At 50.1% G+C, this 244,940-nt stretch overlaps 13 protein-coding genes across 48 annotated transcripts; 7 read left to right on the top strand and 6 right to left on the bottom strand.

The window, feature by feature from the left end:
- Nucleotides 1-2,339: 2,339 nt before the first annotated feature.
- Nucleotides 2,340-29,644, bottom strand: TEX11 (testis expressed 11). Of its 5 annotated transcripts, none has more exons than XR_014952391.1 (29): nt 29,528-29,644; nt 29,247-29,434; nt 27,185-27,269; nt 25,923-26,002; nt 25,269-25,349; nt 25,070-25,186; nt 24,064-24,144; nt 21,766-21,851; nt 19,686-19,743; nt 18,821-18,916; nt 17,711-17,792; nt 15,972-16,050; nt 15,147-15,298; nt 14,336-14,421; nt 13,309-13,446; nt 12,917-13,019; nt 11,744-11,868; nt 10,933-11,018; nt 10,750-10,803; nt 10,265-10,305; nt 9,584-9,670; nt 8,457-8,527; nt 7,787-7,903; nt 6,891-6,963; nt 6,383-6,532; nt 5,255-5,363; nt 4,232-4,352; nt 3,057-3,867; nt 2,340-2,659 (listed from the first exon to the last, which is right to left on the bottom strand). XR_014952391.1 is itself a non-coding variant. In XM_031504836.3 (29 exons), exons 1-29 carry the CDS (start codon nt 29,556-29,558, stop codon nt 2,588-2,590), a joined length of 2,814 nt encoding a protein of 937 aa, XP_031360696.3. In that variant the 5' UTR covers nt 29,559-29,644; the 3' UTR covers nt 2,340-2,587. The 5 variants fall into 5 exon arrangements, 3 of the variants coding, with proteins under 3 accessions (XP_031360696.3, XP_085426567.1, XP_085426569.1); XM_031504836.3 differs by having other exon boundaries at nt 3,703-3,867; XR_014952392.1 differs by lacking the exon at nt 4,232-4,352 and having other exon boundaries at nt 3,703-3,867.
- Nucleotides 29,645-29,744: 100 nt separating this feature from the next.
- Nucleotides 29,745-32,954, top strand: LOC110472684 (nuclear cap-binding protein subunit 2). 2 transcript variants are annotated; one of them, XM_085570449.1, is made up of 4 exons: nt 29,745-29,880; nt 30,135-30,229; nt 31,009-31,147; nt 31,807-32,954. In XM_085570449.1, the coding sequence occupies exons 1-4, from the start codon at nt 29,794-29,796 to the stop codon at nt 31,903-31,905; spliced, it is 420 nt and encodes a 139-aa protein (XP_085426575.1). In that variant the 5' UTR covers nt 29,745-29,793; the 3' UTR covers nt 31,906-32,954. The 2 variants fall into 2 exon arrangements, with proteins under 2 accessions (XP_085426575.1, XP_021390279.1); XM_021534604.4 differs by having other exon boundaries at nt 30,048-30,229.
- A 13,680-nt stretch (nt 32,955-46,634) lies between these two features.
- Nucleotides 46,635-54,641, bottom strand: SLC7A3 (solute carrier family 7 member 3). 3 transcript variants are annotated; one of them, XM_077786609.2, is made up of 11 exons: nt 54,272-54,641; nt 53,913-54,071; nt 53,647-53,824; nt 53,433-53,545; nt 52,357-52,579; nt 52,043-52,182; nt 51,861-51,963; nt 51,366-51,577; nt 50,557-50,723; nt 50,138-50,246; nt 46,635-50,031 (listed from the first exon to the last, which is right to left on the bottom strand). In XM_077786609.2, exons 1-11 carry the CDS (start codon nt 54,639-54,641, stop codon nt 49,898-49,900), a joined length of 1,908 nt encoding a protein of 635 aa, XP_077642735.2. In that variant the 3' UTR covers nt 46,635-49,897. The 3 variants fall into 3 exon arrangements, with proteins under 3 accessions (XP_077642735.2, XP_085426571.1, XP_085426570.1); XM_085570445.1 differs by lacking the exons at nt 52,043-52,182; nt 52,357-52,579; XM_085570444.1 differs by lacking the exons at nt 52,357-52,579; nt 53,433-53,545.
- Nucleotides 54,541-68,940, bottom strand: SNX12 (sorting nexin 12). 2 transcript variants are annotated; one of them, XM_085570450.1, is made up of 4 exons: nt 68,738-68,940; nt 67,200-67,295; nt 66,195-66,319; nt 54,541-54,680 (listed from the first exon to the last, which is right to left on the bottom strand). In XM_085570450.1, exons 1-4 carry the CDS (start codon nt 68,900-68,902, stop codon nt 54,668-54,670), a joined length of 399 nt encoding a protein of 132 aa, XP_085426576.1. In that variant the 5' UTR covers nt 68,903-68,940; the 3' UTR covers nt 54,541-54,667. The 2 variants fall into 2 exon arrangements, with proteins under 2 accessions (XP_085426576.1, XP_021390241.1); XM_021534566.3 differs by lacking the exon at nt 54,541-54,680 and adding an exon at nt 63,952-65,740.
- A 960-nt stretch (nt 68,941-69,900) lies between these two features.
- Nucleotides 69,901-91,195, top strand: FOXO4 (forkhead box O4). Its single transcript, XM_021534565.3, has 3 exons — nt 69,901-70,377; nt 80,551-81,783; nt 85,973-91,195. The coding sequence occupies exons 1-2, from the start codon at nt 69,994-69,996 to the stop codon at nt 81,763-81,765; spliced, it is 1,599 nt and encodes a 532-aa protein (XP_021390240.1). The 5' UTR covers nt 69,901-69,993; the 3' UTR covers nt 81,766-81,783; nt 85,973-91,195.
- Nucleotides 91,196-94,303: 3,108 nt separating this feature from the next.
- LOC110472666 (sestrin-3) lies at nt 94,304-101,609 on the bottom strand. Of its 4 annotated transcripts, none has more exons than XM_021534563.3 (9): nt 101,395-101,609; nt 98,530-98,733; nt 98,142-98,324; nt 97,784-98,020; nt 97,588-97,699; nt 97,267-97,403; nt 96,728-96,918; nt 96,279-96,423; nt 94,304-95,729 (listed from the first exon to the last, which is right to left on the bottom strand). In XM_021534563.3, the coding sequence occupies exons 1-9, from the start codon at nt 101,458-101,460 to the stop codon at nt 95,640-95,642; spliced, it is 1,365 nt and encodes a 454-aa protein (XP_021390238.2). In that variant the 5' UTR covers nt 101,461-101,609; the 3' UTR covers nt 94,304-95,639. The 4 variants fall into 4 exon arrangements, with proteins under 4 accessions (XP_021390238.2, XP_021390239.2, XP_085426573.1 ...); XM_021534564.3 differs by having other exon boundaries at nt 97,267-97,385; XM_085570447.1 differs by lacking the exon at nt 101,395-101,609 and adding an exon at nt 100,663-100,979 and having other exon boundaries at nt 97,267-97,385.
- Nucleotides 101,610-102,994: 1,385 nt separating this feature from the next.
- IL2RG (interleukin 2 receptor subunit gamma) lies at nt 102,995-106,710 on the bottom strand. The gene is made up of 8 exons (XM_021534603.4): nt 106,539-106,710; nt 105,614-105,704; nt 105,186-105,373; nt 104,924-105,066; nt 104,655-104,817; nt 104,117-104,222; nt 103,963-104,047; nt 102,995-103,861 (listed from the first exon to the last, which is right to left on the bottom strand). Exons 1-8 carry the CDS (start codon nt 106,687-106,689, stop codon nt 103,658-103,660), a joined length of 1,131 nt encoding a protein of 376 aa, XP_021390278.4. The 5' UTR covers nt 106,690-106,710; the 3' UTR covers nt 102,995-103,657.
- Nucleotides 106,711-107,615: 905 nt separating this feature from the next.
- Nucleotides 107,616-143,604, top strand: MED12 (mediator complex subunit 12). 5 transcript variants are annotated; one of them, XM_021534559.3, is made up of 44 exons: nt 107,616-108,067; nt 108,402-108,506; nt 109,306-109,497; nt 111,819-111,978; nt 112,517-112,692; nt 112,978-113,088; nt 113,792-114,046; nt 115,959-116,105; nt 116,397-116,496; nt 118,483-118,619; nt 119,383-119,514; nt 119,906-120,032; nt 120,670-120,899; nt 121,324-121,404; nt 122,280-122,453; nt 122,689-122,833; nt 123,740-123,858; nt 123,996-124,139; nt 124,905-125,068; nt 125,212-125,343; nt 125,889-126,116; nt 126,317-126,461; nt 126,728-126,848; nt 127,528-127,629; nt 128,358-128,471; nt 128,745-128,908; nt 131,603-131,782; nt 131,946-132,017; nt 132,288-132,448; nt 132,541-132,702; nt 132,787-132,898; nt 133,116-133,205; nt 133,631-133,740; nt 134,233-134,368; nt 134,646-134,807; nt 135,336-135,713; nt 136,038-136,188; nt 136,377-136,582; nt 137,021-137,101; nt 137,298-137,515; nt 138,103-138,259; nt 140,840-141,016; nt 141,173-141,254; nt 143,175-143,604. In XM_021534559.3, the coding sequence occupies exons 1-44, from the start codon at nt 107,969-107,971 to the stop codon at nt 143,216-143,218; spliced, it is 6,483 nt and encodes a 2,160-aa protein (XP_021390234.1). In that variant the 5' UTR covers nt 107,616-107,968; the 3' UTR covers nt 143,219-143,604. The 5 variants fall into 5 exon arrangements, with proteins under 5 accessions (XP_021390234.1, XP_085426746.1, XP_077642730.1 ...); XM_085570620.1 differs by having other exon boundaries at nt 107,905-108,067; nt 137,024-137,101; XM_077786604.2 differs by having other exon boundaries at nt 107,905-108,067; nt 140,843-141,016.
- Nucleotides 143,605-147,856: 4,252 nt separating this feature from the next.
- NLGN3 (neuroligin 3) lies at nt 147,857-188,085 on the top strand. 5 transcript variants are annotated; one of them, XM_021534555.4, is made up of 8 exons: nt 147,857-147,935; nt 166,840-167,585; nt 168,676-168,735; nt 175,509-175,568; nt 178,186-178,335; nt 179,988-180,173; nt 184,125-184,914; nt 185,328-188,085. In XM_021534555.4, the coding sequence occupies exons 2-8, from the start codon at nt 167,108-167,110 to the stop codon at nt 186,163-186,165; spliced, it is 2,562 nt and encodes an 853-aa protein (XP_021390230.1). In that variant the 5' UTR covers nt 147,857-147,935; nt 166,840-167,107; the 3' UTR covers nt 186,166-188,085. The 5 variants fall into 5 exon arrangements, with proteins under 5 accessions (XP_021390230.1, XP_021390231.1, XP_021390232.1 ...); XM_021534556.4 differs by lacking the exon at nt 168,676-168,735; XM_021534557.4 differs by lacking the exons at nt 168,676-168,735; nt 175,509-175,568.
- Nucleotides 188,086-191,456: 3,371 nt separating this feature from the next.
- Nucleotides 191,457-194,381, top strand: GJB1 (gap junction protein beta 1). Of its 3 annotated transcripts, XM_021534553.4 has the most exons (3): nt 191,457-191,499; nt 192,576-192,690; nt 193,386-194,381. In XM_021534553.4, exon 3 carries the CDS (start codon nt 193,398-193,400, stop codon nt 194,235-194,237), a length of 840 nt encoding a protein of 279 aa, XP_021390228.1. In that variant the 5' UTR covers nt 191,457-191,499; nt 192,576-192,690; nt 193,386-193,397; the 3' UTR covers nt 194,238-194,381. The 3 variants fall into 3 exon arrangements, with proteins under 3 accessions (XP_021390228.1, XP_021390227.1, XP_021390229.1); XM_021534552.4 differs by lacking the exon at nt 192,576-192,690; XM_021534554.4 differs by lacking the exon at nt 192,576-192,690 and having other exon boundaries at nt 193,361-194,381.
- Nucleotides 194,382-195,031: 650 nt separating this feature from the next.
- Nucleotides 195,032-196,278, top strand: LOC110472661 (gap junction alpha-3 protein-like). Its single transcript, XM_021534551.3, has one exon. The coding sequence runs from the start codon at nt 195,161-195,163 to the stop codon at nt 196,055-196,057; it is 897 nt and encodes a 298-aa protein (XP_021390226.1). The 5' UTR covers nt 195,032-195,160; the 3' UTR covers nt 196,058-196,278.
- Nucleotides 196,279-196,622: 344 nt separating this feature from the next.
- On the bottom strand, nt 196,623-229,855 carry ZMYM3 (zinc finger MYM-type containing 3). 8 transcript variants are annotated; one of them, XM_085570623.1, is made up of 25 exons: nt 229,750-229,855; nt 219,030-219,922; nt 218,296-218,339; nt 217,827-217,899; nt 216,731-217,022; nt 216,143-216,320; nt 215,563-215,775; nt 214,829-214,979; nt 214,192-214,307; nt 209,970-210,056; nt 209,490-209,640; nt 208,736-208,908; nt 208,143-208,308; nt 204,445-204,503; nt 203,733-203,901; nt 203,025-203,140; nt 202,695-202,869; nt 202,016-202,162; nt 201,160-201,263; nt 200,589-200,757; nt 200,317-200,468; nt 199,747-199,861; nt 198,593-198,847; nt 198,391-198,508; nt 196,623-197,981 (listed from the first exon to the last, which is right to left on the bottom strand). In XM_085570623.1, the coding sequence occupies exons 2-25, from the start codon at nt 219,904-219,906 to the stop codon at nt 197,783-197,785; spliced, it is 4,299 nt and encodes a 1,432-aa protein (XP_085426749.1). In that variant the 5' UTR covers nt 219,907-219,922; nt 229,750-229,855; the 3' UTR covers nt 196,623-197,782. The 8 variants fall into 8 exon arrangements, with proteins under 8 accessions (XP_085426749.1, XP_085426750.1, XP_085426751.1 ...); XM_085570624.1 differs by having other exon boundaries at nt 229,729-229,823; XM_085570625.1 differs by lacking the exon at nt 229,750-229,855 and adding an exon at nt 229,076-229,505.
- NONO (non-POU domain containing octamer binding) lies at nt 229,524-244,515 on the top strand. 8 transcript variants are annotated; one of them, XM_085570633.1, is made up of 11 exons: nt 229,524-229,807; nt 231,333-231,456; nt 234,066-234,259; nt 235,263-235,564; nt 237,586-237,681; nt 238,284-238,480; nt 239,249-239,333; nt 240,385-240,487; nt 241,801-241,843; nt 242,165-242,274; nt 243,501-244,515. In XM_085570633.1, exons 2-11 carry the CDS (start codon nt 231,342-231,344, stop codon nt 243,636-243,638), a joined length of 1,383 nt encoding a protein of 460 aa, XP_085426759.1. In that variant the 5' UTR covers nt 229,524-229,807; nt 231,333-231,341; the 3' UTR covers nt 243,639-244,515. The 8 variants fall into 8 exon arrangements, with proteins under 8 accessions (XP_085426759.1, XP_085426758.1, XP_085426757.1 ...); XM_085570632.1 differs by having other exon boundaries at nt 229,659-229,807; nt 234,039-234,259; XM_085570631.1 differs by having other exon boundaries at nt 229,659-229,807; nt 231,333-231,501.
- The last annotated feature ends 425 nt before the right edge of the window (nt 244,516-244,940 follow it).

Raw genomic sequence — 244,940 nt, 5'->3', positions numbered from 1 at the left:
TCAGAAAAAAACACTAGACAATGTGTAATGTGTGTAGTGCAGCATTTCTGAATGATACAAGCACATGGGAGCACCTATGGGACTTGCTTGGGGCCACACTAGACTCAGCACAGGGATGACTCTGGAATTTCCTCCTCTATTACAGTGCACTACTTGAAAAAGCTTCTACCCAATCCTCTAGTGAGCCTCAGCCCTCTTCCACTTACCTTGATGTATGATTACTGTGACCACTTCGAAGTGTTAGTGGCCAGCCAGCTCCTCTTCCTTTCCTCCCTCTCCCAAATGCTTGATGCAGCCACAACAGTGGGAGCAAAGCTCTTCTCACACTGTCTGGTGGGAGGTCTACCCTCAGTGGAGAGCTGCTGGAGAAGCCCTGCTCATGCTGCAGGTGCCTCTGGGTGAGAGGTGGTAGAAGGGGCTCCAGGGCTCAGCAGCTCAGCTGGTATCTTCCCTGCCCTGCCCCATTCCAGACTCTTCTCAGCAAGGATGTTTTTCCCAGGGCAGTCTCCCTGTCCCATCAATCCCAGGGGGTCAGTTTGGACTCGCCCTCTCCCTGGACCTATTCCAAATTCACACTGCAATTCCCTTGTGCCTCTGCACTGCTGCTCCTCCCCAAACAGTTACGAAGTCAAATTAGCAGGGGAAAGGGGCATAAAATACTGGCTGGGGAAAGGGGAGGGAAGTTTGTGACCTCCCATCCTGGAGGATCCATTTGTGTTCTCAGAAGCAGGGAGGACTCTGAAGTACAGAACTAGTGTCCAGCACACCCTGGAGCTTCTACAATGATGTGTAAATAGGAAAGTACAGCTGCAATGCCACCCTCTGGAACCATCTGTGGACATCCAGGGATGAGAACACAGGCTCTCTGAGCTGAAAGAAAAACAGGGATCAATGAAAAGGTAAGAATGGGGGAGGAATGAACAGCCCTGTTGCTGTTGTTGGCTTAGAAAATATTTATAAACCGCAATCACCCTCGATGGGCTACTGAACTGTAAAGCAGCATTTAGCCTGGTAAAATAACCTGGACCAGCCTGCATCTGGACCAGCAAACACCTGCAAAGGTGCAATTGCACACAAACTACCTACTGGGAACAGCCACTGGAAATGCAGCTAATTACAGTCTGATTCAACTAGGAGAGGAATTCTTGCCCTACTTAAAAACTTTGGTAAATACTAAGCCTGGAATAAAATGTACTATGTAAAAATGTTCAGGAAGAGATGAGTACTATCAGCAGAGTCTGAAACTTATCTGATATGGGCTCTTCAGTGCTGTCTGTAGCATAACAGAAATCAGAGTATCTCCAAGGAAAAAATTCAAACCATTCTGGCTGTAGGCAAACCCACATTTAGTGCTTGCTGCCTTCTAAGGCTGTATATAATTACCTCCTTGCACTTGCTGGGCAAACATGACCTTTCTCACCAGGTACAGTGTGACACCTTTACCTGTATATGTGTGTGTGCAAGTCAGAACTGAGCAGTAATTAAAGCCAGCCCGGCAGGCTCCAAGATGATGCTGCAGGCAGGATGGAAACCTTTGAGTTTGTGGCATTGTTTAGAGTCCCCCAGTGCTGTGATGCAGCATGATCTCCAAAACTGACTCCAGAAGAATTTTCTGTGGCATTTGAGACCTGGGTTTTTATAGATTTAAAGGTATTTCTTAGTTAAACAGCCAGTACATTGTGCATTAGAGATCTGAAAGCAGTGTCTCAGAGACCCAAACTAGGTCTAGTGAACAGATTTAAGTTCACCGTGAAATGGAGAATTTAAACTAAACAGATCCATTCCCCTGTTAAGGAACTCCCCTGTGCTACCTTTCAGATGCCCCTCCTGGGGTCACACTGACACCAGCCCAGACTGTCCCTGCTGGGACCGAAGGCCCTTTGCAGTGGCAGCTCCAGTGACCCTCATTTCCTCATTTGGTTCCCTGCACACCCCACACTCACACAGACAGGATTCCCCACTGGCTCAATCCCAGGTTTCCCACAGCCAAGTCCCAGATGTGCTCAGACTTGCTGAGCACCTGCCTGACCCAGGGTTCAATGAGCTGGAAGGGAGTGCAGCCCTCACAGCACTGCCAGTGACAGCTGCAGCTTCTTCCCTGAGCTCAGCAGTGCTGGTTTTCCTATTCCATGGGACAGTGAAACCAGCAAACAGCTCTGAATTCTTGTTTCCACTGAAATGGACTGGAAACTAAACAATCTGATAAATATTTATGTAGCAAAGCAGCTATGACAACCAGAGGAGATGGAATAGTTTTTAAAAACTTTTATCATGTTCATTGCCATTTGCTACTAAAACCAAATATTTAAACCAACCTGTTACACAATAGCAGAGACATCTCATATAAAAGTTAAATATTTATTTCTAACCATTAAGTAGCTCCAAAGAATGAAAATTATCCCCTAAAGGAAAACAATTACATTTCTTGAATAAACACTTCCTAAAAAGTACACAACTTCTTTGCCAACAAGAAGGAGATCCTAGTCTCTTTCCCACTGCTCCCATGGCCCTGTGCCTTCACAGAGCTAATGGCCTCTCATTCAGCAGAAAGTTTCCCAGAGAGACTGCTTTGTAGTTGTGGCTGTCATTATTCTTCACTTGGAATAAATCCTTTTGCTCTGTCCAGCTTGTCCAGAACCTCACTATAAAGGCCAACCATCTGGAGAATATGAACACCACAGTTGTCAACAAGAATGGATAAAAATGTACCATTTAACTCAGTGTATCATTTAACACAGAATAGAACTAAGAGAATAGGTGGGAGACTACCACCAGCTTCTAAACCTAAAATTTCAAACTGATGTAAAGATTTTTGGCACAGGTTAAATACAATGGTTTAGGGGAAAAAAAAAAAAAAAGATCAGTGCAACCTAACGAAAGTGATTTAATTTACAGTCATAAATCATAGTTTATATGTGAGTCTTATATCAGTACATAAACCTATTCACCAAATCACAGATGTTGGGAATTGATGTTGAGGGTGGGGAAGACTTCTGATTGTCAGCTCTTACTGCCCTAACTGATGTATTTAAAATGGTGTAAGATTTAGAGCCAACCTCTTGATTGCTCAGCTTGTACACCAGAGAATGAATGGTGACACCAGCCAGGCTGCATTGGGTTGCAATCTAGACAGGAGCCAAAAGCTGTAGAAAGAAGCTTACTTGTGACAGAGTAAGAAAAAGTGTCATTGCAAAGTGTCACCTACAAATGTGCTAGCCTGGAAATTTCTCCCTCAGGAGAAATTTCTTCCCTTAGGAAGTGGCTAAGCTACACCTGAGGAGATGAGCTTTAGTGATTTTCTTCACACCATTTTAAACCCTACTTATGAGATTATACTAGAAACCAAGCTTGAAAGTATGTAAGAGCTGATTTAAGTGAACTGGTACAGCACCTTGACTTTAGTTAAAGCAGGCAAAGGTACAAGGTTCTACCATGGCCACAAACAGTCAGTTTATTTCTATTCACCCATTTACATCATCGTTCCAGTAAAAGAATGCTATGTTATTCTCTCTATTGTCTATCAAAACTTTTCTGACCTCACTTTGAAAAAACCTTTTAGCACCAGGGTCCCACAAAATATTTAGATACCATGATTCTCCTGAAACTCTAAAGATCATCAGTGGTTTCTTCCCCCAGATCCACATCTCAAATTCAGGCCACACAGCCAATCCCATATCTTCAAATCCCCCTGTGCACACTTACATGGCCTTCATAGCTCTTCTTCAGAGATCCTAAGTGATTAAGAAAATGCATTCCCAATCCACACCACTGCTCAGCTTCCTTGTATTTACCAACAGTATACTGAAATATTCCTGTATTCCAGGCTCTTGTCATCAGCCAAAGGATCTCCATCTCTGGGTAAGCATCCTGAAGTAGCAAACATGCAACAGCACCTCATCAGAAAAACTGACAAGTTTTTCACTTCAAAACTGACAAGTCAGGAGTGTGTTAGAATTTAATTTTAGAGTAAGAAAACAGTGGTATTCTTTCCTCCTAAGCAAAGATAGAAAAAGCCCTTACAAAATCCAAGGAAATTTGTAATACAGTCCTAAATATCCAAAAGACCTTTCTTTTGAAGTAATTTCAGTGTATCTTTTACTGAAGAAGTCTTAGCAGCTCCACATATAACACTATGTAATGTTCATTTTACCAATTATTCTCAGTCTAATAAGAATTTTTTCAAACATGCTCAGGATCATCTCCCAGTCTCTTGGTTTCCTGATCAACTTACTGTGCTGCTGACTACACTCAGAGCATCTTCAAAGTAGTGCCACACCTCCTGCAGCACACAGGTATCCAAGTCTGTCAGTCCAGTTGGCAAAGAAATGTTAATCAAACTGTGTAAGCATTTGCTGAGGATTAGAATAGAGCAAGAGAGGAAACATTAATTGCCATGTGCACAAACAGTTAGTTCTTAGTATTAGGAGGACACTGAGTTATGTGTCTGTGATTGTCAGACATGTCTACCTTGGTGCTTACTACACTCCTATTCTTGTAGCAGAAACATGCATTTTCATACTACTATATCTTATTCATACAATCTATAAAAAAATAATTAAGTACTAATTGCTCTTGACACTATTTTTATTGCTGGTCACTACAGTAACACAGAAAGAAAATCACAGTATTTCCTAGGGTGCTACACATGACAGCAAGAAAAAAGTACCTTTTCTAACTTCACCAACAAGAGCTACGTAGGCAGCATCCTCAGAAAATCAGTAACAAACAGAGGGTTCTGAAAACAGCTCTGTCTTTCTCAGTGTGGGGTGAGAAAGGCAGTATCAAGAGTTTCCTTTGCCATGTGCTTATTTCAAGGAACTTGGAAAGGATAAGTAACACACAGATATACCAAATAAATCACATATGTACTATGTGGCATCACTGCCTTACAGCTCACAGCTTTCCTCTCAACCCTTAATTTTTCTTGTCTTTGAAATACTCAGCAGAGTAACATTTTAAATTAACACCATCCTCACAAGAAATAACCAGAGACATCTTCTGGATCCAATTTTCATTTTCCTTCCTCAATAGATTAATTTATTAGAAACAGGACTGTGCCAGAAAATATGCCAAGTAAACAAACTGCAGCTAAAACATCTGTTAGGCAGTCATCCTTCAGAGTTACATTGGTTGGCCAGCAAGAAGTGGAACCTTGCATATAAAGGACAATCTACTTTTTTTCAAATTGCAGGCTTTATTCACTGTCAGCATTTCCAGTCACAGGCTCATGGCAAAGCTTTGTGATAACACTAACCTAAATTTCACAGCATCAATGACAGCCTGCTTTCTGTGGAGGTTCAGTGCACTCTTGAGAGCTTTCTTACACAGTACAGGATACCGAGCTGGAGATTCCATTGCCAGTGCTTCAAAGTAAAAGAAAACAGAGAAGAATAAAAGATAAATTACTGAAGTCAACTTCAATCTCTTAGGTCATTAAAATAAACTACAGCATGTAACCATATCCCTTGTGAAAAACAACTGAAAAGAAATAATCTGCTTAATGGGCTGGTCACAAGCTACAGCATCTCTCCCTCTTTCTTACTAAGCACATCACCAATGAGGACAACAAGGCAGAAACACAGAAAGTTTCATAATTCTCTGCTGTTTACTTCCAGTGCAGTAATTTAAAAAAAAAAAAAAATCTGGTGGGGGGCACTGTCTAGAGAGTTTTGTTTGTCTCCTTGAACACAAAAATCCACACAGAAACCTTATGCAGGAGCAGGAATTCAGAATGGTGTCTCCAGGTGCTGGAGTGTTCTCCCTCAGGGCAAGGAGGACAGAAGGTGTTTATACAATCCAACAGGACACCCTCCAAAGATTTGCCATGGTAGTTCTAAATGCTCCTCATCTTTCTTGGATCCTGCTCTAAATTTTCAAGCATGTTTTCATGACTAGGACTTTGTGATGAAAGTATGGCACGGTGTAGAGAAGTGCTATTTACAAATTGACTATAAATCTTTAAGTTGAAACTCAACATTATCTTAATGGCTTAAATATACTTAAAGTATCTATCCAGAGTCCAAAGCCCAAAACTTCTGTACTGGGGCATGAATCAGTAAGGGTCATTCTCAGGCCTTTGCCAGTTTGGAGCATGTAAAAGTTCATCTGAAAACCCCTTCCAGGCTCACAAGCTGTATGAGTGTCTCAGGGTCTAGAAATAGAAAGATATCACAACTTTCTGGTTCATCAACCATGTCATTTGTAATTTCAAAACACAGCTCTCCTAACATTGCTGAGATCCTAAGCATCTTTGCTTCAGGACAAAATATATATGATTAGACCCATTTTCTGTATGTTGTACAATATCCTGGTCACCTCAAAAGAACAGGAAAGAGGAATAAAAGCTATTTTTTCAGACTTGAAGATCTATAAAAGTTCTTACATGCAATGATTTCAAGTGTCTTGATCTCTATTTGTGGTTGCTCCCAAACTGACTCCATAAGATTGTGAAGTGTTGGATCATTAAGTTTGGATCTTGCTTCAAATTCATAAAGCAGCAACAATGTGTCTGTTGGGTCTTTAGCAAAATCTCCTATGAAAGAGACAGGATTGACTGCATGTAATGATGTATTTTCTCAAAGCCACACTGTGTAATATAAGGTAATTTTTGCTTCCAACAGGCAAGAAAGGCACTCGGACTTAACAGTACAGCAAGTGGAATTTGCCATTCAGTGAATATCTAGTGGATTTTTTCTACCAATATCCTACCACAAAAAGTAAACCATGCAGCTGCTAGGCTAACAGCCACTTAACACCTCAGCTTTTGTCATATTGTCATCTATCTACTCCAATAACTTCCATCTAAGACAACAATTCCACATGCTCCGTATTTTCCATTAATATTGTGACTAAGAGTTACATGTGCTGAAAACACACACTTTGTAGCTTACCTGTTAATTTCAGCACCTTCCATATCTCCTTGCATGTCTGAAGATGTTGAAGGGCCTGACTAAAAAGCTCCGTCTATTTTACAAAATTAAGTAAGTTATTTTTTCATTGTTTTAAAAGCAAAACAAATAATTATGTCAGAACTAGCTATAAAATAAATTAAGAACCAGCCTAGTTAGTAAATCATCTCTACCAGTTACTGGAGTTTTGAGGTTTTTTTTCTCTTTTTCCAAGACCTCCACATCTCAGACAAAGCCACTTCTCACTGAACATTTCATTAGCCCAGAAAGAACTGTCCATGTTCCTATGGGACATAACTGTTTTAGCTCCCAAGCATAAAATGGTGCTATTGCGACTGACAAACCACTAAATACCACAACAGAATTGCTGTGCATTGCCCTCCACAGAATTGTCTACAATCACTTTATACCAGACTTCTATACTTCCTTCACGTCTGCATCTTCCTTTATCTTCTAACCACAGTAAGCACAATGCCCTCTTCCTCCCACCCACAAAAAGACGTATACATAAAAAAAAAAGTGAGTTTTATCACAACCACAGTGGCAACTACTTTCAGCAGCAGCAGTAATTGTCTTTCTGACTAACCCACAAATAGCAGCAGACTCTTACAATATATATATTGTAGATTGAAATTCCTCTCTACATAAGTTACTGCCATGACCCTTTATCGCTACAAACCCATTCAAAGACACTGAACTAATTTACAGAAATTCAACTGTTACAATTGTCTGGAAAGGTGCATCAATTCTAACTATGAAATATTCCCTTGCTTACATTCTCAATATCCCATTCTGAATGAAAAAACTAGGACTTCAAAATCAGAAGGAAAAAATGCTATACTGGTACACTCAGAAATAGTTAACAGGCTTTGCCCTACCTGTTCTGAAGGTGTTACTTGTTGTCTCCCCATTTCCAGATCAACTGCAGCTGCCATTAACAGGCATGTCTTCTGAGCAATTAGAACAGCTTTGTCAGAGGGACAAAACTGGGACAACTAACACCAAAAACAGGAAAAGGTAATGAGAATTTTACCCATAAAGAGCAATTTTCTTGGGAACAGATAATTGCTGACCCTCCTCTACGACACTTGCAGGAATCAGTCACGAGTACTACATATTCATATTGTAATTTTACTTGTACAATTTTACAAAAGGATTACTTAAATATAAAGTGTAAAGCAGAGTTGGAGTCCCCTCTCTACAACCACATACAAAGCTGACAGTGTTGGTAGAAGTCCACAAAGATTAGGACTCAAGTATTTAACATGTTTGTATTAATGATACAGTTTACAAACATCAGAATCCATTTATTTAGAAACTTCTCATTGAAATCTTAAGTTTATTACATTCCTAAGAAACAGAATGTAAAGTATGACAATAATGCACATTTGATATTACAAGTCAATCTCCTTGTGACAAAAATGCTCAATTTTCAGAGCACACAAGCATGTCTCCACAGAGATACCCAAACCATGGATGTGACTTCTAGAAGAACTAGACAGATTAAAATATTCCCCAGTTAGAAACACAATTAGCAAGAGTAAATACCTTGAAAGACAGCACAAAAAAATCCCTCATCTTTTCAGGGCTGTCCTTGAACTGCACAGCTAAGTTCCAAGCTAACAAAGACATAAAAGTAGAGACTAGAATAAGAATCTGCACTGCTACATGTGTGCCCATCTAATCTCTAGCAATAAGCAGTTCAGGTCCTACAATTCTATTTCTGAACCAATATGTCATCAACAGCTCATTTAACAACAGCAAGAAATACTGTTACTAGTGATTTGTTTAAAATAGCTAATTCATGCTTTCAAATTTTGCCTTGATAATTTCACCACAACCAAGAACCAATTCTAGCACACACCCTGCCAACAAAAGTATGCACTGGGAAAAGCTTTTTCTTATATTAGTTAACAAAGCCAGCATATGAGGGGAAGTGTTGTACAGTATTCTCAAGACAAATAAAAAAGCAAAAGGAAAAAACCCCACAACATCTTGAACCATTCCTCATATTACCCCAGCAAGGTCAAGTATGTAGCAATTAAGCACACAATTCTGAATAAGAAATGAATGAGCATCTAAAGGCAATCAAATTATTTATGTATGAGAGCTTGACCAAATTAAATAATTAGATTCTACAGCAACTTTCACATTATTTTATTCTATAGGACATGTCTTTGTAGTCTCTGAATTTTTTATCTTGTGAGTGAGATGTTGCCTTCGAAAGGTCATGATTCCATTGATGCTCATGTCACTGTAACAAGCATCTGCTGCTTCTCCCCCTCCCTTGCTACTCTTTATTGGAGTACAGTTACACTGTGAGGATGTGTGCAAAAGCAGATGTCTTCTGATACTGATTGCAACTGTTTTCTCACCTGTGTGCTCTGACAGAAGCAAGAATCTGAAAAATGGTTCAACTTGTCACTGTATGTTTATATTTCTATTTATAGTCAGCAAATGTAATCCTTTACCAAAACTGTAACAGAGACTGCAAAATGAGTATCCAGAGACAGCACTATGCATAAAGATTAGGGCAGCCCCATGAGAGCTGCATTTCCCACTAGAAACCACTTTATCTGTGATATTTCTTGTTTGGATTTTACAGTCTGTAGTTCAAGGCAAATTAAGGACCAATAAAGACAGGAGATTCAGTTTAGATTCTGAGAGCAACCTACCAACTTTTCTAAACCAGTGAGCTTCAAGGATCCTCATGTCCCCTGTAAATTTTTCTTCTGTGAAAGACTCAGCAAGTTTCTTGTGAGCTGCAGAAAACATAATTCAATACAAAAGTACCACTTTTGGTGCAGAATAAAAACATTTCCAAGTCTAATCCTTACACTACAAAACAGAGATTTCCAAAATGCCTGTGTAATTTCTGATGAAGACTTATTTTCACAACTTAAATCTAATATTCTTCAGAAAGTCCTATAGAACACAGCAAAAGGTGCCACAAAAAACATTTTAGAAAAGATGCCAACAAGTACTGATCTTCTAAGTTTACTGACACTGAAGTCCAATGCAGAGCAGTTTTACTTAATTTCACAAGGAGGGGACTTGTATTTAATTACCAGTTTGAGGCCTTTCTTCTAGGAACCTTTTATTGATTTAATTCTGCTCTTAAAGCTCTTCTACTTTCATCAGTACTGCAAGTTTTTGATAGCAAAACTTATGCCACTGAGATACAACTTCACAATAGTATTGACTCTCCAGCTTTAGTTTTCATTGATTTCACTAGGAAATTGAGAGCCTGGACTGAAATAAGGAATCTAAATATTTCATTGGTATGGATCTAATCATATCATAAAATGTTCACATATGGAAGAACTCCAGAAAACACAAACAAAACAAAAACATACCCAAGTTCAAGTAAGTCAGTATTGAGTTGATATCTCCATCTCTAGAATGGAGAAAAAAATCAATTTTAGGAAATAGATTCATTTTTTTTGCAACAGAAGAAAACCAGAACATATTATTTATGTTGGAATATACTTTTCCAATTATGGATAGATCCACTCATCTCTCCTAACTTTGGAAAGATATCTCACTATTGTCAAAGTTACAGAGATTGCTTAGCTCACAATCTCCATTAAAAATACCTGACAGGCATATACATTAATTAAAGAAGAAAGTAAAGAGCAAATTTTAAAAGAAAAGTTTAGACGAGTTGAAAATAGGTTCCTATGTGATGTCATTAGGTCAAGTTAGGAAGTCATCTGGGTGGACTTTTACCAACATAAAAAATAGTATCTTGATTACTCTGCAAGAAAAAATGCCCAGAAAGAAAACATTACACAATTTGAACATATCCACCATAAGAAAATGGTTTTTGAAACAGACCCACCTTTTCTCTGCATTTTCTGCCATGACATTTGATAAGATCAGACGGACCAAACATCTAAATTGAGAAAAACAACCAATGAAGAAACAAGATGTTTTTTTCAATGGTGTACTTTGCCCTAATTCTCCTGAAAGGATCCCACTTTTCTTCCTTATGCTTCTCCTTGTAGGTATATTGAATTCTTACTTTAAGGATGCAAATAATTGTTGGCAGTCTTGTAAATGTTCAGACAAATACTCCAAAGCTTTGATAGCCACAATTTGTTGGTCATTCTGAAAAGAATTAAAACACGTTTTGTATATACTGCACTACCTCAGTTACCACAAAAAATACCCAAACCAAGACAACAGCAAAAACAAACCCCAAAGCAACCACATATTCCAAGTCTGTGTAGCCCTGTAGCAGGAAAATGAACAAAGGACTATGCACAGAATTGCCTGAGAGTGCAGAGAAAGCTCTAAGGAGAGATCATATGATTCCCTGCACAATGAGTCTGTGGCAAGAGCAGGACTAGAACAGGTTGGTAAGGCTTTCACGCCTCACAGGACTGGGAACAAGGCCCTGATAGCCTGAAATGCAATCAGCCAGTTCAGCGAGCACTCAGGCCACCAACCAAGAGGCAAACAGGAGAGACAAAGAACTTTCATCATAGATTTATGTATGTTTTTACAGTTCCCCCTCCCTCATCAAAGATCAAATCCCAGAGGCAGAAGAAGATGCTACATTTTGTTAAAGAGAATTTTACAGACATACACAATATAATATCCAGATGCCAACATTTTTAACTCAGAATTCTTTCTTTTTATGTCAAAATTTTACATGAAAATAATTTCTACCTTGCATTACACAACACATTTGAGTGAGACCTTTGTTGTGGAAGCATGGAATACTAAGAAATCCATTAAATACAGGGAAATATTAAATTTAGGCCAGGCTGAAGAGCTTATACTTATATCCTATTATATCAATAAAGCAAAGACAACATTATCTGCTCTACCTCTAAAGCAATTTGGGCAGCTAAACTCAAGAGGTTGCTGCCTGTATTTTTATCCACTCTCAGCTTGTCTTCATGTTGTGACAGCTTTTCTGCTAGCTTCCCCATTTCTATAACTGCCTCCATAGCTGAAAGAGACAGAGGGAAAAACCAACATTTTTATAGAAGCCATTGGAAGGTAGAAAGTTCTACTGTTTTAATGGTTTATAAAAGGCTATTTTTTTTTTTTTTAATGAAAACCCAAGACAAGAAAACCTGAGCATACCAGCACTTCTCCACAAATCGGCATTTCCCCCTAGGGAGGCACCAAAAAGCTTTCAAGTTACTAATCTAAGGAAACAAAGATGCCATACAAATGATACTCATCTTACATTCTTAATTTTGTTCAGCTAAGTAACTGTTTGTTACCAAAGACAGAAGACTTTCTCTAATACATTGTCTGGGCATCATTCCAAACTCCCACATCTTGGCTTATGCTAAGGGCACCACTGCTTTTATGTTCACACTGTGCTGTGTTTCCCACTCTATATTATGTGAACAAATTATGCTGTCAATAAAAGTTGTATAGAAAATAATTAAATGGCAGAGAACTCATTGGAAAATAAGCTCTGCACATTACTCTGTATTCTAACTATAGACTGTATTTCTCCATTTTCATTACTTGAGCTAAGATCCTCATTAAAATATGAAACATTAGAACTCATTATAAAGGAGAAAGAGGCTACAGAGATACAACATTCTCTAAGTCATCTCAATAATTCATGTATTTCTTGGTAACTTCAGGCTCCATCTGTCCAGAGAAGTTAAGAGCAGCAATAATGGTTCCCTTAGGTTTCATATTGTATATGCACACTAAAAAGTACAGAATGATTCTCACCCTGGGATAATACTACTGCTTCTGCCCATGGGAGGATTATCTTCTCTAGACAGAGGCTCCATCCAAACAAAAACAAATATAGCAATGGACTCTGCCTCTTACGTATTGTGTGCTAAAAAAAAAGATCCCACTTTTACAACTTAAATCTACAACCTGACATTTTCAATGACTTTAGGAACTCTTCTTCTATCTACCCTCTATTGTGTCTTTCTCAAGATGAACAGCCCAAAGCTGCTTAGTATTTTTTAATATATTTGGCATTTCTCCTTGTAGTGGACCCTTTAACTTTCAGGTTGTACCTTTTTCAGTATTGTTCTCCAACATTGCAATCTTATAGACACTGAATTTAGTAAAGATGCTGTTTGGATCACACCTTTCTGCTTGTTTAACTGCCTCTTTAGCCTATTCACAGAAGAGATTAAAGGAAATCAGTACAACATTACCTTGAAATTAGTATATAATTTACAATAGAAAAGAAATAAAAAGATACACAAAATGTTAATGGCTACATTGATGACATCTATGGAATAACTCAAGATGTTTGACAGGGCAACATCTGCCCTTGAAATAAAAGTGATGAGACCAGAAAACAGCACCAAGGGCTGACCAGAAATTAAAGTGCCAGCATTCCTCAAAAATAAAAGCAATGCAAATAAAGATATAAGTATGTCTACATATGTATTAAATACACCTTGTCAACTTGTTTCAGATGAAGATAGCAAGAAGCCATGTTCCTCTGCAGCTTAGCCAAGTTCTGATCTATTTGCCCAGGTGTATAGAAGCTGACAGAATAATTGTACCAGTGAAGGGCTTCAGAATAGCTTTTCTCCTAGAAAATATAAAAACAAAATAAAACCAAACCCAAAACCACATTGCCATATTAGGGTGATAAAACTGCCTATGTCTTTCTATTTTTTTTAAAAAGGTCACAGCAATGAAAGATTTAGATAGTCAAGTACATTCTAGTGCATCGTCCAGGTTGTCCCAGGTGCAGAACCCACCACTTTCCCATGTTAGACTTCATACAGTTGGTGAAAGCCCAGCCCTTTAATTTGCCTAGACACTGTGAAAGACAGTATGCAAAGCTTTACTGAAATCCAAAGGGATGACATCAACTGGCTTCAGCTGATCAACAAGGTGAATGACCTTGTCCTAAAAGGAAATCAAGCTTGACCAGCAGGACTTCCGCCTGCTAGTGCTGGCTGTGACCAATGACTGCATTGTCCTTCAGGTGCTTTGCAGTAACTCCATGATTTTTTACCAGGCACTGAAGTGAGACTGACAGGCCTGTAGTTTCCAGGGTTGTCCTTCTTGCCCTTCTTGAAAACTGAGATAACTTGGCAGCTTTCAGCCAACTGGGACCTCTCCAAGTTCCCAAGACCATTCAAAAATCATTGAGAAGCCCCACAATGACACCAGCCAGTTCTTTGACTACTCTTGGATGAATCCCTTCAGGCTCCATAGCCATATAGGAACCAGTTGGAGCAGGAAGTCTCACATTAACTGTTCCCATGCACAAACCTTAAGATGAGGCTACCTGAAACTTGATTTTATAATTGAAAACAGCACCCAGATGGATGAAAATAAAACTACTGCCAGCTGGAACAAGGCTCTTAGTAACAGTTTACACTCTAACCAAAAATAGACATATCAAAGAGGTCAGAAAAATAATTTCATTTCACTGATATAAATAAGAACACTACTATTTGGTCCCAAACCTCATAATGTTTGGCAGCTCTGTCCCACAAGATGATGTGCAGCTGATTCAAGGCTTCAGGCAACAGCTGTTTCCCAGTATAATGACCTGAAAAGATACTGCAAATCATCACTTTACAAGAACTTTACAAAGCACACTGAGAAGGATCTAAGAACTATTCTACAACCTGCAACAAAAAACAGGGACACAGCAATAGTCTCAGCTAGGAGCCAGTGTTCCATCCCCTGTTCATGAAAAAAAAATAAACCCCAAACCAACAAATCCACCAAGCAAAACCCAAAAAAACCCTGTGGGCAAGAGAAAAATATTTTAATGCTTGAAGAATGTAAATGTAGCTCTTCTCCTAGCTAGATGCAACACAAAATAGGATTTGTTTTACAGCAAATCTGACAGTCAAAAAGTACTACAGTGCTACAGGTGCAACAGACCTGAGAAATAAACTATTATCCAGCTCCAACAAGGACATGCAACCTGCCTTACACTGACAAACAAAAATAAATTGGGCTGGATGGACAAAGTATTAATATTAAATAGAACTCCTGGTTACTGTTTCTAATTGCACATGTATCATTCACACATGGTCTACACTAAGAAGGAGGAATTGCTCCAGCAAATGAATTTAAGCCTAAACTTGATCATGACTGTCTTTCAATATGGAAGTTGAGAGTTGCCAAGTAAAAGAAACATAACGGAAAACAGACACAGAGAAAGAAAAATTAGAACAAGCAAAAAAAAAAGTGAAAATTAGAATGCAAGACTTTAGCCAACTACATCCAGCTTTCAGAAAAAAGCAGTAAAAGATGGATACCGACCTACAATAACTTCTTCAATCTTTTGCTTCGCGAGCAGCTCCCTCTTATTCTGCAACAGGAACTCGATGTGGAACAGGGTAATTTTTCCAAGGTCAGGTGAAGATTCAAATCGCTCAGGAACAGATTTCAGAAAATCAAACCCAAGTGATTCCCTATTCACAGAGATGCATTTTTAAGAGGCTACACCAGAAGAGCTGTTAATTTTCCATTCTAGAGATTAACATATTCACACCATACAGCATGTTTGTCATTCAATCACATCAACAGAATGAATCAAGGTATGAATTTGTTACAGTTCATCTATTCAATGGCAGCTTCCTCTTATCACATGCTTCTTCCACTGTACTCACAAGAGTTTATTCTTCTCATTTGCATCAAGATACAAGCATATACATACATAATCATGATGGAGCACTTAACAGGGTAAAAATCTGTGCCTCAATTTATTTTGCAGTAACTGTTATCCTTCTAGTGTTTTTCCCAAAGATGGTTCTAGGATGCAAAGTCATTCTGATGGTTGGTTAGAAAAAAAAGTCAGTCTGATGATTTCAGACATATAATAAAACTACATAATGAATCTTAATCATTCCAAGGTAAGTCTACAGCACTGCAAATTGCCACTACACTTATTTCATACCCTGTTCTGTTGCTGCCATAATCAGTATATCCTTGCTATAGAAGACAGGCTCCTTCTCAAAACCTTTCATCTTACCTCCATGAGCTTTGATTTGAAATAAAGCGTCATTGTGTAATAGATGTTCTTTGGTTATAAACATCCAAAACCTCCAAACATTGCGTTTAGCCCACTTAGAGATTCTTTCATACCTTCCATGCTCCAGCAGCAGTTTGGCTGTATTCAAACAGAAGTCTAAAGACATCTCAAGGTGTGTGAATTCTGCAACAGCTAGACAGAACACAAAGCACTTGAGATTATGTAATCGACTTAGACACCTAATTGCTCAATTTACCACTTATCTCTTACACCTTCTTTGAAAGACAGAAACAGAACTGAAAAAAAAACCAGCAACCCCACAACAGATCTACAACAAACTGAAGAATAATACCTATTGTGCTTTGACTTTCCTTTCACTGTAAAGTTAATGCAAACTATAGAAAAGTGACAGACTGATAGCCCTGGAATTCCAGTCCTTTGTCTCTTTAAACAGGAACAGCATAAACTTTAGTAGAATTTTTTTTTTTTTTTTGCCTCAAGCTGCCTTTTATCAAAATGTCTCATCCTTATCCAGCAGGAACAACCTAACACTGAGGTTAGTGATCAGGCTGTGTGTGGTAGCATATTGCAATGGGAACTACTTCAGCATAATGCCCTGAGATCAGCTGTTGGATTGACTGGCACTGATAAGCAGGTATCAGTTTTACACCACTCAACTCAGATAAAGTTTTGAAACTGTTACTCTGTGCTGAATGGTTAACAACAAAATAGATACATTCGTAGCTTAGATGAGATCCGAGAAGGAATACTCAAGGACATGACCAGAACAGTTGTTAAAATAAGCATTTGAAGGCAGCTGATGCAAATGTGCAACACAAGATTTTAGTGAAATGCCAAAAATTTAGCAGGAATCTTCGCTCAAAAGACAGCACACACATTTCTGCCAGCCATACAAGAAAAGAGACAGCCACTCATTAATAAACTTGCTTGAAAAACTGACTGGAGGCTTAGTACCTCTAAACAATAGCCAAGTATGTTCTGATAGGCAACTCTATGGCTTCACAATTCAAACTGAAGAACACAAGTCAGCTGCTGTATGTTTATTTGAAAGTGTAAGGTTTAAATGACTGGCTACTTGAAATCTGGCTGAAAGCCCCAAGGAGGAATGTGGAGTTACCATTTCTGCTAGACTGGCAGCATTCAAACCCCGCAGCTCTCTGCAAGGAATTCCTCATCACATCCTACATTTCTCAGATTATTCATTACATATCTGATAATTTCCAACCTTGAAACATACAAAGCCTCTTTTCCTTAAGATTTCATTATTTATGAAAATTAATTTCTCTGACACATTAATTATCCTTTCTATATTAAAGTCTCCCCAAAAACCTTCTTATCCTTTCATTTCATATCAGAATCAGTTCTGTTCAAGTGATAAATGTGAGGAATAAGGAGAAAAGTGTTTATTTGACTTAAATAAACTCTTGTAATACAGGTTTATAACAACACACTGATGAGCACATGATGTGTCTTGGAAAAATCTGCAAAATCCCACCCAGAGAACAGCAATGCTTCACCATCCATTCTTTTGTGCTTCTGCATAAACTTATGCATAAGTCTAAACAAACTGTAGCTTTACATTGCTATATTTTCACTCTCTTCATTCTAACAGCCTTCAGAGTGTTCTCCCTTCCCTATTTGCAGCAAGACTATTTAAATTATCATCTGGATACCTCCTCTGTGAACACTGAGGACTATGTCTCAGTTCAAAACCAAAAGGATATTTAGCTAATTCAGATTCTGCCAAAAACAAAAAATTGGTTTTCTGTGTATGACACATGCAGTCTCCTTGGATATGGAGTAATATAAAACCTAGGGAGAGCTGTAATACCTGAGCTGATATCTTCATCTGATGCTCCACTTTTAAGAAGAATTTTAACTTTCAAAAAAAACCCTGCTGGATGCAAATTCTCCTGCACAATGGAAAATAACACATTATTTGGACAGCTCTTTGTAGAACAGAGATCCTGTGAGAGCACAGCACATTCATAATACAAATAAATATTAAGGAATCACATACTCTCCACTGAAATCTTCAGTACCATTTTAATGACTGAGGCAAATGGTAGGCAACTTATGCAGTAAATTTCTTCCTAAATGCAATGTGCATCTTTATTATTTATTCTTACGCTGTCAAAAGACCAAGGATAACAAAAGCAAAAGATGTAAAATTCTCAGTTTTCTGTGGCCCATTTTTGATACTTTTAAATAGAAGCTAAACATTACTGAATGATAGAAACATTTCTTGCTTTTCTATGTGTGAATAAACTGGATTAATCTAGAATTAATATGAGCAGATTCAAAGTAGCTTATTGAAAGAAGAAATTCAGGGGTCAACAACAGTGGGAGCAAGTGGAAATAATGAGGACTGTATACTAAAGCTCTCACTAAAACAGTGCATATTTCAGGTTCTAGAATCAACTTTTTTTCTGGTTTTTGTAAAGGATTAAGAGACCTCACTGTAATAGCTGCTTAGAGATATATGAACTCCTTCAAGGTAGCTGGTATGTTTATACACCTCATTTTTCAGGTCTGCTTGCATGCCTGTGTCTGGGTGTTGCTTTGGGATCCCCCAGATAATGAGGCAACGGAAATAATTTTACTCTTTGTGCTTTAGCTGTGGGTTTGTGGTTCTCCCAGCCGCCTGCTTGTATCAGCTCACACATCTGAGAAATTTTAGTCACACCATCATCAAAGGACTTTACTACTAACACAGAGGAGGCAGGAGGACAGCTCTACTTCTACATGCAAAAAAGTATTTCTCTACAAAAAACAACTGGAAACACCAAAATATCCATAGGAGCATGGAAACATAAAGTAAACACACCTCAATCTGTTGTCAAGGATAACACACCAGTGACTAATGTGGTCCATATTATCATGTCAATAAATGCTTGAGTTTTCATCTATTGCAATCTTTAAATAGAGCAAAAATTACTACCTGGTTTGCCAAGCTTATGGCTTTCAAAGCCTTGTCCAGGTACAGACTGCAATCCCACTCAAAGTAGGTCGTGGCTAACAGTCGCAGCACTTTAGCCTGGAAATGAAAAAATAGCCACATATGAACATACATATGAATACAAAAGACTTAAATTCTAAGGTCATGAAAAATAAAAGCTCTCTGAGGCAAAAAAATCCTTGCCTGGTATCAGATATACAAAGTGATTTCTCACATCTGAAACATATCCAGTCTTGAAGCAATGCAGTACACACAGGAAACGAATCAACTAGAATTCAGAGAAAAACAGAAGGGTTGCAAGGAAAATCAGATAACTGGGGGAAAAAAAGAATGAAAGAAGAAATTGGAATAACAGGAGGTACATGCTTCACAGAACAAAACAAACAAAAAAGTAGGACAAAGACCTACATGATGATGGACTTCAAATATATAAATTATTTACATAAAGAGAAAGAAATTAAAATCTTCATATTCACAGGTGGAAGTAAAAAAATAAACTGACTTCTGAATGTGACAGAGAAACATCTATCACAAATGACACAGCTCAATTGACAATGTATTGAAAGAGAAGATGAATGGAAGAAGAGATGGCCTTTCAGGATCTACTTCAGCCTTACTTTCTATACTTTGATTTCTGTGAAATAGTAGAATCAAGAGTGATTTAATGGCGCTCATCAGTGACTGCTGCTCATAACTGTACTTGAAACTCTGCCAAACTTCATAGAGAATTGCTAAGAAGGAGACCAAGACATTGCTGGGCAGTTTGGCACAAAAAAGGCAGATAATACACTGGAGTAAGTTTAACAAAACTCTCCTATTTGTAAATAGAAATTTCTCTATTTCTTACCTGCATTTCTTTGCCAACAGAATATTTCATGTCCATCTTCCCAATGTCATAACTCTGGCTATCAATGACAAATGATAGTTAAAATTAAACAGGATGACAGAGATAATTTCAGTCTTCTGATATGTGCAAAATTCCTATCCTTTCCCACTTCCTAAGCAGTTAAAAACTACAAAAATTACACAAACTAATCTCAGTAGTCACTTTTACTAGAGAACAGAAAATTGTGGGTTCTTTCTAGCCTTACATTAAAAACTGTACTCAGTCACTGTGGGAACCCCAGGCTTGTTCTGGGGTCCCATGTGGTGGTGAAATTTCTCTTTCAACCTGTGCTTCTAAAGAAAAACTGCACAGGCTCTTGCTGTTTGGTTTTAAGGCAGTTTATTGTAAGTTATCTAAAAGATTGTCTTCTCGGGCTGCGGCTGCTTGGTCAGCAGCCCGTGCAGAGGCACATATACACTTTGACATCCTCTCTGTCTGCTGTTTTCTTCTTTTCTCTCCCCGCCCAGGGCTGCTGTTATTTTTTATATTATATATTACGTATTACATGTTTATAATTTTCTCTCAATATCTACTACTTATATTACAAAGTGCTTTTTTACTCTAAACTAATCTGTGAGTGCTAACATCACTAAGAACATGGAGGCAAGGAAGAAGGAGGAAGAACAGGATCAGCCCACTTTCCTCCATCTTAGAACTTCTGACCCCTACGTATAAAGTAAAACCCCCCCTGTACAATACTAAAAAAATTTCCCCTCTGTTTTGTAACTACTTTTACTATACTATCTAACCCTTTGTGACTGTTTGTTCTACCTCCAAAGTTGGTAACTCATTCCATGGCTCAAACTCAAAATCACAGCTGTTTCCAGCTGCCTGTCAGTGTCTAGAATGCTTCTGACCAAGGCCTGGAACCTCTAAAAATGTCTGAGAGACATTTTGAGTTCCAACAAAGCACTTTCTTCAACCCGTTGCAGCACATTCTGTAACATCTTCTATTCAAACATTTCAGTAGGTTTTATCAATTTTAACCACTGAGATTTTGAAGAACCAAGTTTTTCCATTCTCACCTGACATATAATATGGCAATATATAAAATCTATACATGACTTGTCTCCAGACCACAGCTCATCAACAGCAAAGACAGAACCTGTAACTCGTGCTTCCCCACATTTTTCTTCTAAAAGTTAAATGGCAGAACAAAGAACCACCCAGGAGAAAACACAGTGATAATTCCATAAAACCAGATTTGATTATAAATGCTGTGAATGAAAAACTGTTAGAAAGAAAAACAGTAACTGGGCGCTTGTTTTCTAATATAAGATATTCTCAGACCAGGGAAATATTAAACCACTAGATGGAGCCACAATCTTTCTACAGATTATTATTTGCAATGTGCAAAGCTTTATTTCCTTCTCAAATTTTGCCATCAGGACTTGGTATTTAATTGTCCACAAGAATAAAATATAAAATAATCTCCAAAGCACCAGCTGTAAATAAGTCTGAGAATTTCTACAAATCCTCTTTGACAACATATACAACCATAATGATTTTGAATTTGATCTGTTGCCCTCCATTTTCTTCTAACTATTTAAAAGAAGAAGACATAAACACAAATTTTCTGCAGGGAGCCTGTGACCATGGCATAAGGATGCTCTTCCTGATAGCCTCACCCTTAGTAATACCACAATAGTTATTTGGATCCCACAATAATTATTTGGATCCTACCCAAACCACCTCTACCTCTTCCTTTTCAACCTTGATGTTTGTGTCTTTCATCAGTCAAGGACTCTTCAGAAAACTAATCCCTTTGGAAGAAATGCTAGGGAGAGAATTGGCAAGAACCACTGGAAATTGATTTTAATTCTAATGACATGAAAATCCATGTGGGAAAACAGACATAGATTTTAGGCAATAGTGTACAACCACGACAAAGTATCTGCTCATATAATTCGGTTCAGCTAAAATCTTGTATTCTCTCATATTTAATGAGGCCTCTACCTTCCCTTGCTCCCCCCTCTCCTTCACACACAACGTTTTTACATCTCAGAAGTAGGGGTTTGTTTATTTGACTTTTGCACATTACCTGAGCCAGAAGGAGCTCTGTTCATACTTCTTCCATTCATAGGTTTCCACTCCAAAATTGTAACAGAGGATTGACAGGTAACAGGTCTGGAATAAAAGACTCCTGTTTCTATAATGTTCTTGTAAAACATCATTACATCTATGGCACTCCGGTCTCAGGTTCTTCAAAGTTAATTTTACTTTCAAAATATCACCACTGTTACTACTTCTGGCCTTTTGCAAGGGGATGCTGAAGATGACTAAATGGAATCATTAATTGGGTGGGAAAGTGAAAAGGCAGGATTTTTTAAACACACAAGGAACACAGAGTTCTTCAATAAATCACATTGAAAGCACTAGAACTGTGTAAATTAAACAATAAAAATTAAAATTTGAGAGGAACAACTGTAATACTATATTATCTTTTTTTTTTTAATAACAAAAAAGGTTTTACATAATTAAGTGACAAGGACTTTACATGTTTCATGGTAGGCTTCTTCCCAGCATTTCTCTTTAGGGTTAAAAAAGGATGACAAGTTTTAGAAGAAAACCACTTTTGAATGCTTGGTTATTCAGAGCTTTATCAGTCACCCTGACAACATCTGTTCATAACAACTTGCCTTTTCTTTGAAATTATTTGCAGCTGTCATATGTCATCCAAAGAAGAGACAAAAAGTCATTTTATATGCTAGCAGGCTGCCAATATTTACATCCATCTTGCCTCTGCAGTATCTTTTTTTTTCCCAAACATAAATGATGCTTTTTGCAAAGGACTGCAGATTTCAAATTCTCAGACAAAAATGAGAAGGGTAGGACAACATCTTGCTTCAATTGTTTTTTTGGGTTTGTTTTTTTTTTTTTTTCTGCAATCCAGAGGCAAAAGCACAGAGTATGTATATGCACAAACACAAAAGAGATCATTCTTAGATGTGAAATCTTATTTTTCACAGGTTCATTTGTGAATGTTTTCTTTCCAGGAGAGAAAGTTTCCTGTAGTGCGCATTGGTTCATAGACTATTGAGGATCACAATCCTCTCCAACTATCTCTGGTACTACACAACACAATAATCTCCCTGTGATACTCTCCAGGGACTCTCTGGTACAATGGGAGCATGAAAGAGTTTAGGATTGAGAGTTACCCAGCAGTCCAAAAGATTTAGATTCACTCAGAAATCACTAGCTCTTTCAATTTTCCTCATTTTTTAAATACCACTTTTTAAATCAGAAGTAAATTGTATCACTCTCTCATGATCAGAAACCTTTACTTTGTCTGCATCAGTGCTCCTGGTTTGTGAAGAGTTTTTATCACAAGTTTAGTATTATTAAATGAATGAGTTCAAGCAGAAAAAATGAAATTAATTTAGAATTAAATGAGGAACAGAAGTGCAAAGATCCCAGTGAACATTTTCAACAGTAAGAAGTTCTGCTCTTATGATTCAAATCAAAGCTAGACCCCTGCAACTTAGTCACTCAGATGCACTTGAACATGGCCTGCAGATGACAAAAAGCAATGTAAAATCAGTTGGAGTTTAATTGGTAAAAAACACAAACTCCAAACATATTTCCCATATTTTTCTTTAAGAATTTGCATCTGCCCCTTTGAATTTTATTATCTGTACCAGAGAGACAGGAACAAATTGTTTCTTAAATACTGGGAAAACACATAAACAAATGAAAATAAATGTCAGGAAGTTTATTCTGATATAACTATAATAGACTTTTATCTTTGCAAACAAAAAACTAATCTGCATATGGTAGTTTGTTTTCTCTGTGAGACAGGAACTACAAAAACCACAATTTAGTGCAATGGGAAGCCTCCATTCATAGCTCTACAGTTTCATGAAGATGAAGATTAGTACTGATGGTACTGATAGTCTTGCACATCAATAACTTTGTCATTCAGCTCTTCTCTTGTCCCATCTGTCCCCAGACAAATGTTCACATGGGTACAAGATGCAATATACAGGATCAAGATGTAAAATGCAGCTGGTTCTGCAGAGAGTAGGTAGTATATTCAATTTAGAAATCTTTCTGCCTTGCTTGCTGATTTGTCTTCTCATTGTTTAGGAAAGAGTTTATTATTCTATTTCAAATTTTAATCTAAGAGAAGCAATAAAAAAATGCACTCTGAAAAAAACTCTGCTGTTTCCACACAAAATTTTTAGCAACAAAATCTCAAAGAGGCAACCAATTGCAGAAGAGATCTTCAGTTCAGAGTACTTTTTCAGAATTTTATAAGGCATATGTCATCCTTTAACATATAGAGAGGGAAGTAGGTTCTCAAAGTTTGAAATTATAAAGAAGGGAAGATTTCACTTACTTCTTTTGGCAATTTCATCAACATATCTTTGCAGCGCTGCACGCACATCACCGCTCTCTGAAAGTCCCCTTGAGCAACTGCCTGAGAAAGCAGCAGAGCATGCCAACAAACTGTTAGTGTGCAACTGGTCTTTAAAATTCACTAAAAACCTCATTCTTTAAAATAGGACTTGGGTTTTCCACATGCAGTAAAGCTAGGTTTGGGATTAGGTATCTGTCCTTACAGTGCTATAATAATTCTGTCTATTTTTCCATATTTCCAGATGATAAAGAGATCCAGAAAATCACTGCAGTCCTCAGGTAGTGTGCAAAGGCCAGAGACATGGGACAAGATCATTCACATGTTAAGATGATATAAGAACTCAGCAAAATTTATATCTCTTCTCTTTTATGATTCCATGATCAAATTAAAAATATGGGTCAATGCCTTGTCCTGTTTAGGGTAGCTCCTGAGAATTTTGGAGATAGCACTTCCCTTCTAGATAACGAGGTCAGTGGTATGACCAACAAACGCAGGAAACTACATTCTTTGTATTTGCACTCCTGGTCTGTAATACTCTGTAGGACTGAGAGTATTCTCAGACACTTCAGAAGGAAAAACAATTCCCCTCAAAACTTACAATTCCTAAATTATATACTTTAAATTACAGTTATTTGCCTTGTTCTCCAGTCAAGCACAGGACACTGTTGGAACTGACCCATTTATGACTCATACAGGCACTTGTTTATTTTATAAACAGCCATGATAGCCAAATCATAAAGCAACAAATCTGAACTAGAAGATATAAACACAACTGCAAGAATAACTGTGATAAATGTGGAAAATTAAAAATCATTAAATGATTTTGCAATACTGAATGCAAACATGAAATCTGCTATCTTATATCTAAGTGCAGGAAATCTATCCCTCAGCAAGTCCTCAATGCCAAGCATTCAGGCATCTAATAACCGATTCAGATTTCCCTCTATACCTCTAGTGACTTATAAGGAAAACTGAGAACACATACTGATTCAGCTTGGTAAGAGAGTACTTTGAAAATGTTTTTCTCCACATCAGCTTGCACTTGAATATCTGCTTCACCATCACTCCCTTTCCGTAACTTCGCATACAGCTTTTCTATACTCTGGAAAACAAAATGCAGACATCACCCATGGAACTTACAAATATGGGTCTATGTAAGAAATCAAAACTGGGAAAGAACTTACACTCATGGCATTTTCTAGAAATCCATCTGCAAGACCAGCTTTTCCAATATCTATCCATCCTTTCCCAGTTTTCATAGACATCTGAAGGATGAAATGGTAAGTCTTTTGTGAAAAAGCAGTCACTTTCAAGAAAGGCAATGTAAGATTTCATCTCGTTGTCACACATACAGGACAGGTATTTCATCTCTGCAATTTCTGACCAGCAACTCTCACTTCTGAATGAACACTCAGATACAGCATAAGCCTTACAGTGGCCTGCTAGACAATATTATAAGATACTGAAATAAGTTTATTTCCTGCTAATATCATATTTTTCACTATGAGAAGATGTGATGCTAACCACACTGTCCAGACATTCCTAGCTCCAATGGCTCAGCAAGAGCCATTATAGTGGGACCTATATCTTACCCTGTAAGATACAGATAAGATATAGGTCCCACTTCAGCATGTACTTTGTTTTCTTAAAAGGGAAAAAATGGGATCATCTTTCCTTAAGTGATGAGAAGAGAGTCAGCAATATTCCTGCCAAAACACCAACTATCTTTCCAGATCTAGATGTATATTCCACTCCCATTCCAAAGCAAAGGTAATAAGATTTGAAGACTTCCCTGGGGGATCAACTATATTTCATTACTCACCCATAATTAGTCTTACCAAAATCTGTCTTCTAATAGTTCCCTCCGGAGGATCGCTGCCTTCACAAAGGCAAATCAGTCTGCAGGCAACAAACCGCACTGCAAGGAAACAGTGCAGGCATTCAAAAGTTGCCTTTTCTCTATTTCTTAATTTTTTTTTTACAGAAAGTCAAGCCCTGCCATATCTGAAAGACTATCTGGCATTTTAAATCACAAGACAGAAAAATCTGAAACTTCAAGAGTCAAAGCAATCTGAATTTTAGCCAAGATGTTTAAAATTGCTTTCCAGACAGTAAGAAAAAAAAAATATTCTTATTAAAATACCTACTAAATAATTTGGAGAGAGTTTAAGTTAAATACATGGTATTCAAATATTTAATTACACTGCAGGTGCTTACAGTAACAATTCTTGAAAGCCTCAAAATAGCCTTCAGCAAAATAAGGAAATTAAGTTTAATAATCTTTACAGTTTCAAAGTAAAAAGCAAAAATATTTTCAGGCCTTCCTTAGACATCAGGGATGGAAAAGACACTATTTAATGTACTTTAAACAGCCTCTCCGTGGCCCTTCAGCAATGATCTGAGAACATCGTGCTCTACTTTGTGTCAACTTACCCTTTTCCCTTTACCTGGTATAATTCATATGATGCAGATTATACATCATTTTGACTATAATCCCTCAGGACAAGAATGTAGGCTTGACACTGCAATCCCACAAAACCACAGAAAGAACACACTAAGGCAAAATCCCAAAAGCTCATTTCTGCTTTCCCCCAGCCCTGCCCCTGGCCCAAGAGAACCTACCAGCTGTGCACCTGGCTAAAGCAGGTCAATAAAAAGAGGACTTAGAATGTTTCTGTATGTAAACGTGGATGAGATTGTTTTTTTAATGTAACTATCTCACTTGATATAAATTAAGTGACCAACGGTCTAAAATTTATCTGTGTTATTTCCATACATTTTTAGATTTGAACCACAGTCTCAGAAGGCAAATTACAGCTTCCTTTGGTCTCATCACCTCCTTACTGGTGCTCTGGCATGGAAAGGAGAGTGATAAAAATGCCTACACTGATTCTGTGTCACAAGAAGATAAGTATTGCATTAGGATGCTTCTTCTTGAACTGTTTATACAAGCCCACCAGTACATTTTTGTCTTTCTAGACCATGTCTACAAAGGCTCAAACAAATCTACAGCACTACTTATGTGCCTGGCAGCAGAGAGTGTTTAGTTTCCATGCTACAGCACATAGAACACCTTTAGGAAGGTACAGAACATACATACGTTTGGCTCTTTGCTCATCACTGATAACAGCAGCTGTGTGTTTGGTCACAGTCCAGTTCCACAAGCTGACTGCACTCTCTTCAACCTGAAGGGGAGAATTCCACTCAATTAAATTTTGTCCCGGATATGGATCCAATTGAAATTTACTACTGAAAAATAAGCATCTTTCATGTGTTTCACAGGAATGGCCTCTCCAAGTGTTTGTCAACTTCTGTTTACACCAGAGTGAAAGGTGTGAGCTTTCCATAAAACTGTCACAGGATCCCACAGGACATGCTGGACAGTGACCTGAAAACAGGCATGCTGAATGGATGCAGCATTTCTTCACCTAAAATCTGAAGGGGTTGGAAAAGAACTCTAAGAATTCTTATCACATTTGAGAACGACCTGTAGTAAGGCTTCACCTCTTTTGCACATCAAAAAGAACACTAAGTAGCTTAATTACTTTAAATACCTACACTGGGAAACTTTGGATATTAGCAAACAAAGAACAAAGGTTACTGAGCATATACTCTTGTTCAAAAGATACAACACTACATAAAAGCAATAATCTGCTTTAGCAACCCACCTGAGGGGCTGCATTTTCCATCACTTTATTCTACTTTTCATGAGAGATCTTGCCTATCTAGGAGAGAGTTCATAGCCCCTCTTATTGAAGTGGCCAGATTACAAATGAATGATTTCTCCTTTCTTCAAAAATAATTTACCCCAATTGACTCAGGAAGAACTTAAGGATAGCACTTTTATGCTCTTGTATTTCTTTACAAACTGTACTATTGACACTTTCTGCTACAACACCTGCTAACTTATTTTGCTCCTTGTTGCAAATTTAGGACTTCCAAAACCAGTGTTCCTTAGCTGATAATTGCTACTTATTAAATGTCTCTTGAAAATATAATTTTAGAGGAAGAAGCTGGACTATATCTCAGCTGGTCTTCTTCCTTATTTCAGATTCATATATTACCAGATTTCTCTTTGAAAAAAGAGTTTTAAAAGTAATGTTTACTTCTTTCTAAGTACTCCTCTAGGAGAAATAAACAGAAGGAAAAAGCAAACATTATGAACAACCATCTGATAAACTTTAGCAAGGACTGAAAATTAGTACCTCAAATATAATATTGTGTACTGGAATATTGTTTACCAGGCAGTTAAAATTACATGCTTGCTTGTTTTCTTCTTCCTTGGGTTATCTGCTGTCACTATGGGAATCCACAGACAAGGTGAGAAGGGCCTCTCCTCTGATCCAGTACCAAATGCTTAATGCATCAGTGCTCTCTGCTTCCATTTTTCCTTGAAATTACAACTAGATACTACTAGTAGTTTGAAATAATATATACCTTAACAGCACAAGTAACCAGTATTTTTTCCCATTATTATCATAGAATGGATGGGTTGGAAGTGACCTTAAAGACAAGCCAGTTCCAACACCTTTCACCAGACCAGGTTGCTCCAAGCCCTGTCCAACCTAGCCTTGGACACTTCCAGGGATGGGGCAGCCACAGCTGCTCTGGGCAACCTGTTGCCAGGGCCTCCCCACCCTCACAGTATATTACTAATATCTAATCTAAGTCAACCTACTTTCAATGTAAAGCCATTTCCCCTTTTCCTATTACTTCAAGCCCTTGGCCAAAGTCCTCCTCCAGCTCTCTTGGAACCCCTTTAGGACTAAAGGTGCTGTAAGTTCTCCCCAGAGCCTTCTCTTCTGGCTGAACTCGATCTGCCTTTCCCAGGAGAGGTGCTCCAGCCCTTCAGTCACCTTCATGACTTCCTCCAGCAGGTCCACATCCTTCTGATGCTGGTGACCCCAGACCTGAACACAGTATCCAGGTGGGGTCTCATGAGAGCAGAGTTACTGACACACATATTTTTACATTCAAGATCATTTCACATTGACTTTTAAAAATAACATTTCCCACTTTATTTTGGACTTTTACGCTATTGGGGCAAATGACGAAGAAGTGAACTCTTTTCTTTACGTTTCAGTAGTGTTACACTTTTAGCCTCACCGCCAAGGATGGGAAGCAGCAGCAGCAGCTGGTGTTTAGGGAGCTGCAGCACCAACCTGGGCCAGGGCTGTGGGGTGCGAAGCACATGCACGCCCCGTTTCTTCAGACGGGCTGGGAGCGGGGGACTCTCCCTCCGCCACCTTCCCATCCCCTTCAGAGATGCTCTCCGCCGCCTGGAACAGCTCCTCCGCGAGGGCAGCAATGCGGGACGGCGCCTCTTCCCTCAGCAGCTCCTGCACCAGCGCTGTAAGACAGGAGGACAGCGGGGCATGACACGCAGCCCAACGTCAGCCGCCAGGGGCGGCGCTTATCGGGGAGAGCCCAGGGCCCACAGCACCTTCCGCGGCCGCCGCCCGCGGCCCCGCCATGGCCCCTCAGCGGGAGCGCTGCGCCCCGCACTGCGCCTGCGCGCCCCAGCCCAGCGCTCCAGGCGGGCCCCCGAGCTGCCGATTGGCTGCCCGGCGGCTCCGCCCCGCCCCCGCCTGAGTGACAGCCGGCGCGGCCAATCGCGCGGGGCGGGGAGCGGCGTTTCTCGCGCGCCGCTCCCCGCGTCCGGCGCGCGGCGGTTCTGGAAGGATCCCGGCGGCGGGGCCGGCGGGCGCCATGTCGGGGCTGCTGCACACCACGCTCAGCGGGCTCAACAGCGACTCGTACTGCGAGATCAGCCAGTACCGGGACCAGCACTTCCGGGTGCGCCCGGCGCCGCGGGTGGCGGGACCCGGCCCGGCCCGGCCGGGGCGGGGAGGGCTGAGGCCGGGGCAAGGCCGTGCGAGAAGCCGGGCAGCGGGAGGGCACGGGGCGGTAGGAGCGGGACGGCGAGCGCGCTGAGCCCGCGGCGTGCGCCTCTGTGCCCGCAGGGTAGCAGGCAGCTGCAGGAGAAATCCCTGAAGATTTCCTCCACGCTGTATGTCGGTAATCTCTCCTTCTACACCACCGAGGAGCAGATCCAGGAGCTGTTCTCCAAGTGCGGAGATGTCAAGAGAATTGTCATGGGTCTGGACAAGATCAAGAAAACCCCCTGTGGCTTCTGCTTTGTAGAGTATCCTTTCTGGTTCCCTTTTGTCAGTAGGGATGTGGTTGGCGCCTGTAGTTCCTCTGCACTGCAAGTGTATCTGTACTGCTTCTGGAAAGGTGATAGCCAAGTGCTTCCTACCAGGCACATCCCGTCCATCCTTGCCCCTTCCTCACTGTGCCCTGAGACCGATTGTGTAGTGGTGCCATACGTGACAAGTGCCACCAGAGCTGTAGTTTCTGGAGGCGGCAGAGAGCCCCTTTAATTCATTCGTTTAATGGTTTTATGGCCAGAATGAGAGCTGTTACATTCATCAGTCTGATGTCTTCCATGTCCAGAGCACGTTTACTTTCTTATCTCAACTTTACACCTGAAGGAAGTAGCTGGATAAGCCATGGGGGCGTTTTCAAGCAAAGGGTACATGCTTATACAGGTTGTGCCAGGAGCTGTCTGTGCAGAGCTCTCCTGTGAAGCCTGCTCCTTTTGTTCTATTTCAGTCAAGCTTTACATAGTACAAAAAGGCATATTACTGATTTCTTGCCCTTAGCAAGGCTTTAATGTCTTGTTTCGTTGTCTTGTCTGTGCAGGTACTAACATTAAAGTACAGAATCCTTTCTGAGCCTTAGCTGGTCTTAGCTTAGATTTACATGAGTGCAGTTTTTGATCTCATAGAGAAGAGCAGGAAGAGTAGAAAAGGCTGGAAGGCAGTAGGGGGGGGAGTTCTGCTTCTCAAATACAATACTTTCCCTGGTTTTTTTCCCTGTACCCAACAAAGCACACTTAGTTGTTCTTACAGAGTGCCTCAGATACTACACGAGAGCAGATGCTGAGCATGCCATGAGGTTTATCAACGGCACACGGCTGGACGACCGCATCATCCGCACGGACTGGGATGCAGGGTTTAAGGAGGGGCGACAGTATGGGAGAGGAAAGACTGGAGGACAGGTAAAGGCAATGCCAGTTCATCCCTGAATTTGATCCTCTAAGACTCCGTGTACTTACTTGCTGATTTTGTCCTAGGGAGAACAATGTGCAGGCTGTAAAGACCTGATAATGAAGTTTACTCACTCCCAGGTTGTTTTGGTAATTGACACCTGGTGTTAAAGGCTGGAAATAGAACTTAAGGCCACTTCTATCTAGGACTCCAAAAGTCCTGCAATGCAAGCAGAATGTTCCCTAAACCAAGCTAGTACTTTTGAAATGATCCAGAATTTGAGTAGAGGGAAGCAGTGTGGCTGCCAGGCCAATCTCAATAACAGCAGTTTCCCCAAGGGCAAGGATGAGGTTTAGATGAGATAAAATGTTCTGAAGGCCAAATCTGGCAGTTCAAAAGGGTGTATGGAAAAGCTGAACAAAAATACTTTGGGGTCTTCTTTGCTTCTTACCTGAAAAATTCTCAACAATCAGATACATCCTTTTGGTCATTTTCACCACCATTACCACGTTTCTGGTGGATTAGTTGAAGAGATCTCAGACGAGTTGAAGTGCTTCTAATCTGAACTTCAGTTCCCCACCAACTGAACAAGGAGGGGATGATGATTCTGAAGTCTAGTAGGGGACAGGCAGTGCTGGCTATTAATACATGTGTTGTTGCTGTGCCCCAGGTGCGAGATGAATACCGGACAGACTACGATGTGGGAAGAGGTGGCTTTGGCAAGATCATTCAGATGCAGAAGGCAAATCACCAGCCTGCAATCTATTAATTGCCTCATGATTCCTAGCTCACAGAGGACTCTGTCCTTCCAGAGCTAGCCCTGTTCTCACATTTGGGTTCAGGGTATGGAGTGAAATCCAAGTTCCTGCAAAAGGTGACTCTCCTTAGACTGCAGATATACATGTGTTCATTCTCCCTTCTTTCTGAGCTAGAGGGGATGTTCTGTGCTGATACAGGGCAACAAGGGAAAAATGGACAGCTCTGTAGGATTTTGGGCAAGAAGAAATGTAGCATGTCACACACATCTTATGCTATGACATACTCTTCATGTTGCACTTAAGCAGGTGGCTTCCTCCAAGCTGCAGCTGCCACTGTGGTTGCTTTCAAACTGAACTTTTTTTAAAAGCTTGCCACCATTGGAGCCCTCCAGGTGCCTGGGCACCTAGTGAGGATGCACAAGAGATTCAGGTTTCTAATTTACAACCTTACCTGCTTAATAAACAGTATCACTGTCTGAATGAGAGAGAAGTGGACAAGGTCTTACGCGCTTGGAGGTGCTTGTCTGCACATCTAGCCCTTGGGTTGGTCAGGGCCTGCAGAACATTTCTCTTTGTGATGCCCCCAGTGCTGCCTGGCTTTTCGGATCCTCACTGTTCGGTGTGGTTTTGTTAAAAGTTTCTGTTTTTTTTTTTTTTTTTTTTTTAAATAAACAGTTGTTTTGGGTCTGACTGAGATTGTGTCTGACGGTAACTTTACCCCTAGCAGCCCTCATAGAGCTGTGTTTTGTATTGGTAGCTAGGAAGGTGTTGATAAAACACAAGTTTTGGCTTTTGTTCCCACAGCATTAAGGCTGTCTCTGACATTCCCACCTCACCAGCAGGCTGGGGTGGGGGCAAGATCTTGGGATATTCCAGACGATATGGTATCTGCTGAGCAGCAATAGCTAAGAGAAGGGACATGGGGGGCATTCCTTATTCAAACATCTGTCTTCTGGAGCAGCTGCTCTGTGTACTGAAGCTGTGCTTCCCAGGAGGTAGCCGGACATCTCCTGCTGGTTGAAAGTAGAGAATAAATATTTAGTTTTTCTTTGCTCCCACATGCAGCCTTGCTTTTGCTTTATTAAACTGTCTTTATCTTGGCCCACAAATTCCGTTCCCATCTTACTTTCTCCCTGCCCCGCTCCCACTGAGCAGGGATGTGAGAGAGCAGCTTGGTGGGTAGCTGGTGTCCAGGCAGGGTCAGCCCACCACAGTTTAGTGCCCAGTGTGGGGCCTGAGGCAATGGCTGTTCTGTGCTAAGTGTGCTTTAGCCATAGTAGTTACTAAGTAGGCAGCTCCTGTTGAGTCACGGTGTTTGTTGGCTGCATTTCTTATCTCTTTACTTTGCTGGGCTTTGGGAACATGTTAGTACAAACCATGGCTCTGTGCTTTGCCCTGGCACAGATGGCCTTGCTCTGCTGGTGGAGCTGCCTTGTGGAGAGGATCCCATTTCCCACTCCCACCTGGTGTGGGTGGCTTTATTGTTCCTGCTCAGCCTTACATGAGATGTTTAATACTAGTAATTAACACAGTTGACATATCATGGGGTCTGTGTATTCTGATGTCATCCTAATGTAAGAGAAGACAATTTTTTGGGTGAGTCAATACTGAAATGTGCCCTGAGGTGGCTGGTCCGTGGGTGGCAGGATTTGGGCAAGTGCCTGGGCTAGTTATCACCTCCCATAGCCTGGGACTCCACCTGAACAAGCAAGTAACCCTGGGAAACTGACATGCCAAAGGTGCCTACCCCAGTGAAAACCAGCAGGTTCTGGCACTGTACTGGGGCTTGGCATGTGCCTGCAAAGCCACAGTTCAGGGATGCCAGAGGGCTGTGTTTAACTCGGGAACCCCAGCCACCTCTGAGAGTAACTTGATTGAGACTGGGGACAAACTCCATCTGAGGTGATAGTAGAGATAGGGGCCCAAACAGGATCAACGATGCTTGCCCCAGTTGTGGAAAAAACCCAGTGGACAATGGGTCTGTATCACCAGTTATTAGGGGAGGAGGGAGAAGGGTTCCATCAAGAAGCTGGTCCTCGAGAAAAGAAAATGCAGGAAGGAGTGAGGGAATTCAGGCAAGAAACACAAACCACCCAGTCTAAACTCATCAGAACTTTTGAGATGGGCAAAAAATACAGCCACCAGGTATATGGAATCCTTACTGGCTGTTCTGATGCTGGCATAATGGGGTCCAAAGTCATCAGGAAGATAGGGAAGCCCAACAGCTCTTCAGCTCTTGGGAACAAAATAAGGGATGTCACCATGTGCCTATGGATGTAATCAAGATACCAACTATGCCTCTACCAGCTAACAAGGAGACCCCAGCTTTCCTAGGCTTTGGGGAAAGTGCACGTTCCAGGTTAATGTTAGCTTGTGAACTCTCTCCATGGAGTAACCTAGACGAATCACAGAGTGGGTTGCGTTGGAAGGGACCTTAAAGACCAGCTAGTTCTAAGCACCTTGCCATGGGTAGGGACACCCCTGAGGAGGAAAGTGACACAAGTGGCTTGGTGGGCATCTGGTATCCAGCTATGGTCAACCCACTCCAACAGTGAGTCCCACAGCAGTTGGAGTTTGTGTGTCAGGATCACTTTATGACACAAACTGGGGAGACAGGGGAACTCATCTGTTGGTGTCTTAAAGTTGCTGTCACTTGTAAACATGGAGATAGACACTAGGAGGGTGCACAAGTCTCACCGTAGTTCTCTGCACTTCTGTCTTGCTAGCTTTTCCCCTCCTGCTGTGCAACAGCTCATGGCTGATGTCAAAAAAAGTTGCTTATGCTCCGAATCAGACCAGTCCTCATGTTTCATATCAGCAGTTCTGGAAAATTCAGAAGAATTTTCCCTGTCCTGTCACCTGTCCCACAATTGGAGTAGCTTATAAAACATTGCAAGTGCTCAGTGGTCACTTCAGAGAGGAAGGGGCCAAGAACTCCCTCCCTGTGTTTTTTTTAATTTTAAGATGAGCACAGCCAGCACTCTCTAGCCTGTTCTTACGTACGAACAAGAGACAAGAAGAGATGTAAACCCTTTCTGATCTGTCCCCAGGAACCTCTCAGCTAGGGCAAGTAATTCCGTTGAACAAGTTAAATTCTGTGTAAATTTGGTTTGTATTATGTAAACAATAGCAGCTGCTGCCTGCCCAGTAATGTGTCTTGATTTTTCATGCATTATCTTGTCCAGGATGATAGAAACTGTTGCACACCTACGTGCAGACCAGACAGTTAAATTAGTTTAACACTCACCCCAAAGTCTTGATAACTGTGCTGGTAGGGGTGTTACATTTAGTTTGTCAAAATGTCTCTTACCTGTTTGTTTTGCAAGTCAGGTTGCTGTGCCCGTACAACTGCCACAGGTCTTGAAGGAACTGCATGTTTATTCTTCAGCAGGTTTAAAAAATGTCAGCATTGACCAGCCTGTGATGCAGGCTGCCCCTGAGATGCAGTGAAATGGAAAAGGACATTGACTTAAAAATGGAAAAATAAGAGCAGTCATCTGTCCAGCCTTGCAAAACACCAACAGTGTGAGGTCCTGAGTGGAGAATACAAATTAGAATAATTGCTTGGGTAACATAGCAGGAAAATGGGAACGCTTAAGGAGGACAGGAGGATGTAACAGCCTTAAAACTGTGATTAGCAAAGAAATCTCTGTGTATGAAGTTGGGAAGCCAGCACACCTGTGCAGCCTTTGGCCATCCTGATGGTGGCAGAGAAGCAGTAGTTCATCAGGAAGTGACCACACTGATGGAAAACTACCCATCTGCACCATAAACGTGCCACTTGCACTGCCTGTGCTGCCTCTGCCATCTCCTCTCTGCACCACTCACTCACAGGCTCACTTCCACCATAGTGGGGTGTGGGTGCCATGGGGGTACAACTGTCTCAGAGAAGCTCCGGGGTGACACCCTTCTGGGTGCAGGCATCATCACAGCACATTGGCAGCTCCAGGACAGACTGAGAGGGACCACCCTTTGGTTAGTTGCATTGTGGACTGGGGGATAAGAGCAGGCCCAGGGCACCAGCTGCAGCACTGGGAAGAAGGAGAGTAAGCGAAGAGCAACCATGTATCAGCAACTCATCATGCCAGACCTGCAAAGGCAAAGCGAGGCGAGCGTTAAGCCTGTGTGTTTAGAGAGCTGACCACCTGCCACAGCTCAAGGCAAGAGGATTATTGGATGCACACAGGCTCCTCACAGCTACTGGGTCATGTGAGCTTAAGCTCACCACAGAGAACAGAAGAGTTGGGGCCTGCCTGGAGCCAGGTGAGTAAGGAGTGGTAAGAATCTCACGCATCACCAGCTTTGATTTCCTGGAGCCCTTCTGGACTGTGAGGGCTTACAGCACAACCCAGTGCTGCTGCAGAAATATCAGGAGCTGATACCAGTTTACTCTGTTCCACCAATTACTCCATCTGCCTGGAGTCAATTCCCTAGATTCCAGGACTCAGGTCCTAGTGATGGGTTCATCCCATTCAGCAGTCACTGCAGCTCCACTCCACCAGCAGGGAAGGGGATCTGACAGTTCTCAGGTTTACAGGGAAGAAGACGGCACATTAACTCCTCACAATGAAGCATTTGGTGTCACAGAGCAGACTTGCCAGCCTATTTTAATTCCCAAGCGGATCAAAATTTAATCTGCGGCTACATCTCTGCCTGCCAGGGCCTGTTCTGGCCAGGGAGTAGTGCAGGGGCAGACTCTGCAGCTGCAGCTCTCCCTCCAGAGGCTCAGCAGCACAGCCCCCCATCTCCATCTCCATCTCCCAGCCTGCATGGCCACACTCATAGCCTCTTGGCAGCCCCCCTGGAGGTGGCAAGCATCTGGTGTCCAGAGAGCTGCTTTGAAGGCTCCACCAAAAAAGCCCCATGACCCCCAAAACCAGCTGGATATGAAGTTATGAATGCCATGGGATGTGGTAGAGCCAGATGGGGAGGGAGGCTGGCAGTCACCCACTGTCTGCACCCCCAACACCCCAACCCACCAGCACTGCATCCCTGGCATGACCCCAGTGTGGAGTTGCGTTATGTATATGTTTTATTATCCCTGTATTATGTATTGGTTTATTCCTTTGTACCCCCGTGTGCAACTTGGTTTATCCCCAGTTTTCCCGCCTTGTCCGCCCTTCCCGCCTTCCCAGTATCTATCCATCACCCTGAAAGAGGCATTTTACCCCCCCCGGGTGCCTTGTCTATCACTCGGTGCCCCTTCCCATCCATCCAGAAGCTTCTACTCAGGGCACCGGGTGATTGGGCGAGGACCTGGGGCTCCCCCCATATCCTTCCCCCATTGGACCCCACCATATCCCCCCATCCCGGAGCCACCCCCTATCCCTATCCCCATTGGTCGTTGGATACCCCTCCCTTACAGTTTATAAGCCAGTGCAAGCACCTTGTGCTTGTTCCTGTTGGCTGGCACCGTTCTAGGATATTTGGCCCCGTTGGGCTACAATAAACTCGGACTTAGCCCCCAGCAGGATCCGCTCTTCATTTATCACCACGAGGCTTGCTAGCGCTGCTTGGGACCCACAAAGGCACTCTCCAAACCCCAGCTGGGAGCGGCGGAGGGTGCCTCCATCGCCCGCCCTCGCCCCAGGATGAGAGCTAGCCGGGGCTGAGACAAAGGGAACCGGGGCGGGAGCGCGGCAGCTGGCGCCCAACGAGCGGCCCCGTTTTCGCGGCGTTGGACCCTCGTTTGAGGATTTTAGGGTCACGCAGACCTGAAGAATCGTCCTCCTGGCCGTCAGCTACCCCGGCGAGAGCAGACCCACGTTTTAGTGGGTGGCACTCTTGGGGACAGGATCGGCAGCTCTGGAAAGCACCTCCGGAGTCGATTCTCTCGCGGAGAAGCCCTGCGATTGGTTTTTCTTTTCCACCCTTCCCTCTCGGACCCCTGTGGTTTGTGAGTATAGGGGCCCCTGGGGCTTTCCCGGTCCTTTTTTTTTGGTTGGTTCCTTTCCCCTAGGTTTTAGGGGAAGGATCCCTTTTTGGTGGGTTTCTTTTTCCCCGGAGTTCGGGGAAAAAATTCCTGTTTTTGGTGCTTCCCTTTCCGGGCGGGAAGCTTAAGGACCGCGACAAAGCCGGAAGTGTGGTCTTTTGTTTTTCGTTCGTATTTTCCCAATCGTAGGCGCTGCAGCACGATTTAACATCTAACAGCCATGGGTGCAAGGCTGTCCGTGCCGCAGAAGAGCATTTATTCCCAAGTTGTAGGTATCCTTTTAGTGGGGGGAATTAAGGTTAAAAAATCTGAAGTAAAACAATTCGTTCAGTGGTTGTCGCAAACTTTCCCTGACATTTCGCCAGCTAAATTATACCAAGCCCCTTTTTGGGAACAGGTAGCGGAGAAGATCCTGCGACAGTCAGATCTCTCTCTCTCCATATTCACCCATTTGGCTCTCCAAATTCGCGATATAATTAAATATCGCTACGAAAGTCTGCCACAGCCAGCCGCAAACAAACCGATCCCCAGTTCGGCGGGTAGTTCATAAAACCCTACTCCGCTTCCCTGTCCCTCAGCCCGGTCGCTGCAGTACGATGCAGCGCTCGCCGCTGCAGCGGAGCGCAGGGCAGCTGCTGCCGCTGCTCCCGAGGCTGCGGCTGCGGCGGGCGCTGCGGGAAAACTGCGGCAAAACTCTCCCTCTCTCCCGAAGTCGGGTATTATCAGACAGGCATCCCGGCATTGCCCGCAGGCAGATTCTGGCCCCTCTGAGAATACCCTAGACACCCCGCAGAGCGGTGCAGGCACTGTCTCTGCTTCTACCCGTTCCCCTTCTTCCCCGCGCTGTACAGCCCCGTCCCGTAGAGACTCCGTTCGTTTTCAGTTATCCCAGACCCCCGAAGATCCCTCATCCCCCATCCTCCATCCCCAAACCCCACGAAATGGCTTCCCTTCTTCCCCCTTCCCCAGGACACAAGATGGAGGTGACCGCGTGGGTTTTCCCGCCACTCGTGCTCCTTCTTCCCATGATCCCTGTCCTCCCCCCTCCCATAATCCCTTCCGACAGACCAACCCCTTCTGCTCCCCGGATTTCTCCGCCCACCTCCCTCCTCCACCCCCCGTCAACTCCCCCTCCCTTGAATTATTCAACACCCCACCCCTCAGCTCCACCCCCGGGGAGGGGAGTCCCCACCATACCACTCCTCCTGCTCCAGACCACGCCTCGTCCCCTGGTTCCCACGACCCCACTTCCAGTTCCCACGCTTTCGGTTCTGGGGGGGGGGAGCGTGGGAACCCCGATCCACCCCAATCCCTACCTGCCTTCTCGGCCGCACCTGTCACCTGTACCCCGCGGCGGGGGGGTAGGCCCCTTGCACAGTGGTCCCCCATCCCCCAGCAGACCATCAAAGAGCTCTGCAAGGCCAAGAAGGGGTTCGGGATGGAAAGCGAATACTTCCGAGGCTTATTAAAAGCAACCCTCTCCTCCAAAGAATATGTCCCAGCAGACATGCGAACTCTCTTCTCCTGTTTAATTACCCACGGAGAATTCCTCATCTGGGAGTCCGAGTGGAAGCGGGAGATCAGAGAGGTGTTACCTGACCTCTGGGCCAATGCAGATAGCTCTAGGGATGAGGATGGGGCTGTAATATCGCTAGACCACTTGTGCGGGGAGGGGGATTGGAAAATGGGGACCAAGCAGGCGGAAAAAATCCCCAGAGAGGCGCTGCAAGTCAGCACTAGGGCAGCAGAAAAGGCGTTTTTTAAGTTAAGACCCAGCGGTACGGTTATTAACTTCTTGTCCCTAAAGCAGGAATCCCTAGAACCTTTTGTCGCGTTCGTGGATCGCTTGCATCACGCGATGGAGGCTCAGGTCCCGGACGAGAGGCTGCGAGAGGGGATGCTTGCCACAGTTGCGAGGCAGAACGCTAACGACGCGTGCCGGCAAGCAATCCTCAGTCTGCCCCTGGACCCTGAGCCTACCCTTCAAAGCATGCTACAAGTCTGTGCGAGGAAGGTGACAGTTCCTGCTAAAGACATTCCAGAGACTCCTAAACCACCCACAAAGAGAGTAGCCTTCGTTGAAGCCGTGACACCGCCAGCCACCCCTTCTCCAGATCGCCGCCCTACAGGAGCACCCCCGAGGGGACAACAGCACCATCAGGCCTGCAATCTATGTAGGCAGAAGGGACATTGGGCTTCCCAATGCCCGCTGAGGGACGAGTTTTTTAGGTTTAAACAACAGCGACAAGAAAAGAGTGCCCCCAACTCGGGGGGAAAACAAAAAAACTGAGTCATCAGCGCAGTCCCTCCCTGCGCGAGGACATAAATATGGTGGGTTCTATAACATCAGAGGAGGGGAGGGACGACTACCTGCAATGCCCACCTGAGGACATTTCACTGGACTTGACACACCAGATTATGGCTGACAAACCAGCCTATATGAGAGAAGATGTGGATTTCATTCCCACTGCTTGGCTGGGTCGAGGCCCGAACCAGCCCAAGCCGATACTTAACATCGTATCTGGTTTCTCCCCATATAGGTTGGCCCTGACTGAAGCTCTGCACCTAAGGGACAGCGACTGGCACTCCATCGCTGTCGACACAGAGGACCCAGGAACCTGGAGGAACCTCCACAGTAAGTACATCGTTCTTGGGGACACAAAATTCACGCCTCTCGAAGTCACTATTGCACCATCCCTGACATCCAAGAACACCGAGCGATTAGTGGTGTGGCTGCACTGCCCCCATCCTCCAGTCTTCCTTCCCAAGGGCCAAATCATCGCCCAAGCCATTCCAGCATCTGGGCCTCCGGCACACCCTGAGGATCTATGGAAAAAGTCAGCGAAGAAGAGCTACCAGGTGTGCCAGGCCCAGGTCATAGGGAAGGAAAGACCAAAGCTCTCCTACTATATGCGGAAGGATGGGGAGTACAAACACCTAAGCGGTCTCCTAGATACAGGAGCAGACGTAACAGTCATTCCCCAACGGGATTGGCCGTCACGCTGGGAATTGCAAAACGTGGCAGGGAAAATTCAAGGTGTAGGGGGTTCTCAATTGGCAAAGCAATCAAAAAACATCGTAAAATTTGAGGGGCCGAACGGACAATCGGCCTATTTACGCCCGTTCGTATTAGATTACACAGAACCCTTATGGGGGAGAGACCTGATGGCCCAGTGGGGGGTCACAATTAACATCCCGACCCCCCAGGTTTTTCGGGCAACAGTCACTGAGGAGCGTCCTACCCGAAAACTTAATTGGCTCACAGATACACCAGTGTGGGTAGAGCAGTGGCCGCTCAATAAACAGAAATTAAAAGCGCTTCGGGAGCTCGTGAAGGAGCAACTTGCCAAAGGGAATATCCAGGAAACAACATCCCCCTGGAATTCCCCTGTCTTTGTCCTAAAAAAACCTGGCAAAGACGAGTGGCGCCTCCTTCATGACCTTCGCGCCATCAACAATGTAATAGAAGACATGGGTCCTCTCCAGCCAGGGATGCCGTCCCCCACGATGTTACCAGAAAATTGGGAATTAGCTGTCATTGACATCAAAAATTGTTTTTTCCAAATTCCCCTACACCCTGATGACGCACCACAGTTCGCCTTCTCGGTTCCTTCCATCAACCGAGAAGCCCCAATGGAGAGATACCACTGGAAAGTTCTTCCCCAAGGCATGAAAGTCAGCCCAAGCATTTGCCAGTGGTACGTCTCTTCATTGCTGTCCCCTGTGCGTGCAGCCACCGAGGGTGTGATCATCCAGCATTACATGGATGATATCCTTATTTGTGCCCCCAACAGCGATCTACTTACACACGCGCTTGAACTGACAACCAGTGCGTTGGTTGCTGTAGGGTTCGAGCTGCGAGAGGATAAGATTCAAAGAATGCCACCTTGGAAGTACCTGGGTTTGGAGATAAACAAGCGGACCATTGTTCCGCAGAAATTGGCCATAAAAAATTCAATTCGGACTCTAGCCAACGTGCAGCAGCTGTGCGGGTCTTTAAACTGGGTGAGACCCTGGTTAGGTATTAACAACGAAGACCTAGCCCCTCTTTTCAATTTATTGAAAGGGGGGGAAGAGCCTAGTTCTCCCAGGGAACTCACTCCAGAGGCCAAAGCTGCTTTGCAGAAGGTTCAGGAGGCAATGTCTGCCAGGCAGGCCCACAGGTACGATCCGGGCCTGCCCTTCAGATTCATCATATTGGGCAGACTGCCACACCTCCACGGTGTCATCTTCCAATGGGCAGACACCCTAGGAAAGGGCAAGGATAAGGACAAAAGGGACCCACTCTCCATCATAGAGTGGGTATTCCTGAGTCATTCACGATCCAAAAGGTTGACACGGCCACAAGAGCTGGTGGCAGAGCTAATCCGCAAAGCGAGAACGCGGATTCGGGAGCTGGCGGGGTGTGACTTTGATCACATCCACATTCCTTTGAAATTAGAATCGGGCCAATTCACAAAGGCAATGTTAGAACACCTGCTGCAAGAGAATGAATCATTGCAGTTTGCACTGGACAGCTACACCGGAAAAATTTCTGTTTTGAGACCGGCCCACAAAATTTTCAATTCCGAAATCCAATTCACTCTGTCAACAAAACAAATTCAGAGCAAAAAACCCTTAAAGGCTCTAACAGTTTTTACGGACGCGTCCGGAGGGTCCCACAAGTCAGTAGTGACTTGGAAAGATCCTCAAACTCAGCAGTGGGAGGCAGATGTTGTTGAAGTAGAAGGATCCCCTCAAGTAGCTGAGTTGGCCGCAGTCGTTAGAGCTTTTGAGCGGTTCTCTGAACCTTTTAATTTGGTAACTGATTCGGCCTATGTAGCAGGTGTAGTGTCTAGAGCACAGGATGCAATCCTGCAAGGTGTCTCCAACGATGCCCTTAACAGGTTGCTCTCTAAGCTGATAAGGCTAGTCTCCCACCGAGAGCAACCGTTTTATGTGATGCATATCAGGTCACACACCGACCTGCCGGGGTTCTTGGCCGAGGGCAATCGCCGTGCCGATTCCCTCGCTGCCGCCCCCGCACAGCTGGCGTCGCTCCCGGACAAGTTCCAGCAAGCAAAGATCAGCCACCAGCTTTACCATCAAAATGCGCCTGGTCTGGTCCGGCAGTTCCATCTAACCCGGGACCAGGCCAAGGCCATTGTGGCCACATGCCCGTCCTGTAAGTCGCTCCCACTACCATCAGTGAGCGCAGGGGCTAACCCTAGGGGTCTGAAGTCCTGTGAGGTGTGGCAGATGGACGTTACTCATGTCCCCTCCTTCGGGAGGATGAAGTACGTCCATGTCTCCGTGGACACCTTCTCTGGAGCAGTTTTCGCCTCTGCCCACACAGGGGAGAAGGCCAAGGAAGTAGAGAAACACCTGATACAAGCCTTCTCCATGCTAGGCGTCCCAAAACAGATAAAAACAGACAATGCCCCCGGGTACACATCCAAGGAATTCGCAGGCTTCCTGCAGCAATGGGGAATAGAACATAAAACTGGCATCGCCTATTCCCCGACAGGTCAAGCCGTGGTAGAGAGGACTCATCAAAGCATCAAAAGGATGCTTAAACAACAACAGTCGTCAGCTAAAAATGAGTCCCCCCAGGTTCAGTTAGCGCGGGCCCTTTTTACCATCAATTTCTTAAACTGTTCCTTCGAGTGCCTCAACCCCCCCATCGCGAGGCACTTTAATTCCTACGAGCAGAGCAAGGTCAGGGAAAAGCCGCCAGTTCTCATTAAAAACCCTGAGACCTGGCGGCAGGAAGGACCCTATGACTTGGTCACCTGGGGACGGGGGTACGCTTGCGTATCCACGCCCTCAGGCCTGAGATGGGTCCCTTCCAAATTCGTCAGACCATATGTCCCTAAGACCCAGAAGAGAAAACCGGACAGTCCTCAAGTTGGGTACGCCGCCCTCCGACGGCGGAAAAGGTCCCCCTCACCTGGTCCCCCCTCTTCCCTCCCTGGCTCCGGAAATTCTCTGTTCCCCTTTGAGTTAGACCTCCCCTACCTCGACTATTAATTTCAGTTGCTTTCTAAAGAAACAGGACTTTTGCTGCTGCTGGGACTCATTGTGTTTCTTACAAGCTTTAACATAGTGATGAACTGAAACCCTTGAACAAAGAAGGGTTTCAAAAAGAAGAATTTCCAGAAAAAGGAAACATCTAGTTTCAAAATGAGCCCAGTGACTGTGAAGACCCCGTTTAAAGACTTACTTTATCCTCTTCACCTTTCTTTCTTTTTAAACAAAAAAAGGAGGAGATGTGGAGTTGCGTTATGTATATGTTTTATTATCCCTGTATTATGTATTGGTTTATTCCTTTGTACCCCCGTGTGCAACTTGGTTTATCCCCAGTTTTCCCGCCTTGTCCTCCCTTCCCGCCTTCCCAGTATCTATCCATCACCCTGAAAGAGGCATTTTACCCCCCCCGGGTGCCTTGTCTATCACTCGGTGCCCCTTCCCATCCATCCAGAAGCTTCTACTCAGGGCACCGGGTGATTGGGCGAGGACCTGGGGCTCCCCCCATATCCTTCCCCCATTGGACCACGTTGTATCCCCCCATCCCGGAGCCACCCCCTATCCCTATCCCCATTGGTCGTTGGATACCCCTCCCTTACAGTTTATAAGCCAGTACAAGCACCTTGTGCTCGTTCCTGTTGGCTGGCACCGTTCTAGGATATTTGGCCCCGTTGGGCTACAATAAACTCGGACTTAGCCCCCAGCAGGATCCGCTCTTCATTTACCACCGCGAGGCTTGCTAGCGCTGCCCGGAACCCACAAAGGCACTCTCCAAACCCCAGCTGGGAGCGGCGGAGGGTGCCTCCATCGCCCGCCCTCGCCCCACAAGAGCTAGCCGGGGCTGAGATAAAGGGAACCGGGGCGGGAGCGCGGCACCCCAGAGCATGTTGTCACCAGCCTGTGGCCACCTGCCTCCTCAGCATGGCTTGGGCTGGACACAGCGGGACTCAACAGCCCTCCAGAAACAAGGAAATCACAAACCAAGCCTGGGGAGGAAATGACGCAACTGTCAGGGCAAACCGCATGCAGCTGCCTGAGGGCTGGTTGCTTCCCTCCCCATAAGGGTGGCTTATCACAGGCATCTCAACAGCAAAGCCAGACTCTGCTTTTTGCTGATTTTCTCAAACCACAAAATGGCCCCTTCCAGACCGGTACAGGAGGGAAACCCACCCCACGGCCCCCAGCCCCTGACAGGCTTCCCCAGGAACACGCTTCTCTGGCAGGCTCTGCGGGATGGAGCCTGGGCTGCTGTGGGAGCAGGCTGCTGGGGCACCGGGTACAGCGGTGGGAACAGATGGGTTGTGCAGAGAGCACACACTGAGCCTCTGCTGGGTGTGCTGAGATGTGCAGTAACCCCAGCACGGCCTGGGAAAGGCGGAGGTGCTCAGCAGAGGGTGTGGTGCTGTCCCTGTCAGCCCTGCTAGCCTGCACAGAGAGGGAGGCAGGGACCCCCAGAGTGTGCAGAGCTGGGGCAGCCTCCCCAGGCCAGGCTGCCTGGCCCGGAGCCTGGCAGTGAATGGGGTTTCTGTACCCATGGCTCAGTGCCACTAACTCCCCAGCCCACCACACCACAGACTGGTGGCTGCCAGACAGCTGCTTTCCCTGATGAGCTGCCATGGTGGGAGCTGTCCAGAGCTTCCAGAAACCTGCTCCATGCCTCGAACTCTGCCAGTCCCAGTGGATGCCCGGGATGGGATGGCAAAGTTCAGTGGGATGGCCTGTAACCAGGCAGGGATGTGCCCATGGGCACAGAGACCCACAAACAGACACGGGCATGAATGTGTACACATGTATGGAGGACACGAACACAAATAGAGGCACAGGGGGTTGTTGCAGTGCCCAGCCAGGGGGTGACATCACAGGCCCATTGCCCTCTAGCCTTGAGTAGCAGCACCCAAAACTGGGTGAAGGAGCACAGGGCTGGCTCAGAGCTCAGCAGGGACCCATGTGCTGCCTTGGCCAGAAGATACCCTTGAGGTGGATGGTGAAATCAGCATGGCACACTGGGGCTCCAGCCTCACTAGGAGGGCTAGCAGCACCCAGTCAGTCACCTGGGGGCTGGAGCCTGAGGCTCTGGCAGGGCACCGCAGCCTGGGACACTGGGGCAGTGAGTGCCTGTCCTGGGGCCAAAGCAGGAGCCAAAACTCCTTTTACAGTAGGGATAGCCCTGGGAGAAGGCTCACAGCCCCAGCACAGGGGCCAAGCAGAGCTGATGGTGTGGGTACCGCACCACTGACTGTGCAGTGACCCTGCACTACTTGCCAATGAACAGCAAGAGATGCCAAAACCAAGCATAGTCCATCTGTCTTAAATTAGGGGTTTTTTGGATAGTTATGTCAAGTCTGATTTAGACCAGACCAAAATCTGGAAAATCATCTTTTCTCATGGATGCAGCCCAGCTTCTGGTCAGGCTTCCTCTGCAGGCAATTGCTGGCACCTCCAGGAAGCATCATTTCAAAGGCCTTTACTGTATCCTCTGCTCTGGAACTCGGTGACACAATCCCTGCCTGCACATGGCCTGAAAGGCAGAACCACGGCAAGCTGCTGTCCTGCCCCCCAGGTACCAGCAGCACTGGCTGGAGCTGGTTTGAAGCACTGCTTCACAGCTCCTGTCTCACAGCAAGGACTACCGGCTCCAACTAGCAGGTTTTGGGCAGGGATGTCACCCAGCACAGCTGGGACCAAGCACTGTTGTGCAGTGGCACCAGCCTGGCACCCAGCCCAGTGGCATGTAGGGTCCTGCCAAGGGGCCCATGATCACAGGCCCTTAGCAGAAGATGCAGCAAGACAAACAGAAAAAAAGCACTTTAAAACATTTAATTTAATAGATTTAAAAAATCACTTTAAAATTATGGAAAAGCAGATGAGGTTGGACACAAGTATAGCTACACTGAGGACATCTCACAGACACTTGAGCAAGATATTTATATCAAACAGTATGGTCAGGGCAAAACCAGTTTGCTAGCAGTTGAGTGCCAAAAAAGGTTTCAGTAAGCCTTCTTGCAGAGCTCCAGCATGGAAAGCAACTTTCATGGCCGGAGGGCTGTGCTGGTCACTGCCCCTCTGCAGGACTGGAGGAGGGAAGAGACCAGCCCTGGGCCACCAACACTCCCATCGAGCCTGGGGAGTTTCCTGTGAGGGGAAGAGGCAGCACATGACCCAGCTCCGCAGTCCTGACTCTGTGTTTTGCCAGTGGGTAGGGTCAGAGACACATACACCAAACTAAGGAATAGTGGAACCCCTATCCTGTAATTTCCATACTGTTTTAAGTCCTCAGTTTCCTCTAACTGGACCCCCAGTTACCTGTCCACAGAGTTCGTCATTCTCCTACATAATACACCCTGTGACTATAGTCACTCAAGCTCTACAACATCCAAATAGCTTGAGAACATTTCATGCTTTGGTACCATATGGATTGTCTACTATCAGTGGAGGTAGTTGGTAAGCTAATTGTTTCATAATCATCCAAACCTTAACATACTATGCAATTATCAGAACAAAAAGCAAAAGGATTAGCATCAATAAAAAAACACCAGGGTGAAGCACTCAGCTGAGAATTCTGGTAGCTGTAGGCATCCATCCAAAAAGAATGTCCCACCATCCGTGTTCTCAATCTTTTTTCACCTGCTCCATCCCATTGTCACAGCATAGGTCACAGCACATGTCACAGCTGAGATGGCCACAAATACACAGAGCATCATCATACAATTTCAGAAAGCTTCAACCCACACAGAGTAACACAGACCACTTCAGAAGGCTTCAGGTGTCCATACAGAGTAACACCAGGCCACTTCAGAAGGCTGCAAGCATCTGCCCTTCTTGTTCTTCAGCCCAGCTTCCATACCCTCCTGTTCATGCACTGCCCTGTGTGCCCCCTGCTCCCTTTGGGGGTTGCTCAGTGCCCCTGGGCACTCCGTGGCTCAGTGCTGTCAGTGCTGCTCCCCTGCTTTTCACAGCTGGACCCACTGGTGACCACAAACTGTGTGCCTACATCACATGATGGATTTCTGCCATGCCATGATGGACAGCAATCCATTCTCCTGGGCTTGTTTCAGCAAGCCTCAGGCCTGTGTGTTGGAACAGTACCTTTACCAGATCATACCACTGGGAGTAACTGCAAGTCTTGAATCAGAGTATACCTAGATTCCGAAAATTGACAGGATATAACAGGAGGTAAAAAACTAAAAATCTTCAATTAAAAAATAGAAATAAAAAATAAATAACTAAAATTGTGTCATCACAATAAAGTTACAGGTACAAATATTGGAGTGAATACTTGTATCTTCAGTACCGTTATCAAAAAATACAAAACACAAGAGATTCTCATGCATCTCGTTGTAGACAATCTCACAAAATGTACCGCTGACTTTCAGCTCTTGGCCATTCATTTTCTGCAGGGTATTTAGTATTACATCCAAAGCAGCCAAAGCTAACAAATTAGTATTGTGAATGTTATTCCAAAATGCATCCTGCACAGAAGAATCCAAACTCAAACTAAAAACTTCTTAAGAGTTTAAGAGATAACCCTGAGTCTAGGGTTATCCCTGAAACTCCCTGATCATGCAAGTACACCATCCAAGAGAAAACAGGTTCCTGTTTTTTCCTAAACTGTCCAAATATTTAATTTACTTAATGTTGAGTATAATCTTCTATGAGTATCCCTCCTGACCATTAGGATCTAATTCCACCTTTCATCTCCATGCTGGTCTCACATCTACAGATTCATCTCAGGAACCAATCTCATCAGAATCCACAGAATCCCAAATATCTCCATTCCATTTATCAGGATCCCACTGCACACCTGCCTCTGCAATCACTGCATGCATTTTCTTGCAATTGACTTGCCCCCTCCTTTCCTTATATTGAGCTACTCTAACTGCAGGCTTCTCAGCAAATCTGGTAAATCCAACTCATCAGCAAGCAGCTTATTTTGGCATTTTAGCATTACAATTTGATTCTGCAACTCACATCTGTTGATCTGTGTTAGAACATTTCAATAACTGTTCCTTTTGTTGGTGTTTTGTTTGATATACTGTTAAAAAATTCCATCCTTGCTTTTCCAAATCCACAAGTTCTTTTCTTTTTTCAGTATGTAATTTTTAGATGCATTTCAATATATCCAGCAGTTCAACTTCTTTTAACTGATTTCCCCATTGCTCACATGGTCCTCCAACCATAGGTCACTTGAGGACCAGAGAACTGCATGGAAGATCTTCCCATCTGGGAATTTCGGACAGGACTGATTACTTTCATTTAGGTTTTAAAAGCAAATTGTTCTGACCCTGCTGACTATGCTAATTTTGTTTTGCTGGCGAGTAGGGTCAGAGACACAGACATCAACTGAAGGAACAGTGGCATTTACTATGATGGAAAACTGCAAAGAATCACAAAAGGATAAGCTGAGCAAAGCACCTAACCATGAGCAAAGAATTATAAAGGGACAAGCTAAGCAATGCTAATCATTGCTAGGAAAGAATGCCTACAGTGATAAAGGAAGATACATCACTGGTTACCCCAGGGTTGATACATCATCCCAACCCAAGAGACATCAGCTCTGGGGGGGGGAAGCTGTCACAGCCAAGGACTGGAGAACCACGCCAGGAACTGGAACTCCTCCTGCAGTGCCTCCTGCTTTGCAGGCCACAAGGCACCCCCACTTTGATGTCACAGTGGTCCGGTTTTTACACTGCTAAACAAACCAACTGACATAATTTCTAGTTTCACTTTCCTGTCAGCTTTCTCCCAAAGCCTGGCCAGGGCTCTAGGAGGATCCAAGGGAGTTGTCTTTGATCCTATACCTAATTAGTCCAAATGTGGCCTTATCGTTTCTAGATACATAAAGGTGAACATGTTTTGCCAATAAGTAAGTACATATAACAATACTTGGTTAATGAGTGGAAACATACAACATTTGGTTGGAATATTCATCCTAGGTCAGTTTTAGCTCAGGGCCTGCTGTTCACACCTTAGTACTTCACTCTGGGACTCAGTCTCTGGAGGAGAGGGGATGGATAATCTTGTCCCAAAGTGGCAAAGAGGTCCATGAAGCACAGGTCCCCAGGCTCTCAGACCGCAGCAGCCCCGGGGCTGAGGTCCAGTCCAGGATGGTGCAGAGGTTTTTCTACTGTGGCACGGGCTTTTTCTGCATTTTTTCCTTCCACGCTGTTCCAAATCCCATAGGTGAAGTAAATAACAAAACCTGCAGGACATTTTCCATAATGAAATGTGCAATGGTGGCTTGTCAGCACTAACAGACCCCCAAGAGAGACCTGTGGGCACTGCACTCCCCACCGCAGGACACCTACCCACAACCATGCAGATGGCAAACCGTGCCCAGGTGCCCGCACTCAGCTGTACCATCAGCAGGATGTTAACAAAGGTGCTGAAGATTGGCAGGAGTGGGAGGAAAGGTACCTGCAAGGGACAAGAAGTGCTGTGTCAGCTTGAGGTGACAAGAAGTGCTGTGTCAGCTGGAGCTTGCTGGTACCTTGAGGAACCAGGCTGGGCTCGAGGATGCTACTGGCCAATGGAAGGACCCCTTCCCTGCCACAGCCCAGAGCACCCAGACACTTCCACACTGAGGATTGCACCTCAAAGAGACACGTTTTAGGGCCTGTGCTTTTCTGGTGACTGCCTGGCAGCAAGCCCTGGCAGACCCTGCAATGCCAGATCCTCAGGGAGTCCAGGGGTGTGCAGACACCTAGATGCAGGGGGCTTTACTCACTTTGAAGTTTAATCGTGCATTACTCTGAGGCTGCCTCCAAATGATGATGATGAAAACGAGCAGAGCCACGAGGAGCAGAACCAGAGCCACAACACAGTCCACACTGGCATCCCTCAGCGCAACCACATTGAGGGTCAGGACCACACAGATGACTGTGATCAGTACGGCTGCAAGAGAGGAGGTAGTTGTGGGGCTGCATGGCACATGGTCTCCCTGGGGCCCTGAGCCTCATCAACAGCTGTGCAGAGGCACCCACTCCTCTTGGTCAGATCCAGCATGCACTGTCTCTAACACCCACCCCCCAAAGCCTTAGGAAAGTGCTTTGCTGGAGACACTTTCCAGACCAGCAAGCTGCAGGGAGCCTGAATTTGGCTGGGCTTGGACCCAGCTCTGACACTTACCCAGATCTGGCTGAGCCACCCCATTCTGGCTGTACAATGGAGCCATTGATAGATGGATCAAAACTCGCTGGCTGAGCCCAAGCACTCTCAAGGGGCTGGGGACTGCCCTAGCTGGTGGCCAGTGTGGGTCAGGCTCATCACAGGGATCTCCCATGATCACCTGCACATCCCCAGCTCAGCACTCATGCCCTCCAACAATGCCTGTGCACCCCAAACCACAGCTGTACCCTGCACTTGGCATCCTGCTTAGGGTTCAGCACCTGCTGGCACTGCCAACAGCAACTGGCAACCTGGCCCCTCTCCTCTGCCTGGCATGCTCTCCATCCCTTCCCAGCTCTACAGAGACGCACCAAAACATTTCAGCCTGTGGCAGGAGGGGACACCAGCCACCAGTTTCCACTCACTCACCAATGACTGCAACACAGACATAGACAATGCGCCCCGAGAGCACAGTCGGGGTGTCCCCAGGCGGGTTGAAGAGCATCGCCAGGGACAACGTCTCTTTGTGCTGGGCACTGGCAGGAGCAATGGCTGGGTTCATGATCACTCTCTCCTCCTCATTCCCATTCAGCTCCAGCATTTCCATGGCCTTCGGGGAGTTTGGCTGCCTGGGCTGGTACCTGAGCAGGTAAGACAAGCTTGCAGCAGAGTCCACACAACTTCCTAGCCCAAGGGAACAGTGGGCAACACCTTCACATCCCTGCTGCTCCAGCAGTGGCTCCGCAACAGCCACTCCAAGGATATGCCCAGAGACACATACAGGCTCTAGTCAGCAGCCTCCATCTTGGGGGCTTGACACTTCCCCAGGATGCATGGCCCTGGAAAAAAGCTGTGGCTACAAGCCCCCAGGACGATGTAAGGAACATCCACCCTGGGCACCGCCAAAAACGAGGAGTCACGCACCGGAGGATGAGCACGCACACCGCCACCAGGGAGTAGGCCAGCAGTGTGCCGATCGACATGAGATCCACCAGGTCCTTCAGGTCAAGCAGGAGGGCAAACACCGCTGCAATGAGGACATGCAGCATGAGCACAGCTCCAGACGACCACAGGGCTGGGTGTGAGGAGGTGGCCAGGAGCCTTACCTGCGAAGAACCCCGAGACAAAGGTGGCAATCAGAGGGGTCTTTCTGCCACTGTGGATCCGGGAGAGGAACCTGAAGAGCAGCCCGTCCTCTGCCATGGCATGAATCACTCGGGGCATGGGGAACATGGAACCCAGCAAGCTGTCATGGAGAGAGATTAGGCAAGCTGTCCACATCTACCACCCACAAGGGGAAGGGACCAGCTCTGTGCCCAGAGCAGGACAGCAACCGGACAGAGCAAATCCCCAGCCCCACCAGATTATTGCTGTCCCTGTGCTGTACCCCAAGCAGTGGCAGGAATAGAGCCACTCCTACCTGGTGGAGAGGGCACAGAGTGAGCCAACGGCAACAGCGTAGCGGGCAGGCTCCCAACCAACTGCCTTGAAAGCCTCAGGCAGAGGGCTGCTCTTGTTCAGGAGGAAGTAGGGCACCATGAGAGTCAGGGATGCAGAAACCCCAAAATAAGCCACAAAGCAGATGAGGAGGGACACGATGATGCCAATGGGAATCGAGCGCTGTGGGTTCCTGGCTTCCTCCCCTGTCCAGACACAAGAGGCCACATGTGCCCCACTACACTGCACAGCACGGGGCAAGTACTCCCAGGGAATGAGCCAGAGTAGGGACTTTCCATGGCAGCACAGGACTGGAAAGCAGCAAGCAGGGGCTGTTGGAGAGGAGAGGCTCTGGCCATGCTGCTGCTGCACTGGCAGAAAGGATGGAGCTGCCTGGAAGCCTGGGCTTGCAGACCCCCTGGCCATGCCAGCCCTTCCCCCCACCAGCAACTCCCTCTCCCTACAGAGCCTATTGAATGGAAGTCATCCTTGAATGTGTGCCTCGGCTTTGCAAAGGTGTGCTGCACCAGGCTCCCAGCAAGGAGCTCAGCAGCAGGAAAGCAGGAGGCTGCTGGGCAGCCCCTGGAGGCAGGGTGGCACAGGCAAGGTCAGGCAGAACAGCCTGTACCAGCCACCCACTAAGTAGATTTCTGGGGTAATGAGAGGAAATTAAGAGACCTGCCTGTGCTCCAGGAAGCAGCAGTTTTGCATAAACCTAGTCATTTGGAAAAAGGCTGCTTGAGGCACCAGCAATTCCAAGCACTGTTGCAGGCTCGGCTCAGCAGTCAAAAGGCTCCCTGCTGCTCTGGGAGCTGGCTGCGCAGGCAGGCTGCAGTTCTGCTCCCACCATGTGGTGTAATGAGCCACTTTTCCTGGGGCAGGGCAGGCTCTGGGTCCTTTTGTCTGGCCCAGCTGAAGACACAGACTCCACAGGGAAATCTACCAGGAAGGGTGAGACCAGCTGTTTTCCCACACCATGTAGCATCCTCCCCATCAGCTCCTAGCCAGCTGCTGGCTGTGCAGGGGCAATGCCCATGCCACCCTCAACCAAGGCAGTACCTGTGGTGGCAATGCAGTCAAAGCCCACGAAGGCATAGAAACAGGTGGCAGCGCCAGTCAGCATCCCTTCCACTCCAAAGGGGAAAAACCCACCGGAGCCAAAAGCTTTTTTCCTGGGAGAAATGCAGGAGAGCAGCTGCTGTGAGGAGCAGGGACAGCAGGGCCTATGCCTGCCCTATGCCAGATCCCGGCCTGACGCAGTTGCTCTACTTACATGTTATCCGGTGGGTCTGGCAGCGAGCAGTTGACACAGTTCTCCTCTGAAAGCTGCCAGTTCTTGATGTCTCCCTTGATGAAGCCAGCAATGATGACAAAGCTCAGCACCAACAGGTTCACCGCCGTGAAGATTTTGTTCACAAGGGCAGATTCGCTGACACCAAAAGCCAGCAGTACTGTGGGGACAGAAGAGGTGAGTGAGGATCCATCAGGCTCCCATGCCATCAGCTATGGTACCAGGGAGCCACTCTCATGCACACCCACCAGTAAGCAGCAAAATCAGAATCAACGCAAAGAAGTCTGGATGCTCGGCCAGCACTCCTGGCAGGTGCATTGGGATCTTGTTGGTAAAGAAGGTGGAGATGTGGTTGCCAATGATGTTGTCAAATGTTGCACTCCAGGCTCGAGCCACACTGGCTGTACCTGGTTGATGGCAAATCCATGCATTAGTCTGAGCCCAGGGCAGATGGGCACCAGCCACCTGCACCTGAGCACCCACCTTCCTGCTGACCCCACCCCACACCCTGCCCCCACAGCTGCCAGCAGGAGGCTAACCCCAGAAGCACCCCATGCTGCCAGCACGAGGCTGGAAGGAGCCCCACACATGCTGCCTGGCCTCGTACCTATCACATAGGAGAGAATGAGGTTCCACCCGGCTATAAAAGCCCAGATCTCACCAACGGTAACGTAGATGTAGAGGTACGCAGAGCCGGCCTTGGGGACACGGGCCCCAAACTCTGCATAACAGAGTCCAGCCAGTACAGATGAGAAAGCAGCCACCAGGAAGCAGAGGACGATGGAGGGACCAGCCATCTCCTTGGCTACCTCCCCGGCCAGCACATATACACCAGCCCCTAGCGTGCTGCCCACACCCAGGGATACAAGGTCCAGTGTGGAGAGGCAACGAGCAAAATGTGTGTCATCAGAGCTCAGGTCCACTATGCGCCGGCGGATCAGCTTCTTCCCAAAACTGGTCATTTTTTCCCCCAACATCTCGTCTTCTCCTCAGTGAAGCTCAGCTAGTCAAAAGCCCTGCAAGAAATGGGAAATGTGAAGCTCAGTGCCCTTCAGGCAGCAGGACTTGGTACTACGGCAGGGTAGGCAATGACGGCGACAGGAGCCTGCTCCCAGCTCACTCATCAGCACCATGCCCCTGCCCACTGGCTGGCCACAGACCATGGTGATGGCACCCTCCAAGGCACTGCGGGGCTGCACATACCCTGCCTGTGCTGCCCTTGCACCATGACAGTGAGTCAGGGATGAACCCAGTCAGTCCATGGTGGGAAATGCTCATTGCTCAAGCCCTGTGTGGTCTCAACCATAAAGCTTATAGGCACATTCCAAAGCCTGCCCACTGTTTGCCAGGCTTGACAGTATGGAGATCCTTCAGTCCAAACTTGACTGCTGGCACATTTCTCCAGCCTGGCACATAGGTGTGCACAGCAGTAATGATGTGGAGACAAAGAATTCCTCCACCACAGGATTTAGCAGGCTGGGCTGACTCACGATGCAGCCATTCCTTTGTTGCTTCTGGCATCTGCACTACAATCTCTATAGGGATGCATAATATACAGCATGGGTTTCTGGTGCAAACCCTTTGTCTGCTAAGCAGTCTGCCAGCTCTACAGGCTGAATGTGTGCCATCCCCACTCCTCTTTCTCACAGCAGCCACCTATCCCCAAAAAGCTCTGAAGATGGGCAACCTGTGAAGCAGGCATCCAGCACAGAGGAAGGAAAGTGGTTCCCAATGCCCATGCCCACAGCTGGCACCTCTGCCTGCTGAACCACCCACCCATCAATGTATTTTCCCTGCTGGCTTCTCCCATCATCGAGAAAGTGAGAAAACTCTATACAGGTGCCCAGGACCGCATGCCACACTACACGTATCAGCCTAAACACACAAGGATAACTTTGTGACCATTTCCATAGAGGATTATCAGGATCTCAGTGACAGCCACCAACTCGGCTGTTTCCCCATAACCAGCAAACCATCCTGCTTCTTGATAAACCTCCTCCCGTGCTGGCATGTCTCACAGTCAGCCTTGACCGCAAGTGCAACAAGTGCCCCAGCACTAGCACCATCCTCAACCGCTACCTGGACAATTCTAGCTGCCTTCCCCAGCGCTGCCCAATTGTTTCAAGTATCTCCAGTACCCGACTCGAGATCCGCATGAATCAGGCGGCAGCCGGAACCTCCCGCTGCATCCCGGCGCCTACCGCAACCCGGTAGCCATCGGATCCCGCCGCGACTCGGCGTAGGTGTCGGAAGCTGTTAGTTCGGGACCACAGCCTTAGACCCCGCGGGGGCATCTCCGGTCCGAGGAGTGCCAGTCAGGCTCCGTCCCACCGCGGAGCCCGGCGATGCCGTGGGTATGGCAGAATCCCGGCGCGGCCCCGCCACGTGCGGGCTGGCGGCAGCTGATGCAACAGCGGCACCGGTTGCGCCAAGCCCCTCCGGCCCGGCGGCAGCGCCCGCACCACTCACCAGCGGCGCGGCTCGGCTCCGCCCGTGCGACCCCCTTTAGGTGGACTCGGCTCCGGTCCCCGCCGCGGCCGAGAGCAGAGAGAGGGGCGAGTTCCGCCCCGACACACTAGTAGGGGAGGGCGGGAACAGGCGTAGATAGCTTTGCCCCAGAGCCCCGGGAGGAGGCGGAGAGCACTAGAGCCGAGCGGGCATTGGAGCCCGCGTCCTCCCAGCTCCTCCCGCGCCCGGGTTCCCGCGCTGGTTTTTCGGAATATAAATTCCAGCCACAAATGGCACCGGGGCGAGGCACGGCTCGGCCGGCGCGAGTTCGGACGCTGCGGGCGGCAACTCCCAGCCCAGGGCGAGGCACCTTGCTCCGCCGGGAAAGGCCACGGAGGGGCGGCGGAGGGTCCCCCGAACCCCGATGTACCATGAGAACAGAGCCTGCCCCGGCCTTGCCCAGCCGCGGCTGGGAGCGAGGCAAGGAGGCGAGGCCAGCCCGGCTACAGCGGCTGCGAGCGGAGCTCAGCCCGCGGCTTGTGGGGTGACTCTACCCCGACCTCCGTACGCTCCGCTACAGCCCCCTCAGTTCTGGGAGCAGCAGGCAGCTCTAAGTGATGGGAAACGCCAGTCCTGGGAGAACTGCTCGGCAGCCAGGAGAGAGGAAGGGACCAGCACCATCCCTCCCAGCACTCAGGCTGGGACCTGCCCGTCAGCAGGCCGCGCCTGATGCAATCCAGTGCTCGTGTGTCGTGAGCTCCCAGTTCAAAGCGGTAGCTCACACAGAGGTAAGCCAGCCCCTCGCTGGCATCTCTGGCCTGCTCCGGCGCCGCTATCGAGGCAAAAAGCTTTTCAGTCGCTTGCAGAGCGGAGGGAAGCAGAGCAGGCAGGAGCGTTACGCATCTGCCTCCCCCGCATCCTCCAGCGGGGCAAACGTCGGGAATATGCAGTGATGGAAAACACCAGCTCATGTTTCTAACTGGCAGTGACGAAAGCTCTGCCCCCGCTTCTCAGAATCGAGGAACTGCAGTTCAGCAACCTCCCCTTTCCCCCCTGACCCCACGACGAAGTAAGTTCAAGGGGCAGACGGCAGCATTTCTGGTACCACTCAGACACTTCCCGCTCCTTGCAGGGCTGCCAGCTGTACGCAAGGATCCATCTGGACAGCACCATCACCAAGAATGTTCTCAGGCAGGAGAGGCAGCACCACGGGCACAGCAGGACTTCAAGCAGGGTCACCCTGTCCCAGACAAGCAGACACTGTGTACCCAGAACAGTGAGGGGGCAGATGACATTATTTCCCTATTATGAGAAACCTTCTTGCAACATCGGGTGCTGGGAGGCAGTTTCCAGAAAGGAGCAGCATCAGGACACCAGAACATGTCTCCAGCTCCCAGACCTCATGTGCACCTCACGTGTCTTCCCATTGTCCCATCCTCACCTCCCAGTCTTACTGCTCCTCATTCCCATCATCCAGGGCCCCGATCCAGTAGCACAGGCCAACAGCTGGGAGCCACAGAGGCACAGAACAAGCAAAGTGCATGTCTCAACAGGAGCAGCAGAAAGGCAAATAGTGGCAAGGCACACATAGCATCAAAGGAGGGTAGGAGATGGCTCCAGCCCATAAAGGGGGCCTGAAGTCCTGCAGAAACAGATCCACGCCAGTCCTTGGATGTCCCCACCACCTTCCACAACTGAAACATTAGAGTATTTCAGATTGGAAGGGACCCATCGGATCCAGCTTCACCCATGAGTGCCTGTTTACAAATGGCGGGGCATTTTTTCAAGTCAACTCCCTTAGTACCTGCACCAAGAATTTATCTTCACCATGCATACACAGGGAACACACAGCATGTTAGGGCTCTCTGCTGCAGATTGTGCCAGCACTGGAGCTGCCCCAGCAACCAAGTGGTCTCCCACACAGGGAGACAACCAACACAGCTTCCCTGTGCAGCCACCCCTGCGTAGAGTCCATGGCAGTGACCCAGGAAGCAGTGTGGGCTACCTGGGAATGTGCATTCCAAGGCAGCCAGGAACACCACCCAGAAATAACAGGAGGAGGAACAGGCCAGCCTTCCCAGCCCAACCTCAGGGCACTGCCAGCACCAGGCTGTCCAGTGCCTCACCAAGACACAAGGCAGTGCAAGAAGGCGCCTGCATCAACCGACCACAGAGAGAAGGCAGCAGAGCAGGGCTCCCAGCACCGGCCTGCAGGAACAGTGAGGGACTGGACTGAGTCCCAAGAGCTGCTTCCCACCACATTCCCCCCAGTTATAGTAAAAACATGGCCCCCTGGATCCAGGAAGAAATGATGATGTCTGGCTCCAGATCAGAAGGCTTTATTACAACTATATTACATTAATATACTCTTTAAAGAGATACTGTATTATTCTACATACATACTTCTTGCATATCTAACAAACTGGTGACTCTGCTGAGCGTCAGAGCCACAGCTGGATCCAATTGGTCATTGAACTCAACCTTCACCAGAATCCAATCAAGCAATCACTTAACATAAACAATCTCCATCCTACATTCCACATGGGGAAAACAAAGGAGCAGAGATAAAGATTGTTTTCTATTTTTCTGTCTGTGCTTCTCCAAGAAATCCTGAGAGACAGAATTAGGTCTCTCTGTCCAGAGAACGTGAATGTCACATGAAGTCATGGATAATAAAACAGTAATAAATAGCCAAAGGCTGCAGAAGTCTAATGTGCCATCAGCCAGCATTGGCTTTTCCCAAATCCAGTGTGAAGGTGGTCTAAGGAAGAAACCTGCCCATACAGATGCCTACCACCACCACACATCCAAGCATTCCACATGGAAACACCGTTTTGTCTAGAAATGCTTCCCCAGAGTCACACTGTACCTCCATCCACCAGCACCCAGCTCCTTCTTGTAACAGACCTCAAATCTCTGGCTGAGCAAAACCAGCCATAGCCAAGCACAGACCTGCCCTGTTCGGTCAGTGGGCAGCACTGGGCATTGCCTCTACCAAAGCAGACAGCAAGTCACCTTTATTTTACATGCAAGGAGTTGAAAATTAATTCACTCCAGAGCTCCGCATTTATCAGTAGCCCAGAGGCTCGCACAGCTGGACAATGGCTGTTGTCTGTTCCCACGTCCCAGCTGTCAAGTCTCTCCCCAGGTCACCACCGTTGAACACTGCTGCATCTTTCAGATGGATTCCTGTCTGAAAGCAGGAATCATTCCTGTCAGAAAGCAACAGCAACTCTGGCACTCAGCACCTGACCCCCTGGGAAAGGCCACGAGCTGTATCCTTCCCACCTCGCAACCCTCAAGGGATCACTGGAGCATCCCTGCAGCCTGCCCAGAAGCAAAGGCTCACCACAGTGATGGAACATACCTGCTGCTCTGAGCTGAGCCTCCAAGAAGGAGATTGTCTGCTGATAGGTTTTACACTGGGCAGTCTTGTCAGCTGCAGACAGGAGGCAAGAAGGTGTGTGCTCAGCCCATCCTAAATACTTCATGCCCAGGCTCCCAAGGGCAGCAGCTGAGATCCTGCTCTATCCCCTAACCGTGAAACCAGCTCCACTCCCATGGACCTGCAGGTCCTGGGCTCCAGGTACAAGCAGGGGATGTTCCCTGGACTGCAGGTATCCTGCAGTCCTCAGAACACGTACCAAGCTCACCCTTCACTTGTTCCAGCTCTTGCTTCACACACTTGAGCTCCTTGCATAGCTGATCACTCGCAGACTGGCAAGAGCAGGGTGCAAGTGTAATGCAGGGAGTTGTACCCCTACCACAACACAGCCAGAGCACAGCCCATCCCCTGGAGGAGCACTGCAACCCATCCAACACTCCAAGCCCAACACCCTGGGGACCACCGCCAGGACACATCCATCACAGGAGCGGTGCCTGGCAAAGGAGCCACTGCAGCGAGCATCTGCCAGCACCCTTAGGAAACAAGAATGCTTTTGGCAGGCTGCAGCCACAAAATGAAAAGCCCTAAATCTGCTGGAAAATGCATAAACTTATTTTGTAGGTAGGGGATTTCCCAACTTGGAGATTCATCTTGAAGGCTTTGCACTCCCCATCCTGAGGCCATGTCCTACATGTCAGGACATATAAAAGTGACAACACAAGCCACAGGAAGTTTGCATGTTTCAAAAGGCCCTTAGAAAATCTAACTGGACCAAAGCCTGAACATGGAGAGGTGGTAAAGCTATACAAATAACATCCATGGCCTTGTGTAAACCCCAGAGAAAAGCTGAAACAGCTCAAGTGCCAGCCAGAAATTGGCAGGTCCAGATCTCATCATCTCCTGCCTCTGGCATAGCTAGCCCACACCAGAGACTGAACAGTGCTCCATGGTGACAGGAAACAGCTGGCTCTTACCTGCTCAGCAGGGACTGTATCTTCACACCCTGAAGTCAGGCCAGGGACCAACTCACTGAACAAAGAGGACTTTGCACACACCCATGTCTGGTCATTTATATCTGTGAAGAGAGGTGCCAGCATTAGAAGCCTGCTATCCTCAGTTGCTCTTCAACCTGGCCACAGAGATGCTCCCAATCAGGGAAGGACAGAACCTGTCCAAGAGAGTCAGAAGTCTCCCACACTTTCAGCCCAACAGCTGCTGCTGGCTTGGTCTGTACGGGTGCTGCTGGGAGAACGTGTTCCTGCATGGCCTTGCTCCCAGCAGCTCTGGGCTCCTGCTAGGAGTCTGCTCTCAGTGAGGTCAGGCAGCTGCCTGGGCAGGGTGGGACAGGCTGTCGCAGCAGAGTGGGGCAAGCCTCCTCACCTACCCTCCCTCTACAGGGCTCAGGAAAGCAGGCTGCCCAGCTGCAGTTCCTGTGAAGGCAGCACCCCCTGCCTGCAGCACAGGCTGGAACACCCACAGCCAGGACCACACCTGGTCAGCCAGGGCTCATCTGGGGAGCAGCACTGCCCAATAAGCAGCTGCCCATGTTTCTCCACAGTCCCCACAACACAAGGCAGTAATCTACACCTCCATACTGCTCACCTGCTCCCAAGACAATGCTTGCTGCAACCAGCCTTTCTTTGCTCTCACTATTTTCCTTCAGCTCTTGGATCCTATTGTGCACCAACTCCTGTGTAGCTGATCCTGAAGAGACCCAGGACAGGAAAAGAAAGAGCATCAACTCCTGCTAAGAGTGTGCCCTGACTGACCACAGCCACTCCCTCTCCTGCAAACGAGCCTCGAGCACCAGATTTGTTCAGGTTCTTTGCTGGATGCCTCTCCAGGAAAAGAGAGAAAAGAATTCACCTAGCCTTGCTTGCTCTGCACTTCACCTCCCCTCCTCTGATGTCCCTGATTGAGAAGCAAGACGTTGTCTATTACCATCTGTGTAGCAGTTGTCTTCTGTTAAGTGGGCAGTTTTCTGTATCTCCAGTTAATGGACCCATCAATGTCTCACCACATGGCTCAGAAGTAACTCCCTCCAGGAGCCAGTTTTGTTTAACAGGGGATCAAGGACACACCCATGACTCAGAATGACATTAGCCCATGGTGAGATGCTCTGCCCACGGGGGAGGAGCTAAGCATTCCCACCTAGATATATCCTGGGATTTTTAGACAGAGAAGCAGCCTTCCCATAGGTTTCTAAGAGGAATAGCTTGGGCTTTTTCACTAGACTGTCAGAGGAAGACTGCACCCTTAAACAGGATCACATCTCCAACAGAACCACATCAGCCACTCCAATTTGGATTGCTACCAACATGCTGGCCAGAGGGGTGTCAGGTAGTGTTCTGACTCTGACAGTGGTTTTTCTTTTGTATTATTGCATGGATTTTGTTTCTTTTCCCAAAAAAACTGTATTTCTGACTTGGAGTGTCTCACTGGTTTTGCTTTCAAACCAGAACATCTGAATCCAAGTATGTGCAGTCTCCCACCCCAGTCCTTTCCCCAGGATCAGCTTTGACCCTGCAGCCAAGACCTGAACGTTCTTCCCATGGCAGCAGTGTCTGTCTCCCACGACTCTGCAGCCTCTGGCAAGACTCACCTTTATTGAGGCAAAAACACTTGGATGGAATCACTTTTTCCGAAGGCTGCAGTGACAAGCGGGAAGCCATGATAGGAATTCCTGTAGAGAACCTCGAGGATGGTTGTTTATGACTCCCAACCTTGGCAGCAGCTGTAGTGAACAGTAAACACAGAGGCCGCTATTCCCAAGCAGCTCCATTGCCCCTTCTTCAGGCAGCCCAGGGCTCAGCAGGCTGCCTACCCTAGTCACACAGGCACCAGTACACTGTAACACCCACACCACCAAGAGAGAAAGGCTTCAAAGTCAACAGCCCACACAGCTCCTGCCAGCCCACACAGGCTGGTGGCCAGAGAGTGTTAACACATCCCTTGGGGTATGAGAATATTTCCTAGGCTCCTACCTGTGCTGCTCCCATGGGCTCTCCACTCCACATGTCCTGTCCCCAGCCAGGCTGCAGCCCAAGCCCTTACCCTTCTCCCTTCTAGATGCAGCACCCTAACCCACATGCTTCCCTGCTTTGTGTGATACAACTGGCAGGTGAGAATTACTTTTCATCTCTCTGTCCTGGGGGCGGTTTGGGATTTCCAGAAGGCTGTGCCTGCTTCAAGGCCCCGCTGGGACATTGAGGCCTGAACCTGGCAGGCAATGCCGGCTTCAGCCTGGTCCCTGGGTATTGTACATGCAGGTTAACCTGGTGGGAAGAAATGGTGATGTCTGACTCCAGTTCAGAAGGCTGAATGATTTCTTTATTATAACTATACTATAATACAGTAAGATACCATTTAAAGGAGATACTAAGACTACATACCTATTTTTATAACTACCATATCTAACTCACAACTCATGACACTCTCTCCAGCGTCCAGACACAGGGGGATCTGACTGGCCATCAGGCTCAAACAATCCTCACAAGAATCCAATCAAGCAATCACCCCAAGTAAACAATTAAACACACTCTACATGGGAAAACAAGGAGCAGAAATAGAAATTGTTTTCTCTTTCTTCTCTCTGTGCTCCTCTATGAAAAAACCCGGAGAGAGAGAAGAATGCGCCTGCCACACCAGGGGGAGAGAGAGGGCTCTGCAGCGCCGGGCGGGCGTGTCCGTGCCGGGGCTCCCCACCGTGACCGCGCTTACCTGGGGCCGGAGGAGCCGCGATTCCCGGGCGCCGCGCTGTGCCGGCCGCGGGGAGCTGCAGCGCCGGCCAGGCCCGTGCGCGGCGGAGAGCGAGCCTGGCGGCCGCGGTGCGGGCAGCGGGCAGGGCTGCCGGGGCCGCCGCCGGAGGGCCGGCCGGGGCCGCGCCGAACCTGCCGGGACAGAGCGGGGCGCTGGGGCCACCGCCGGCCGCGGGAGGCACCCGGACTCCTCTGGGGCCGGGACAGGGGCAGCAGCGACCTCGCAGTCGCCCGCCCTCGAGTCTGGGACCCGCCCGTGGCTCGGGACGGCAGCGGCGTGCAGGCGCTGGGTCTGGCGGGCCCGGGCTGCAGCCCGCTGAGCACCCCCGGGCCCGGCGAGGGCTCCGCGGCCGCCCTGAGGCGCAGGCCGGTGGCGATGAGCGGGGTGGTCGGCGAGGTCAGGTGCTGGACATCCTGCAGCAGGTCAGGGCAGTCTAGCGAGTCGGAGCCGGCCCGGGGCGCCGACATCGCGCCTCGGAACCGCCGGGGCGAAGCGGAGAGAACCGGAGAGCCCCGCCCGTGCCCGCTCTATTCCGGCCGTTCCCCCGCCCCGCCGGTGTCCGTCCTCTCCCGGCGGTTCCCCCGCTCCGCCCCTCAGGTGCCTCTCTATTCCGGCAGCTCTGCCGCCCCCTCGCCGGTGCTCGCTCTCTCCCCGCTGTTTCCCCGTCCCGCTAGCCCCCAGGACCAGGCAGACAATTGGCTTCACAGTGGTTTAATGCGAACGGCACCGGGACGTTACACTGGACAGGGTGCAGACAGCTGGATGGATGGCAGCCCCGTGCAGGGCACGGGAAGGAGCCGCCCCGAGCGCGACTGGCGGCACCAGGAAGCCGGGACCGAGCCCCTCCGAGGCCACGGCCGCCGCCACCGGCACCAGGCTCCGTGCTGCCGCACGGCCTTTCTGGACTGCGCCAGCCCCCAGAGCAGCTCCCTCGTGCTTTCAGCAACTTCCCCCCAGGAGCCACCTCTCGCCCAGCAGTACCAGGTCCTCACCAGAAAACAGAGGAGAGTAGGGAGGGCCTCGGGGACTGTGCCTTGACAGGAACGGGAGGGCATCCACCGTAGGCCTGTGCTCCAAAAAAGGCTCAACTGTGCCACAACAAAGTGACCAAGCACTTATAAACCAGCCAGCCTTGACCTGAGGAGCCCCCAAGTTGAGGCCCAACCTCACTCATCACAGCTGTGGCAGCTGGGGGAGCCACCAAAGGACACTTCTGCTGCAGCAGGTCACAGCCTCGTTGTCCCCTGAAGCTCTGAACACTTCCCTGACCAGTCGTATGTTCTCACTTTCACACAAGTGACTGCCTAGCTCACTGGAGAACAGGGGAGAACACACAAAGAGCCACTGCCAATTCTCCTGCTTCATAAGCTATGTCTAACGTAGGACTAACTGCCCATTTTCTGCTGACCCTTTCTGGAGAGGTGGCCTCACTCCAGGCCCCACTGTTGGACTCCTCCAGTGGCAGCCAGCACAGATGCATCCTACAACTGCTCCCACCGGCTCTCTCTTGCTCCTCCTCAGCCAGACAGTCTGCTCCTCCCAGCTGCTGGGGCCCAGGATAAGGTCACTGGGCTCAGCCAAGCAGGGTGCTGCAGGCAACACCAGCCCAGCAGCCCATAGTACAGCAGGCTCTGGTGTTTCTTAAACTCTGCACCAATGCATCACAGTACATGTGGCTACAGCCCAGACTATCCCATCTCTCATGTGCCAAATGGCCCACAAAGAGCATCACGAGAGCACATGGGATGGAAATCCCTCGAGCTGCCAGCAGCACCTTAGAAAGGAGGGGGAACAAATACACCAAATAGGTCTGTAATGCAGGAGGCCGATAGCGGGGTTTGAGTAGGTGTTGGGTCTCAGCACTTCCAGACAGTGAAGAATGGGGGTTTCATGCAGGGTGAATGGGATGGATGACAGACTGACACAGCCAGGCACCTACTCATTGGCTTGGATAAACCTTACTAAAACCCTAATACCTGATATAATCACTGACCAACATGACAAGTGCTATTCTTCAAAGTCTCCTGCAGAGATGCTTGGGGCTGCACAGACAAGGGACTGAAGGTCATCTCGTATCTTCCTGTACAGGGAGAGAGGCAGCTCCTACACCAGAATACCATTAGCAAATTCCTGCTCCACACCTATCCACATCTGCCGCTAGATGTGGTACAACATGCTCACTTGCATAATCTTCACATCTTTAGGCCACAACCACAGCCCAATAGAACAAACTGCTGCCAGTTACAAAATAGGAAAATACTGAACAAACTGAGAGGTTCAAGAGAGGAAAAGCTGGTTCAGAGAAGACAGATTTAGTGTAAAAATAAATGTCATTTTTGCAGGAGGGAGGGTGGAATGGAGGAAGACAGTGCCAGGTGCTCCTACTGGCGCACTTTCCCTGGGACGTAATTCCTATCAATAGTCTCCTCTTGCAGGAACATATGTAAGCAGCGCTCGTTCTGTGCCAGTGGGTGTCCAGCAATTCTGGAAGAAAATCAGATGTGGAGGTTAGCACAGCTGCCTCCAAGACCCCCACAGCTCTGATATGTGCAGGAGAGAGGCCCGCAGCCAGCTCAGTGCACCTGCACCATGCTCAGCCCAAGGTCATGCATCACTTTGCAACAGGACAAGTAAGACATGCCTGGACACAGGCTGGTCCCTTCCAGGCCGTGCCCTGAACAAATAGTACCATGTTGGTGGGTCTCTGTAGCAGAGCTGTTCTGCTAATACTCACTATGCTCTCAGGAGAGAGCACAAAGCACAACGCCCACTTAGGGCAGGACTTGTTCCAGTTTCATTACATGGCTGTAGACACCACACTCGAGCACTGGCACCTGCCAGAAGCAGGTCAAGACTAAAGACTCTCTCACAGTCAAACCACACAGCCTAGCAAAAGCTAAAAAGGCAGCACACAGCAAAGCCAGGACATCAAACTTACTTGTTAATAAACTGTTCTAGGCCCTGCCTCCGCTCCTCAATGAAAGACTCCTCAAAGATGCCTTCATCTCCTCGGAAGGGAAGCTGTCGTTTCAAAGCTTTTCCAGGCAGTGGTGGCACTACAATCTGAAAGGACAGAATCGTCATGAGCAGAACACCTACCTGCAAGCAGCTACCTTTGCTGTTTGATGCTCATCTCCAGTGCCATCACATGGATAGAGCAGAAGGTTCCCACCGTCAGAGACTGGCTAAGTTTCATGTCTCTAAACATTTTTGGATACTTGGCAAATGCCTGTGTGTATGTTTGATGGGAGGGGCAGATCAGGTCTTGTGAAGGCAAAACAGTGAAATGTTCCACCCCCAGCCCAGAGCCAGCATCTCAGGCCGGGCAGAGCTGTTCATCAATCACACACTGTGGGTGGTGCTAACTGAGCAACCAGAAGCTGCACCTGGGGAGGAGGCCACTAAGGCCCTGGGGCTTAAAAGCCCCCATGAGGGAGTTGTCTGGCCCCTGCATTCTCCTGGATTTTCCACCTCACCCATGCTGGAACCCTAGGAGTTGGTAGCTATGTGTGTTTTTCTATATCTTTTCTGTGTTTTTCTCTCTTCTAATTCTCTTTTCATGCAACTTTTTTTGGAACATAGCAACTTAAGGTTTTAAAGGTTTCAAAGCTAAGTAGGATAAGTTTATGCTAAGTTAATAGTAAATTAATGCTAAGTAATGTTATAATAAGTGTTTTCTAAGTGTATTTATTCCTTTGCCAAAATTCTTTCACTTTCTGTATTTTTTCCAGTAAACTTTTGTGCATTTGTGACCTCTTGAGAATATCTGGTTGGGATTTCTCCTTGCACCAAACTAAAGCAACCTCAGTTTAATCCCTGGATTTAAGTGTCTGGGGTGCAACATCCACCACCACAGCTTCATTTCTGGGAATCTCAAAGATTATTACTGCAACTGTTCCCACATCCTGGCTTAAGGAATAGGGAGGTCTGAGCCAGGCCTCACCTTACTGTCTCTTTCCAGCTCATTCTTCAGCCACTCAAAGTCGCTGTATCGTCTCCTCACACATGACTCCTTCAATTTGAAGATGGGGAGGTTTGTCTGTAATGAAGCAAAGCAGTTTATCTGCAGGTTGCTCTGGAAGCCACACATGTAACTGAAACCTGAAGCTGCAGTGAGAAAATCAAACCTCCTGAGGACACATGATGGGAACTCTCAACTTCCTTATTTAGGACAGCACAAACACCAAAATCCTTCAGATCCATGCAAGCCAGCCTCCTCAGTGCCAGCCATTCCCTCCCCCTTGAGTGACCATTTCTGAACATGCCCTCTTCTCAGGGGCACACACTGGAACCAGTGCTGACAACACGATTGTCAGGAGAATGATTCCACCCACCCAACCCAAGTTTACTCCATTTTAAAGTTTTGCAGCAGCCTCCAGAACAAAAGAATATCTGACCTGACACTGGCATCTCCATGGAAGAACTGAGGAAATCTCGTCCTAGCAACTGTTCAAGGCCAGATCTTATCTACAGTCTTCTCCCAAAACAGAGCACCTACCCTAACAGGCTTTTCATGCCCATCCTGTGTCACTGGAGAATGGTACAGCAATTCCTCACATTTTTCCCCTGACACTGGAGTACAACAAATGACAACTGCATTAACTTTACTTTTACCCCATCAACACAGCCTGAATAATTTCAGGAACTGAGGTAGCAAAACCTTCTGATAGACAGGACTCAGGATATTACTGAAACACAATTAAGTGTGTTCTTATGAGGTCTGTGAAATAAACCCAGCTGCTTTCAAAGCATCTCTGCAGGTTTCAGTGGGACTAAGAGGTTCCCATTGCCACCTACAGGCTGATGGGAGTCAAGCACCAGGAGAAAAAAGCAAACACCAATTATTCTGAAAGGCAGAGGAATCTAAGCAGTTAAATCACGCTATAAGCAAAAGTCAAACCAGCACAACACATGCTAAAGGGACCTTGTTTTAGGGGAAGCTCAGTTTTACTTCTCCCATGTGCCAGACACAGAGCTGTGAAGGGGTCCCCAGTTCAGCTCGTTTAAGGCCCAATGAAGAGAACTCTGCTCAGCCTGCTATGCACGCTCCTAGCTCATGAGCTCTTGGTAAAGCAGCCAGCATGCAGTGTGAGCAGGTCCCAGGTTACTGCCCCCCAGCTCCCTGCCTGAGATAAGCAGCTACGTGCAGCCATCCCTGCTCAGTAACTGCCCAGCGGGGCTCTACAGAGGGAAGGGACGCAGGAGCCCGCTGAGGCAGCACCTCCCTGTCCGTGTGCGCACCAGCCCCGCTGGATGCCGAGCGAACCCATCAGCTCTGACCTTGAGTCTGGCAGGCGCGCTGCTCGCCCCAGCCCGGCGCTGCCCGGGGCTTCGCGGCCTCCGCCCCCCGCTGCTCAACAGCGGCACCGCTCCGGCCCTACCCGGCCGCCGTCCCTCGGCCCCCGCGTCCCCAGCGCTGCCGCCCCTCCCCGGGCCGCACAACCGGGCAGCCCAGCCCCGCAGGCCCGACCGGGGCCGCACCCGCATGCGAAGCTCGTAGCTAGTGTATCTGGCGCGGCCCATGCCCACGGTCTGTGGGTTGAAGATGTCGATCTCGAGGAAGTTGCTGGGCGGCCCGTACGCGTCCGTGAGGTCCTGCGGCTTCGCGTTGAGGCGCCGGGTGTCCGCCACCGCCGCCTCCGACATGGTGGTGGTGCCGCCGCCCCGCCCGGCTCGCCCCGCCTGCTACCGCAGCCCACCCCGCCCGCGCATAGCAGCACGGCGCCCGCCCGCCGCCTACATAAACTGACAGCTATCCAGGGTTCGGGGCCGCTCAGCCGCCACCCCGCCCGCACATCGCAGCACGGAGCCCGCACAGCGCCTGCATAAAGTGGTAGTTATCCAGGGTTCGGGGCTGCTCAGCTACAGCCGTGACAGCGCCGCCATACGGCCGCTCCCTGCATAAGCGCAGGGATATTCAGCCCGCGGGGCTCGCTCGGCCGGCCCCGGAACCTGCATGGCAGGCTTGCTCCCGGCGTTGCTGCCGTCGCCTGTCCCGCCCGCGGCCGGGCCCCCGCGGGACAGGGCACAGCCCGAAGCTGAGGCGGCCGCGCTGAGCGCACCCCTGGAAACCGGGACGCGGGTCCGAGGAACGTACACAGGGACTGCAACATACAGCGTCTGGAATACAACCAGCCCCGGGTACTGTGCAGCGCGGGGAGCGTGAGGCCCTGGAACATGGTTGCCGCAGTTCTGACGGGCAGATCAGCACGCAGACCCATCACGCCTTTATGCCAGGGAGTGTCCCGGAAATAGGCTCTCATTTGTGACGGGATGGCGGAGAGCAGCGCTCTCGGCCCGACCCGGAGTGCCGCGGCATGTTCTGAGGTGGGCGGAGGAGCTGCGACCGCCTCAGGGCTGCTACCACCACGCCACTATTATCTCTCTGCCATCGTAAGGGGACTAGGCCCGCCCTGGGCCTGGCAGGTTATGTAAGCGCAGCCCGCCAGGATGCCCGCTGGGAGCTGTAGTCACATCAACGCACCGCCTGCCACGCTCACCCGTAGTGGGACACGCCCCGCCCTCCGCCGCAGGGAGAGCTGGGTTCTGTAGTCCGCCGGCCGTACCTAGCTGCCTGTTAACGCCCCGGCTGGACTACCGCTCCCGGCGTGCCCCGCGCGCGCAGGCGCGGGGAGCAGCGCTGCTCCCTGGTAAACACAGCAGCGCGGCGGTGGCGGGCCCGGGGCGCACAAAGGGGTGGCGGGTCCGGCACTCCCGGCGGGGCTAAGGCGGTGCCCATGGCGGAGCCGGCTGGGGCCGCGGCGTCGCCGGACATCGACCCTGACTTTGAGCCTCAGAGCCGCCCGCGCTCCTGCACCTGGCCGTTGCCGCGGCCCGAGGCGGAGACGGGCGGCGCGGCTGGCGCGGCGGAGGAGGGCGCAGGCGGCGCGGCGGCGGGGCCCGGCAGGACCGAGGGGGCGCGGGCGGGCGGCGCGGCGGCGCGGAAGGGCGGCTCCCGGCGCAATGCCTGGGGCAGCCAGTCCTACGCCGAGCTCATCAGCCAGGCTATCGAGAGCGCTCCCGAGAAGCGGCTAACGCTGGCGCAGATCTACGAGTGGATGGTGCGCTCCGTCCCTTACTTCAAGGACAAGGGTGACAGCAACAGCTCCGCTGGCTGGAAGGTGCGTGACGGGCCGCGGCGGGGGGACAGACTTTGCGTGCCGGGGCCAGGCCGGGCGAGGAGCGGCTCCGGAGGCGCCTCCCCGGTGCCCGCCCCGCCGGCCGCTCCGTGCTCACCTTTTGCGTTCAGGGCGTCGGTGCCAGCGCCTGGTGCCCACGCTGCAGAGCCTGGGCTTCAGTTCTGCTGAAAGCTCCGCACCCCGCCCAAGCTTCGGCTCTGTCCACCTGGAGCAGCCGCTGGGGATGGTTGTGGCGTGACCCCGCGAGGCTGCCCCTTGCGCTCTTTGCATTTAGACACTTTTCCAGGAGCGATAGGAGAGTCGTTTAACAGGCTACGTCCAAGATTCTGTGCCGGGTAAAGCCTTGGCTGAAGCGTTTTTAATCACAAGGCCGCAGTTCTTTGTCACGTGACTGTGCTAAAGCTCAATATAAATAACTGTGTCATAGCAGGAGTGCTTGGCTTTCAAGAGTCTCTTGAAAAAGGGTCCTGTTTCCAGAATCGTCATGGGGGCCTCTGCTGGAGTTTGGAACAGAGAAAGCAACATTCTGCTCTAAAGGCTCAGCAGTGTCTCTCGTTCTGGAAACACGTGTGTGCAGGGCTGCGTTAAAAGAGCTCCAGACTATTTCAGTTCTCTGCCTGTGGTGACTTTGTGCTCCCTTATCTTTAATCTAAAGAATTCCAGCAAAGAGAAAGGGAAATATGAGAGGTAGCTTGCAAAATAGCCCCTCAGCCTGTCCTGATGTATCGGAGCAGATGCCATGGAGACTGGACTCTGAGGAGTGTGATCTGTTGCTCTCAGACTAGAGACTGGAATTACACTCTTGTTTGCAGTATTTATTAGCAGTTCATGCATGCTGCAGTTCTGCATCTGTGACTCCAGCCGCGTGCTCCTCTGCTTGTCTGACCGAGCAGTAGGTGAGGACAGAGAGTTAATTTCAGATAGTAAATAAAAAAATAAATGTCTCTTTCTGGTAGCTTGGATTTCAGCTGGCACAGCTCTCTGAAGTGGCACACCACGTGGTGGTGTGAGTGCAAACATTTGCTCCAGAGAGTAGAAACATGGTGAGAGGGATGCAGCTGTCACAGCTTGGGCTGGCAGTGTCAATACAAAACTTATCACCTTTCCCATTTATCACTAATTCACAGTTCCTAGAGTGTGCATCTAGTTTAACTAATATGGATTATTTTCTGTTACTTGTATGTGTAGATTGAATTTTGCACGCTCAGTTCTGATTTAGGACAGTGCTTGGGTTTTGGTGTTCTTAGTGAAAGATAGTTCTTGTTTCTTCAGGCTGGGGCTACTCTCTTGGTCCTGCTGCTCCTGCGTGCAGTCATGTTAATTTAACAGAACAGGTGCATTTTCTTGTCAGAAATATGTATGAGTAACTGTTTGGTAGTGCTTTCTGAAATGCTCCCCAGATACTGTGGTGAAGGTGGAATATAGTGAGATGTCCTGCTGGACTGGATGTTGGAATAAGTACACTTGTGGCTTAATCCACTATGGCTTTTCTTTTGTTATATATCCATTCATGTGTAATGGGACCATCGCTCTTTGGTTTTACTTTGTGTTTTAATAATGTGTCACTTCTGGGACATGTACCTGTTGATTTAAATTCCAGAAGTTCACTTTGAGAATTCGTGCATACACAAGAGTGAGATTCCTGGTCAGATGCTGCCGTAGGTTTTCTGTGATTGATTTTTTTAGTGTGGTTTTTCAGCCTGGGAACAGACTAATTCTGGCTTTAGAAGGAGAAGGAAAAGAAACTTTTTGCCAAGAAAGATGAGGGCAGGCAGAACAACAGCTGTGGTGGGAATCAGCCTGCCTTATGAATAGGGCAGTTTAAAGCTCTTGACTTTAACCAGCAAACAGAAAATCATGATAGAAATACAATACATTTTCTTTCCTGCTTACTCGCAAAATCCTATTGGCAGAGCTTGGCAGGATATGCGACCATGGAACTTACTTTTAATCTTTCTGTTAACTCAGAGTTACATGGGTTTGCAAGAGGTTTTGTTTGTTTTACTGACATTAGTCTGTTTGCATTCAGATCCCTTAAGTGAAGGGAGGTCAGACATTTACCTTTTACAGATGGGGAGTCAGTCAAGTGAGTTCAATTTGACTTTTGTGGACTTGGAGCAAAATTAATAGGTGCATATTTAAGACAAACTGGATAAACAAAAGGCATGTCTTCACTTGAGGAATGGACTGGTCTGTTTTATTTTTTGGGTTTTTTTGTTTGTTTGGGTTTTTTGGTTGGTTTTTTGGTTTGGTTTGAGATTTTTTTTTTTTTTTTTGTTTTTTCATTCTTGTTATTTTTAGAGCAATGAAGCTCTGTTTGGGGGTTTTTAATCTGTAAAGTTAAAGAAAAACTTATTGCCTTAGAAAAACTTATTGTCTTAGCTTTAGTGATTTCTCAATTTGAATGATTTTGCATAAAGGCAATAAATGTGAAGCTGCTCTTAAAGGTAGCTGTATAATTTTGTTGCCTATTAAGATGGTTGGTACAGCTCTGGAGTTCTGGCATTTCTGTCTCGTTTGGACAGAGCCAAACTGGTAATACATTTTATTTGTATGTAGTGCAGTTAAACAGAGAATTTTGATTAAGTAAGGAAAAGCAATATGTCTTTAAAAACTCTTAATCTACTTTGGTTACTATAAACCTCATAAACTCATTGTTGTTTCCTAATTAACTTAGAGCTGCCCTACTCCACTATACAATAGGGGGAAGTGCAGCTGTTGCAGATTGCCAGGGTGTAACCTCCATGAATTCTGGAAGACTCTGTGTTTTCAAGGAAGATGGTGTTGGCTGTTCCTAAAGTGCTTCGAGCACCTTGTAAAGGACAGATTTGCTGTGTGTACAGTCTGTCCTTTCCCTGCAGGAATTCAGCTGAAGTTAAGAATTAACCAGTCTGCAAGGCAGAAGTGTCCTTGCAGGGTGTGTTGGTGGGGCTTCTTGAGAATCCTTCCCTGGGTGCTCTGCAGGATAGTCTGGGTATCTATGGGTAAGAGCATAATTCCTTTTGGTTTTGAGATTACTTGCAAGCGGAAGGTGTTGAGGGTTTTGGTTAAAGTGCATAAACCCTGCAGAGAAGCAGTTTGCACTGGTTGTTACATCCATGAGTATGAACAAATTTGGCACAGTGAGGAACAATATGAAGGACTCGCCATTCTTAGTGAAACAAACTGTGTATTCTCCCCAAGGTCTTGTATTTTCCTTTGTAGGAACAGAATAATCAGATGTCTCCTATGTATTTACGTATACAACATAAAGAATGAATGATTCTGCACTATTGCACTAATTATGGGAAGCAGATTTCATATCTCTGCCTCCTGGTACTCCCTATTTATTTCAAATGTGTGCATGGATATACACAACATATGAACCCTCATACACATATATATGTACATGTGTATATATATATGCAATAGCTCAAGGAGCTGTATTACAAATTAAAAATTACTAAGTGTTCTGTTTATCTAAAACAGATATCTAGCTCTTAATCTTTGTTAAAGTGGGCAGCATTTTCTTGAAAAACCTTCCATTCCAGCCTTGGGTTATGTGTGTATTGCATGTAGTTGATATTAAATGTTGACCAGATGGATCAGGAGACCTGGCTGAGAGCTCAGTCAGAACGTCACTTCACTGGCTTTCAGTGCCAGCTCCGATGGTCCCCAGCCTCTACCAGAACTGTGGATATCGGATCTCCTGGCAGAACATGTGCAGAGCTCCCTCAGGTTGGAGCAACTGTTCATCCTGTGGCCCTCTGAAGCTCCTCCATGAAAGAGACAAAAGGAACCCTGTCCATCTTCTGGGCTATTTTGGCTGTGCTGCAGCTGGTAGATTCTGCCAGGCTATCTTTATGCCTTGCAAATAAATTCCAGTTCAGTAGATACAAAATAGTGTGAACATTAGTTTTGGCAAAGTTGAAAAGTTTATTGTTTATTGGTGTGCTGACTATCAGTCAGCTTTTTTAGTTTTTCTAAAGTCAGATCTGCAAATATGCAATGATAAATTCCTAAAATAGGCACATTTGCTGTTTCTTTATAGCTGCTGGTATGTCCCTGTATCATTTAAGATTATTTCTTTTTGCTCAGATTTGTCAAAACCTTAGGTTCTTAACTTGAACCGCTAAGGGGCCAAATCATTATCAGGAGAACTTTCTTTAATTTCACTAAGAAACCCTTTACATGGATGGGAACATCTGGTGACAGTGCTGGGCTTACTTTGACTTTTGGTAATGATAATTGCAAGATAAAGGATTACAGAATGGTTTGGGTTGGAAGAGACCTTGAAGATCATCTCATTCTATGTCCCTGTTGTGGGCAGGGATGCCTTCTAATAGACCAGGTTTGCTACAAGCCAAATCCAGCCTGGCCTTGAACACTTCCAGGGATGGGACAGCCACAACTGCTCTGGGTGACCTGTGCCAAGGCCTCACCACCCTCACTGGGAAGAATTGCTTGATATCCAATCTAAACCTGCTCGCAAGTTTGAAGCCATTCACTCTTGTCCTATCACTCTACACCCGTGTAAACAGCTCCTCTCCTGATTCCTTTTAGGCCTCCTATAGGTACTGAAAGGCTGCAATGGTTTGAGAAGACGTTCAGAATATTTCCCTGTGTTTCCTCACTGAGTCAAAACTGAATGGATGCCATAAACCAAAAGGATACATAGAACTTCAGCTCAGATACTTGGCTCTGAGCAAAGTGTAATTCTGCCCAACTTTCAGCCTGGTGCAGGTTTGTGCATAGATGAGGCACAGTGTGGAGTCTGGGGGTGTCTCTGCTGCACAGAGCCACTGACCTCAGTCTCTGAAGAAAGGCTGCTTTCTGTGACTGTGTTGAGAAAGCCTGTAGTGTTTATTCCTAAATTCATGTGCCTGAAAGCATACAATTCCCCATTAAATCTTCTGACACTAAAAAATGAAGAAGTATGTGTTCTAAACTGAATTGGAATAGCGATGTCATTGCTGTCATCACTGGTACGTCATTTAAATCTGCCTGCTCTTTAATGGTTTTGTAGGTACTCCTGACTGTTAGTTTTGGTTTAATTTGGTTTCTTGGAAGTTGCTGACTTGCAAAGGGGAGGGGGGGTCTGGCTGTTTGAATCCAGGGTAGCTGAGGGTGGGTAGAAACTGCTGGACTCTTGCCATTGCCTCATGTGCCCAAATGCATTCGTGTGGTATTGGTGATGTGCTTACCCCTGCCTGCAGGGAGATGTTCCCTGTCCCAGCTGCTGACAGCCTAACTGGGTTTCCTTAAAGCAGGGGGAAATAAAAAACAGAAGCTAAATGAGGGCTGTTCAGATGCCATACTGAGGAGTCCATGATGGAAACCAGATGGATGTTGTCCATCATCTTTCTCTTAGAATATTTTACCTTTTAATCCCGGTAGTCTTTTAATGGTCTGGCCACAGCGTGTAGTCTGGTATAGGTGAGGTGGGAGGAAGGCAGTGCATAGAAGTAGGACAGTAGTGCAAATGTGGAATCACCAGGTCCTGTATTCCAGGAAGAAAATTGGTGAGTACTCTGCTGTGAAGTGGGCCAACAATCACGATGTAGCAACATATATTTAACCCTGCTTAAAGTGACACTAACAGGCCCTTTTTGTTGTAATGCACTGAAGAAGCATGAAATATGAGAACTCTTTTTGAAGCCTTGTTGAGTGTTGTTGTTCCCCTCAAAAGTTGGGAAAAGCTTGTCTTTTGATGAAAATTTGTCTACTTCATCCAATGCCAGTCTAATTACTTGAAGATTTTGCTGCTACTCTTCCCTGCTCCTTGTCAGTTTTTTCTGGAAGGCTGCTTTGCTGAATGATTATTCCTCGCAGCACAGCTCAGTTTTCCAGGCAGTCCTCTGAGAAGGCTGTTCCTGGGCTGCTGGTATTGCTTGTTCCAACAAGTTTATTCTGCGCTATCTAATGGTAAACAACTTTTGTTGTGTATGCCTGCCTGTCTTGTAAATCACCTCAGTCTTTGCTTTTTAGAGAGCTAAGATCTTCTTCTGGCCTCCTACTGAAAGATTACAGAAAGGAAAATGTTCTTCTCCTAAGATAGAGATCCCCATCCACTGAGCTTGATGTCTGTGCTCATGTGTGCTTTCTGGAAGGGGATTGCTGGGAAAGTGTTTCAACTCCCTGGCTCTGGAGCAGTTGTTTACTTGCTGGTGCAAAATCTCTACAAGGAAGACTTTTTCCTGAAGCCTTTGGAGCCAAGTGGCTGAGACAGGCACTGACAAATACAGCAGGCGGAGTGTTCTCCCCTTGAAGCCTCCCAAGAATGCCATGGTAAATGATAATTCAGCACAGTTATGGGCCTGGCAGTGGAACACGTGGAACATGGCCCTGCACTGGGATGAGACCAAGTTCTTTGTATGCCTGCAAGGCAGTGAGAGTGTATTACAGGCAGCTGCAGTGATTGCATAAATTTTCTTTTTTTTTTTTTTTTTTTCCTGTCACTCATCCTTTAGAGAGACTTTTTGCTAAGAAATCTGATCCTCTGTGGTTTGTAAGTTTAAACTACATGATGTTTCCTGGGAGAATGGCCAGGAAAGGAAGGAAACCACTGTGTCTTCTGGAAGGGTACCTGTGCTGCCTTGTCTTTCTGAGCATAGCTTGTGCTTGGCTCTGAGTGCTCTGCTAGCATAAGCCATGCACCACTGCTGCGTGGATGAGCTCTGCTGGTCAGGGCACAAGAGCCTCCTTCTGATCCTGCAGATTTCAGTTTTATGGTAGGGAACCTCGGCTGTACCTACAAAGTTGTACAGTCCCCTGGGAAGGTTGTCAGTGGCCTTTAGTCTTCTGTATTCACTTCACCCGAACATTTTCCATGGTGTCTGTGGCAGTTGCCCATGAGACTGACTGAGCAGGACAATGGCTTGGTTGTACTATCAGCTCCTGTGGTAATTCCCTGGTGTTAGACCAAAGCACTGTTTGGTGCTGGGGAGGATCCACAGCAGCACTAATGTTGGTGCTGGGGCAGGCCTGTTTTGATGGTAAGAAGATTTTCTGTCCTTTAACTGTGGCCAGGAGATTTTATCAAAGAAGAAGACTTAATGTTCTGGTAACTAAGATTTAGGGAATAGTTTGCATAAACTCCTAGCCACACTTCTGTGACTAGTCCATATATCCTAGTTTGAAGACACACTGGTTGTGACCTAGGGAATGGTCCACCCTTCAGTGTACAATAAATGTCTCTAGCCAAACTTGATTTTTTTGCATACTGTGTGTGCTTAATTTCAGACTGGTTTTGTTTGAATGTGGTTTGCAGGAATCATCTTCGATCTATGGTGGATTTAGAGACACAGGCTGGCACTTTTTTTTTTTTTTGTGGCAATATTTATCATGCAGCCATAAGTAACCACTATAAGATACCTAAATAAATAGCAATGTTCTCCCCTAACTAGTGGATTTGAAGGATTCCTGCCTGCACCTCTTCTTCAGGTCATGCTTCTTTATGATCAAAGAATTGCAAAGTCAAAAACCTGTGTGTTCTGCAGATGCTTAGATCAGCTGGGAGCCTCTCACACTGCTGAAGTTGTGCATCTAAAAAGTTAATATCATCTGTATGTTTCTGGTGAGGGTTGCTTAACACTGAGAAAGGAAATATGTCAGGGTTGCCCGGGTGACTGAACTCTGTCATTTCCTCTTCTGTCAGGTCTGACTTGCAGTTCTGTGATTATTTTAGCATGATTGATCTGTCCCCGGGTTTCTCCTTGAGATTGGAGGATGCCCTCCATGTGTTCGGTGCATTGAATCACGAGCAGGTGCATTGTGGTGCTGTCCCGCTGCAGCCAGGCTGGTGGGTGTGTGGGTTCAGGGGGGGTTTGAGACACTCTGGGCTCCAGCCTGCAGCCTTGCAGGCAAGCTGGGTCCTGCAGGTGGGTTAGGGCTCAGGGCACTGTGCTGCAGTGCTGAGCTGCCTCGCGCTGTCTGCTGCAGAGCTGCAAAGTGATAACTTTGGCATTGCAATTTAGGTATCAGTTAACCCTGTTGAAAGAAACATTCCGTTATTTTCCTCTGCCTCCAACTACAACTACATGGTGCTTGACCCCCACGGTGAGGTGGTTCAAAAAACAGATAAAAGAGGCAGGAAAAGTAGTGTCAAAGGAAGGATAAGGCTGCTTTTCAGTTTGGTTTGCTCTCTGAACTAGCTTATAATATCACAGATGCTTGTGTTACGGAAGGATGAGAGTTTGAAGATGAGGAAGGAAGGAGTGGTACAGCAATTATCTGTTTCTACAGCTTTTCCATTATGTCAGTTCAGCAGTATCATGTAAAATCACTTTGAGAATGTTTTATAAAAGGTACCAGACATCATTATGCTCATACGAATCCTATTCTTGTTCCAAGATGTCTTATTTCCAGCTGCTTTCCAGACAGAAATTAGTTACACAAATTGTCTTTTATGATACTCAAGATTCTATCATGATTTCACTAGCTACTTTCAGGAGAATAAATGAAGAATTAGTGACAACTTAGTGGTTCTTATTGCTGCAGCAGTGTGCATTTACTTGGGAAAAGGGGTGGGATTCATTGGAAATGAGAGCAGCAGCCTTGCAGGAGACAGTGCACCAGTCTGAATTATGTGTTTCAACACTTGAAGGAAAGGAAAACTTTGCTTAGCAAAGATGCCAGGCAGGACTATTGTACAGCTATTACTGTGAACAGCTCAAGTAATAAAACTGTGTAAGAGCATTGACTGACACGTGTTCCATCAGGCTCTGGCTGTGCAGTCACTCTCCAAGAACATGTGTATTCTTTGATACTAGTTGCAGCATGCAGCCAGTCTTCTCCAAATCCTCAACAGCCAAAGGTTAAAATGAAAGCTAAGCCAGGATGATTCTCAGATTTCCTTCAGTCTCCATAAAATCTTTCCACTTTGCCTGTATTGTTTATCTGTCTGTGTCTACTTTTTTCTAGGATAGTGCTTTTGGTGAGGTGGCCAAAATTAGCATGGGGAGGACTTTTCCGAGAGGAAAAGGGTGGGGAGAGGGAAAGCAGCAGACAGGAAAGAACTGTGTTGAGAGTTGGTGGAAAAATATAAGAGCGCAGTTAATTTGTTCAGAATTAAGAGAATATGCATGACAACTGAAGTTATATATATAAGTATTAAAACTTAGTTTAGATGAAAAAGATGTTGCACTTGGACCCCTGTTGTGTTTCCAATGCAGCACCTTTTAATGATCTGTAATTTGGCCATCTGAACAAATTAAGTGCAGATATCAAATAAATTCATAGGCCTCAAGGGGAGTTTATGGAGGATCTGTTCAAACAATGAGATTGTTGCTTCCTGATTCTAAAATACTGGGCATTTATCAGTTGCAGGATGAAAATTGAGTTTGATGATGGTGTACAGATATGTTAGCTTGTAGTTTTCAGCAAAGCTAAACCAAAAGGAGGGATCTGGGAGAGGCAAGGAATGTGTGTCTTACCCAGCAGAAAGATGGGAGAGGCTAAAACTGGCATGTACTGTGTGGGAGTACAGTATCCACTGAATGTCTTACCCTGTCAGGAACACGCACCAAGGAAAGCACACAGCCTCTTTGCAGAGGGAGCCTGGCAGTCTCCAGGATTCTAGGACTCTTGTTCCTTGAAGTTTCTCTCCCATTTCTTCAGTTTTGGGGTGAAGATATTAATGGGTGCACTGAATAGAAGCATTTTGCTATTTCTCTTCACCCAGTCTGTTGGATACCATTATGCTCTGTTTGAATCTGACTGAAAACTGGCCATATAAACATAAAAAAAATTAGCCAGGCTTATGCTGGGTAAAGGGGTTGACAAAAGTGTGTGAACAGCCATAGCTCAAATTCAGGTAGGCTCATGTTGAAATTGCAGGTTGTGTTTTAGAACTTGTTTACTTGCTCTGTGATATGCCTAGTTTTTTGAAGATTCTGTATGGTTTTTAAAGTTATTTTGTATTAGTATTTTGCTAGCTGAAAGCTGCTAGTTGTCATGGTAGCTTCACCCTTGATACTGCAGTGAAACATGGCACTGCTTGCTAGTGCTGCAAAACATGTTCAGACAGAAATAGCAGGTTTTTATAGATTTTTGTTATAACTGGCTTCTCTGGATACTGTCTGAATGTCTTTAAGCTTATGTGGTTTCTGGGTGGGAGGTGTGTCTACTGTCAGGTCCTCACATTTTGTGGGTTTTAATTTTATTTTTTTTTTTCAGAACTCTATTCGACATAACCTGTCCCTGCATAGCAAGTTTGTTAAAGTCCATAATGAAGCCACAGGGAAGAGCTCTTGGTGGATGCTCAATCCTGAGGGTGGCAAAAGTGGAAAAGCACCAAGGAGAAGAGCTGCCTCCATGGACAACAGCAGCAAACTTGTAAAAGTCAGAGGTAAAGCATCTAGGAAGAAGCCTCCTCTCCAGTCTGCTCCAGAATCCTCTGCTGACAGTCCTGGCTCCCAATTTCCTAAGTGGCCTGGGAGCCCATCCTCAAGAAGCAACGAGGACTCTGATGTGTGGAACACCTTCCGGCCTCGAACCAGTTCCAATGCAAGCACCATCAGTGCCAGGCTTTCTCCTATCCTGACAGAGCAGGATGACCTCCATGACGAAGAGCTGCTTCCTTCTCTCATGTACTCCAGTGCATCCAGCAATGTTCCACCAACTGTGACTGAGGAGCTTGAGCTCATCGATGGCTTAAATCTGATGTCTCCCAGCTCATCTGTGCTATCTACCCAGCAATCTGCCTCAAGTGGTCAGATCCAGAGAGATTCCAGCTTTTCCTTGCAGAGCCCAAATGCAGCTGGTCAGACTTTTGGCAACTCCCTGTTTAACCCTGTTGATATTTCACTGCAAAGTTCTGTCAGCCATTTCTCTGCCCCTCAGACCTTGGAATCTCTTCTGACACCTAGCTCTCCACCTCCAAGGGATGTTATGATGACTCAGGTGGATCCAGTTCTCCCACAGACTGGTAACAGGATGAGCAGCCGAACTCTTCTGCTTCTGGGTGGACAAGCTGCCCAGAGTAAGATGAGCTCAGGCAATCCACGAGGAAAGCCTGCAGAGCAGCAGGCAGAACCAGTTGGTGCCAGTGTTTTGCCATCAACGCTTCCCATAGTGACATCTCCTCAAAACACTGCCAGCATCACCAGTTTGAAGGCTCCAGTTTCTGCAACAACTGCCCAGTCAGTCCAGCTGGGCAGTCCAGTACTCCTTTCATCTGCCAGCCCTGCTCCCTTGGGATTGAACCAGGACAGGCTTCCCACTGACCTGGACATTGACATGTACATGGAGAACCTTGAATGTGATATGGATTACATAATCAACAGTGAACTCATGGATGGAGGACTGGACTTCAATTTTGAACCTATTCTGCCTACTCCCAGCTATCCCAGCACCTCACAGGCCTCCAACCATACCTGGGTACCAAGTTAATTTCAGGAGCACAAAAAGGTAGGTGTAGTTGTGTAAAATGCTACCAGCAGTCCTGTCTAGGATGGTTCCTGTGCCCAACTCTGCAGCAGTTAAAGGAACCTCTTTGAAAGCATAGTAAAAAGCTTTTGGAAGAATTGCGTTCACTTTTAGGAGGAGAAAAAGCTGTTTAAAGGTAGGTGGATGTAACTTCCTTAACAGGTAGTCAGCTCCTTTATGAAATAGAAGAGCAACCTGAATGAAACTCCTGTTGCCTCCTATCACCCAAGATGGCTCCATCACAGGACATCAGGCAGTGCCTACAGCTCTACAGTTGACATGAGAGCATGTGCTGATTCCATAAATAAAGACATCCACCAGTATATACAGAATGGTTGAACTGAGCCAAGCACATACCGTATTTCTGTCCAGGTTGTTATTATCCCTGCAGAATTCTCTAGGATGTGTAGTAGCAAAGCATGTCCGTGTCATGGCTGTCTGCTTTGGTCTCTGTGTAGCAGGTCACAGTCATTCTTATCACACCTTCTTAGTGTCTGTAAAGTCAGATAAGCTGGCTCACCAACATTAACTACTGAATTACTTCCCATTATTAGAATAGGAAACAGGAGTCTGCAGTGTGGATGGAAGTGGAAGGAAGAAGGATGTGTTAGTGCTATCCCATGTGCTGCAAAGCTGCCTCTTCAGCAATTTGTTGTATTTGCACAAATAGAGTCAGTTTGGCAAATAGTGTATATGACAAGAAGACTTAAAAATATCTTAATTTTTGAGGCAGTAACACCCTGACTTGAAACACTTAAACCAGAGGCAGTGGAAGAACTAGGGAACTGGAGCTGAAGGCCTGCTTCACACTTGGAACTCAGCTGATGGAAAGTGGACAGGCTGGAGCATAGCATTGGTTGGAAAGTGGAAGCCTTGCCAAGAATATTTCCTTTTTAGGAGACAAATATGGTATTTGTTAGTGTTGCAAATTCAACTGCTAATAGTGTCCAGCTGAGCAGGCAGGAGTAAGGGCAAACTGCTTCAGCTGTGGGAAGCCCTTGAGCTTCAAAATCTTGGGGAGAGAAATTATCATCTTCTTGACCTTAATGCTCCTTCCTAGGCTCCTGAGTAACTTAGAGGTGGTTTGGACCAGATGACCACGGTCAGTGCAGCCATTCTCTGCAAGTGTCTTTGGTCTAGACAGAGTAAAATGCTGTCCTTTGAGCTGGTGTTACTTAAACTATGTGAACATATTGATGCACCACTGTATATTGAGGTTTTAAACACAATATAACTCCCCCGTATTCCAAGTCACATCCCACTGCTTAGGATGTCATTTCTTGGTAGTGTTCTGTTCATACCTAGCAGATCTGTTTATTGTAGGAAGAGGAGGATCAGTCAAGCTTTTCTGTTTTCTTATGGGACTTTTTATAATGATGTGTGTTAACTGTGCATTTGCTGAATTGCGAATGTCTGAATTTAAAGATCTTTGGGTAAAATACAGAAATTCAGTTTCAATTTCAAAGAGAAATTTGGTTGACAAAACTATGGTATCCTTCTGTGTTAGGACTGTTTGTAATTTAGTGACAGAGGCTGTGGCTTTTTGAGCAGTGTTTCCACTGGATATTGTTCTGAGCTGTTGTGCTGTTGATTTTGTTTGTTTGTTAGGGTTTGCTTTTTCGTTTTTATGCCATGCTAGGGCAGGCCGTTATATCTGTGGATTTCTCAAGGGTGAAATATTTTTCACAGAAGTGTTTTCAAAACATATGCAAGCTGTCCTGCACTCCTGGGCCAGGTAGACAAGACCTCTTTTTAAAGCATACCAGGTATAGATTATTTTTTAGGAGTGTAAAGCAGAGAAGCTGAGGAATTATTTATCAAAGGGTAGACTCTAGTACTGTTGAAAATGTGGATATAATCAAGTGCTTAAGAGAGAGAACAGGAGCTCTTGAAAGCAGGGTTATGTTCTTGTTCCATTTTATATTCTGTGTGAATTGCTTAATCAAAACAGAAGAGCTACTGATGTTAAAGCCCCTGGATGTTCTTTGTTCCACACATGAAGTTGAGGTGATACTTTCTGGGAAATGTGCTGGGCATGAAGGACTGAGATCTGGAATAAGTTCTGAACCACTATTGTGTTTGAGCAGAAAGCGTAGCTCCAGCACACATCTTGGTGCTCTGGTCACAGCAGTGCTGCCCCAGGAGGAGAAGCCACACCCTGACAGTGTGCTTCAGTTCAAGGTTTTTATTCTGTCCTTAGATTATGTTTGCCTTTTCTGAATTTAGCAAAGCTTTTCTGTTTTGCCTGTGTCCTGGAGTCCATGGGAGTGGGATGAGGGATGCTCTTATTTTTCCCCGAAGGAGAGTGAGTATTGTGCAACAGGCTGCACAGACAGGGAGGTGAATCAGGTTTCTAGCAAAGGGGGAGCAGGGCACATGTGAAGAGAAATAGGAGTGTTCCTGGGAAAGAAGGCAGAATGTTTTCTCAACGAGTTACAAAACCAAGTGAGCTGTGGACATCAGTGTCTGTAAGGAGGTGAAGACTGTGCCAATTGTCCCTTACTGCAGGGAGTTCCTAGGATCACTGTTTGCAAATCACTGTTCAGGGAAAGCTACATATTGCTCTGGTGTGGCGGGCATTTTTCCTTTCATATCCTTTCTATTACTGTGCTTTTCTCTGTGCTAAATTCACATTGGCAAAAGCTATTCTTAAGTGATCACTAACATAAAGCTGTTCTGAGTAGTTCCTGTGGGCTTAACTGGTGGCCATTTGGGTCAGTTACTGGTGTAATGCTGAGCAAAAACTGTTTATCAGTTAATCACAGTGATCACATTCTGATTTGAGCAGCCAGAATGAAAGTGAACTGGGGAAATATTTCTCTTTGTAGACAAGAGGATATCTTTAGGAAAAGTACTTAAATCTTATCTCCGGCACTTAGGAAGATAGGAGCTAGTTTGTGTTACCCTTGGTGCTCAAAGCTTCCATGATTTTATCCTCTTCTTGCAAGTTAAATGCCAAGGAGCTTGTCCACAGCTTCCCCAGGAGTCTGAACCCTGCCTATGTTTCTTTGCATGGAGATTACAGATCAAACATTGAAGCTTTGTCTCTGCCCATAGTGATGCAGCTCCCACAAACTAAGCTTAATTAGCCACAGAAGCAGACAGGATAGAAATAGAACTGCCTTTTTTGAAAAATGCTGTCATTTTTATCTCATTGGTGAGTGTAAAATCCATTTACTCTTTTGGTGAATATTAGTTAATTATTGCTAGTTATTCAGTTAGACTCCCTATAGCTTCAGAGTCTAGAAAACTCTTTATCCATTGCCCAGTTTGGTCTGGATTCATGCTTTTCTTGCTTTATCGAATTCCCTTTGCTCCAATAATTGGATTTTTCTCTGACAGAACATAAATAAATAAAACCCTCATAAACTTGCAATTTTCCAAAGCAGCCCACAGCTCTGTTTTAACTTACTGTCTTTTCTTGTTTGGGGCTGATTCCCTTTTGTAGTTTTAGGATGTTTTTTTTTTTTTCCTTTTCACAGGTTTATTTAATGCTCATTGTTACTGAATGCAGCTGATGGGATGCCCTACATTTATCCCATTGTTTTGCCTTTCAAAGTGGATCATATACGTACAGTGATGGTTTTACATCAGTGTCCTAAGTCAGCTTAGACTTATTCTAAGACTTGTTTGAATGAGTTGTGACAGTTTTATTGAGGTGAGGCAGAAGATCTGAGATCTTTAGACTTTTGGGGGATTGACATAGCTAAAAATGTTTAATTATTTGGAAGGTAGAGACAGGATTTCTCTAAATGGGTGAGCTTAAACACTTTGTGTGTGATCTTTAAAAGTCTCTTTTTCAGTCTTTTCCCTACCAATTAGTATTTGTGGTTGTTTAAGGTGAAGAGTAATTTTCCTCTTCTCTGCTACTTTCCTGCAATGCCTCTGATGTTAGCAAAGTCCTTCTTTAAACATCCTTATCTTGCAGAGCCTTGTTGGTGCTGTCAGCTTAGCAGAGGAATACTTACTGCTTACCTTTTTGTCTGAGTCATACTCCGAAGCTTGGAGCTGAGCAATTGCATCCTCCACTTGACTCTCTGTTGATCAAGGTTTCTTGTGGTCTGTTTGTTCTGTAGGGGCAGATTGGTAGTAATTAATTCCTTATCTATGCATCCAGGATTCCCACTGAAGCAGAGCTCTAACCAGTCACTGTTATTTTTCTTCTTCCTAGTGTCCTTCAGGTTTTGAACATTGGGTTCTGACTTCACTTCCCACCCCAGCAGAGAAGAGAATGGAGCATGTTGGATTCAGTTTCCCTGCACATCATGCCTTGGGCAGAAGGGGGCTGCTCATCTGGGAAGAAGGGGCAACCTGCATCTAGCTGCAATAGGAAGAGTTTAAAAATAGTAATCCTGTAATGTGCCATGGCTCTTCCTACAAGCCTGACTCTGCCTTGGACCACCTGGAGAAAACCATGTCCAAAGAGGAGCCCTGGTAAAAACCCCAGCCAGAAGACTCTGTGCCAGGCAATAGTGTTTTCCTGTGTGATGAGTTGGGTTTGCTGGAGGAATCTCTCACTGGCTGTCCTCTCTCTGCTACGGCAGAAAGTCTCCCAGTGCCTCAGACTGGTGGAGGGCTGGCTCTGCTCTCGCTTAGCTTGCCTCATGGGGCAAAGTAGTTGGACTTTCTGATTAAGCCACCAGATGTGCACTTGGTATCCTGCAGATTCACAGAGGAATTGGTGGGAGCTTGTTGGTAGAAGCCCTGTGGGACAAGGGTGTGTTGTTTCAGGGGTTGGTTTCAGTGTGCCCATCACTGGAGCATCCATCATTGTTCTGCAGGGAAGGGTGGTTGTTGTGGTATAGAAGGCTTCCAATTGTCCCCCTGGTTGGAATAGGAGGACATTGAGTTTTTCACTGTGCCAACTGAGCCCCATTGAATCAGAAGCATGTTTTGAGAAGTCGTCACTATGCTGTTCTCAGCACTTTCCTGATACACCAGGCTGCTGTAAAATAAGCACAGGTGCTAGTAGCTGCTTTCTGGGACTTAAAAATATTGGTTTGAGTTTGGTTTTGATCTGTCTTGCTACAGCAGCAAAATGGAAAGCCTGGGTGTGGCCTTAACAGAGCCCTGGTTGCTTTTCAGAAGGGCATTTTCTATAGATGAAATATTTTTGTACTAATCTGGGAACTTTCTACAGTGAACATGAAGCCAATGTAATGTGTGTCCCTATTATGCATCTCTCCATCTGAGAAGACAAAAGTGACAGACTCTTTTTCAGAGAGAGCTGTATTAGGAACAAACACATTTGTAGTTTGATGATGTATATGATTGAGGGGAAGGAATTGGCAGGTCCCTCTGGTTTCAAACCACTGTGGAGAAGAGTTGTACATTATTGTAATCTATATGTAAAAGTACATGCAAATTACATAGAAGCTTTTCTAAACCTTTTTAAATATATATTATATATTTTAATTGAAAAACAAAATTATTGGATAAAAAGAAACAAAACAAATTTGCTGCATCTGTCCCCTTCGTACCAGATATCACTACAGTATGGGATGGGGCAGGCCTAAGAAGCTGAAAATGTTGGAAAATTGGGAAGGACACAGCCCTGTAACTGAGGAATGGCTGCTCTCCCCAGAAGAGGCAGAGGGAAGGTGCCTGGCAGGGCATTCAACCACAGCTGATCAGGCTGGGCATTCCTGCCAAGCCAGGAGCACAATGGAGGGAATGCTAATCATTAACAGTGTTCCTTCTCAGCTAATCTGAGTAGCTGGCCTGCAGCTGATCCACAGGACAGATTCCTTAGTCTGCTAAGGAGATGGTGTGGACTGGATCGTGCTAGATCTGCTGACACTCTGCATAGCCCTTATGGAGGGCATGATCAGTTGTATTTGGTAGCTCACTTTGGTTTCTGAGGGTTTTTGTTTTCTTGCTGAAGCTTCTGCTACTGCTGAGGAACTTTTGAAGCCTGTAGGCTCACCCTCAGGGGTCTACCTGGGATCCTGTTATGTCTCTATATTCTTGCAGAACAGAAAATAGGGGGTCAGAAGATAAATTTAGAGCATTAGTGTCATGTTGTTGTCACTGTTTTGGTGTTTGCAGTGGCAGGATCTGTGGGAGACATGGTGCTTTCATGGTGTTCTGGTAGGTCTGGTCTGGCAGAATGCAGTCCTTTTCAAAGGTGGCTTCAGTTCAGGAAGTTTGTATTATGCAGTGCAATGAGCTACACTGTTTCACCAGGTTGTCTGTTCTGTTTTCAGTGGAATGGAGTTTGGAACAGGAGTGATTGGCTGATTACTTCCAACAAGGAGCCTTCAAAAGTCTTATCTACAGTATGCTATGCTATCAAAGCCTTGAATAGTTTAATAACCTTTGTTTTGAAGGCTGCCTTCATGGCAGAACTCCCAGTGATGTTTCAAATTTGCCCACAATCTACATGTCTGGCCTCGCCTCATTGTAACAAATAAACAAAAGGACAGCTCCTAAGCTGGGATCCCAGGGTTTGCACACTTGAGGCATGGATGAACATTCTCACTGGAGTTACTTCATAACACAAGTGGATAGATACCCTTTCACAACACGTGATGGCATGTGCCACGCATAAGAATCAGCCATTCTGAGCTGCAGTGAACAGACTGGAGAGATTTATGTTATTTGGCACATAATATGCTACCTTGTTAGCTTGAGTCCTGAAGGGAACTTGATCCAATGATGTACAGAGCAAGTTGAATGGCTGCCCATGATTCGCAGCCATGTAGCAAAGGACAAGACACCAGTATGTGTGGTCATGTTAAATGTGAGTCTCTGGATCATTTCCCATGAAAATGGAACCCAAAGCAATAGAAAAGACAGTATTAGTAACCAGTGGCTCAGATCAGAAATCCAGGGTGAGCTGTTTCTGGCTGGGGTGATCTGTGGAAGGGGGAGCTGTTACAGAGCGTCCCTTAGCTGGCAGCGCTGGGGAGCCGGCCTGACCTCTGCCTGCAGACAGCCTGGCCCTCAGCCCTCAGGGAGCGCCGCAGGGACGTCTGCCATCGTCTCAGCTGCTTCATGGCCTCGACCAGATCCTGCTGAAGGAGGTGCAACACCAGGGCTCATCATGGTTAGTGCCCTAGAGTGAGTTCAGAGAAAACCCTGTCTTTTGAGTGAGGAATAGAGCCCCTACCTATTTTTTCCCATATTCCCCTGGCCATACTTTTGGAGATAGGGGCACCTCTGGCTGGAGTCCTGCTGTAATAGGCTCCTGGCAGTGACATTTCTGCCTTGCAGGAGTCTGTACAGGTGCTTTGTGTCTCTTCAACACAGCAGGAGCTGTCAGTGGTTAAGAAGCTTGAGCGTGCACTAGTGCTGAGAATGGTGTTCAGAAGACCTATGGAGTGCTCAGTAAACCATTAATGTAATGTTTCAGGCTCAAGCAAGTAACTTACCTTCTTTTTTGTATGTTTAGCAGGATAGCTTGTATTGTGGGCACAGAGGGCAGAGATGCAGAGAATTTGGGAGTTCTACAGACGCTTCATTTTCATAAACCTTGAGCTTTTTTAGCCTGAGATACTTCCTCATAGGACACAGGAGACTCAAGTTCCTAAACTGCTGCTTGCAGAAAGGCTGTACCTGGCAAGGGGTTGCTCAATCCTTGTCCAGTTTTTTGTATTCTTGCCCAAAGCATTTGCTACTTGCTGCTACTGGAGCCTGGATAATGTCTTGGTGGCTCTTCATCCTGCATTAGCACCACAGGCCCCATACTTTTGGCTAGTTTTTGCTCTGATGAAGGATTTGGGATTTTGAGACCATCTGTGAGTGGGGTGAGAAGGGAAGGGCCGGTGACATGGGGAGTGGTGCTCCTGGATAAGTGCCTGAGGGGAGTGGACAAGGGACTTTTGACACGAAGCATTACTTCATGCTGTGTTCCTTGTCCTCACTGAGCTCAGGCAACAAGCTTCTCCATCTTCAGAGGATCAAATGCCATCTTACACAGCATTGAAGCCACCATGCAGCTCAGGGCCACAAAGGATTCAGGTAACTAGGCCCACAGAGCTTAGTATGAGGCAGACTTGTTGCTTTTATTTACTCTTGGGTTTAGCAAATTCCTTGAACTTTCTTTATAATTTAAGCATATTTAACTTCCAAGCATGTACTTCCAGCTTCATGTCAGAGCTTGGAAAACTGAAAGCTTCTGTGAGCCCTTAATTTTCCTTGCTGGTGTGTCTAAAAACATATCATCCTTATCCTGTGCTGCTTTAAAAACAGCAGTCAGATCATCCTGATGAGAGGAATGAAGCATTCCAGAGCCTGGATGTATTCATAAACAAGAGTCATAATAGAAGCAAGTAGCACTAATCAGCTTTTCCAAAAGAAATGCCTAGAAATCTTTTATGTAGATAAGCATTTATTAATTTTCTTACTTAGTTGCTTATTTATAGACACATTCAAATGCTTCAGGGCTAGCCTTGCTCCAGGATTGAGTAACCTGTGTCTGGTGCCATGGGTTGGAGTGCCTTGGGAGTGGTGTGCTGGACTGTCACCAAAATGTGAAAGTTTGGATCCATTATTAAAAAAAAAAAAATAAAAAGCAAATCAATCAAGTCTGGGACATGAGCATGGACAGAGAATAGCTTAGGGCTTGCCTCAGTTGCATGTCTAATGAAAAACATGTTCTAATTAATGTGGGGAAAAGCAAGCAAGGGGTGACTTCTGAAGCCTGAAAGATCTGTCCATGTGAAGGTTTGGAGCATGAGCTAACCCATCGCTACACTTACTTGACCTTCAGGAAAGGGATCCCCTCTCTTCCACTAGCCTGCGTATCTTTCCCTGCACCTTGACATGTCTGTAGCTGATGGAAAGCAGTATCTGATGGGATCAAAATCACTCGTAATACTGTGGTGCAAAGCAAGGAGCAGAGGCAGCAGAAGCTGAAGGTGTAAGAGCTGACAGTGATGCATTTATGGTTCTTTGGCTGAGGCAGTGTTATGGTGTGTGGTAGAAGGGGATGTTCTGGGACACAAAAACAGAGCCCTCGTTGCTTTTCAGAAGGGCAGTGGTGTGGGGTTCCCCCAGGGTGTCTTGGGAGGTTTGGCTACGTAGAAGATGGTTACTTGTCCTGAAAGCAGCTGCCTTCATACGGCACTGGTGTGGTTCTGTGAAATGGTGCTTCCAGCACAGTGGAGTCTTCACCTGCTGCAGTCCCAGGAAAGCTTTCTGCATTGCTAGCACAGATGTCTGCTGAACACAGGACACCACTACCTGACATAGTTTCCACCACATCCCCTGTGCACTCTTCCACCTATTTCTCACAAATTTTTTTTTTAAACAAACCTCTGCTTTTGTTTGCTCTCTGTAGCAGTGTAACTTCTGAACCATTACAGGCTTTGTTACCATCTGTGCTAGCAAGACTGTAGAGTGTGCTAGACTAGGGGGGAATGTTTGAAAAATAAAAATCTTTAATATTCTGCGCTGTGTCTCATCCAGTTTGTTCTGTTCTCATGGCAAGGGCCAGCTATTTTTCCTTACCTTTGTCTTCTTTCCTCTGCCATCCTCACCTGTTAGGGCTGCTCCTCAGTGGAATGCCCCGTAGTTGGCCAGAGGAAGAAGGGTTGCAGTGCCACCACCCACAAAGTCTCTGGTGTGTTCTGCAGTGTGTAGAGCCCCTTGTTACAACTTGCTGGCAGTGCGTGGGGATCCATGGGGTGCCAAGCCTTAAAACTGACCCTGGGGAGCTTCAAATCCTGCAGGTCTAGTCTAGAGTTGGTTAGCCATTAATTTCTTGCCTTTCTACACCTCAGTGCTAAAGGTGACTCTGGTTTTTTATAGCTATATTCAAATATCTTTGTGTGTGTCAGCAGCAGTGGTGGCAGGTAAGGAGATGAGAGAGAAATGAGGGAAGGAGTGTAGAGTATGGATTCCACTGGCCAAGTTAGACACACAGAGGGCAAGTTAGGGATATTCTAACTCTGCTGAGGGTAAAGATTCATTTGTGAAACTGCACACTATGTGTACAGCCAGAAAATTTTCATTCAAAGTGTTGGATACTCAGTATATTATTTTTGAATGCTGTTTTTCACTACAGTTAATGCAGATAACTAAGTAACTCTACGGAGCTCTTAAGGGTTCTGCTTCAAGATTTAACACAGTTTACAAAAATGGGGAATTAGGAGAAGATCCTTAGGGGAATTCTCTGCCCCTCATCTGCTCTTTGGGTACTTAGGGCTTCTTGCAGGCACATAATGATGGGTGCTGTTGGAGACACAAAATGCCCAAGATTTTGCAGGTGATTGGATCAAAGTGAGTGTGTTCAAAACTTGCCTCACAACAGAGGACCATGCATTTACCCAGTAGCCATTAACACTTCTTTTACCTCTGAGCATTGTCCTGTGCCATTTAAGCATTGCCAAGGAGAACAAAATGGGACCTGAATGGCTTGGCTCAGGGTTGCTTTTGATGTATGTGACTGTCTTCAGTGGTCACCAAGAGTCCTGCTGTGTTCTGTGTTTTCAGTGCATTGTGTTTGCACCTTTCTTGCAGTCTTGGAGACCTCCTAGCTCTCCTAGCTTGTCACGGAAAGTATTTTGCCTATGGGTAGTTGCCCACAGAACAGCAGTACCTGAAGCCAGTGCAAAAACAGCTTTTCTGCTCATCTGGGTTTCTGGCCACAGTCCTGCTTTGTCTCCAACCCCTACTGGTTGATGAATATCTGTGTGCCACCAGTGATGAGCCCACATGTGGAAGCACAGTGGGGAAGGCTGCTGCCCTACTGTGTGTGTCCTTTGTGGTGGAGCTGGTGTATGAGGAAGGAGGGCTGGGGCACAGGTAGGTGCACACTGCTTTCCCAAGCTGTCCTCGGCTCAGGTGCTATTATTTCCCCTTCACAGTTGTGGTGAGAGCAGCAGCCAGAGCCCTGGCTCTGAATGGGTGGGTTGTAGGAGCTGTAGCAGTGCCATTGCTGCAGTGTGACTTGGTGTTGTCCATGGGCTAGGATACACCATTCCTCCCACCGTGCAGCTTGGGAATGGCTCAGCTGGTACAAAAGCAGTCTTGACTGCACCTGCCAGCACTTCTTTCTGCTGCAGGCTTTGCAAGAAACTCAGTTACTGCTTTGGGCATGTGCCTGCGTCCTCCCCTGGGTAATCCCCGGTCCAGTCACAGTGTCCCAGCTCCCATGTGCAGGATATCCTGGAAGGTTCCTGCACAGGTGAGGCAGTCTGGCAGTTCTTCCAGCCACAGAGCAATAGGGAGGAATACCCTGGCCCAGGCACACGAAGGATGCAGGGGCCACTGGGACAGGGACCCAAGCATTGAAATAGTCAGACTTGTGCCATGCTGTGTGTGACTGCCTGCAGTCTCTCCTGGCCTTGCCAGCAGCTCTGCTTTTTTCAGCTCAAGCTCGAGAGAGCATGGAGCCCTTCATCTTACTGGTGTAGCTGGAGTGTGGCAGCTGCCCCCAGCCCCTGCAAGGCCAGCCCTTAGTGCAGGTGTAGAGATAAGGTAAAAGGGAGCCAGCCTCACATCACCTGGGACAGGCAGCCCCTCACCCCCAGCCAGGGCCATGTTGTCACTGCCTTGTCCCTTTCCTGGCCAGCACGGGGTGGTGGTGGGAGGTGAGGGTGCTGCTGCTGGCAGCAGGCTGGGAGCCAGCCCCAGGCTGCCCAGCACTGCAGGTGTGCTGCTGGCTTCACAAGTGGTGAGCGCTGTGGGCAGCTGGCTGCTGTTTCTCATCCCAGCGCTGCAGGGGACAGAGCTGCTGTTGCAGGGACAGCAGGGAGACTGACAAGCTGGCTGGCAGGCAGCTTGCTGTAGTCAACCCATGCTACCCCCTGACAGCAGGCAGTACACCCATCTGCCTGATCCCTGCCCAGCCCTCACTGGGGCTGAGTGATAGTACAGCAGTCAGTCCTAGCACTGGCTAGCCAAGCCTGGTGGCAGCTGGCCCAGCACCAGTCATGCTTGTACTGGTGTTGCTGTTCCAGCACCAGTACTGACTCAGCTGGTACTACCCAGCACCAGCTGTCCTGGCATTTTACTGCCCAGGCACCAGCTTGGCCCACTACAAGCTGGCCTAGCCCCAGTGGAGAGAAAGCACCAGCAGCATGGATCAGGAAGAAGCTGATCCTGGTTCCTGGCTTTTCTCACTGAGCGTCTTCTTGGGAGTGTGAGGAAAAGGCTTCTTCAGCTGCAGAAGCAGTACCCCCACCTTGGCCACCTGTGACCAGGTACTAGCCCACTCCTTCCTTTGGCAGACTCCACTCCTCCTTGCTGGAATGCCACAGCCCCTTAAAAGCTTTTCTCTTTTCCTATCAAACATGCAATGCTGCAGCAGTTGCTTATCTAAGCGTGGCAAGAGGACATAGCTGAGCTGAACAGGATAGGTGTAGTCTCAGTGACCAGCTGCTGGCCATGGACCAGAGCTGTCAGTGCATGACCCCAGCATGGCTGAGAATGTTGGGGTTTTTTGGCACTTGGGCCATCTCAGTGCTGTAGTCAGCCAGACATTGCTGTCCTACCTACACAGCAACCATGCAAGCTTGGATCCCCTTCCCGACATCTGGCAGAAATAAAGCACACATCCATGTCAAACATAATATATTTCTAGCAAAAATAGGCTTTTTCTGTAGCTTCCATACACAAGGTTTTCTCCTGTATATTTACGCAGTAAACAGGTCGACTGAAGCAGTGTGCACTGGCTGACTTGACAGCTGCCCTTGCTTCAGGCTCCCATTTTACAATGGGTGGCTTCATTCCCCTTTTGTGGCTGTTCTCTGGAGCATGCATTGGTGCCCTTGTACCTCTCCAGCCAGGGGTTGTGGCACAGGCAGGGAGCTGCCCAGGGAGACTGGGGGGGAATTGTGGTGTAGCCCCCCAGGCAGAGGACAAGGCTGGTGGACAGGCTGCCTCCGTTCAAATGGGGCAGTCCCAGGAGTGCCCTCCAACCCGCATTCGAGGAAAAGCTTCCTGTAGCTTACCCTGTGCTGACCACAGGCTCCTCCACCATACTGTTAAGCAAGTGACTGGGCACAGGACCTCAGCCCTCTCATGGTGGTAAGAAGATACACACCACATTAACTCAAACACATTAACAAGCCTCCCCTTGTTCCTCCTGCCTCTCTGGTGATGTGAAGCAGAGGAGGGGCTTAGGACTGCCAAAGTCCCCAGCAGAAACCTCCAGTGCCTGAACACTGTCAAAGGCCTTCTCATCCTGCTGTCGGAGAAAGCAAAGCACGAGGATGCCTTGCCAGCAAGAGCTTCACAGTTTGGAGTTTGCTGGGTCATCTCTTGTCCATCCCAGAAGGGTTACCTGGGGTTACCATAGACCTAAAGGACATAACACGTAGGCAGCAAGTGCATCCCCTTGATGTCCTGAGGAAGGGCCCTTGCTAGGAGCCAGCGCTTCTTGCTGCCTAACCCTGCAACTTAGAACATTGCAACACACCCACGTACTGCCTGCACTGTTCCAAAGTGAGAGACACCACCCCGATGAGGACAGGTGCCCAAGCGTGGCTTTGCAAGCAGAGCAGCCACTACAGCACAGGGAAGGAAGCCAGTTCTCCCCTCTGCCCTTCCTGTGCCACTGAAGCTCCCACAGCACCCAGGCAAGGAGTATCCCTCTAATCTGGCCCCAGTTCCCTCCCACTTCCCTCTTCCCCATGTTTTTGGCAGTCCTTCTTGGACATGTTCAAGTCTCCAGCATCTCAGCAGCACGGACTTGCCTCACAGTTTGATAATTGCACATAACAGGGCCACTCAGTGACCCCCACAAGGCTGGGGGGGAACCAACAAAAAGGAACAATACAGTCAAGTAAACTAAATCAAGAAATCCCTCGCCGTCAGTCCCAGCATGATGGGTCTCGCACAAGTTCAGAGAGAGGAGGCTGCCTGGCCCTGCTGCAGCACAGCTCCAGCATCTAGGAGATCATGTACTGGGTGATGGCCTGCAGTGCGTACAGCAGCTCTGCCTGCATCCGGGCTTCCAGGATGAGCAGGTTCACGTGAACCTGGGGAAACAGCAAGAGAGGCTCAGGCAGCTGAAGTGTGCTGTGCTCAGCAGTGCAAGCAACGGCCCACCTGGACACGAGACTTCCGTCATCAAAATGCCACCAATTTTTCCAGCTCAGGCAGCTCCCCTTTTCCCCTCCTCCCAGTCCTGTAGGCTGTAGCTGCTTCCCAGAGCTTCCTGCCAGGGAGTCCCCTGCATACTGGAATGCACCAGCATTCCAGGCTGGCAGCAGCACAGTCCCTGACACCCACAGCAGCTGCTTCTGTGAATTATGGCTTGACAGAGGGCTCACCAGGAGGCACTCACCACTGGAGTAATGACTTTGAAGATGCTTGTGCTGCTGGTGCCCCGGTCTCATCACAGTGGGTAGCCCCATGCCACGCTAAGCCCAACTCCTTAGAAACAGCCAGTTTCCATTCCTCCCCACCTGCCTCAGACTGGTTTGGTGGCTCAAAGATCTCCCATACTCCCCTCAAAACACCCCAGCTTGTAGCCCCTGCCTACTTCCAGCCCCACCACAGCCAGAGCCAGGGGCCAGCTATCCCACCTTTTCACTGTGCTTGAACTGCTTCCAGAACCTGTCAAACATTTCTGAGTTTGTCTTCTCTGGGTAGCAGGTTACAGTTTTAATGTAAACTTTGAGCATTCGCTCCAGGAGCTGATTCACTTCTGCATAGTCATAATCATCGTACCTGTGGGGAGCACAGGGGTGAGTCACAAGCCAGCACCTTGCCTTTGGTCTGCCTGGGGCATGGCACAGCCACAGGGTAGGGGGGCACATGGCAACAGCCACCAGGCACTGAAACCCTGCCCCAAAGCCCCCTGCCCTGGATAGAGCAGTTCAGTATCTCTCCCCTGCCTGTCTCAACATCCAGGCAGGTGATTTACCTCTGTCCCTTCTCCATGCTCATCTGCATGAGAGACTGAGTGCCTTACCCTCCTCCCACCTGGGTCAGCTCAGTTTTCTCCCCTGGACCATGAGGTTGGTTTCTCTACCTAATGCCAAACATGCAGTGGATGTAGTTCCAGATGCCCCGCTTGAAAACAGAGGGTTCACAGCCCTGCCGCTTGGCCATGGCACTGCTTTGCAAACCATCCACCATCCTAAACTTCTCATCCAGGAGATGCCCAATGTCAGAGTAGAGCCGGTTGACCAGTGAGAAGCCATGGTCTTCCCAGGAGTAATCCTGTTGAGCACAGCAAGAGGATTTTGCAATTGCAAAATGGAGCTTGGAGCATGTTCCCAGGAAGAAGGGCTGGAGACCTCAGGAAGCAGAAGAATTCAGTGAATATGCCCTGGAGATACCTCTGCCCAAACCACAACATTCCTTATCAAGCAGCTTTTGAATTGTTTTTACCCTTGCCTCTATGAGGGCCATGTGAAAAAAATCATCAACCCTTGGAGAAAGAAGTCACTTCCCTCTTCCCAACCCTAGTGGGGCAGGGCCAGTCTGCATGGGCAATTCTGCCACTATTTATGGGAGGGGAGGGGCAGCAGCTCAAGCTGCTGCCCACCAAGAGAGCAGGAGTCTTACCTGGACTCTGAATACTTGTGTCTGATCCTCGTCACGCCTGGCAAAGTCTTGGTATCCAAAATCAGGGTCCTGCATGTAGCATGCAAGGTTGGTGGCACCAGTGACTTCCCCATCAGTATCTGCAAGAGGGGAGAGCCCTGCAGCTGGGTCAGCTGCCCTGTTCTCAGCCACATCAGGGATTGAAAGCCAGCCCTTGTTCTGCCCCACATGCATTCCGTGAGCCCCTCTGAACCACACATCATGGAAAATGTAAAACATAGAGATGTTTGTGAACATATGAACTCCCACCCTGCACACCCACCTCTGCTCCCTGCCCCTCACCTTCCTCTCGGTCCTGCTGCAGTAGCCTCATCTCATCCCTGCCCTCAGTCTCCACATGGATCTGCTGCATGCGTTCCCGGAGGGAATCCAGCTCCATGCAGGAGTCCAGGGACTGCACAGACACAGGCTTGGGGGTGAGGGCAGTGGTCCCAAGAGCATCCCCCCATCCCCTGCACACCCACCCTCGGGGGCTCACCCGCTTGCGGTTGATGCGCAGCAGCTCCTGGCTGTAGCTGTTGCTGGCAGTGGCCTCGCAGAAGCACTGGTTCCCAAGTGACAATGGCTTCAGTGAGCCTCGGCCCATCAGCCCCTCGTCCTGCTCGCAGCCACAGCCGAAGACAAAGCTGGCAAGTGCATGGCAGTGTGCCAGGAGAACAACGGCATGCACCAGCTCTGCCAGTGACCAGCTCCACTCACTGATCTTCAGCAGCTTCTGCAGAACATGGACAGACCAGCAATGTGACACACGTAGGTGGGCAGGGTGCTGGCAGCCCCTGGGGATGCTGCTGTCCCCACTGCCATCATGGTCCCTGGCTGATAGCCCTTCCCGGTACCTCAATGTGCTCCTTGGTGATAAGCCATGGCCGGTGTGCCAGGATCTTGTTGATCTCGTTGAGGTTGCGGAGTTTGGGGGGGATGAATTCGAGGCCACGCAGCCACTGGGGGTCACCCCCTGCCCGCAGGAACTGCAGCACATGCAGGTTCACCAGGTACCGACACTGGTGCCGGGCCGCTGCCTGCAAAAACAGCACGTCAGCATCCATGCACTTCCCCAGCAGCACAGGCATCCCACACCCACCTCTCGCTCAGCCTCCGTATGACCTTGTGATTTTGGTCCCTGATGCGAAGCCCACAGCACAGGCTATCTGCTGGAGGTTAAGGAGAGCCTCACAGGGCTGAGCAGAGCCCCCGTCCCCTCTGGCAGCTCCCAGCAGGGCTCACCATGATGGCGATGTAGTGCCGGCAGTCAAAGGGCAGAGGGCCATCCATGTGCATCAGGTGGTGCTGCGTCTTGAGGAAGCTGTCGAGGTACTGTGGGTGGTAGCCCATCTGCTGGGTCACCGCCTCCAGCCGCCCTCGGCTTGTCAGCACCTTCACAAAGAGGAACTGGGGGCACTCAGGGTCACTGTTGGACATCTTCACTACCTGCAGGAAACACGCTCTGCTTAGCTCTCCTCAGAGCAGCCCCTGCTGCAGCAGCACACTCCAGCTAAGCCCAGGCTCTGCAAGAGGCAGCGATCCCTCTCCCAGCTAGGTGCTGCCAGAGGGACACTCGTGGCTGTCAGGCAGAGCACTGCTCAGTGACACAGGTAGCAAGACACACGGGTTTGTCTCTGGGAGAAGGCTCTGCATGGTGAGTGGAAGCAAAGGGCAAACCAGGAATGATGTTCCTTTTAGTGTGCAAGAGCAGATCAGGAGAAAAACAGCACAAAATACATTCCAGAATGGAGCAGCCCATCTGCCAGCATGGAGCTCTCCTACCCAGTACCAAGATGTGAGAGAGCTGTGGAAACAGCAGAGGGGCTCCCAGGCTCCTGCCCTGGCAAGTCAAGAGGCAAACCATGTCCTGATACCTTTGATGTGATCAGGAGCACACAGAAGAGCTCTCTGCATGTTGCCCAAGCAGGCAGCATGGGCGTGGGTCCTGCAGCACAGAGCACAACTCTGTGCCCACCAGAGAAAACACAGATGGGCAGCTCAGCAAGGGGGGCCCAGACACTCCCAGCAATGCCCATGCCAGCCTTGCACCAGGGCCCCAGACCAGCACAGCTCCAGCCCCTCCTAAGAGGGTGGTGGGAACAGAGGGCAGGGATGTTGGAAAGATGCCCAGGCAGCTGCCATGCTCCAACAACAGTGCTGCCACGATTCCCACCCGACAGCATGGTCTGCACCTGCAGCCTGCCCACCCGAGGTACAGGTACAGCAGGTGTTAACCCTTGTCACACAGGAAGTCACAACTCCTGCTCACATGTGGGAGCCCAGGCAGCACCCTTGGATGCAAAAGATGCATCTCTTCTCCCAGGCTTGAACTGAAATCTCTCCTGTGAAATTCTGGCCCTGCTGACACCACTGTCTTGTTCCTTCCACCTGTCTCTCCAGTGCAGTCACCCAAAGGCTGGTGACTGGAGCATGGCAACAATAGTGGCATAGGAGAAAACCACCAAAGCTACAGGGGTGCGTGGCAGAGCACCCAGGGGTGAGGGGCAGACAGAGCAGGGGTGAGCTGCATGGCAGCACAGAGCAGTTGCACCTACACAGGCAGTGCAGGAAGCGGCTCAGGCCATTTTCCACCATCCTGCACTTCTGGTGAAAACACCATCACTCAAGTGTCAAGAGATTTACTTGACATTTCGAGTGTCCACTTCCTCTGCTAAAAGGGGTCCATAAAACCCCAAAACTCAAATTTAAACGTAAAGATTAGAAGTACCAGCTTCTTTGATCGACAGCAGAAGATGAAAGCCAGAAGTGACCTGCAAAAGCCCCTACAAAGTCCCTTTGCCTGGAGAAGTGAGATGCTGTGAGGACACCCAAGGGGCTACAGCCACAGATATTCTCCTGGAGGGCTGAGGTGGAGGAGCCAAGGGCCCTTCCACTCCCCCCCGGGGAAAGGTGGTCCCCAGTAAGGAGCTGTGCAACCATGGTTCAGCCTTTAGTGCTGCCAGCTCTCCTCACTCCGCTGGTCTAGGTGATGATGGAGCAAGCAACCAGACAGATATGTCTTTGGAGGAGTTGATGAAGGAACTGGGGGATGAAGGTGCAGAACAGCCACCTCCTCGTCTCTCAGCCCATGGCCAGGCTAAACTGCCCACTTCCAAAGACACCAGCCCAGCCGAGGGTGTCTCCACCAGCACCACCTGCCACATTCCCACAGTTCCACCTCCCCAGCCTCCCGCATTGGCCCCAGTGTCACCTTCCTCATCCTCCTCGGCCACAGCCCTCCTCATCCTCCTCCCGGAGTGCATCCACTTGCACTCCTGAGCTATGGGAGCATCGCCTCCCTGCCAGGGGAACCTTCGTGTCCCCGAGCCCCCTGAACTCTTTAACAGGCACCTAAAGCGCGTACGCACCACCAACCTCGTCCCCTCCCCGCTCGGCGGACCCCCGGGAGAACGGTGCCGCGGTGCTCCCGGCCGGCAGCCGTGAACACATAAGGAAGGCAGGAGGTTGAAGGAGCCCGTACAGCGCCGGGATGTGCGGGATAGGGGCCGGCGGACCCCGCCGCGCTCTGCGCCCGGCCGGGGCTCATCCCTTCGCCCGGCGAGACCGCAGCTCCGTCGGTACCGGAGGCTCCTCCGATAATGTTCGCTGGAGAGGGTGCCGCGGCAGCACCTCTCGCCTGGCCCTTCTGCCGGGGCATTCGAGAGGACGGGGGAAGTACGAGTGCCTGTAGCAGGGCCCCTCCGGCGGTGCCGGCGGCCGGTACCCGGGGCCCCATTGTGCGGGCGGCGGCGGCGGCAGCGCCCCCGGAGAGCGGCGCGGGCAGTGCAGGCGGAGAGAGAAAAACAAGTTTGATTGGCAGTGATGGAGCCACGGCGCCTCCCGCATCCCGCACAAAGGGGACGGGGACGCCACCGCCGCACCGGGACCGGCACCGGGAGCGGCACCGGGAGCAGGAGCAGGACCAAGACCAAGCCGCCGGGCGCGGCATCTTGAGAGCGTAGCCTCACCGGCCCCGCGCACCGCTAGCGGGCAGCGGGAATGTCCCGGCCTGCTGGTGCCGCAGCCGTGCCGGCCCGGTGGCGGCGATCAGGGCGAAGCCCGGTGCTGCTGTACGGGCTCCAGTGGTGGCGGCGGGGCGGGTCCTACCTGCCCCGGCAGCCGCTGGCATCGGCTTCCTCGGGGGTGCTCCACGCTCTGGGGACACACGATCATGGTGAGCCCGTGCCGTGCCGAGCCGAGCCGAGCCGAGCCGAGCCGAGCCGAGCCGAGCCGAGCCGAGCCGAGCCGAGCGCAGTCCCGCTGGCCGGCCCCGGTGCCCCCGCCCGGTGCGGCCGGCGGCAGCGCAGAGCCGGCACCGCGGCAGGCAGGGGGCGGGCCCGCCTGCGCCAATCGCCGCCGCCAGGGGGCGGCCGCCGCCGCACCACGTGGGCCGGGCGCGCAGGCCCCGCCCCGCCGCGGTGGGCGGGCCGGGCTGCCCCGCCGCTGGGGGGCGCTGCCGGCGCCGCGGGGGCGGAGGGGAGCAGGGCCGGGAGCAGGGCCGGGAGCCGCTCCCGCCCGGTCCCGGGCCGCTCCCGGCCGGTCCCGGGCCGCTCCCGGGCCGCTCCCGGGCCGCTCCCGCCCGGTCCCGGGCCGGTCCCGAGCCGGTCCCGTGCCGCTCCCGGGCCGCTCCCGCCCGGTCCCGGGCCGGTCCCGGGCCGCTCCCGGGCCGCTCCCGCCCGGTCCCGGGCCGGTCCCGAGCCGGTCCCGAGCCGCTCCCGGGCCGGTCCCGAGCCGCTCCCGAGCCGCTCCCGGGCCGGTCCCGAGCCGCTCCCGGGCCGGTCCCGAGCCGCTCCCGAGCCGCTCCCGGGCCGGTCCCGGGCCGGTCCCGAGCCGCTCCCGGGCCGGTCCCGAGCCGCTCCCGAGCCGCTCCCGGGCCGGTCCCGAGCCTGTCCCGGGCCGGTCCCGGGCCGCTCCCGGGCCGGTCCCGAGCCGCTCCCGGGCCGGTCCCGAGCCGGCCGTGCCAGGCCCGGCTGAGGGTCCCACGCTTCTCTCAAGCAAGCAGTGATACGAGGGGAGGGCGTGCTCTTATGTGCCTCTGCCAGGGAAGGTTGACGCTGGACATCAGGAGGAATTCCTTCCCAGAAAGGGTGATCAGCCACCGGATTAGACTGCTCAGGTTGGTGGTGGAGTCAATGTCCCTGGAGGAGTTTAAGGAACTGTTTGACGCGGTGTTCAGACAAAGGTTGGACTCAATGATCTCCAACGTCTTCTCCAACATAACTGAATCTGGGATTCTGTAAGAGCAGCTGCAGGGGGATGCAGTCAGTGTTGGCCAGAAAGGTCTGGTCATCCACAGGGACAGCAGCAGTGGCTGAGGGCTGCAGGTGGCCCCGGAGCAGAGCCCCTTGCCCAGTGCGGTCACAGCAGTGCAGGGAGCCCTGTGAGACAGCCAGGAGGGGGCTCGTCCATGTGCTTGATGTTGAACATGTTGCCATTGTGAGCCTGGGACAGCACAGCTGGGACAGTAGGACTGGCCCCTGTCTCGCTGTGTGTGAGACGTCAGAGGTGTTCAGGTGTTGGGGCTCCAGTGGTGCTTTCCTCAGGCCCCGCAGAATGAACCTGGGCAAACCCAGAGCTCTACTGCCACCAGAAACTGGGGACACGGGTGAAGGAGCAGCGAGGCCTGGGGGGAACTGCCAGGATGACACAGTGGCTTGCCGTCTGAGCCAACACAGGCAGGACACAGGAATAACCACAAAACCATGGATGAAAAGCAAAGAGGAAATTTATTTTCATGACCTCACCGACTGCAGGACCCCCAAAGCAGCACACAGGCAGAGGCAGATAAGCAGGGATGCAGGCACTGTGGATCTTGGTCCACCCTAGAGGATCACTGAACCTGCTGGTTTTGCCTGTTTATTAAGGATTTGTGCAGTTGTGGTTTACCACTGTGATTTGATCTTTCCCACAGCAGGCTAGGAATCTCAAACATGTTAAATAAGGTGCCACTAAGTCTATCACAGGCCTGTGTTATCTAAACATAGAAGTTCTACTTACTACAAAGCTAAACAATGATGAGTAAGGTATATGTGTTTTTCCTACATCAGCTGCAAGGCACTTGAGCATATTTACAATCTTTCTTGCCTATCTTTCTTTATTTTTCCACACTTACCCCCCTAGGACTCCTCATCCTGTGTGTCCCCATCAGTCGCTCCTGCCTGCTCAGCTGCAGCTGCCCACTCACCAGGACATGTCCCGGGCTGTGCTTGTGGGCACCTCAGAGCAGGGAGGGGCACTTGGCAGGAAGCAAGACTGGGGGCCCAGGGCATTTGGCAGAGGCATGGTAGGAGCGAGGAGCAGGGCCTGAGGAGCAGTAAGGTTTGGGCAGCAAAGCTGTGGAGAATGAGGCATACAGGGGCGCAGGAGCGTGTCACACTGTCCCATAGCTGTTCTGGTGGGGGCTGTGTTCACTGTGGGTGGCTGGGGGCCCAGGCATTGGAGGTGGTGCATGATTGCTGCTGTCCCAGAGGGGCTCATGGCTGTCCTTTTGTGGCAGCTCAGTCACATAGCAGATGCTCTCGCTGTAGTTGGGCTTGAAGCTCTCCACAACATCTTTGGGGACTCCAGTCCATTCCTCCAGGGAGCAGAGCAGGGTGAGAGAAGCCACCATCCAGCCCAGCCCCAACCCCACGCAGCTGGGGTGAGCCCAAGGCAGGGCTGCCTGCACTACCTTACCTGGAAATTGCCATTGTGGGTGATGAACAGCTCATCAAAATTCTTGCTGGGGTTGGGAATTCGGGGCATCAGGATGACCCATACCCTGTGCAGGAGAAGTTGTTAGAGGGAAGAACCCCAGTGCTGCTGTGACCAGTCAGGTCCCCGCACTCACCTTTCCATGCGCACCAGCAGGATGACGAGGACCACCAGGAGCAGGCAGGAGGCAATGGGGACCAAGACCGTGCGGATCCCAAACCAGTACAGCTGCTCCTTTGTGCCTGGAGAGAGCAGGGGTGACACTGATCCCCAGACAGCACGCCACCAAGGCAGTGGGGTGGGCCTGCAGGTGGCCCTTCGTGGGTGGCCATAGCATTGCTCATGGCAGGGCTCAGCTGGGAAAAGAGCATGGAGAAGGGGCCTGTCCCCAAGCCCTGCCATCCTATCACCATAACTAGCTAGTGACCCTGTCCTGGCCCAGCCATGGCCTCCAGTGCTAAGCAGCCCCTGGCAAAAGTCAGCAGATCCCACTGGTGGGGTGTTTTGCTTCCAGAAGTACAAAGAATGCTGCTGCTAGCATCCCACATGCCCAGATGGGTCTTGTCCCTACAGCTGCTGTCTCAAGCCATTCTCTACTTGCTTAGCCATCTCTTGCCTACTGAGCCCTGCCGTGCTCCAGTCCATCCTATCCCGCTGCAGCCCTCAGAACATACCCTTACTGGTGGAGTTGCTGCCCCAGATGACAGGAACGCTCCACTCGCTCCAGAACTGGGTTCTGCCACAGTAATTGTTGATCTTGCTGCGCACGTAGAAGGTGTAGGACTTCTCATAGTCCACGCTGGGTAAGGAGAAGACATCTCCATTCACTGAGAGCTCCTGCAGAGACATGAGCCCTGTGCTGCTGGCTGGTATCACCTTGGAGGCTGGTGCACAGCTCACCCCTGGGCACAAGCCACAAGGGTGCTGTGCCCAGGGTTCTTACCGTCCAGCTGGTGTCCTTGTTGCTCTTGTACTTGACAGCGTGCTCCAGGCACTTGTCTTTGGGGTATGGGGAGGCCCAGGTCAGCTGCAGCTGATTGTTGCTCATGTTGTGGATGGTCAGGTTGACAGGTGCCTCTGGTTTCACTTCAAGGGACAGGTAATGCCCAGTGAGGGCTGGCCCCGTGGGAGTTGGGAGCTCACAGGGGAGCTCTGATAACCCACAGCCCTGCAGAGGAGAGGGGGGTTCCCCCACCATTCCGTACCCAGGTCCTGCAGCTCCATGCGCTTGCTGGGGATCTCCAGGGTCTTGCCGCCAACACTGGCATTGATGAGAACGTGGAAAGGCTGGAACTGGATGAGCTCATTCTGCTTGAAGTGGCAGCCAACCCTGACACCCTGGTTCTGCAGGTAGTGCTTGCACTCCACCTCCTTGTCAGATGTGTTCTTGTACCTGTGCCACAGTAGGTTACCAGGACTCCCCAAGGCCTCTCATGCCCCAGCCCTTGCCAGGACCCCTCTCCCCAGCACATCCCGTTCTGCTTGCTCTGGGCACAGAGCTTGCCCCACCCTGGGCTTGGGGAGGAGGAGAGGCCTGATGCTAGGACCAGCAATGCTGGCAGCAGCCCCCCTACACAGGGACCCGCTGCTGGACACTCTGCTGTAGGACTGGCCATGGGGCGGGGGCACCTACCAGTAGAAGAGGGAGTAGTTGACCGTGGGCATCTCTTTGTTCCCCCACGTGCAGTTCATGTACTCCTCATTGAAGAGGACACACTCCACCCCTGCAAGCAACAGACACTGCTGGACATGACAGTGGTAGGTAGCTGTGCCAAGGCCCAGGGGTGCACAGGAGAGATATGGCACGTGTCAGATCCCCATGTATCCCTGTGAGCCTCCCTCTGTGTCAACCATACAAACTCATCAGCGAGCACTGCAGGGGCAGGAGAAAACCAGAGTTGAGCTTTCCTGGGTTGTAATGTAACACAATGGAGAAAGCAGGCTGTTTCTAGACAGATGGAGAAAGAGTGGAGATGGAGGGCACCTTCCCACCCGCCCAGAAGGTCCTGGGATACAGAGGGGGTTTTACTGACAGCCAGACAAGGAGTGGATTTTTATTTTTTTTCAGAAAACAGTGGCCAGGATGAGAGTGCCACGTGGAAAGAAAAGCCTCTGTGTCCTGTCACCTTCCTGTGCACAGCACTGCTGAGGTGACCAGGAAGTAAAGGGCAGCTGGTGCAGATCCACTGGCCGTCCTGGCCGGCACCCACAGGTAGCACAGACCAATAGGATTTGCCAGGAAAGTGACAGGGCAGGAGCACTGCAGGACTAGTAGCAAGAGGGCTGGTGGGGGCAGAAATGCTCCAGCACTGCAGTGGGCACAAGGACACCCCAACAGAGCTCCCTGCCTGATCCTCCTGGCAGCCCCACTGCAAGGGGCCATATAGGTGCCTCAGGTCCTGGGACACATCAGGGGTCTCGGGGCCCCTGGTGTGTGCCACAACAGCACGCCAGCCCACACAGTCACACATCCTGTCCTCGCACGCCATCACTGGGGAGCTCTATTCCCCAGCCCCAACCACAAAAGGGGCCCGTGGCCTTCCCATCTGCCCCCTTACCTGGGTGGCTGCGGGCAGCAGCAGGGTAGGGACCCAGCCCACAGAGGAGGAGGAGGAGGACAAGCACGAGGAAGGTGTTAGGAGCTGCCATGGAAGCTGCTGACCGGGGACGCGTGCGAACAGCCTCAGCCAGGGCTGCCGGCTTCCGCATCACACTGCTTCCTGCCCCACGGCACCGCCTGCACCGGGGGCCCATCCTATGTGCTGCCCCAAGGGCCACCTTATGGGAACCATGACTCACTCTGGTGGGGCCCCATAGCTCATCCCAGTGAGATCCCACAGCTCATCCCACTGGGACCCCACAGCTCATCCCAGTGAGATCCCACAGCTCATCCCACTGGGACCCCACAGCTCATGCCAGTGGAACTCCATGGCTCATCCCACTAGGATACCGCAGCTAACCCACTGGGACCCCACAGCACATTCCACTGGCACCCCATGGCTCATCCCACCGGGACTGTGTCGCCCTCCCTGCTCATTCCCACGCCTCACACCTCTTGGACCTCCCAATTCATCCTGCCGTGTTCCCATGGCTAATGCTCTAGGGAACACCACCAGGAGCATGGCTGGGATGGGGATCTCAACGCCCAGCCCGCCTGGATCCCCGGGAGCATCACCGGCGGCAGGGAGAGTCACAGCGGGGCTTGTGTGTGTGTGACAGCACGGCCGGGCTGCCGGGGTGCTGCCGGGCGCTGACGGCCGCGCCGGGCCGTCGGTGGCCGGGCTGCCGGGGTGCTGCCGGGTGCTGACGGCCGCGCCGGGCCGTCGGTGGCCGGGCTGCCGGGGTGCTGCCGGGCGGTGACGGCCGCGCCGGGCCGTCGGTGGCCGGGCTGCCGGGGTGCTGCCGGGCGGTGACGGCCGCGCCGGGCCGTCGGTGGCCGGGCTGCCGGGGTGCTCCGGTATCGGGGCCGGGGGCAGCCAGGGCCGGGCCGAGCCGGGGGCGGTGGCACGTGATCGTGTCCGGACACGCCACCGGCGCGGCCCCTCCGCCAGGGGGCGAACGCGCGCCCCTCGGGCTGCCTCGTCCCTCTTCGGCACTTTCCGGCTTCGTTCGGAGCGGGCTCAAGCCGTCCCGGCACTGCTCGGGGCTCTCCTGCGGCGTTCGGCTCTTTTTGTCCTCGCTCGTTCCTGCTTCGGGGACTTCGGCTTTCTCCGTTCACTCTCGGATTTCTCCGTCTCCGCTCGGTGCTCTTCGTGTTTCCTCGGTAGAGTCACAGCATTACTCGGGCATCTCCGTCAATTTTCGTCATTCTTCGGCAGCACTCGTGTCTTTCCGTTGACGCTCGTACTCCTCGGGAGTACGCTCGGGACGCTCCGTACTCCTTCGGCCCGGCTTCGGCGGCGCCCACCTGCCCTGGCGCAGCGCGCAGGCGCGGGCAGCCCCGGCGGCCCTTGTTGTGGCCCGGCCGCTCCCGCCGGGCCGGCCCGCCATGGCGGCCTTCGGCGTCCTCAGCTACGAGCACCGCCCGCTCAAGCGCCCGCGCCTCGGCCCGCCTGACGTGTACCCGCAGGACCCCAAGCAGAAGGAGGTGCGGGGGCCGGGCGTGTTGGGGGGGACCCGGGGTGCAGGACCGCTGTGCCGGGACCGGCCCTGAGGAGGCGCCGGGTTAGCGGCGCGGGGACCGGAGCTGGGCGAGAGGCACGTCCCGCCGGGACCCCGGGGCTGGAGGGCGCCGGCCGGGCCCGGGGAGCCGCGGTCCCGGTGTCCCGGCACTGCCCTGGGCGGTGCCTGGTAGCGGGGGCTGGGGGAGGTCGTGGGAGCAGCCGGGCCTCGCCGGGTTCAGCCCCCGCGCTGGGGATCGCGGCTGCGGCGGTGGGCGCGGAGGGGCCGTGCCGGGCGCTGCTGACCGTCCTTCCCCGCAGGATGAGCTGACTGCGCTGAATGTCAAGCAAGGCTTCAATAACCAACCGGCTGTCTCTGGGGACGAGCACGGCAGTGCGAAAAATGTCAATTTCAACCCGGCGAAGGTGAGGGACGTACCGACGGTCGAGGGCAGGTTTGGCAGGGCAGGCGGCTGGATATTGGACAGTCGTTCCTTCCCTGTGTCGACAACTAGGAGATCTTTGCCTTTTGTATGGGTGTTTTTAAGACTTGATCCTCTGTTTCTGTAGAATCCAAGTTCTGCATCCATTTAGAACCGTGTCCCATCTCTGAAAGAGCGGGTTCTTGTCTGGCTCAGTGCATCGTAGGGGCAGGGCTATGGCTGTAGTCTTCATTAAACCAACATCTAGGACTCCTTAAATTATGCAATTAAAGCACAAGGCTTGATAGTAGGAGAGAGAAACTTCTTCTTGTTTTGGCTACGTGATGGTCATGGTAAAAGGAAAGTACGATTTAGTGAAACATCTGGAAATTTAAAAATGAGAGTTATATAATAGGCTTCAACTCCATTTTTCCAGTCTCTGAAATCAAGATGTTGACTTCCTGACAAAACAACTAGTAATGACCTAGGTTGGAAGGCAATCAATAAGCACAGGATATTTGTTTTCCTTGGCTGACTTCTGTCTGAGGAGCCTTCTGTCTGGTTTGACAATTATTTTTAAAAGTTTGTGTCCATCTCAACTTGAGTCCCTGCTTGATTATGGTATGAGTTGCCTAGACACATTCATCTCTGCTAAGTATAAGGAAGGAGTTATTGGCAGTTACTTTGTGTTTCAAAAGTTGATACTGGTGAGACTTCTGGCAGGAATGATATTTTAAGCACACTGATCAGGTCTTTGGCCTCTGAAATATAATATATCCTTTTTTTTTGTTTTTCTTCTCCAGATCAGCTCAAATTTTAGCAGTATTATTGCAGAAAAGCTACGGTGCAACACCCTGCCTGACACGGGGAGACGAAAACCCCAGGTCAATCAGAAGGATAACTTTTGGCTGGTAACAGCACGTTCTCAGAGTGCCATAAACAACTGGTTCACAGATCTGGCTGGAACTAAACCTCTTACTCATCTTGCTAAGAAGGTATGTTACAGGAGAGGCAGCCTGGCAGGGCAGAGAATTTAATTTGTGCTTGTTTCTGGAGGTTTTCTGAAGGTCTTTACTGTTTGGAGAAGATCCTTGTCTATACATTTTGTGAAGTTTTCAGCTTGAAGAGTGGATGTAGGATTTGTAGTGACCTGACTAGTCATCCACACTTTGAAATCTGGTCTCTTGGCTGTTATTTTGAGGTGTGTTCAGCTTTACCTTTTGCTTTGTAGGACAAGACTGATTTATTTTAAGGTTCCATTGTTTTCAGAAGAGATGCCACTGTTGCCTTTGGTCTGTTGTTTAGAGGATGTTTCTGTTGTGGAGGGTTTCTGAAGTTCTCAAAAGTCATAGTGAGAATTACTGCAAATAATCACCTAAATGACTTCCCAGACTTCTGTTCCATTGAGATGTTTCTGCTTTCCAGCAGAGGAAAGTACATTTTGCTATCACTTAGTCTTGGCTAGGCTACAGTATTTCTATGCCCTGGGGTCTAGGGGTAGATATTTACCTTATAGCTGTGAATTCTGTAGAGTATGAAAGAAAGGTCTTACTCTGGCATTTTGTCAGAGTGTCTTGGTTTGGAAAGACAGGTGTCTGCTAAGGAAGGCAGCAGCCTCCCCTGATATGGAAAAATGTAGACCCCTGCCTTCTGAATTGTTATAAATTTGAAATTCGGGGGGCTTCTCAGGTAAAAATATGGGAGCAGGAATAACAGTTCTTTATTAGTGAAGAAAATAAAAATATAAAATAAACAATGCAGTGAACCAAAACAATACTGACAGAGTCTGAATACAACCTGACACCCTGTTAGTCACGGTGTTGGTAGCCGTCCAATTGGGAATTGTGGCTGCAATGCTCCTGGAGTGTCAGGTGTGGTTCTGTCGGAGCAGTGATCCTGTAGGAAAGGTGTAGTCTTCTTCTGAAGAGGCAGCTGTTCCTCTGGGAAATCCAGTGCAGAAAAAGCTGTGCTGGTATTTTAGAAACTTGAGATTATATCCAGGTAGGAATGTTTGGCTCCTCCCTCTGGGCGGAGCATCTCACAGTGGGATGTTCTAGTTCTTATCAGTCATGCAGTGACATTCAGTGGCCCATTATCAGCAGATGTCTCCCATGAGAGAGGATTGTGGAAGAGATAAGGAAAACTGCCCACTTAACAGAAGACAGCTGCCATACAGATGGCAAATGAATAAATCTTGCTTTTCAATCTGGGACATCAGGCTTGGTAGCAATTGAGATAGCTCTCTCTCAGTGGAAGCCTGCAAACAAGGTGCTTGTGAATCTGGTATGCACTGTGGAAAAAACATAACTCCCAGCTGCAAAATGGTCTGAGTCATTCCTCGGGGGAAAAATAAAATAATCAGATTGTCCCAGAATCTGACTCTCTATAAACTTAGTCCTTCTTTATGTTTTGACTGTCAGTTTCCTGAGGTCATGGTGAAAGCTTGAACCTTTCAAGGTTTTCCCCTGTTTTCCTGCTATGAGCTCCATCCATTTTCATGAACTTAAATGTGAAAGAGCAACTGTCAGTAGCCAAGTTGTCTGACTTTCAGGCATCAGAGAGTAATTGGGAAGAATGTAGGAAATGTAGCAGGTGAATGAACATCAGTAGTTCAGGGATTTTAAGGTATCTGCCAAGTGGACCTATTTTAATGAATTCTTTTCATTCGTCTGTGTAAACACACATACTTTTGCTCTCCAGAGTATTGTGTGGAAATGAGCCCTACAGCTGCACTTTTCCCTGTGATGTGCTATTGCTTCCTGGTTTATAGTCCTGCAGTCTGATGATTTCACTGGTATCCTCCTATGTTATATCTTGAATTTTGAATCTTGGATTAATGAATTCTGTCCTACTATGTACTCAGCTCCCTGATTCTTGCAGTCTTCTGTTGAGTGTTGAGGATATTTTGAGACTTCTGTAACCCCTTGGTTTTATATACAAAGTGAAGAGTCCTGTCTTCACTTTGCATGACATCTACTCTGTCCTGAGTCTGTATCTTTCATAGCTCTTTATGTGCTCTCGGGAGGATTACCTCCAAAATATTTGCAAGATTCAGGGCATGGATTTACAATGACGTAATTACGTTTTTTGTCTTCTTTCAATTTGTTTTGTTTCTGTTTGTACTGTAATGCAGCTCTGGTACTATTGCTTTCTGACCACAAGTGAATTTTGGCAGCAGGTTTTTTTGTGGTAGAGGTATTTTGTTGCTCTGTTCCCTTTTTACATTTTTCATACCTGCAGCAGGTATAGCTGCTTTAGCTGCTTCGGTTCTTATTCTAAGTGCTAGGTTCAGTTTTCCCTCTCCATTTCATTACAGGTTCCCATCTTTAGCAAGAAGGAAGAGGTCTTTGGTTATTTGGCAAAATACACTGTTCCAGTAATGAGAGCAGCATGGCTCATCAAAATGACTTGTGCCTATTATGCTGCCATCACAGAAACGAAGGTGAAAAAGCGTCATGTCATTGATCCCTTCATTGGTAAGCACTCTGTGTGCAGCACTGGGTTTGTCCATCACAGCTGTTTCCTTCTAAGCCTGCTCTTGATTAGTAAGAGGTAGCCTAGAAATCCAAATAAACTTGTTTCCTGCTCATAAATCCTTGGGTTCTGATGCGAGTAACTGTCTGAACAACAGGCCCACCTGTGAAAGTACATTGAAAAATAAATCTTAGCAGCCAAAAGTACTTCCCTTTCTCCCTATTAAGTTCTACTGAGCTCCTTTGCTGCCTTACCTGTTTTTTACTTACCATATAAAGATTGTAAAGTTGCAATTTAGTGATGACTGATTAGCTGCTTCCCAAGTGAATATGTACATTTCTCAGAGAATTTTGGTATGTTTGTGTTTCCAATTTCATTAAGCATTACTGGATCAAACATCGTGGCCTGCTCCAGATTGCTGTGGAGTAGAAAAGTTCCCCTGACTGTGTTCTGGTTTTTTTGGCTTTCCCCCTATGCACCATCCTGGTTCTCTCCTGCTTGTCTTCACCGCAGTGCTCACTGCTAACCTGTTTTCTCCAGAATGGACACAGATCATCACCAAGTACCTGTCAGAGCAGCTGCAGAAAATTGCAGAGTTCTACAGACAGCTTCCAGGGCAAGGCTGTGGTTCAACATCAGGACCAATGCCCCAAGAGGTGGAACAGGCTTTGAAGCAGTGGGACTACAATGAGAAATTGGCTATGTTCATGTTTCAGGTGAGGGACTGGCAGGGGCTGCTGGGTTGGTGTGAGCAGCAAAGGGAAGGCAAGTGGATGCCAAGTGATTTATTTCTGCAGGATGCTCCCTTTCCTAGTGGACAGACCACTAGGACTAGATGCAATTTTGAATGCAGTAATAGGACTGGGGTAGCAAAGAACTATGAAAACCTCCAGAGTTATTTCCACTGTTGGAGTGCGAGTGCAAGCTGCTGCTGCTCTGCCTTGCCTTAGTGGAGGTTATTTCAACTTTGATCTGTTTGTTCTGCTTTTATCTGTCTGCAGGATGGCATGTTGGACCGGCATGAATTCCTGACATGGGTTCTCGAATGCTTTGAGAAGATACGGTCAGGAGAAGATGAATTTCTGAAAATGCTCCTTCCTTTGCTGCTGCGGGTGAGAAATACACTCTTAACGCGTTTTAGGAAAGTGCTGACTTTTGGTTTGGCCATCCCCTTTCTATTGCCTAAGGGGATAATGAGTTGGTTTGCACTAAGAATGCCAGGGAGAGTCCCTATGAGCATCCTTCTTAGCTCATGCAAAGATGTCTTTTTAGTCCTGCTCTTTCCCAGTTCTTATTCTCCTTTACCCTTTTTCCCTGCACTGGATTTGGTAATCCCAGCCCGTGCCAGAGCTGTGATAGTTGCACTGATTATGTGCCATTACATGGAAATTGCCTCCTCCCTTTCCTCCTCCCTTTCCTCCTCCCTTTCCTCCTCCCTTTCCTCCTCCCTTTCCTCCTCCCTTTCCTCCTCCCTTTCCTCCTCCCTTTCCTCCTCCCTTTCCTCCTCCCTTTCCTCCTCCCTTTCCTCCCTCCTCCCTTTTTTCTCTTGGAACAGATTCTGGGCAAGCCTTTGAAGTACTGGGAAGGCTGGGTGTCGGTACGTTTTCGTACATTAAGTCATTGCCAGAGAACATTTCAAAAGTTTTTCTGATGCTTAGTAGCCACTGAGTGATCCATGATGCTAAGGAGCTCTCTGTAAAAAGGAACTGCCTCTTCAAGGCAGTGTCACAGAGTGTAGTACATTGGGAAGGTCGGGGTTTTCCCTTGTGTTCCTTGTGACAAGGATGTTTGTCCCTCCTTCCATCTTCCCCACAGTACTCTGGAGAGTTTGTGCAGTCTGCCTACCTGTCCAGACGTCTGGCCTACTTCTGCACCCGCAGGCTTGCTATGCAGCTGGATGGTGCTGGTGGGCACCCACCACACATCCTGTCTGCCCAGACAGGGAATGCTCTTCCTTCAACTCCCACCCCTCAGCCAGCTGCAGGGAATCCTCCTCCCAGCCCTTTCAGCGACTTATTACTGTGCCCCCAGCACCGGCCAGTGGTGTATGGGCTCAGCTGTATCCTTCAGGTAGGTTTAAGTAATGGTGATTCTGAGGTCAACAGGGACAATTTGTGTGCCATCACAGAAAAATTACTACAGTCTGAGTTGGCAGTAAGTACAGAAATATCAAACCACAATTATCTTTGCTGATGTGTTACAGAGCTTTTGTCAGACAGTGCTGTAGCAGTGCCCTTGACTGACTTGCATAAGAAAAATTAGTTGAAATAGAGCCTTTTGCTCTACTCACAGGTGCCTCGCATAGCTGGGAAAAGAAGGGATGAGAAAAAAAAGAAAGGGTTATTTCCCATGTGTATATCAATAGCAGGTTTTCATCTAGGAGAGGAAATTATGCCATAAATGAAAGTGCTTTGTTATTTTGTCAACTCTTAAAAGCAACCATCCTCTCATCAGAAAAAAAAGTTCCTACCCACAGAACAAAAAAAAACCAAAAAAAAACCCCAAAAAAACAACAAAAAAAACCCAAACCCAAAACCAGCCAAACAACCCACAACCAAACAGCACACACAAGAAACAGACCCCACTTTATGGAAAAATGTAGTAGTTTAGGAGTGGTAGCAGGCTGTGAAAAGACTATTCTAAACTCATAATATTTCTAGGTGGGATTGAGTAACTGTTACATTGCAATAAAAGGGCAAAGTTGCCAATGCCTGACGAATAGATATTTGAAGAACAGGTGCTGTTGTGACATTGTGGGATTCAGTCCTTACTGTCCTGTGTCAGAGGGAGACAAGTTCTGTTCAGTGTTCTGTTCAATGTCAATGGCATTTATTCATGACTGTGTTTTTCTCCTTCAAGAGGAGAGTGACTAGGTGAGGTGGGTCCATGCAGGAGTGGAGATTGTTTCTTCCAGGGGAGAAAAGACTTGTTAAAGCAGAGAAGGTTCCAGAGAGTACAGGATGGAGCAGGAGTTGGAGAGGAAGAGAACACAAAACTTGTGAGTCTCCTGCTCAAGAGCGGAACTTGAGATGAAGGAGCCCTGGCAGGATTAAGAAGCAATCAGCCAGCTCTCATAAGAAAATTCCTGTAGTACAGTTGGCTAGAAGTAAGGATCTTTGTAGAAGCAGGGGTTAGAGAGCAATGTAGGGTTATAAATAAACCCTTTCCATTCTTATTAAGTCTTGTTTGCTTTCTGTTGAAGTTTAGAGGTTTTTTTTTTCTATTTTCTATGTGATAAAACATGTCTCTAATACAAAAGTCTTGTATCTGGGGAGCTTACTTTAGGGAAAATAGATGAGCATATCCACCTCAAAGGTTTGTTTGATTTGGAGTTCAGACAAAACCTCCTTAAAAAGTTTGCATTGGTAAATGATAGTCTGATCTTTAGCATGTCTCAGTGGAAACAGGTGCATTTCTAAGAATTTCCATCATTCTAAGAATGTACATAATTAACCTTTGCTGGAATGTTCTCAAGATAAGACAATTCTTTGGTTTGAGGGTTTAAAACAGATTTGTGAGCCAGAAAATGTAGGGGATTATCATAGGAACTGTTCAGTGAAGTTTTGTCTGTGTTTATGTGAATGTACAAGATCATAAAAAAATGAGTGTATATACCATGATATTGTTACTATAATAATCAGACTTGTGATTATCAAACAAAATTATTTAATTAATTTAGGTCTGTTATCTCATATTTCTTCTAAGACTTTACACACAGTTGTACATTACTGATGTAAATGCTGCTTCTAGACCATGAGGGTTGGATTATGCATTGGGGGTGTGAGTTTGTATGATCCAAGGGGTTTTTCAGAGCTTAGAAAAAAAGAAAAAAACCCCAACCCACGCAGACAGTAAATATGCTGTATAGAGGATAATGAGTGCCTGGACAATAGGATAAAATAGTGGTTAGTTCTGTAAGAATGTAACTTAATTATTTTGACCTTTATTTGCTCAGTGATACTGACTTTTCTATCTGTTGCAGAGTATCATTTTGTGTTGCCCGAGTGCCCTTGTGTGGCATTATTCCTTGACTGATAGCAGGATAAAGACTGGCTCTCCATTGGACCACCTGCCTATAGCCCCATCCAACTTACCCATGCCAGGGGGGAATTCAGCCTTTACACAACAGGTGAGCAGCCTTCAGAAAAGGGTGCTCTTGTGGTTTGGGATAACAGCTGTATCTTAGCTCTTCCAGAATTTTCTTCTCATGTTTTGTGATAAGCAGATCTGGAGGTGCTGTCTCAATCCCTGGGAATTAAGCACTCTCATTCTACTAAAAGCCAGATAGTGATGTCCTTGGAAGATGGGCAAAATATAACTTTAAGTAAAATTGCTGTCAATCTCTTTGTTTTCTAATAATTTTGTTCACAGGACTTCTAAGGCATCCTTTTGTATGTTTACACAAGTCCTTTGTTTCTAGGTTCGGGCAAAGCTGCGTGAAATTGAGCAGCAGATAAAAGAACGTGGCCAGGCTGTGGAGGTTCGCTGGTCATTTGATAAGTGCCAAGAAACCACAGCAGGTAACTTGCTGTAGGTTAAAGTTTCTTTCCCCCTGATCCATGTGCTGCTCTGACAAAACTCTGGCTATTCTTTTTGATTTTTTCCTATTTACTACTGTTTGTGTTTACTGTCAGCAGTAAGACATAGCTCTCTCTTTTTTTTTTTTTTTTTTTTTTTTTTTTTTTTTTTTTTTTTTGGAGAGCAAAATCTTACAGGGGTCCATTTCTTCCGGTATAGGGAGAGTTTCTGTTACTAGGAGCTGGAAATATTTTCCAGGGAACTATACTCTTGTCTGTATGCCATGCTTTTAATGCTTTCCCCGAAAATCTCCTGTTGGCCACAGTGGGAGTCAGGATATTAAAATGGGTGGACCTCTGCCTGACTGGTAGAGCTTTCCTTGGGTAGTGAGCCCAAGCAGTGAGCTTACACTACCTACAGAATTGTAGTATGGTCTGGGTTGGAAGAGACCTTAAAAATCAAGTGGTCTCAATTCTCATGCCATGGGCAGAGACACCTTCCCCTAGATTTGGTTGTTCAGGACCAATCCAACCTGGCCTTGAACACTTCCAGGAATGAAGCATCCACAACCTCTCTGGGCAACCTGTGCCACTGATTCATCACCCTCACAGGGAAGAATTTCTCCTTGACATCTAGTCTGAGTCTCTTCTCTCAAGTTTAAAACCGTTCCCCTTTGTCCTGCCCTTGTAAAAAGTTTCTCTCAAGATTTCTTGTAAGCCTGCTTTAGTGTGATAGGTGACAAGGTCACACTAGAGCCTTTCCTTCAGGCTGAGCAATCCCAATTCTCTCAGCCTTTCCTCCTAGGGGAGCTGTTCCATCCTTCTGATCACCTTCATGGCCTGCTCTGGACTCGCTCCACCAGGTCCATGTCCTGCCTGTGCTGGGGACCCCAGAGCTGGAGGCAGCACTGCAGGTGGGGTCTGACCAGAGTGGAGCAGAGGGGCAGAATCCCCTCCCTCCTTCCCCTGCTGCCCACAGGGCTTTGGCTGCAGCCCAGGACACACTTGGCTTTCTGGACCATGAGTGCACATGGCTGGGTCCTGTCCAGCCTCTCATCCCCCAACATTCCTGGGTCCTTCTCTGCAGGGCTGCTCTCCATCTGTTCATCCCCCATCCTGGATCAATACTGGGGTTGCCCTGCCCCAGGTACAGCATTTTGTATTTGGCCTTGTTGAACCTCATAAGATTCTCATGGGCCATTGCTCAAAGTTGTCCAGGTCCCCATGGATGTCATCCATCCTTCAGGACTATCCACCAAACCACTTGGCTTGGTGTCATCTACAGACTTGCTGTGGGTGCACTTGATCAGTGTCTGTTACCAGTCATCGCTGATGTCCATTGGGACTCTCAGCCTTTGACCACTGCCATCTGGATGTGACTGTCCAACCAGTTTCTCATACACTGAACAGTCCAGCATGCCTGGTGCTGTGTAGGCCCTCCCATTGTCAGAAAAAAAACAGTGTTTTGGTGGCAACACCAACCATGAAGCCATTTGTTAATAGACTGGGCCCATCTTTTTCTTCCAATGTCGTTGTCTGTAACTGGAAGGATAGAAGAGAAAACAATCTCTGTTCCAGAATCCCTTTCTAATGGTCAGTTCCAAGGTCCTGAAGTCCCTTTTGATTGTCTTTGGATTACACTTGTGACTTCATTTCCTTCTGTGTGGGAGACCAGTAAAGTCTGAGGGGTGGACCAGGCTAGGAAGTTTCACAATTTCATGTCCTTAACCTGGGCACCAGGAATCTATCAGACTTCTCTTAAAGAAGGGTTCATCTGGCAATTGGATAAAGGGTCCAAACTTTTTCTTCCACTTAGAAGAAAATCACCTACAGCTACAACCCATCTTTTCTTCCTTCCAGTGGAACTGGTCTTGATATAAGATATAGGCCTTTCTGACCTTAGCTGACTGTGGCAACACATCTGGTGTTGCTCTAGAGTCTGTTGTACCAGGTGCCAAATACACATTTTTCTTCTCTGTTCTCTCCTAGGTTTCACTATTGGCCGTGTCTTGCATACCTTAGAAGTTCTGGACAGTCACAGCTTTGAAAGATCTGACTTCAGCAACTCTTTGGATTCCTTGTATAACAGGATATTTGGGCTGGGTCCAACCAAAGACAGTCATGAGGTGCTCTGGGACTTGGCTGCTGGGCCCTGGTCTTGAATTTGGCTGTGTTCTTGTTTATAACCACACTGTTATTGTCCTGTGTCTGCAGAGAGCTGACTAGGTAGTGGCCTTTGGCCAAGAGACATGATCTCCATTGAAAAGGATTGCATGCAGCTCTGCTAGGGAGGTACTAAAATGATGAGGGGGGAGGTCTGTGCTCTACAAAGTCCAACAAAGACATGTAAACTTGAGAGAATTCACTGATGAAAGACATCAGTCTGAGTACCAGATTGGTGCTAAGGACTTGTTATGTCAGTATTAGCCTGGTCACATTTTGTGCTGGCTGCTGATTCCTGGGACCTCACAGTTCAAGTTCCTTTTAGCCTGGGAGTTGGTGTATTTATGATGTGTAGGGCCATAGTGCATCCACTACTGCATTGGTTTCTAGAAGAGCAGCAGGACTGGCTGTTCATATACTTTGTATGAGGGTGTCAAGAAGTTGTGTAATCACTCAGTGCTGTGATTAGCACTCTATAGATGTGCTGCTGGAACAGAGATGATTTTCTGAAGCAGTCAGTCTGGAGATTTGTCAGGGGATGTGGACCTCACGTTGCAAAATGGAGTCAAAGCAGGAGGGCTTTATCTTGACATCTGTCCTCCCTGTTAAGAGGAGGGGAATGTAGCAGTCTTCAAGCTCTTTTCTATGGGGAGTAGACCCACTGTTATATCCGCTTCCCTCTTTTGCTTGGCTCAGGTTCTCACTGCAGTGCTTATATCCCCCCAGATCTCCCCAGACGATGACGCAGTGGTGGCCTTGCTGTGTGAGTGGGCTGTCAGCTACAAACGCTCTGGGCGCCACAGGGCCATGGTCGTGGCCAAACTCCTGGAGAAGCGTCAAGCAGAGATCGAGGCCGAGGTACATCCTTATTCCTGGAAGGCTGGGAGCAGTAAAGGAGAGCAGAAATTACCTAACTCCTATTACACTAACAGACGAAGGCTGATCAGTGCAGTGCCTCTTGTCACTGGTGCTGCTAATTATGGCATTTGCTCCATCTGACCCAATGTAGGTCATAAAGGAGCCTGTGGGATGGTACATATCCCATTTCTTTGATACATTTGAGGACAGCTGATTGCAGTGCAGAAGTGCTGACATACTTGGAGACTGTGCAGTAGCTTACAGAAACCTGTGTGGTGGCTTGTTATAAGAGCAAGACAGAAAAATTCTCTTGAAGACTTTTTTTTGGAGATATATGGTTAGGAAGTTTCTCCTCTGTGTCAGCAGTCAGTACTTTTTTCTGTTTCTGCAGAGATGTGGGGACTCTGAAGTCGTGGATGAGAAGGGCTCCATCTCCTCAGGCTCTCTGTCAGCAGCCAGTGCTCCTGTCTTTCAGGATGTCCTTATGCAGTTCCTTGACACTCAAGCTCCTATGCTAAGTATGTAAATAAGAACTTGTGGTCTCACAGTTTCTAGCTTTCCCTCTCTTGCAAACTTTGAATTTGTGTGCAGATCTCTTGTGTGTAGGTAATGGGTGTATCTTAATTCTCTATCTGGCTTCCTTGCAATTCAGAGCTTATCTTGGAAAGGGAGGAAAAGCAGCTTGCAGGGCCAGATGACAGAAGGTTGATACAGAGGGACTTCCATTAACAAGAGCATTGCCCAAGGATAAATTAGTTTAATCAGGAATTACTTCAGGCTGAGAACTAAAGGGAGGTTTTTGACTGTTGACAGAGCTCTGCCTCTGTTGGGAAGTTCTACAAACAGGTTAAGGGGGATAGGATAACAGGTCTGAATGATGCAGGCAGCTGTTTGTACACCCAGGAATAGCACATTCTAGGCTAAAGTCCAGTGCCTCTGGGCTCTGACACTAGAGAGATTTTGACTTACTTAATTGCTAGTTTTTGAAACTGGACTTTATGCTTTTAGTCCCTGCTGTAACCTCAGAACTGTGTATCAGTCACTGAGTGGAAATCTCAGGAAATGCTTTCTCTTGCCCTAGGTTGGGTGGCTGTTGTTGCTTATAGTGGTGCAGAACTACTCTGATAGCTGTGACTGTCTGTGTTGTCTTTTCAGCTGATCCTGGGAAGGAAAATGAGAAGGTGGAGTTCTTTAATCTGGTGCTACTGTTCTGTGAGCTAATCCGACATGATGTCTTCTCCCACAACATCTACATGTGCACACTCATCTCCCGGGGTGATCTTGCCATGGATTCTCACGGGCCTCGCCCTCCCTCACCCTTTGATGACGCTGCTGAGGAACATGACCGGAAAGAGACAGAAGGAAGCAGTGGCATCAAGCTGGAGGTGAGAGCATCAGCCCTATAGCCCTCCTGTACATCTCTGTGTTGTGCTTGCCTGTTTTACCAGCGTTGCAGCCTTCTTGCTGTTGCCTGCTGGAGAATGTACCACTGACTCCTGCTCATCCTTCCCCCAACTTATTTCCTTAGTGTTTCAATTTAAGGTTATGTTCTAAATGACTGGAAAGGACCTGCAGATTGCAGAAGGGTAGATAGGAAAATCTTGCATGGCTTGATACAGAGCAACATATCATGAGGTGCTTTGTGAGGCCTGTCCATAATATTTGAGGTGTATCAGGCTCCAGCTTGCCAGGCACCATGGGTGTGGTGGCATACTGCTGTCATTGTCCAACATGGACATCAATGTAGTCTTGTATTCTCTTGTTCCCTGATGCATCACTGAGATGTAAAGCTGCTCTGTCTATTCCCAGGACACAGGTCTTTCAGAGCCCATGGACATTGACCACAACCCCAGCATGCTCTTTGATGACATGGAAAAGACAGACTTTTCGGTATGTTCCAGCATTTCCTCTTGCTCAGTAAGTAGGGTCATGTGTTGTAGTGATCCCAGGAGCAGCATGTGCCTTGCTTTTGTGTATCTGCTGGAAGTGGCAGGGTTGTAAGGTAGTTCACATTGCAAAAGGCTCATATAACCTATTTATGTAGCTTGGTGTTCATCAAAGCAGATTGAGTCACAGTTGTTCCTGGGACCTCTTATGTTCTGGCTACTGCCAGCCCAGTGTTTGGGCAGGGTAGGAAGTGGGCTGCTTGGAAGTGGATGGGAAATGAGTGACCATGATAGCATCAGATTGGGAGTGACCAGTTGGAGAAGTTTTCTTGATCCTGGGAGAAGACACTAGTCTGCTTTCATCCTTTCGTGTGGCCTTCATTACTATTTCAGGTTTACAGTTCTTCATATCTGTGGGCGTAGTTCATGGTAGCAGAACACTTTGAAACACTTAGCAGTAAAAGTAACTTGTGATGATTGAAAAATCCCTGAGTATCTACATCTGTCCAGCCATCTCTGACCCTTTAAAGTACATGTCAGGCAAGTGTGATGTAAAACTATATGCTTTCCCAGGATCCTCACTTCTGTGGAAGGGGCTGTTTCCAAAATGCTTAGCCATTAATTTATTACTCCTACTGCTACTACTACTGTGTTATTTCCTGTTGTGTTTAACTTAATATACAACATGGACCAGAAGCAAAAATAGGAATAGTGTCTTGGCACTTTATCTTGATTTTTTCCTTAAGAACTGGCTGTTTTTCTGACCCTTCATTTTCCTCCTCCTTTTCAGGCCTGAGCAGAAGTACATTCCTTCAGCAATCTTTAGTGTTGCATGACTGTGTTACCTAACAACATCTTCTTGTTCTTATGTCTCCCCAGATGTTTTCTCCACCAATGCATTGTGAATCTAAAGCCAGCCCTTCCCCTGAAAAGCCAGATCCTGAAAAGGAAGCAAAGACTCTGCTGAAGGATAAATCTGTGGAAGGAATGCTAGCATCGCTATATGACCAGCCTCGGCACATCCAGTATGCAACACACTTCCCTATTCCTCAGGTACAAGACCTGCTCCTCTCTGCTCCCCTGTTGCTGCCCTTGTCATGATGCTGCTGTCTCTCCCTACTGTGGCTGGCTAAGGAGCAGTCCTGCTTTTCTGGATGGCTCTTTGCTTACTCCCAGAGAAGCTTCTGAGATGAAGGTTTCCTTTTTCTTTCAGAGATGCAGATGCAAAACAAGACTAAAGCATATAGCCTTGTAGTTGCTAATGCAGTTGTCTCTTTTGGTTCTCCAGGAGGAGTCATGCAGTCATGAGTGTAACCAAAGGCTGGTAGTTCTTTTTGGGGTTGGGAAACAACGGGACGATGCTCGGCATACGATCAAGAAAATAACCAAAGACATTCTAAAAGTCTTAAACAGAAAGAGCACTGCAGAGACAGGTTAGTAGAGCTTGAGACACTCCTTCTTGAAGTAAGAGCGTCTTTCCAGTTGGCTGATTTCCTTGTCTGGAGTCTTACAGTGAAAGGATTTTACACAGTCTACAGTGTCTGATAGGAGGTACTAGTGGATGAGTCTGGAATGGTGCTCTGTTTTCAAACATACTAACCAGCAAGTAAGACAATTGGTTTCCTGTTGGCAATGTCTGTTTAATTGTCTTCAGAAGAGAATTGAGTCATATAAGGTTCGGAGTGAGACCCTGGCCAAACCTTTGGCTTTTCATATTTTATTTTATTTATTCTTGCATTCAGATCCTTCTACAAGAAGCAGGAAACACTTTGCCAATGCATATTTGGCAAAGACTTTACTAAATGTATTGTTCTGTTACTCTTCAGGCATGTGCTAAAGGCATAGGATAGGAAGTTTTGATACCTGGGTCAAAATTAACAGAAAGCATCTGATGTCCAACAGCTGAGACTCTCACTACAATTTTTCTTTCTTAGTCTGATACCTGAAAGGGAATTTAAAATGTGTTGAAAAGATGATCTTTAAAATGTGGAGTGCTCTGCCAAAGAAACTTTTGTGGCTGAGCATCTTCAGTCCAGAATGCCTGTTCTCATCAGAGAATATGTATATTTCCAAATCAAGGCAGAAGGATACTCCAAGGAGTACTTTCATTTGGGGATAAACTTGATGTTTGCCCTACTGTCATTCTTAGGATAGGGTTTGGTTTTTTTAATTAAATATAGTCCTTATCAACCTAAGGTCTAGGACTCAGGTTTTTTGCCTATGCTTCATGACAGGGGCTGATCTTGCTGGGGAACTGTCAGAAGCTGATGGCTGATGTTTAAATCCTCCAGTGAGGAAGGCAACTTAATACTGTTTTCTGATGTTTTCAACTTTGGTAGGTGGGGAGGAAGGCCAGAAGAGGAAAAAGAGCAAGCCAGAAGCATTCCCAACAGCTGAAGATATCTTTGCAAAGTTCCAGCACCTTTCTCACTTTGATCAGCACCAAGTCACATCTCAGGTATGAAAATTTGAAGACTGCTGCCCTTCTTTGGCCCTGACTCTTTGTATTACGGAGAGCATCTTCCTGGAAGGAGATGAGCCTGCTGAGGGACTTCTGGAAGGGGAGATGGACTCTGTGTTGTCTTGCACTTGCAGGTATCTCGTAATGTCTTGGAACAGATCACCAGCTTTGCTTTGGGAATGTCATACCACCTGCCTCTGGTGCAGCATGTGCAGTTCATATTTGACTTGATGGAGTATTCGCTCAATATCAGTGGTCTTATCGACTTTGCCATCCAGGTAGGGCAACATGCTCAGGTGCTCCCTGGGGAGGGGTTTATCCACCTGAGAGGCAGCAGATCTGTACTGTGATAGTTGGCCTGTTCTGGTCATCACTGGGGATGCTCTGACCAGTGCCATGGAGGTGGTCAGATTATATGGTCATTGTGATGCTTCTGGGCTACAAGCTGTCAGGAGTAGGTTGTTTGTGGCAGATAGTCTTGCATGTTCTGTTCTGAGGATTATTCTTCCAAAGGTTTTGGGCTTGTTTCCAAAGGACTTGCATTGCATCTCTGTCCCTGGTTGCAGCAGGATCTTGTTCTGAGTCAGAAGGGGATTGTCTGTCCCTGGCATCTTGCCTACCTTGCTACCCTGGAAAGATCCTTGGCACATGGCAGCTCAAGCTGCCTTCTGGATCCTGCTAAAATCCTGTTGCTGTTTCTGCAGCCTGTACCAGGTGTCTCTTGAAGCCTAGCTGGTGGAATTGTGGCTCTTAGCCTGGAAAGGATATCAGAGTGAGACTTAATGCAGGATAGTACTACCAACAAACTGCTTAAAACTGCCTGTGGCCATATCACAATTACCCTCTGATACCTAAGCCCTGACAGCCCCTTGTACTGCCCAAGATATTTTGCCAGCTGTTCTGGGGTGCATCCCTAAGCAGAAAGTGCCTGGAAGTGCCTTTCCTGGCAGGTCCTATAGGCTGTGGGTTTGGTGTGCCTCCTCCCTTTCTGACCATACCTTACCCCTGTGGCTGTTGAAGGGTTTTTCTGTCATTGGGTGCAGTTGCTGAATGAACTGAGCGTGGTGGAGGCAGAACTGCTGTTGAAATCCTCCGACCTTGTTGGCAGCTATACTACCAGCTTGTGCCTGTGCATCGTGGCTGTGCTGCGGCACTACCACTCCTGCCTTATCCTGAACCAGGACCAGATGGCTCAGGTCTTTGAAGGGTAAGGGCATCTCCCCCTCTCTGTGTGTAAGGAAGCAGTATATGTGCTGGGGGTTCCTAAGGGGCATGGACATCTATATCCTTCCTAAAAGGCAGCTACTTGGTGCCTGAGGGCTCAGCTCACTTTCTTTTGCTTCTCTGCAGTCTGTGTGGGGTGGTGAAACATGGCATGAACCGCTCAGATGGCTCCTCAGCAGAGCGCTGTATCCTGGCCTATCTCTATGACCTGTATACCTCCTGCAGTCACCTCAAAAGTAAATTTGGGGAGCTCTTTAGGTGAGTCTGATGCAGCTGAGGTGCAGTGGGTAGTGCTCACTATAGCATTTTGACTTAAACTTTGCTTTTGATCTTGTTTGATGGGATTGCTCCTAAGAAATTCCTTGTTTGGAAAGGAATGGACAACAGAACAAGGAGCATCATTAGGCCCCTGTTCATGTCATGGTACAACTGTGCCTTGTGGTTTGGGGCAGAAAACTGTAAAAAGTGTGTAGTGGATTTAGGCCCAAAGGAGGGTGAGGGGATAAATAACCAGAGGTTTCAAATTACTTACGAGGAACTGAGTCTCCTCCCCCCAGAATAGGAGTACTGATATAAATTTTGTAAAGTTCTGGTTGATGTGGAAAATAAACTGAATGTTCAATGTGTCTTAGAATGCAAGCATAGAAAGCAATGAATAGAAAATAACAAATTTATTGGTCTTTATTGGTACAAGGGATCTTGAGTTTCAACATGTTCTTTCCCAGAGACAGTTTGCCTTTGCTCATCAGAGTTCAGTGGCTGCTTAGTTTTTTGTGTCCTAATCACTTTTCTGTCCTGTTTAGTGACTTCTGCTCCAAGGTGAAGAACACAATCTATTGCAATGTTGAGCCATCTGACTCCAACATGCTATGGGAACCAGAGTTCATGATTGACACTATTGAAAATCCATCTGCACATAACTTTACATACACCAACCTGGGCAAGAGCCTCAATGAAAACCCAGCCAATCGCTACAGTTTTGTCTGTAATGCCCTGATGCATGTGTGTGTGGGACACCACGATCCTGACAGGTGAGAGGCAGAGCTTTCATGGTTCTACTGAGAAAGTAAATTCTTCAGGTGAGGGTAAGGAAACCAGTAGCCATATCTTGGCTGTCTTGGGGTGTGAAGAAGGAGAAGCCAAGGCTGGGGTCCTTTAGAAAATCACTGACCTGATGGCATGCATGAGTAGCAAAGCTGACCCTCTGCTTTTTTCATTATTTATTTAACAGGGTGAACGACATTGCTATCCTGTGTGCTGAGCTAACTGGCTACTGCAAGTCTCTAAGTGCCGAGTGGCTGGGTGTGCTCAAAGCTTTGTGCTGTTCCTCCAATAACGGGACCTGTGGCTTCAATGATCTCCTCTGCAATGTTGATGCAAGTGCAAACATTCAAAAGGGGAAAAGGAATTGAAGCAGGAGTGGAGGGATCCCTTGGGAGAAGGCAAAAGTGAACAAGGGATGGAGGCTTTGTCTTCTGAGGGCAGGGAAAATGCTTTGAATACCAGGGGCTGTCATTGGTGTTTGTTTCAGCCTGGGCAGACCATGGACATTGACCAGGGGTTATGGGCCCTTCTGCCTCCCAGCTCCTAGGAATTGCTGACGGAGGCTGTTTGGATCACTGGCTGATCTCCTCTCTTTCAGGTCAGTGACTTATCTTTCCATGATTCCTTGGCCACCTTTGTTGCCATCCTCATTGCCCGGCAGTGCTTGCTGCTGGAGGACCTTATTCGCTGTGCTGCTATCCCCTCACTCCTCAATGCTGGTAAGTGCATCCCTGAACAAACCTGTCTTACTCTCAGTTCTTGCCCAAACGCTTGTGCTTAATGCATATTTGGTGAACTCTAGAGTTGTGAAACATGACTCTAATACTTTTTTTTATACTTAGTAACCAAATGTGGTGCTTTAGAGAATTTTGGGCCTTTTGATTTCTATCAAAAGCTAATTGTGCTAAGGCTTTTCACTGCCCTGCTCTCTCGAGATTGTGTGCAAGCTGAAATAAACATGGGGAGCTGTTATCAGCCTCACTGTGTGACCATTGTACTCAACTCTGAACTCCAGTAGTATGCCTCCCACTGATAATAATGTTCAGCTTAGCATTTTGGCTAGACTAGCCAGCTGGGCTTACAGCACTTGGGCCACTGCCTTACTCTGCCACCAGCCTTCCTATCTCTGCTCTGGAGATTGTAGCATCCAGACTCTTGACAGGGTGAAGTTGGAAAGATGGAGCAAGCAGAATGCAGTGCATGTCACTGGGGATAATACTGAAGGATTTGCTTGCTTGCATGTTAGCTGCTGCACATGATCCATATTTGTAAATACTGTAAGGCTGCTGCAGCTTCTTGGCTGGCTGCTCCAGGGCAGTGCACTGTGAATAGCTTTTGGATTGAGAGTCAGCTGTCCTGGTGCTTAAGAAATCTCAGTTGTCTCTTTTCTTTATATAGCCTGCAGTGAACAGGACTCGGAACCAGGAGCACGTCTGACCTGCCGGATTTTACTCCATCTGTTTAAGACTCCACAGCTGAACCCATGCCAGCAAGATGGCAGTAAGTGAATGAACCTAGAGCTTTTTTTTATTGTGAAAGTACTAAGGTTCTTGCAGACCAAAGAGAGATATGAAACCTTATGGTTAGAAATCATAACCTGCTTCCTTTGAATAAAGCAGGCGAAGCCTAATGCAGGCGAAGCCTAATTTTCTTCATAGGACAAAGAACAGTGTCTTTCCATTTATGTCACTCCATGGTAGCCAGGCATTGGGGAGAAGGTTCTTGGAGGCAGGAAACCAGCCAGTAGAGGTGGCCTTGCTGTCACTAAGCCATTAGAGTAATGATCACTCCTTCTTTTGTGTCTTGAGCTTTGTATTGCCTCTTAACTTGGTGCCAGAAGCTGCTGTTTTACAGCACTCTTTTTTTGTGTGATGGTGGAAACATTCCAGGAAGCTCTGTTCTTGGCTTCTCACCAGTATCCTGGTAGCTCAGATTTCTAAATCCAGCTTGTATTTTAGGTCTAGGGTACTGTTGCAGCTTGGAGTTCATGACACAGGCTCTGCACCCCATTTGGACTTCATGGTTCATTTGTCACAATGTGATTGGCACTATGCTTCTTGAAACTTAATTAAATGGGCCCCATCTTACAGTTAGGAAACCAACTGGCCTCGGGATTCTCCGAGCTGGATTTTACGGTACTTGCTGGCACTAGCATAATTCAGGCAGCTCTGGAGCCCTTGCCTTTCTCTCTTGCTGAGTATCACCTTTCTCCTTTTTCCTCTTTGCAGACAAACCCACTGTGGGAATCCGCTCTTCCTGTGACCGTCACTTACTGGCAGCTTCCCAAAATCGTATTGTGGATGGAGCAGTCTTTGCAGTGCTGAAGGCTGTCTTTGTTCTGGGTGTGTACCTGTGTTAGCCTGAACAAAAAACATAACCACATTTTTCAGGGGAGTGGGAGAACGGCACTGTATTGTTTGTTTTGGCTGTGCAGAAGGCCAGAGGAGATCTGTTCTGGTGAATATGTGGTGTGTCTGTAGCTGTAAACATGCTTTGAGTCTCTTGGCTGCAGAGAGGTCACTGATCACAGAAAGAGTTTACAGAATCTCAAGATTTTTTTTTGAGTCAGACTTTATGGTTAGAGTTGTTGTATAACACTTGTGCTTTCCTTTTAGGAGATGCAGAACTAAAAGGCTCTGGCTTTTCCCACCCGGGAGGTGTTGATGATCTCATGGATGATGAGCTGGGCACCAGGAAGGCTGGTGGCCGGGTAGTGACTGTAGAAACAGCTAGCTTGGATATTTATGCCAAGTATGTACTGAGGAGTATATGTCAACAGGTGAGTCTGTCCCATCTCTAGGTGCATCCTTATCTCGTCTCTAGACAGTTACATCTCACATGCCTTTCTTCTTCAGGTTGGGTCTGGCAGGTATTTGTTTGAAAGATCAGTGAAGAGCCTGCAATGTTTCTGTCCTGTGACAGTACTGAGGATTGCTCACTGTTGGCAAAACACAGAGACAAGCAGTGCTCAAGAATTAGATGTTGCAGTATGTGGGACTGTATTCCCTTTGCTTTGGCAGCAGCACAGGGCTCCTGTTCAAGGAGGGGAGTTCTGGGAGTGGTAAGCTGAGATGTGTGCTGAAGGCAAAAATCAGCACACGAATGACAGACAGATGGTTTATTAAAATGATAAATGGTGTCTTTCAGGATGCTGCCTAAGTGTTGCTTGCAGCTAGGCTGTTGATGTATCCCTGGGTTTTGCATTGCTCTGATTAGTTAATTAAAACAATGACAACAAAAGCCTTTTGCTTAGCCTAATCTGACAGCACCAGTATTTCTATTCCTTTGCGAAAAATTTACACTTGAGGAGCTGAAACCTGGCTAATAATGTTGCAGAATAGAGTGGCCATGCTGTATGAAAATGGATGTTGAAAGGTATCCTTAGCCTCAGTTATAAGTTTATTCTCTCAGCAGGAAGGATGTGGTGTAAGAGTCTGAAACTTTTTATTTATTATTACTAATGTGTAAACCCATTAGTGCTGTGTGTTGTCATCATGCTATTGTTTATTAATTGGCTGACTGCATAGCAATGTTACCAGATTACCAAAAAGGAATTGGAACCACCTATTTTTAAATATAAATTTAACATTCTTGATATCACTGAAACCTGACTGTAGCATTTACAGAAGTAGATACTCCCTTGCTGATCAAGGTCTATATAGGAAGGACAAAGTCTATATAGGAAGCAAGTAGAGATGTTTGTGCCCAGCAGGGAGTAGCAGTGTCAGGTATCACTGCGCATACCAGTTGTTGGCAGCACTGATTATGTAGAAGTAGGCGTTCCAGCAGACACCCATGAGTTACCACCACCAAATTGTGCCACAGCTCCTGCAGGCTTCCTGCAGCTAGAAAAGGGCTGATAAAATGCTGTGTTTATATTAGCACCTCTTCTGTGAGCAGTGAACTTGCACTATCGATACCTTAAATTGTAGGTTGTGATTTCTCAGTCTCAGATTCAGGTATATATTTTATAATAGATTTCATTGTGAGGGGACTAGGGAAAGGAGCAGACTATAATTAATTTTTTTTTCATAGACTCATAGAATGGTTTGGGTTGGAATGGACCTTAAAGATCATGAGCAGGGCCACCTTCACTATTCCAAGTTGCTCAGGGCCCTGTCCAACTTGGCCTTAAACACTCAGAGTGATGGGGCATCCACAAGTTCTCTGGGCAACCTGTTCCAGTGCCGACCTTTCAAATCTGTCCAAGTCCCTCTGCATAGCATCCCTTCCCCTCCAGCATGTCTTTCATTTGTCTTTATACCAATAAAGTGGATTGCAAATGAAGTCTGAGTTCTTGTAAGAAGATGAGCAAATGATAAAATGAGTCTTCCCAAGGAAATGTGTATTACTTAGGCAATAAAGAGAAGATACTGTGATGTAGCAACACTGAAGGGGGAAATGCAATAGGCAGTGGAGAGGTCACCACATGTCATGTGCAAACTCATGTGCAAAATGAAGATAATGATCTAGGCTGTGGTTTCACAAGGATTTCAAACCAAAGTTTTGACCTTTCCAGTTTATGTGCTTTAGTGTTTAGTTTGCTACCCACTGCTGAAGGGTCTTTCCAACTTTCTAGGCATAGCATAATGAACTGGATCCTCATTTCTTCTTTTGTTGCCACTTCTCAGTGGAACAATTCTCTGATCAGGCTTCCTCTGCAGATGCAGAAATGCTTATATAGCAGTCCTCTGTTGATTTTAATTTAATGAATTTGCCTAATTTTAAGTGTGAAAAATTTCTGCACTAACAAATGCTGCAGGTTAACTGTAAATTGGGTGAAGTACCTACCTCATAGTTGGAAACTGCTGCCCTTATTATTAGCATATATTTAGGGAGCATAAACTGAAATCAAGAGGCTGACAATAATAGTTTTCTGTCTACCTTCTGACTTTATAAGAGGTTTGCATCCAGTCAGTCACTTTCCAGAGTCAGAAGTAAATTAATTGTTTTTTACTAAGTTTGTCAGTGTGTTTTCCATCACTATTTGAGAATTAAGGTGTGTGCTTTACCCCAAGACATGTTCTGGTTTAGTACTAGCTGCAACCCTGAGTTACCTAACTTAGGACCGCTCCACAGCTTTGTTGTGCTGGAAATAGACTGCACAATTTTAAGTGATCCCTTCTGATCTTCTAACCCAAGTGGCAGTGTTGAGGGAGCCTGGACACGGTAGTGACTGTGTAGTGTTAAATCACACCAATATTTTCTCAAAAGAAAGAGCAACTACTGTGTTTCATTACTGCTGACTTGTCAAAGTTTGTTTCCTCTGTTCTGATTACTGTGCTGTGCCTGACGCCTGCTGAATGAGGATAGTACAGTTCATGAAGAGAAATGATTATCAGGCATAACTGAATACTAATAAGGCTTTTACGATTTTGATGTGTTTCATGCATCTCTCTGAGACTGAAAGCAGGGGCGTTGGTTTGGAATCAGACATCAGTTTGACTGTGCTGACTCTGCCTTCGTCTTGCAGGAGTGGGTAGGAGAACGATGTCTGAAGTCTCTCTGTGAAGACAGCAATGACTTGCAGGATCCTGTCCTGAGCAGCACTCAGGCCCAGAGGCTGATGCAGCTGATTTGTTATCCACACCGGCTCCTGGACAATGAGGAGGGAGAAAATCCTCAGCGGCAAAGGATTAAACGCATCTTACAGGTGCAGGCTGCTGGCAAAATCTGAGTGTCCTAGTAAATGCCTCATGTAAATGCAGCCCTCTGAGGGGTCTGATACTCGTTATGGTGGGACCTGAGGCTGTGGGTTTGTATAGTCTGAACTGAGCTAAGGAATTACATGAAGTATGTATGTGTGTGTATTGCAGAATTTGGACCAGTGGACCATGAGGCAATCCTCACTGGAGCTGCAGCTCATGATTAAACAGACAGCAAGCAATGTGAGTTTCTGCTCAGAGGGGATCATACAGGGGAAGATGGCGTGGCTGCTTGTGAGTCAGTGGGGAGGTGGCCTGGCAGAAGTAGGGATAGGGAGAAAGTAAAAATGAGGGAGTTAGACTGTGGAAGCTAAGCACAGGAAGGAAGCAATGAGTCTGAGACCCCTGGAGCAGCAGCGAAGTTAGCAAACTGAGTTTGTACTGAGTTGAAATGTGGAAGCAGTAGGTGCTCTCAGAGAAGGACCTGACTGTCTTTTTCTTTTCTACATCCAGGAGATGAACTCCTTGTTAGAAAACATAGCCAAGGCCACCATTGAGGTATTCCAGCAGTCAGCAGAGACCAGCTCTGCTAGCTGTACTGGTAATGGAGTCAACAATATCAGTAGCTCGACAAGTGCTACACCTGCCAGCAACAAATCCAAACCTATCCTCAGGTAGGTGTAGAACCAGCATGCAGCTCTCCTGTAGACAAGTCTGAATCTTAAATTGCATTGCAAACAGCTTTCCTCTCCTGTGTTGTCAACAGCTCCCTGGAGAGATCAGGAGTGTGGCTGGTGGCCCCTCTGATTGCCAAGCTTCCAACATCAGTGCAGGGCCACGTACTGAAAGCTGCTGGGGAAGAGTTGGAGAAAGGACAACATTTAGGGTCATCATCCCGCAAAGAGCGGGACCGCCAGAAGCAGAAGAGGTGAGTCCAGGGGAAAGTGCAGGCAGTGTTTGCTGTGCTGATCCCCCAGCCTGGCAGTATAGCTCCTTCTCTGTTCTCTCACAGTATGTCCCTCCTGAGCCAGCAGCCATTTCTGTCACTGGTGCTGACATGCTTGAAAGGTCAGGATGAGCAGCGGGAAGGCCTTCTCACCTCTCTGTACAGTCAGGTCCAGCAGGTAGGGGTCTTGTTTATCCCCTCACTTTCCTCAGGAGCTCACCCCTCCAGCAGACGGGCTCTGGAGCATGGCCTCAGGATGTTGCTTGTCTTACCCTCTTTGGTATAGGGATCTTGAGCTGACCATTTCTGAGTCACCAGACAGTGAATGGTACAAGCTGCTCTCTAAGCTTCAGCATACAGCTGGTGAGGTTTGTCCTCTCTTCTGTATTTCTTAGATTGTTACAAATTGGCGAGAAGATCAGTACCAAGATGACTGCAAAGCCAAGCAGCTGATGCATGAGGCCTTGAAATTGCGGCTGAATTTGGTGAGCAGTTGCAGCAAAAGAGCTTAACCATCTGGGGTGAAGAGTTGTCTGCCTTTTTTTTCCTTTGGAACAAGCACACACTACAGGGTCTATATATGTCCTGAGGCAAGGAAGTAGGAGAGATATTTGTGCTGCTTCTTGGTCTTGGGCCCTGAGTAGAACAGGGTGCATGAATAAACTCCCTTGCTCTGTTCCATCAGGATGAAATCCAGAGACTTGGTCTCTTTTGTAAATGTGCCTTCCCTTTGAATGCCTTTGCAGCCCACAGCAGTACTACTTGCATCTGAGGTTTGGCTGCTGACAGCATTCTCCCTCAGCTCTCAGTAGGAATTAAGCTCCTTTAAACTCCGGTTTAAGCTTCTTTCTCGCTTCAGAATCGCAGTGGTTTTTGATGTCCTTGTGACTAAATTCTATTTCTCTGCCAGGTGGGAGGAATGTTTGACACAGTCCAACGCAGCACTCAACAGACAACTGAATGGGCCGTGCTTCTCCTGGACATCATCAGCAGTGGCACCGTGGACATGCAGTCAAACAAGTAACTTGGAGTCTGACTTCTGCTCTATACACTTCCCAAGGGAGGCAGTTGTTAGCATGGCCCTGTTTCTCATGGGAACTGGCTGTTTCTCTAGATGATCTGTCAGAAGTGACAGCTGAAAGAGACTTCAGAGTAATAGCAGGCTACAACTTAGATCCTGATAGCCAAGTACATTCTGTCATATTCAGAACAAACTTGGCTTTTCCAGATGCAGAGATATGCAGGGGAGAGCTGAGTCTGCTTTTTAGAGATGCTGAATGGATACAGAGGAGTCCAGTCTTAATCTGTGATACTGCACCTAACTCAAGTGGGAGTAGAACTCAAGTGTGGTATATAAGGAAAATGAGGATTAGTGTGGGAGGTTATTCTGAAGACTGATACTTCTAAATGTGGGTGGAAGTCTTGACAGTCTAATAGTGTTTGGTGTTGCAACGATGGCAGAGGCTTTTTATCAGCTTTTCAGGTGACTGACCTTTCTGCTCTCACCAACAGTGAGCTCTTCACCACCGTGCTGGACATGCTGAGTGTTCTCATCAATGGCACCCTGGCTGCTGATATGTCCAGCATCTCTCAGGGCAGCATGGAGGAGAACAAGCGTGCATACATGAATCTTGTCAAGAAACTCAGGGTGAGGGACACCAGGCCCTGTATGGGGACCAGAGCATGCTGTGTTGTTGTTGTTCAGCTGTGCAGATTTACCTGTGTCTCATGAACAGTACCTGTCCTGTTTCTGCTGTTTAGATGAAGTAGTAAGGGTGGCCCCTATGACTCTGTAGGCCTGAAGGGTATAAAGGTGAGAAGTAGTGCAGGGATGGAAGCCAAAACCAGAAGAGGCATAGGTGGGTTTTAGATGGTTTTTTTTCCTGAAAAATGATCTTCAAGTCCTCTTTGTTCCACTTGTGCAGAAGGAGCTGGGAGACCGTCAGTCTGACAGCCTGGAGAAAGTGCGACAGCTACTACCACTTCCCAAGCAAACCCGAGATGTCATCACCTGTGAACCTCAGGGATCCCTCATTGACACTAAAGGCAATAAAATAGCTGGCTTTGATTCCATCTTCAAGAAGGAGGTAAGTTAAGCAGTTTTGTCTGTATCACAGCTCCTGAGTGCAGGTGTCACCTTGTCCTCTGATGCCTTAAGTCTGCACAGCTTTGGAGGCATCTGTATGCAGTGCCTCATTCCTAGCCTCATTCCCTGTTTCTCTTCCTTGAAGTGACTGGCTGCACGCATAACCATGTCCAAAAAGGGCAAAGACAGAGTGTTAATGCTTGGTGATAGCATGCTGCTGTGACCTGAGATGTTAACTAAATTTGGGAGTTGTATTTATGGTTATATGAAGTGTAAAAAGAAACACATAATCCATGTCACATAAGTTAATGGCAGAGCCAATGTGCAGGGGGCAGACAAAGATGGAATGCAGGAGACTACATAGTTGATGAAGGCTTTTAGAAGTGACTGCTTTGCCACCTGGAGGAGCCAGGATTCAGACTGTTTACTGAGAGATCTGAATTAAAGCCTGACAAAAGCACAGAGTTACCTGTACCCTTGTAGGAGCAGCAACAGGGACTTGAAGGTTCTTATCTCTTTTGCTTTAAAGGGTTTGCAAGTCTCTACAAAGCAGAAGATATCTCCTTGGGATCTTTTTGAGGGTTTGAAGCACTCAGCCCCACTCTCCTGGGGATGGTTTGGGACAGTCCGGGTGGATCGCAAAGTGTCCAGGTTTGAGGAGCAGCAGAGGCTTCTTCTGTACCACACACACCTGAAACCCAAGCCCCGCAGTTACTATCTGGAGCCTTTGCCACTGCCTCCTGAAGAGGAAGAGCCTCCTACACCTGTGGCTTTAGAGCCAGAGAAGAAAACTGCTGAACCAGCCAAGGCTGATAAAACGAGCTCCAATCCTGCCGCCTCCACTGAGGAACGCAAGAAAAAACAGAGCAAAACCAAGAAACGCAACCAATCTGCCAGCAAAACTGAGGTAATGGAGTGTCCAGCAGCTCTGGATGTCCCGTGTCCACTATTCCTAGTCACAAAACGCTCCCTAGAGTCTTCCTGAGGAGCCTGAGGGTGGTGAAGATGTGATGTGTTTTTCTCTCAGCTGGGAGTACTGGAGCTTTATCCTGCTGTCTCTAGCTTGGGGCAAGGCAAATGCTTTCTTAATCCCTGATGGAAGGAAAGGAGTCTGCCCAGCTCAGATAACATGCTTGGCTTCCTCCTGTGGACTTTTAAACCCTTTAATAGTCTTCCTCCATTCACGAATTCCCAGTGCACATTGATCTTTCTTACTGCTTTGTCTTTGCAGGACTTCGTGTTGGGCCCTAGCCGAGGGGTTTCATATGGAGTCGGCATGCCTACAGATCTCTTGCATCACCAGTCAGGAAGCACCATGTCAAGGCTGGCATATGGGCAATCACCGGTGGGTCTCTATGCCCAGAATCAGCCTCTTCCAGCAGGTAGGTGCACCAGAGAGCCAAAAATATTTCACCTCTTTGGGGACCTTTTCTGTGAGATGGTCCTGTTCAGGACCCTTCACTTTCTCCTTTTGCTTGTCACGTCTAGGTGCAATGATGAATGGTCATTGTGGAGCTCTGAGGTGCAGCAGTAGCCATGACTGCTCTGTCTGTTTCTCTTCCTCTTGCAGGTGGCCCTCGCCTGGATACATCCTACAGACCGGTACGCATGCCACTGGGAAAACTGGTTCAGAGTCGCCCTCCCTACAGTGGTGTGCTGCCTCCAGGGATGGGGAGCATGATGGGCATTGACCCCTCCTACAAGCCAGCAGTGTACAGGCAGCAGCCTCCAGTGTCCCAAGGACAGATACTGAGGCAGCAGCTGCAAGCAAAGTTGGTAAGTCAGAGCTGTGCTCTTGCTGTCGTTGACTCCACAGTATAGCATGGCCAGGCTGTTTGATGCTGTCCCTTTTACCCAGAACTGCCCAACTCTCTATCTGCTCTTGAAATAATGTTGTTTCTTGTGTCTGTTCCTCTGATGCCGCCTGCTTTGTGGGCCCATGCCACTAACAGTTGTAGGAGGTTGTCACAGGATGACCCCTGGGGGAATGAGAGGTGCATGTCCTGGTTGGGGCTGGCAGGCTTTTTTAGTGGCCTATTTGTCCCAGGTCAGGGTGAGACAGAAGTCATGAGCATGTGCCTGCTGTACAGCAACCTTGTAGGTTAGGCAGTGAAGCCACAGTGAAGTCTGGTTTAGTGGCAGCTGCTGAGAAGAGAGCAGCATGTTCCTACCCTTTGGAGATGTTGGAAAAAGCATTTCTCTCTTGCCTTCCAGCAGGGCCAGGGCATAATGGGCCAGCAGCCCGTGCGCCAAATGGCTCCAACCCCGTCTTATGGAGCACTGCAGCCCTCCCAGGTAAGTGGCAGTGACTGCAGGTAGGGTTGGAATCTGGCTTCGGCACAGGGCAGCAGCCTTGCTGCTAAACCCTGGAAGCTCTTGGCTCCTCTTTCTAATGAGCTTCCCTGTGACACTATTTATAGGAGGCTGATCTCCTATGTTCTGTATTCCTTTTCATCCTGTGACTAAAAAAGGCCTTTTTCTTTCATTTCAGGGTTACACTCCTTATGTCTCCCACATAGGCCTTCAGCAGCACCCCTCTCAGTCAGGCACGATGGTACCTCCTACCTATTCTGGTCAGCCCTATCAGAATTCCCACCCCAGCTCTAATCCTGCTCTAGTGGATCCTGTTAGACAGATGCAGCAGAGACCAAGTGGCTACGTGCACCAGCAGGCCCCTGGCTATGGGCACACCTTGACCAACACACAGAGGTACCTTCTGCCCTATGGGATGTTAATAAGCTCTAGTTCATTAAGGGTTTCCCTGTTCTGCTCTCAAAACTCTAATAGCAAACTGTGAAAACCCTGTTCTCCATGCTGTACTTTGCTTCCTCAGAGAAACATCTTTATCCAGCTTTCTATCCAGGGGAGAAACAGAGATAGGATGAAATTTGGAAATGCTAGTTGTAGGCAGGAAACTGTTACTAGACAGAGAAAGATGGCATAGAAAAATATGAGGAAAAATTACACAGGAAAGTCATAGTTCTGGTTTTAAATCTAACCAGCAGATCACCATCAAAGGGCTAAATCTGAGATTTCCATTGTTCTTGAGCAGGAATAAATCCACCCAGAAAGCCATGCAGAACAGTGGGATGGTGACTGTTTCTTAGGGCTTCTAGAAAAGCAGGTTGTATTAAGCCCTTGAGAGGCTCTCGTGTCCCTCACCTTTCTGCAGAGACAGCATGGATTGTAGGGGGCTGTTTGGGCTGTCTCATTGATGTCAGAAGTTGTGTTTGGATTAAAGAAAGCTGGCTGCCTGTGAATCCTTTACTCCACGAGCTTGTCCTTTCCTCTTGCAGGTTTCCTCATCAGTCAATACAGCAGACCCCCATGATGAGTGGGATGAACCATTTGGGTCCACAGGGAGTCCCCTCAGGAATTCGACCCAGCCAGATCCTTCCTGACCAACAGCAGCAGCAGTACCTGAGGCAACAGCAGCAACAACAGATGCTGAGGGTGAGTGGTTCCTGACAGGAGGAAGGCTGCTGGAGCTGGAGGGGGCTTGCCCAGTGCTGCTTACCTCTGCTTCTCTGTGTCAGGAAGGATGTCACTCTGTTGGAGGCTGTCTGTGGTAATTTGCTAGGCAATTCTCCCTTAGAGCTGGACACTCCTGATGGAGATTCCTGCTTCACTGCCTTGTGCCAGTCACCCAGCATGAGCTAAGTCTGTTCAGTCCTTGGCCTGTGTCCCACCTCGTCCTGCTCCAGCTGAGCCAGTAACTGCAGAAAGTTAGCTGTTGTGCAAGTGTGGCAGGAGCTAGAAACAAAGTGAAAAGCCCCCTATCTACAAAAGAGTTGTTCAAGGTCATCTTCAGGGTCATATCTGTATTTCTCAAAATCAAAATAAGTGTTTGCTACAGTTTCCATTGGCAAAAAATCTGGGATGAATCAGTCCTTATATTCTTACTTCTTACAGCAGATGGTGAAAAATGATCCAAAGCCAACTGTTAGACCCAGCTCTCTAGGTACAAAGATCACAAGGCATGAGTCAACAGACATGGGTATTCCATGGATTTGCATTATGATCTTATGAATACTAAATTCTTACACAAAATAAATATATATTTCTAGAAATTTTAGAAATGTATTGAATTGTCAGAGAAACACAAATAATATAATTGGTGAATCCAATACCTTATGACAAGGCCTAGCAAACCTGTGGAATATGGGGAGACTTTACATGGCACAGAGTGCTGAGTCTTTTTGTTCAGAGAGCGGCCTGAGCGAGACAGTGGTTCCTGCAGAGAGCTGCAGTCAGCAGTATCTGAGAATTGCTGCCTCGCACTGGACAAGAGAACTGCCTCTGGCATGGTCAGCAGCTTAGTCCTTTTGATAAGTAGCACCCCCTGACTATTCTCTTTGAGTTTCTTTTAGCATTCCCCATCACTCATATTTAGAAGAACATGCCTCAGACAAATTGCTAACACTTCTCCTAGCTCAGTAACTTAATGAATACCTTCAGCTTTTAGCTGACTTTGCTTGGCTGCTTAAAAAACCCGCAAAGGTGGTGTGCCCAAGCTATCCCATTAGTGGGACTCCTGCTGTGTTACCTGAGGTGTGCCTGGTGCTGGAGCTGGCTTTCATGATGCAGTGGCTTGTGGAAAGGTTGGGTGGCCTTTTGATGTGTCTTACATGGGTTGGTAGACAGCTGCTGCAAGAAGGTAGGACTTGAAACTGGATATCCTGGCTCATTTAGTCAGTCATCTGCTTTTCTGTGTAGCCAGGTTGCAGCAGCTGTGTCAGGAACCTGTGACCAAACTGGTGTAAGTTGGAAGGCTGTTCTAGAAACTTGCTCCCTCTGAATTTGAATCCTTGATCCAATGTGTTCATAACTGGCTCTTGTAAGAATTATTATTGTCCACTGTGTCCTGTTTACTGGCTGTTCTTTCTCACTGTTATTTGCCCAATGTTCATTGCTAGAGAGCACTTGCAGCTTCCAAAGGTCAGGGTTTTCTAACCTTCTTTCATAAGACACTGTTCCTTCTCCTGATTGTATTTTTGTTTGTTTTCTGAGTCTGCTCAAGGCTTGAACCTTGTCCTTTTGAGCCAGTGATTGGAACTGTACCTACTGTCACCACGTTTGGTTTCTTATGATAACATTAGTATTTTTTATTTCAGCTAGGAATATTTTTTTTATCTAGAGAGTTAAAAACTGGATTGACATATGAGAGAATTGTCTGAAAATTAGGAGAAATGAAAAACCGTGAGATTTCTGGGTATGTTCTGACTCCAACACACTGAATATTCTTCTCAGCATAAGTAATTCTGTAAACATTTGGTTTTGAGCACTGAATCCAGTTTTATCCACATCCTTTATTGAAGTGTAACACCAGCTGTTGTGAGTGGCAGGGAAGGGCAGCAAGATAGATTGAAGAGTTGGGGGACATGACTGAGAAGGAAAGGCTGAAATAGCTGGATGTGTTGCATTAGAGAGACAAAGACAACAGGAGAGATAAGTCTCCAAATTTTTAATCTTATAAAGAAAGAAAAAAACCCTTTATCTCTTCTTATCCCTAGGCTGTCAGACCAGAAATGGCCTTAAAACACAACACGTGAAATTCAGGGTAGAGATTAGGAAAAACTCCAGTAGTAGGAGTAGCTGACCTGGAGTGGATTGTGTAAGGAGATTACAGGAGCTTTGTTGCTACCTCTGAAAAGAATCTGAGAATGAGTCAGGCAAATACTCATTATTCATTATTGCTGATCTTAACCAGGAGGAAAAAGATGAACCAGCCAGCCTTTTGAATCCTTAGTTTTCTATTCTTGCACCTTGTTTGCTCCTAGTAATGACCAGTAGAATTAGGGTTCTCTTCCTGTTGTCTGTCAATACCTCATCTTGCAGAAAACTTTGTTGCTGTCCCTCTATTTCTTGCCACTTCCCAGCCTGGGGTGGAGTCCTGGTGAAATTTGTGTAATTTAGGTACCTGTAAGGAAAATGGTGCATGAGGTGTTTTACTCCATGGAACTCCTTAAGCCCTCGGTGTACCCCAGTGCTGTGTGCATTGCCCTGATGGTCCCTTCTTTTTTGTCTTCGCAGCAGCAGCAGCAACAGCAGCAGCAGCAACAACAGCAACAGCAGCAACAGCAGCAGCAGCCCCAGCCACCGCAGCCCCAGCCCCAGCAGCAGCCCCAGGTGTCCACAGTGCCTCAGCCCCAGGCGCAGGGCCAGCCCCCAGGGCTGGGGATGCAGGCTCTTCCCCCCCAGCAGCCCATTGTGAGTGTTCCCTCGGAGGCACAGGGACGTGACAGTCCAGCACAGATCCAGCAGTGCATCCTCCCCTTTCTGCCTCCCTGAGCTTCCCAGGGCCTGTGTGAATGCTGAGGCTGCCAGCCAGGTGGTGTGGCTATAACTGTGTTTCTCTCTTTACAGTTCCAGCGCCAGGGCCTTCAGCAGACACAGCAGCAGCAGCAAACAGCTGCTCTGGTTCGACAGCTTCAGCAGCAGCTTTCCAGTAAGCCTGAGTATTCTAGATCCTCTTGCTAGTCTCCTCCCTGCTGTTTTCTATTGGAGGTACTCTGGTGTAGAGAAGTAAGGCCGAGCCAGACTGTCTGTCTGAGGACATAAATTACACTGGCAGGGAGGTGGCATCAGGACTTAGAGCTATCAGCCCAAGGGGGAACAGCAGCAGGGAGGGCAGTGCTTGCCAGCTTGTGAGCAACCTTCCAGACCTTCCTCCTGCTGCCTGCAGAGGGACAAGGGAGCTGAGTCTTTGTAGGGATTGCCACACAGCTTTCCTGAAAGGATCCAGTATGCAGCTTTAAAATAATCTGGGGGTATTTTCTCTGCTGCAGGTGACCTGTGAGGGGCACAGGGAGGCTGTAATCCTGGAGCAGTCACTTGGTGGATGACCCAGAGACATTGTGGTCATGTTGTGAGGCAGACAAGACTTCTTGGAGGCAGGAGGAGTACTCTAGAAAGTGTAGCTGCATGCTTGCTGTCTTTGTGGTGGTTACAGCAGGGTAATGGCATAGATGTTCTTCAGTCTGGCAATGTATTTCTATAGTCTGTATTGAATTACTGGCTGGAGGATCACAATACAGAATTCAGGGTCTGTGCTGTTCCCTTCTGAATTGCCCGTTGTCATTGTCTTCTGTCACATTACTGGCTTTTCTGCTGTAAAAATGGTGGAAATGCTATGAAAATGCTCAGAAATTGACAGCACAGTTGATAGTTTTTTTGTTTTGCACTGAGACTGATCTGGTAATGTGTGGAGTGGGGAACTTGGAAACCGTGCTTATACTTGTTCCTGATGGAAAATTCTTAGTCCTTGTGGCCAAAAACCTCCCTAAACCAGGTTTTAATGTGCTAAGCTTCCTACTAGCCTGATTCACAAACAATAAGTCTGTGCCAAAGGATCTCAGCTGGGAGATTCAAATATAGGAAGACCTTGTATAAGAATCTGGATACAGTAAAACAGCCATATTTTTGTAGCCTTTCTGTACAGCAAATTGAGCTGTTGTATCTGGAATGGGTGTGTGGGTCCCATGCAGCCTTGTGTCAGCATTCAGCTTCCATGCTGCCTCCATGGGTTTGTACCACCTCCCCCTGGAAGGATCTGGAGTTCTCATTTGTAGTATCAGGGATGGAGTGGAAAGCTGGAAGGTATACCAAAACCAGCCTGCATAGGAGTGGGACAAGAGTCTTTTGGGCCCAGGATAGGCTGCCTAGGATACACTCATCTCCTTTTACTTTAGTGGCTTAGGATCACATATGCTGATGTTGATGTTCAGGAAAAAGAATGACATAATTTTATGTATCGGACAGTACTCATATATAGTGTAAATCACAAAACAGCAGTCCCAGCAGTTTGGAAGTTCTTGAGGTTCTTGAATGTAACTTTACCATGTTTCGTGCCTTTGTGGCATCTGGAAGTCCTTTGGGCCTGTACAGTGATACTGGCAGGAAGCCAGGGAAATTTTCTCTGAAACCTTTGGTTTCTGGGAGTGCTTTAGGATGAGTGACACTAAGTAGCTCAGCAGCTTGTATGGCTGCGGAAATTGTGTCATTTTATAGAGCTGACTTTCTTTCAAAATCAGAAATAATTAGTCCATAAACATCCTCCCACCTACTTGCCACCTTTCATGGCTTTCTTATGGTCCTCCAATTCCACCATGAGGGATGGAGAGATTTTCCCTGGAAACTTCAGGATCAGGGCAAGACTGTATCTCTCTCTTCCTGAAAGAACGAGAGATCCTGGCTGTGCTGCTGCTCAAAGGCTCAGGCAGATCTTCAGCACAGGGAGTACCATAGTGGTTATATTTTCCTTCTCATGGCCTGTGACACTCCTCATGCTGCACTGGTGATGTGGGGAGGGGGATCTCTTTTCTAAAGTAGACCTTGTGACTCTTTAACTCTGTCTTGACCTCAACAGATACACAGACACAGCAGAACAACAACCCATTTGGACGCTACTGACCTGTGGCACTTCAGCCTGATTCAGGAGGGAGAGACATCACTGTGGATGGATACAGCCTCTTCAGCCTGACCCACACTCTGGGCCAGCCCTCACCCTGTGTCCTTGTGCCCCCAGTGCTGCTGCTATCTGTCCCACAGGGAGATGCCAGGAGGAGCATTTTATTGTACAGAGAAAGTGTTTTTACTATCCAATTTCTACAAATGTTTATGGAGATCCCTTGTGGCCGATAGTCTCCCTTCCCACTTTGGTTTCAGTTTTTACTCAGTTTTTAGTATTTTTGTTAAAATAATGATTAAGACATTGTAAAATTTTGTACTTTATTTATACCAGATGAACTCCATACTGCAGACATTCTCAGATGAATACAGAGAGCTTACTTTGCAAACTGAGTGTGTATTCAGAGCCTGCCTTTCCTCCTCAGCACTCCTCCCAGTACAGCCCAGCAGCACCCTCCACACATGGTCTTCATCTCTTCCTCAATAGAACTAATGTCTGCATTTTTAGCTTTTGTGAAGGCTAAACAATTTTGTTTGGGAAGGAAAGCTCTTCCCTGTTTATTTCATAAGCTGATGTTCACATACTTGCAAATGTTTGTGCAAGCTTTGTAGGATTTTTATGTTGATTAAGGGCTTTACTGGTAGTCGTGTTGCATGCTCTGCCAGGACACCGGTATAAAGGGAAGAGGGGGTTCTCTTGCAGGGTAGTTCTGAGCTCTAACGAGCCCAGCTCCCTCCACCACAGCACTTAAAGAGATGCTCAAGCTCCTTTCCTCTGCAGTCTAGGAGGAGCTGCAGACAGTGCACTCACAGTGCTGCTTGCTTCTCATCACAGCACGGTTTGGCTGATAAGCACCAAGGCTCCTCTGTTAGCTCTTTCCTGACAGCCAGGGTGCTTTTTCTGCATGGGAAATGTGCATTCTGAACTTCTGCCCTGCTTAGTGCAGCCTGCTGGCATGAGGTCTGATCTTGGTGCTTGCTATTCCTGCTGTCTGTTGAAGCTGGAAGCCACTAGCACCTCTCTTGGGTTCTTCCTCAGGAGTTGAACCTATGGTCCCTGTGGTAGCTTTCCTTCTGTCCCATTTGTGTGGGATAGGGTGAGACCACGCGGACTCAGCAAGGAGCTGCAGCTGATTTTCATTTGAGGGCAAATAGTTCTGGAGGGTGGGCCACTGCATGAAGGCAAGCTCAGGGAACTGTGAGGGCTGGCAGTGCCCCTTGTCCTCATTGATGGGCCAGTGTCTGCTGTTCCAAGAACTGAAGCTTGAGCCCTTTCCTCCTCGGGAGCACGTGTGAAGCTGCTCTCTGGGCTTGCTTGGCGCTACACCCTCTCTGCCCTGCTTGTCCCCAAACACCTGCGCCTATGCCAGACTCTTGCCGTGTGGCTGCAGGACCATTGGAAGGTGTTGCTGGCCAGGCCTGATGAAAGGGGCTCAGTTGTTCGTGAGGACAGGGGCTTGCTCCCTCAGTGCATCCCTGCTTGTTGCCTTCCGTGCAGATCAGACTAGGGTGCAGCCCTGTGCTGGCTGTTGCATTCCCCATCGTCTCCCCCCTGACCCGAAGGCTGCTCTTTGCAGGGAATCTGCTTGCCGGCAGCCCGTGCTCGGTGACCCAGAGCTGGAAGCCCTGCTCCTGGCCGCGGCTGTGTTCGGGCCGCCCTGCTCGGAGGGACCGGTGCCTGCGGCCGGAGGACTCTGTTCCCCGCATCGTGCCGGGGGCGCGGCCACTGCCCGGGGACGCTGGGCACTGTCTCTGCCCACAACGTGCCCCTCTTCCTCGTGTGTGCGGTCATGGCTGCCAGCCCCCTCCTCTGCCGGCCCTGGGCGGCAGCTGAGCCTGCGCCAAGCGGCGTCTCGGATGCTCCTTCTGCATCGCTGCCGCGCCGGGGGTGGGAGCGGGGCGGCTCTGCAGCAGCCGGAGCGGGCCGGGAGGCAGCACGGCCGTGCTGGCTGCGCTGGGGTGACCCGTGCACAGCGGGAGTGCTGCAGTGCGAGAACACCGAGTCGGATGCTGGCCTGCTACGGGCTCTAAGGGAGGGATCTGGTGGAAGCATCCCAGGAGCCGCCCTGCCTTCCGGAGAGAAAGGGGCTAACTCGTCCCTTCCTGTGGCCAAGTGCCTGCTGCCGCGGGATGCTTTATTGCATGGCCCAGCAACAGAGCTGGCCCTACCCTTCCTCTGGCAAAAGCTTCTCCCAGCTGTGTCAGCTGCTTGGCAGGCCAGGTCTGTGTGGGATGAGCAGCACTCCAGAGCTCTGTTGCGGTGACAGACACAGGGCTGCCACATGTGTCCGAGATCCCACGCAACCTTCAGTGGCTGCCCAGAGGTTTCCAGTGGGTGCAGGAGGTTCCAGGGGGACGTGGGGACCGGTGGTCACAGCACGGGGCTGTCTGGGGAGCTGTGCTCTGCCTGGCCTGGCTGCGTGCCTTGCAGCTGCTGTGCTGCACATTAGCACTGAGCCGCGGCCGTTTTAAGCAGGTCTGACAGCTTCCAGCCCTTCTGCTCCTTCTCCGAGTCGTGGCTAAACGCTGCTTGTGACAGAGCCAGAGGCAACTGGGGGCATTTTAATACACATTGCCCATTGAGTAATGCACACAGCTGCCCTGCTGCGGCCACCAGTCTAGGGAGGGGCTGGTGCGGGGGTGTGCCTGTTCGATGCTGGGCTCCCTGAAGGCAATGCCACACCTGGGCTGTGCCCAGCATCTGAGGAGAAACCTGAGATTGCAACAAATCGTGATGCACTGGGGGGGAAGGATGGCCTGAACCAGGCTCTGCCCTACACACACACACCCCACCCAGCAGCCTGGCACAGAGGGTCCCCATGGACCATACCCTGGGCAAAGGTGGCTTGTCAGGCACTGTCAGAACTGGTGTTGTGCAAGAAAATCGATCACTGCTCAGTCAAGCAACTGAAGCTGGGTGTGGAGCAGCTGTGTGAGTACCCAGCTCTCCTGCAGTGCTCATGGTAGGGAGTGGGCGATGAAGCACCATGGCAGCCGTGCTTCATGACCCCATCCTGGACTGGTTTTGTTGGGCAGCGGGACCCAGGGAGCCTGATGCTCTGCCTGCTGCAGGGCAGCTCAGCATCGGTCCAGGGCTCCCTTCAAGATGCCTCTCAGTCAATGAACCCTGGTAAGCACAGGGCAGGGTTGTGCATCCATCCCAGGTACTGCTGGACTGTGTTGCCTGCTCAATGGCATAGTGGGTGGCAGCTTGCAGCTCACCCTCTATACATACATACATATATATATATATGCACACATGCACACATATATATATATATATATAAAATAGGGTGAGCTATATTAGTATGCCCTATATACATCCTGTGTATAACAGGCCAGCAACACAATCAGTCAAGCTGCTGACCACCCATAAGCAGTCCCTGTGAGAGGCAGCAGGGCAGGAGAAGCAGGAAAGCTCTGCCCTGCTCTGCAGCAGCAGCTTGAAGGCACTGGGGCAGGTGAAGCCCAGCTTGCACTGGGGTGCAGGGATCTCCCTGCCACTGCACTTTCACAGATTCAGTGCATGTGCCAGAAGTGTGTGGGAGAGTTGAAATTAATTGCTGCCCTTCAGATGCTGCCATGCAAACATCTTAAACAGGAAACGGTGCCTGCTCTGTGGAGGCATTGCAGCTGATGCTACCTTGGCAATGGCAGAGGGAGGCAGCAATCAGATACATCCATCAAGACCCAAATCCATGCCCTGTTTCAAATGATTTCTGTAATCCCATCAGGCAAGACTGAAACATTGCTATGGGCAGCGGCAGGCTGTAGGAGAGGCAGCTCCTGCCAGGAGGCCATGAGTGGGAGGGGAAAATGCCCCCATGCTCGGAAGGGGAATGACAGAGGTGCTGGGTCTTGCTGCGCCATGCTGCTGGGAGCCTATGGGTGGCTGCTGACACTGAAGCCCGGTGCGTGGCAGGGCTGGGCCGGGCCCCAGGGCTGAGGCTGGGTTGGGGCACCCCATACTGAGTACCTGCCGAATCCTCCCTAGACTCTCTGGGCACTGCGGAGCAGTACGAGAGGCGGGGACCGCTCCCTTGGCTGTGGGGAAACGTGCCGGGGCTGAAGGGTGTTCCGGCTGCCGTGGGATGCGCGGAGCAGCACGGCCCGGGGCTATGCGAGGGTGGAGCGGGACCCTTGCAGAGTGACTGGGGCAGGCACAGGTTGCAGTGGGGCAGGATTCTGTATGCCCAGGACAGTGCAGGATGCCCGGGGCCGCGCCGGGATGCCCCCACAGACGGGATCGTTTACTGGGGTGGTGCGGGGCGCCCCAGGCTGTGCAGGTGTTCCGGTCGGGAAGGTGGGGGTGACCCCCTCCGCCCAGGGCCGATAGCAGGGCAGGTTTGGGGGACCTGGGGAACAAGGGTGCAGGGGCGGCTGGTGCCGGTACCCGGAGGGAGCGGTACCGGACTGCGCGGCGCTCGGCGGGCGCGGCATCCCCTCGGCGCCGCGACCGGGGCGGCGCAGGTGCCGGGCCGTGCGGTACCGGGCGCGGCGGCGGGGCTGCGAGATGTCCGATCAGGGCGGTCGCGGTGTCGGTGCCGGGCAGCGGTGCCGGGCAGCGCGGCGGCAGCGAAGGGGTGCTGCGGCACGGCCCCTCCCCAGCCCGCCTCCGCCGTGCCCGCGCCGCGCGCTCCCGGTGCGGAGTCGGGCCGGACTGAGCGGGGCGCGGGACGGCCGCCACCGGCATGGCCCAGCCGCGCCGCCGCTCCCGACGGTGAGTGCGCCCGCCGCGCCCCGCCCCGCACGGACCGGCACGGCACGGCGCGGCGCGGCACGGCCCGCGGCGGCTCGTGATGGGGAGGGCGGCCGGACCGGCCGCACGGCGCGGGGCTGGGCTGGCCGCCGCTCCGGCCGTGGGGCTCTCGGGGCGGGGGCTGGTCCCGGTTCGGGCCGCGGTCCTGGAGTCGGGCGGCGGAGCGGGGCGCGGCGGGGCGGGGGTTAACGGGTGGGGCCGAGCGCGGCGGCGGCGGTAACGGCGAGGGTTAAGGGGGCCGGATGAGCGGCCGCGGCGAGCCGGCGGGTTGCCATGGCGACGTGCTGAAAGGGGGATTGTGCGCCCGCCTCAGCTGCGCGGCCCGCGGCCCGGCCCCCGCCCGCATCCGTCGGGCCGTCCGGTCCGCTCGGCCCGGCCCGTCAGACCCGGCACGGAGCGCGGAGCGGGGCTCTCCGGCTGGAGCGCTCTCACCCCGGGGGACTGGGATCCCCCCCGGGGCTGTGGGGTGTCTGTGGTGTGGTGTAGGTACTCAGGGTACTGCTGTATGTAGGTCCTGGGCGGTGGGTTATTTAGGGTGCAAGGATGCGCCTGGTGCTGACAGGCACGAGGCTGTCATGGTGTGAGCATCCCTGGGTCAAGGGCAGGCAGGAGATCCCCTTGGCTCAGTTTATTTGGCATTGCATTCGGCATGACTTTAGCCATTGGGCTTCTGGAGTGAAAGGACATTCCCTGTTTCCCTCTTGGGTCCGGGACCGAGTTTGAGGCAGGCTTGCTGTCAAAAAGCTTGCCATACTCATTCCTGACTGAGGCAGCAGGCCAGATATCCATCCATTCATCCATCTACCCATCTGTCCCTGAGTGGGGTGTTGCTGGTGGCCTCAGCCATGCACGCTGTGGCTGGAGTTAGCACCGTTCACCTGAGCTTCTCTCTGTTGTGCTGGAAGCCATGGAGCAGGACAGGGGGGTGGGTGATGGTCAGTTCTGGGATCTGTCTGCATCCGGTGCTGTCAGCAGCAAGGGAGAGAAATGGTGACGGATCTGAGGCCTTTGTCCAGCCAGTCAGTTTCTGGACCACACTCTCCTAAATGGTGACACCTCCTAATGCCTCTACCGGCAGCCTTTCCCAAGGCCACAGACCTCCCTTAGGGAGGTGGCTCTGACATGACATCCCTGACAGGCTGGGATTTTTGTTCCATCCTTTGAGAGTACCTCATCTGATGCTACTGCTGGCTCGGCCCCAGGCAGAGCCAGCTCCCCACAAGCTCCTGTTCTGGCCATGCTTTGTGCCAGCCTGGTGGGACCTTCCTTCCTCGGCAAACCAGGGTCCTCTGTGGAACTGGGAGCAGCTGCCAACTGGGTAAGGAGTGGATGTGTCCTCAGAGAGGGAGCTGCTGGTTGCCAAGGCAGGAGTCACTCTTAGCTCTGGGAAGTGCCTTTGCCAGGCGTGCACCCCAGCACCCATGCCAGCACCCGCTGCAGGGCTGGGCACCCAGAGGTCTCCACTGGAACCTGACCTCTGCCTGCTCTGCCGGCTGCAGGTGGCCGCCACCAGAGCTGCTGTCTGCAAAATGGTTAAAGGCTGACATTTAGAGGTCACACTTTTAGCACTGTGCATGTGTTTGCTTCATTTGCATTTGCAGTTAGCCGGGCTCGAGGCTTTGCCACTCGCATGTGCAGTTGCCATGGTTACGTGTGCAGTCGGGATGTGGAGTTTGGTTGGACACCTGCAAACACGCAGCTCTCAACCTCCAGAGCACAAACAGAAGCTGCCAAGGTGCAGGGCAGCCCTCGGACATGGGCCTGAGGGCCCTGCACAGTGCTGGGCTGAGAAAATGGGAGCTGCAGTGCCCCATCTTGGCAGGGTGTGCGTGGTGCTGCCTTGCACAGCCTCCAGTTGCCCACACTCAACAGCAGCCAGCATCTAGGGCAGCCTTGTTAGAGAGGTGGATTGAGCCGATGTCAAGGGGGTTGCCCTGCATTTTTCATCTGGGGCTGGTTTTTTTTCCAGAGCCCATGTAGAGGTTTTTGTCTCAAAGGGCTGGAAGGAAGCTGCTCAAGAGCAGAGTGGTGAGGGCAGCCAGAACCTGGGAGTCATGAGTGGAGCTACTGAGCAGACTGCCCAGGGACAGGGGCCTGCCAAAGCTTCAGGAGGCAGCGTGGGAATTGGCAGGGCACTCTGTGAGGCTCCAGATGTGTCTGTGTCTGTCCTGGCTCTCTGTGGGGGCTGCTCTGGGTGCTCATGTCCAACACAGACAGGAAATTTTTTTTTCCAGATGTCTTTTGATCAGCATCATGTCCGCCAGCAAAAGCAAGGAGATAGTGACTGCCAAAATCCTCTGGCAGGTCCATGTTGGCCTTTATGTCAAGGGAGGAGGTGTTTTAGGACAGCTAATAAGAAAGGGACCTTGAGGTCATCAAGTGTCTATGCTCCATATAAGCAATTCCCAAACAGCATCGGCTCAGCCAGCTCCTTAAGCCCCCCCAGCTACAGTGAGTCTGCTGCCTCCCAAGCAATTTGCTGCCATCTTCCTGCATTCTTCCTTCTAGAAGCTATTTCTTTGCAGCAGGCAGGGGAGAAAGGAAGCTCTCTTGGCTGTCCTGGAGCTACTGTGGCCTCAGACAGAGCAGTGTGGAAGTGTCCAGGCTGCACTGGTGGCAGCTGGAGGGATCCAGTAACAGTAGAAGGGTGGAAGGATGGTGGGAAGTGTCAGGGATGGGGACACGGAGTGTGTGTATGTGCAACAAGTTATGGAGCTGTAGAGGAGCCTGTGGAATCTCGGAGCAGAGCACAGAGGGGCTGTGTATCTGCCATCCTGAAGCTGTGCACCAAGTGTAGAGGGATGGGGACAGTTTGGCTGTGTCCTTGGAACTGCAGTGCCACTGGGAGGGAAGTTGCCGACTCCCTGTGGGATCCCAGACAGAGATTGCTCCACTGGTGGTCTGTGGTTATTGGCTGCCACTGACAGTGCTTTGAAAGGCAGCCAAGGGCGTTGTGGCTCTGGGTTGGCACAGAGGGGAGGTGCTCGCAGGCAGCACAGCAGGAGGAGGCAGGTTGCAGGAGGAGGCAGGTTGGATCCTGGTACCAGGGCACTCGAGGAGAGCTGGGTCTGAGGACTGAGCTGAGCTGAGCTGGGTGGTGCTGGATGGGGGACTGAATGTTCTGGTGGGCTCCTACCGTGATACTCCCCAGAGCTGGGTGCAGGGAGCAGGCTGTGACCAGCACTGTGTGCTGCTGCCCTCAGCAGGATTCTGCTGTGGGTGTGAGGGGAATGAATAAATGGTCCTGCAATTGCCAGAGCTGCCAGTCTGAACCCACATCATTCAGACCCTGGAGCGAGTCTGACTGAGAGGAAATGGGGATGAAGAGGGAGCAGTGGAAAGACATGGGTGCTTCTGGCTGCAGCTGCCAGGTCCTGTCTGGTTTGTGTAGCTCCTGAACGTTTTCCCTGGATGGGAGGTTATGTGCAGTTTGGAGGCTTGTCTGGGCTCAGTAGTCATGTGGTATTGCAGTCCATGATGAAACCTGCATTCCTGCTAAGTCTTGAAGTTGTGTGTGGAAACTCTGCCCTTGCAGTATATTCCTTTTGCCATGTTGTCTGCCTGGCAGCAGGGACAGCACGTGAGCAAGATTTTGTTCTGGGGAATGTTGTTTGGGATGAGACCACCTTGGCAAGGAGCTCAGAGGATTGTTGGTAAAGAAGCCTTGTTCCTGACACTGCAAAATGCAGAACAGTGGAGTAACATCTGTTATTTTCAAACTGCATCTCAGTGCAAGCACATCCTGTAAAGTGCCTGGCAAGCAGAGTTGAAACTTTGCCTGGTGGCCAGATGCTCTGACCGTGCCAGCAGAGCAGGTGGCAAAGTTTGGGAAAGGTTGCAGAGAGGGCATGTTACAGGGCTTGTACATTGCTTGAGCCTTGTTTGGGTCTGGGCCTGGGCTGCTGAGGGCAAGGATGGCTGGGAAGAGTTTGGTCAGGAGGCTTCCAGGATGGGCTTGGGGAGGCGACTTCTGAGAATGCCCTTTTGTGATGATCAGGGGCTGCAGGGACTTGGCCTTCATCGAGCAGTTGGTGCTGCTTGAAAGGAGTGGGAGAAGATGCCCAAGTCTGTAATGTGGCCAAAATGTCTGTGTGGCATTCCTTGTGGAGGTGATCGTGTCCATGTCCTGCTGCTGGCATCCAGTGCTAAAGGAGTTGTGAAGGTGAATGTGTGAGTGCAACTGTCTTCATGTCTTTTTTCTGCCCTCACATAACTCCAGGCACCACTGAGCAACTTGAGGATTCGTGGGACAGTGATGGAGGAGAAGGGGACAGTGGTTGCTCTGTGTGTCTGTCTCTAGAGCTGCCCACGGGGAGCTCAAGAGAGTTGTGTGGGTGTTGAGATCATTGTGCAGTCAAATGCCTGGAAGTTGCAGCAGAGTTGGTCAGAGGTCTGGTGGCCTCTGAAAAAAAAAAAAAAAAGGCTAAATAAAGCAGGGTTCTTCAGACTGGGAAATAAACAACAGAAGATGGATAAGATGTGTCTACAAGAGGCCAGGAGAGAAGCAATAGAGGTTAACTGTTCATTGTTTATTTTCATACAAGTACAAGGTCACATCAAATTAAGCTCTCAGGAGGTGCCAAACAGGAGGAGGGGCATTGCCTCTTACAGATGTGCTATCAAATCACAGAAGTCCTCAGGACAAGGTGTCATGAACAGCAAAACCTTGCATTAGTTTTGGGAGAAATGGGATGATATCAAGAAGGACAAGAGGTTCCCTCAGAACTAAAAAATACACTGAGATCCACCTATGGCTTGAGCACCTGCTGAGCTGTGAGTTGCTTATGTTTCTGACTGCTTGCAAGTACACAGAGCAAGGTGGACTTTTGGTCTGCTCTGTTATTTTCATAACATTCTGCCCACCAGAGAGTGTGGAGCCAGGAGGGAGCTCTGGGCTGTGGTAAAGAAGGATGGGTATATTCCCATTCAGTCCTGTTACTTAGCTTGGCACAGGGTGATAGATTCGTGCTCAGTCCTGCTTCCTCACTGAGAGCATGGGATGCTTTCCCCACATGATGGAGGTGCACCTGCTGGGAGATGCAGGACCTGTGCTAAGCACCAAGCCTTGGCTTCACAGGACCCTTTGCTGGAGACCTCTGACAGGCTTTTGTCTACTGATCAGGTACTAATTCAGTTGGTTTGAAAATGAATGGCAGTGTATCTTCCTGCTGTGTTCCCTGACAGCTCTGGTTCCCTGGGCACAGGGACACGCTGGCAGCAGAGCTAGAGTCTCATCTTAGAGCTGGCCCAATCCCCTGGTACTTGCTGCACATGATAGGTACTGTGGGATCACCAGGGATCTGATTCTCATCTGCCCCTCCTCCAATCCCCTGCCTGTTCTCATACACATCAGTGTCAGTTTTGTTCCTGGTTTTGTCCTCAAATGATAAAAGACTCATTTCCTGCTACCTGTGAGGTCCCGTTCAGCTTTACCTTGATGAATGTGGGATGCCAAAAGGCTGTTCCCAAGCTCCTGAGCAGTCCATAGGCATGCAAGGGCAAAAGGAAGATGTGAGCCTTGATTTGGGAGTGGTTGGTTTCTTGTGGGAGAAGTAGACTTGGAGAGGAGGATGCGGGGATGAGCTGGGGATCCAGCAGTACCCCGTGGCTTTTGGCTGGCAGGCAGCAGTATGAGGTCAAGTGAGGCTGTTGCTTATGAAGAGGATGCTGTTTCTCATCCTTATTAATTCCAGGAGGACTGAGGGAAGTGTCCAGCCAGTAGCACAAAGGTGTCCTTGGAAACTACAAAGCAAGATTTCCCTTGGATAGCAGCTGTCCTGTGCCTTAAGAAAGAAACAATCTCTGTTCTTGTCTGGTCTTTTTGGTCTCTGTTGCCATTGGGGTCTCTGGATGAGAATCTGAGATTGCAGATTTGGGCAGGGAGCTGCTGTACTTTGATACTCACTACTTTAAGAGAAGCCAGTTGGTTTCCTACTCTTTGTAACAAAAATCTCCTCCTGTGTCCACCGGGAGCAATGTTTCCAAGTGGGCATTTGCTGAGGCAGAGCTTTGCTCAGGGACCTCTGAGGAGCAGCAGGGATCACAAGAGCTGTCTTGGCACTTGAACTTGACTTTCCTTGGCATTGTTGGTCCTTGCAACATGCCTGTCTGTCCTGCTTCATTCTGGTCTGCTCCCTCTGTCGAGACAGGGTATCCCCAGGCTGCCTGATTTGCTCCAGTCCAGCTTATTTCCTAACATGAGGTGGTATTTGCAGTAAAACACATTAAAGGATTTTTTTTTTGCCAGAGGTTTTAGGCTTTCTGCTTTTTTGTGCTCAAAGATAGAAAATATGAATTTACAAGGGAAAATATAAAATACACTTTGGATTAAATTTGAATGGGTTTCCTTTCTAGCTGCTGGCTTGCCTGGCCTACAGTCTTTAGTGAGCCCTGGCTGCATGGGCAGGACTTTGTGGAGCTGCTGTGGCTGCAGGCTCTAGTCCAGGGTGCTTCCATGGTCTTCTGCTAAACCACACCAGCTTTGGTTTTGGTTTGGGAACATGAGCAGCTGAGGGCCTTGTTGAGGGCAGGCTCCCCTGCTTAAGGAAGCTGCTCCTCTTAGCTGGCTAGAGGCTGTTGTGGGCTCGGGCTGCACCATGGGCTGCACCGTACACCTGGGCTGCCGAGGTCCTTCCGAGGCACTGACACCACATCTGTCCGGGCTGCCAGCTGTGCACACAACCTGTGCTAGCGGTGGTCTCTGGTGCGACAACTGTATGAACTCTTTAGGTTGCTTACCGGAGCACATACCAAATCTGTGCATTTCCAGAATTCCTGGGAAAGCCTGTAGGGTTTCTGGGGAGACCAGTAACTCTGGCATGGGCTTTTCTCTCACTGAGGCGCAGATGGGCGGTTTTGGACGCTGTGTCGTGCCAGCAGCACTCGGGGGTAGCCCTTGTGTCAGGGCCCCGGGCTCCTGGCGTCTCTCCGCCGTGAGCCGCTGCCGCCGGTGCCTGTCGGGGCTCTGCCCGGGAGCTGCTCCGGAGCTCCAGCCGCGATCCCGGCTCTCAGCAGCGGCGTGGGGCGAGCGGGAAGGCAGATGTGAAGAGGGGGAGGGTGGCTCCTCCAGCACCTGTGCCTTATTCCGGAGCGTGCGAGTGTGAAATTCAATTTGTAGACAGCCGTAGCTGTGAGGAGCACGGGCCGCAGCGTGCGGAGCAGGCGGGTGTGGGAGCGGCGCACGGCGCGACCGCCGCCAGCCTTGCGGAGGCTGACGTCAGGCGGGACGGGGCTGGTGCGGGACGGGGCTGGTGCGGGATGGGGCTGGTGCAGATGGGGCTGGTGCAGATGGGGCTGGTGCGGGACGGGGCTGCTGCGGGACGGGGCTGGTGCGGGACGGGGCTGGTGCAGATGGGGCTGGTGCGGGACGGGGCTGGTGCAGATGGGGCTGGTGCGGGACGGGGCTGGTGCAGATGGGGCTGGTGCAGATGGGGCTGCTGCGGGACGGGGCTGGTGCGGGACGGGGCTGGTGCGGGACGGGGCTGGTGCAGATGGGGCTGCTGCGGGACGGGGCTGGTGCGGGACGGGGCTGGTGCAGATGGGGCTGGTGCAGATGGGGCTGGTGCAGATGGGGCTGGTGCGGGATGGGGCTGGTGCGGGACAGGGCTGGTGCAGATGGGGCTGGTGCGGGATGGGGCTGGTGCGGGATGGGGCTGCTGCACATGGGGCTGGTGCAGATGGGGCTGGTGCAGACGGGGCTGGTGCGGGACGGGGCTGGTGCGGGATGGGGCTGCTGCACATGGGGCTGGTGCGGGATGGGGCTGGTGCAGACGGGGCTGGTGCAGACGGGGCTGGTGCAGACGGGGCTGGTGCAGACGGGGCTGCTGCGGGACGGGGCTGCTGCGGGACGGGGCTGCCCGCCGCTGTGTGCTCTGCGAGCGCAGCTCCCGCAGGAGCTCTGCCCAGAGGTGCTGCTCCGGGATGCTGTCCCCTGCCGTGCCGGGGCGCGGAGCGTGCTGCAGCTGGCAGGGAAAAGGACCTGGTGCCCTCTGCCACCGACAGCTTGCAGGGTGGTGGTGTGGATGGAGGAGTCCATGGTGCTTCCAGCAGCAATGGCATTTTCCTGCCCCCACATTTGGATCTTTTGGATGATCTTTGCAGTGAAACCTGCTTGCTGGTGCGAGCAGAGGGAATGTGCATTACAGCATTAGCAAATGCACCTTGCACTGATCTGTGTTCTGTTGTACCTCTGCTTTGCTACCAGTGGTAACTGGTCCCCATCTCCTGCCCCAGGTCAGGGTATCCCATTCCCTGATTCTCCGAGAGCAGCCCTCTGTTGTAGATGAAGAGTCCAGTGCTGTGAGGAGGGGATTGTGGTCTCCCAGGTCAGCCACAGAGAGCTGAGACTTATCGTGCCCCCAGGAAAGCTGCAGTGTCATGGAGCAGTGGGTCACTGCTGATGCCAGTAGACTCAAAGGGACATTTGCAATATGGTCAGAAAATTGTGTCTGGTCTTTGGGCAGGGCCACTCACACTAACATAAAACTCAGCATTTGAGTCCAGTGGGGTGTGCTGGGGCACACAGCAGGGAGGTGGGCTGGAGTTCAGCTGGGGCGTCTCTCTGGCAGGACAGGACAGGACCTGCAGCTCTCCCAGCTGTGGGAAACTTGGGAGCATGGGGTGGCACAGCCCTGCATCCCAGGCTCTGGGCACCTGTGTTTGTGCAGAGCCTGTCTGGTGTTTCACCTGGCAGTAGGGACTATGGAGGTGGTGTGGACAATGAGCTCAAACATCTCCTGGGACAGCTTTTCTGGGCAAAGACCCTGCAATGAGGAAACAATTTGGTGCTGGACTGCAATGCTTGGCTTTTCCCGTGCCCTGAGGGAGCACATGTGGCGCGGCTGCCTGCACCACCTCATGGGTGGTAGCTCTCTTGGGATGGCCCACACCATTCCTTGCACAGGGATGTGCTCTCCTCATAGAGCCATCTTGCTCCACAGGCTTGGTGTTTCGTGGTACAACACAAGGCAGTGGTAACATGTGCACAAAGATGGTTCTTGTACACTGCCACATAACTTGTAACCTTATCTCTTCACAAGAAAACTTATTGTGTCATGTTACAGCTTCTGTGCAGAAGTTAGTTCCTGCTTGTCTTCAGCTATTTCCTTCATCTTTGTTCTTTGTCCTGGGTTTTATTACCTTTATCCCAGATTATTTCCATGACCTGTTTCACAATTCTGCTCTGGAAAACCTTTCTGAGCTGATAAAAAGTGGAGTGATGTTAGGCAGAAATGGGTGGTTGGGGAAGATGTTGGTAAAGGAAACAGTCCTTTACTGGCTGTGCTGCTGAAACCAGAGGCTCCAAAGCCACTGTCTGAATTTCAACCCTTGATAAGTGGATTTGGCTTCCTGCTTTGAGTCAGTAAAAATGAAACATTGACAACTTATTTTGGATGAAGCTGTTCCCATTCAGAACACTCTTGGATTTTGTGCCCACCCTAATCACATTTGCAGGAAGTCCATGTATTTTAAGCTGCAGTCGGTTCCTCTCTGCCCAGCCCACCTCCTTACATTTATAGAGCCTCCCCCAGTCCACACTAGTCCATGGAAAGCATTGGCTGTGCACACTCTCACCTGCCTGCAGCCACTGATGCTTTCTGAGCTTTCCTTGGCACTGTTCTGGCACAGGTGGTGGTATGGGTAGGACATGGTGCAAGTTGCCTATGGCCTGTTTGTTGTCTTCATGTCCTTTGTATGGCTGGGTGCCCAGAAAGGATCTTGAGAGGCTGGGGTGTGGGAACTCAAAATGTCTCTCAGACATTTTTAGAGGTTCCAGGCCGTGGTCAGAGGCAGTCTGGACCCTGGCAGGCAGCTGGAATCAGCTGTGATTTTGAGTTTGAGCCATGGAATGAATTACCAACTTTGAAGGTGGAACAAGCAGTCACAAAGGGTTAGATAATATAGTAAATGTAGCTACAAAGTAGAGGGGAAATTTTTTTGGTAGTGTACAGGGGGGTTTTAGCACATGTACAGGGGGGTTTTTACTTTGTACATGGGGGTCAGAAGTTCTAAGATGGAGGAAAGTGGGCTGATCCTGTTCTTCCTCCTTCTTCTTCCTTACCTCCATGTTCTTGGTGATGTTGGCACTCACAGATTGTTTAGAGTAGAAAAACACTTGGCAACGTAGGTAGTAGGTATTGGGGAATAATTGTAAACATGTTATACGTAATCTATCTTATAAAAGATAGCAGCAGTCCTGGGCGGGGAGAGAGAAGAAGAAGACACCGGACAGTCAGGGTGTCAGGAGTGTGTGCGTCTCTGCCTGGGCTGCTGATCAAACAGCTGCAGCCCGAGAACATAATCTGTTAGATAACTACCAATAAATCGTCTTGAGACCCAACAAGAAGAGGCTGTGGAGTTTTTCTTTGGGAACACGGGTTGGAGGAGAAGCTTTACCACCACACGAGACCCCAAACCAAACCCGGGGTTCTCACACTGGGGTATGAGAGAGTTTTGGGCAAGGACATTGCATCAGCAGCTTGGTTTCATACTTGCTTCAGTTTCAGGCATTTCAGAAATGGGGGTGTCATTGAGCCAGCCTCTTTGTGTTGCCAAAATCTCCTTTCTTTATTAGACTACAAACCTGCTTTTGCTGACATAAGAAATATTAATGTGTTTGGACTTGGACTTTCAGAAGCTTATTGATAAGAGCCTTGTGCTTGTGTAATTGTTCCCTAACACAATTCAGTCATAATGATCCATGTTAACTTTAAAAATGGCCCCTGTTAGCCATGGTAATTTCCAGGGCAATCATTTAGGAGAGGAATCATCACTCTGGCAGATGTGAGGAGGATGGTGTTGAGCAGGTGGATAATGTCAACGTGTGGCTTCCTGAAGCTGGAGAAGGAAGTGAGGGGAATGCTGCTGGTGGAGTCAGCTCTCTCTTCGCTGGGTGAGATTTGCACTTGGGCTGTTAGCTGTGGAGTGTTGATCACAGATTTGAGGGAGATTATACTGCCTTAGAGTAGGTGCCTGATGCTTGTTTGTGATGTGTGGGAGAGTGAGCAAGTTGTCTTGGCATGAACTCTGTGCTGGTGCCAAGGGCTTGCTGAAAGCAGATTGTCTGTCAGCTCACTCCTGAGTACTCGTCTGGAAGTTCCAGGGTTCTGTGCATGCACTTTTGCATTGTCAGTCACCTGCCTGCACAAAGCCAGAGGTGGGGTAATTCTAATATTTATTTGTGAAGCACTGATTAGAATAGAATATAGAATATAGAATATAGAATATAGAATATAGAATATAGAATAGAATAGAATAGAATAGAATAGAATAGAATAGAATAGAATAGAATAGAATAGAATAGAATAGAATAGAATAGAATAGAATAGAATAGAATAGAATGATTTCAGCTGGAAGGGACCTACAATGATCATCCAGTTAACTGCTTGGCCCACTCAGGGCTGACCCAAAATTAAGGCATGTGGTTAAGGGCGTTGTCAAATGCCTCTTAAACACTGACATGCTTGAGGCATCGACCACCTCTCTAGGAAGTCTGTTCCAGTGTTTGACCACCCTCTGCCTAAACAAATGCTTCTTAACGCCCAGTGCAACCCCTCCCTGGCACAGCTTTGAACCGACCCCACGTGCTATCGCTGGGCACCAGGGAGGAGAGCTCGGCACCTCCCTCTGCACGTCTCTGCTCAGGAAGCTGCCAGGAGCCCCGAGGTGGCCCCTCCGCTGGTGCCGGAGCTGCGCTTTGCGGTGTGGCGGGGCCGGTGCTGACGGGACAGCTCCGGCGGGCTGCGGGGAGCCTCGGCCCGCCCGGGGCTCGGGAGCCGCCCCGGTGCCGCCGGCCGTCCCCGCTCACCCGGACACAGCTGGGCCACATCCCGGTGCCGCCGGCCGTCCCCGCTCACCCGGACACAGCTGGGCCACATCCCGGTGCCGCCGGCCGCGGGGAGTCCCGGGGCTCCGAGGTCCCCGGGCTGAGCCCGGCGCTTCCTTGGCTGCCGGCGGTTCGGGCTGGGGAGCGAGTGCGGGTCCGGCCGTGCTCGGAGGGTGCTGCTCCTCGGCCTCTGCCCCTGCAGGTGAGTGTTTGCACCTTGAAACTGCAAGTTGCAGGGTGAGGGAGAGAAAAACTGCCACCGTGTCTTCATGCTGGGTTCAGAAAAGCCATAATGTGAGATAATCCAGATTATTCCTATCCAGAACGTGGCAATAAATAGCCTGCTTCCAGCAGCTATCTGAGCCATGTGGGAACCCGCCAGTCCACCGGGAGGCTGCTGCCACTGCCTTCTTCCTGTCCTGGCAGAGCCTTCTGCTCACACAGCAGCTGTGGGCTGTGCCATGTGGCCCTGTCTCAGCTTTCCACCAGGCTCCTGGGAAGCAGTGAGTGCGAAGGTCATTCAGAATCTCTACTGACTCAAGGTGAGCATGTAGCCCACTCCAAAAAACTCCAGGCTTTCAAGCACAGTTGTCCTTGGATCCTCTATAATGGTCACCTTCTTGCATCAGCAGTATTGGGTGCTGACCCCAATAGTGTCCCTCCTGCAGTGCTCGCAGGCTGTCCTTCAGCAGCATCACCAGTCACAGCTCAGTGACACTGAGAAACCTCCTGCATTTTTTGAGCTCTTGATGCTAAACAAGAGTTGGAAATGATCCAGGTTATCTCACCTGCTGGGTAGCATATCTTCTGGAGCAGGGCATCGAGCAGCGTGCTGACATTCAACACCAGAAATGTCTGGAAAGGCTGAAATGTGGGCAAGGGAAAGGTCTGCTTTGCCCCTGGTGTCCTTCCCAAGGTGGGCTTGGCTTCTTCATGGAGAACTCATTAAAGGCTCTGGAGCAAATGGTGACAGGCCATATTGCAGTGGGAGGCCTTTGGCACCACAGCAGAAGTGGCTCTTGAAATTGTCTGTTTCTAGGGATTTTGAGTAACATTCTTCTGTTATGAATGGAAGCTCTCGAGGATCTTGGCATGTGTCTGGGAGTTGTCAAAGAGCTTCTGTCCCACATATGTTCTTGCAGCGTTGAGGAACTTAACTGACACTTCTCACGTGGTCCCACATCCTCTCCCCAGGGCAAAGGATGTGCAGTGGAGTGTCTCATAGGCTTCTGATGCTCAGCTTAAAATATTGGTGGCACTGTGGGTAGGAGCTAGGAAAGGCAAAGCATAGGGACATATCTTGATGCAGACAAGGTTGAGGTTTGTAATGTTTTCCTTCTGTTCCATTGGAGTGACTGTGGTGCCTCCATACGGGGGAGCTGCAGATGTGCCTCAGGAGAGTGAGCTGGGGAACACTGGACTCTGGGAGAGGCCTCTGCAAGTGGAGAATGGATGTTTTGGGCACCACGGTGCTGGGAAGCCTCCTGAGTGCTCTGCTCTGCAGCCTAAATGCTGAAGGGTTCATGGCCAGGGTGCCTGTGTATACCCAGATGGTGGCAAATGCTGAATGAATGAGGGCAGGGGCAGACCTGCCAGCTAGGATAATGAGAAGTGTAGGAGACTGGGCTGGAGGGGCTGCTGGGAGTCACTTGGTCCATCCCTCTGCCATGTAGCACCCTTTACAGGTAACCATGGAGTGCTTTAACTTTTCCTGGTGTATACTTAACTTCTCTTTCTTAATATGGATGTGTCTCCTACCTTGCACAAAAGGGCAGAGTGTTCTGAATTTTTTTTACAGTGGCCTTTGCATGTTATAAAACTGTGCCCTGTGACTTTTCTTGTCTAGACTAATCCCAATCTTCCAGACATTTCTCCAAAGCTTTTTGATTATCTTTCTGGTCTCTCTTGTATGGCCTCCCTCAGTCCAAATCTTTTGGGGAATGAACTGGTCTCTGGACAACAGTAAAATTGCTTGGTGTGTCTTTATGAGTTGAAAGGAGAATAATTACTTCATGTGTAAGCTGGCCTTTCACACATCCTCCTGTATTTGCCTTTTTTTGTGGCAATAATGTGTTGGCTCATGTTCAGTTTGTACTCACCTGAAGCCCTTGTGACCCTTGTGGCAGAACTGCTGCTGTCTCTTCTTCTGTGGCCTCTTTGTGCAGTTTTTTTTTGCCTCCCAATGCCTTACAGTCCTGCCCATCATCTCTCAGTGCTTTTCCCAGTCTGTCAGGAGCATGTCAAACTCCCATCCTGGCCTCTAAAGTGCTGGTGTGTCACGTGCAGATTTTGAAATGTACTCTGTTCTGTCATTTAGGTCATTCATGGAAAAGCAGAGCAACAGCAGCAGCAGGGCAGACCTTTCTGAAACCCTACATGTCCTTTTCAGTGTAACTGTGAGCCATCTATCACTGTTCACCAGCTCTGTGATGGACCTGGGAAATGCCCCCACAGTGCTGTGGGGCCAGGAAACGTCTGCCTTTGGCATGGATGGGTAACCTGGGATGAAACCTGCAGGCTTAGGGCTGCTCTTGAGGGACTGCTGGGACACAGGGGCACAAGCACATCGGTCCAGTTGTGCTGCAGCTTCTCTGCTCCCCAGGGTTTCCTGTGGGCTTTCTGCAGTATTGTAGACAGGGTGGGATGGGGCTGGGTGAGAGCTGGGATTACTGCCCAGCAGAGGAGAGGAGATGCCAGGTGGGGAGTGGGTCTGGCAGGTGCCGCTGCCTGAGAGCTGAGCACCAGCCTGAGCTCCTGGAGCGCAGGCTGGTGGACAGGTTTGGAGCTCAGCTGAAGAAGAGAAGGCAGAAGTTTCTCATGCTGCTTGCTGGGTGCATGTTTGCTCTGAGGTGCACGGGCTGGCCCTCATCAATGTACAACCGGGTCAGACGGTGAGCAGAGCTGCACAAGGCACAGTGGCTGGAGGATGCAAGGGGACATCCTGTCTGCTCTCTGTTGGAGCTCATCCGTCTGTGCCAGCTGGGTGCTTTGAGGTCTCCACCTGTTCTGGCTCTGAACCTCATGGGACACAGAGCCACGCGAGTGCAATGAACTTGGGGTTGGTGCTTCAGGGCAGGAGGCTGGGCCCCGATGAAGGGTCCAATACGAGAGCAGGCTGGCTGCCCGCATCTCCTCGGCCTCCTGCCAGAGGAGGTGTGGATCCGGCTTGTCTGGCTGGTGTCGAGATGCCTGAATATGCATCTGCCAGAGAGGCTTCCAGAGGATCCGACCCGCCCAGGTTTCCATGGAGAGCGTCTCTTTGTTGAGGAGGAAGTGTCTGGCAGACAGTGTGGCCGTGGAAATACCTATAGAGCATTTGTTTTGCACAGCACATGAATAACATCCCCAACAGCTAGCAGCCTCACTTCCTCTGCTCACCCACCAGTGGCCTGGCAGAGCGACCTGGGATGCCTGCAGTGTCTTTATGCTCCCAGTTTCTCACTGCATGCTTGTCTGAGCATTCCCAGTTTGGCTGTGTCTGCCCAGCCCAGCTCCATTTCTGGTTGGCAGGCACGGCTCCTGGCAGGCAGCAGCCCATCTTCGCTGGGGGACACATTTGGCTTCCCTGCTTGGAGGCAGGAGTGAGAGTTCTGTAGGCGGCAAAACTGGGAAAGTTTTTCTCCCACCTCCCATGGGATGTGAAGGGAATTGCTTCCCTGAACGAAATGTCCTTTCTCTGGTCTCTCAGTTCTTTCTCATGCTTTGGAAGACCAAGAAGCTTAAGAGCTGTTGAGGCAGCAGGCAGCAATGCAAGGCACATGCAACAACCCACAGTGGAAGGGATTAAGCTTGGGTTTTCATGGCAGTCTGTCAGCATTAAATTAAGGCTAAATTCCCATCCTAAATGTTATGTTAACATGAAGTTACATCAGAAAGCACAGAGCACAGAACAGCAATATGAGGGTATCGGATGTGTTACAGGGGTATTGTAATTATCCCAATTCAGGCATTTGAAACCCAGGGAATTTCAGATATAGGATTTGCATCATTTTTTGGGTTTGTACTTGAAAAAAACCAAACATAGGAAGGCTTAGAAGCATGTCACTGAGATTGTTTGGGTGCTTTATTCTGTGCTGCGGGGCAAAGAGTCTTTAAAAAATGATGGAACCAAATGTGGAATTACAAATGTTAAAATACTGTGAGCTGTATTTGAGTGTTAAGGCATTGTGTCTCTCCAGAGTGACATTAGAGCTGCTGGGCCTTGACTGTGCATCTCCATATCTGGACATATTTGGCTATCACTGTTGCAGCTCACCTCTGTGCCTCATGCTTTGTAAAACTCGTAATTGGAGACAGTTTTAAGTCCTGTAGCATCATTTTGTTTAAGTTAAGAATGTGTACTTAATTCTATCTTAGCTTAGGGTTTTTTTGTCTTCAGATTTTCTTGTTTTTTCCGAGCTGGATGAGGATTAGACAAAAACCCAGAGGAATATAATCATAGCATAATTCTGAGGAGCTGTAGCAAGAAGCTGTTTTTTGGCTGTGCTTTGTAAAAAGAGATTCCTCATTGTGTCAGGACAGGATGGTTACAGTGGGCGTGCGGAAGCTCCACGGATGCAAAGTGGGTTGTGAATTCAGCCCTGTGACTGGTGCACGCAGCCCAGCTGGGCAGCTGTGCAGTGGCACTGCCTGGTGCCGTGAAATTGCTTTCCTGGAGGAGTTGGTGGAGCAGCAGTGCCCAGAGCAGCAAGTGGCTGCAGCCATGAGGAAGCTCTGGAGCTGGGAAATCAGCTGGTGAGCCACCACTGGCAGGGCTATGGTGTTCCTGCAGACAGAAAATGATGACAGATCAGTTGAAATGGCTCTGCAGAGAGCACTGGATGCACTATCATAAAGATTGGAAGCTGCCTGTAGCTTACAGTCATACAAATTAGATATGACAGTCATTAATAATTAGCTTTATCCTAACCTGTGGTACCGAAGGAACCTAAGCAGAAGATTTACACTGGGCAGTTTGCTTTCCAGCAATGTCAGGCAGAGTGATGAGTCTGAAGCACCTTTGAGATCCTGCTTGGGAATACAGCTTTGGGGCTCCCAGGCCAGCACTACACCCCTGGGATGTCGCTGTTAGGCAAAGGTCAGTTCTCTGCTGAAGAAGGAGCATTGCAGCAAGGAATATGAGATGAATGATGGTTTTCTTCCAGAGCTGCAGGCAGAACAGGGCAGCCAAGGCACTGTGCTGCAAAGGCAGCTCCAGAAGTGATGGGCAGAACTGAGCTTGGGGTCTCTGAGTGCCTCAGCTGTTTTCCTGGCCCTTGACTCAGCTTTTATTTCTTAGGCTTTGGCATCTGTTTGGGGGATAATGCAGCGGTGTCTGCTCCTGCTGGTGTGTTTCTGTCACTGCCTGGTGGGGCAGGAGGAGGTGAAGGGGAGTGATGTTCAGAGATGTACTGCCCGCCTTTGTCTGGCATTACCTGCATTCCCTTGGCTGCCTCTGGAGAGGTGCCTGCATGCCCAGCCCTGTGAGGCCTTGCTGCTTGGGTGGGCTGAATGCAGTAACATGATTTTCTGAGATGAGTGTTTAACATTTACTGTGTTACCCTGAGGCTGCCAAGTTCTTCGGGTGTATCAGGAGGGCAGGCACAGCATGGGCCCATTTCCTTAATGACCAGCAGTGAGTTGCCTGCACATGTGCAGTACAGATTTGAGACACCTTCTCTGGGGTTTTTGATTGTGTTTTGTTTGGTTGGGGTTTTTTCTGGGTTTCTGTTTGTCTGTCTGGGAGGTTTGGGGTTTTTTTGGGGTTTTTTTTTGTTGTTGTTGTTTTTTTGGGTTTTTTTTTTTGTGGTGGTGGGGGTTTTTTTCCTGCGGATTTTCCTCACTGGATGAGGTGTTCTCTATTTGTGGAATCTCTGCCCAACTGAACCTCCACCAGAGCTGCAAACTCCCATCTGCATACAGCCCTTATTTTGTGCTCCAATAATTTCAAAGCAACTCTGCTCCCCTCTGAGCCTGGAAGAGATCTACCGGGTGGGGGATGTCAGGATGCCCTGGGGCAAAACAGAGGTGCCTCACCAGCGCTGCCGTCTCTCGCGGGGTGAGGCCATGTGGCTGAGACGGGACGAGCGAGCATCCCCGGAGCCAGCCCCGCCGAGGAGCGGAGCGGGCCGGCAGCTGCGGGGAGCGCCGGGAGCGCGGCCCCCGCGGTGCCCGGGTCCCCCGGGAGCAGCCGAGGCGGGGGGCACTTACATAAGCTCTAAACGCGCCAGGCGGTGCTGGAAGGCGAAGGGCAGAGCGCTGAGAATGCACAGAGCCTCCGGCGAGGGCTCCCTGGCACATCCGCGGGTCCCCATCTGCAGTGCCCTCCCTTCCCCGGGCCCGGGCGGCTGCCACGGCATCCTCCTGATGCTGCCGGCCCGGGCGGGACGCGGGAGCGAGCTCTGCCTCCCCGGGGCAGGGAGCAGGTGGGAGGAAGGGAGGGAGGGAAGATGCCCGCAAGCGCTCTGGCTGCTCCCCTCCCGCCCGCCCCGCAGCCGGGTCCTGCCTGGGATCTCACTGCTTCGGCCAGAGCAGGGCGAAGCTGATGGGGACTGCGTTGGTGGGCGAGATGGGTGCCTGGCATGTGGGTCGAGTTTGCCGCTGTGTGAGGGGCGCTGGCACCCGCGCAGGGGAGCAGTGCAGTGCTGAAGGCCAGGCAAGGGGCGCAGGCTGCGTGGTGTGGGAACACGGCAGCTCCGGCTCACCGGGAGAGAAGAGGTGCCAGTGGGGTCTTGCACAGGGGCTGTGCTTGGCACGAGGGCTGTCCAAGGGGCTCTTTGTGGGGAGGGACATAGCACTGTCTGCTTATCTTGGCACCCTTACTCTGAGCAGCCCCTGAGTACTGGGGACAGGCTCTGCAGGCATGGGCAGATCATGTGTGTGTCTGCACATGCTCTGCTTGTTCAGCCCACTTTTGCCTGCTCCCAGAGCCACCTGTCTGGGTGGTGGCAGAACCAATGAGGACCCATGGGTGGGAGGCTCAGCCAAAGATCCTGGCTCCTTCTGCAGGTCTTCAACTCTTCCAGAGCAAGTCTGCTGTTAATTGCCTCCATCTCTCCACAGTATCAGCAGTCACCTCCGGGCTGGGACGCTGGCGGGAAGGCAGCAGCAGGCAGCTGGGAGGCTGTGAGGAGCTGGTGCCACATCTCCCTGCATCCGTGCTCCCGACTCACCCAGCAGAAGGTGTGGCTGGGCTGCACACTCCTGACTCCTGTCTCTTCTGCTCCATCTGTTCCTGGTGGGCAAATTGGAGACTTGGTGTGATGGGGGTGCTCTGAGACCTCGCCCCAGGAGCTTCAGGCCTGGATGTTGGTGCTGTTTCTCCCGGACAATGTGGCTGATACTCTGGAGAAGCCCTCTCTTCCCCCCTGTTCTCCAAGTGCCTGAGCTGGTGGCCAGCTGGGACCTGCGTCTCACCCTGTGGTTCCTGAGCTTTGCCTCGATGGTTGTGCAGATGGAGGGCCAGGTCTACTCGCCCACTGTCAACACGCACTATGGGAAGTTACGAGGGGTGCGCGTGCCATTGCCCAGTGAGATCCTGGGGCCCGTGGACCAGTACCTGGGGGTTCCTTATGCCGCTCCCCCCGTCGGGGAGAAGAGATTCATGCCCCCTGAGCCACCACCATCCTGGTCGGGTATCAGGAACGCTACCCACTTCTCACCAGTCTGCCCCCAGAACATCCACAACGCCGTTCCCGAGATCATGCTGCCCATCTGGTTTACCTCCAATTTGGATATTGTGGCCACATACATCCAGGATCCCAACGAGGACTGTCTGTACCTCAACATCTACATCCCCACGGAGGATGGTGAGTCCCCACTGGGGTGACCGCAGGAGAGTGAGGTGGGGGTCACTCCACCCCTCCCCAGCAGTGGTTGGTCTCACCTGGGTGTTGTGTTTGAAGCATGTGGTTGTGGACCCTGCAGCATGCTGTCTGTTTGTGGAAAGCTTTCTCTGGCCACGCAGCTTGCCCTCTTGCCCTCAGCTGCCATCTTTGTCTCGCGTGCTCCTGCTCCTCCACGCCTCCTGGTCCCACCCCTCCACCTCCATGGCATTGTCACGGGTTCCTCTCTTGTATTGCTAAATCTGAATCCGACTCTGACTGCAGATCCACAGAGTGACAAGCTGATTTGTGCTCCCCACAGGCGCCGAGTGCCAGGTTCTGTCTTGAGTTGGTTCGAGTTCGTCCTTCCTTCCTGCTTCCCACCCTCCCCAGGTCCATGCGCTAGTTGTGGGCGTGGGCTGCGGCTGGGAGGAACACTCTCTGCCTCTCCCTGGGAAGATGCTCCGGCAAGAAAGGGACCACAGAGCCCTTTTCTGGGCCCTGGTATGGATGGGAGGTTGGGGTGCACTGGCAGACACATCGCTTGGCTGCTCCTCTGTCCGCCGGTGGGACAGCGGCAGAGCGATGAGCCTGGCGTGCCGGGGATGCACGGGGCTTGGTCCTGTTGGGGTGAGGCTGAGCGGCGCTGGGTGCCTCCTTGTCTAACCTTTTCCTTTGTAGGGGATCCCGCCTGAACTGTAAGTAGAGGGCAGGGGAGGCAGCGCCTGCCTGCACGCCCGCTCCAGCCTCACTGCAACAGGAGCCCCCAGGGATTTTCAGTGGGCCAGAAGGGACCCGCAGTGGGTCTGCTGCACACAGCAGAGCAGCCTGGCAGGTCAGTGGCTTCTTCCAGGCTGACTGGCTCCACTCCTCTGTCTCTGGGGCCCATGGAATGCATCATGCCTTCCTTCTCGCCCAGCACGGCTGGCCCAGAGTTTTCCTCCCATGGCGACGCTCCTTCCCCACCTCCCGCGGTCCCAGGGGCGGTGGGAGGGTAGCAGCGTGGTTGTGATTGCATGCCCACTCCCATCAGTGGTACCTCCTGTTATTTTGTAGTCTTTTATTCATTTTACAGTAAAACGGATTTCCAAGGAATGCACCCGAAAGCCCAACAAGAAAATATGTAGGAAAGGAGGTATGTAGCAAGCCGACCGGCAGAGAGGCACAGAGAGGAAAGAGAGAGAGAGTGAGAGAGTGAGAGGGTGCCTGGCTGGCCCCCGGCCTGCAGGACGCCTCCAGCACCTCTCTGTGCTGCTACCCGGACTGTGGACCCTCCAAGCAGCCCACCTTGCCACCCCCTGCTTCCCACTGGGAGGAGCGCCACAGATGCTCCAGCCAGCTGGGAGCACAGCTCTGGGGTCAGGTCATGAGGATGCTCATGTTGTTCCAGGCCTTTCAGAACAGCTTCTCCTGGGCTGAGCCTGCACTCCCACCTTCATCCTACTGGCACTGACAGCCTCCCCATCCCTGGGCATGAGGGGTAGCCTCTGGTGGCAGGTAGCACTGAAATGCATCCACCCTTTGGGTTGGGTCACCCCACTGGGGAGTGTATGGACCTGCTCAGGGAAGGACCTGTGTGATGGGGGACTGCAGTCCATCCTGGGCTGAGCTTTCCCCCCGTTGCATCCCTGATGATTTTGCATCCAGAGCTCCTTGGTCAAAAGCATAAAGCCTCTCCTGGCTGTGTAAATGCTGCAGATTCTGCCCTGAGTCTTGTGCCTGCCAAGGCTGCTCCCCACTGCTCACACTCCCATGCTAGTACCAGTCCTGCCAGGTTTGGTCTCCAGCCCATGGCACAGCAGTCTCCCTGAGCCCTAGCTGCCCCATGGGCAGCTGAGCACCTCCAGTTCAGACACATCTGCTTTGCCTTGCCTCCACTGACCTTCTCCAGTTGCCCCTAAATGATCCTGTATTCCCAACCAGTGACATGCGCGAGGGAGTAGAGATGTACAAATGGTAGCTGGCTTGGTTCCATGTCAAACCCAATGCCTCACCCATCCCTCCACACAGCTCCCTTGCAGGCAGGGAGAGCTGACTGCTCTGTGCATCCTAAAGATGAACGTGTGGATGGTCAGGCAGCCAAGCTCTTCTGAAAGGCTCAGTACAGGGCGCCTGGCTGGCACGGGCTGCTGTCCTGGGCATCCTGCAGCAGCAGCATCCCTGCATCCCAGCCTCTGTCTCCCTGCACCCCTGGGTTTGGTGGGGTCAGTGCAGCTGGGCTTGGAGGTTTGGGGAGCGCTTTCCTTCCAGCCATTTCCCCCAGTTCTGTTGTTTGGTTTCTTTGCTTTGCTTTTCCTGTTGCTGTCCTGGCTATTCACACGCCATCTCTCTGAGTGCCAAGGCTGCCCCTGAAAGGGCTGCCACATTAGGGAGTCTCTGCACGCTGCCTCCGGAGCCGGCTGTGCCAGTGATCACCAGCCACTTCAAAGCGCTTCCTCTCCCGGCCCTCCCACCGGCTGCCAGGGCTGGCAGACCCCCGCCAGCCCCAGCCCTGCAGCCAGGGCCAGGGAAGCAGGCTCCAAGTTACTGCCAGAGAAGGGGATGATATAAGGCATGACAAAACACCTTGGGTGTGCTGCTCATCTTCTGGGTTTCCCTCCCTGCTGGCTCCGCTCACAGGCTGGGTTTCTTTGCAGCCCATCTGCAGTTGCCTCTGGTCACCTCCCAGGGAGCCGGTGGGGGACATTCCCTTTGTCCCCACTGGCCTCTGTTGACTCATGGACCAGCAGATCCCCAGTGCCAGCCATTTGGACATCAGGTGTGGCATGCCAAGAATTAAAGCACCCAGACACTTGCACTTCCCTCCAGCTCTGGCCAGGCTCTGGTAGCTGTTGGCTTGAATTAATTTGAGTCACTTGTGATGAAACACAGAAGCTCCCACACTCCTCGTTGTGTATCCTAGGTTAGTAATGCTTGGGGAGAGGGTAATGTACCTGCAATGCTCATTTCCTCAGGTTGAACATTTGAACATTGACTCATTCTGGAATAATTATGATTACTATTTCTAAGGCCACAGATGAGCAGTGATAAGCTCTCCTCTCACAGAACAGTATTTTGGTGGTTGAAAATTCCTCAGCTCCCACCTTACTGGAATTTTCATGACTTCTGCCACCGCTAAGCTCTGTGTATTTCAGAGCAGACAAAGGACTAAGAATTTATCAGTCATGCTTGTTTATCTCTGGGACAGAAAAACATCCCTGTTTCCGTGCCCACAGTCATTTCCTATGTGGAAATTGTCTAAATGCCAGTCTCCTCCATATGCATTGGTCCCTTCTCTGGTAGCAATACCGGGCAGCAGTGCTTTGAGAGCAGCTAGCCATGCATGGTGCCAGGAGAGCTGACAGTACTGAGGCTCATTTGAGGCTCAGATTTTGCTGCAAAAATAGTGCTGCCCACCCAAAGACCATGTACACATACACATGCACAGACACACTTCCTGAGAGTACAGTACCTATGTGCAAGATGCAGCTCTGCCCCATGCTTTGTGCTGCCAACACTTCCAGCCTGTTTTTGGCTGTGGTAGATGCCAAGATGATTTTTCCTTCCCTTCCTCACCAGCCTGGGCAGGGCATGAGGAGGTGGATGTCATTTTTGGAGGGGAAAAATGTGGTTGCCCCGCACTTAGCAGCTCTTCCTGGTTTTCATTAGTGAATGCCCAAATCTCTCTGGCTGGGACTGTGAGGAGTCTGCGACATTACAGAGACAAATGTGCAGGCCCAGTGTCTTCCTCTGCTGTGTGAGGGTGGCTGGAGCTCCCAGCAGCTCCTGGTCTCAGGGAGCACTTCGGCAGCTTCTCTGCTGCTCTCCAAGAAGCTGACTTGTCCAAGTACCAGCTGAGGCTTCCCTACAGCTGCACAAATTCTGCAGTGCTTCCTTGCTGGAAGCTTCTTCCCAGCCCCCTCAAAGGCTGCTGCTTTGCAGAGCTGGCTGTGGGCAGACCACCGCCCTGGTGCTCCGCTTCCACTCCGGGGAGCGATTTGCAAAGGTGAGGGTCGGTGTTTGTGCTGCTGGAGGCAGCAGAGCGTGAGAAGATGCAGTGCTTTTATAGAATCCGCTCAGAGATGGAGACAACTCCTGTGCATCATTCCAGGGCGGGGAGGGGCAGGGCAGCACCAAGGTGTGCTGCAGTCCTGGAGCTGGAAGGGCCCTCAGACACAGGTCCCAGCTGAGCTGTCCCTGCCTGTGCAGCAGCAAGTTCAACAGCTGCACCATTCTTGACCCTGTTCTTTGTCACTACCAGAGAGGCAGCTGAGATGCTGTGGCTGGCAGCAGGTGTACCTTTGGGTGCATGTAGCCATCAGAGGCTCCTGCTCCCTGCAGCATCGTGTCTACTTTGCAGGAGTGGGTGCCCCGGGGAGCTCCCGCTGAGGAGAGGGTGCTGGAGCTGCCTATGGGTGTTCTGAACAGACATTTGGAACTGGAAAGGTGTCATCTCAGGCTCCTGCTCTTCTCTTATCCACACCATGCTGAGAATGAAGGCTCTGAGAACTGAGGCTCCTTACCCTGCTTTATCTCTGTTTGCACTGGTGTCAGTGCTGCTGGTATGGTTTACTTAAGATAGAATAAATCCAGCATGGATGCCCGTGTTTCAGGCAAAGTGATTTTTTTTTTTTTTTACTAAACTTGAACTTAAATCTTCCTAGTGCTTCCGATAAGAGCATATGCATCCTTCCTATCGGCCTGAACAATGTCACTTTGCAGGCAGCTTAAAGTGAAGTGCCAGACAACAGACATTCACCTCCTGGGTTAGTGGAGGGTGTTTTTGATGGGTAAGGAGAATAAGAGCCACGAGCCCTTTTAGTTTTTTCAGCTGTGAGTCCGCAGGCTTAAACCCATCCTCATGAGAGTGGGTGCTGCAGGGCTCTGCGTGGTGGTGTTTCTTAGAGCAGAGGAAGACCTCCTGGGCTGGGTGTCCCTGAACATGGCAGGAGCCAGTGGAAAGTGAGGGAAGTGAAGCTGTGATTGCTCTCACAAGCTGTGGGGATTGGTGGGTTGTGCTGGAGGTGAACATTGCAGCAAGAGGCAAAAAGCCCACGTGGTCACAAGAATCTGTGTTGGCCGTAACCACCCTGGCCAGTTCCTGCTGATGGGTGAGGTTTGTGCTTTGCATCTGCCACACACACATGCCACTGCTGTTCCCCTTCCCCTGGCCTGCATCACTGCACTCCTGCTTTGCTTAGCTTCCCAAGTGCTGCTTTCTGCCATCTCTTCCGTGGTGCCTGAAGCTCAGGTTGCTGGAGGCTTGTCCCAGCCATCCCTAAACTCTGCAGCAGCAGTCTGCAGCTGGATCCCTCCCTGCTCAGCTAGGACGGTTGCTCAGGTCACAGAGATGTTGTCCACTGCCCTATTTTACAACCTGACAAGTCCTCATAGCTAATTCCTCCATTCTTATCTGCACAGAGACTTTTTGTCCCCTGAAGGAGACCAGGCTGGAGGGCTGCAGCCTGGCCAATTCCAGGGCTTTAACAGCACCAGGGTCTTTGGGAGTGGAAAATTATCTCCAGCTGCCTGTGGTCAGCTTCTCAACTCTGAAGTACAGTGTGGATCAAGGCTCACTGGCTGTGGTCTTCATTAGAGAAAAATCCCTATTCCTTAGAAGTACCAAGAGGTTGGTGCATAGCACTGGTTAGCAAATACTGTACGAGTACTTTGTCATTTAAGTGCATTCTGGGCTTGCAGCTCTTCCTAGTGAAGACACAGTAGGTCAAGCTTGCAGCCTCCTGCAAAGAGGCCGAGTGGCTGCGCACGCCCGGCCAAGTGTGTGGCTGGGGGCGGGCTGGGCAGGCAGTGTGGGAAGGATGCAATAGGAAGATGCTGGGGCAAGAGATGACAGGGATGGAGGTGGTGCTGGCTGAAAAGAGAAGGATGTGAGATGCTCAGAGGGTGGCTGGGTGGTGAAGCAGGAGGTGACGGGGTGGGGAGTGGGGGCGCTGGACCATGGTGGGGAAAATCAGCACAAGAAACAAGTGATACATCCTTGCCCTTGGCAGGAGCAGTTCTACCTCACCTCTTCTGACAGTGTGTCTCGCCTGGTCTTAAACACCTCTCCAGGCCACCTCTTTGAGTGCTTCACTGCCCTTTCTGCCAGAAAGGTTTTCTTCTCATCCTGCTTCCTGTAGCCCCAGGACTGCCTGAGAGGGACTTGCTGTTCCACCTCACAGTAGTCTTTCATGTGTTGGGATGTTGGGATGCCTCTGCTCCAAGGTTTCATGTGACCCAGCCTTCTGTAAACTTTTCATACCTGCTGGATTTTTCGAGGTTTCTGGTTGCTACTCCTCCAGATTTTCTCCAGCTGGTCATGGCTGCTTAAGGCATTCTACAAGCCTCTCACCCTGATGGAGCTGCCTCACAGTCATTCCAGATCTCTTCCTCCCCCATCACAGATTCCTTGTAAATTCAAATCCTGTCCCACTCCATGCTACCATTTCTGTTATCCACCTCCTGTGTCACCTGCAGAATGCCACTCCCAGACTGACAGTGAGCATGGCTCCTGAGTTTTGTCTTTCTGACCGGTTTTGTGCATGGAACCCTGTAGTTCCATGCAGCCACAGCTTGCCCCTTGCTCATGGGAGCTTTGCTGGGGGCTGTGAAAGCCCTTGCAGTGTCAATGGGGCCCGTTGGTGGTGGCAGTAGAACTCTTGGATCAGCTGGGTGCCTGACAGGGTGTCAGAGCCCCTTGTCTCAGGGGAAAGTCACTGGGCAGTGCAGGCACTGTGTGGGTAAGTCCTGCCTGGGGGAAACCCTGCTGTCTCCCCAGAGGTTGCCATCATCTGGGGAACTTTTTGTTGCAGGCATTAGGGAGGAGAGGAGTTGCAGGTGTTGGTCTGCAGCTCTCAGGGGCTGAGAACACCCAGCCTCTTCCTGAAATTCAGAGCTCCAGAGCACAGAGCACTTGCCTTTGTGCCTACATTGGCATACAGTCCTTTGGAGGGGTGGGGTTTTGGCACAGGTTTTTCAGCACCCCTGCTCCCTGCCAGCCCACAGGCCACCTCTCCTGACTCCTGCTGGCTGCAGTTTGGGGAGTGCCAAGCTCAAAGCAAGCCATCCACAGCAGCATTCCACATGGGGCTACTGGGCTGGCCCATGCCCCAGTTGGTGAAGGGACACAGAACTGTAAGGCATTCAGGATGTTACAGAAACGAATATGTTTAGGAATCTGCCTTGGTCAGGTCAAGCTGATTGGTGCCTTTGAAATCCTCAGTGAAACATGGAACTAGTCTTGTAAGGAGGGAGTTGGTGCAGGATGGAGCCAGACAGCTCATGGGAGTAGGTGTCATGAGGGATCCCTGCATGCTGTGGTGGTCTCATGCAGTGGTACCAGTGGTTTGTGGCTAGGCACAACAAGGAGCCACACACCATGTGAGGGTGATGGACAAAAACCTGCCTGGTGGTCAGTGGCCAGAGCTGGGAGCAGGGCTCCTGTTCCCAGCTGGCTGCTAGGAGAGGGAGCCTTACCTGGAGCTGAGGGTGCATGATCAGGTGGGGGCCAGGCTGGGATGCAGGCGGATGGGCAAGTGCTCTGAGAGGCTCATGCACCACCAGCGCTGATGCTGTCACAGCCTCACTCGTGCCTCCCCTGCCACCCCAGCCCTCCCCAGGGAGGATTGGGGAAGGGGCCTGGGTGAAGTGGCACTCTGGCACACTCCTGGGGCAGTCCTGCCCGTGCCCATCACTGCCCTGGCTCTGGGAGAGGTGCAGTGTGAGTAGCCAGCGGTGCTGTGGGGCACAGGCGTGGCCCCACTGTCTCTGCTATCATGCTATTTTTGAATTCTCTTTTTTTTTTTTTTGTGTTCTTTTTTTTTTCTTTCTTTTTTCTTTTTTTCTTTTTTTTTTTTTTTGTTTGTTTTGTTTTATTTTTATTTCCTTTTCTTTTCCTTTTTGTTCTGTCTCCTCATGTTTGGTCCCTAGGAGCCAGCGCTAAGAAACAGGGCGAGGACTTAGCGGATAATGACGGTGATGAAGACGAAGGTATTTCTGTGCTCGAGGCTGCCACTGCATGACACGCAAAGCAGCTCCGTTTGCCCGCCATCCGCTGCCACCCCAGGGAGCCCTGTGTGTGTCTGTCTGCCGTGCCAGGCAGCTGCGCGGGGTGGGGGGCAGGCTGGCCGGCTGTGCAGGGCACCCAGGACCTTCCCCTCCTCCCGGTGGGGGGAAGCTCATGGGGGTTTTTCCGCTTCAGGAGAAGTTTGCTCCTGCTCAGCTGGAGCGAGGGCAGGGAGGAAGCATGGCAGCTTGGGAGGAGGGAAGCCCTCGGGCACCTGGGCCCATTTCACCCTGAGCCCGGTCACATCCCACCTCCAGCCTCATCCCTCCAGAGTCGGTGACATGCATCCGGGAGCCAGCAACCTCCTCATCCACCCTTGCCTGGCCCTGCCGTGGCGGTGCCAGCAGCCTGGACACTTGGCACCCAAAGGGCGTCTGGCTGTGCACAGGAGACCCAGGGTCCAGCCCCGCCTGGCTTCTGCTGACTTCTCTCCTTCTTCACCCAGTGGAAGTGAGGTCTTGCTTGCAAGCACCAGCCAAGACAGAGCAAGTGGCCCTTCAAGCAGATGTGATTCTAGATGTATGCCAGGACTAAGCAAGCTGCAGAATAGGCTATTTTTAGTAAAGCAGGGTGATTTGTCTGCAGGTTGTGGAGTCAGCATGTTTGGCTGCAGAGAGGTTATGAGGAGGTAGGAGGAAGAGTTGGCCAGGGTACAGCCCTAATGTGTTGAGGACAGTAAAGCCTCATGGTGTGCAGAAGGCCCAGGGCAGCTCGAACAAGGCCTGGCAGATGGCATTTAGGATCTGGGAAATAGATGAAAAACTTTTCCTTGGCAGTACTAGAACCCTGTTGTTTACTCCGGCTAACCTGTGCCCCATGATCTCTTGTACCAGGCGTAAACTGGCGTTCAGCCTAAGTGAGGCGACTGTGCTCAATCCACACACACCAAAATGTGCTGCAGCACGCTGGAGCTGTTTGTTTCCTGGTACATCTGTACGTTGTTGCCATTCTGCCGTGAGGAGGGCCCTTCCTGTGTCAGGGAGAGGGTGCAGAATGGAGGAGAAGACATGGGCACAGGCACTGATGTTCCTGCCCCTCACATTTCAAGCAGATGTCCTGGTGCTGATGTAGCTGTGCCACACAGGCACTGTCTGTCCTGGAGGAGCTGCAAGCACTTTTTGCTCCCCTGGTGTGTGCATTTGTCTGGCTACATTCTGGCAATAGGAAAAGAGCCAACACAGGTTTCTGGTTTGGTGTAGCCTCATTCTCCTGGAGATAAGAGGTTTTCTGTATGGGAGGCCACCTTTAGGCATGCCATGGGCTACAGCTGGAGGTGAGAATGGCCACAGATACCATTCAGCCTGGCCTGCAGCCCCCTGCAATAGGCAAACCACAGGGAGGAGTGGACATGGGCAGGGGCTGGGTGGCCGTGAGGGAGCATGAACAGCCCAGCTGGGCGCTGGCGTTGGTGTGGCTGTGCCCCAGGAGTCCCAGTCCTGGTGGGACTCTGCTGCACTGCTGAGGGAGGCAGGCAGGGAGCAGCAGCTGCCTGGGGCAGCTGAGGCCAAGCAGGCCCTGCCAGCCCACCTGAGCGAGGTGCTGGGCGTGAGTGAGCACAAGGGAGGACAAAGTCCATTGGTGCTGGATGGCCAGCCCAGGACAGGGCTGGGCAGCACAGGCATGTGGGACCTGGCATTGTCTCCATGGCAGGTGCAACTGCCTCGTCTGTGTGACATGGGCAAGGTGCACCAGGATATTATTCCCTTGTGAGTGGCCATGAGGGATCTCCAGCCAGTAGGGTAGAAGGGGCAGAATGTCCCCTGAACAGAAGTCAAGAGAGGGAGCATGGCTCCTCCCTGTCCCCTGGGCTCCCACCATCCTTCTTCCGAGGGTCCCATTCTCCATCCTCACTCCATGCCTCATGCCCTGTCCTCGTCCAGATGCCGTGCTCACCTCCCTGACATGCACACGTGCATACACGGTCTACCTCATCACCATGTCTGTGTCTGGGCACTGGGGTGCCATGGGTTTACATCCAGACAGGCAGGTCTCTGCCTTCCCAGGGGAATGGGAAGGGGGAGTGGGAGAGTAAGACATTGGAGCACACATCAGTGCTCTTCCCCCTACTTCTAGGTCCTGCACACCCCCATCCCTGCCCCCCTCCACAATGCCAGCTTCCAGGACTCACGGAGTGCTTGGTCCAGCCAAAGACAAGACATGGGGCTGCATCCTGGGGCTGGACTCTGCAACTCCCACCCACAGCAGACCTGACCTGGCTCCCACACCATGCCAGAGCCCAGCTCTGGGGAGGAGCAGCAGGGTCCAGCCAGCATCCCTCCCTCATGTGCTCAGACCCCTAAGGGGACAGCAGTGTGGGGACAGTGCAGCAATAGCCACCTCCCAGAGAGGGGCTGGCAGGGTTGGTTCAGTGGTGTTTGGCTTTGGGAGTCCATGCTGTGGCCCCCAGGAGAGCTCTGGCTTTGGCTCCTAAGCCCCCTCCCTGGTCCTGGCAGCTGGCATTGCCCTTGCACTTGGTCTGCCTGTCGGGCAGGGTGCTGTGGCCATCACTGCGGTCCTGTGTTTAACCACCTCTCCTTCCAGACATCCGGGACAGCGGGGCCAAGCCGGTGATGGTCTATATCCATGGTGGCTCGTACATGGAGGGCACGGGGAACATGATAGACGGCAGCATCCTGGCCAGCTATGGGAACGTGATTGTCATCACCCTCAACTACCGCGTTGGAGTGCTCGGTACGAGCTGGCTGGCGTGGGCTGTGCCAGCAGCACGGCCGGGCAGGGTGACAGCCTCGTGTCTGACCGCACTTGGACCAGCCAGAAAGGGGGCGGAGGGGGGCGGAGGGCCTGGTGGGATGCGCTGTGGGCACTGCCCCTGCCTTCTGCCCTGGCAGCCAAGTGGGTGCCACGTGGCAGAGCCCCCAGCACGTGGTCACAGCCTAATCTGGGTCCTGGCAGCAGCCCCCGCCCCGGCTCATTTACACAAACTGGCTCAACTGAAAGCAAATATTGGTTTGTGGTTAAATGAATAATAAATGTGTTTACCCAGCATCTCCTCCTGAGAGGGCTCAGACGGGTGAGGTGCCAGCGGGTACTGCCTGGCTGTCCTGGGGACCTGGCAGCTCTCCCTCCCTGGGCACAGGCAGCCTCCACGCCAGTTGTGCTGCTGGGACCCCCTCAGCAACCCACAATGATGTGGTGGCCTGCAGTGGGGACCACAGAAGGTGTCAGGTGCCATGCAGAGGAGGGTGGCAGTCCTGTTTCCAAAAGCACTGGTGACTTAGAGAGGCAAAATGAGGACAGAGGGTCAAGAGACAGTGCAGTCCTCTGCCTGAAGCAGCAGAAACCCCCAGGGGCTGAGACACAGGAGGCTTGTGTGGAACACCACCCGTGCTTCTCTTAGCAGTATGAGAACAAGCGGTGTAGAGATTTGGGAAAAGCTACTTTCCAAGCCAAGCTGTGGCCCTCTTCCTAGCCATCCAGCCTAGCATGGTGCTCTCCCTTGAGCTCGTGCCTGGTATCTGGGGCAGCACATTCCTCTAATGGCCTCCAGAGCCCATAGTTTCATGTGGAAGATGATAGTAAACCTATTCAAAACCTTTTATGTTAGAAGTCCAGCCTTTTAGATGGATAGGTGCAAAGATAAGACACATGAGTCGCAATATGACATTATATTTACCTGGTGCCTTCATCATTTCGATTGAGGTGGTGCACCACACCCAGCTAGACCACTTCCAAGTGCTAGCACAGACCTGGGGCCGCTCCCTGCGTGCTGGGGTTACCTGCCTCAATTTTACCTCCGACCCATGGCTTTGGCTTCGTGCTTAAAGTCAAAGCAAACGAAAGAGTGATAACTTATCATGGGTGTTTCCTGTGCTATTGAAAGCATTTCTCACCTTCTTCCTCACTGAGAGCCTTTGTGTTTTAAGCTGCAGTAGGTTTCTCTCTTCCCAGCCAACCTCCTTGCATTTATGGAGCCTCCCTCCCCCCACCCCTCCCATCCACACTAGTCCATGGAAAGCATTGGCTGTGCACACGCTCACCTGCCTGCAGCCACTGATGCTTTCTGAGCTTTCCTTGGAGCTTGTGCGAGATGTCTTGAGCTGCTGTAGCACAGGTGGTGGTATGGGCCGGACAGAACTTTGTGCCCTTTATCTTGTCACTACTTGTTGTTGGCCAGAGAGGCTGAGGTTTGCAGCTCAGCCTTTCACCCCACCAGAGGGTGGCTGGAGCCCTGCTCCAGTTTAAAACTCACAAAACTCTCTTGGTAGCATAGTCTCATGGTGGAATAGGTCTCACAGAAGCTACCCTAGGTCTGGGGAAGAGGGGTGGGAAATCAGGACCTTGCCTGTTTCCTCATCCCTAACTGGGCTCCCCTTGACCTTCAGGGTTCCTGAGCACGGGGGACCAGGCTGCCAAGGGCAATTACGGGCTGCTGGACCAGATCCAGGCGCTGCGCTGGGTCAGCGAGAACATCGCCTTCTTTGGGGGAGATCCCTTGCGGATCACTGTCTTCGGCTCTGGCATCGGCGCCTCCTGTGTCAGCCTGCTCACCCTCTCCCACCACTCTGAAGGTAGGTGTCAGTGCCTGAGGCTGCTGCAGCTGTGAGCAAATGCCCTGCTGATGCTAACGCCGGGAGGGGAGCCCACCCGGGTCCTGCTGCCCAGCCTAACAAAGTCAGGCCTGCTTTCTAATCAGCCACTGGGGAGTCTGGACCTCAATGGGAAGCAAAACCTTCTCATCAAGGGAAGAAAGAGGTCAATGGCAGAGCATGTGGGAGCCAGGGATGGAGTGGGTGCTCCCCATGCACAAGGCTGCAGCCCAGAGCCTGCCCCTTGGCAGGGGGAGAGGTGGGGACCTCTCCTGTGGTGTCCTGCCCTATGCTCTGGTTTTGCTAGTGCAGGTGTGGAGGGGGTGTAGGGCATCATGCAGGGCACTGGGAACAAGGATCTCAGTGCTAGGAAAGGTATTCATCTTGGAATAGAGGGGAAGACAGAGCACCCCAGACATCCTTCCTGAGCCTGGGGAGGGATGGAGGGCCCTGCGTTGTGAGACTGGCAGAGCTGAAAGTGCTGCGCCTAGCAAAACACAGTAATGGAAGTAATATGATTAATGTCTGTAAATATAGAAGAGTGTTTACTCAAAATAAAGAAGGGAATTATTTATGCTAAAAGACTATGTTGGAATAAGAGCAAATGCATGTAAACCACCTGCAAAGACATTTACATCAAGCACTGAGGGGGAAAAAAATTAACCGTGAGACTAGAGGTGTTTTTGATAAACTTCCTAAAGGAAATTATAGGAGCAAAGCCTGACCCGGATATGGTCCAGAGGGGAGCAGCCTGCCAGGGACCTGCTCATGAGCTTTATATGAGGGTGCAGCCATCTTCCAGTGCTGGGTCTCCAGGTGTTGTGCTGAGGAGAAAAGGACATGTGTGAGCAGTAGACACAGGCATGAGTCTGCCCTTCAGAGACACATGGCAAATTGCACTCGAAGCTGAAGAGCTGCTGCCCTGCTCAACAGCCTGGGAATCACTCAGGAATGGAGACCTCCAGAGCCTCAGCAGGGTTGATGGCTGATGATGGGGAGTCTTTTACAGGCTGAAAGCTCCTGCAGAAAGAAAAAGTGTTTTTTCTGCTCACACTGAGTGTGAAAAGCTGGGAAAGGAACACTATGTGTAATGCATTGTCAATGCTTCTAAGAGTACTCCTTTCCATCATAGGAGTGCAGGAGTGTGTGCTTGGCTGCCCAGGTGGCCCCAGCCTCTTGCAGGGGTACAGACTGGAGCAGCTTGGAGAGAGGCTGCGGGTGGATTGGAGGGGCTGCTCCTTGTGACTTTTCAGCCATGAATAATAGTCCTGCCAGTCTTGCCACACTTCTCAGGTGATGCTACACTTAATGCCACTAAGCCCTGCACCTGCATGACGAATCCTTTGCTGCCCCATGCAGCCCCAGTGCCTTTGGTGTGCCCCCCCTGCATCTCAGAGGTGCTGGGTGCCCAGTACCCTCACTGCTGGGGCAGGGGACCTGCTGCTGGCTGTAAATGCTGTGAGGAGGGAGGGGAGTGCTCAGTGTTGCAGCCAGTGTCTCATAAAGCCAAATGGCCATAAAACGATCTCAAAAAATTCCCTGTGCCAGGCACCCATATCCCCAGGGATGAGTAGCTGGCTCTGGAACACAGTGTGGGAGCAGTGCTAAGTTGCAGCCTGCAGAACAGGTGGGTTTGTTTTTACTGCATCAAAATAAAACTTCTAGTGATCACAAGCGATTAATGAAGCTGCTGATTTGTGCCTTCTCTGCCAGGTGCTGCAAGAAGCAGACACTGGAGGCTTGGTACAGCACCTTTTGGGTCTGGCTGCTGGGGAAATCCACAGCTCCCTGCCAGCTTCAGGCCTTGTAGGTTCACTCTGATTCCTCATCAGTGACCAAAGTGCTGTTTTTCTCCCCAGCCAGCCATACCAGGGAAGGAGCAGTCTGTGCCAGGCAAACTTTGTATGCTTCCTTTGCCCCATCTCCTTCTCCGTGGGGGCTTCTGTCCTTTGTTGCCAGCCCTCCAGATCTCAATTGGACAAGGCACTCAGCACCCTGCTTTGAGCAGGGCTTGGCCTAGAGACCCCCAGAAGTGTTTCCAGTCTCAGCTACTGGGCAAAGCAAAGAGGAAATCAGGAGCTGGCAGCAGCTGGTGGCAGTCTGCAGCTCCAGCCACCCTCTGGCAGAGTCCTGGCCCCACCACTTGAGTCCACTATCCTGTGGCAGCCAGTCCTGCAGGAGGCAGGGTGTGTTGGGACCCTCACCATGGAGGGGAAGAAGAAGGAAAGGCAGAACTTCACCTTCTTGCCTGGGCCTCAGCAGGCTGGAGAGGTCCAATGTGGAGTGAGGGGTGCTGATGCCTCCCTGGGCTGCTTGTCAGGCTTCAGTCAGGTGCTGGCATTGAGTGGGAGGACTTGATGAGTCTGGGCTCTCACAGAGTCCTGGGTCCTTCTGGGTTGGGATGTGGCCATACAGAGACATGGCGAAGGGGTTCCATCAGGGACATGACCAGCTGATAGTGATATCAACTGCCCTGTCCTTCCCCAGGCAGTGGTGGGCAGGGCCAGAGCCAAGCCTGGTGCGTCTGTCTGGGAAGTGATGCTGCTGGCAGGGCGCAATAGCTGCTTCTGGGACAGCATCTCCGGGGAGCCAGGAAACCCCATCCTGGCTCCTTGGCACGTGGATGATGGCGCAGAGCAAGCAAACCCATGGCCAGTCTCCAGCCTGTAGGCTGGGTATGGCTTTCTAGGGCACCAGGAGGTGACAAACAGAGCTTGTGACTTCTCTTTGTCCCAGTGCGTGGGACTGTACGTCAGGTACTTGGCAGAGTGAGGACTGTGCGTGCAGACAAGAGCTATGGACATGGTGGCTGGGAGCCAGGAGCCTCTGAACACTTCTGTTGCGGGAAGGTGCTGCTCAACTTCCCTGCAGAGTGGCACAGCCTTGGTTGCACAGGGCTTCTCTTCATTTCAGGATGCCAGGGGCAGCCCCATGGCCACCACACCACTGTGCCAGCCCCGTTCAGGGATCACCTGGAACAGTCCCTCATGGCAAGCAAGTGCTGGGGTCTGGCAGGGGTGCAGGCAGCACTTGGGTGCAAAGAGGGCTGGTCGGAGAGCAGGGACCCCTGGGTACACCCCGGACTGGCTGCCTTTCATGGCCCAGAGGCTCTGCTTCCTCACCACCCTTTGTATTCTGAGCACAAGCACCATTGACATGGGACTGGAGCGAAGCCACGCATTTCTCTGCTTGGGCCAGGGCCTTTGTGGCCTCGTTTTCCAGGGCGAAAGTCCACTCCCTCTGTGTTCCTGGTGGCAGAAAGGCCCTCTTTGTGCATCTGGCAGCGTGCTCCTGCAGGGCTGGATTGGCACTGAGCAGCCCCAGCTGGGCAGGAAGCAGCAGGGAGGGGGTCGAGGGGGACTCTGACAAAGCGGTGGGGTGGGACACGGCAGGGTTAAGTGTCCCCAAGGAGGCGTTAACCCTCCCACTGCTGCCAGCCCCCAGCCTGGCTCCTCAGTGAAGCAGGTGCCAACCTGGGCTGCAGGATGGTGCTGAGCCAGGGGCAGCGTGTGCCCATCAGGGGCCCAGGTAACACACACTTGGGGTGGCTGGGGTAGCACAGCCTGCTTGGCAAGGCCAGACTGTGATGTAACTATGGCCCCTCTTCTCCCCACACCAGGACAGGGATACTGGGTCATCCCCTGCAATGGGATCCTCAGGGAGCACAGCAGCCCTTGGTTGCTTCCAGGAGCATCCACTTGCATTCCCAGCTGCCATCCTGCCATCCCTACAGCAGCCCTGAGCTGAGCCCCCTGTGTGAGCCCAGCTCAGCAGGCAGCACAGCTCAGGGACAAGGCCAGGTGTGGGCTGGAGTGCTGGGTCCTTGCAGGGGTACAAAAGCATCAATGCCTTCTCCATGCTGCATCCTGCACTGCAGCACTGGGATGCTGGAACCCTGCTGAGAGCTTCCTCCACTCCCTGCCTGTATTGCAGGTCTCTTCCAGAGAGCCATCATCCAGAGCGGCTCAGCGCTCTCCAGCTGGGCAGTGAACTACCAGCCTGTGAAGTACACCAGCATGCTGGCTGACAAGGTGGGCTGCAATGTGCTGGACACCGTGGACATGGTGGACTGCCTGCGACAGAAGACTGCCAAGGAGCTGGTAGAGCAAGACATCCAGCCAGCCCGCTACCATGTGGCCTTTGGGCCAGTCATTGACGGGGATGTGATCCCGGATGACCCAGAGATCCTGATGGAGCAGGGCGAGTTCCTCAACTATGATATCATGCTGGGGGTCAACCAGGGTGAAGGGCTGAAGTTTGTGGAGGGTGTGGTGGACCCTGAGGATGGCGTCTCAGGCAGCGACTTCGACTACTCAGTCTCCAACTTTGTAGACAACCTTTATGGCTACCCTGAGGGCAAGGACACCTTGAGGGAGACCATCAAGTTCATGTACACAGACTGGGCCGACCGGGACAACCCTGAGACACGTCGCAAGACTCTGGTGGCCCTCTTCACTGACCACCAGTGGGTAGAGCCGTCAGTGGTGACAGCAGACCTGCATGCCCGCTATGGCTCCCCCACCTACTTCTATGCCTTCTACCACCACTGCCAGAGCCTGATGAAGCCTGCATGGTCCGATGCAGCCCACGGGGATGAGGTGCCTTACGTGTTTGGGATCCCCATGATTGGCCCCACAGACCTCTTTCCCTGCAACTTCTCCAAGAATGATGTCATGCTCAGCGCTGTGGTGATGACCTACTGGACCAACTTTGCCAAGACAGGGTGAGTGGGGATGGGTGCTGAGCCTTGGGGGTCTGTACTCACTGCAGCTGTACTCACTGGGGTTGTGCTGTGGTGGAGGGGTTATCATGCCCAGCTGTGGGACATTGACCTCCCTGTGCCCAGAGGTCCCTGTGTGCTGCACCTTCACTGGGGCCATGGCATCAACCACAAAGCACGAAGCTTAGATCATGGCCAGCCCAAGCCACTGGGGTGGGGAGGCTTATTGGCCCTTGTTATCTTGGGTAAGACTTGACCCAGGCCTGGGTGCTGCCCTGTCATTCAAGACCTTTGGCCAGCCCACCCTGTGGCACCGCTGGCAAAGGTCCCCTCAGTTTCTGTCTCTGCATCCAGCTCTCCCTCTTTGTTTCTTTGGCTTTTTCCAATGCTAGTTCTGTTCTGCCTGTGTTTCACAGGGACCCCAACAAGCCTGTCCCCCAGGACACCAAGTTCATCCACACCAAGGCCAACCGGTTTGAGGAGGTGGCGTGGTCCAAGTACAACCCTCGTGACCAGCTGTACCTGCACATTGGGCTGAAGCCACGGGTACGCGACCACTACCGGGCCACCAAGGTGGCTTTCTGGAAGCACCTGGTTCCTCACCTGTACAACCTACACGATATGTTCCACTACACCTCCACCACCACCAAAGTGCCACCACCCGACACGACACAGAACTCCCACATCACCCGCCGGCCCAACAGCAAGATCTGGACCACCAAGCGCCCCGCCATCTCGCCCGCCTACAACAGTGAGAACGGGAAGGAGAAGTGGAGCCCAGAGCAAGAGGCGGGCACACTGCTCGAGAGCCCCCGCGACTACTCCACTGAACTGAGCGTCACCATCGCCGTGGGCGCCTCCCTCCTCTTCCTCAACGTGCTGGCTTTCGCCGCCCTCTACTACCGCAAGGACAAGCGCCGGCAGGACACGCACCGGCAGCCCAGCCCCCAGCACGGTGCCTCCAACGACATCGCCCACGCGCCTGATGAGGAGATGCCCTCCTTGCAGGTGAGCCAGGGGCACCACGAGTGCGAAGCTGTGCCATCCCACGACACCCTGCGCCTGGCCGCTCTGCCCGACTACACCCTCACCTTGCGCCGCTCTCCGGACGACATCCCGCTTATGACCCCCAACACCATCACCATGATCCCCAACTCGCTGGTGGGGCTGCAGACCCTCCACCCCTACAACACCTTCACCGCCGGCTTCAACAGCACGGGGCTTCCACACTCACACTCCACCACCAGGGTATAGCTGCCCGCCGCCGGCGCACACGCATGCACGCACACACACACACACGCAGCAGACACTGGCAGAGGGACCAGCGGGGCCCACAGAGCCCCCGGACCGAGGGGCAGCGCCCACGGACGGTGCAGCTCCCAGCCCAGAGACCTGTGGGGTACCAGAGTGGCCCCAGCGCTTTCTTTTGTTCCTATCTAACTTTTGAGAAGTGCTTTGACTCTCCTGGCCTCAGGGCCCCGTGGGTTGCCCCGTGGGATGCCAGTGGGGTGCAGGAGGGACATGGTGTAGTCCTGCACAACCCACCCGTGCAGGTGGGCAGGGGTGCCCCACTGTCAATGGCCACAGTGTTCCCAGTGCCATGGCTGTGCCTCCCAGTGGGGCGTTCACATCCCCTGTGCTGAGCCCACAGAGCACCCTGGGACTGACGAGGAGCGGGACCGGGCATCCCTCTTGGCCAGTGCCCAGACATCCCCAGGCATCTTGGCGGCCCTGGAAAAGGCTCCTTCACTGTGCTGAGAAGTGGCCCTAGGCCATGGTGCTATAGGCAAAGGGAATGGGCAGAGTCCAGGGACCTGGCCTCGTGCTGGATGCGGGCACTGGGGCTGATGCTGGGGCTCAGGGATGCTGGGAGTGGGGCCCTGGGCTGGAGACTTGGCACCTCTGCCCATCTTTGCGCTGCAGAGAATCTCTTTTGTGTCAGTCATTTCTCTTTGCAGAGACGTTTTTTAAGCAGATCTTTAGTTCTTTACACACTAACGGAGTTGCCGCGTTTTGTCCTTTGTAAAGATTTTAAAACCAAGTGTTCTTGATATAAAATAAAAAGCCAGTTAGAAGCCAGCGTGTGCGCACGGTGCCGGCCCCCCATGGAGCCTGCCTGCCGTAGTTGGGCACCAGGCAGGGCAGTGCCTCCCGCACTGTGGAACTGCGCTCTTTTGTATTTTTTGATATTCTCCCTCCTCTGTCACCCGTGCCCACATATATCAGCCAAAAAGCCTATCCAATGGCCTGCCTGCGAGCACCCCCGGCCCGGTCCCTCACTGCCACCGCTGGCCAATGCCACCCACTGCCCCGTGTGGGCATCACCTGCTCTGAGCACTGTCTGTTCACTCCCATGAACCCAGGACAGCCCCTCATGCTCCCCACCCTGTCCTGCTCCCCCAGGAGCATCCCACATCCCTTCACTGCTGTCCCAGGCTGTGCTGTGCCCTCCCTGCCCATGCTTGTTGCCCAAAAGTAGAGCCAGTGGTTTGCAGCCTGTGCCAGGAGTGGGGTGACAGGAGCAGGGTGAGCTGCTCACCAGCATCAACTCTGCCTCCTAGGTATTGGGGCCTTTACCCCATGGTGGGGTGACCCCAGCTCTGGCATCCAGGATGTGCAGCTGGAACAGATGCCTGGGTAGGGACTCTGGGGGTGATGCAGTCTATGTGGGGCTGGGAGCATCTGCTGTGGCCACTGAGCCACACGTGGCTCTAGGCAAGTGGCTTTGGTGTGGTCGGGCATGGAGAAGGAGCTGCAGGGGATCCCATGTGGGGTACCCCAGTCTCAGCCCCCAAGGTGAGCACTAGCACCTGGGGTCTGGGGAGGCAGAAGAAAGGGACAGGTCCTTGTGGGGACACCATATCTTGTCCCTGTGCAAGACGGTCCGGCTGGCAGACGCTGCCCGTGCTGGCGGCCGTGACGCACCGGTGCCGGCTGGCCCTACTGCCCGGGGCCAGCGCATCGATGGCCCTGCTGGCCCTACTGCCCGGGGCCAGCGCATCGATGGCCCTGCTGGCCCTACTGCCCGGGGCCAGCACAACAACGGCCCTGCACCCGCCCGGCCCCACCCGGCGCAGGGCTGAGGGTGAGGATGCTCGTTGGAGAATGTATTTATACCCTGTCACCCGTGCAGAGTAACAAATTCCAAATAAAACAGAAGTGATATTTTTAATAGCGGTGTGTCTCGTCTGTTCTTGAAGCATGCAGGGCCCGGGGACTCCTGGGCGGGGTGGGGTGCCCTGTGCTGGTCCTCACGTCCCTGGCACTCCCTCACAGAGGCAGCAGGAGGACCCTGGTATCAGCCACCATGTCAGGTTGCTGGAACCCCACGTGCAAGCTGGCACCATACCATCCAGGACTGTCAACACCATGTGCCCCAGTGGAGGGGTGTCCCCACATCCCCCCAGCCCTGCTGCCCCCTGCACTGGGACCCCATGTGGGAACGTATCTGTCCCACAGCCTCCTCCCTCCCAACTTCAAAACCCCTTTCCCAGCCTTTCCCAGCTGAGCTCCCCTCCCCCTATTTGCCAAAGAGAAAAGCTGCTGGTTTCATGTCTTCTTAATGTAATTTCAACTGGAGTTGCCATGGAAACCAGGAACGGAGTGGGGGGGCTGAATCGCCTCCAGGCAGCGTGTAGACATCGGAGCCAGGGCCAGGGCCCCGAGCCAGGGGAGCCGGGGCAGGCAGGGGGACAGGCTGTGCAGGAATCCGAGTGTGGGGCTCTGTCCTTCTCCCCACAGGGGACCTTCGCAGCTCCAGTGCCACGGGCACATGTCACCCTGTTCAGCACCGTGCTGAGACCCTGTGCTGGGCCCCCCTAAAAGCCCTGGTGCTGCCCATTGTGGCATCCCAGAGGGTGCCTAGTGCCCTTTTGAAGGGGTGATGACTTTCTGCCCCAGATTAGGGGATTTCCCTGCCCTTCTGTCCCCTCTCCTCATCCTTGCGCAGCCCCAGCTGCATGCTGCCACATGTGCCAGCATGGCCAACTCAGCTAGGACCCCAAGGCAAGCTGGTGACAGACAACCCACTGCTATTGTGCTACCGCCTTTGCAAAACTCCTGAGGCTGCCATCTGTCCAGGGTGTCCTTGACCATCAACAGTTTTCCTTTGGAGACCTGGCAAAGCTCAAGGGACACTGTATCCCAGAGGGTATGAACAGTTTATATCTGCATGACAACTGTGAGACATCCTCTGCTTCAGGGGACATGTTTAGGGCTGTTGGCAAGGAGAACCATAAGAGAACTCAACTGCAAAGTTGTCCCTGGAATTGGAGGGGAGTGAGCAACCTGTGACTGGCCTCTGGCTGCTCGGGGATTCACAGTCAGCAGGAGGGCAGGGATGCTGCTTTTCACAGAAGCATCACTGGGATAGTGCCCTGGTGCTGTTCCCCACACCTCTGATGCACCCAGGACACAGTAGAGCAGATTCACAGGCAGGCAGAACAAGCTGTTAAGTCTTAGACTGCAACCCCCTCTGCCCTATGATGCAGCAACACAAAGGATTTCTGTGCTCACCCACTGCTAGTGACCTTCCTGGCAGTTGACTCAGACCAGAGGGTTTTGTCTCTCTGAGAACAGCAGCCTAGATCCAGGGATGCCTGTGCTGCTGCCAGTCCGAGCCTGGAACCCAGCAGCCCCTGCACTGCAGTGACCATCCAGTGAGGAGGCTGAGCCATTCACAGGGCCAGCCCTGCCAGGAGCAGAATGGCCGGGGAAAGGGGACTCTGGAAGCCTCCCCAACAGTCCTCCTGTCAGTGGAGATGTTTCAGTGATGGTTCAAACTTGACTTTGTCCATCGTTGCTGCCCATACAGCCTGCTGCGTTGCAAGTTCTCTGACCCTAGCAGGATGCCAGCACCTGCGTCACCTCAGTCCCACCATCCGCATGCTGCTGACTCAGTCCTGCCCATCTCATCAGCCGCTCTGCATTAGACGTGCCCACGCCTTTGAACTCTTCCGCTGCAACTTCAGACATCAATTAACTTCACAATTAGCGTCATTAACAAGAAGTCCCTTTCTGGCCCACGTCGTCGCGGGCGGGGCACTTTTCTGAGCCCTGGAGGCAGCGCCGGCCACGGCTGTTCAGTACAGCCTGTCCTTCCCCGACGGCGTTTGCACTTTAACCTGCTGCCAACAGGCGAGGGGGCTGCCTGTGCTCCCGCCCACCCCGGGACCTCTGCTCCTCCCAGCCACCTCCCTGCAAGGACAACGGGCGGGCCTCGTGCTGGACAGCAGCGCCCCGGTTCCTCCTCCTCTTTCCTGTCGGTTTCTTTTCTCCGTTTTTACTATGTTTTAGATGGATTCCCTCGCTGAGCCCCGCCGCCCCCGGCCCGGCCCCGCCGCCCCCGGCCCGGCTCCGCAGCGCCACCTGCTGCCGCGGCCGGCGACCACCCCCCGCCGCACGGCCCGGACCGCCGGCGGCCGCTCCGCGCCCGGCTGCCGGCGCTCCCAGCCACGCCAGTCCTGGCTCCCAGGAATCCCCAGTGACCTCCCGCCTGGTTCCCAGGGCCCTCCCAGGAACCCCTCTCCCCGCGCCAACCTCCCATTGTGCTTCGTTCCACTTAGCTTAGCCCACCCCAGTGCTCACCAGTCTGCCCTCCTCTTGATACCCCCCGTGACCCCCACCCAGCCTGATCGCGCCAGCTTGGCCCCACTAGCCCCTTGCTCCCCCAGTGTGCCCTCCGCTAACCCCAGAACCCGTCCAGGGTGCGGGACCTGGGCGGCGCCGCCGCCGCCGCTCCTCGCCGGCGCTGCTGACTCAGGTGCGGCGTTTATCGCAGACTGAGATTGTGTCCCCTATGCCCCAGCCAGCCCTGCATCACCGGCCGTCCCCGGTATCTCACTGCCCATCGACCCCCGCCCCGCTGCGGAGGCACTCCTTAGCGGCCCCCAGCCGCTCCACGGTGCCACCCTGCCGTCCCCATGCGGGAGGCACCCGGCATCATTGTCACCCTCATGCAAGGGATGGCGCGTGGGCTCCTGCAGCCTGGCCCGGGGGCCCAGGATGAGCGGCAGGGTCGCCGTGTCCCACACGGGGTGCTGGGCGGCGGGACCTTGAAGCGGGCCAACCGAGTTAATCGTTGACAGGCTGTTTGCCTTTTCCCGGCTGCACTTTTACACATTAAATCTGGGTATTGGTGGCTCCCCAGGGACCAGCCGGCAGCCTGAAGCACCAGATCAAGGTGCTCCAGGAGCTGGGGGTACCCAGAGTCATCCCCCGGGTGGAGAGCAGGGCTCTGCCCACTACGGTGGATGTGCCTGGCTTGCAGCGGGGAGGATGCTCACCGCAGGGGAGCGGGGCCACGGGGACCAGAAATCTCCCCGGGGACCATCCTGGGGGGCTGGCCTTGCCCCAAGCGCTGTAGTAGCCCTGGGGTTGGCCCCGACAGATGCTCGGCCGCGGTGGTGGATGCGGTGGGCGTGAGCCAGGCTGGACACACCTGCGGTGTTTATTTGGCGAGCCGTGGAAGGAGCAAGGCTGTTTGGGAGGGGGTGGGTGACGTGCCTGCAGGGCAGTATAAAGTCCAGAGTGGTGCGGTGAAGACTGATTGCTGCAATCCCAAAGAGCATTGATTGCCCTGGTGTTGAGGTGAGAAGCTGGCGGGCACAGCACCGTTGCGGGGGTGGCTGCGTGTCCCCCAGCTGGGGAGCACCAGCGGGGCCAGAATGGGGGCTGCAGCAGGGCTCGGCCCTGGGCCTGGGAGAGGAGAGCCGCCAACGCTGGCCCTCATGGCGGGAGTGGGAGAAGGGCAGTGAAGACACAAGCGGCATCCTCACAGCTTTGCTGGACGGTCTTTAGCCGCCACCGCTTGCATAGCTCCGGCTGCTCGCACCTTGGGCTAAGGGGAGGAGGTGGCATTTGGGATGGAATTAATTGCCCTGCCAGCCTACACGCACCCAGCTGGGAGGGTTTACTGGGTGTGCTGTACCCCACCTGAGGCTGGGGACAAAACCCAAGGGACATGGCGCCATCCCTGCAGGGATGGGGCACAGTGTAACAGTGTGGCTGGGACACCAGCCTGAGGGGCACAGGGGCTGTGCGAGCACAGGGACTGTTGTCCCCACCAGCATGTCCGAGCACTAGGGCAGCGTCAGTGAGTCCCTCTCGGGGGAGGAGCGCAGCCCCAGCAGCGTCACTGCTCCGGGCTTTCTCCCACGTCTCCAACGGCACACGCGGGGCAGCTCTAATGCCCTCACAGACGTGGATGCTGGAACCAGAGCCTTGAGGAGGACTCACAGCAGCGGTACCCGGTGCCACCCAGCCCCACGTCGGCACACGGGGTGCTCGGTGCCAGACCGCTGCTCCAGTGCCCTGTGCCGTCCTTGCGGAATGGGCGCAGCTGGGCTCGGTCAAGCCTCCTGAGGAACGGACCTCAGACACCCTGGGTGGCCCGGCCGGCAGCGATGTCTGTGGCTGGGTCCCGCCGGGCAGAGCCACGGGCGGCCCGCGGGTGGGGAGGCCGTGGCCGTGGTCGGTGCGGGGAGTGGCGGGGAGGTGGGAGTGGGTGCGGGGCCGAGCAGCGGGAACGCAGCACACTGGCACTTTGTTTGGCCAGGGTGGGCGGAAGTCAGGGCGTTAGATCTGAATGCCAAAGTGTGTTGTTCAGGGACCGATAAAGGCCCCATTGTATGCAAATACTTTATAAAGCAGCATATGACTTCCAGTGCAGGGCAGTGGCAGAGAGAGACGAGGGCAGGCGGAGCAGAGCTCTCCTGCAGGAGGCATGAGACCTTAGAGGGGCCACGGGGGCAGCTTGCGAGGACCCTTCCTCACCGGCAGGTATGCGTCGTCAGGATCCTCCACACTGGGGGGTGGCTGGTCCCAGCCACCCAGACTCTTGCAGGGGTGGGAAGCAGCTCCCCGGGCTGCTCAGTGCCAGTGGATGGCTCTGGTGAGGCAGGGGTCTGTGCTTGGGGGTGGGCTCGCCCTGTGTTCCTTGGGCAAGGAAGGCCCTGGGAGGGTGGCAGTGCAGGGCTGCACAGGGGAGCTCCCCAGCTCAGGGCTTCCTGGCCATGCTCCTGCAGATAATGGGAGGACAGAGGGTGGCACTGGTGCAGCGGAGCCCATGAAGTTCCTTGGGACCATCCCTAGCCAAAGAACTCAGCACTGGGTACTGGTGGTCCCTGCAAAGGTGTGGGAGCTTCACCCCCTTTCTCTGTGGCAGCTGTGGGTTAGGATCCCTGTGCCAGTGTGGGGTGGCAGGACTGGAGAATCTGGCACTGCTGGGGCAGCCAGTCTCCTGCCTGCTCTGGCCAAAATGCTGCCTTGAGCTGTATCAAGAGCAGGAGCCACGTTGCCATCCTCCTGTCTGCTCATCCTCCTGCTTGTCGCTCCTGCTCTCCACCTGCCAGGGCTGCCACTCAGTTGTTCCCAGGTCCCTCCTGGGGCTGCTGCCAGTGGAGCCAGGACCTGCTGGCTCTCACCCCGGGACCTTTCCTGCTCCTAACAGCGCTCCTCACCGCTCTCTCCTGCAGACGTGAGAAACGATGAATTGGGCCGGCCTCTACACGGTGCTGAGCGGGGTGAACCGCCACTCCACTGCCATTGGCCGCATCTGGCTCTCCGTCATCTTCATCTTCCGGATAATGGTGCTAGTGGTGGCAGCCGAGAGTGTCTGGGGGGATGAGAAATCTGCCTTCACCTGCAACACCCAGCAGCCTGGCTGCAACAGCGTCTGCTATGACCACTTCTTCCCCATCTCCCACATCCGCCTGTGGGCCCTGCAGCTCATCCTTGTCACCACACCAGCCCTTCTCGTGGCCATGCACGTGGCCTACCAGCAGCACCAGGAGAAGAAGCTGCTGGTGCTGACAGGGCATGCGGATGCCAAGCACATGGAAGAGGTCAAGAAGCACAAGATGCGCATAGCGGGTTCACTGTGGTGGACATATGTCTGCAGCGTGGTCTTCAGGCTGCTCTTCGAGGCCGTGTTCATGTACATCTTCTACATGCTCTACCCTGGCTACCAGATGATGCGGCTGGTTAAGTGTGAGGCTTACCCCTGCCCCAACACTGTCGACTGCTTCATCTCCCGGCCCACTGAGAAGACCATCTTCACTGTCTTCATGCTGGTCACCTCCAGTATCTGCATCATCCTCAACATGGCAGAGCTGGTCTACCTGGTGGTGCGGGCTTGTGCCCGCCGAAGCCAGCACCACACCAACCCTTCATCAGGGAAGGGCTCCTTCTATGGGCACAAGCATTCCTCTGAGTACAAGCAGAACGAGATCAACCAGCTGCTGACAGAGCAGGATGGTTCCCTCAAGGACATGCTGCGTCGCAACTCTGGGCTGCAGGAGAAGGGTGACCGCTGCTCTGCCTGCTAGGGCCACCACTGCGGGGGCTCTGGCCCCACAGTTGCCCCATGGGCTTGTTACTGTCCCTGTCCCAAGGATAGCATCCCTCAGGCGTGAGTCTGGCTCTCCTAGATGGCCAAGAGGGCATCCTGGGCCATTAAATCTCCATTCTCAGGTGTTGCCTCCCTCCTTTCTGCTCTGGCTGGGATATGCCAGGAGCTGGGGTGTCCATCCCTGCACCCGAGCCCTGGTGGGTGTCACGAGGAGCTGTGGGGACTGCAGTGCCAGGGCTGAGCTGGAGCTGTGGCTGTGTTGCCCTGGCAGCCGGCAGCAGCCAGTGACCCCTGGGTGGCATTGATCAGTGTCCAAGGGCTTGCACTCCCCCAGCACCAGTCCCTGCAGCCCCGAATATAATTAGAAAAGTGCCCAGACCAAAAATAGAGGGGAAAAAGTTTCCCCAGTGGCTGTTTGATGTGCCAGTCACAATGAAAGCCAATGGGGCACGCAGCTGCCTCGTGCCCCAATAACCCCATGCTTGCCGTTGGGTGGCTGGACAGACGGAGCAGGCAGACCTGTCTGCACCCCACGGAGGAGCTGGGGACCAGCTGGGAAGGGGCCTCGCAGCATCCCCTGTCATCCCACTGACAGGAGTGGACGGCGCGGGAGCACTGGGCTGTGTCCCACGCAATTACGGTGAGAGGTCCCCATGCCGGATCACCGGTGCGGTTGTTCCCTGTGGTGCTTCCAGCTCTCTGCTGGAGGCCTTTACTCCCCCTGCTCTCCTTGTGACAGGTTAGGGGGTCCCCTGGGACACAGGATGGGGACGCTCCAGGGACAGCCTTGGGTTGGGTCTGTGCACACCTGCTTGACCAGGGAGTGGGGAGGCATTTTAGCGGGGTGCGGGGCGGCTGTGTCTGGAGAGTGGCTGTCTTGCAGGGCACCACAGCAAGGGCATGGGGGACTGGAGCCTGCTGGGCCGGCTGCTGGAGAATGCCCAGGAGCACTCCACAGTGGTGGGGAAGGTCTGGCTCACCGTCCTCTTCGTCTTCCGCATCCTGGTGCTGGGGGCTGCCGCGGAGCGGGTCTGGGGTGACGAGCTGTCTGGCTTCTCCTGTGACACGCAGCAGCCCGGCTGCCAAAATGCCTGCTATGATAGCACCTTCCCCATCTCCCACCTCCGCTTCTGGGTCCTGCAGATCATCTTTGTCTCCACCCCCAGCCTTGTGTATCTAGGCCACATCCTGCACTTGGTGCATCTGGAGGAGAAGGCACAGCAGCAAAAGGCAGCACGGGCCAGCAGTGGGGCCAGGCGGCAGCGCCCCAGGCAGCCCCAGCTCCCTGCAGGGAACACGAGGGCACGGGTCTGCATGCAGGGGGCCATCCTGAGGACGTACATCTGCAACATCGTCTTCAAGGCTCTCCTGGAAGTGGGTTTCATTGTGGGCCAGTACACTTTGTATGGGTTCCAGCTGAAGCCCCTCTACACCTGCAGCCGCTGGCCCTGCCCCAACACAGTCAACTGCTACATCTCCCGGCCCACTGAGAAGACCATCTTCATCCTCTTCATGATGGGGGTGGCCTGCGTGTCCCTGCTGCTCAACCTGGTGGAGATCTACCACCTGGGTCTCACCAAGTGCCGTCAGGGGCCAGGCCCCAAGTCCCGCATCCTGACCGCTCCTGGCGGGCCTGTAGGGCCCGGCAGCACCTATGTCACTCTGCCCAGGGGTGGAAGCCCCCTGGCTGCTGGCAGACCCCCCCATGGCCTGGCACAGCTGAAGAAGGCAGGTGCATGGCTAGGGGTGGTTGGTGGGTCCCACAGGGACGTGCGAACGGCAGACCTGTCAGTGTAAAAGTGGCCTGCCGGGAGGGTCAGGGATGGGTAATGCATGGCTGGTCACGGTGGTGATTGTGTCTCCAGTCTCCGCTGGGCCCAAGGCATGGACCCCATGGCCAGCAACAGAGCTGGGAACAGCCCTGTGGACACTGCTCAGCTGCTACTGGCACTCCTGGGAGCAGCAGGGCTGAGAGTAGAGCTTGGAAGGGGGAGAAAATAAACACTTACTGCACCTCACTTGACTCCTGCTCTGCTCACAGGCACCGGCATTGCCCTCCAGCTGCTCCCTCCTATGGACACTGCATGGCCAGGGCAGGACCACTGCTGTGTTGGGTGGGGCTGCAGCACTGTGGGCAGAGGGCAAGGCAGGGACAGGCAGGGCATGCCATGCTGGCACCAGTGGGCACTGGGGCAGAGGCCATCACCACATGCCAGAGCTGGCAGGACAGCAGGGCCCAGGCAAGGTAGGAAGTGAAGGGAGCACAGGCTGGGATGGACAGGAGCGAGGTGCGCAGCAGCACAGGGACACTTGCCCTGTTCTCCTACAATGCTTACCCTGCTCAGAGGGAAAAACCAGGGGCTGCCAAAGTTTTCCACATCTTTATTTGAAATGAATGGTTTTTCCAGAGACACAGGGTTAGTCCTACTGCCCTGGCATCACTACAACAAGACTGCTGAGTGGCTCACTCTCCACATGGACACAGGGAACAGATGGCCCCAAAACAATATATACAGGCTCAACAGGAGACCCATGTACAGCTCAAGAAGACTGACCAGAACATGAGAAGGGGCAGGAGGCAGCAGGGTGGCACAGCTGGAGCCAGACTTGTCCTGGGCAGGGTGGTGACAGTCTGTGGCTGTGGGAGGGAGGGGGAGGCCAGGCAGGGCTCCCTGCTTCTGCCAGCAAATGCCTGGGCCCCTGGCTGGAACAGAGGTTTCCACTGACGGCACCTTGCACAGGGGAGGGTCCTTACACCAAGACAGGGAACACTGGGGAGAGAGGGGCAACACTAGCATAGACCCATCTCCATCAGTTTGCAGCAGACTCAGAAAACATTGACCAAAGAGAGGGAGGCATCCTGGCTGCACACAAGGGAGGTAGCCCTGTGACAAGGCCAGATCTCTGCCCACGAATTCCAGTGCAAGCTCCATCCACTCCCTGCAACCAACCCAAATCTCTTCCAAACTGGGACAAAAGTTCTTCCCCTGACCCAACAGCTCTCAGGCTGCCTGTGGCCCATATGTCCACTGGCTTGAAAAGACAATCCTGCCCCAGCAGCAGAGCTACTGTTGGTACCTCCAGCCTTGTGAGGGAATGCTAAAGAAGAGGGAAGTAAAAGCTTTCGGGGCCACTGGTCCGATGGGGCACTGTGTTTTGTGCAACTCCTGCCCTGGGGCACGGGGAGAGAGGGGTAGTAGCAGGGCTGGGGGTAGGGGAGGAACAGGGCTGGGCAAGGGGAGCTGCACCAGGGACTCTGCCACTCCTGTGCCTTGGGAACAGGCCCTGGGGAAGATGGCTCACCCAGCAGCCAAAATGGGAGACACAGCTGAGTGCGGGGGCCACGTACGTAGGGAATGCCTGTAATGAGCTGGACTGGAGGTCCAAGTCTGGTAATGATGCAGGGACAGCACTGCTGCGACACCATCCCTTCCTATGCTGCATGGCCCCTGCCCTGCAATGGGAAGCAGCAAGATGAGGTGTCCAGGGCTGGAGTGCAGCCAGTCCAGCAGCACCTTGCCCTCAGTCCATGTCATCCTCCAGGCTGCTGAGCCGACTGTGCTCCTCGTAGATCTCCCTGACAGCCAGGATGCGGTTCAGCATGCTCTCCAGCATGCTCCGGTCCATGGGGATCACCGAGTACCAGAGCGGGGACTCGGCGATGCACGACCGCTCGGGCTGCAGGTAGAACACATCGTTGCGGTTCCGCAGGCTCTCGGGACTGTGGAGAGAGAGGAGGGTGAGACCTGGGATACCAGCTTCAGGAGCTCAGACAGCCTGGTCTGATGTGTTTAGCAAGGGGTGTTCACAGCTCATCACAGCCTCTTATCATTCAGTAGGATAAGGACACAAACCCATTCTGCAGCTCCTTGTCCAAGGGCAAAACCCCTAACTACTCAAGCACTGGACTCCTACTGCACATTCCTGCCAGTATGGAGAAGGGCAGGAAGCAGAAGAGGCCAGAGAGAAGCATTCTCTCAAACTTGATCTAATGAAGCTGCACAGAACCTGGGCAAGACTGCATGCTCACGTACAAATGTCTGAAAAGCAGCAGTCACTCCACAGGGTTCCATCAGAACTATGAAGTAGCCCCAAAATAGCACATGCCTCTTCTCCAGAGAAAGCCTCACCATTTGGAGAGATAAAACTCATAAAACTTGACTGGGCAGCGGAGGGGATTCATCCTGTTCTCTCGCTGTTCCAGCATCGGTACCTCCTCCTCACGCTTTCGTTTTCCAGAGCTGCCATCTGCAGAGGGGGAAAGAGCTGCATCACAGCTGGATCCTGATGGGAAATGCAGGGGGAGGAAAAGAGATGTTCTTCCAGACCCACCTCGGCTTTTCTTCTGTTTAGCAGGAGCATAGTAGCGGATGCTCACCACCTTTGTCATGCCACGAGCTGTGGTGCACTTGCGGGACTGGCGCACCACATTGGTGAAGGAGAGCTGCATGTGCTCCTCTGCTGTCTGCAGCCCGAAGAACTTAGTGTTGAAGAACATGAGGGTGTTGAGAAGCACAAAGGGTGAGTAAACACCCAGCTGTTTGCACTCCCAGAGGTGCTCCTCCTCGACACGGGAGAAAACTGTGTCTGCAACACACAGAGCAAGAACCAGGTCACATCAGCAGTGGCTTTGTGGTAATCCCTTCATCCTGCCTCTGCAAACTCACTGCAAAAGACTGCTGCTTCACAGCATCTCTTTTTTCATAAGATTATCTCTCCTGAGCCATGAACAGAGCTAGGGCTCTGTTCAGCCATAAGCCTCCCCAGATCACAGTCAAACCACAAGTGAGAACCCAAATCAATCCTAACTGCTCATCACTACAGATGGCCAAAAAGCAAACTCCAAGTCAGTGCTCCACCACACGCGGTGAGAGATTAGGGAAAAGCAGCAGGTAGGAGAGATCTGGCCAGTTCCTGCCTAGATACACAGGTCTGGAGTCAAATGGCTCTGCCAGGGACAGCCAATCTGCAGAGATGAGGCTGGATCTATGAGCTAACTACTGACAAGACACAGCAGGGAAGGCAGCCCAGATCACAGCATTATGAAAAGCCTCTGCAGAGCTATAGGTTAGGCCATTCACAAGACAGCAGCACAGCAACCTTGTCCAAGGCCTAGCATCATGTGCAGGGCTCATCCATGAGCTGGGAACACAAACACATGCATCAGTGTGCCTCCTGGCTTGGCATCCTCCTTGCCAAAGGGTGGAGACATCACTGTGAAGTATTATAGAGATTCAAATTGTCCCAGGATACAAAGTACATGCGCTCTGCTCCCAGCTCCCCTGACTGTGGGCAACAGAAGCTGCTGAAGCATAAACCACACTGGCTCTGCAGTTGGTTTGGGTCAGTATGACCTCAACACACAGCAGGACTGTGCTGCCTATGCCAAGGCTGAAGCTGGGGGAGCACAATCAGGCCAGAGGATCCAAGGCTACAAGCACAAACTGGATATATGCGGGGACTGAAGGTACTCTGAAGACACGTACTATTTGGTAAGATTGTGGGTTGCCAGCCACTCAGGGATTTGTTCAGCTCCTGCACGAAGGTCAGGTAGTAAAGGTCTGTAAATATATTCACCATACGATTGTTCTCGAGCAGGTACTAGAAAGGACAGAGCACACAGTCAAGAGAAACACAGCAGCACCTGGAATGCAAACCCTCCCCAGAGAGCCCAGGGCACGTATGCAGAGTACCCCTCCTTGCACCACCGGAGCTGGTGGACAGATACTTCTGAGAGCTGCAAGGAAAACCCTGAGGCATGACAAAGCAGACTTAGTGCTGAAGAAAGGCCTGAGTTTGGGGAGATCCCCCAGCCCTCCTCAGAGTTGTGCAAGAAGGGTGCAAGGTTGGGGAATAGATGCCACCCTACTCTCTTGAGCTGGGGAACAAAGACTAAACCAGGTGGGATGCTGTCTTGGGCTGAGGCACTAAAGGAGAGTCCAGCCAGCCTCTCTGGGTCCCCAGAAGGCAGAGAATGAAAGGTACGAGCACCCCTCACCAGATCTGACCCCCGAGTCTGGCTGCAGGGGACTTGAGGGCAGCAGTGCCTCCCTCACCTGCTGGATGCCAAGGCAGAGGTAATAGATGCTGTCCGGTTCATAGCGCTCCCCATTGGGCCGGGTGATCTCCTTGACAAACTGGGCCAGGCCGTAGTTGAGCTCAGCTGCTGAGCAGGCTAAGATATCTTCCTTGATCCTCATGGGCTTGGCTGCAGAGACAAGCACAGCAGCCTCAGACACCAGCTTACAAGGTCAGAACACCTCAACACCCCAAGGTCCAGCTTCTGGGAGGTTTCTGCCACTCCACTGCATCCAGACAAGGCACTTACGGCCAAAGCGTAGCTCCTCTCCCTTGCTGGTTTCTCCCCCTGCATACTTGGCTTGTACCCAGGACTTCCAGGCATTCACACCGTATGAGTAGTTGAGCACTGTACAGCTGGGCTGGCTGCTCATTGAGTCCCGAGAACAGCTTTCAGAGAGCATCAGGCGCTTCTGCCCCTGCAGAGAGGTGTTCTGTGAGACTGGGCACCTACCAGGGACAGGTGCAGGAGTCCTGGCTACCCCTCACACCTGCTGACTGTCAGCTCCCTACAGTGTGCCATGGCAGCAGGCACTGTTCTGCTGGCAGCCAAGCCAACAAAGTTCATTAGTTACGAGGGTCACAGGCAAGAAAAGAGACCAGCTGTCACATGACCTGTAGCATTCAAAGCTCCTCCGAAGTGGCAAGCAAGTATTTTCATTCAAGGAGTGGCCTGCAGGCCAACCATGCCCTGAATGCAGAGGGCACAACCTCCCCAGCACACCAAAAACTCTGGTACACTTCACCTCCTGCATCCCAGGTGGCAGCTCCCACTCCAAACCCGAAGGGCTCTAAGTAGGCAGTACCCACAGAGAACTCACCTTCCGGACAGCTCGAGGCAGATCTTGCTCTGTGGATACATCATCTGGTCCCACTAGCCCACAGTCAAAGAGGAAGTCCACACTGGGGTTGATGTCCAGAGGATCTGAAAGGAAAAAGAGGCAGAAGGCCTCAGGTAAGACTTTTCATCCTGCCCCCTGTGCTGGCCTGATTTTTACAGCAAAATGAAGAGGGAACACTTCACATCCTGTACCACTGCCTGGCGTGAACTTTTAGCCACAGCCCAACACAGAAAATATGGCTCTGGCAGACAATGCTAAAATTTCTCAGAATAACCAGGACCCCACATTTTCCTCTCTGACAGTTTTTTGTTTGTTTATTTTTTAAACCTGAGGAAAATTCCTCATTCTCTGGTGCCAGGCCAGTACTGTGGACAGCCTGGCACAGGCACCTCAATTTCTGCTGTTTGCTGTTAGCATCCTGGCTCAGCATTGCTGTGGTCCTGCAAGTCCCTGCATCTTCTTTCACCTTCTGTTAACAGACATTCAGCAATTCTGCCATTTCTTAGCATGCCATGCCATGTCCAGGTTTCTCATCTAGCTGGATCCTCTAGAATCATCACTCATAAACACATCACTGCTGCTGCCCTGCTCTTTGTGCTGTTAAAATCAGCTTCTCATTCCCCCTTCTCTGGGTCTTATGTTCACAGCAGGTAAGTTTAGTCTGGATAAACTCACACTTCTTCAGAAGTGGTGGTCTCTCCACCCCTACTGCAAGCAGTCACCGCAGGGCTCTCACACCAGGTCAATCAGAGGGCAGGGGGAGGTAAGTGCACACAGCTGAGGGCAGTGGAAGGACCCTCAGCAGCCATGCACACCTGTGTCACCCAGCTCTTACTCTTAGGGAAGTCAGCCTCCAGGTCCTGGCCTGGCTCATCGAGGACATTTGCCATCTTGACAGCCATAGCCAACACATCGTCCCGCGCTGGTCCAAACAGATCACAGTCCTCCAGGAGACCCTCTGCACTCTGGTTACTCACCAGGTCTGAAATAACAAAGTTCATCAGAAACCTAACTTTCTTGAAAGTCTTTTGTCTGTTTTCCCTGTTACAGTTGGAAGATGAAGTCAGAATCCCTGTGATCAGAGCAGCCCCACCCCAGCTTTCCCTGAAATGCATTGGAAACTTGTTTGTCTCCCCAGCCACAACCCCATCACTGCCATTTGTAGGAATGCAGCCCCCAAGTAAAAAACCTGCAAGACCAGGGCTGTATGCAGCTACCTTTTGTAGCATGGAAGTTGCTTTAGGGAAGAATCTGAACAGCCACCTGAATAAACTGAGAGAACTGCACGTGCTATAAGACTGGCACCCACAAAAGGCACAGTGACAGACATTGCTCCCTGCTGCAGTTCTTCCCTTCTGGTACCCCCTCAGTAGAAGTTAAGGACTTGCTCTTCCCTGCTTCCTTTTCAAAGGCTTTGGGAGAGCCATAATCCTGGCAGGTGTTTTAGCTCCAAGAGCTGGCAATACCCCCTCAATCCCAGCTGTTGGACCAGACCAAACCATGGCAGAACCTACCACACAGGTCAGAGGAAGCTTTGTCCAGTTCCTCAGCCTCTGCAATCATCTCAGCCATGGCCAGGATGTCGGCCTCTAGAGGATTGGAGGGGATCTTCACCTTCAGTTCCTCTATGGTCTCCACAATCTTCTCTGTGCTCTCCAGTGTGGTGGGCAGGAACATTGGCACAGGCACCTGTGGACAGCAGCACACCAGGCAGAAAACTGACACTCAGTAGATTGACATAAAAGCAGAGGCAGGAGCAGAGCATGAACAGAGACGCAGGGAGTCTTGTGCAAGGCAGGATCACAACAGCAGGAGAACACAAGCAGGTGAAGCGTGTTGCTTACCGGGACAGGCATGGAGAAAGGCACAGGTACTTTCTGGCAGTACATATGCATAGGCACAGGCACGAAGATTGGGACGGGGATTGGCAACACAACCAGCTGGGGCTTCCAGTCAGCCTCTGACAAGAGCAAAAATACATCAGTGACTTTGATCCCAGAAGTACCTCCACCCAGCTCTGCTGCATGCTGCCATGCCCCCAGCCGTCCAGCACCACAACCCTTCCAGCCACCAGCTGCTAGAACTCAGGGGCAGAGCTGGAATAGCAGGAAGTCAAGGCCAGCAACAAGAGAACAACTTCTTGTCTTAATCAGAAGTACAAATTCTGCTCTTACATAGCCCTGCTAAGAAATCTAGTTGCCTTGTATATGCTGCAGGCCACACACACATGCCCAACAGGAACTGGAGTGGAACTTGTTTAGCAGCCAGCCCTCAGACAAGCTAATGATCTCCAGAGGAACAGGAGCCATCCTACAAGAGGTAAGATCATGCTACAGAGCTCTCTACATCTCTCCTTTTGCTGGTGATGGAAATAGGCTCCCTACACCCTGCCCTGCCATGTATGCCATGCACCTGCCCAGACACTCCTCAGCATGGTGCCAGACACCCAGCCTGCTCTGTGTAGCATTTCAGGCTGGATTCACAGTTAGTCTGGAGCAGGGACATGCCACTTGCCTTTACAAAATGCCCCTGTAATCCTTACAGTTTCCTACCTGTCTGACATCCTTTGGACTTCATTTCAAACTTGCAGGAGACACCCCGGTTCTGCATCAGTGGTTTACACATGGCAGCTTTGTTTTTCCGAGGGGTAGCTGGAACCAGAGGTGGGGCGGGAGGTGGCACAGCTGGGGACGTTTGGGCTGAGGAGGCCTTTGCTGACAGCTGAGAAAATGCAGAAAGCAGGATGTTGGTGTCCACCTGAGGCAGCACAATCTCTTCCCTATTACAGGTGCAGGCAGATGGAATGACTCCCAAAGCACCTCTTGGAGCCTGGCAGTCCTCAACACATGGACACTCCCATGGTCAGACTGTGATGAAAGACTGCCAAGCTGTTCCTGGCAGGCAGCAAGCCTGTGTGCCACCTCTACTGTGCCAGGAGTCCAGCAATGGTGGCTCCTGTCCCATGGGGTAGAGGGGAACAGTGGTACAGCAACTACACAGGAAAGCACTCTGCAAAGAGGAACCAGTGCCACAGTGTGAGGATATTCTGGAGTTCATAACTGACTCCTGGAGAACAGTTGTTCTTCCCCCTTGCAGGAGTCATGTTGATGCTGCCTTCCTAGTTCTCTTCATTGCCCACTACCCAGACATCTCAAAATGCATTGGTTGTAGAAGAATGAATTCTCCTTGAGCAATGGCAGAACTGTCCTCTCTTTGGGGACAGCCCCTTTGTCTTGCAAACTCCTACCTTCTAATGGGTCTTACCATGTTAATTTCTGCTTTCTGGGTGGAAGGGACAGTTGGTTTTGGCTCTGAAGTCTGACCTGTAAGAGAAAGCAACAACTCTTAAGTTCAAGAGCTCCTATGCCAACATGTCCCACTGCTGGGACTGGAGGTGCAAGCAGCCAGAGAGCAGCGACAGGCTCCCTAGAAACTGCTCCTGGCCACTCCAGGAACAGTTAATGTTTCCACAATCTCTAGCCCTAACACCTCAGAAGACACTACAACTCCAAAATCAAGTTATTCCCATGTGATTTTGTGCTCCCTTACAGTCCACCCCTTCCCCATCACAGCAGGTCAGGAGAAATCCCAGCCCCTTGTAGAGAGAGGAATCCAGGGCTCTAATCCCAGCTCTGCCTATTGGCTTGCTGTACCGAGCCATGGCCCCTCCCTGTGCCTCCATATCCCTGCAACAAATATCTTGGCAAAGTGCTTCGAGATCCCTAGGAAGAAGGTGACAGAGCTAGTAGCAGCATTATGAGAAATCCCAGAAAGCAGAGAGACAGCTTTGCCCCAGCCCTAGGGATGCAGTTCATTCCCCTAAGGAAAGAGAGGATCACTTGCAGGCAAGAGGCGCATGTGGCAGACGCTGGTCTCAGGTGGTGACGCTATCACCCTGCCTTGGATGATAATTCCAGCTCACGTGCTCTGCAGAAAACCTGCATCCATCTCAAAGGCTGGTGAGCTAACAGAGCACCTTCATCCCAGTCTCCAGTGATCCCTGGTTACCCATGTGACTGGCAAAAAGAATTGCCTTCTACTGGTGGGCAATGCATGAAGGAGACCCTTGCAAGGACACCAGCAGGTCCCAGCACCAAAGGCAGTGGCGGGTCCATTCACAGCTCCTATACACAGACAGGTCCTTCAAGGAAGGACCCAGATTCCTAAAGGTCCAACACAGGGATATTCACACATCCTCGGACCTGAGGAAATGAAGGATAATTCTTGTATAATTTGAGGCCCATCAGGCTCCACTTGCTGACCACCACAGGGGGCAACAGATAAATCCCAGCTGGAGGAAGCTTCCTAGTCTGCAGCTCAGCTTCAGCCATAGGATCTGCAGCAGTCTCAGGGGCCAAGAACTCACCCTGACAACCCAAAGTAGATGGGCAGCAGGTCCAGGTAGGAAACACCAGTGGCCTAAATGAGAAAAGACAAGCTATGGCTTATGAACAGAATTTCTGCTGCAGCAGAATTTAAAGCAAACACAATTGCCCCACTGGTCAGTGATTTAGGACTAAAGAAAACAAGATTCTCCTGCTATGTGCTACGTGTCCAGGCTCCCAGGAAAGCTGCAGCTTGTTCTTTATTCTCATCCCAACACCAACAAGGAGCTGTAAAGGCACTGCCTGCAACAACTGTGACTTCTACCCTCTCCAGCTGGACAGCCTAGTGCAGAGCCAGCTCCTTTTGGAAGCCTTTAGGCACAGTTTTGAAGCAAAGCTCCTCAATCCCATACTACATGAACTGTTCCCAGCAAAGAACACCTGCTTGGATGATCAGCTAGAAGAACTCTCAAGGATCACCAGATTGGTAGCAGCCACTGGATTAGGCAATCACTGGCTGCAAGAGAGTAAGCAAGAATAAACAGCTCTGTCCAAGATTAGCCTGAAATCCAGGTAGCCTCTTGCAAGCTGGCAACACAGCTGCCAGGTCCACAGGAGACCATGCAAAAGCTGGTCCTCCCAAAATCTCCTGCACAGCACAGTGCAGCTGGAAAGCTCTGTGTAAGTGGGTCCTGGCTTCGGTATCCTTCCTTTGCAAACTCAGCAGTATGCCACAGTCCCAGGGCAAAGATGTCCACAGCTGTCCCAACATTTGTCAGGGGACTGGTGTGCCAGAGCATACAGAGGGCCCAGTTCAACCAGCAGCATCCACTAAGCACAGCAACTGTTGGGGCAGTCTGGAACTTGTGCTCAGCTGAGCACTGACAATTGAAGACAGGCTTTTTCTTGGCTCCCTTTAGTCTTTACAGGTTGCACGGAGATGCAGCAGTGGCACAGTGACAAGTGATGCCCCACATACCAAGCAGCACAGTTCTGGGGGCCTCCAGACATGTGGTGGAGGAAGCCTGAGACTCTCATGGTTGTTCTTGGTGGTGAAGGTACTTCTCAGTCTTGTGGTCCATGGCTCCAAGGAGACAACGGCTGAACAGTGTGAAATACGCTTCCCTCTTCAGGCAGAGCTTGCCCACTGTGCCTGTCCCAAAAACCGTGTTACAGATCTCTCAAAAGCGACATGCTTTGACAGCAGAGGACAAATGGAACAGCATGGCTAGGGCTGTGGAATCACTTGGTGAGCTGCAAGAACCAGCATGTCACACACCTCTTCCTCCCTTGGGCAGCAGAGCACTGTAAAAGCAGAATTCCCATGGGCACCCCTGTGCCGGCAGAAACCAACAGTTCCTTTTCCAGGTCACTCCACTGTGCTGCCACTTGAGTGTCACCTCACACAGCCTGTTATGGAGCATGGTTCTTGGAAGGCAGGTTGGGCTTCCCCTAGCTGGGGAAACCTTCTGCTTCTGGCAGAGCAGCTCTGCTTTGCTGCCTAAGCAGCAATGACATCTGGAGCTTCCCCTGCTCTATGATTAGTGCACTACAGTCAGGGGAGGAACCTCAAGAGTATGGAGATGGAGAATGAAGTCTCTCATGAGAAGGTCCTTGTCTTCGTTTTCCCTCCTTGGCACACCCTAGCCAGGGTTTTACATGTCATGAAATCCCAGGGAGGCCAGCAAAGCCCTGGATCTGTAATGCAGGTATGTGTCGAAGCTTGATGCACTGAACCAAGTCCCACTGTAAGCTGCAAGCACTGTAACTATATCCCCCAGGTCACCCAGGAGACCAAACAGAATGAGACTGCAGGTGTCCGAGGGCCAAGAAGTGTCTTGTCACTGTCACTAGGAGCACCTTCCATCCTGAGGGATCCCAAAGCACTTTGCAATCTTCCATAAGGAACTGGCTTGAGTTAATCATAGGAAATGGGGCAACAGGCAACGAAAATCTCCTCTCCAGCTGGTACTCCATGGATGCAGAATAGGGTTATCTGGGACACAAGGTTGGCAACTCCCCAAAGCTGCAGTGAACTTTGGGTAAGTGGTAGGACTCCAATCTAACATCGCAAGACACAGTGCCTCCAGCAGCTCAGTGCTCCCTCAAGACCATTCTAGGTTCAGCTCTGGCTGAAGGAGAGCCCACCTACAGCATCACCAGCACCACTTCCTGCAGCACCCTTCTTTGTCCTTGAATGTTTCCCATCCAAGCACTGACCTGGCCCAATCCAGATTAGTTTATGAGATCTGAGAAGGTCACAGCTCGGAGGTGGTGTGAGGCTGCAGGTGGATTGTCATGCCAAACCACGCTGTCCCCTAACCCTGTAAATCGAGCTCTCCGCTGGTAACTTGAGGATGTTAAATCCCTGAGTATCCTCGCTAAGAGTGTGAGCTACAGGCAGCACGCTGGCACCGGCTCCTCCCGTCTGGGCCCTGTGTGTCATAGAACCATAGATGTTAGAGATGGAGAAGCCCATTAGGTCCCACTCCGTCCTTTCCCCCCCAGGGGCCAGTGCAGGATTGTTCCCTAGCGTCTCCTCCAGTCCCAGGCAGGCAGCTTCCACCCCCTGCTGTTGAGTCTTCCCTGTGTCTCTCAGACTGAGCTATACAGGTTCCCTCCCTCCCTCCTACTCACTGTTCAGAAGGCTCTCGGGCCCCTTCTGCGTGTCCAGGTTGGGCTGGTTCTGTTGATTGTAAAATCGCAGCAGACACTGCTGGTTGCAGAAGTGTTTGATTTGCCCTCGCCAGTGGATGGTTTCCAGCAGCTTCCCCTGACGCTTGCAGGCATGGCACCGAGCTGCCTAAAGCCCGCATCAGCAGGAGAGAAACAACGAGTAACTAACCACACCCCCTCCGAGTGCAACACAACTCTCCAGTGAAAGGTGCACATCACAAGGTGCAGTGAGCTTCCCCACAGCAGTGCCCTGCCAGTGCCAGCCAGGGACTCCAGCGGTGCGAACTTCTCACAGCAGCACTGGCCGCGGATCCAGCACTCTGAGCTTCCTCAGTGCAGTGCTCTGTCTGGCAGGATCAGCTGGGGACTCCAGCTACGTGAGCTTCCCCGCAGCAGTGTCCCGTCATTGCCAGGCAGGACTCCAGCAGTGCCAGGTTCTCCGCAGCAGTGCCAGCCAGACTCCAGCAGTGCGAACTTCCTCAGTGCAATGCCCACTTAACTGGGTGCCGTGCCCACCACAGCACTTAGCACAAGCTGCCAGTGCCAATACTGACCTTGAAGTACCAGAGCAAGTATTTGCTTTTGCAGTCTTCACTACAGAAGTCCCAGGTGCTGCCCTCCAGCTGCTCGGTGACCGCCCGCTGGCAGGTCTGAGAACAGTAGGTGCAGGTGATGCAGCACAGGCCCAGGTTCTTGGTGAAATCCTGTTTGTAAAGAAGCACACACCCTGCGGAGAAACAATAGGAGTGAAACCTTCCCAGGATGAACTGGGGGCCTCCCTGACCCAAACATGACCAGAATCCAGGTCTGCAGAGACAACAGAGCACACGCAACACACTGTAGGGAACAATCCAGCACTGGCCCCTAGGGCTGGGATAAGATGGGACCTCACGGGGACTTGCCATCTCTCACCTCCATGCTTCTAGGAAGAGTCTGACTCCAACCTCCTGTGTGCAGGAACCCAGCAGGCAGGGCAAGGCCAGGTCAGGCCAGCCCAGACGCAAGAGTGTAGAAGTGCATGATGACAGGAGGAGCGGAGCTGCCACCTGCTGTCTCCCCAGCCCCCAGAGAGAGAAAAGCTGTGAGAAGGCCCTCCCTAAGGACACAATGAACGGTCAAGATCTTGCCCTAGGGCCTGGCTGGACAGCAAGCCATACCCACAACAGTCCTCCCTTTGCTGCATGGCAAGGCTCTTGCCCCAAGACCTGGCTAAGACAATCTCCCCTCTGTTCCTCTCCATGCTCTCCTCTCCTCCCCCAGCATGGGCTGGCATGGGGGCTCTGCCTCTCCCATGCCTTCCCCAAGTACCTTCACTGCAGAAGTTCTTCTCCACTCCAGAGAAACGGATCTTCTCATGCAGCAGCTTCTCCTGCTTACAGTGTTCACACTGAGACACCACCCCACGCAGCCGCTTGAAGTCCTCGCAGCAGTCCTTGCAGCAGAACTGATACACCTTGTCCTGGCAAAGAGACCACAGCCAGGTCAGCCAGGCTGGCAGGAGGTTCCCATACACTTGTCAGGGAAGCAAGAGAAAGACTACAGGGCTGAGTTAAATCTCCATGTCTCCTGGCACAGGATTTGGCATGAGTGGTCTCCTCCTGCCCTTCTGACATCCTGCTGAACATCAGGAATGCAGCACTTAGCACAATCTCCAGGCACATCTCTGCAGCTAAGGCATTCAGAGGACTGGCAGAGGAGGGGCTCTGCTTAGAGCAGGGGGATGAAGTACCCAGAGGTTCTCAGCAGTGTTGGTCTCCACCTCAACATCCCCCCAGGGGAAGTCCTCACCTGCCAGTCTAGAATCTCCGGCTTCCCGCTGAACAGATTGTGACAGTAATGGCAGTTGAGGTGGATCCCACCTTCTGGGCTGGTGCGCTGCAGGAGACAGAGACAGCTCATGGCGGGAGAGCAGTTGGAGGGCAGCAGTCACCTGCCTCACAATGCCACCTCCTTTATGGCTCCCAGCCTGCCTGTCCCCCATCAGACCTGCTGCCACTATGGGGACTCAGTCAGTCCATCACATCATGTCTCAAGCTCCTGGAGGGATGATTCTTGAGAGCAATTTCACTTTGCTTCCAATGTGCTCAGTCTAGCTTGTCTCAGGAAGGCAAGATTTCAACCTGCCATGCCACTGGATTTGAAAATTTGAATGATTCTTGGGGGTCTGGTGGTTGAGATGACCCCAAGATTGTAAAAAGTCTTTTTCTCCCAGCCTGCACAGCCAAAGAAGAAGTTGGAATGCACAGTGTTGGCTTCTCAAAGTTGTTTCTTTTCTCTTATCTATAACATTCTTTCTCAAGGAGCTGGGTCTGTCTAGCAGGTCAGTCTGCGACAGACTCCCACCCCCTTGGAGTGGTGTTACCATTTTATACCAAAAACTACATGTGCTATGTTTACAATAATGTGCCAATATCTATCATCTATGTTATCTACCTTAAACCAATAGAAAAGTGTCACCATCACAGCAAGACATGGAGGGCAAGATGAAGGAGAAGGTCAGGACACACCCAAATCCCTCCATCTTGTCCCCTTGAACCCCTTCTTAAAATCCTAAAATTCTAATTTTTCACTGTGTTAATTCAACTACCACACTACTCAAACCCTTGTGGCTTGTAATTCCTCATACAAAGTTGGCAGGTTTTTCCATGGGCTAAAATCGAAGCCACAGGTGTTTTTGACTTCATGCCAAGGTCTTCTAGCCCCCTGCTAGGGTCTCAAGACAGCCAGGGCAACCAGAGGGATGTCCTGGGTTCCCACAAATGATGAGGGCTCTATTTCCTCTTCTGAGGATTTCTCTAAAAGTTCTTGCAGCACAGGTAACCAATTTCTATTTTCAAGATAATGCAACTTAAGAATTCAAGCAGCCTCTCATCCCATTTTCTGCTAGATGAATCTGCAAGATTAAACAGCATTTGGTGTCCTGTCTACAACCCATTTAGCATTTGGTGTCTTATCCACAAGGATATACTTATAAATAAAGTAATTCCTGATTTTCTTTCTGGTAACTTCAGATAAGACATTCTGCAAGTGCCTCAGTACAAGTGTTTTTCAAGCCCAAATTTAATTTTTGGATTTTTTTTTTCAGAATACTTCCTATTTTAGTTCAGCATTGAAAATTAAGTGGACATTGGAGAACATCCTTCCTATGTGCATCATTCTAGGCTGCTCTTTTGCTCCCTGGCCCTCAAACATTAATTCTACATTTGCCTGCTTGTACTTGCAATAAATTAATCCTTCCCTGTGTGGCTGTAAACCGAGATGTTCATACTGAATAGTTTATCTGCTGTAATTCCATAGCCTTTTCAAAATCCTTACTTTCCAGGATTTGCATCTCCACACTACGTGAGTAAGACTGACACAGGATCTTACACTGAAACTGCTTTTAAGCACACATTAGGAGTAACCAGCCTTGTCAATTAATCCAATTGCTTTGCTTTGTGTGACTACCCTGAATGCAGCATGGACTAACACTTCAACAGTTTTTGTTTAATCTGCTAAATTTCATCATGCTTACTTTGACTTTATTGCCAAATGATCAATGAAGATGTTGAAGTCCTTGGGCTTAACACTGATCCCCAAGAAGCCATTTTAAAACATTCTCTTCAGTGTTTTTTCTTTGACAAGTGTGTTCTGAGATCTGCTAGCAAGACAGTTCCTTGCCCAGGTGATGCATGGGTTTACTCATATGTTTACAATGCTGATTTTATACGGTAATAATTCAAGTTAGATAAATTAATGAAGTCCCAGTTGGGAAAAGGGGAAAAGTTGCAACAATTTCTAAAATGGGTAGAAAGGAGGACCCTGGGAACAACTGAACTGTGCAGTGCCTGTGAAGATCATGGAACAGATCCTTCTAGAAGCTGTGCTGAGGCATATGAAGGACAAAGGTGCCAACACAGCCAACACAGTTGCACCAAGGGGAAGTCCTGCCTGACCAGCCTAGTTGTCTTCCTCAATGGAGTGACTACATCAGTGGAAAAGCAAAGACCTATAGGTGTCATCTCTCTGGACTTCTGTAGTCTTTGGCACAGTTCCCCACAACATTCTTCTCTTTACACTGGAGAAAGATGATTTGATGGCTGGACTGTTTGGTGGATGAAGAATTTGGTTGGGTGGATGCATCCAGAAGGTAGCGGCCTAAAGTTCAATGTCCAGATGGACATCAGTGACAAGTGGTGACCCTCAGGGGCCTGTCCTGGGACCAGGACTGTTTCATGTCTTTATCAAGGACACAGTGGATTGAGAGCACCCTCAGCAGGTTTGCAGATGACACCAAGCTGAGTCGTTCAGTTGAAATGCCTGAGGGACAGAGTGACAGCCAGAGGGACCTGGACAGGCTCCAGCAGTGGCCCACGGGAATCCCACAAGGTTCAACAAGGCCAATGCGAGGTGCTGCAGCTGGGTCAGGGCAACCCCAGCACCGATCCAGGATGGGGGATGAAGGATGGAGAGCAGCCCTGCTGAGGACCTGGAGGTGCTGGTGCATGAGAGGCTGGGAATGAGCTGGCAGCATGAGCTCACAGCCCAGCAAGCCCAGTGTGTCCTGGGCTGCCCAAAAAGCAGCATGACCAGCAGATCAAGGGAGGGGATTCTGCCCCTCTGCTCCACTCTGGTGAGGCCCCACCTGCACTGCTGCCTCCAGCTCTGGGGTCCCCAGCACAGGAAGGACATGGACCTGTTGGAGCGAGCCCAGAGGAGGCCATGAAGATGATCAGAGGGTTGGAACAGTTCTCCTGTCAAGAAAGGCTGAGAGTTGCGATTATTCAGCTTAGAGAAGGCTCTTGGGAGACCTTATTGTGGCCTTTCAATACTTAAAAGGGGGCTTGTAAGCAAGATGGGGACACATGTTTTGGCAGAGCCTGTTGCAATAGGACAAGGGGTAATAATTTTAACCTAAAAGAGGGCATATTGAGATTAGCTATAAAGCATTTTTTTTTACAATGTGGATGGCAAAACACTGGTACGGGTAGGTGCCCCAACCCTGGAAATATTCAAGATCAGATCGGACACGGCTCTCAGCATCCTGATCTAATTGAAGATGTCCCTGCTCACTGCAGGGGAGGTTGGCCCAGATGACATCCAAGGTCCCTTTCAACCCAAACTGTCCTATGATTCTAGTCTTATGAAGTCTACAACACTAAAAGCTCTATAGCTACACTACTCACTGTTTGTGACCTCAGTAATCAAGGATTCATAAAATTCCCAAACAAACAACCCACCAAAAAACCCCAACCAACCAAATGCCTCTACTCCCCCCCCCCGCCCCCCACCCCAGCAAAAATAAAGCCCCAGACAAACCAAATCTCAAAATGAAATGCTGCAAGTGCTGGTAACTCACTCTTACCTCTAGATTTTCTATGTTTTCTCAGTTGCCCAAGACATGTCCTGGCCTGAGTTTCTCAGGTCTTCCTGGCTGTTACTTTGTTCTTTGACAACTGTACAAAACTAAAATTCTTGAAATTGCCTATTAAAACCACAGACATCTCACATATGCTGAAACTTAACATAAGATTACAAATCACCAGTCAAGCCTTTGAGGATTATTAAACAAGAGGTATTCAGGCCTGCTAGTTATAAATTTTTAGACAACACATCCTGGAAGACTTATGTTTCTCAGTGACACCTGGCTGAGAGGGCAGCTCTTCCCCTTTCCACCCAGCTATCAGGTGTGCACTGGTGCTTTGCTGACTTACTTGTGCATTTGCTTTTGCTCTCCTAAGGCCACTCTATCTCAAATCACTCATGCAGCACAGCTCTGCACTGCCCTCCTGCTGATAGACATAACCTGACAGACAGGAATGAACTACAGCCCACTTCATCCCAATGGAGGATGGGGGAGATAGAGCCAAGACTGGGATTTGAGCAATCACAGTCACTGCAACTCCTGTGTTCCAGAAGAGACTTTCTTAGGAACCCTCCCTGAGGAGCTCAAGGAAGGTGGAGCCTCTGCTTTGTGTGAAAGGAGGCATGAGCTCCATGGCCCTGCCCAGCATGAAGGATATTTCAGTACCTGGAATTTGGTCCAGCAGCTGGGGCTGCAGAACTGGTAGACAACCCGGTCTGTCTTGTTGTAATAGCAGGGTTCAGATAAACTCTTTCTGCAGAAGCTGCAGGGTCTAGGGGGACCTGATGGAACAGACAGGAATTGGTGAGGGCAGCAGCACAGGATGTGGGACTGGATTCTGAGGATGGCATGCAAGCTACTCACTCATCCTCAGTCTGACAAGCTATTACCAAAAAGCAAGGGACAAGAACGCCAGGAAACTAAGAGCACCAGATTCCACTAGGACAGAAATGTTAAACAGATGGACAGCAGAGTGGTTCACGGAAGTGAACCAGGCTTGATAGGAATTTGGACAAAACAGGCTGCAATATTTGTCCCACTCCTGGACACCCCAGTATACCATGTAATGGGAAGGGCAAGGCCAGCACAATCCAGCACACAACTGCTCCCTGCATTCACAAGAAGCAATGTACAATACCCTCTATTAAGATGTCTACATGCTGCAAGGGTTCCTCCCTCTGCACTTCCACTTGTCTCACTTTACTCTTTTACCTTCTTTTCAGTCCCATCCACAAGCAATAAACAATACCAAGGAAGGAATTAAATACAGAGGTGATGATTCCCTCTACACAGGTGCTCTTACCAACTAAGCCTGACTGCTTCACTTTGTGAGAGGTAGTGCAGCAAATGGAGCAGAACAGGCCCATCTTGCCACTGCGATCCACGTTGGGCAGCATGTCGAAGTTCTTGCACAGTGTCTTGCACCACATGCAGGGGTAGACCCGAGTGTTCTTCTGCAAACACAAAGCAGAACAGAGCTTCCAGGAGACCATCACAACTGGCAAGGTCCAGCTACGACATCCCACCCCACTACAGGACTGCTGTCCTGCACTGACCACCTGATGCCAGGGACAGGCTCACAGTCTGCAGATTCAGGTAATGGCAGCAAAAAAACCTGCCTTTGGCACTTCAACTTCTCATTTCAAGAGTAGCCTGGCAGGAATACAGAGTTTGGCAACCCCTTCCAAGACAGTTAAGTGAAGACTGCTCAGGTGACAGGGGAACATACCCAGCCCAGCCTTATGGAGACATCCAGAAGACAGTCCATGCTAATTGCATATACCAGTGTCACTCTACCATCAGCTCACTGACTTTCTGATGCATGCTTGGGTCCATGGTGGACCCCATGCAGATGAAATAAATTCTGTTTACCTGCTTCAGTTTCCCCACAGCAATCTTTTAACTGCTTTGTCAGCAATCAAAGACTAAGGGGATTTGAATCACCTGCTATTTAATGAAATTCTCTGTGCCACACCAAGCAAAGTTGCTGTGTGCCCACACAGAACCTCTCCACCCCAGGCAGCTGCCCCCACACACCTTCTTGTAACTGTTGAGACACGCAGAGTTGCAAAAGCGTTTTTGCTGGCCTTCATGGAAGAGGTACTCCAGGGGCAAGCCCTTGTTGTAGATATAAAGTCCACAGTTGTCACAGCAGTTCGTTTTCAGCCCCTTGGTGGCCCGGAACTTGGTGAAGCAGGCATCACTGCAGATGCGGTGAACCACGTTCCCGTTGCTGACCTCGTGCTGGATCTGCAGAGACATCACTGCTGTTACTCCCCAAACCACCACAGGCCTCCTTCCAATGCAGCTGTACCACTACAAGCACAGCCCTTGGGACAGCAGGCACTAAAACTCTAGAAAGTGCCATACTGGAAGCTGGTGTGGACTCAGGGTAGCCTCCCTTGCCAAAAGTCAGAGGAGCAACTGGGAGAGCAGAGTGATAGGAACCACTGAGCCTCAGGGCATAGAAAAGCTTGGGAGTGAGCCCAAGCCAGCTCAGGCCTGAGGCCTCAGACCACAAGAAAACCCGGCAAATGCCCTGGTCTTGACCAAGACTAAGTGCTGCGAGTCCTAAGCACTTCATCCAGGACATGGGAAGGACGAGGGATTTGCTTACCTCGCCAGGTTTGTGGCAAACACTGCAGCGGCTGGTGTCTGAAGGATCTGCAGACTGAGGTGCTGGTCTGTGCTGCTGGGCCTCGTAGAGGGAAAGGCAGACAGAGGTACAGAACTCATGGAAAGAGCCACCAGAACCAATCTGGGCAACCACAGAGTCCTTGGTGTTCCAGATCTCCCTGGGGATCAGGAGGGGATGCGTTAGCGCAGGGACACGTGTGTCCTGCCGCAAAGAGATAGGATGGCTCACTGCAATGTACAGGACTTTTTGGTGTCCCAAAAAGCTGGCAAGAACTGTCCTGGCCCAGGGGAGTGGTGCCTGAAGACAGAGCATGCAGGAGGTTGTTTTGAGGGGAAGCTGGAATATGGGGCACTAAGTCTGGAGACAGGCAGAGAAAGAAAGAATGTGAAGGGGTTGTAGGGAGCATGGGATAGGCAGTGTATGAAAGAAGACATGGGGCAGCAGCTAGCAGTGGGCAGGAGTGATGTGGGTGAACAAGGGCCAGAAGGGGACTGGCAGGAGAGCTGTGCAGCAGGTGAGGGGGGTAACAAGCATGGGAGCACTGAGGCAAGGGGAATAAACACATACTTTTTGCAGAAGGTGCATATCTTCTTGCCAGGTGGTTTTTTTGAGAAGGTGGTGAGACAAGAGCTGGAGCAGAAGAGCTGAGGAAGCCCTTTTCGCTGGTAGGCGGTCTGGCCCTTCTGCAGCGGGGTCCGGCAGTTGGCACACGTCATCTTGGTGAAGGTGGAGCGGGCGGCTCGCTGCGCCATCTGAGCGCGCAGCGACATCCGAGTGGAGCGGCGTGTACGGAAAGGAACGAAATCCTCGTCGTTGGGATCATCCACCATTGCATCAGAGTCTTCATCAGAGACTGGAACTGCAAAGCACCAGAGGAAGATCAGAAACCCCTCATTAGAAAATGAGAAATTCTGCTGTGGGACACATGCTGGGATTTTCTGAGTCACTTTTCTAGAGTCCTTTTAGGTACTCTTTTCCTGTCTGGGTGGAATGATAAAGGGACCCTTAAAAGAAATTCTGTTGTAATTGGAGATAAATCAAGAGGTGTTTAAACAAACTAGGCTTAAATACAATTCCTGTCTAGGAAGTCATGATATGCCAAAGTTGAGCAGAAGCCCAAAGTGTGAACATCTACCCTATAAGAACTGTTAGATTGGAAAGGGAACATGCTGATCACCAGATTCTAGCATAGGCAGGCAATAAAGGAGCAACACACAAATACTAGGGAATGCCAGGGTGACATTCAGTATCTCAAAGAACAGACACTTCATGTACTTCTCCAGGAAAATCTCCAAAATGCAACCTTCCTTCAGACAGCCTGCTCACATAGAGAGAAAGGAAGAAAGTTCCTGGGTGAGGAGATGGAAGATGGGTTTCCTGGGAACAGCCCCGAATCTCACCCTGTTACTTAGTGCTTGGTGCCCACACACCACTGTAAAAATACTACAAGACTCCCTGTTTTGACCTAAGTGTCCCGAGAAAGCAAGGCAAGTACCCCAGGATGAAGATCTGTGGGCTGAAAGGACCTGTCCTGTGTAGAAGGGAAGTCTGCATGGAAGTTCCAGAGTTCCCACTGTACTCACACCATGAACTACCTGCCCACAAAGGATCTGGGCCATTCTCTCTGGCTGAAAACAGGGATTGGCCAACCCCCATTACTCACTGCTCTCTGAGGAGTTCACAGTCTCAGGCCTGACAGTTTCTGATCTTCTGGGTCGTTCACTTCTTTTGTGCTCCTAGAAGACATTCAGAAAATAGTTAGGCTAACTAGCAGCTAGGACAACCATGGATAAATATCCCAGATTATGGTGAAGTTCCAACTTCTGGGATTTGGTTGCCCAATACCTAGGTTGAAAACGGATAAAACTCCATGGATACCTGAGCAGAGCTGGCAAGACAGAGGAGAGGGGGAAGTAGGCTTATGAGAATGACATTTCAGCTGAGGGTAGCAGGGACACACTGAAGCCACATTACAGCATAGTGGCAGTGCACAGGGATCATTCTGTCACAGGAGTCATGCAAACTCCTTTCCAGAGGGCTGACAAGACAGCCAGTGTCCCTCACAGAGTCTGGCAACTGCCAGCCACATTCTCTGCTCCTGTACCATACATACTTGACTGCATTCTCCTCACCTTCTCAGCTGGCAGCTCGCTTCCCTTCCCAGACAGGCTTTCTCCTGGAACAGAATCACAGAAGAATCTTGTATCTAACATCTTGCTTTTCTCCAAAAAAAGAGCACAGGTGTTCTCCAAATGCAGCCACCCTTTGGGTCAGTCAGCACATGAAGCCTCAGCCTGTCCTGGCTATCAAGTACAGTTCTGGTGGTGGAAGGCTCCTAAACCCACCATTTGTAGCTGCAGATCCAAACACACAGACCGGGAGGAGCCCTGTAAGGGGGAGACCTCCCTGCATGGGGGAGGCAGGCTGGGTGGGGAGTTACCTCCAACTGCTTCTGAACATCAAGACTGAGCATCTCCTGGGGATGACCAGCCTGGGCAGAGGAACTTTGCCTGCTGAAAACACCTGCTGGTGACCCTAAGTTCCAGCAGTCTCCAGCAATGGAGGGCATGAGCTAAGCTGATGTGCAGCCACAGCTTTACTGGGGAAGCTCCTTGCTTCCACAAGCACCAAAAAAACCAAAATTCAGTTCAAGCTATGAAAGCTAGAGCAAGAGCTTGTGCAAACCAGAACATTATTCCCTTTACATAAGAGGCTTTGACCAAATCTAGACCATCAAAAGAGTCAGCTATTTCCATAGCAGGGGATGAGCTGGAATGCAGAGCAGACTCCAGCTTCAGCAATGTGCAGCTGGATGACCTCCTGAGTGAAAGAAAGGAAGCCAGGTTCTGCTGAGCCAACAACTTACCTGTTGGTGGTAAGGCTTCCTGTGCTTTGAGTACACTGTTTTGTTTAAGTGAGTTCTTCCCATTATCATCCCCTTCCTCTGCCCGGTTTTTCTCCACAGGCTCAGGGGGCAAAGCTGCAGTTCTGTTGTCTGTGCTCAGTTGCATCTCTGCCTCCCCTGCCAGCCCTTCCCTCTGCACAGGTGAGCTTTTCCTTGGTGCCTTCAACTTCATCTTCTTTGTTTGTTTAAGACTGAGTTGGGGTGGGGGCACTGTGGGACCTGAGGACTGTGCTGTAGTTTCTTCTGTGTCTGGGGCACTGCTGAGGTCCCTGGAGTCAGGGACAGGTTGTTTGGGTGATTCAGGGGCATTGTCAACAGACAGTGCAGGAATAGCAGCAGCACCATCTTCTCTTACATCCCCAGAACAATTTTTTGGTGCATTCTTCTCTTCTTTCCCTGTTTCTGGACCAACAGCTTCTCTAGACAGGGCAGATGAGTCTGCTGGTCTGCCCTCCACGTCCTGGGAAGGTTGTGCCTTACACAGCCCATCCAGACCCTCTGGTTTATCCACCAACTCAGAAGTTTTACCCAAATCATCTAAGACACCAGGTCTCTCCAGCATACCCAAGACATCAGGTTTATCTAGAACACAGTCATTTGATTTATTTAGTTCAGACACGCTGTCTGCTTTCACTACAAGGTCCAAGTCCTCATCTGCAGTCATCTGCTTGGATTGATCCCAGCCAGGGGGCTGAAGAACTGAAACTTCCTGGGTAGAAGCTGTTTGGGAGCCCAGGAGATCTTCACCAAACTCCATGTCAGCAGGGAGATCACCAATGAGCGGGTTGTCAGGCAAGGACAGAGGGTCCAAAGATCCTGAAAATTCACTTGAATCCATTTAGAGAAGATGGAAACTGGAAATAAGAGAGAGACTTGCAAGTTAATGAAAAGCAGTCTAACATAGAACATGAACTGTCCATTCTTCTGAACATTGCTGGAGTAAAACAAGGCCCAAGAATGCTGCCAGGGCATAACCAGGATACCAGATACCAGTAGGTAAATCACCTCTACTCGTGAGGGTACAAAGGTCATCAGCAGGATGCAGCAGCAGCATCCTTTGGGGCCTTTGGGAACTCTACAGTCCTCACACACCTCACCACAGCAAACAAACTTGCTTATGCTAAATGACACACTGGGGTATCAGCAATGGCTCGAGCACCAATTCAGGAGGCTCCAGACTGATGTTCTGTGGTAATATCCCCAGCCCTGCCTTCTTCTCTATCCAAATAATCTGGTCTGTCCTTCCTCCTGATCTGTTCTTATGGAGCTAACATATTTTTAATTTTTAAAATACCTTCTTTCTCTCAAACATAGAGGTAGAAATAACTCCTTTTAAGCCCTGAAGTGTGAGTATTAACAAGATGTACTAATCTTAGCATGCATTAATCTTGTCAGAGGACAGATATAAACAATGTTACAGTATAACTACAGCTACTGTATAGCCCCAAAACTACCTAGGCTAATATTCAGACATGGAACAACTGGAAAACCTTAAGTTCAACTAGGACTAGTTCTAAAGGTGGTAAAGCTCTGATGTTAAAAGCAGTCATAAGAAGAACAAATAGCAAGATAGACATAAGCAAGCAATGCAGAGTCAGGAAAAAAGACCAGTGTGACTTTGCAGGGCTTAAACAGTGACTTGAACAGGAAGGTGTGATGCAGACTGCCAACCTCAGAGGGAAAGTTACAGCCCAGCTTCCTCACGGTTGACATTATCATAAGACAGAAAGGTCAAGAATTTGACATGAGGCAAGTAATACAGTCTAAAACTGAATTATACCCCCACAAGGAGACAATGGTTGACCAACTTGAAGAGGGAAAGGGAGAAGCTGGAGTCTGCCAGTGGGAAGGCAGTGTTAAGACTTGAAGTAACACTGTGTCCCCAAACAGGCTCTAAGTAGACACTACAAAAAGGCACTAGACTCAAATGATGTGGCAACAACCTATCCCTCACGATCAGAGTAATTCCAAATCTAAATTTAGCACTGTTTTAAGCCCTGAATGAGAAGACATGGTATTTTTGATTATTTGGGCTTACTGCAGGCATAACTCATCTATATCAATGAAAGAGGAAGCCTGATATAATTTCACTGATGATGGCTGTTCAACTCTATTTTCATATCCTTCCCTCCAAAAAGACAAGCAAATTTTCACTCACAAATTATTTGCTCAGAACTAAACAGAACATACTTGGACAGAGAATGTACCCAAATTCTGAAATTTACAGAAGCAGGAATTTAAGGAAATCATACCCAACAACTGGATTTCAAAGCCACTGCCTCCTTATTTTATCTAAATACACAGTAATGTTTTGTGTTTCCTGGTGGCAGATAAAGCACTGTTCCCACAATCCCAAACAGCAACTAAAGCATATATAATCTTTATAAATGCTCAGCAAGTTTCACCCCCAAAGACTTTGGTGTTTCTGTTCACTTTTAGTTAGAAGATGAGACAAAACTTTTAGAATAAGCCAATTGCAGAGCAATGCAGGATCTAATACATGTTTTAGATTGGCTGACATAAACAAGAATAAAGTGAAATAGAAACAAAGACATCTGAAAGAAAGATCCTAAGGATCTGAAGTAGATGAGAACCCTTCCAAGATGATGCATGTTTTTTTTCTGCTGCTCAGAATATGAGCAATGTCTCCTGCTCAAAGATATTCCCCACCCAGTTTCACAGACAGACAGCTGACCCTACAATAATAAATAACCTCAAGGCATCCAGATGAAGGAAAATTTATTTATAGGCATACTTAACAGAGCTAACATACCCCTCAGAATCACACTTTGCACAAGTTTGCAATGAACCACTAAGGTGGCACTCCTAACATAATTCCCACTTTCAGCTGGCCTAGTCTTTGCTTGGTAGAAACAGACCCTGGAAACATTTGGAGAGTAAGAAATCCACTTGGGCATTCCCTTCCAGAGCATAACGCAAGCAATAATCTACAAACTTATCCTGTAACCCATGTTACAAGTGGATCAAAGGCATCTGGTTTAACAGTGTACACTTTAACACTGCTTTCAAACTTTGGGTGACACAATACAAGACAAAACTCTGACTTAATGGCAACGTCCTTGACTGACAGAAAAGTCTGAGACCAGAAGTATTCTGCAGATTAAGGCAACTCCAAACTATCAGGATGTGGCTGGAACAGAACTTTCTGCAGAGGCAAGGCTGCAGTAAGAGCACTCACTCACATGCTCTATTTGGAAGCATAGCCCCCTGTGCTCGAGGTCCTGTCCCCTCTCATCACTCTGTCTGAATCCTCCCAGCAGAACAGCTCACGTGCTCTGGAGAAGGAATCAAAACTTCTTCTTAGGACTGCAAAGCTAAGGACTGCTGCAGTCAGTTCAATGAAAGGACCACATACTCCTGCTCCTTTTCACACCAAGAATGGATACCTGGGGAGAGAGTATAAGAAACACAACTAAAAGGATGTTCCTCTTCAGCACATCCCCCACTCAAGGACTCAGCTGCTGAAGATCCACTTGGCTTGAGCTGCACTGACAATGTCCCTGTTAAGAGTCTGTACTGGGCAAATCCTCTGTGAATCTGCCTAATCCTACTTTGAACCAATTTATACTTTGAACTTCCTAAAATTCCAATGATTTTAAGTCCTGCAGCTTAACATTTAGTTTTTAGAAGTATTTCCCTTTTGTTTATTTTCAACCTGCTGCAGCAGAGCTCCAAGGTGATACAGGGCAGATGAATGCCAACTCTTGATATATTTAAAAGAAACTAGAAAAGCTGATGGAGTTAAGAGTTGAGGCTGGACTCTAGGTGATGCTGACGAACAGTGTGAGTGGGAAAGCACAGAACGTCCCTGACAATGAATTCTTTATAGCGGCTTTCAACTACCAGCTGATAAGGATGAGGAAGGTGGCTCTCAAAATAGGAAAGAATGGTATTTTCCAGTTCTGTGGGTTGTTCTGAAATCAAACTCAACTTGAAGAAATTAGAGCTGCTCTTCTGCAGCAAGGTAAGAAGCTCTGTCTGCTCCAGCCAGTCAGATTTGTCTGGGCCTTCTGTTGAGCTTCACAGTGAGTTAAGCTGCAAACAGACCATGCACTTTATCTCTGGTAAAGTCTTTTCTCACTTTCCACAACAGAAACAGAATAGCTTATTGTTTCTGGCAGGTGCTGAAATGATCCACCACAAGTCATCACCTCTCTTATTCCAGGACCAGCTAATGCACAGCTTAGATCACTGGGCTGTTCAAAATCTTCATCTTTTCCAGTCACATAACTGACAGCAACAAGAGTACAGTGCAATATGACTTGGCCAAACCAAGAGGAGGCAGTGTGCTAAAATCCTGCACTTAGCAGTATATATAACTGCACAATTTGGGAGCTCCTTACTTAGGAGTAAGTACTCCCGGGAGTATTCAGTAAGAGATACATTCTTGGGAAAAACAAGTTGAAGGAGCAAAGTCTCTTGCACAACAGTCTGCAGCAGAATGCTTCTCAGGTAGCAAATAAGCATTTCCAAGGAAGTGATGGGGCAGCTGAAGGTCCTCCGCAAGTGAGCAGGACTGGCACAGAACACAACACTGATGTACCTGTACCAGTACCTGTGACTACCAGACCTGCCAGCTCCTTCTGCCAAAGAGGGGCAACTGGATCTTCTCTCGTATCTGGAAGCTCAAAGTGCAACATCTCTGCCAGGACACTTAAGCACATCCAAGTGACTGTCTGGGACTTTTTCCAGCTTATTAAAGACATCAGTGCTGCTGTAGCTCAGGTAACCATTAGCAGGGGAATTTGCGGCCTACCTACAGAAATGAGGATCTACCATCAAACGTTTAATTAAAAATAGATAGCGAGAAAAAAATGCTGTTATTACTCCCTCCTGATGAAGAGAGCATCTCAGAAGTCTTTACAGCCCACCAAAAAAAAAAAAAAAAAAAAAATCCCACAGCCATGCAGCTACTGCTCTCCTCTAGTGAAGGAACAGCAACTGCTTGGGTATCTGTCCTGGACTTCTGTTCACGGACATGTATTCAGAATTCCAATTCTTTTGAAGGCTGAAGGATTATCTTCTTCACTATTAGAGATAATTTGAAATATGAAAATAATTAACTACAAGCTACAAAAGATGCTTAAATCAACATTTCATCCACTTCCCATCTACAAGGTCTGTAAGACCTAAACAGAGCTTGGGCAGAAGCTTCTATTTTTTTGTGCCAAATTTTTGAACAGACAGTAACACTCCACCTAGTATTTCTCAACAAAAATGGTATCAATACACAGAGTTCAATCAATAAAACATTAAGAAAGTCTTGTGGTGTCCTACCAGCATGGTTTCAGTCAACATATCTTCATCAGCAACATTATACTTTGAGTGGTGAGTACAGCAGAAGCCAACTTCTCTGCTGTGACTTATCTGAGTTTATCAGGACAGCTGATAGCATTCTAAATTCAAGCACTGCAAACCTTTATTATGTATTGGCTAACTCACTTCAACACAAATGAATTTACAAATCATCAGTAAGCTAAGCACATTACTGTGGACCGTGTTGTAGTCTAGTCAAAATTCTCCAGAAAGGAGCAGAAAGGATTTTGTTACTTACTAGTATTTTTGGAGAAGCAGCTCTCTGAGCTGCGAACTCAAAGAGCACAAAGCCCACTTGGTGACATTCAGTACAGTGCTACTTGCACACAATGCCATGTTAGATAATAATTCTTGGCTACCATCTACAATTGATAACAGTTATTGTAGATCTTCCAATTATTGGAAGAGTTGAGATGCTTCAAATAATAATTTAAAAAAAAAATCTGACACAGTAACACAAGAATCCCATTGCTTCATGAATCAGCCATGGTTTAGAAAACACCCTCCACTACTAAAGCTATTTTGTTCCCTGAAAAGAAATGGGGAGACGTGACCCATCTCAAAAAAAATCACAATGTAAGGAGATCTACAGCAGACAACTTAGAGATATAGAGGGATGCAGACATGGACAAAAAAAGCTGGAAATCAAAGCTGGACAAGCTCATAAACACATGATTAAACAAGTGAGCATGGGATCTGTAAGCCTTCTGAAATTTGGAGGTTTTACATGCAGTGACTCACTACAAGTCAGCTACAGCTCCTGCAGATGCCACTGGTCAAGTCTTTGTGCTTTGCAGGTGGGGTTTGGTGAACACTGTCTCACCTCCAAATGTATTACTGGTTCTCAATCAGTGCAAACTGCAGCAGCTTTTACCACATCCCCTTGAGGCCAGTCTTTATGTGTGACTGGGGCTGTCTATACAACGGTAACTGGTACACAGGGGAAAAAAAAGGCCTTTCCAGAATTTCACCAGCAGCACTGAAACTCCAGAAATTGTTTTTTGATAGTCCCAAAGCCAGGAAAGGAGATCACCACTAGGTTTTCCTTTAGCAGGAGCCTCAGCTCAGGGCTACAGGCCTCAAATGTAGTATTACAGCCACCCTGAACCCAGAAAGCCTAAATCCCCCAGCACCGAGCAGCTGCTGCTGCAAAACACAGCCATGAGTCTCCTGTAAATTCCTCAAAGGCAGGAACGACCAAACTGGATTTTGAGCTTGCATTCCAGAAACTTCACCTCAGTTTCAAGAAAGTGCAAGAAGGACAAATTTCAGAATTGCCTGGAATTAGGTTTATCAGGAGACTCCCTGCAACACTTCAAATATAACTGACAACATTCCTCAATCTCAGCATTATCTGCTGCTAATCATAGCAGTAAAATCCTCATCTATCCAGATTGCCATCCTGGAAGCAGTTTGAAATGGCTTGGAACCTCTCACATCTTGTAAGACCAGGATCTCCCAAAGCATTAAGTGGCAAGGCTTTGCAACAGAGAAAAGAGTAACAAGTCTAAGAACATCCTTAGCAGCAATGCCATCTGGAGAGCAATTCAGCTTCAAGAACCAACTCCACTCAGCGATCAAGTCCACGAGAAAATTCTCCAGGTGTTTGTACAGCCAAAATAGTGTTAAATGCAGGGGAAAGGGGTGAGTGGTAAAAAAGCTTTGGAAACACTATCAGAAGCACAACAAAAAAGGCTTGGATGTACAGCATGTTTGAGCAGACTGTGTCCAAATTGCCTTAATGACATCAAGACAATGATTAAAAAAAAAAAAGAAGACCTGGAAATGGTAAAAAAACAGATGGTCATCAGGTTTGTCTACCTGTTGTCCAAATGCTGCAGGAAGGCATCAGAACACCTGACAGAGTGTTCTGGCATATCCCACAAACAGCTACAGACAGCTGGAGAGGACAGCTGCATGGACTGCAGGCCCAGAGGAGTGCTCCTGCCTGGGAACGGGCCACAGACTGCCTAAGAGGTCCTCAAAACCCAACTGGACAAAGCCCTGAACAAGGCCTCAAGCCACTTTTGCTGTGAGCAAGAGGTCCATTGGACCAGACACTTATAGAGGTCCTTTACAACCCAAATCTGCCTGTGGTTCTGTGAATAAACCTTACTGCACAGGGAAGAGAAAAAGAGAAGGGCAGAGTCTCTGAGAGGATGTATCTTTAAAGGCAAAACATGTAATTTTCCTTAAGAGGCCTTGCAGAGCCAAAATACTGGAAACACAGTGTGAGCTGTCTCCTCTGCCTCACTGACAGTCCCAGATCCTTCTGCAAGTTGCCAGCCACCGAGGTGCTGGAAAGGGATCTCGGTGCTGGGAGACCTCACCTCACACACAGCTCTTCAGTCTGGCCCTGCTAAGGCTGTGTTGAGCAGAGCAGTATCTCACCTCATCTAGAGACCAATTCTTCACCCCCTGTGCTGCCCAGGGCTGGACCAGCAGAGCAGGCTCACAGCAAGTGGCCAGGAGACAGCACCAGAGCCCATGGCCAGCAGGACTGGTGAGGATGGTCTCAAACACTGCCATTTCCTGACGTGTACCATCAGCAGAGGAAGAAATTAATAAAACACTACTGAGAGTAAAACACAAATCCAGTCAAATCCTTAGCACTGCCTTTGCAAAATTAACAAATGCATTGCCACAGCTGTAGCCTATTTCATACTTCCATTGGATGGCTTTGACCATAACCCTTCTGCACCAAAGCTTCTGCCAGTACATCTGTGTCCATCAGAGTAGTACATCCCTGACCACAAGACATCCACAAAGATATCATACAAGGGGCTTTGCCCCCAAAGTGAGGCCATGGGCTAAGCCTGGGCCCTTGCTCTGGCTGCCAGAGATGTGGAAGAATCTGGTGTTACTCACTGTCATCCTCCAAAGCAAGGGCACTCACAGTAAGAGGGATGTGAGCAGGTGCAGAGAGAAAAAGAGGTTGTGCAAATATGCACTATGGAGCTGTGAGGCTCAGGTTTGTCATTGCAGCTCTGTAGACTGTGGATATTCCTTTCATAAGGCTGGGCTCACAATAACAACAGGGCTATGCTCTTATCACCAGCTTTAATCCCAGGCCAGACAGGGTTAAGTGAGAAAATGTAGATTAAAAGTTTTCTTGGGGATTGCAGCTGCAATGAAAAAGAAAGAAGTTGCAGCCTAGAACAAAAGCCAAACCTGGAAGCACAGCAGGAGCAGAGGAGAGCACAAATGAAGCAGCTCTCATCCTCATCAAAAGAGACTCCAGGAACCATCCCTCAGAACTCAGTTGAAAATCCTACCCCCTGCCATCACCTGGGCATACACCACAGCCAGCTCTCTGCCACCCCAGGCCTGCCTCCACCTCTACGAACCACACAGGAGGTACCTGATGATACTCCCCAGGGCATCTTGTTGGCCACAGCTACACTGCTCACATGGGGAGGCTTCAGCAGATTGGAGCCTCCTACAGCAGCCCAAGGCAGCTTCAGCCCCGTGGGGCTGCACCTTCCTCTCATGGGGCCAGATCCTTGGGAGCAGCACATGGTGTCCAGGGATACACACCCCCACCAGGCCTTGAGGAGGCTCCAGACACCCCCACACAGGGGAAAGGCTGTCAGAAAGGCTGTCCAATCCACAGAGCAGCAGCTGCTGAACCCACAGGCTTTGCTCTTGTGGGTGGGTGACAACACCATAAAGGCTGAGCCCCTGGGGACACAGGGAGAGCCGAGCCCGGGCGGGTGCCAGGGCAGAGCGCTGGGGCAGAGGCTGCCCGGGCTGTTTGCTGCCACTGCTCAGCACAGCCCCTCAGCAAGGACAGGCCCCTGGGCCGAGCACCTCAGGGCCTCCCAGGAGGCACAAGCCCTGGGCCCAGCCCGTGCCCGGGCGGTGACAGGGCCGGGGCGCAGCCAGCCACAGCCCCGTGAGGGCTGCCCCCCGCGCCTCCCTGTGCCAGACCACACCAGGGGGCCAGGCTGGGGCTCCCCATCCCCCGAGGGGGCCAGGGACAAGGATCCCACTGGGTCTCCATGGAAGTGGGGCGGGAATGAGGGTCAGGTTGGTGTGTTCCCCAGCCACAGCAGGGTCCCAGGCCCCAAACTTCCGTACGACACCCCCCCAACCCCCAATGCAGGGGGCACGGGGTGCGCTGTGCAACGGGTCGGGGATGGGGCTCACATGCGGGCTCCCCATCCATTCCGGGTGACTCCAGAGACAACCCTCCTCCAGAGCGAGGGCCCACGGGGGTCTCCATGGAACCGAGGCGAGGATGGCGGCCAGGCAAGTGCGTTCTCCAGCCATACCAGGAGAGGTGCGGAGACCACCGCCTCCCCCGCACTGCAGAGCAAGTCGCATTGGAGTCCTCATTGGGCTGGAGCTGAACCGGGGCGGGGGCCAGGCTGGGGCTCCCCAGCCATCCCGAGGGAAGCCCAGATCCCCCATAAGGGGCGAGGGTCGCACGGGGCTCCTCCCCTCCGCCCCGGGACCCCCGCAGCGCGCCCCCAAGCGGCCGCCACGGGCAGAGGGCGAGCGGCACCGGCCACGCCCCCTCGCGGGGCGTCGGCCACGCCCTCTCCGCAAGGCGTGTGTCCCCCTCCCCCCGGGGGGCTCATCCACCGCCCCCACGGTACCGCGCCGCCAGCGCCCGCCCCGCCCCCTCCTCGCGGGGCCCCAAGACCGGCCCACGGCCCCATCCGTACTTCCCAGGACACCGCCGGGGCACGCCCGCGGCCGCCACCGCTCGTACCTGGCTCTCCCGGTGCTGCACCGCCCGCTCTACCCAGAACCCGGATTCGCGTTGCGGCCCCTTTAAATGGAGGCGCCGCTCGGAGCCCTCAACGCGCTGCAACCCGACGGGGGGGCGGTGGCAGCGCCCTATTGGCTGGGCGGAACGAGGGACGCGCTCTCATAGGCCGCGGTGGGGACTGGGCTCGCGAGACTCGCTAACGAGAGGCTGCCGCGGAAACGCGGAACGGAGCCCCGAGCGCGGGATCGGCGCGACAGCCCGGATCGCGACGGGCGGCTGGAAAACCTGGGGCGGATCCACCTGGCGGAGCGGGTCCAGGCGGGCGGGCAGCACGGAGCCGGGTGCAGGCGACGGCCGCGATCTGGCGGGGCACGGCGGGGTGCGAGGGGGGAGCACGGCGGGGGGCGCGGGCCGGAACGGGGTGCCCCGGTTCCCGCCGGTGCCCACGCGGCCACCCGCAAAGCGCGGAGCGGATCCCACGGAATGGGCTCGCCACCCCGCTCCCCGCCCCCCCCACCCGTTAACCCTCTCGCTACCACCTCTCCCGGCCCCAGCCCCGCTGCCATCCCGGGGGGTCCGGTCCGGCCGCACCGCCACGGCCTCTACCTGCACGCGGAGGACACCCACCCGGCCGAGCCCGGGCGCCGCCACCGCCTCCCCAAAGCTGGAGCGTCTCCCCGGGGCGGTGAGTGACAGCGCGGCCAGGCGGGGCTTCCGCGGGGGCCCGGGACGCAGCACCGCCCCCGGGAGGGACCGCCTGGGCCGGCGCCCCCCATTCCCGGCACCGCCTTCCCTCCGGATCCCCCTCCCGTGCACGGGCTGCGCTCCCGCTCCACCGCGCAGAGCGCGGGGCGCCCTTCCCCAGCCATGACAGCGCCCACCTGGCCTCGCCGCCCGCGACACCCCCTTCCCGCCTCCATCCGTGCCCCCCGCGCTGCTCCGCCCCACCAGGCTTGCCCCCCCCTCCCCGGGGGCTCCCCTGCCGGCGGAACCCGGGCCCCCTCCATCTCAGCGGCGGAGCATCCAGCCCTTGGCCGCCCCGCTCCATCGGGGGCTCTCCCATCGCTCCCGGCCCCGGGAACCTGCGGTTTCCCAGCCTGCGGGCACTCGGAGGTGCCGGGGCTGAGCGCGGGCTGGAACCTGGGGGCACAGCAGGGAGCGGGCGGCGGAGCCGCTGGAAAGCGGGCACTCCGCAAGGGCCGCGAGCTGCCCGGGGCTCCCAAGCCCGGGGAGCGGGCCGGCCGCGGGCGCCCGGCACCTGCACCGGTGAGGCTGCGGGAAGCGGGAGGGTTTATTGCAAGGCGGTGAAACGAAACCCGCCCGAGGCACGATACGACCGCGCTCCTAGAGCGCCCAGTGCGTTCCCAGGGGCAGCAGCCGCGTTCCTCCCCGCAGCCGGGCAGCGACGGGAACGGGGTCCGGATAACGACGGGGAGCCCGCGGCTGGACGCGCAAGGAGCGGGCACGGGCATGGAGAACATCTAGAGTAGACCGGATCGGCACACGCCGGCCCCCCGGCGCTGCCCGGGCTCCGATGCTCACTGGCCGAGGTGGAGGAGCCAACCCCGGAACCGCCCCGGTGCCATCTGGGCGCGCGCAGGGGGGCGCGGTAGGGCGGCGTGCGCTCGGCGCCGCCGCTGGCCCTTTAAAAGCGCGCGGCCTCCGCGCGCCCGCACTGAGCCTGCGCGCCGCGCGCGGGGCGGCTCGCGGCGCTCCCTTTGTCCCCCGTTCGCCTCTCACCCAAGCTTGGTGCCCGCCGCCGTGATTGGCAGCGCGCGCTGCTCCTCCGCTGACCAATGGGGTCCGCGAGCAGCCAGCTGGTCCCGCCCCACTACGGCGGCCGCTGTGAGTGACGGCGAGCTTGGCCAGTTAGCGGCGCGGCGGCGGGCGCCAGGTAGCCAATAGGAGCTCAGGGAGAGGGTTGCTGTGTTAGGCTGCGCCAGTTCCGGCCGCGCGCTCTCCTCTCAGGGCCGCCGCGGTCCCGGTGCCCGTGTCCGTCCCGGTGTCCGGGGCCGGTATCCGTGTCCCTGTCCGGTGTTGTCGCTAGGTGAGGTCACGGGGGCGGTAGGGTCGCAGCTCGGCCCCGCTCCGTCGCCGCCGGGGCTCGGCGCGGCCTGCGCGGCCCGCCCCGCCCCTGCACGCGGGGCCGGCTGGAGCCACCCGGGACCGAGCTCCAGCCCGCTTCCCGACCGTGCGTGTGTTGTTTTTAGGTGGGGGAGATGCAGGGCAACAAGGGGTTCAACATGGAGAAGCAGAACCACGCTCCGCGCAAGCAGCACCAGCAGCACCCGCCGCCGTCCATCCCCGCGAACGGGCAGCAGGCCAACAGCCAGAGTGAGTCCCGGGCCCGCCGCGGGGGCCCGCCCGGCCGCGCTCTGGGTAGGCGCTGAGCGACCGCTTCGGTGCAGCGGGAAACCTCGGGTTAGCTGCGGCCCTCGGGGGTGCAACAGGTTTCCGCAGGAACAAAAGAACCTGGTTTTCCAAGTTAGAACAATAAATCATTAGATTCCCAAGCAGGCTGCAGCATCTCCTGCTAAATCAGTTTTTTTCCCGTTGTTGGAAACTACGGTTTTAATTGCACCTGGGTTGTATTTGTGGGTTTTCTTTTGGTTTTGCTCAGTCCGCTCGAAGGTACATGCAACTCCTGTGGCGTTTGTTCATAAGTTTTTTGTGTTCGTAAGTTTCTTGCGTTCCCAAAACAAAGACAATCGATATAGAGGTTCTGTCTTTGTCTCAAAATCTCTGGAAAAGATTACTTACGGTTTGGAAGTTAATGAGTTCTTGATAGTATGTCTGTAAGCGTTGTAATACCACAAGGTCTGTCTTACATTTTCTGGTTCCTGTTTTTTTACCTGGGCATAACAGATGGCTTCTCAATACAGGTTTTCTTAGGAAACTATAAACTTAAGAAACTTGATTGCTAGAGCAATTACTAGATTATACAGAAGTAAGAATCTGTGAAGATTATGTTGTAGTGAAAATTGTGTTGCAGCAATCTGCAGGCACCTCTTAAGACTGAATTTTTTTATAACAAGGAACCAGGAGATGCCCAGCTTTACTTAGTATTTAATGCCAGTTGACATTGCTGAAGGCCGTTCTGCTGCAGCGGGTTTCTGGGTTTTCCTGGTCAGTGTGAAGTGGCATTCCAGAGTGGGCTATTGTGAGCTGGGACAGAACACGTTAACGGCTTCAGGGGCTTGGACTGATCTAACCTGATAGTTGAGAAGTGGCGAGACATCTCTGTTAGCATTTTTTGGGGAGGAAACAATGCTTTAGTTTTATTAGATGTGGATTTTTTTTTTAAATTTTTTAGAAGTCACCTGTGCACTCTGCATGATTCTTTTGAGTGGGGTTTTTTGTGTCAAAGATACTGACTAGGCTGTTAAAAATCCGGCATGTTTTTGTTAAGTGGTCGAGTTGAACAGGCGCTTTATCAGTTCCCAGACAATAACAGGTAAGAGTGGCAGAACAGCCGGTTCTAGTCAGGTTGAAAACAGTAACAGTACAGCTGTACTGAACAATTTCCACAGGAATCAGCTTGTAGTGAGTGACTGTGTCTTACTACTTTGCATGGATCTCCTGAGGCAGAACATTGGTACTCTGCGTACCCTTGAGTGTAACTCTGTTCCAAGTCCCTGGTGTTGTATCCACATCCCTTGCAGCTGATGCCCAAATACTCATGGTTATGCTGTGAACAAGGCAAAACGTTTCACTCCTGCACCTCTGCTGTGTGAGGTAGATAATTCACTCTCACTGCTCTTCTCTGGGCACACTGTGTCTGGTTATTTAGTGTGAGCCATGGAGTGTGCTTACTTCTATCAAAGGGTTGTCCTTGCAGTGTCTTTCATGCATTGTTTTTGCATGGACAGTCTTTCCCATTTAGCGCCCTGTTTTGTAACTGGAATCAAACCATTTTTGTTCACAATTTTATTTCATATATGTGACCATGACTTGTGTCCTCTGCAAAGCAAAGGAGTTGCTCCCTGTGCCCTGTAGTCCTGTGTGATTAAGTTCCATGTGTGTTTAGGGAAATGAGACACTTTATCAATAGGATGATAAAGTGATGCTAAATTCACTACTGTGTCTGGCACATAACAGAGCATTAAGGATGTTGTTGGACTCTTGCTCAATTAAGGGTTAAAGATTGTATATGCTTGTGGGGATTTGAGAATGTTACCGTTTGTGTTTATTTCCGTTGTATAGCTCAGAAAGTATTTTAACCTTAGACTTGATCTCAGAGGTCTTTTCCCACCTTAAAAACACCTTCTAGTGTAATTTACTGAGTAGGGATTTTTTTTCTTGTACTTAATCTTGTAATTTTTCTGAGGTCTCACCTATATGGCAGGTTTTCTTTAAATTTTGAATTGGTATTTTTCCCCATTATTTTCACCATTTCAGCCTTCTCTTCGTATTGGAAACCCATACTCTGGAATCCATATCTTAGAATGACAGCTGTCTGAAACGTTATCTGTCTGAACAAAATTTCCTCTTATTTTCATATTTTTCTAGATATCTGGAGTTGTTTCAGTGTGTTTTTGAGTAAAAATCTGTTTTCTGGCTAAACTGTGGCTTTTCTGTAATTATTCGTGTTGTAATAGCAAAATCCTGTGTTGTGACTGCAGATAATTTTTTGTGGTCCAGTTACCTTGACCAGATCTTCAAGTTTGAGTGAAATATCTGGTGTTATTTCAAGCTGCAGTGTGTTGTTTTCTCCAGTTCTAGACTGTCATTCACTGGTGTTAATGAGCACTGAGGTTCAGTTTTCTTCAAAAAAAGCTATGGGGCCATTCTGAAATAAAACCCCCTTGTTGCTGGAGAGGTTTAAGACCAAAATGAACAAGTGTGTTACCTGTATTATCCTGTGTCTGTGTGGTCACTGTGATGAAACCTAATAAAATTTATCCCCCCAACTGTAGAGCAGCTGTGTACCTTATTCCCCTCAGATGAAGGCCTGACTATTGACCTGAAGAATTTCCGGAAACCCGGTGAAAAGACCTTCACCCAAAGAAGCCGCCTCTTTGTGGGAAATCTGCCCCCAGATATTACAGAGGAAGAGATGAGAAAGTTGTTTGAGAAGTATGGCAAGGCAGGGGAAGTCTTCATACACAAGGACAAAGGCTTTGGTTTTATCAGGCTGGTGAGTGATACCTTTGCACCTTTGGGGAGTTTTTGTGGTGATGGCTCACAACGGAGCACTATTGCTAATTGAAAGTAGTAGATGTTCTGATGTCTTGCTGATAACACCTGCTGATGATCTTAATAACCTGGAATATGGGACTAGCTTCCAAGTGGTTTGTCTAGAGTTTGTTATGAAAAGAAATGTGAATTTAGGCAGCTTGTGGCAACAGTTATGAGAGATCTGATAAATTTATTCTGAAATCAACTGGTAGAAAGCAGAAAAAACCCACATGAATGCAATGCTATTATAGACAAAGTGAACTTCTCTGTTTCTGGAATATGGAATTCCTATGGGCATAGTTTGTCATGCAGCATTTCTGGCGTGATTAATGCTCTTGGGGTAGGGGATGTCTAGATGATCATGTTGAAGTGTGTCTGGAAGAGAAGTAGCTATCACGACAGAGTGTTCTCAGATTTCTGTGGCTCATGCACCCCCTTTGTGAAAGCCCTGAGGTGAGTGGATGAGGTTCCCACACCCATGTCTGAGCCACTTCCATGCAGTGCAGCTGCTTGGTAGTTACTTAAATGAGTGGAAAGTGGCATAGGTGGTCTTTCACAGATTGTTACACTGTCAGCATTTCTTTATCAGACTTGGTTAATAGATAAATCTTAGGTTTTTTTTGGGTTTTGTTTTTTTTTTTTTTTTTTTTTTTTTTTTTTTTTTAAGGTGCTTTGTATTCTTAATAGAATGATGTGTCATAGTGAAAATTTCATTGTTTAGTTCATACTAGCTGCTGGACTAAACTTAGGAATTTGTTATATATTTCTCGCCCTCCCCACCCCCAAACGCTGGCTGTTCAGTCATTCATGAAAAGGAATAGCTGTGCTCCTTGGCACGCTTCTTGCCAAGCTATGGGAGAATAATTTATTTCTCTCAGAAGTACTTTTTACAGAGAAATAAGCTTGTGTTTAATCCCTTGTGCCTTACTGGGAGCTTTAATGACGGCTCTTTTTATCTGCAGGAAACTCGCACTCTGGCAGAGATTGCCAAGGTGGAACTGGACAACATGCCTCTGCGTGGGAAGCAGCTCCGAGTGCGCTTTGCCTGCCACAGCGCCTCGCTGACAGTCAGGAACCTGCCTCAGTTTGTGTCCAATGAGCTCCTGGAGGAAGCCTTCTCAGTGTTTGGCCAGGTGGAAAGGGCTGTGGTTATTGTGGATGACAGAGGACGATCCTCTGGGAAAGGCATTGTGGAGTTCTCAGGGAAGCCTGCTGCTAGGAAAGCGCTGGATAGATGCAGTGATGGGTCTTTCCTGCTAACTACGTAAGTGCGGATGGGGAGCCGTGCTCTGCTGGCATGTGCAGGCTGGGGGGCATTGGCTGGTGAATGCCGGTTCTTAACACCACAGTGGGACAGATGGGGCATGAGGTGGTAGGGAATTGGCCTGGGGAGAATTTTATTTAGCTTTGTTCCAGCAAGACACAATCTTTGCTGAAGCTCAAGTCTGAAAACTTTCTTCTGGGAAGCTGCTAGTGGGGTAAGTGCATAAAACTCCCAAACGAACTTTTTCTCCATAAAACAACCTTAGGGCAATTAAAGCGGCCTTTAGGAACAGGATCTATTTCAGAGACCATCTGTATAACTTGTTTTGAAACTAAGTGCAAGTGTTTTAATTGTACGCTCAGGGTCACTAAAATGGAGAGTCTTGGGATGGGATTCCGCAGGGTGGAATGCCGCTGTGGGCATGGGATCTGTTGGAGAGGCTGTTCAGATAGATTGGATTGTTTGGAGTTTTCACTATTATAAACTGTTTTTCCTGTGCTTGAATGTAATAAGGCAGAAAAGCATGTTCTCTCATAATTCTGTGAACTTGCTCAAGCAAATGACCAATTGCAATTGCATTCCACAAAGCAGTTTGTTGTTCTGTTAAGAGGGAGCCATTTCTGATCTCTTGGAAAAAAAGTACTCTGTTTTGTATTACGCTTCTAGAATTTGTGACTAGAACACTTCCTGAAATTGAGCTATATTGCTCATTTTAAAGTAATTTTTTTAAGTTTTGTGCTTCTCACCTCCTGTGGATCTGCAGTGGCACAGCTGTATACAAGTACATTCAGTTTCAAAAAGCAGGTTTTGCTTATTTCTTTCTCAATACCTGCTTTTCTCCCTGATGCTTGAGGATAACCAGCATAGTGAGTAGTGCTCTACAGGAGGATTACTGTTAGGAAGCTTTTGCTGATTCAGAAGTCTATATCTGAAAGAACCATGAAAACAGTTTTAAAAGTGATCATGCAAAACTAATCACTATCAATGCATAACTAAGGTTAACATTCAGTCTCTTTATAGGTATCAGGACATGAGGTTCTGATATCGAAGACCACAAACAAGTCTGCTGTTCTTTTCTAGTTATGGTTTGATTTTGATTAAACTTGTTCTGGTTTGTCCTAGTTCAAGACAGGAAAGGTAGATAGTGTTTGAAATCTGTTCACGTTAGAAAATAAAATTATTAATAATGAAACACATCACATAAAAAAAAAAAGCTGTATTATGGATCTTCAGCTGAGGAAATAGATTTTAGCCTTCCATATCCTGCTTTTCTGGTGGAGCCGGGGTACCCATTGCCACTTGGCACAACTGGATCATCTCTCTTCATTTTTCTTGCCCTGGCACATGGGACTGAGGAGCTCATGGGAAGCTGGGGTGCAATGTTGTGCTGAGGATGAAGAGTGTCAGTGCTGTGGTGGAGAGCTGATTCAGAGACCAGGTCAATACTTTCTTCTGCATGCAGAAGCCAGGGAGACGGAAGCACACATCTGCAGTGTCTGTTTTGAAGTGCACCAGTGGATTCCCTAGGGGGTGGAAATTCAGACAAGGGCCCAGTGGACCTTCCTAGAGCACTTGTTGCCAAGCAACAGTAGCACATGGTGGCCTCTGGATGGATGGTACAGCCTGCAGCCTCCAGTGAGGAGTGGTTGTAGTGACTCTTTGCTTTAGACAGCCATAAAAGGCACAGATGGACTTGTGCCACTCTAGAGACAAGACTTCATGCTGAGTAGATCCTACTGGAGCATGTCAGGATTCCAGTTAAGCTGTTAATTTGAAGCAAGTAACTACAAATATTATTCTTCCAGTACAGTTTTAGTTTGGCTTAAACAAGGATTCTGATTTACAGTTACACTCCTAGTCTAGAAAAAAAAGTTCAAAATGATTCCTGGTTTCACTTTTGTTGATATCTCCAGCTGCTCTAAGTTTCTTTGAGCAGTGCTAAAAGCAATGCAAGTTCTGCTTTCCACAACTGCAAGTTTGTTCTTGAATTTTCATGAAAGCACCTCACTTTTTCTTTACAGATTCCCTCGCCCTGTCACTGTGGAGCCCATGGATCAGTATGATGATGAGGAGGGTCTACCAGAGAAACTAGTCATCAAAAACCAGCAATATCACAAGTATGTGCCTGGCATGCAGCAGGAGAGGAGAGTGCCTGTGGGCTAGTGTCTCAGTCTTAGGAGTGCTCATCAGGTCCTCCTTTTTTTCATAAATGTGACCTGACTTTGGAAGGAGAATTGCATTCACTCTTCGCTTGCCATGATTGGCTGAAAGAAAACAGTGATTTTGAATCCACACTGCTGGATAAGACTGGCAGCCTTCAGATATTTTCTATAAGTCCATTTCAGTTGTTGGCATAAAAAATTAGGTCAGTTTGAGATAACACAAATGACATGAGATTACCTGAGTCATATTACAGAAAGCCTTTGTAGGAAACACTTGGACCCACAGTAGAAATTTGCTTTCAAGAGTATTTCTGAATATCTTTACCCAGAATGTCTTGGTGTCTTATGAAAGCTGTGTTATTGCTTGTTATGGAGGAGGACAGCTTCCATGCAGGAATAAGATGATGCCTGAGGAGCAAACTGGTGTCTCAGGCACAGTTAACTGGGGTCTGCTATTGCATTTGACACACAAATGGAATTTTCTTGGTTATTTCTTGCTCTCCTTCTTCTTGCTTCTCCTTCTTCTTTGCATTCACTAGCTCTTCATTGTTTGACAGGGAGCGTGAGCAGCCTCCTCGGTTTGCACAGCCTGGCAGCTTTGAATATGAATATGCCATGCGTTGGAAGGCTTTGATAGAGATGGAGAAGCAGCAACAGGAACAAGTAGATCGCAACATCAAGGAAGCTCGAGAGAAGCTGGAAATGGAAATGGAAGCAGCTCGCCATGAGCACCAAGTGATGCTCATGCGACAAGGTATCAGTCAGATAAATAAATACAGGATGGGAGCAGAGCCTTGTACTGTCTAGGAGTGGGTGGCTCCACAGACTGGCTAGAGATCACTGAAGGAGAGGTGTTGTGGTTGCTTCTCTTGTAACCAAGCATGGTAGCAGCAAATAAATGGAATCAGAGCATCATTTAGATGGAAAAGATCAGCAAGTCCAACTGTTAAGCTGCTTTCAGGTACTTGTAGAGCAATAAAGTCTCCTCAAGTCGTCTTTTCTCCAGGCTGAGCCCCCCAGCTCCCTCCACTGTTCTTCATCAGACTTGTGTTCAGACCCTTCCCCAGCTCTGTTCCCTTCTCTGGACATGCTCCAGCCCCTCAGTGTCTTTCTTGTCATGAGGGGTGCAGAGCTGGACACAGGATTTGAGGAGTGGCCTCACCAGTGCCCAGCCAGAGGACAGTCACTGTCCTGGTCCTGCTGGCCACACCATGGCTGGGACGGGCCAGGTGCCATTGACCTCTTGCCCACCTGGCACGCCTGGCTCCTGTTGAGCTGGTGTTGGCCAGCACCCCCAGGGCCTTTCCCACCAGGCACTTTCCAGCCCCTCTGCCCCAGCCTGGAGCTGCAGGGGGTTGTTGTGAGCCAGGGCAGGACCTGGCACTGAATCTTGTTAGACCTAATGTGGAGAGATGTGACTGTATTGGTAAAGGCTCTGTTACCTTTTTCTCTTCTATGTTATAGCATAAGAGGTGGCATGGGAGATGAGTCTGAGTGTGTTTTTTACTGTTGTCTTACATAGATTTAATGAGACGCCAGGAGGAGCTGAGGAGAATGGAAGAATTGCATAACCAAGAAGTACAAAAACGTAAACAGCTGGAACTCAGGTAAGGGGGCAGGTTGTGAAATGCCGTGACTCCAGAGCAGAATAAAACACCTCTCCGCTGCACCTAATTGTTCATTGTGACAGTTTAATTACTACGTCAAGTGTGCCTGTTACTTCGGGGTTTTTTTTCATTGGAAAGGATGTACACTTGGTTTAAGACGGACGAGTTAGGAGTTTCTCTCATTGATTAGCATGAGCTTCTTCACATTTCGTTGTCTCAGTTAAGGTCCTTTATGAGGCAGATAGAATAATCAGAATCTCTGCTGTAATTTAGTGGCTTCAGTGCTGCAGATTGGGAAATTGCATTCCAGCATTTCTGTTTTCATTTGTGGGGTAACTTTGTTGCAGAGATTTCTCTCTCCATTGTACCACTTCCTTGTCTTGGGGTCATTTTGAGAAGCTCCAGGAACATTACCAGACTATTTATAATAGAAGGGGCTTGAGAGCCATCAGGCTTGATGCATGATATTGCATGTAGTCAACATGCATTTGGGAACTGCTGTGTATATAGGGGTGGAAAATACTTCCTAAGATCATGAGTTCAGCTGTAAATCTAACAGTGCCAAGCCCACCATGTCCCTAAGCACCACATCTACACATCCTTTAAATCCTTCAAGGGATGGAAACTTCACCACTTTCTGGGCAGCCTGTGCCAATGTTTTGTAACCATTTTGGTGAAGGAATTTTCCCTGATGTCAAATCTAAATTTTCCCTGGTGTGACTTGAGGCTGTTTCCTCTTGTCCTGTCACTTCTTACCTGGGAGAAGAGACTGATTCCCACCTGGCTCCACCCTCCTGTCAGGCAGTTGTAGAGGGTGGTAATATCCCCCTTGGGCCTCCTTTTCTCCAGGCTGAGCACCTCCAGCTCCTTCAGCTGCTCCTCATGAGACGCATGCACATAAGTGGTTGGTTTGGTTTTTTTTTCCAAATGAGCTCAAAACTGAAAGTTTGAAGTGTAAAGTTTCCAATGAAGATCAATGAGGCAGCACTGCAAGACAGTGATGCAGGTGGTTGGTGTTTGTTGTTCTGAGCATCCTTGGACCCTCTTTTAGGCAAGAGGAAGAACGCAGGCGCCGCGAGGAGGAAATGAGAAGGCAGCAAGAAGAGATGATGAGACGCCAGCAGGAAGGCTTTAAAGGGAATTTTGCTGATGCGGTATGAGTGCTTCTACATTTCCATTACATGTGTCCACTCACAGTAGATTTTTCCCTTCCACAGCACAGCATTCTGTGAATTTTCAACTTGGTTGGAGGACTGAACATCAGTAGTGCATTCTACCCTAAATTATTGACTCCCTCCAATTTTAATACAGTTTTCTCTGGAAACTGTAAATCTCCCAGTTCTGTTCCACTGCTCTTCACGTAGGACCTTCTGTAGCTGTCTTGCTGTTCAGAAAAATATACGCTGACTAATTCTATTCCAACAGCAACACATTCACTGTCCTGAAGCACTGCAGCAGAACCATGTTCTGATTACAACTGGCAATATCCCTAGCTTGCAGCCTGTCTTAGTCATGATAAAATGATCCTAACTGGAGGCATTGCTGCAGGCGTGGTATATGCTTGTACTTAAAAGTCAATTGGTCAAGTATTTTTTTCCTAGTGTAACCTGTCTTTTAATAACAGTGTCTCTAGTTCTATAGAGAAATGCCTTACAATTTATTTCCGGTCCCAGCCACTTTCTATTGTGGAGGCAGCTGTAGGGCTGTTCAGGTGGTGTAATGGCATTGCTGCAGCTGGGGTAAGTGTTCAATTCTTGCTAGTGAAACTTGGACCCCAGGCAAAATAGCTAAATATGTGTCAAACCAAAGGGCCAAGAGCATGGCTGAGCCAAAAGTTGCAATATTCTTGTTGTGCAGCAGATATACTGATTTCTACAAATAATACTGCCTTCATATGATAAATAATGGCCCTGAGACTGCAGATGAAGTGAAAGTTGTCTTCATTTACCACTATAAGTAGTGCCCTCACTGAAGTGCTCCTGGTTTTGCAGTGAGAGAAATCTGTGATAGGTGTTTCTGATGCTTGGTTAATAAAAGAGAAATTGAGCTCACTAAATGGCATTTTAATGCGTGACCCAGTATTGTGTCTTTATGTGAGCTGGCATTCCTTTCAGCAGGAAAAGCTTCTTAGCTATGCTGAGGGAGTAGCAAAACTAATTCTATCTAATGTGTTACTACTGCTCAGCACATCTTTCCATCAAGATGTCTTTGTTAAAGTCTGTGCAGCTTTGCTGCTGGATGTTTTATTATAATTCTGAAAAACAGCCTTTTATAATGAGATATTTAAAATAAGATCTATTCATTCAGCAGCTATCACGTGACAATTCCGTCTGCCTTTTTGAAATTTACCCTGGGAATTAACTTTTCTGTACATAGTTCAGTGATAAATCCTCAGAACTCTTTAAATTTGTATAATTACATTTTTAAAAGCCTGATTATCAGTCGAAATGAGTGTCTGTCTTTCCAGAGGGAGCCACCAGACATGCGAATGGGACAGATGGGTATGGGAGGTAAGAATATTCTTTGTTCCTGTGCATGTTCATTTCCTTATAAAATCTACACCTTTTTTTTTTTTCAGTGATCTCATTTTATTGGCTTCTTAAGTAGAAACTCAAACTAATCTCTCAGGCTAGTAAGAGGAAGTATTCATGTGACAGGAAACACAACATGCTGTAACGCAAGATCAGTTCGTCTTGACCTGATAGTGCAAAGCTGGTTAATAAACTGTACTCTGTCCCTGCATGGAAGAATGTTTTGTGGCTCTGGGGTGATGAGCAGACCCCAGTCACTGTGTGTGTGTGCCAGGACTATTCCTCAGTTTTCTTTTCCAGGTACCATTGGCATGAACAATAGAGGAGCTATGGGTAGTACCAATGTCCCAGCTCCTGCACCTCCTGCTGCTGGTCCTGGAGCTATGATCCCTGATGGAGCCATGGGAATGGTAGTGTATCTCTATCTGCTTTTTGTGCACACCTTTAAAGTGCAGATTATGTTGTTTCCAGTATTAAGCACTAGCTGCTGAAGTTGAAGCTTCATTGTCTACCCGGACCTGTTGCTTCACTCCTAAAATCTTTAGAAGTTAATATTGCCTTGATACTAGCTGATAATTTTCAGGAGATTGAGCCAGGTCTAATAACTGCTTAATTTCCTTCCAAGAGAGCTAGTGATAAAATGCTTGTTAGAAAGATCTTAGCAATAATATATGGTTGTTTTTAAATTACCTAATGGGAAGCACTTTGTTAAATTGAGAGTTTTTTTATTCTTGCAAAAGTAGGTTCTTGCAGGCATAAAGCCAAGTTTTCAGGAGTGTTCTGTTCATCACCAGTTTCATAACCAGAAAAGGGTTATCTCCTGTTCTCATATGCAAGAATGAGTTCAGCTAATTTGCTTAGGAGGTCAAAAGCAAAGAATCAATGGCATTCACACTTATTTGTTTGACTTCTTAAAATTTTTGTATTTGATTTAGTTTTAAACTTTACTGCAGGGCTTTGCGATAGACTCTGACTTGTGTGGCATTTGTCATTCCTCTCTGTCACATGGAGGATTGGTCCTCCCACAGTGTCAGCACTTCCAGTCACCAGCAGAAGCAGCAGCAGTCACAGTAAAGTTTGTCCTGAAAGTTCATCTTCTTTCAGTGGTTTCTATTAACTGGTCTAATAAACAGTTTTCCTGGAAACATTCCTACTCAGACTTCTTGCTCTGTCGTGACTGCTATGACACAGATTGATTTTTTTTTTTAATAATAAAGAACAGATTTATTTGTCTGAAAGCTTTTGAACCTAAGTGGTAGGGACAGCAAAGCAGCTGAGGTTAAGGGAATGTTCACTATACATGTGAATTAAGGGAGAAGATGAAGCCAGGAGTGGAAAGGGAAGGTGAGTTCAGATGGCTCACCTGCTCCGCAGCAGGGCCCTGGTCTGTGAGGTGGTGCACACAGTCCCAGTATGCCTTACTACAGGTTGTGTGGAGAAGAGCTTTGTTCTGCAATGGTTCAATGCTGCAGGTTTGGGACTGTGGGGATGTTTTTGGTGGGGTGAAGGTTTACAGTGAGGTCAGCTGGAATTGTTGAATCCTGGTAGAATTTGAATCAACTCAAACTGCTTTTAACTGCCTTTTGTTCTTCCTTGTTTTTCTTCCTGCATCTTCTGCACTTGTCCTCATTCCCAGACTCCACCACCACCTCCAGATCGCTTTGGCCAGGGTGGAGCCATGGAAGGCCTTGGAGCGATGGGAGGGAACCCGCCTGCCTTCAACAGGGGAAATCCAGGGGGGGATTTTGGCCCTAACAAGCGTCGCAGATACTAACAGGATTAAGCTATCCCCTGTACACGCCTCAAAGAAGTCTTGGCAGGCCACACAGGGTTCAACCTGGGCGGGGAGGGGGGACATTTTAAAGATAGTTAATTAGGGCCTGTTTTGGTAAAGCTACTCTAGGACAAGGGGAGTGCAGTCTGACTGGTAAAGGTTTGGAAAATTTCATGTGGTGCATTCCTAATTTGAAAGTGAAAAATGAATTCTGGGAGGCTGCCGTGGTTCAGTAACAGTAAAATCTTGCAAGGACCCTAATGCCTTGACCATTCCAGGTTTCCTATTTGCAGCTGAAATCATGAGACTAAATTAGATAAAATTTCAGTATGTCTTGGCATTTTCGTAGTGTAGTGTACCTTGCTTAAGAGCACAGGGGAGTCTCTGGAGAACTAAGGCAGCATTTGGGTACTTTGCAGCTCCCATGATTTTGTAAATTTATATAGCTCCAAATGATCCGTCATGTAGTGAATTGAAGGAGGTTTTCTTGGTTTCTTTTTTTTCCCTCCTAACTTGTTAGTTACTCTTCTTACCTGGACCATTTGTTTCTTTGAAGTAGTTTGACAGTCATACAGCCTAAATGGCTGGGAGGTTCTTGTTTGGATGAATTTTTTGATAACGTGTTGTATCTCTTTATTTTACTGGTAGTAAAAATACAATCTGTTGGATAAAGATACTGTATCTCATGCTGAAGATTTAACTGAAACAAATGTTTGTATAATCCTAACCTTGCCTGTCTTTTGTGTAGAAGTACTACAAGATTTTTCATTTAGTGTAAACTGTTTGAACACAACTGTAATTGTCCCACTAAAAAGTTTTGAGTTTTTCTGAGGAATGTTACAGGAATGCATTATTAAAGTGGATTTTAAGCCTTTTTTATCTGGTGTCTTGTTTCTTCTGTTTGTTTTTTTTTTTTTTTTTTTTTTTTGTACTAATGTCTACATGTGGATTGAATTTAATGAAGATTCAGGTTATGGTGTGAAAGTTGTTCTTGCATAGCTCTGTAAAGAGGGTGTTCAAACCATGAGAATTTTCTAACAGTTTTCTTTCTCACAGGGCAAGTTTTATTTGTGTGTTGGAATTTGACCTTCAGCAGATTAGAAGGTGGAAAGGGAGCTGCTGACCTACCTGGGATGTGTGTTGTGGCTGCAGGGAGGTGGAATGCAAGACTTGTCCGTGTGTCGCCAGGAGCCTGGAGCTCAATTCCTTTCTCATGTGCAGAGTACAAAGTTGTTTGTGTGCTCTGTGCTGCAGTTGCCTTTGGCTGGGACCTTCCCAGAACTCCTGTGCTGGGATAGGAAG

The sequence above is a fragment of the Lonchura striata genome, chromosome 4A (assembly GCF_050655825.1).
Source record: "Lonchura striata isolate lonStrDom1 chromosome 4A, ASM5065582v1, whole genome shotgun sequence".
NCBI classification, from domain to species: domain Eukaryota; kingdom Metazoa; phylum Chordata; class Aves; order Passeriformes; family Estrildidae; genus Lonchura; species Lonchura striata.
This window is presented reverse-complemented; position numbering and strand designations above follow the sequence as displayed.

Excerpts from the sequence above, each read along its gene's own strand:
- TEX11 (XM_031504836.3), bottom strand. The coding sequence starts at position 29,558 with ATGGCGGGGCCGCGGGCGGCGGCCGCGGAAG. Across the intron at positions 11,869-12,916 it reads GGAGAACAATACTGAAAAAG|CTATGGAGGCAGTTATAGAA; the intron begins GTACAACCTGAA and ends TGTCTCTTTCAG. Across the intron at positions 11,019-11,743 it reads CTGCCCAAATTGCTTTAGAG|AATGACCAACAAATTGTGGC; the intron begins GTAGAGCAGATA and ends AATTCTTTTCAG.
- LOC110472684 (XM_021534604.4), top strand. The coding sequence starts at position 29,794 with ATGTCGGGGCTGCTGCACACCACGCTCAGCGGGCTCAACAGCGACTCG. Across the intron at positions 29,881-30,047 it reads ACCGGGACCAGCACTTCCGG|GGTAGCAGGCAGCTGCAGGA; the intron begins GTGCGCCCGGCG and ends CTGTGCCCGCAG. Across the intron at positions 31,148-31,806 it reads GAGGAAAGACTGGAGGACAG|GTGCGAGATGAATACCGGAC; the intron begins GTAAAGGCAATG and ends GCTGTGCCCCAG.
- SLC7A3 (XM_077786609.2), bottom strand. The coding sequence starts at position 54,641 with ATGTTGGGGGAAAAAATGACCAGTTTTGGGAAGAAGCTGATCCGCCGG. Across the intron at positions 51,964-52,042 it reads TGTCTCGGGGTTCTTCGCAG|CGGTGTTTGCCCTCCTGCTT; the intron begins GTAAGGCTCCTG and ends TCCTCATTGCAG. Across the intron at positions 50,247-50,556 it reads ATGCACGATTAAACTTCAAA|GTACCTTTCCTCCCACTCCT; the intron begins GTGAGTAAAGCC and ends TGTCCCTTGCAG.
- SNX12 (XM_021534566.3), bottom strand. The coding sequence starts at position 68,902 with ATGTCGGAGGCGGCGGTGGCGGACACCCGGCGCCTCAACGCGAAGCCG. Across the intron at positions 67,296-68,737 it reads GCTACGAGCTTCGCATGCGG|ACAAACCTCCCCATCTTCAA; the intron begins GTGCGGCCCCGG and ends GCTTCATTACAG. Across the intron at positions 65,741-66,194 it reads CTAGAACAGTTTATTAACAA|AATTGCTGGACACCCACTGG; the intron begins GTAAGTTTGATG and ends ATTTTCTTCCAG.
- FOXO4 (XM_021534565.3), top strand. The coding sequence starts at position 69,994 with ATGGCGGAGCCGGCTGGGGCCGCGGCGTCGCCGGACATCGACCCTGAC. Across the intron at positions 70,378-80,550 it reads ACAGCTCCGCTGGCTGGAAG|AACTCTATTCGACATAACCT; the intron begins GTGCGTGACGGG and ends TTTTTTTTTCAG.
- LOC110472666 (XM_085570446.1), bottom strand. The coding sequence starts at position 100,737 with ATGTGTTCACGGCTGCCGGCCGGGAGCACCGCGGCACCGTTCTCCCGG. Across the intron at positions 96,919-97,266 it reads CACAAGTATTCAGAGTCCAG|GATTACTCCTGGGAAGACCA; the intron begins GTAAGACTCCTG and ends TGTGCTCAACAG. Across the intron at positions 96,424-96,727 it reads CACTGCATGTTTGGCATTAG|GTACGATGATTATGACTATG; the intron begins GTAGAGAAACCA and ends TGCTCCCCACAG.
- IL2RG (XM_021534603.4), bottom strand. The coding sequence starts at position 106,689 with ATGCGGAAGCCGGCAGCCCTGGCTGAGGCTGTTCGCACGCGTCCCCGG. Across the intron at positions 104,223-104,654 it reads CAGCAACTCCACCAGTAAGG|GCACAAAGGAGCAGCTGTAC; the intron begins GTATGTTCTGAG and ends TGCTCTCTCCAG. Across the intron at positions 103,862-103,962 it reads CCCACAATGGCAATTTCCAG|GAATGGACTGGAGTCCCCAA; the intron begins GTAAGGTAGTGC and ends TGCTCCCTGGAG.
- MED12 (XM_021534559.3), top strand. The coding sequence starts at position 107,969 with ATGGCGGCCTTCGGCGTCCTCAGCTACGAGCACCGCCCGCTCAAGCGC. Across the intron at positions 108,068-108,401 it reads AGGACCCCAAGCAGAAGGAG|GATGAGCTGACTGCGCTGAA; the intron begins GTGCGGGGGCCG and ends CCTTCCCCGCAG. Across the intron at positions 141,017-141,172 it reads TTCCCCCCCAGCAGCCCATT|TTCCAGCGCCAGGGCCTTCA; the intron begins GTGAGTGTTCCC and ends CTCTCTTTACAG.
- NLGN3 (XM_021534555.4), top strand. The coding sequence starts at position 167,108 with ATGTGGCTGATACTCTGGAGAAGCCCTCTCTTCCCCCCTGTTCTCCAA. Across the intron at positions 178,336-179,987 it reads CTACCGCGTTGGAGTGCTCG|GGTTCCTGAGCACGGGGGAC; the intron begins GTACGAGCTGGC and ends CTTGACCTTCAG. Across the intron at positions 184,915-185,327 it reads ACCAACTTTGCCAAGACAGG|GGACCCCAACAAGCCTGTCC; the intron begins GTGAGTGGGGAT and ends TGTGTTTCACAG.
- GJB1 (XM_021534552.4), top strand. The coding sequence starts at position 193,398 with ATGAATTGGGCCGGCCTCTACACGGTGCTGAGCGGGGTGAACCGCCAC.
- LOC110472661 (XM_021534551.3), top strand. The coding sequence starts at position 195,161 with ATGGGGGACTGGAGCCTGCTGGGCCGGCTGCTGGAGAATGCCCAGGAG.
- ZMYM3 (XM_085570623.1), bottom strand. The coding sequence starts at position 219,906 with ATGGATTCAAGTGAATTTTCAGGATCTTTGGACCCTCTGTCCTTGCCT. Across the intron at positions 217,900-218,295 it reads GCGAGCTGCCAGCTGAGAAG|GAGCACAAAAGAAGTGAACG; the intron begins GTGAGGAGAATG and ends AATGTCTTCTAG. Across the intron at positions 199,862-200,316 it reads TCTGCCTTGGCATCCAGCAG|TACCTGCTCGAGAACAATCG; the intron begins GTGAGGGAGGCA and ends TGTCCTTTCTAG.
- NONO (XM_031504834.3), top strand. The coding sequence starts at position 231,342 with ATGCAGGGCAACAAGGGGTTCAACATGGAGAAGCAGAACCACGCTCCG. Across the intron at positions 237,682-238,283 it reads AAAAACCAGCAATATCACAA|GGAGCGTGAGCAGCCTCCTC; the intron begins GTATGTGCCTGG and ends ATTGTTTGACAG. Across the intron at positions 239,334-240,384 it reads CGTAAACAGCTGGAACTCAG|GCAAGAGGAAGAACGCAGGC; the intron begins GTAAGGGGGCAG and ends ACCCTCTTTTAG.